At 49.9% G+C, this 286,648-nt stretch overlaps 3 protein-coding genes across 9 annotated transcripts; 1 reads left to right on the top strand and 2 right to left on the bottom strand.

Annotated features, from left to right (window-relative positions):
* Positions 1–21,592: 21,592 nt before the first annotated feature.
* Psen2 (presenilin 2) lies at positions 21,593–48,815 on the bottom strand. Of its 6 annotated transcripts, none has more exons than XM_028865452.2 (11): positions 48,730–48,815; positions 37,648–37,808; positions 35,625–35,839; positions 33,844–33,985; positions 30,117–30,184; positions 29,262–29,482; positions 28,270–28,368; positions 24,420–24,503; positions 23,979–24,080; positions 23,382–23,500; positions 21,593–22,306 (listed from the first exon to the last, which is right to left on the bottom strand). In XM_028865452.2, exons 2-11 carry the CDS (start codon positions 37,786–37,788, stop codon positions 22,151–22,153), a joined length of 1,347 nt encoding a protein of 448 aa, XP_028721285.1. In that variant the 5' UTR covers positions 37,789–37,808; positions 48,730–48,815; the 3' UTR covers positions 21,593–22,150. The 6 variants fall into 6 exon arrangements, with proteins under 6 accessions (XP_028721285.1, XP_028721287.1, XP_028721284.1 ...); XM_028865454.2 differs by lacking the exon at positions 48,730–48,815 and adding an exon at positions 48,393–48,678; XM_028865451.2 differs by lacking the exon at positions 48,730–48,815 and adding an exon at positions 48,035–48,366 and having other exon boundaries at positions 23,979–24,077.
* An 80,779-nt stretch (positions 48,816–129,594) lies between these two features.
* On the top strand, positions 129,595–223,589 carry Itpkb (inositol-trisphosphate 3-kinase B). Its single transcript, XM_028865449.2, has 8 exons — positions 129,595–129,684; positions 130,992–133,103; positions 210,858–210,957; positions 212,076–212,289; positions 216,567–216,771; positions 218,790–218,891; positions 220,002–220,073; positions 220,390–223,589. Exons 2-8 carry the CDS (start codon positions 131,190–131,192, stop codon positions 220,603–220,605), a joined length of 2,823 nt encoding a protein of 940 aa, XP_028721282.1. The 5' UTR covers positions 129,595–129,684; positions 130,992–131,189; the 3' UTR covers positions 220,606–223,589.
* A 10,029-nt stretch (positions 223,590–233,618) lies between these two features.
* On the bottom strand, positions 233,619–284,790 carry Stum (stum, mechanosensory transduction mediator homolog). 2 transcript variants are annotated; one of them, XM_028865447.2, is made up of 4 exons: positions 284,395–284,784; positions 244,291–244,470; positions 240,944–240,952; positions 233,619–240,104 (listed from the first exon to the last, which is right to left on the bottom strand). In XM_028865447.2, the coding sequence occupies exons 1-4, from the start codon at positions 284,594–284,596 to the stop codon at positions 240,070–240,072; spliced, it is 426 nt and encodes a 141-aa protein (XP_028721280.1). In that variant the 5' UTR covers positions 284,597–284,784; the 3' UTR covers positions 233,619–240,069. The 2 variants fall into 2 exon arrangements, with proteins under 2 accessions (XP_028721280.1, XP_028721281.1); XM_028865448.2 differs by lacking the exon at positions 240,944–240,952 and having other exon boundaries at positions 284,395–284,790.
* Positions 284,791–286,648: the final 1,858 nt, after the last annotated feature.

Genomic DNA, 286,648 nt, shown 5'->3' with positions numbered 1-286,648 from the left:
GCATGTGACGCTCCCCTTCAGTAAGACATGCAAATTAAGATTAGGGGCCTTGGCATGACAAATAATTTATGTAACAATCAATAAATAAGCCTTTGTATGCCTGTTCAGGGTTCAGTCCATCAGAAGAGGCTGGACCTTCCTGCTGCCACACAGGCCTTAAAATTTCATCTTGGGGGTGCCTTCCTTCTTCACCCAGCCCGCACTACACAGTGCACCCTGACACGATGCAAAGGAGGAAGCCAACAGAGGAGCAACTCATTTTTGGAAGCACTGATGTATTTCTTCAGATGAGTGTTAGTCTTTTCTGAAGACCGGGCCCTCGATGGCCCAATTACCTGGCACTAGGCTCTGTCTCTTAAAGATCGCATTGTCTTTCCATATCACCACACAAGGGGTGAGCTTCTAGTACAAAACCCTCTGGGGAAATCACATCAGGTCCACAGCCATGAGTTGAACAGTCAGCAGGGCACCCTTCTTCCAACCTGGCTGAGGAAGGGTCGGGCATCTTCACTTGTGACTTCACTTGTGACTTCCAAGGCTGTCGTGGGCATCACCTCTATTCCACATGGGGTTCAACAGCCAAACCTGGGAGCGGTGTCCCCTCGTTTGCCATTGCTCCACCAGCTGAAATGCAATTGCTCAGCCACATCCAACTGTCGGTGTGTCCAGACAGCAGAAGAATTCACTGCTGTGTGCCGTAACTAACGGTCTCCTGCAGAAACCCCTTTGGTTTCTCTTATTAAAGAGAAGGAGATGATAACCAGGGGAGAAGGTTAAAGGGGAATCTTGGTTCTAAAGAGATCATAAGAAAGGACTTTCTTGTTCCAGAAGACTGTTGATCTGGGTATCCAAGGGTATGAGTGGGGTCCTAGTGAGTTCAACTTTACCTTGAAGAAATCTTGGTGAGCAGAAATGCCACTAGAAGGCCGGAGGGGCTCGTGTTGTCATCTTGATTGTCAAAAAGACTACAAAATCTGAATCTAAAAGGTATACACTGGTGACCTAGACATTAACATGGAGTGGGCTAAAGACATGATAAAATGAATGGACTTGAATATTCAGAAGGGCGAAAACTGAGCATTAAGAGCCAGCATGTCATCCATATGACCTTTGTTTCCTTCTTGTAAAAGAGTCAGCTTCAGCAATATCCATACTCTTACTAAGTTTATCCTAAGCAAATAATTTAAAATATTGTAGAGGATGCAGATCCTTATGCACACAGATAAGCAGCCGGGAAACCAGGACAGTTAAACACACATGCTTGTCTCTTCAGAGGAAGGGGATGCTTACCTGTCTTCCTCCAGGAATGCTGGGAGTGGATGTAGTTTACAACCTGGTGATCTTTTGCTGTCTGTAGGGCCAGGCTTCACCCGAATCCCCCAGACTATCACGTTTGTTTATCCCAGACTTCCCCTCCTAGGTCTTGAACTTGCTTCTCAGTCCATAAACCCATCTTTATGAGACATGTCACTTGTGCTTTGTAACAACCCAGGGGACTTCTGGGCTGTGGAATATTATTTAAAGGTGTGTTACACTTCCTCATGCTGTGGAACATTTGTTTTAATGACGAAAGATGTGTTGCATTCTTTTATGTTGCATTTGTTTAACTCTGTGAAGCTGTGTTACTGTTGCCTGTCTAAAATACCTGATGGTCTAATAAAGAGCTGAACGGCCAATAGCGAGGCAGGGCTGGCAGGCAGAGAGAATAAATAGCAGGAGAAATCTGGGAGAAAACGAAAAAAGAAGGCAAGATCTAGGAGTGAGAGGAGGAGGAAGAGGACTCCAGGGGCCAGCCCCCCAGCTACACAGCCAGGCATGGAGTAAGAGTAAAAGTAAGATACACAGACATAATAGAAAGATAAAATCCCAGAGGCAAAAGGTAGACAGGATAGTTTAAGAAAAGCTGGCAAGTAATAAACCAAGCTAAGGCTGGGCATTCATAAGTAAGAATAAGTCTCCGTGTGTGATTTATTTGGGAGCTGGGTGGCAGTCGCCCCCCCCCCCAGAGTGTCAAAGACCAAAAGAGTAAAAACAACGGCCTACACTTCTGTGTCATCTGAGGGCCAGGCCAGTCCTGACTCCCATGAGCGTTACGTTTCCCTCAGTCCTTCTCCCTAGACCCTCACTTTGAGCACTGTTTCTGAGTCAACAGCACCCACCTTTATAAAAGCAGTCACGTGTACTTTGTAAAGAGTTTCAATGTAAACATGTCTTATGCTTTGCTGTACACACAGGACTGAGTTGTCATCAGGAAACATGTTTCCAAAACTGTGCCGGGCTTAAATATGGTTAAGTAAACTGCCTGGTGTCAGACTCGAGAAGTTTGAACCAGTCTGCTAACTAAGCCGTGCTGAACTAGATGTCCTCCTTGCCTCTCACGGATGGTTCCTCTGCCAGCCATAGCGTTTACAGGGACCCCCCCCCACTGTAGCTGGAGAGTTTTCTCTCTGGGTCCCGCCATGCCCCTGCAGTCCCTTAGTCCACTTATAAAATAAACACACAGACGCTTATATTATTTAAACTGCTTGGCCATTAGCTCAGGCCTACCATTGTCTAGCTCTTACTCTTATACTCAGCCCATTTCTGTTAACCCATACTTTGCCACGTGGCTCATGGCTTATTGGTACCTTATATCTTCCTTGTCCTGGCGGCGGCTCCAGACAGTCTCTCCCTCTCCATCCTGTTCCCTCGATTCTTCTGTTAGTCCCGCCTATACTTCCTGTCCAATGGCTATTGGCCAATCAGTGTTTTATTTATACAGAGCGATATCCACAGCACCCCACAAAATATGAACCAAGTTATTTTTACATAAAAAGAAGTTGGCTGTGTATGTATTCATAACAGCAAAAGTGTTAACCTAAAGGTATATTAGAAAGCAAACGGTTATAAAAATTATTAATCGTTGATATAATAACTATAGTGCAGCCTTTGAAGTTACTTCTGTAGAATGTTTAATAACACAAGGGAATATTTATAATGGGCTGCAGAAAGGGCTCAATGGGTAAAAGCATTTGCCATGCACGTGTGGGGACCTGAGTTCAAATCCCAGAACCCGCATAGAGCTGAGCATAGTAAGTACATGTCTGTAGTCCTAATGCTCCTAAGGTGACAGAAGTTGGAGACAGGAGAGTGCCTGGAAGTCCCTGGGCCTGTTAGCACATACACAATGAACAACTGAGCCCCTGTCTCACGAGGTGGAAGGCAAGGGCCTACTACCATGTACACACCATGATATGTGCCCACACTTGCACACAAGTACCAAATACAAACACAACAAAAAATGTTTATGAGATATCATCAACAGAAAAGGAAAACATTAAAAACAGAACGACTGTGTAATCCAAAGATCCCCCTACAGGGAATATATCTAAAGAAAAAGAACTGGTGTATTCAAGCACTCTCTCATGTTCATCACAGCCTGTCCCCAACAGCCAAGAAATGGGCACAACCTAAGTGCCCATCAATGGATGAATGGATGAAGAAAATATGGGACATACATACAATGCAATGCCCCCCCCAAAGAAAACCTTAATAAGAAGGAAATCTTGTAATTGGCTATAACAAAGTTAAGCCTGGGAGACACTGAGTTAAGTGAGCCAGGCACAGAAAGCACAGATGATCTTGCCTATGTATGGAATCTAGACAGGTTAGATTTAGAGAGGCAGAAAGCAGAGGGGCAGTTAGCAGGGTCTGAGATGGGAGACCAAAGGATCCAAAACCCCACAGGAGGAATTAGTACAAGAGAGCTATTGTACAGCATAGTGATAATACTTAAAAACAATACAGTTCTTTAAAATGGCTAAGCATAGGGCTGGAGATATATATTGGTAAAATGCTGGCCTGACATGCACAACATCCCTGGATGCAGTCCCTCAGTACTGCATAAAAATAGGTGTGATGGTGCACACCTGTAATCCTAGTACTTAGCAGATGGAGGCAGAAAGATAAGAAATTCAAAGTCATCCTCCACTACATGGCAAGTTCAAGGCCAGACTACATGAAACCCTGTCTCAAAATATAATTTGTTGTGGGATGATCTTTCTGTATGCTGTGAATATGTGTTGCTACCATTAGTTAATAAAGAAGCTGCTCTGGCCTATGGTAAGATAGGTTAGAGCCAGGTGGGAAATCCATACAGGGAGAAGAAAGGCGGAGTCAGGGGAGACCCTGTGGGCCACAGGGGGAGCAAGATGTCATGGAACACAGGTAAAGCCATGAGACACGTGGCAATACACAGATGAATAGAAATGGGTTCATTTAAGATGAAAGAGCTAGTTAATAATAAGCCTGAGCCGTAGACCAAACAGTTTGTAATTAATATAAGCCTCTGTGTGTTTATTTGGGACCAAGTGGCTGCAGGACACAGAAAAACATCCGGCTACAAGTACAATTCAAATGCAGCCCTAAGCATAGCCTGTTGAGCCTTGTTACGGTCCAAGACTGACTTAATCTCTGTAGATGACTTATGCTATATGATTCCCACAACCCTATGACATCATTATTGCCTCTGCCAGTGGAGGAAATGGAAACTCAGAGAAGTTAGGCACCTTGCCCAGTTTACACAAGGTAGATGTAGAACCACAACCTTGCCTTGACCCTCAAAGCCTAGATTATCTTAGTCACTAGGCCTACACTAACAAGGACTGGTGATTTGTATGTATCGCTGGGGTGGCCAGACCTGACAGTGAATACCTAGAGGGCAGGGAGAAACCTGTGGGGCCTGGAACGACAGTGGTAGAGAAAGAGCATGGGCCAGACACCAGGCAATGGGGCACTTGGACCCTTACCTTGTGACTTTGCTTTCTCCTGGCCCACAATGGAGCCAGCTCAGTCACACTCGGCTGCTTTAAGGCTGTTTGGAGAAGTCTCTGAGGGGAAGCTAAAAGGCTGCGTTAAGTAGCCGCAAAGCCTTGTTCTCCATTGCTGGAGACTCCCATGACTTGTTATGATGCCAACATGAGGCCCGGTTATGGGTAAAATTTCACCTGTGCCCTCTCCTTCTCCCTTCACCCAAGCCTGGGTAAAAAGGCCAGCAGAATGCCTGCACTCCCTCTCCCTCCCCCACTCCGCTGCTCTCCACCTTCCTAATGCTGTGATCCTTGCATCCAGTTCCTCATGTCGTGGTGACCCCCCCCCATCATAAAATGATTTTCATTGCGACTTCATATCCATAATTTTGTTAGTTATGAATCATAATATAAATATCTGATATACAAGATGTCTGATATGCCGCCCCTGTGAAAGGCTCATTCCACCCTCAAAGGGGTCGAAACCCACAGGTTGAGAACCACTGGCCAAAATTCTTTCTCGCTACATCTGTTTGCTATCAACTTTCTGTAGCAAGACTGTAGATTCTTCTGCTGGGATGTGTCACCTCACGGCATGGAGGCAGCCTGTCCATTCTAATGCTGGAAGGGGAAGCAGGGTGGTGGTGGCCATGAGGTGAACAGGGTTCTCCCATTGGTACCCATGTTCCTGCCATGATGTCCTGCACTGTCGCAAGCCTCGGAGAAGCAAAGCCAGCAGTCATGGACCAAAGACTCTGAGACCACAATCCAACAGAAGCTTTTCCTCCTCTTAGGCGGTTGGTCTCAGGGACTGTCAGGGTGATGGAAAGCTTGCTAGACCATCGCGGTAACTGTGCGCTATTAAACACAGCGTGGTTCAGGGTGCTCTTCCGGAAGACTATTCCCACAAGAAACAATACTTGCAGGTTAATGCTGAGACTGGAAAAGGGTTCTATGACCTGCTTTGTCACACTGAGCTAATGTGGCTTCCCCAAATATCCTCAGCAAAGTGGCCAGGCTCTTGCCTGAGCCTGGGCCAACCCTCCCATGCTGAGTCTCCCACAGAGCAAGGACCTGAATTATGACTTTGTCCAGTACCTGGGCCAGATCCTGGAAGAGGCTGGAGGCTGGAGGGACTTTGCAACCCCCCCCCCCCCCCGCCCCGGGGGTGAAGGCCTGTGGGGCTCACAGTGGGATCTGCTGCCCTCCTGTGGCTGCTGTGAAGTCAGCAGAAAGGACACAGTCTTGAAGGACAGCATGACTTCAAAGCCACCATGAGCACAGCAGCAGCATTCTTAGGGGCAGCAGCCTGCAAACACACTGGTCTCAGGACCTCTCACATGGGTAGATGTTCCTAAGGACTCTAAAAACCCATTTTTGTGGGCAAATTCTATCCTAGTAGGAACTGCAAGTTGAAATTTTAAAAATGATATATTGACTCCTTTAAACTAATAAGCACCATGTTAACATAAACAATAGTTTTATCAAAATAGTTTTGCAAAAAAACTTTAGTGTAAAGAACAGCATTTAGCTATACTTTTGCAGTTTTTTAAAAAATTCATTGTTATTACTTGTTATGTGCATACCACATGTATGTAAGTGCCCAAGGAGTCCAGAAGACAGTGTCAGATCTCCGGAAGCTAAGGTTGGTTACAGGTGGTTGTGAGCTGCCATGTGAGTGCTGGGAACCAAACCCAGGTCCTCTGGAAGAGTAGCACTTTTTTTTTTCTTCTTAATGTCATGTCTATGGGTGTTTTGCCTGGATCTATGTCTGTGTACTATGTGCATGCCTTGTGTGTGAAGAAAAAGGCATTAGATCCCCTAGAACTAGAGTGGGTGACAGATGGTTGTGCCCTGCCGTGTGTGTGTGTGTGTGTGTGTGTGTGTGTGTGTGTGTGTGTGTGTCCTCTGGAAGAGCAGCTAGTGCTCTTAACTAGTGAGTGAGCTCTCTCTCTCCAACCCCACTTGTTCAATTTTTCTAAAGTTCTTTTTAACGTTTATTTACTGTGTGTGCACATGCATGTACGTGCCATGGCCCATGTGTAAAGGCCAGAGAACCACTTATGCGAGTCAGATCTCTACTTCCATTATTGGGAATCCCGGACCACACTCAGGTCATCAGACTTGGCAGCGAGCACCTTCACTCACAGAACCATGTCCATGGTCCAACGGAATAACTTTTAATAGAACAGAATAGACTTCCAGAAGACAACTGTGTTCCTCCAGCAGTCAACCCTTACGATATCCGCATCACACAGCTTCTGGGAAACCTGTGTGTGCTGGTGAGAAGAGGGGAATCCAATGTCACATGACCTTACTGACGTCATCTCCCAGACCCCTCGGGCCACACTTTGAAAGCCGTCGTTGTAGAGTTTGAGCTAGGTACTGAGCAGAGTCAGGTTTTCCTATCAGGCCATCCGTTCCTCAGGCAGTGATAAGCCCGGAGCAGGGGGACCCAGGCAGAGAGAGTGCCCAGACCACTGAGGAGCAAGGCTCACCTGCAGCTGGGGAAATTACTACCATGTCTCAACCTCCCTTTCACCGGACTCACCCACCCACGCTGAGGCGGGCAGTACCCCCAGGTGGCCTGACTCCAGGAGGAATCAGCACGAAGAGTAGAGACTGCCAATTGTTTTTCTTTAATGGACTTTGGACGTGGGACAGAAAGAACTGGGTAAGGGCCAGCATGGTGGCATATGCATATAATCCCAGCATTAGGAGGTAGACACAGGAAGATCTGGAGATTTAAAGTTATCCTGGCCTATAAAACTTGAGGTCAGCCTGGGCATATGACACCCTGTCGAAACTCTCCCCCTAGTCAACACTACCTCACCCCACCCTCCAAAAAAAAAAAGAAAGAAAAAAGAAAAGAACTAGATGAGATACTGGCTGATACAGAATTTCCCCAACAAGGGACATGAGTTTGAACTCTGCAGGCTGGTGCTGGGGGGAGGGGAGGAGTAAGACCTGGGCAGAATGAGACACAGTTCCAGGTCTTTAGCACATCAGACCCATAGCACTCTTCTCCCTCACCAGGCTTCTATCTAATGGGTCAGTAGAACCTCAGGCAATAGAGGGAGCCTGTCCATCCTGTGTGAGACCCTGGGGACTAAAGGCTCAGAGGACCTTGTCAGCCCTCCATCAGGGACTCGAGAACAGAAATGACCACAGGGAGGCTGGAGGAGAAGATCCCCAGAGTCCTGTGAGTCTCCTGTAGGCCCAGCAAGTGGAGCCCTCCCTGCATCCATATAATGGGCCCAGAAGCCAGCAGATAGGGGTGTGTGTGTGTGTGTGTGTGTGTGTGTGTGTGTGTGTGTGGTGTGTGTGGGTGTGGTGTGTGTGGGTGTGTGGTGTGGTGTGTGTGTGGTGTGTGGTGTGTGTGTGTGTGTGTGGTGTGTGTGTGATGTGTGTGTGGTGTGTGTGTGGTGTGTGTGTGGTGTGGTGTGGTGTGTGTGTGGTGTGTGTGTGTGTGTGTGTGTGTGTGTGTGTGTGTGTGTGGTGTGTGTGTGGTGTGTGTGTGTGTGTGTGGTGTGTGTGGTGTGTGTGGTGTGTGTGGTGTGTGTGGTGTGTGTGTGTGTGTGGTGGTGTGTGTGTGTGGTGTGTGTGGTGTGGTGTGTGTGGTGTGGTGTGTGTGGGTGTGTGGTGGGTGTGGTGTGTGTGTGTGTGTGTGTGTGTGTGTGTGGTGTGTGGTGTGTGTGGTATGTGTGTGTGTGTGGTGTGTGTGTGTGTGTGTGGTGGTGTGTGTGTGTGTGTAGCAGGGATAAAGGTCCTATAATCAGATAAAAGGGACATTGTATGGATTCTGAGATCAGAGATTATCTTGGTCACCACTAAAGGAGACAGACAATAAACAATTTAGAATGGATCCCAAAAAAAAAAAAAATAAAAACTGTTGGCAGTAGCATTGAAAAAAATAAACTTAGGGATAGAAACCTAACCAAAAAGGGGAACGACTTGCATACTGAAGACCACAGCAGATTGCTAGGAGAAATAAAAGAAGGTATGAATAAGTAAAAAGGCATCCTGAGGCCATGGATTAGAAGACTTAACAGTGTTAAAAGACCATACCAGCCAAATCAGCCCACACAGGAATTCCGTTCACTCCCTGTTCTAGTTAGGTTGCTATTGTTGAGATGAAACACCAGGGCCACAGCAGCTTAGGGAGGAAAGGGTTGATTTGGCTTACATTTCCGCAGCACTGTTCATCATCCAAGAAAGTCAGGACAGGAACTCAACAGGGCAGGAACCTGGAGGCAGGAGCTGATGCAGAGGCCATGGAGGCATGCTGCTTACTGGCTTGCTCTCCATGGCTTGCTCAGCCTGCTTTCTTATAGAACTCAGGACCACCTGCCCAGGAGTGACCCCACCCACCATGGGCTGGGCCCTCCCCCATCAATCACTAATTAAGAAAATGCCTTACAGCTGGATCTTATGGAGGCATTTTCTCGATTGAGGTTCCCCCTTTTCAGATAATTCTAGTTTGTGCCAAGTTGACATAAGACCAGCCAGCACTAGAGTCAAATAATCTCCCACAAGAGAGCCTCATCCTCTCAGCGAAGAAATACAACTTCTTTAATGAATGATGATAAGAAAATTGGATTTTTCATTTGCTAAAGAGTGCAGTGGCATCCTCACTTTTACTCTATATAAAAAGTTAACTCTAAATGGATTAAAGATCCAAATATAAGATCCCAAACCATAAAAGCCCTAGGAGAAAACTCTGTGACATTGGACTTGGTGGTGATTTCCCAGGAGTAACACTGAAATCACAAGAAACAAAAGAAAAATAGCCAGACGTGAGCTCATCACATCTTAGCTACTTCTATTGGGGGGTGGGACAGTCCACAAGCAAAAGGTCAGTCTGTGGAATGGAAAAAAAAAATACTTGCAAATCATGTGTCTGTATCTCACACATATAAAGAACATTGACAACTCAACAACAAACTAGTCTGGTTAAAAAATGAGCCCAGGGAAGGGGTCCAGCAAAAATGGTGTAATAGAGCTCTCCAGTGGCCTGCCTCTTCATCAACTATCCACACACAAAAATAGCTTTCCAGTGCTAAGAAAACCAGCTGTCAAAAGCCCATGGCAGCGAATTCACTCTGTCATAGAGTTTGTGGGGATATGATTGGTGAAAGATACCCTGCTTGACCTTAGAGAAGTGTCCTCTGGAAAATGCACTGTCCTGGTGACCCCAAAAGTTGACCAAGGGCTCATAATTCTTTTTAAAGATTTATCTTGACCGGACAGTGGTGGCGCATGCCTTTAATTCTAGTACTTAGCAGGCAGAGCAAGATCCAGGACAGGCACCAAAACTACACAGAGAAACCCTGTCTTGAAAACCAAAAAAAAAAAAAAAAAAAAAAAAAAATTGTGTGTCTGTGTGTGTGCACACTTGCAGGTGCCCATAGAGGTCAGAAGTGGGTGTCAGGTCCCCGGAGTTGCAGGCAGATGGCTGGATGTGGGTGCTGGGAACCTGTGCAAGTGTCCTTGACCACTGAACCATCACTTCCAGTTCTTGTCATCATCAGGACAAGATAAAGATTCACGTATCCCTCGTGGCCCTGCAATGATCTGCAATGATGAGAAGAGGGAGCACGGAGAAAAGAGCGCGACAGAAGGAGAGCACAGTCAGAGGAAGCCTGCTGCCCAGAGGAGCACGGGGCCTGCCCACAGAGGGAGCACGGAGAGCACAGTCAAGAGGAAGCCTGCTGCCCGCAGAGGGAGCAGAGCACACTCAAGAGGAAGCCTGCTGCCCGCAGAGGGAGCACAGTCAAGAGGAAGCCTGCTGCCCACCAGGAGTCTAGCAAACACAAAGGCCTCTCCGCACAGCCTCACAGCCTTCTTTCATCCCGCGCTGTGATCCGTGCAGTATGAATGTTTTCACGGACCCACACCACAATTTTCTTGGCTAGAAGGAGATTGGCTGCAGTGAAGCCATCAGGATTATGAGTTGCCCACACAGCTAGGTGTCCAGCATTTTCCCTGCTCTCCTTGATTATCTCCCAGGGATTCACAACAGAGCTGTTTTGGAAAAAGTAAATGAACATCAAGAATCCTTGGAAATTAGCAACTCTTAGGAATGTACCAATTGGGTCCCAATGAAAGAAATGTAACAGGGGGGCCTGAGAGATGGCTCAGTGGGTAAGGCTTGACCTAAGCGCAACCCCCAGGACCCACAGTGGAAGCAGAAAAGCAACTCCCCAAAGCGGGGCTTCCTCTGAGTTCCACACGTGCGCTGTGGCATGTGCCTGGGCCCACCGCCCACATACGCTAAAGGTAAGAAGACATCTTTAAACCGCAACAAGAGACACACAATGACCAGCACGCACAGGACTGGAAGCGGATGCCCACCATGAATGACGTGTGTGGGGGTGAGATGGAGACACTGGTGTGGTGGTATTGTGTTCCCCCAAATATTGTGCATGCTAATAAACTTACCTGGGGTCAGAGACAGACCAGCCACAATATTAAACATAAAGGATAGGCAGTGGTAGCACACGCCTTTAATCCTAGCATTCCAGAGGCAGAAATCCATGTGTTCAAGGATACAGCCAAGCATGGTGACTCATGCCTTTAGTCCCAGAAAGCCAGAAAGTGAGCCTTTAATCCCAGGGAGTGGTGGCAGAAAGCAGAAAGGTATATAAGGTGTGAGGACCAGAAACTAGAAGCATTTGGCTGGTTAAGCTTTAGGCTTTCGAGCAGCACAGTTCAGCTGAGATCCATTTGGATGAGGACTCAGAGGCTTCCAGTCTGAGGAAACAGGATCAGCTGAGGAATTGGCAAGGTGAGGTAACTGTGGCTTGTTCTGCTTCTCTGATCTTCCAGCTTCACCCCAATACCTGGCTCCAGGTTTGATTTTATTGATAAAAACTTTTAAGATTCATGCTACACGCTGGCATCTGGAGTCCTGCCCCTGTCAGACACCAAGAGGGCCCAGCCAACATGGAAGATCCCGAGGGCCACATGGGGTAGGAGCTTCATGCAGATACCACAAGGACATGGGATCCAAAGACATGTTGACCGTATCCTTACTACCCTGCTCCACACGGTGACCAGTGACATGAATTTAGCGATGACCTTGTCCCCAAGGACACAGCTATAGAAACACTTCTGACTGTGGCGCTGCATGACAATGGAGAATCTCACAGGCCCGAGTTATGTGACCTGGCACTTTCTGCATCAGAGTGGCAGCTTGGAAAGCCTTTCTCGTGTGAGGGGCAAAGGGACGAGCCCGGGCTGGGCTGCCTTCATCCCTGTTCACGGTGATACAGGACTTTAATCTGAAACCTCTGGCTGATCCAGAGGCCAGTGACACCACCTCGGCTGCCAACTCACTGGCCATGTGCCACCCGGCCACAGCTCCTCTTCTTTGCCATCTGAAGGCAGCTGGCCCACACAGCACCCGCTGTACTGCAGTCCGTAACTCCCTCTTCTGGAACACCTCCTTCCCCCGTGATGGAGGTGAGGTTCTCTAACCCTCTCCCCTCTCTCTCGTGGCTCCACTACCTCAAGACCCAGGGAGCAGCTCTGTCTGTGCTGAAGCATTTCCGGGGGCACATTTCTGTTTTCTGTGCTATGTTAACCCCTGTTCTGTGTGCTAGAGCTGCCATGCTGGCGAATTCTTTTTTTTTTTTTTTTTTTTTTTTTTTTCAAGACAGGGTTTCTCTGTGTAGCTTTGCGCTTTCTGGAACTCACTTGGAGACTAGGCTGCTTCGAACTCACAGAGACTGCTGCTCTGCTCCGAGTGCTGGATTAAAGCGTGCGCGCGCCCAGCGCGAATTCTTAAAGTATCCAGCAAACATCAAGGTGATTGAATACAACCATTCAGAGTGGCACGTCTAAATAAAAAGCATTATTAACTGCTGAGAAAGGACAAAGAACTGAGTAATATTTCTCTAAGAAGACACAAACAAAAAAGCTATAAAAAGATGTTCAAATCAAAACAGTCAAAGTGACCATGAGATATCTCATACTATCAGATGCACGTCAACAAACAGCTACAAGTGGCCGATGTAGAGAAATCAAAACCCAGAGCACAGGTGAGAGTCACTGTGAGAAACTGCCTCGAGAGTCAGAGTTGAAGATTTATGAGCAGCATCCATTGCTGGCTTTTTGTTGTTGTTGTTTTGTTTTTTCGAGACAGGGTTTCTCTGTGTAGCTTTGCGCCTTTCCTGGATCTCACTCTGTAGCCAGGCTGGCCTCGAACTCACAGAGATCCACCTGGCTCTGCCTCCCGAGTGCTGGGATTAAAGGCATGCGCCACCACCGTCCCACGAAGCAATGCCATTGCTAGGGCTGGGGGCAAATCCACAAGGCCGTCAAGCAGATCTGAGGGCACCTGTGTCATGACGGAACCACTCAGGATAAGGCTCGCCGTATGGCTCAGCAGGTAGAAGAGCCGAATGCAGCACACGAGGTAGAAGAGAACTGGCTTCCACGGGTTGTCCCGCGATTGCCATGCATGCACCACGGCGTGTGCAGTCTCCTCCATACGATAAGTGATGGAAAAAACGTAAAACAAAACACAGCAACTCACAAGATGGATGCAACCCACATGTCCACCAGTAAAGATAAAGAACAAGCGTGTGCACCCAGTGGAATATTACTCAGCCTTTTACAAGGGGCGAAAAGCTCTTTACACCCTGCCACACAGACAGGACCCTGAGGACACTGTGACAATTTAAATAAGCCAGACACAGAGTGACAGACACCGCACGAACCGGCTCATAGGAAGGATCTAGAGCAGTCAAAACCATAGAAACAGCTAATGGTTAGTAGGTGCAGGAGCCTGGGGGTTGGGGTGGCGGGGGTGGGGGTGGGGGGTTGTTTAATGAGTACAGAGTTTCAGTTTTGCAAGATGGGAAAGTTTCGGAGCTCTGTTTCACAACCCAAATGCAATCGGCACTGCTGAACTATACGCTTCAAACTGGTGGAGATGATACATTGTATGGTTTGTGTTTACACACACACACACACACACACACACACACACACACACACACACACACTGAATCCCACGTGTACCCGTTAGATTCCATCCCTCAGTGTTGCTGTCACATGGGCCATAGGGACAAAGAAAAAGGTGACCCACAGGAATTTACCAGGAATTAGTTGAGAGTCTATTTTTCATCTCTAGACAACATGGTACTTAAGTTATAGAAAAATGAAGGGAATTACTGGAGCAAACAGTTAGCCATCCTCCTTTCTACCATTTCTTCCTCACTAACTGAACTCTGTTTTGTATGCTGGTGCCCACCCCTCCCCATGAAGTTGATCTAGCCATGACAGCCATGACAATTCATGTCCATTAGCCACGGTTGGTTTAGGCATGGGATATGATACAGTTCTGACCAATGAGGTTCAAGGGGCTGGGGGAGGTTCAAGGAGTTGGGGGAACTGCCTGGGAGTTTCTAAGAATAGTTTTTATTGACCTTAAAGAGTGACTTATCTCATTTTCCATTGCTATAACAAAATACAAGACCTAGCAATTTATGAAGAACAGAAGTCTGTCTGGCCCATGGTTCTTGAGCCCAGGAAATCCTAGAGAGTGGTGCCTGTATTTTTTATTTTTTTAATTTTTTTTAGCATCTGGTAAGGGATTTCTTGGTGCTTCATAACAGGGTGGGAAGCTTTCCCTATAGAAGACACAGTGAATGTCAATCAAGCTGGTCTTCTTCCTTTCCTCCCAGGTAGCTGCAGCCTCCTGGTTGTTCCTTGTTTCCACTCATGGATACCTGGTGTTGAGCCGTCCTGTGGTGAGGCTGGCTGGGGTCCCCTCACGTACCCCAACCTGAGCATAGCACGCATGCGTCCAAGTACCTCTCCTTTTGCTTCTGGAAATGGAAACATCTTTCAGAGAATCAAAACCCAAGACTGTGAGACCCAGGCTCTCCACGTTGCTAGGACACACAAGGTAGTTGGCAGCAAGTTCTGGTGTAGATGAAGGACTTTTGATCTCAATTCAGAACTGCACAGGTCCTGTCTCTGGCCACTGCTCACGGAGTCCCTTAGCCACACTACCCTGAGCACTGCCCTTAACCCATGTGGGCCTGGGATGGTGAGATCTGATGGCCCGGACTGAATAGCAGGCAGAGCCCTGCCAGTGTCTGGTGCCCGCCTCATTCCCTTCCTGTGTGCAGTGCACCTGCCCCATGTGTTATTCTCGGGAGCAGACTCTCGCTGCCATTAGGAAATAGTTTGAGCAATTCTGTCATAGTCTTTAAACCCACTGAAATACTATTTGGCTTATACCTGTACCCTTTTTCCCCCTCACTCTTTTTTTTTTTTTTTTTTTAAGTAGTCCTGGAGACTGAAGCCAGGATCTCTAAGTTGCCCATACTGGCCTTGAACTTGTGATCCTCCTACCTCAACCTCCTCAGTAGTTGGGCATGGGCTCTAGAACCCTGTAGTTTGGGGATCTGCAATATGTCTTAAACCCTTCACTTTATAAACATAAGAAACAAGAGCCCAGAGAGATGCAGTGGACATCTGCCCATGGCTATCAGTGGAATAGAAAGGAATCTGTGGACACCACATTCCCATGATTTCTTATTGTTTTAGGGCTGGTGACTGGAGGCCAATCCCTGTGTCCACCTTCCTGTCTTTAGGAAGATACATCTTGAGTTACTGAGATGGGAAACAACAGAGGACCTGGTTAACCTGGCAAGTGTTTCCAGCAGCAGACTTGAACCAGGACTGGACGTACCAAGTTCCTGCTTGCCATGAAGAACTCTCAGAAATGGGGCTGGTGAGATGTCTCTGTGGTTAAGAGCACTGGCTGCTCTTGCAGAGGACTTGGGCTCTGTTCCCAGCACCCACATGGCAGCTGGCAAACATCTTTTAACTCCCGTTCCAGGGTTTGAGAGACCTAACATGAGAGGGAATGTCAGGAGAGAAAGCAGAGCATAAGTAGGAAAATCTTCTGAATTCCAAAGATGCAGGCATCCAAAGTGAGCAGACCGAGGTGTGCCGAGCACCATGGTTTGGCAGAACCACATCCTCACCAAGACTCCCATAAGCCCCCTGTTCATTCTCACCACAGCAGGTTGGGTGATTTGGTCCAAGGTTAGGAAAGTGTCCTCCTAGTCAGGGTTACTATTGCTGATGAAACAGCATCACCAAAACAACCTGGAGAGGAAAGGGTTTATTGACTTACATCCCACATTGTAGTGTATCACTGAAGGAAGTCAGGGCAGGAACCTGGAGGCAGGAGCTGAGGCAGAGACCATGGAAGAGTGCTGCTTACTGGCTTGCTCCCTATGGCTTGCTCAGCCTGCTTTATTATAGAACCCAGGACCACCAGACCAGGGATGGCACCACCCAGAATGGGCTGGGCCCTCCTGTGGTGGTATTGTGTTCCTCAAAATATTGTGCATGCTAATAAACTTATCTGGGGTCAGAGAACAGAACAGCCACTAGATACTTAGGCTAGAAAATGGTGGCACTCACACCTTTAATCCTAGCATTCCAGAGGCAGAAATCCCTCTGGATCTCTGTGAGTTCAAGGCCACATTGGAAACAGCCAGGGCATGGTAACACACACCTTTAATCCCAGGGAGTGATGGTAGAAGGCAGAAAGATATATAAGACGTGAGGACCAGGAACTAGAAGCATTTGGCTGGTTAAGCTTTTAGGTTTTGAGCAGCACAGTTCAGCTGAGACCCATTCTAGATGAGGACTCAGAGGCCTCCAGTCTGAGGAAACAAGACCGGCTGAGGATCCAGCGAGGTGAGGTGGCTGTGGCTTGTTCTGTTTCTCTGATCTTCCAGTGTTCACCCCAATACTTGGCCTCAGGTTTGATTTTATTAATAAGAAATTTTAAGATTCCTGCTACACCCTCCAACATCAATTACTAATCAAGAAAATGCCCTACAGCCGGGTCTTATGGAGGCATTTTTTCAACTGAAGTTCCCTTCTTTCAGATAACTCTGGCTTGTGTTAAATTGAAACCAAACTAAACAACAAAGAGAACTTGTCTTCTTCTCTCTGAGGCCACAGCTGATGCTTCTCTAAGAATTATTCTGCAGGGCAATTCAGCTCCCATTGCCTGACCAGACACTGTATCAACAGAAGCCAAACAGGACTCATTTTTCTTACAAGTCAATTGGGTTATAAACAGAAAGACAATCTGTCACGTGTATGGTTAGCTGCTGTCACAAGGTCGTCTAAATGGCTCTATGCCTTCTAACCAAATGAAGGTCGGATCTGCTACCAGGGTGGGGATGCTGGAGATAACCCTCAGAGGGAACATGTGTCTATGATGCCCCGTCTGCTGGGATGCATGAGAAGTTCCTCATTTAGGAGACAAAGTTCATGGTCACGAGGTTACATCAGAATCCTGCCCAATACCTTTCCTTTGTTTCTCTCCTGTCTACCCGAGCTGATGCTTTTTATTGCAGCTTTTTTGTTGTGTTTTAAATTAAGCTGCTTGCTAAGAAGATTGTGGGCAAGCTGCTAAGACAAGCACTTTGGGGTAGTGAACCCGAGGGGAGCATTTCTGGGGTGTTGGAGGAAGGAGGAGAAGGGAGATGGAGATACTGAGGTAGAATGGCGATGGGGTGAGCAGGGACATCTGACATGGAAACACATTTGGAAATTGGATCAGGGTTGCATTTAATTGTATGTCCTAGAAACACTGCAATGGTTCAGTCAGAGAAAGGTTTGTGTTTTTATAGTGTCCCAAGGCCGCAGGAAGCTGGGATAGCTGCTCAAGGAAGTCACCAAGTCCCCAGCCTCCCTGGAATTCCCTTCTCTGCTGTGTACACTTTGCTGGTGGCACTTATCTTCACGGTCGCAAAGAGGCTGTGACATCTCACCACATCACGTTTGTGTCCCACGCAGGAAGAAAATAAGAAGGCATAAGGCAGATCACCATCATCAAGAAAACAGCTTCAGGGCGGCTCAGCCCTGGACTTCCGCTTAGCCCTCAACGGCCAGAGCTGAGTCAGATTTCCACAGTGCTCGGGAACTGAGGCAGTGAGTATCATAAAGCAAAGGATGACAGAGTCAACAGAGGTGAGGGGAAGAAAGCAGACCCCTCCTCCCAAAAGCCCCACATTTAGAGTAAAAGTAGAAAATCGCCAAAGAAAGACTAGGGAGGGGGTTGACTTCTAAATAAAAAGAGAAATGGATTTAGTAGGGTTTTGAGTCAGGACGGATGTTACAGGGGGATGCCTGTGAGTAAGCGCCAGTCTGGAAACGGCCTTTTCTTTTGATGGGGGAGAGAGATGATTAGAAGCCCAGGGGTGGGAAGTGGGAGGGAAGGGTGGCCGGGTGGTGTGACAGTTGAGGGGTGACATGCAGGTACACCTGCCACTGTCCTACCCACAGTGGTGAGCAGGGACACAGGGGAGAGAGGACTGGGGCTCCACTCCAGTCCCCCTCTCGTATGGTGGCCACGTGTGCTGATCCCTGTGTTCCACGCTGTGCCGCTGGGAAGCTTTGCATCTTTTGGGTGGACTGGGCAGAGTTCTAGACTGACCTCCCTCTGCCTCAGGGTCCTGGGGCTGGGTACTCTCAGGGGTGCTATCTTCCCCCCCCACACACACACATACAAAGAGCTCTGTGGCTTCATTCACCTGGCAGATCCTGGTCTGGGAGAGCCAGTGCCATAGGACGGAGCAGAGAGTCCAGGAATCCACTGCCCCCTATGGAAACTTGGCATATGTTGAGAGAGTTTCTCAATACACTGAACACCTGGGTACAGATCCAGACAACACCAGTAAGCTCCCTCCTAAACAACCATAAAAATCTCAGATGAATTAAAAATCGTATCATCAAAACAAAAACTCAACTTTTAGAAAACCCTTGAGGGTGCAGAAAGACTTAGTAAGATTCAAAGGCACATAAACCACAAAGACAAAAGATACGTTAAGCAAAGCACATTTTCAAACTAATTTAGCATAGCAAAAGCCCCCCCCCCCCCCCGTGGCGGGGGGTGGGTAGGAGGGCCAGCCATAGCCACACATAAGACATTTTGCAACACATTTATAGCCAGGCTTCAAGATGGACAAGAAAGTACAGGTAAGGGACAGTGACATGACTCAATCCATAAAGACAGTTACCACCAAGCCTGATGGCGTGAGTTCAAACTCCTGGGACAGAGTTAGTGCAAGGAAAGAACTAATTCATGCATATTGTCCTCCAGCTTCTAGATGCGTGCACATACACATACACACACACACATGCACATGCATAAAGTAAATGTTAGAAAAGAAATAAATGAAAGAGCATGCTGCATGCTGACATGATTTTGTTCATCAGTCAGACATCACAGAACATACTCAAACGGCGATGGCTGTGACATCACTAATAATGCAGTTTGTTATTATCTGAAATGTCAACGTGCTGTGGTGATTGTGAGTGACGACAGAGCTAGCTAGCACGTCTCCAGAGTTGTGCATTTTTAGAGACACGGAGGCTGGTAAGTAAAAGACAAAATGCAAAATGGGCAAAGGATGTGAACACAGAGCTAGCGGAAGACGAGAACTGCAACCACATGCGTGGATTCTCCATCACCCCGCAGTCAGCAACCTGAAAGAGATGACACCCAATCCCCTAGACCACAGGGAGAAAGTGTGCCACCACCAAGTGCTGGCAGAGCCAGGGAGGAGGGGCCTCCGAGATTACTCCTGGCAAGTACAAACAGTCACAAAGCGCTAAGGGCAACTAAGGGGGCCTCCAGGACATCTCCGAATTCACAAAACGGGATGTACTGCTCATTGCCGAAACACTGAAAAAACCCAGACTGCCCGTCAACAGAGGAGGATACAGTGGAATCTCCCACCGTGAAGGAGCTGTACAAAATCAGACATCAGAACCAGCGTTCACATACATGTCTCCGGAATACAACAGGGAAAAATCATCAGGCTAGGAGTGTGGCTCAGTGCTTGATTAGCACGAGACTACACATTCATCCCTACCATGCACGTACTGGCCTGGAGTACAAACTGACTTCAGGCCTATCAGCAGTCCATCCGGAATGGGGGAAAGCTGTGCAAGGCCCCGCCCCTCCCTGAGGAGTTACCAGCCAATCACAGTTGCTGGGGAGGAGTCACAGTCCTGTAGTCACCAACAATTTGCCCTTACTGGGGCAAACAACCCCTCACCCATGCTCAAGCTCCAGCCCTAATCAAATGCAGTGAGCCACAGAGACTGTAAGAGGGTGACTCGGCGGGAAGAGGGTTCCCGTGGAAAGGGGAAGGGATTAGAGGAAAATGGAGGAGAAGATCAACGTATATCATGTATGAAATTGTCAAAGGATCTTTCAAAAAATGAACTGACCGGGCTGGATGGTGGTGGCACACGCCTTTAATCTCTGTGAGTTTGAGGCCAGCCTGGTCTACAGAGCGAGATCCAGGACAGGCACCAAAACTACACTGAGAAAACCTGTCTCAAAAAACAAAACATAAAAAATGGATTGACTCGAGGGTGGGGACAAGCAATAGGATTGATGTATCATTTTTAAAAATCACTTTAGAACCCTGCAGTTTTGTTTCTGGGACAAATAAGGAAGCTGTTAGCTCACTGGCTCCTTGGGGGCAGGCGTGGGGTTTGCAGACCTGCTCACCCTCCCTTTTGGAATGCTGGAATCTATCCTGCTTTCTGTCTTTTCCACCCGGGTCCTGGGTCCTCCCGCTGTGAAGACATCAGGTTGAATGACTCAAGGAGCTTTCCTCTCTCTCCCGTGATTCTTCACAGACGGGTTTTCCCAACCTTTACACTGAGTCTTAGCCGGGAACCACCGGGCCCTTCAAGGACCAAGCATGCTCACTTCCTTGGTGTCAGCATGTTTACACGGTGGGGTACTGGGGACACACACACCTCTGCTGCCACTTTGACCTCCCAATGTGGCCTCGTCCCCAGCATCCCCTGGCTAGCTCTTTCAGAAACCTCTCTTTAAGCTGCTAAGATGAAAACATTTATCCGATCTTCTCCTTGGATGCGTCTCCCCAGAACCACTCTGTGTAAGATTAACATTCCCATAACTGACAGATTCAGTGAACTTCTCGGTTTTTTTCCCTCCAGCTCCTGGGAGCTTTTACCACCAGGGACTATCTCAGCATCCTTGGCTGCTCCCTGATCTCACAGGCTCTGTGATTAGTCACCAGCCACACCCCAGCTTCCAACCACCTCCCACCCCAGCAGCATGTGGCCTCTGCCGGTCTTCTGGGGTCTCCTCTGTCTCAGCAGGTAGCTCAGCAGGGGTGGGGGTTGGGGGTGGGGGAATCTCCCATCAAACACCAAGACACACACACAGTTCGTCCCTCTTTTCTTACCCGGCATTCCACAGTGTTCCCTCTGGAGCAAAGGACAGAGCTAGCACACACCCGGGTTTTCTCAGCAGCCCCAGCAGGACAGCCACCTGCTCAGCAGCTTCTGTGGCCTCATATCCCCACCCAGAGGCACTTCTGAGATTCTGAAACCCGTGCCAGGCTGATGCAGAGCAAGGGCAAAGCTGGCCTGCCTTTCACCACAGACACGGACTGGGAGCAGCTCTCTGAACCCAGACGGACCCTGGTTCTGGGCCTGCTGGCTCCTGAGAACAGACATCTGTCAAAGGAACCACTGCGCATTTTAGCAACTACCCTGCAGCATTTCCCCACATACAACCTACCAAGGCCAAGGCCAGGGCTCTGTGGGGTCCCAGTGCCTCCCAATACCCTGCCGTGGAACTTTCTAGTTAAAGAACCGGGTGGTTAAGGCTCTCTCCTTGATAATGGGTTAAGTCCCTCCCTCCCCCGTACACCGTGCACATCACCTCCGGAGAGCCCTGGGATGCAGGGAGGGACCAAACACTAGCATTCCAACAGGAGCATCTGTTTATTGGTAGTGATAATAAGCCACTCCCCAGCAGTCACTGCTGTAGTAAGACAGGACTCGGTGTCTAAAGGTACTAAAGTGACAGAGACATCACAAAGCACTGGGGACATTCATGACTGCAAACTGGCTCTTCTCCTCTGGTCAGGGTGATGGCACTTAGTGTCCTTCCTGACCACGCCTCCTGGTCCCCGCTGATGCACACGTTCCTTCCGTTCGACCCTGGAGGATAACAGACCTGCTCCACGCATGTGACCTCATCTCTGAAGATAATCTCGCGGAGCATCCAGCTGGTGCCACAGACGCTCCAGCAGGGACGCCACAGTCTGGTGACAAGATGGTTAGCACCAAAGAGCAGCTTCTGCTTCCTCATCACGAGTAAACACGACACTTTTTAAATTCTTTTTTCTTTTTTTCTTTTTTTTTTTGTAAGGAAAGAAAAGTTGTCTTTTAAAAAATATATGGCACTAGAGTGTAAAACTATACACCTGCATCCAGGGAAGCTTCCCACGGCCCTCGGAGCCATCCATGCCCGTCTCCCGTCAGATGTAGAGCTGGTGAGAAGCCAGAGTGTCCATGAAAGGACGCACCAGGTTGTCTGTGGAGAAGTAAAAGATGAGCCCGAAGGTGATGGAGATGGGGAGGGCGGGCAGGGCCTTCTTGAACACGGCGAGCAGCAGGAGCGTCAGACACAGACCCTGCAGGACATCAAGGTGAGGGAAAGGTGGTGACGCGTGGTGGGCGGCGCAATCCCTCAGACTAGCCTGAACTGCCACAGACATGCAACCGTCTTTTCTCCATACGCAAGAGCCCCTCCAAGTGCACGGGCCAGGCTCCTCTCTCACACACCTCCCTCAGTCAGGACACCTGGGTGTCGGCTAAGTGTGGACACAGCCCTGGCCTGGCCATGTTGCCTCTCCATCTGGGGACAGCAGTCACACAGGATGGCAAGAGTGTCTCTCCAAGGAACATGCATTTGCAAGAGACCCAGATGGGCTAAAGTGAAATCCTCCTGAGGTGCTAAGCAGAAGACACCAAGGAATTCATGGATGCCATGTAATCCAGCCCTTTGGAGGCAAGCATGGCGGTGGCCCTTTCCACCTCCACCCTTGGTGTCCAGGGTAAGGACAAGGCACCAAAGTGCCTGCCCTGCCCATGGGACAACAAGTCCCAAGTCAGATAGTATGGTATGGGAGGAGCCCAGGGTCTGTTATCCCGTGTGGGCACAAACAAGCTCTCCCGAGCACTGGATGACAGGCCTCTCAGGGACTCTCCCAACATCTAAAAGGAAGCATTCTCTAAGATGGCACTGCGGAATATGTCCCCCAGCTTGAGTACCAGCCATCAGAGCCTCCAGATCACACAGTTGCTGGGGTCGGAGAAGCCAGGATTCAGCCTTTATGGGGTCCTGGTGGCACAGAGAACGAACGTGTAGCTGTGGAATGGGAGGGGAGTCCTTCCACACTCCTCCCTGGCGGCACCCAGAGGTAAAGGCCTTTGGCTATTCCGTCTCCCATAAATCTCACTTTGCAATCCAGGAATCAGGGACCAGGCCCCGAAGCGTTCATCCAGAGCCCAGAGTGAGTGAGGTACATGTGGCCAGGGAGACGGAAGCCTCTTGTCCCTCCCTGGGTGCTCTCTCTCAGAAGGGAGCAGGTCCTGGAGACCACACTCTGGGCGAGGCACCTCTCCCCTCACAGCCTTTGCCCTAAGAGGGAAGACAGCAGCCACAAATGCCCTGTGCGGCCCCCCTGCACCACGCAGCCCACTCACAATGAGGATGGCGATAAAGCAGGCCAGGGTGGTGTTCCAGTCTCCATTGCCGGCGGCCGCCGCCTTGCCTACCAGGACACTGTAGAAGATGAAGTCTCCCAGGCCCAGCTTTACGCCCCCTATATGGAGAAAAGAAAGTGGCCCCTGTCCAATCCCACTGATGGGAAACCTCAGCCGGAAGCAGGCAAAAACAAAACAAAAACCGGAAGTGGAGGGCTAGGACACTAGCCGAGGGACCCAGCAAATGGGTCAAGGGGCAAGATGAATGTACCCCTCAGTAGCACCACGGCAGACTGGGTACAAGATGAATTATCTAGGAAAAGATGGGGGCGGGGACAAGGACTGAGTGACTGGCAGCCTAGGCAGAAGCCTGGAATTGAGGAGAGCCACTTAGTTAGAGAAAGGAGAAAGAGACAATCTCTCCCTGCCGGGGCTGCAGGCTGCTGTGCGGTTTAGCACGGAATCCGACTACAGGGATTTTTAAATAAATTTACTGTCACCACCCTCCAGAACAGGGATAATGTGGTGACAGGAGACTCGAGGAGGCCCCCACCCTGCTGTCCCGTGAAGCATGCCATCTGAACTCGGGCACCTTACTTTCCTCCTCTTCCTCCAGCTCTTCCCCTGGGTAGCCGGGAAGGGGGGCTTCAAAGGCTTCAGGGTATGAGGGCTCCCCAAAACTGTCATAGGAGTCTTCTTCTGAGCATCCAAGGAGAAAGGACCACCGTCATCACACACCGTGGGGAATGGCAGGGAGAGACGAAGGCTGGTCAGAAGGTACAAAAATCCAGAAGATTCCCCAGCACCCCTCCCCACCTCAGGGCTCCCCACCACCAGCCCCCAACAATACCCAGCAAAACTGAGGTGAAAAACTGGGCACAGGATGGACAGTCCAACTGTCACTGTCTAGGACAGGTGGCAACGTCTGGCTATCAGATAACATGACTGCCATTCTGAACCTTAACCCACAGAGGGGCCAGGCCAAGCGGGGTGCAGGAGAGGCTCTCCCCTGAGACAAAGCTTGAGCCCTACACTCACCCATCTCTGGGTCATAGGGGAGCTGCAGTGTTCCTTGAGAGGAGGGATCCAGCTTCGCCATGCCCACGGTCCACACCATGGCAGCTGCAGAAAGAGCAAAGGGACGCACCTCAGATAGTACTCACAGGAGCTGCCCCTGGCCCGGAGGAAGTGGAGCCAGTCTGAGTCCCCAGAAAGGCAGCACAGCCCCTCCATCCTGCAGGGGTGCTCATGTTTGGCCGAAAGAGGCCACGGGGGCAGGAGTCCAGGGTCACTGGCTGGGTGGGCATGGGTATTTCACCTTTGTCTTTTTTACCCTCCTCTCAAATAACAACAGCAACAAGAAGAGTGATCAGCGAACAGCGTGCTGGACTGTGTCTTTTTAAAAATAGTCTTTTATCGTATTTTTTAGGTTTCAGTTTATCACAAAAAGGGAGGCGTGGAAATGATTTACATGATGAAGTAGTTCAGAACGCCCGTGGGATAGGCGGCTTCTTGTGGCGTCATTTCAACAGTGATTTCAGTCCACAGACTTTCCAAGAATGTCACCACCTCCAAATGAGAAGTAATTCTTGTTGCCTAGAACAACTTCCCTGCCTCCGTGGTCTGGGAGATAAACTTGTCTCTGACTTTCACACTAACTGGCTGGATCCCTCCACCCCTTCCTCTAGAGACCAATCGTACTGCTGCTTGCAAACTCTTCCGTGATTTTTTCTGAATGCATAATGCCATCTTTGGTCTTCAACCAATACTCTGTCAAACAACAGAAGAAACCTTCGAAAAGCCTGTCATGATTCTTGCCATCTCAGCTAGAACCTAATAGTCTTTTTTTTTTTTTTTTTTTTTTTTTTTAATGCAACATAAAAATGCAACCATGAAGGGCTGGAGAGATGGCTCAGTGGTTAAAAACACAGATTGCTCTTGCAAAGGTCCTGGGTTCGTTTCCCAGCACCCACATGGTGGCTCCCAAGTGTCTGTAACTGCAGATCTGAGGGAGCCAATGCCCTCTTCTGGCCTCATGGGTACTGCATGCATGTGGTGCACAGATGGCCATGTAGGCCAAACACTCACATACATAATAAAGACAAAGCTTTTTAAAAACAACTCTTAAAAGTTCGGTCCTGAGGCTGAAGAGCTGGTTCCACAGTCATGAGAAGCAGAGCTCACAATGACTCCAGGGCCCTTAACAAAGCTAGAGGTCTTGTAAATGCCGCAGCCGATGCCAGCCCTGAGGAAGCTGATGCCTGCTTTCTGGCCTCTGTGTACATGGGGTGCATATATGTTCAGATGCTCATAGAGACACACCTGTACACATAAAATAAACATTTTAAAATGCAATGTCTGCGGCTCTCTATGTATTCAGATCTGCGAAACTAACCCCAGTTCTTTTCATCTTATAAGATGGGAACTCTGTACCCTCTAAACAGCCCCCGCTCCCTACAACAGGCCTCTTGTGGGAGGCCAGCTTCCACCTTTTCAAGGGTTCCTATGAGGAGGCCAGAGGGATAAGAAAATATTAGACAGAAAGATAGTAAAGAGGAGAAAGACAGAAACACAGGATAGCTTCGGGAGGACCTGGGTCAACATCCAATTGCCTTTTCTGTTTATTCAAAAGGGCTTTTTATAACAATGCCAAGGGGTGGGGCAAAAGACCTCCCCTTGCTAGATCAAAGCACATCACACAGCCAAGTGAGGACCCTTCCAAACACCCGGTAACCACGCCCATGGTCAAATCATCCCCTTATGCAGCCCTGCTGGGTAAAGCAAGCCCAGATTCTCAGGCCCTGAGTAAGTTCTCACCAGGAAACCTCTGTGGGTCTCTGCAGGCCCTGTATTCACCACTCACTTGATTTTATGTCTTTAATTTCACCTACTCTCGATCCACCTGTAATTTAATTTACTTATGCCAGTGTCCACAAGGTTTAACCACATCACCATCTCAGTCAGAATCTCCTTTTGTAAAGGAAAAGCAATATTCTACTGTATGGGAATCCCACATTTTGGCCATCCATTCACCCTCTGGACACCTGGACACTGCTAGCTCTGAGCGGCTAAGAATGATGTTGACATGGACACAATGTCCCAACACTTGTTTAGTCCCCGCTCTTCATCCTCTCGGGTACACGGCGCCATGGAAACAGCTGGGTCACATGGTACTGACTGAACTGTTTCCACAACTTAGGCTCCCCTCGGAGTTTATTACTCCGCGTTTCCACTTCCCCAGGGGGATGTTCACACTGCACACAGCCCAAACCCACGCTCAACACCCCCACCACCTGCCCTCCCAGCCCGTCCATCTCTGCAAAAGGCAGTGGGTCTTCCCTGTCGTCTGGACACAAAGCACTGCCATCAACCTTAACTTACAGCCCTGGCAAGCCCTGCTCAAAAACTGTCCCAGAATTCACTTCCCCTCATAGTCTCTACTGGTCCCCCATACGAACCCCGCTTGCCCTTCGTGGGTTGTTTCTTGGCCTTCACACTGGCTCTGGATTGGACTACTGTCCTTGCACATTTTACTCTCCCCTTAGTAGGCAGGGTGATCCTGTGAAAGGGTTGGCCCAAAGCTTTCAGGGGCTTTACCTCTCCTTCAAGAAGAAGGGCCAGAGTGTCACACCGTGGTCTGCAGAGCTCACACTATCAGGACCCTTCTACCGTTCTCCCCTCCCATCTGCTCTAGCCACAGACTCTGGGTGCTCCCTGAGCACACCTAGTCCAGGCCTACCTCAGGCTCTTTAAATCTGCTGCTGCCCCCTTATCCCAAGCGCTGGCCTTCAGATTTCTACCTCGTGCTATCCCCTAGCTAAGTCAGGTCTCTGGCCAAGTGAGACCTATGAATGAAGGCTCTCTGGTCACCTTTAGCAAAAGAGCCTCCCCCATGGTCCCAAGGAAGTCCTTGGCCCCTTGCCTTCCTCTAGTCTTTAACAGCATTTGCTACCTCCTGGCTTACACTTGTCTACTTCCCTAGTTTATGTCCACCCAAGAATGAATCCTCCTTCACACATAAGGGAATGCACGGCCTCAGATACCCAGACTGACCAGAACCGTCCATCCCTCATCCTTACAGCATCCTGGGATGTGCTTTCCAGCCAAGGGGCATGCTGCTGCCAATTCTCCACTCGAAGCTTGATTCCTCACTCGTTATGATTACCCAGGTCTGCAGATGGTTTCCTGGGTACCCGAGGCATCAGAACCCGGAATCACGGGCTCTATACTTACAAAGACCCACTGTCAACAGAGAGCGGCCGCTGCCACCACAGGGAGAGAACTCTGTGAGCCATAAGCTTGCCTCCTGCAAGACCTCTATGTTGTACACAGGGCCTACCAGCAAGTAGGGGCTCAATGTAAAGTGGTAACATCTGTTAAATACATATATAAGCCACATCCCTCAAACGCGACCCCAAGGCTGGAGGCAATCCCTGTGCCTTCCCTTCAGAGATGATAACTCCCACTGCCAAGCTGCTGTCCGTGAACCCCAGAGAGAAACCGGGCACCCTGTCCCCCAAAGCTCGTAGGACTCTGGCAGTTACAAGGCTCTAAATGCTGCAGGTTCATAGGGATGTGGCCTATACAGTGCAGACTGCCAGATGGTAGACAGAATATGGCCACAGGACTGTCCACACCCCCCTAGAAACCCCATTCCAGCCCTGATTTCCAAACCTTCTTCCTGGCAAGGTCCAGCCCACCAGGGTCTCTAGAAGCAGAACCCTCCTGTAAGTGGTGACCCTCACAGTGTTACCATGACTTGATCCTCGCCTCTGGTTGAGATGGAGTACATATCCTGTCAACTAGCAAAACCATGGCCAACTACCACGTCTCCACCAAAGGCTACCTGCTGACCGCCCTGGTCTAGCAGAGGCATGGAACCACTCACATGAGTATATCAGGGCAGGAAATATGGGCTCATTTCTCTCCTGGGCAGTTTCCACCAGCATCCTCAGTGGCCCCTTGGGGCATAGCACAGCCACAAGATCTGGGAAAACAGAGATATCCTTGTCATATTAAAGGGGACCTTTATTCCCCAGCAGTGCGAAGAGGAACCACCCCTCCATCACCAGGAACCTAAGTGAGTTCCAGGGTACACCTTGCTGCTGGCCTGGTGTCCCAAGCCCACCAATCTGGAGTTTGCACCGGCTGGAGCCAAAGCCAAAGTAGAGAGAGCAAGGTGTCGAGACCCACAAGACGGTCTTGGAAGTCCTACTTCCCTGAGTCCCCAAATGTTCACCCTTAAAATGGGCGTGGTGGCACAGGCATGGTACTGATGCTACTTAAACAACTGCTCAGACTCATCCTGAGGAAGCATGGCTCGCTCCTGCACGTCCACACTTGATGAGTATATTGGCAGTTTCGGGCAGTAAGAGTGACCACTTTGGGGTGTGTGCCTCAAGTATCACAAAGGGGAGTCTGTAGGAAGGCCTTCTCAGGACAGGAGGTGAAATGTCCCGCGTGCCTTCCCACCTGTTATCATTTGAATTTGAAATGTCCGCTGGAAGCTCATGTTTTGAATGCTTCTTCTCTAGCTGGTGACACAATTTTAGGAGGCTTTGGACTCCTCAGGAGGTGGCCGCTAGCTAAGGGGTGCAGATCACTAGGGGTGGCCTTTTAAGGTCAGACCCAGCCCCGAGCCCCCATAAGTTTCCTGTTTCCTGGGCCACTACAGGAAACCTCTGTCACTTGCTCCTAGTGAGCCACGCCCCTCCTATGATGGACTGACACCCTCCGACACTGTGAGCCAAAATAAATCTTTCTTCCCTTCAACTGTTTCTGTCAATTATTCTGGTCACAGCAATGCAAGGGTAACTGAGACACCACTCCACCACTGAGGCAGATTCACCCAGGTTTCGCACCAGGCCCCCAGTTACCTACCATACACAGAGATGGCACCCAAGATGACCCAGGCAGACCACTCTGGCAGGTACTTGATGAACACCAGGGCCATGAGTGCGCTGATCACGATGAGGTAAGCCTGCTGCAGCATCAGCGGCCCCTTCCAATGGATGCACACCATGCCCACAGCTCCGAAGTTCCAGATGGCCAGGAAGAGGGTGGGGTAGTCCATGGCCACGTTGTAGGTCTTGAGTACTTCTCTGCAGTCCCAAGGTGAAGCAGGGCATGGGATACTCGGGGTGGGGGTGGGGAGGGTGCCACACCCTAAGGTGTTCAACACCTTCTGCTCTCAGCCATTAAATCCCAATTATTTATTTTCAACATTCCCATCCTCCATCTCCATGGGCCCCCACTCCTAACCACTCAGCATTTTCCAGAATGTGGTGGTGGTGGTGGGGGTGAACCAATAGCTGATACGTGGGTCACACAGCCATGCAATGGACCCACCTGGACAGCCCTGTGCAAAGGTGAGGACCTAAAAAAAGTGTTTCTCTTTGAGCCTCTGGGTCAGGCTGATATCCAAAATCAAAGGGCAAGGGGGCAGATAAACTAGGAAGGACCCAGCTTAGCCCACCCCTCTCCCCAAACAGAACGTCACTTTGAGAGGTTTCCACCTGCTCAGTGTTCTGGGAAGGCTTTACCAAGCTTCCTTTGCTCATTTTAAATCAGGAGTCAGAAAGAAACCTAGACCTACCACGGAGCCCACGCCTGTGTCAAAGCCTGGAGGCCTGAGCTCCTGGAGCAGCTGACACTGAGGGAGACCACCTTTCCCCGCCCAGGTCCCTCTTATGCCGCTGTACCATAGGGAGCGGCTGCTCAGCAGCCAGCACTCACCCGAGGTAGATGTAGGTGAACAGGAACAGGAGCATGAGGGACGACATAATCAGCCAGCCGTGGATGAACTGGACAACAGAGACAAGAGTGCCATTAGCGCCGGGCGGTGGTGGCGCATGCCTTTAATCCCAGCACTTGGGAGGCAGAGCCAGGCGAATCTCTGTGAGTTCGAGGCCAGCCTGGTCTACAAAGCCAGATCTAGGAAAGGCTCCAAAGCTACACAGAGAAACCCTGTCTCGAAAAACCAAAGAGTGCCATTAGCAGGATGGAGATACGCCAGAGAGATAGATACTTCCATCTGTCCTTCTATCTGGCTACCAAAGGTGGCACTGGGTGGTGGTGGCACACGCCTTTAATCCCAGCACTTGGGAGGCAGAGATAGGTGGATCTCCAAGTTCTAGGCCATCCTGGTCTACATAGAGAGTTCCTGGACAGCCAGGGCTACACAGAGAAACCCTGTTTTTTTTGGGGGGGGGGAGTTGGACCCCAGGGAATTAAAATTTCCCTAGGAATTTCATGCTTTCAAAAGGAAAACAATGAAGGTTGGCACTGGCCAGAGGAACTGGTCTCCAGGAAAGAGGCTTCACATACTTCTGACAGAGCATCAGGATGAGTGAAGCCCAGATAGTGATGGGCAGGACCGGGTCTTGACTGAGACTGTTTAACTACGAATATCCTCATGTTAGGACTGGGAGACAGACCTGATGGGGCGTCAATTGCTGTGGAACATCCTTTTCTACAGTGTGAACATGTACTACTCTCACTGGTTAATAAAAAGCTGGCAGGCCAGTAGCTGGGCAGGAAGTTAGGTGGCGCGACCAAACTAAGGATGCTGGGAAGAAGGACCTAGTCAGGAGTCACCAGCCAGACACAGAGGAAGCAGGATGAGAATGCTGTACTGAGAAAAGGTACCAAGCCACGTGACTAAATATAGATTAGAATTATGGGCTAATTTAAGTGTAAGAGCTAGTTAGTATACCCCAGCAGAGCATGTCTAAGTAATATTAAGCCTCTGAGTCAATTATTTGGGAAATGGCTGCTGGGTATTTGTGAGTTGCTGGAGGACAGAAACTTCCGCCTACAGCCAATGGATTTGGAGGGCCACTGGATCTCCTTGTCCCACTTCCCAATATGGCCACACTGAATAAATCTCCCATTTCTGCTTTTTTACTATTGATTTGACTTTTTAAAACTGGCTTATGGCTATCAAGCAGCCAAGTCTAGCTTCTTAGGGTTGCCAGAGGCACAGGTTCCAATGCTAACTCTGGTAACAAGAGCCTAGACATGCTTCTTGATTAGCCTACTTTGGGCCTATTACAGGAAAGGAGGGCCAGGCCCCTTAGGGGGTTCTCCCTAGTCACCTACAAGCGTCTAGGGGAGACGAGAGTCCTAAGAGTCTGCTGAGCCCCAACCTGTGCTGGCCTACCTCTGCACACTCATCATGGGCAAAGAATATGCTGTGTGGTGACCAGCCCCCACTTTTACAGGGTTCCTATGAGGAGGAGAGAGGAATAAGGAACTTGTAGATAGAATGATAGGCCTAGCTGAGAAGAAGAAGGACAGAAACACAAGATAGCTTCAGGAGGACCTGAGTCAATTCCCAATAGCCCCTTCTGTCTCTTTTAAAGGGCTTTTTAAAGGAATGCCAAGGGGTGGAGCAAAAGACTTCCTCCTAACACAGCCAAGCGCAGACCCTTCCAAACACCTGGTAACCACACATGCACATGGTCAACCCAAACCTTTATGCAGCCCTGCTAGGTAAAGCAAGCTCAGATCTCACTAGGAAACCTCTGTGGGCTCCCACAATGCTGGTAGTCATTACTTCCAGATAGCACTCTAATTCCCTGAAGAGAGCCTTCAAAGTTCTGGCTGGAAGACATCACAAAAACAGGCGATATTTAATAGGTAAGATGAAGGCTAATCCAGAGTCAGGGGACTCACTAGCTGCTGTTTAGAATGAGTGACCAGGGCAAGCCTCCTGAGGGGCCTGACAGAAGGAAAGTCACTTCCCACTAAGGAGCTCCAGACAGGCCCTCAGGAGAGCTGTCTCTCCTTCCCTGGCTGAGCATGGAGGGGTCAAGGACAAGACTCAATTCTCAAGGGTAAGATGTGACACTTCCTCCCAGCCTCTCTTCACTTCTAAGGACTAACCTTGGTCACCAGCTCAGCCCACTGGGTCTTCATCAGACCCAGTCTACCTGGAGGAAGGGCCACGGCTTGGCTGTACACCCAGCCTTACAGAAAGTGTGGCCTCTGGAACCTACTGAAAGTCTTCACCCCAACCATGACGTGTCTGGGTTACGTCATCTTGGAACTTCCCAATGACCCTGACTGAAAGGATGGTCAAGCCACTTCTATGGGTCTGGCCATGTGACACATACTGACCCCAGCAGGGTCACTCCCCATGCTATTTCTACTCTGTTGTCATGTTCTCATTGTCTAACCAGCCCTCCCCCGCACTCTGACCACATCCGCCCCTCCTTCCTCTCTAGTACATATGGAAGCCCTACCTCGTTCACATGGGCAGTTGTCACTGATGAGCTAAGCTTGGGTTCCTGGAACATTTCCTGACAGCCCCTCCTGTGGGTCAACCCCATATCACCCAGCGGAGCCAATGGCTGGCTCCCTCTCTCACCATGGCTTCCTCTTCTCCTCCTGCTCCATAAATACAGCTGCCAGAACACAAAGGACCACGCAATGCCTGTGGCAGCAGTTTTGAATAGGTAATGCCTAGATCAACTTCCTGTTAGTCTTGAGGGTTTCAGAGCCTACAAGGCTCAATCCAGTGTCGGAAAGTTGACGGCACAGTTAGACCTAGTAGCACGGGTCTGTAACACCAGTCACAGTTCACTGGTGAAGCTGAGGAGTTTGTCTACGAAATTATATATAGAAAGTGGGCAGGAGAGATGGGTCAGAGGGTAAAGGCCATTGCTGCCAAGCCTGGGGACCTGAGTTTAACCCCTGGAACCCACATGATAAAAGGAGAAAGCTGACTCCAGACGACATCGGGCACCTGCTCCGCTTCCAAGCCGGAAGTGTTGAGGGTACAGCTCAGCGGTTTAACTAGTGTGTGCAAGGTCCAAAATTGAATCCCCATGTGGGGGTGCTGGGGTGGGGAGTATGACATCACTGGGGATGATGCTGTCTATAACTGGGGCCACACAGGATGTGACTCTTCCAGTACTCCACAGGGAGGCTCAAGGGCTACAGAAGAATGTAACCCAAAGGGTTCTCAGAGTCGGGAGACCTTCACACGGCACATGAGCATCTCTATCTTAAGGGAGATGGAAAGATAAAAATAAGCCTAGAGAAAGTCTTGGGGTGAGGCAAACTAAAACAGAACTGCAGAAGAAATAAAATTAACTCCAGAGCAGGAGAGTGTGTCAGGAACGCCGCAATGGGGCGCTCAGAAGACAGTGGGGGGGGGAGGGGATGCCGTTTAAAAGTCAGCTTTAGGTCAACTTCCCACGGGGTCAGAGAGCACGAAAAGGAAACCCACTCTGCAGAAGGAAGGAACCTGGGTAGGGTTTAGACAGTTGCCATGTGGTAGTGGCTCCATCCACATCTCACAGCAGGGGGGGGTAGAGGGGGCGGGGCAGAGGGGCGGGGCAGAGGGCAGGACAGAGGGGCGGGGCAGAGGCGGGGCAGAGGGGCGGGGCAGAGGGCAGGACAGAGGGGCGGGGCAGAGGCGGGGCAGAGGGGCGGGGCAGAGGGCCGCAGACCTCACCTTGTAACATCGATACTTGTAGAGTACCACTAGGAAGATGGTCATGACCACGATGACGCTGATCATGATGAGGGTGTTCAGCACAGAGTTGAGGAGCCGCTGGCCCACCGAGGGCGTGTCCTCAGTGAAGGGCGTGTAGATGCTGAAGAGGTCACCAGAAGAGCTCAGTTAGAACCCTGGCACTGGCTGGGCCCTGATGGGGCCATTGCTATCCATGAGTGTCCTCTGCCTCTAGGGCCCGTGACCTGTAGCACTCTGATAACTGGAACCATCATGGCAGCAAGGACAGGCGGTACCCCATTGAGACCTGGCTCCTCCACTGGACTTTGCCACTTCCAGGCCCTCAGCTCTCGTCCCTACCGACAAGACTGGCTGCCTGCTTCTCCACGTGATGATTAATTTTGATTGTCACTGTGAGTAGACCTGGAATCCACTAAGTAGCATGCCTCTGCGTGGGTCTGTGAAGGCGTTTCTGGGCAAGATTAACCCTCCCCAGGGTGGGCAGCCTAGGTAGAAAGAGGTTAAAGGAAACAGTGCTCTTTGCCTGCTGTCCTTTGTTGCTCCTTGCCAGTGAGAGCATCCACCCTGCTGCTGCTGCTGCTGCTGCTGGGACCCTTCACTGACAGCAGAACCTCAGTCTTCCAAAGTGCACTAAAGACTCTCTGGGAATCTTCCAGGCATTCAGCAACAGATTGGGACAGCTGAGGTATCCAGCCTTGTGGATTAAGTGGCTATGGGTTCTCGGCCTCTTTAATGTCCAAATAGCCATTGTTGGACTACCTACACTGTTGTATACGCCAATCTAGTATATCCCTTAACACTACTTTATTGGATAAGCCGATTTAGTAGATCCTTTTTCGTATTTGGTTTCTGATCCTCTAGAGAACCCCAACGACACATTCCATCGACGTTCTGCAGCCTCACACTCCCAAACCCCCTGCTCCCCCAACTGCTGCCACAGGCACTGCCCCTACTCTGGAACCGAGTCACAGGCATCCTGCTCTTCCCAGCTCCGAGTGCCGGGAGCTATGCTGGCCCCGCCCTCTCAAGGCCTTCCATCCATATTACTATGAGTCCCCCACAGGCTACCAGCCTCTTAGGAGTGGGAACTTTCCTACCTCCTCCTTTCTAAAAAGGAGAAAGGATCCAAATCCAAAGTGAACAGTACGTCTCTAATGGCAACGATGTTGAAGATGTGCTCAGCAGTGAGGAGCCAGGGAGGGAGAGGAAAGGGCTGAGGTTAGGGAACGCTCAGTTCTCTGTTGTATTTATTAAAGTAATAGAAGGGCCTGATAAATCTCCCTCATCTGCTGGAAGCGTGCTAAGAAATCATATGGTCCAACTCTGTCACCTCACATCTAAGGGAGCAGAGACCCAGACAGGACGCGACTCACCTCGGGTCACATGGTGTTTGAGACACAGTGGGCCAGGACCAGGTACTTGGTACTTGGAGCTCAGTGCTCTGATACCAAAGCCAGTCTGTATTCAGACTCAACTTAGCCTCCAGTGAGCACTGCGGGACCTTTCATGCGGATTAGCCCACTTAATTCTCCAGGGAGCCCCATAATTAAACCCGAGAAACAAACAAGGAAATGGAGGCACAGAGGTCAGACACATGCCCAGACAAGTCACATGACAGGAGGCAGTGAGTCAGGGTGTGAGCCCAGAGTCTTGGTCACTGTTCTCCATGGCCACCAGCACCAGAGCTACAGGCACAGTAGCTGAGGGAGCCTATCAATCACCACCCCAACCTCCCAATGCCAACCCGGCCCCCAACTCACAGCTGTCCATTCTTCTCTGTGTAGAAGCGCACGGACTTGATGGTGGCCACCACCACAATCATACACAGCGTGACAGGCACAAACAGCATGATCACATGCTTCGCCCCATACTTGAGGGTCAGTTCTTCCTCCAGGCCCGGCGGACGCCCAGGAACCCCGCTGCAGGTGTAGCGGTCTGGGTCCTCCTCCCCGTCTTCCTCGGTGTCCTGGCTCCTCTGTGGGAAACCACATAGTGAGGGCCCCAGAGGCCCCCAAGGCAAGCTGCTCCTGCAGGGGCTTTTGGAAGTAGAACTGAGAAGGCCAATTGCTGCTTTCTAGACATGAGGAGTGTGAGCTCTGATTTGGGTCTGGGGACATATAAAAGGTTTAGGACAGTAGTGGAGAAGGTTTAGAGCTAGCCTGTGTAGCCACAGAAGGGCACATCAGAGACCCTTGTGCTTCCCAAGGACAGGGACTAAGGCCGCTAACCAACACGGCCACACTGGACAGATGGGTAGGAGAAGGGAAACTGAGGCCAGACATTTTGATTGGCTAACTGGAAGAACCAGCATGGAGGGGACTTTCTCTGAGCATCAAGATACAGGACTCCTTCGGTACCAGTTCTCGGCATGGAGCACTCCAAGTTAGCTGATCACTTGAGGCCAAGGAGGAAAAAAAATCCAGTAGACAGGAAAGGAAGTAACTAAAAGGCACAAACACCCAGGAGATAAGAGAAGAAACCACGGAGAACCAGCTGGTAGTGTGACCTTGAACTGTGAGAACCCACCAGAGCTCAGAGGCTAGGCTTCATGAGAGCAAGGGAAAAGATTAAGGGTGGCTGGAGGGGAAAGGGGCCTCTGAGCCTGGAAAGGCTTTAAATTCCTACAAGGAATAAAATGGAATGAGATCCAGGCAACCTCAGATGCGGTTCGCCTGACCAGGAGGGAGACGGCCAAGTCAACCAGCGGGCTCTACCGTTGTCCTGGCCTGAGGCTGCAGCAGTCAGGGTCACAGTGCGGCACCTTTCCCGGCGGCACACAGTCAAGCCTGACTCAGGCCAACTCAGCTTGTGGTTACCCTGTCTGGCTATCAACCCAAATCCTTCCTTTTCAAGTAGCTTTCCTTCCTATCAGCTTAATGTTTCTGTGTCATTGACCTGTCCCAAGCACCCAAACTCATGGTACCTGGAGACAGCAGCCTGCATTTGAAAAGTAGGTGAGGGGTGGGAGGGGAAGGGGGATGTGTCAGCCAGCCCACTGTATACCATAATTGTATACAAAGCCCTTACAGATAGAAGATGCAGATGTATCGTGGCCAGTAGACACCACTTTGGCCAATTTCTATGTTTATTTGCTCTTCCTGAATGGAAGAATGCCTGGTTTCATCCACAGGTTAGTAAGCTTTCTCTCGCTATAAGAAACACCTGAGATAATTCAGCTTATAAAGGAAAGGGTCTAGAGGTCTCAGTCTGTGATGGATTGACCCTGTTGCCTTGTGCCTGTGATAACCACACTGTGGCAGAAACCATGGAAAGGTGTAAGCTGCTCCCCTCATTGTCAGGACACAGAAAGAGGAGGCAGTGGGGGCTGGGGGTACAGTTAAGCTCCACCTCTTCCAATGACCTGAAGCTCTGCACAAGATTGCAGTCCTTAAAGGTTCTGCTGCCTCCCAATCATAGCACACGAGGAAACAAGGTTCAGCGCCAAAGTCTTCGGGACACATCTCAGCTCCAAATTCGGTAACCCATAAGACACAGGCGGGGTTGGAGAGATGGCTCATCAGTTAGATGTAGAAGACCTGAGTTCAGCTGCCCAAGTTAGGAAGCTCACAACTATTTCTCCAGCTCCAGGGGTTATGATGCCTCCTCCTTCTGGCCTCCGTGGATACATGAGCTCGCATGCATATACCTCCACACAGGCATACATTAGTACACATAATTAAAAATCACAGTGACATAGGAACCTCAGGGTCTTGGGTTTTGTTTTTGTTTTTGTTTCTCCACAACGGCCCTGTTTTAAGGCCAACAATTGCTGGCGGGACCTACCCACTGGGCAGTGTTCTCTCCATCCTCCGGGCCTGGCCTGCCTTCCTGGCAGGAGCGTGATGTGGGGCTCTCGGCTGACATCAGGGATGTCCGCTCGTCACACACCTCTTCCTCACTGTCAGAGGCCATGAATGTCAGCATGATCCTGCCTCGAGTAGCACCTGGAAAAGAATCACAGGGACCTGGTTCCACCTTCCTGACAGGTGAAGGCAGTAGGGGGGTGAGGGGGGGTGGGGGACGGCAGGGTGGCTTGAACACCAGGCACAGGTCTTGCCTCTCTAACAAGCGTCCTAGACATACACGTCAAACAACTGCTGAATACAGTTCCAAAAGCCAGCGAGAGGCCACAGCAGCCTTGTCTGAGACTGGCTGGAGTGGACTCCTATCACATGGAGGAAAATGTCCAATCGGAAATTGTCCGGGCCACTTCGAACTGTCAGAGTTTGTTCAATCCACAAACATCTATGGTTAACCTACTGTGCTTGGTTCTGGGGCTTCCACCTTGAATAAGAAACACCCACGTCCCATAAAAACAAAACAAAACAAGTCATCCAATATGACAAATGACATACCATCAAGATGATAAGGGAATGTACCTCAGAAGCAGAGATTTCATGCTTCCTAGAGAGGACTCATGCTGGAGGTTAAGTTCTTGCCAGTGGGACAGTGGACAGGCCAGACTACAGCCACACCAGGGAGGCCCATGTCATCTCAAGGAGAGATGGGTATTGCCAGTGTTCCCTCTAGCTGGGGACTGTGAGGGGAAGCACAGAAGCCAGGAGGAAGTATCCTGATGGGGGAAGGTATCCTGATGGGGGAAGGTATCCTGATGGGGGAAGGTGTCCTGATGGGGGGAAGGTATCCTGATGGGGGAAGGTGTCCTGATGGGGGGAAGTGGCCCGATGGGGGAGGGAGCCTGAAGGGAAGACAGAGCTGACGGGAGGGGCTTACATGGGGGAAAGAACAGAGGATAGATAGAACCCAAGATACTGGCTAGGCTGGACTAGGATGAGGAAACAGGATGTTATCAAGGAAAACTGAATGTGTTCCAAAACCCAGTGTCTGTGAGTTGAAAATGAGACACCATCTAGGGGTTCCTGAGGGTGAGGTACATGTCGATTAGAGTCTTAAGCTCAAAAATGGCAGCTAAGTCCCAGGAGCCACCCAGACAGTGGGGGGACATGACCCCTGGATGTACCCACACAGAGGGATTGGGGGAGGGAGTCGCACCGCCCCCAGATTTTCTGTATGGTTCTCCATGTATTCTGACACAGCGGGACCCAGTACAACTCTGAGTCCCTGTGTTTTGGGTCCAGGAACAACCTCTGGGAGGGTGTGACCATGCACATGTCTGGATGGACACTGCCACTACCAACAACATCACCTCAGAGTCAAGCTTTGTGCTACTGAGTCAGGAGCAGGCCTGCTCTTCGACGAAAGCCTGTCTCCAGATAGGTCACTCTTGGAATTTATGTGACCTTCAAATGATTAGACGGGGTCCTTCCACCAAGGCAGGGCCTGTGGCTGCTCTTCTGAAGTCAGCCATGCTGGCTGTGGCCTGGGTAGTTCCCACAAGGACTGCCCCCAATCTGCCATCACAGAGATGATACAGTGCATGTGTTTGCCTCTCTGATTGGGTCTACTACAAAGGTACCCTCTGTCTTCACAGGATTTGCAAAGTGAAGAAGCCCAGAGCCCCCAGAAGTTAGTTGCCTCTCGAGTTCTCCCAGACACTGAGAATGGAAACACAGCTGTAGAACCCCACCTCTGTACTATCCAAGTTCAGAGGTAACAGTATGTCACTCTTAGAGATGGATGATCTTGGGTCTTGAGGACTGAGAGGAACAGGGAGTGGGCTGGGAAGGTATATGAGCAGAGACCGAAGGAGGCAGGACATTCTGGAAAGAGGTAACTAACTATTCAACTATATGAACAAGATGGGAACATAACTTGATCTTGCCTCAACAGCACCAAGAGACTTGTGGTGGAATCAGGTAGGGTAGACCATCCCAGGGTGAAGGGTCTGGGTGTCTGACCCAGGGGAAGGGAGCTTAATTCAGCCCAGGTATCTCCTAGGATAGAAGTGTCCTTTACCTAGACTATACACAGCAGAGCATGCTCTAGGTAGGTGTGGTCTACTGCCCTAATACTTGGATTCTAGAAGGGCAACTGAGCCTGGGGCCTCAGGGGAAGGGGTTCCGCTTCCTGGGGACCAGGCCGTGGAACCAACAATCTATACAAGAGAACTCAGTCTAAGAGGGCACAGCTTCATAAGTCGAGTTGCATGAGATCTAGGGAAATTCTTAGCCAGGTTGGGGTCTACAAGATTGTAAGGTCCCCTGTCCTTTTTGTCCTCTTTGAGGCCTGGTTGCCATATCTTAAACACATATCCGGGAAACCTAGGAGTTCTCCTCACTATCCCTTCCAGCAACTGTGAATTCATTTACTCACAGGCATCTAGATCAGGGGTGTGCCTCAGTGGCAGAGTTTGGCATGCTGGGGGCCTTAGGTTCCATGTGGGGGGCGGGAGGGCACAGAAAAAAACTGAAAAAATTCAAGGTTACCCTTAAGCCTGGCTGTCCTGTTTCTGGTCTCTATGCTAGGCTATTATCTGAGCTGCTGTGATAAGTACTCCCATGGAACAACTCAAGAGAGTTTATCCTGGCTGGTGGCTCACTATGGTGAAGTCACGGTGGGAGGCGCTTGAAGCAGCTAAGCAGTCTGAGAGCAGAGAGCAATGAATGACTGCTGGGCTCAAAGTCTTTTCTCCACTTACACAGTCCAGGTACGGTAGCACCCGCAATGGGCTTGTCTTTACACCCCAAGTAACAAAATCAAGATAATTCCCCCCAGGCACGCCCAGAGGCTCCTCTCCCAGGTGACTGTAGAGTCTGTCAAATTCACAATCAATTGTCACAGCTATAAATTGCACTGAGCTGCACTCTGAGCCAGTGTGGGCAGTGTGTTTTGAGATGACGACTCTGTACACTCAAGGCCTGCCTGGGGTGGGCCCGGCCCAGGAAAGAAAGGGGGCCTTTTCACCCAGTGCCTCCCCACTCCCACGTCCAGCACTACTTGACTTCAGGAATGAGGGTTAAAACTGCACAGCTCAGCCGGGCGGTGGTGGCGCACACCTTTAATCCCAGCACTCGGGAGGCAGAGGCAGGCGGATCTCTGTGAGTTCGAGGCCAGCCTGGGCTACCAAGTGAGTTCCAGGAAAGGCCAAAGCTACACAGAGAAGCCCTGTCTCGAAAAACCAAAAAGAAAAAACAAAAAACACTGCACAGCTCTTTGTCTTGAACAAAGGGCTTGGTCACACAGAAAACAGAGGAAAAAAAAAAAAAAAACACTCTCAGACTAGCAAAATCTCCAAATAACACCAAAGGAGGGCTGGAAGATCTGGGAGTCAGATGCTGGTGTGTGTGTGTGTGTGTGTGTGTGTGTGTGTGTGTGTGTGTGTGTGTTTAAACTATATGTATAGTACTGAAAACAGGAAAACCTCAAAGCTACGCAAAGCCTCAGACCTTTTGATACGGAAATGCTACTTCTTGGTATTTTATCTAAGAAAAATAAATTCATACGAAAATATGTGCTGTAGTTATTTGCTATCACAAAAGTAAAAACGACTGAAATTTCTGACTCTCTTCACTGGCACAGGAACTCCCCCACCTTATCTACAATTCTACTTCCTGTGGTTACAGTTATCAGTGGTCAACTGAGGCCCAAAAACATGAAATGGAAAATTCCAGAGTAATCAACTCATACATTTTAGGTAGTTTTTGTTCTGGTGGGAGCTCTACCTCAGCCCTGGTACCCATATACCCAAAGAATCTGGAATGTTCTGGTGGAAGCCCCACCTCTCTGCCCAGCCCCAGCCCCTCAGAAAGTCTGGCCAAACAAGGCTCCTTCTCCAGAGATGCTCAAGACCACTCCCACAGGGTATTCAAACTGCACCCCAGAAAACAGACATGCATTTTTTTTTTGTTTTTGTTTTTTGTTTGTTTGTTTTTGGTCTCTCATCCTGTCTCCTCTCTGGGGGGCTAGAGAATCACCCGGGAATGCTTTACCCATTAAACTGGGGCTTTTTTCTAATTCTGTTTGATTTGAATTGAGGCTTATGGGGGTGCCTCACAGTTTTCACTATAGTATACTGTTCTAATTGCTGGTTTGTTCTTAATAATCTTTTGTTGTGTCCAATTTATAAATTAAACTATCACAAGTGTGTATGTTCAGAAAACAAAACACGGTTTCCACAGGACTTGGTATTCGTCATGACTTTGAGACTCCATCCAACTGAGGACAGATCCTCCCCAGCTTGTATGAGGAAGAGGACCCACTCACTGCCTGTTCCTCTGATGGGGACTATTACAGGACCACTAAAGCCTTACTTCAAACAGTACTTAGTAATTAAAGCATGAAGTTAAATTTAACAGGATGTAAATGTTCTCCTAATCACCTGAACTTATACACACACACACACACACACACACACACACACACACACACACACACGGAAGACTGGTAAAACTATTACAAAACATTAAAGGTCATTATCTTTAGACCAGCGTGATTGTAGTTTTTTGCTCTGTATTTTTCGGCATTTCTCCACTTTATTTTCAGACAGGCTCATGTATCCCTGGTTGGCTCCTACCTTAACTATGTAGCTAAGGATGACCCTGAACTTCTGATCCTCCTGCCTCCACCTCCCAAGGGCTTGGATCACAGGCATGCACCACTACACCCAGTTTATGCTGTGCTGGGGATGGGGCCCAGGGCTTGCATACTAGCCAAGACTTTACAGAGTTACATCTCCAGCTTTTTTTTTTTAAATAATCAAGATGGATTGCATCTTCAACCTACTGCTTTTTTTCTTTTGAGATAAGGTCTCACAATTAGCTCTGGTTGGCCTGGAACTAGATTGTGTAAACCAAGCTAGTCTGGAACTCACAAAGCTCTGCTTTCTGCTTCCAGGGTGCTGGGATGAAATGCCTGCCCACAGTACCTGACAAGCTACTGCTTTGTAAAGGGAATAATAGACATCGACACATAGGGTTTCCTCTCCTTCCGGAATCACCGGCTTGGCCTGGGGAAAGAGATGAGAACCCAGGGAGCCACTGGCATTTTCTCCAAAGTCCGAATGACAACACCTTCTTCGCCGCCGGGCGCCCCTTTGGATCCCTGAGGTCAGGGCCAGCCAGGCGTCTCTGTTCTGAAGCCTAATGGCACCGAAATTCTCAGAGGGAAAACAAACCACCACTCAAATGTGCAGATAAACAAGCCCGCTGGATCTGCAGCCACACCACAGCGCTGCAAAGAGCTGGCTCCTGGGAGGCCTGACTCAGCACAGGTGGGGATGCGCCGGGCTGCCCCAGTGCTGACACACGCATGCTCAACCAGCTCCACAGCGCTGGCGTCCACGGGAAAACAGAGGGGCTGACCGGAAACAGTGGGGTGAGTGCAGGCACAGACTGTTCTGGAAGCCCTGCCTGCACTGTGGCAGAAGGATTAAGCACTCTGCTGATTTTTACTACCTCACTGACTGGAATCAAAATGTTGATTAGCTGAACTCAGGGGCCGGTCTGACACACCGAGAAAAGTTTCTCAGCCCGCAGGGTTCCTGCAATTATCATGGAAACCAGGTGACCCAATTTCCTCAACCTGCTTCTCAGAGAAGGGAAGCAAAGGTTTGCCCTAATGTTTAAACTCAGTGGCCTGGGTAGGAAAGAACTTTGAAAATGACACAGAAAATTCCAGCACCTGGTGGAAAACAATGCTCCAAATGTGGACTGGAAACTACATGGAGGGCCGCAGAGAGGCTCGGATTCCCTGACCCCTTCCCAATGGGCCAACGGAGCAATGTCCTTGGCTTTCAAAAGGTCACCTTCTGTGGTCACATGGCTACTTCCCAGAATCCCCATGACCGCTGGAAAGTCCTAGTCTTCCTCTACACTAGGGGAGGGTTTTCCCCAATCCAGCAACACCCTGAGACATCCCAGATTCCAGCCCTACCTCTATCCATTCCCACCTGACCACGTGTTTGGCTGGTCTGCCTGGCACTTGCTGAATGGTTCTCTTGGATTCTGGGAGGTCTCAGGCAGAACTGGAGTTAGAGCGCCAGACCCCAGACCCTCAAGTGGGGCCTCCTGCCGTGGTCCTTGTCTTAGCCTCTGGACTTGGCTCCATTGCCTTTTTCTCTTGAAGAACCTGGGTTGGGGCCACTTTCCTCATTTCCTGAAGTGGCCTGGAGGAAGGGTCACTGGGGGAAAGAGACAAGGAGAGTGTCTCCAGCACATACCCTCAAGTAAAAACTGCAACAGTTTTTCTTTAAATGAAACCCAGCCACCGGTGGTCGGAGACGTATGTGGCATGAACCATATATCCTGGACAGCTCCTGACCATGCAAGGTGACAGGAGCTATTTCCTCCTCGGTAGGCAACAGATTGTGTTGCCTCGTAAGACTGGGGGGTGCAAAGTGTCTAGCCACGGTGGATGTTCAAAAGATGGGAGTTACCATGGAAACAGGAGGGGACACTGAGAGGGGCTGACTGAAGGCACCCGGTGCCCTCCTTAGGAAGCTAGGGAACTGCTAAGTCACCAGAAACATGTACAAAGGCCAGGCACCAGGGAGATCCTGTTTCCATCCAGCCTCAGCCGGACAATGGGTACATTCTGTCAAAGGAATGAGCTCGTCCATAGGATGACGTGAAAGCTGGGCTGAGTACCTTAAGTGCCATCCGCTGGTGCCCTGTTTCACAGTTCAGGAGACTGAAGCCCAGGGTAGCTGGGGGCAAAGGGAGACTAAAGGAGTCACATGAGGACCAACAGATAACAGGTCTCTAAACTGCCTGCAGAATGCCATTCCCGTCCAGCCAGCCCTAACAGGTTCCTGCACACAGAGGCCAGACAGCCAACCCCATCCATACCCTCAGGCTCTACTCGTGGATTAAGACGGCATCTGTCTGCCATGGACAAGGATATATCTAGAAATGCCCTGCCCACTCCCAGATGGTGCCAGTTTACAATCCTCAATGAAGTCTCTCTTACATGCCCCATCTCCGACTCCTGCAGGTCTGTGAGGCTCAGAGCTGGACTTGACAACCCATGGCAATGAGGGAAGGGAATGGGCTACTGCTTTCTGGGTCAGTTCAAAAGACAAGCGGGAAAGTGTCCTGCCGTGGGACTAGTCAAAGAAATAAAGACATTTTCATTGACTGGCCACACCCATCACATCTGGTTTTCCAGACATCACATCTGGTTTTCCAAGATGTGTAGGGTAGTCTTCTGTTACTAAAACAAACACCTGAGATACAATTTACATTAAAAACAAACAAACAAACAAAAACAGTTTTACTTTCTTCAGCTTAACAACAAAACCCAGGGTCAGGTGGGTCTGTGGCTTTGGGCTTCTGGTACAGCAAAACTACTCAGCTCAGATTCAGAAAGTAAAAAAAAAGTGACAGTTTCTCATTCTCACCTCCAATAACTAGAAGACCTCCCAGCAGATCCCACCTGCAAAATATCTGCAGGGACCCAGAGCAGTTATTCCCGAGCTGAGGGCAAAGGGATGTCTTTTTTGTCAAGACTTTTTTTTAGAATAAGTATGTATTACTTTTATTTTTAAAAACACGAGGAAGTTTCTGGCTAAGGTATAACAGGAAGGTGGGAAGTCTTTAGATTTCCTTCATCGGCAAAGATGAACAAAACAAGCCAGGCCGACAGTGGTGGTGCATGCCTGTAATCCCCGAACTCGGAGGCAGAGGCAGGCGGATCTCTCTGTGAGTTCAAAGCCAGCCTGGTCTACAGAAGCAAGTTCCAGGACAGCCAGGGCTATTCCACAGAGAAATCATGTCTCAAAAAAAAAAAAAAAAAAAAAAAGAAAAGAAAAGAAAAGAAAGAAAAAAAGGGAAAGATGCACAAAACAAGCAAGCTGTTCTCTCAATCAATGCACAGGCTACAGAGAGTTGTCTCCTTGGAGCATGCCTCTTCTATCCTGAGGACTGACTTGGAATCACTTTCCCCAAAGTGTTCGGTGATGCCATCCCTAAGCCTAGGGGGTAGACTATATGTGGACTGAGCACCACTCCCCAGGGGCCATGGTCCCAAGATGAATGGGAACAGTGGCAGAAACATTTGCTCTCTGCAGGGTCCCAGCTGAGCAGCATCCAACCTCAAAGCAACAGCTGAAAACCAGCCACAAAGCTTTTTGTGGAAATACCATGTGACCGACTTTTACACACACACACGAAGCTTTGATGGTTTCCTCTCTCCCTCCCCTTTTATTTCAGCTTTGGTTTTCTAGTGGGAGAACTCACTATTACAGCCAGGACAACATTAAACCCTGGATCCGCTTGCCTCTCTACCTTCAAGTGCTGAGATCACAGGCCTTCTGGTTTACTCAAACTCACAGAGATCCCCCTGCCTCTGCCTCCCGAGTGCTGGAACTGAAGGCCTGTGCCATCATGTCCACTTGCATTTTGGTTTCTTCGGGGTGAAAACCAAAGGCAAGCCAGGGTGATGACACTTGTCTAGAACCAAACACACCGGGAGAAAGAAGCTGAGGCAGGGATCCTGCCATTAGTTAAAGGCCAGCCTTGGCTACATAAAGAACACCAAACCAATCAGGGCTACACGGCAAGACCTTATCTCAAAATACAAATTTGTTTTCTCCCAGGTTCTCAGGCTTGTGAATGAAGACCTTCCAAAAAATGTTCTGGGTAGCAGTGTAGACACAGGAAAGAGGTGACTACGGGAAGTCTGGGGACAACCCCAAAGGGACAGATAACACATGGAGCAATGTCCAAAGCCTGTGCTGACAGGCAGTGGAGCCACACAGCTGGGCAACTGTGCCCCCCATCTCCCCGCCCCAAGGCCCCAGAACTCAGGTTCCCTGACTTTAAACGAGTCATACTAACTGTTTCAGTATCCCTTTAGTTTTGTCTGGTGATTTACATTGTTGTCTCGTTTCGTTTTGTTTGTTTTCTGAGACAGTGTCTCACTTTGTTGCTATGCTGGCCTGAAACTCACTCCATAGCCCAGGCTTGCTTTGAACTCACTATCTTCCTGCCTTAGGGATTATGAACTGGAACTACAGACATGAACTATCATATTACTTATGTTCTTTTAATTATATTTTATGTATTTTGTCTGCATGTATGTCTGCACAGCACATGTGTGCACACCTGGTGTCCATAGAGGCCAAAATAGGCCTGGAACTGGAGTTAGAGATGGTTGTGAGCCTCCATGTTGAATGTGGGTCCTCTGGGGGTGTGACGGGTACTGTTAACTGCTGGGCCATCTTTTCGGCCCATTACTAAGTTTTTATAATAACTGTGTTAACCACTGGACAAAATGGCTTTTTTTTTTTTTTTTTTTTTTTTAAACCATGGATGCCCAACTCCTAACACATGGGCATGTCACATGGTTATTACACCAACAACCCAGAGAGGTCAAGTCTGGCAAGGAACTCACATAGCAAACTGTATGCTACAAGCCTTCGAGCCACCACAAAAGGGCCACCGGACAGGGTTCCGCCAGAACCCTCTGCTTCAGGCCATCAGACAGAGCAAGCAGCAGCCTCTGGCAGCATCCCTCATCCTGGTCTGTCTCTACGGTAGGGGCGTTCATTTCCACATACAAACGTGCATGGCCTATACTGGAGTATGGGCACGTCCACATAGGAGGACACAGTTCTCCAAACCCGGCACAGCTTCCTCCCATCCTGCACCTCTGCCCCACCCCACGCCCATCCCTGCCAGCCTGATTCTAGCCACCGTCCTGGGAGCCAAGGAATGAACCTGGATGACCACCTCTGGACTGAAGTCCAGACACTGGCCCCTTCACCAACTGAAGACACAGGACCTGATACTGTTCCCGGCTCCACAGAGTCTCCTGCTCCCAAAGGGGAACCTGAGCCCTACACACCTGGAGCGGCTTATGCAGAAACTTTAATTACGGCCAGAAGTCTTGGCTGAAGGCCTGGGAGGCTCAGGTGTCCACAGAGGGACGCTATAGACATCAGGTGCACCCATTCTGCATGCTGGAGTCTCTCTGTCCCCAACAGACTATTCTGGGGACAGCTGTCCATTGAGTTAAACTGGTCTGCATCTGTGCTGATATAGATCCTCCATCTGTAAATGGATGCAGTTATTTCAACAAACAGCTTTAAAGGCGAATGAATCCCTAAACAGAGATGCTAAGACATTTTGACTAACTAGCAAGGGACTTACTGGACAGCAGAAGTAGAGGCCCAGGCACCAGGCTGTAAGCCTGGCTCTACTGTATCATACCCAGGAGACCCCGGGCAACTGCACTTTTTGGTTCTGAGAGTTGTTCTCCGCGACCCTCCCTTTCCTCCCCTGGCCTCACGCATGCTTGGCAAGCACTCTACTATAGAGCTGCATCCTTAGCCCTAGGCGCAGTTTCTTCATCAGTAAAAATCAGTGGCAACTAGATCTTGCTTTCGAATTCCTTCAGCTTCAAAGGCTTGATTCTGGGCGTCTCCCCACTGCTGTAAGAGACTTACAAAACACTCAACCACCACTGCTAACAGAACACCAGCCTCAGAGCCAGCCTTGGGCCCTGTCCTGCGCCCCGCTCCTCACACAAGGAGTTCCCACTCCCTCGACATCTGTAGCAGAGCCCAGATGACCCAGGTCAAGTCCTAGGTAACAGGGACCAAAATCCATGGTCAATACAGCTGTGAGACCCACGTGCACTGGCCCTTTAACACCTCGCTCCGCGCCTACCCTGCCCGCGGCTCCCGAGGCAGGAAGGGACGCTGAGGGGACCCGGACGGACGCGGCCAGAGGCCCAAGGCCTCTTCCTACGCTCCTTCCAAGCCCCAGTTCTGGGCGGGCCACACTGCCGCCTCCCCGGCGCCTTTTCCTCGCCCCCGCGCCAGCCAAAGAGGCCGCGATCGCTGCCGGGGCCCGGACTCGGGTACTCCGAGGGGGCCCGCAGCCGCAGCGGTCAGGAGAGTGCGCAAGAAGGGCCTCGCTGCATCCGGGCTCTCCATGCGGCTGGCTACCCGCGATCAGTGACAGGTACCGGGCCGCACGCACCCCAGGCCCGCCCTCGGCTCACCTGCTCCGCCGCGGCGCAGGGTAGAGTTTACGCCGCGGGCGGAGCGCTTCTCCAGGGCTAGCGCCGGCCCCGCCCACTACCGCGTCCGCCCACGCCCCGGACACGCCCCCGGTAGGGACCCGCCCATTGCTCTGGCTCCACCCCTGTCCCATCCCCTGGGCGGTGCCAGGCTCCCCGGTGCACTTGGCACTTCCCCGGGTTTAAAGAGATACAATGGGTGCAGAAGGTCCCGGCCTCCGCGGTGATTCGCTCTGGAGGCCGCGACATCATACTGACATTGAAATCTGAAGTTGGGTAGTGCCTTTCCTTTCCTTAGGTGCCACGGGGACAGGGGGTGGGTTTTTGCTTTGTAGTTCAGGGTCCCGGGCCACCCCTCCCCCGGATTGCATGTACTTGAAAATGGAGTCTAAATAAGGTTCTAAAGTAATCTAACATCGTGAACATTCCCCTGATTGATTTTCTAGAGTGCTTCAGAGACTTGGGGAGCTCTGGATGAATGTGGACCGGGATAAAATTGCATCGAGACCTGAGCATCTGCCCGAGGTGGGGGTTGTGATCGCAGGATCTGGGGGCTGTGGAGTGATTTGAAATTGTCAACAATGTATCATGGCTCTCAGTATCTCAGTAGTTTTGTGTCCCCTTTAATTACTGTGAAATTCACATAACATTAAATTGTCGTTATAGGACTGGGGAACGTAGCTCAACAGAGTGCTTGCTTAGCACTCAGGGAGCCCCGGGTTGGATCATCAGTACCAAGCATGCCTGTGGGTAATCCTGTCACTAGGAGTCCAAGGTCATCCTTAGCTACATAGCTAAGGGATACGTTAGACCTTGCCTTAAAAAAATAAAAATAAAAAAGGCCAGGCAGTGGGAGCGCACAACTTTAATCCCAGCACCTTGGGAGGCAGAGGCAGGTGGGTCTCTGAGTTCAAGGCCAGCCTGGTCTACAGAGCAAGTTACAGGATAGCCAGGGCTACACGGAGAAACCCTGTCTCTAAAAACAAAACAAAACCCAAAAAAAGTGGTCATTTTAATTCAAGGTATTTAGTGAACTCAGTGTGTGCAGAGCTGCCTTGTATGGTTGCAAAACAGTCCATCACTCAAAAAACAAAAGGCAGTTGTACACATTGAGACGTTTCTTTCCAACCCCTCTCCCCGGCCCTATTGGCCACCAAACTACTTCTGTCTCTCTCGGTGTATTGATTTTTTTTTTTTTTAAACACAATTGAGAATGCCAATTCTACCTGGCAGACAGCATAGAATCGTGGAAATCTGAAATCTTGCTCTTCTGCCTGTCTGTTACCGTTCCTAACCCTTTCTGGGCCTCAGTTTCCTCATTTGCAAAAGGACAGTGTGACAGCCCTCAGAGGAACACAGAGAAATGAGGGTGCAGGGCCGTGCCAGACGCTGAGCAAATGGCCACTGTTTTCCTTCCTCGCCTTCTCTGCTTGAGGTTTGGGTTTCATTTTGTTCTCTTTGGCGTTGAAATGATAGACTACAGAACTCTTCACAAGTCTGCTGCCCCTCTCCCACCCTCCTGTCATCCTCCTCTAGTCTAGCACAGGTGGCTCTTACCAGTGGCCGCACAGTGCCACCTGGAAGTTGTGCCCAGAGGTTCTGGCCCTGGGGCATGCTCACCACACTCAAGCCCAACTGTGCTTTGATAGTGGCTGCTCCAGTGGACAGGACTCACACCTGACACAAAGGGCGCTGTCTCAGTCTGTGCAGGCTGCTGGGATGATCCCCTAGAGACAGGCCACTTCTAATGATAGAAATGTGTTGTCACTGTTCCGGAGGCTGGGCAGCCCAAGAGGAAGACCTTAGCAGGCTTCCTGTCCGGCGAGGACTTGCGTTCTAGTTTATAGGTAGCACCTTCTATAGTGTCCCCTATGATATCTACCTGGCAGACAGCATAGAATCAGGGAACCAAGGTCTGAATCATCTCATCCACGAGACATGTGTTCCTATGACCTGATCACTGCCCAAAGGCTCCACCTCTTAATCCTCCAGCTTAGGGGTTCCAGTTTCAGCACAGCAACTTTGAGGGGACAAAACCACTCAGACTCCAGAGCAGATGCAGAGCGTAAGCAATAAAACAACAACAAGGCCCAAAGCCCTGGCAGTTATGTGCTCTTGCGGTGCAGCTTCGCCAGGTCTGATCTGGGCTGCACATTTAGCATTTAACATCTTACAGTTCCGGGCAATGCTTTCCCTGTTGGACTTTATAAAAGGTTTAGTTACATATTTATTTTTTAGTGCACACAGGCACTTTAAAAATTAAGTACTTGTTTTCTTTAAAAAATGTTTAGACTTTGTAGAAAAAAATATAAAATACAAAAAAAGAAGAAGAAAAGGCCTGTGTAGCATGAATCTTAAAGTCTTGTTAATGAAATCAAACCTAAGGCCAGTTCGTGGTACAAATTCTTGGAAAATTTACTTGCCTGTGGCCTTTCGGGCCCCTACTCAGACCTGAGCTACCCTCAGCCTGTTGTGGTGAAGCATGCTGGTTGGATTTGCTGAAGGAGGCAGAGGCAGGAGGATCCCGAGTTTGAGGCCTGCCTAGGAGGCTTGCTAAGGAGAAGCTTCGGCTGGAGTCCAGCCACACACACGGTATCAGGGAGAGGCTGCTGCTCTGAGTTGCTGCTTCTTCTCATCATGTTGGTGACTGCGGTGATGCTGCTACCTGGGACGAAGAGTTTACCGTTGCTTGTTCAGAGAAGAATTGCCAGGACCATCGTGTTACAAGAAAGCATCAGCAAAGGTCAGTTTGGAAAAGTTTGGCAAGACAAATGGTGGGGAGAGATTACTATGAAGATTTTCTCTTCTAGGGAAGAACATTTGTGGTTCCAAGAGACAGACAGACATCAGACTGTGATTGCTCCAAAACACAGAGGAGGCACAAAAAAAAAAAAAAAGAGAGAATATAGATATGAGGTAGATCATTGACGCTACTCTGAGAAAAAAGATAAATAATAGGATAAATGGGTAGATCACTGAGTCTACTCTAAAAAGAAAAAGGGGAAGATATAAAAAATGACAAAAGGTAGATTATTGAATCTATTATGAAAAGAAAAAAGAGAGAATATGGATATGATAAGATAAAAAGGGAGATTATGGAATCTACTTTTAAAAAGGAATTACTTGTTTTAAATAGGATAAGTAATGAATTTTTTTGTCTGATTTTATCAGATGTTACTGGACTGGACATTGTTATATATTAATGGAGTTTTTTTTGTCTGAATCTGTCAAATGTTAATGGACTAGACACCATTAATGTAATCTTGATTGTGTATATTATATATACTTATTGGATATAATTTCTCTTGTATTAGTTATAAGCTTTTTAAATTTTAGACAAAAAAGGGGAAATGTGGTGGTATTGTGTTCCCCAAAATATTGTGCACGCTAATAAACTTATCTGGGGTCAGAGAAGAGAACACCCACAATATCAAACATAGAGGATAGGCAGTGGTAGCACATGCCTTTAATCCTAGCATTCCAGAGGTAGAAATCCCTCTGGATCTCTGTGAGTTCAAGGCCACATGGGAAACAGCCAGGCATGGTGACTCAAACCTTTAATCCCAGAAAGCAAGCCTTTAATCCCAGGGAGTGATGGCAAATAGCAGAAAGATATATAAGGAGTGAAGATCAGGAACTAGAAGCATTTGGCTGGTTAAGCTTTCAGGCTTCCAAGCAGCAGTTCAGCTGAGGGCCATTGGGATGAGGACAGAAGCTTCCAGTCTGAGGAAACAGGACCAGCTGAGGAACAGTCGAGGTGAGGAGGCTGTGGCTTGTTCTGCTTCTGTTTCCACAAGTCATCAGACTGAAGCCTCTGAGTCCTGAGGGTCTCAGCTGAACCTCTTACCTCTCTACAAAGTCCTCAGTCTAAAGACAGTGAGTTCTGTCTCCTCACGCCTTATGTACCTTTTCTGCCTGCCATCTTACTTCCTGGGATTAAAGGCATGTGTGCTTCCCAGGCGAGGACATGAGATCTCAAGTCCTGGGATTAAAGGTGTGTGCCACCACTACCTGGCTCTGTTCCCAGTGTGGCCTTTGTGGGAGCCCGTTCTTGGGTTCCTCGTGGCTTTACCCAGAAGGTCCGCATAGAGGATCATCAGGACCACGGGCCTGAGTGCAGGTGTCTGAGATGGTCTGCACTTGGCTGTGCTGGGGGAGGAGGTCTTTTGCTCCACCCCTTGGCATCGCTATAAAAACCCTGGGCCAGAGACAGTCGGGGTCTGTTGGAAAAGGTTCCAGGCCTTCTCGAGGTTATCTTTTATTTACTGTTTATCTCCGCAAGATTCTCCATAGTAAATCCTTCTAATATTTCCTGCTGCTCACACTCAAACTCTGGGGAGCTGTGGGGTTGGTGGGTAAACGCCCCACAGGCCTTGAACTCACAGAGATCCAGACGGAAACTCTGTCTCCCAAGTGATAGGATTAAGGGTATGTGCCACCACTGCCTGACCTCTATGTCTAATCTAGTGGCTGGCTCTGTCCTCTGATCCCCGACACGTTTTATTGGGGTGCACAATATATCACCACAGTTTACTTCCTTAAAACCAACTGAGAAGGTCCCAGACGCTTGTACTTATGTGGTTTATGGCAATCCATACTTTCCCTATGTGCTACCCCACAAATTTAGGGCTTGATCCCCTGAGACCTACCCACTCCTTCAGAGACAATTTCAAGTCTCTGATATTTTCACCTCTTGGGTACAAATTAGGGGTTCCCCCTGGCCCCTTAGGGTTTGAAAACTGGTAGCAACAGCTCGTGGGACAGAGGAAACACTGCTGTGGGATGTTCTGTAAGTCCTGTGGGAGCCCTTCTTGGGTTCCTCGTGGCGTTACCCAGCAGGTCCGCATAGAGGATGATTAGGACCATGGGCCTGAGTGCAGGTGTTTGAGATGGTCTGCACTTGGCTGTGCTGGGGGATGGTCTGTATGTCAAGTTGTTCTGATTGGTTAATAAATAAAACCTGATCGGCCGTGGCTAGGCAGGAAAGATAGGCGGGACTAGCAGAGAGAAGAAATAAAAGAACAGAAAGGCAGAAGGAGCTGCTGCAGCCGCCGCCATGACCAGAGACGCTGCAGCCGCCGCCATGACCAGAGACACGGCAGCCGCCGCCATGACCAGCAGCATGTGAAGACGCTGATAAGCCACCAGCCATGTGGCGAGGTATAGATTTGTAGAAATGGATTACTTTAAGATATAGATTTATAGAAATGAATTACTTTAAGATATAAGAATAGTTAACAAGAAGCCTGCCACGGCCAGACAGTTTGAAAGCTAAATAAGTCTCTGTGTTTACTTGGTTGGGTCTGAGCGGCTGTGGGACTGGCGGGTGACAGAGATTTGTCCTGACTGTGGGCAAGACAGAAAAACTCAAGCTAGAAAACACTACATTGCTTCTTGGCTTACTACAAAGAGGATGGTAACAAGGGACAGAGAGGAACAACCCGGTGAGGGTGGGCAGAGAGGTAGCCCTGCCATGGTCCTGAGCCCAAGGGCCTCTGTCCCTGTGCCATCCTCTTGACACAATGCATTGCATGCATTCACCAGCCTCGAGGCTCTCTGGATTGAGCAGTTTAAGGATTTTTTTTCTCCTAGTGTTAAGGATTGAATGACCTCTCTGTGTCCTACCCAGCCACTAGTTTAGGGCTTCTGGAGGCAGATTAGGTTTTCATGGAGGCTTCATCCCATAGGCCTCTTGATTAACCCCATCTCCAGCTCTTTCCTCTCTCTAGATGGGCCAGGGCTGAAAGTCCTAACTCCTAACCATAATGCAATCAGACTGCAGCATCTCTCCGCATGGATGCGGCATCCATAGCTTCTGCTTCAAGTTACTCCCTCTGTTCCTGCCCTGACTTCCCTCCATGATGGACCCTTTCTCTCCCTAAGCTGCTTTTCTTCAGGGTGTTTGATCACGACAACAGAAAGGAAACTGAACCCCTCATTTATACAAAACCGAGATCTCACCAGTGTGAAGGATGCAGATAATCAAGATACACAGGCAGCGTCAGGGAAGATCTGGGACATCAGCACGGTGGCTCCCAGCTCTGCCTCCCCATATTAGACATCTGTTCTCCAGCACAAAGGGAGAGAGGAAGTAGCTAATGAGTGTTGCCGGTTACCTCACACAGTGAGGAGCATTTAGGTGGCAACGCATCTCTACATGACTGCACTGAGGGCTGCATCGCCAATGCAATCATCCTTGGGCACAAATCTATAGACCCCAGGAGTGCTTATCACCAGCAGTTCCAAGCCAGAGCCTTCATGCTGAAGGAATTCTGTCAAGAAGGGCCTCTCCCCCACCTCTGCCAATATCCAGCAACCGTAAGACTTACAAGGGGTTGACCCTACTGTGCCATAAGTCATTGACTTTTATTCTTTCTTTCCCCATTTTCCAAGGCAGCTAGTTCCATTTTAATATAGCTTTGAGTCTAGAAGTTCAGATGAAACTCTCGCTATAACTAAGGGGCTTTACAGTCTCAACTATGAGGCAGGGTTGTTTACGGCAGCCAGCTTCTCCCACAGACAACAATGATCAACTCTGGACAAAACATCTCAAAACCAAAAATTTTCAAACAGCCTACAGCAACCCCAAACAGACAGAAACAGGAGAGTATCCGACTTCAGAGGAAGGGAAATGAATTTCCAGGGTCCTCTTTGCAGTTCTCCCCAGGAATCAGATTGTCTGTGACAGCTTGTGAGTGGGGGAACTAACGCTCATCACAGCCATGTTGGCCCTAGGTCCCACAGATGTAGCTGGAGGCTGCCAGAGTGTCTGGACAATTAGAGAGGCAGGGCTGAAAAGAGGTTGTCCACAGAGGGAAGACACCTGCCTCAAACATGCACATAATTCTCCCTCACATCCATGGCCGTCCCCACATGTATCACTGTATGACAGACAGGGTATCGGTAAGAGAGAGGACTCATCGGGAAGACGTAGCTGTACTATTGGCACGTGGAAACGTGGACCAAACAGGAAAGCGTCTGCGTGTGTGAAACAAAACTTTGCACTAAAGAAGGAAGTAGAAAAAGATACAACAGAAGTTAGAAAGTTTAGCAGTCCTCTCAGGAGTTTCTGAAAAACAGACTCTCTCTCTTACTCTCTGTCTATCTGTCTGTCTCCCTCTCTCTCTCTCACACACACACACATACACATACACAGACATAGTTTGGTTTTTTTTTGGTTTTTTTGTTGTTGTTTTGGTTTGGTTTGGTTTTGGTTTTGTTTTTCAAGACAGGGTTTATCTGCATAGTTTTGGTGCCTGTCCTGGATCTCGCTCTGTAGACCAGGCTGGCCTTGAACTCACAGAGCTCCACCTGGCTCTGCTTCCTGAGTGCTGGGATTAAAGGCGTGTGTCACTGCCACTCGGCTGACATAGATTTTTAATAGAGAAAATACCATGCATATGCATTGGAAAAAATGTAAATCCTTTATCTATAAATTCAGTTATATCCATTGTTAGTCCCAATTACAATTGTTGGTAGAAATTGCTAAGTTGATTACAAATTTTTAACAAGTCCTAGGTGTGGTGGCACATACCCTAAGTCCCAGCCCATAGGAGGTGGAAGCCAATGAATCTATAAATTTAAGACCAGCCTGGTTTAGCTAGCTACTTTCAGGCTATCTGGGGCTGCCTAGTGAGACCCTATCTCAAAAAATAAAAATAAAATTTTAACGAGAACATGAAGCATCTCAATGGTGAAAATAGTTGTGCAATAGTTAGAAGGTTCACAAGCTTGACTGAAAGATGTCCAGAAGGCTGTGGTAATCAAGGACTAGGAAGTATAAGGCAAATAAGAGAATAGAGAACTCATAGAGAGATGGCTAGTTGCTTTTTGACAAAGAGGCTAGGGATAGTTAATAAAGAAAAGGAAGTTGGTTTTTTTGTTTTTTGTTTTTTTAGATTTGATTGTCTTTTGTGTGTATTAGTGTTTTGCCTGAAGTGCCTGTGGAGGCCAGAAGAGGGCGTCAGATCCCCTGGGAGTGGAGCTACAGGGAGTTGTGAGCTGCCACGGGGTGCTGGTGCTGAGAACTGAACCCAGGTCCTCCGGAAGAGCAGCCACTGCTTGTAACCGCTGAGCCGTCTCTGCAGCCCCAAGGAAGTCCTAACAAATGGTACTGAAGTGATTGGATAAATGTATGAGGAAGATGAATCTTGTCCCCTATCTCATAAATCCAAATGTAAATGTTGACTGTTATACCTAGAAGAAAGTCCCATGGCCTTGTGTGCACACAGATGCGTGTATATGCATTGCACACACATACAAACAAAAATGAAGATAAAACCTTTTCCATTGAGTATCCTTATGAGATATTGTTGATATTGCCCTGAACCCCCAAAGCCTTTGTCCCACAGGAGTTATTTTGCCCTTTTCTTCACACCCCCCACATCCTTTTTCTTCTCCCCTCCTCCCCTCTCTTCTTCTCCTCCTCTCCAACCATGTGTGGCCTCCAAGCATAACACGTGCCTATACGTAACAAAGCCTTCTTTTCCACCCGTGACTCTCCTTATCATTGGCAGGTTGCTCTCTCTGACCTAAGACTCTGATATGAAAGGGATGAAAAACATGAACACATCTCAAAAGCATCAGAGTTAAGGACAGTAGATCTACACAAACTAATATCTACAGATGGGGCAGGGAGCATGCGCTTAGCTTATGCAAGGCCCGGGGTTTGATCCTCAGCACAAATAACTCAACAACCCCATTTACATGGCGTTTGACATTAGACACAATCATGTGAAAGACCTGGAGACAGCGATTCTTGGAGAGATTGACTGCAAGGGATACCCAGAACTTTGTGGGTGATAGAATTGTGGTATGTTGGGCTGGAGAGATGGCTCAGAGGTTAAGAGCACTGGCTGCTCTTCCAGAGGTCCTGAGTTCAATTCCCAGCAACCACATGGTGGCTTACAACCATCTGTAATGAGATCTGGTGCCCTCTTCTGGCACACAGGCATACTGTATACACAATAAATCAATCAATACAAAAATAAATAAATCAACAAATTAAAAAAGAAAAGATATAGTTAAAAAAAAAGAATTGTGGTATGTCTTGTGGTATGTCTTGTGGTATGTCTTGTCAAGATATAGAATAGAAGGTCATATATACCCATTCAAATTCACTGCACTATATACCTAAAGTGTGTGTGTTTTGCTGCATATAAAATGCAATATATATTTATATACATATATTTATATATAATTTATATACATATTTTGTATAATGTATAATTTATAGATAGTTTTAAATTGCTGTTTAAAATGAACACAGAAAATAAAATAAAATACACATTCCTAGGCCCCTTCCCATTGTAAATATGTGGTATCTTAAACTGACCAATAAAAATTCTAAGTGCTTATTTAATCTTTTATTTGTTTATCTTTTGTTTAGCCCCCATGCAATCTAAGATGAAAGAGTCTTTGTCAATCTGGGAATCTGGGAAATGTTATTTCTTTCATTCATTCATTCATTCATTCATTCATTCATTCATTTATTCCCTCCTCCCCCGCAGACAGGGTTTCTCTGTGTAGTTTTGGTGCCTCTCTTGGATCTCACTCTGCAGACCAGGCTGGCCTCGAACTCACAGAGATCTGCCTGGCTCTGCCTCCTAAGTGCTGGGATTAAAGAAGTGCACCACCACCACCTGGCTTCATTTATTTTTTTACGTGTGTGTGTGTGTGTGTGTGTGTGTGTGTGTGTGTGTGTGTTTCTTGTGTTTCTCTTTAATCCATCCAGAATGCTCTTGGAGGGGAAAACATCTGCTTTCAATCACACACACACACACACACACACACACACACACACACACACACACTTTCTGTTTTCTTTCCGTTCCCTCTGGGCCCCTTGCTCCTGGGCACCTGCTTCCTCAGGCCAAGGGAAGAACTGACAGCTAAGTGCCAGGCAGCCATGGAAGGTGTCCCGGGGCATTTACCTCTCCCTGCACATCATTTCTTTCTCTAAGCGGCCTCAATATGATGGATACAACTTGAAATGGGCTTGTCTCCCAATTCATTATTAAAACAAATTATAGTCCTTGCAATGTTTGAAAGAGGGCAAAACAGATAATGCCAGGAAAGAACGGGAATGTGCCTTCACAGGAACGCATGGCCACCTCGTGATGCCTGGGAAGTGTGTTCTGGGTTGGAGGAGCCTTGGAGGAGATGAGTAGTGAGTGAGTGACTTCAGTTAGCACTTGAAATGAAGGCTTGTGGGTAATTGGAAGTCTGTGCAGCAGGAGCTGCAGAGTCTGACTAGGTTTATCTAAGTGATAGGATTTGGGTTCCCATGCTTTATCTTCAAGCTAAACAGCTCACCCTGGCACAAGGTGAGGATTTCAGAATAACCTGGGATGTGTGGATGCTACAAAATGTGAGATAAAACTCACAAAACAAGCAGACTATCACATCCTCCATTCAACCACTAGGGAGATGGTGTTCATTCCTCTGCTAAAATTGCCCTGTGAACTCAATGTATAACCCCCATGAGGAGAAATTAGTTTCATTTTCCTACTTCATAACAGTTGGTTCTGAGTAACTTTTGGCCAAAAATACAATCTGTCCCAGAAAGGACAAAGATTTGCCACCTGTGAGGACATTAAAGGGGACAAGCTTCGGATTCTTGGGACATTTTACCAGTAGATGTGTAGATATAGGTCGGTGAGTTGGTATTGACAAAGGGTCTTTGCTTAGCCTAACTTAGCTAAGTCTCATGAATCTTCTGGATCCATCTATACACTACTTCCTTGTAAAGCCTGCCTTTAGCAAAGAATTGTCCAAGCCAGTTTAACAAGAACACCCCAGGTCTGAAGGAACAAAACAGAAAGTGGTCCTGACTCCCCATTCCCAGGACGAAGAACAGGAGCTGAGAGGGGAAGACCAAATGGACTCAGTGGGCTATAAAATTAGAAAAGAAAAAGAAGAGAAAAAGAAAATGAAGCTAGGAGAGGGGTGCTGCTGGGTGAGAAGAGCAGGAGTTAGGGAAGATTGAGGAGTGGACCTGATCAAAATATGTTGTATACATGTATAAAATTATCAAAAATAAATTAAAATGTTATTGAAATAGGTGGATGGGTGGATGCATGGATGGATGGATGGATGGATGGTGGATGGATGGGTGGGTGGGGGGGGGGGGGGGGGGGGGGGGGGGGGGGGGGATGGATGGGTGGGTGGGTGGGGTGGATGGATGGATGGATGGTTGGGTGGGTGGGTGGGTGGGTGGATGGATGGATGGATGGATGGGTGGGTGGTGGGTGGGTGGATGGATGGATGGGTGGATGGATGGATGGATGGATGGATGGATGGATGGATGGATGGATGGTTGGATGGTTGGATGGTTGGATGGATGGATAGGTGAGTGGATGGTTTCATGGGTAGGTAGATAGGCAGGCAAAATGAACAGTAGCTGACATCTGCCTGGATACCAGACACAGCTGAGTTCCTTCCATCTTCACACATTCATGCATGTCCCTCCATCTTAGATTTGCTCCTCCAAGGTACCAGAATGTTCCTTTCGGATCTAAAGTTCTATAATGTTTGCTAGCCTCTGATTTTTTGTTTTGTTTTGTTTTGACACGGGGTTTCTCTGTGTAACAGCCCTGGCTGTCCTAGAACTCACAGTATAGACCAGGCTGACCTCGAACTCACAGAGATCTACCTGCTTCTGCCTCCAGGGTCTGGGATTAAAGGCATGCACCACCATGCTGGATTTAAAACTGCTTCTGGATAGCCTCTGGGTTTTGTTTTGTTTTTTAACTCATCATACCTGCCCACACATTTTCTGACTTCGCTTGAAGATCACGCTCTCAATTGCACTTTTTTTTGTTTGTTTTTTGAAATTCAAATGATCTCTTTGGTTTACATAAAACACTTTAAATTATAAAGAAATACTACTGTAACTTCATTTGTGATATTTCTTTTTTTCTTTTTCTTTTCTTTTTTTTCTTTCTTTTTTTGTTTTTTTGTGTTTTTTTTTGTTTTGTTTTGTTTTGTTTTGTTTTGTTTTGTTTTTCAAGACAGGGTTTCTCTGTGTAGTTTTGTGCTTTTCCTGGAACTCGCTCTGTAGACCAGGCTGGCCTCAAACTCACAGAGATCCACCTGGCTCTACCTCCCAAGTGCTGGGATTAAAGGCATGCACCACCACCGCCCGGTCATTTGTGGTATTCTCAGTGTGCAGTTGTCTCTGGTCTCTAACTTACAGTCCAATTCTGACCCATTTTTCTTATGTTTGTTTATTTATGACTCCACTCTAAACAACATTCATTCTTTCCATTCTCTCTCTCTCTCTCTCTCTCTCTCTCTCTCCAGCTTCCATTTCCCAAATTCCCAATTGCTTTAATTTCAGCACAGGTACCACCACACCTGGCTATTTTATTTATTTTTAATTGTAGCAAAACACACACAAAATAAGATTTATATTTAGCCACTTCTAGGCAATCTCCGTGGCTGTAAGAGCATTCACGGTGTGACATTATCACCACTATCCCCTTCAAGAACTTTTTAAGTAATAAAGATTTTAGGACACTTTCGGCTCACAGAAAAATTGAACAGAAAGTACAGAGAGTTTCTTAAATTCCCTGTGCTTGGGGCTGGAGAGATGGCCCACGGTTAGGAGCCATTCATCTACTTACCTATTCATATCAGTAATATTTTTATTTATTCTTTGATAATTTTATATACATAAAGTACATAAAGAATGTATTTTGATCAGGTCCACTCCCACCCCACCCTAACTCCTGCCTCCTCCTTGCCAAACAACATTCCACCCCCCCAACTTCATTTGCGTCTCTAATTTTTTTTTGGTTTTTCGAGACAGGGTTTCTCTGTGTAGCTTTGCGCCTTTCCTGGAACTCACTTGGTAGCCCAGGCTGGCCTCAAACTCACAGAGATCCGCCAGGCTCTACCTCCCTAGTGCTGGGATTAAAGGCGTGCGCCACCACCGCCCGGCATGCTTCTCTAATTTTATAGCCCACTGTTCTTCCAGAGGACATAGGTTCAATTCCCAGCACCCATGGGTGAAATAGTATCATGTGGCTATCCATGAGCCATGAACAGTACTGGACCCTACGCACAGTACATGTTTCCTGTGTGCTGTACAGCACTGGCACGTGGCATCTGAGATAACCTGTCCTTGAGTGTTTAAACACTGGTGCTTTCTTTATATCATGGCTGTCGGGCTTTGAGGTCAGTGGTCAGTCAAACAAGCTCCCTGGAGCCCAAACACGGTGGCCTGGGCCAGCTGATCTGGTAGAACTGAGAAGGCTGCTGAGCAGGGAAGGGTAAGATATACAGCGTGGATACGCAGGTGAAAGGGATGGAATATCTGGGCTGTGCTGCGTGGACAGGGCAAGTTACTCCGAATGGGGAAATCATTTGAAACATAAACATATTTCTGGCATTTTCCATGTGATTTTGTGTGTGTGTGTGTGTGTGTGTGTGTGTGTGTGTGTGTGTGTGAGTCATAGTTGACTTTTGGGTAATTGAAATTCTGGAAAGTGAAACTAGGCAAGGAACTGTCTGAAATCCCTTCCTTTCCACCAGACCCTGGCCACCACCTTTCCATTCTCTACATGATCTCAGTGATTATGTATATTACATACGTTGAGTCCTGCAGTATACGTTCCTTGGGGCTGCTACATGTAGTGTGGGTCAGAACTTTATCATTTTTTAAGTTGAATAGTCTTCCATCGTATGGACACGCTGGAACTCTTTATCCTAGTCGCCCACTGACGGACAGTTGAGTCTGCCACGCCTCAGCTATTGTAAACCACACTGCTGTGCGTGTCCTTGGGCAAATCCCTGAGACCCTGCTTTCAGCTCCTGTAGCTCTCTTCCCAGACATGGTACAGCGGCACCTTACAGCAACACTAGTTTTAATTTTCCGAGGAGCAGCCGTCCTGCCTTCCCCACGCAGCTGCAGCATCCACATTGCCACCCACAGTGGACTGGGTTCCAGTTTCTCCAATCTCCCTGGCCCTGGTTTTCTTTCTTTCTTGATAATGGCCATCTTAATGAATGTGAGGAGTCACATTCACTTCTTAAACTTTAATTAAAATCCCGGCGTCCCTTTCAAATGCTAAGTAGGCCCTCCATTCATTTCTACAATTCCCTCCCCAGTGTGTATGCTGCTGGGAGTACATTTCTCTCTGATTCAAGCCTAACGGGTTGGCATCCTCAACTGGGAGAACGGCTTAGCTAGCAGATGGATGGGCTCCCCGCGTGAATGTGTGAATGGTTCACATAAATTCCTCGGCTTGTGAGGGGCTCTGTCCTTTACTTCTCCGGAACAGCTGTCCTACCTAAAGCTGTGTGAGCCCCCCAGAGAAGAGCCTTGAGGACCTGGGTGGGAGTCTCACAGTATGTCTACAGGTCATATGGTACATGAGTATGAACAGAGCGCTGGAGGTCTTAACCTCTCCGAGAAATGAATCTGTGACCCCAGAAGGTGATTTTTGTGAAAATATACACCTTATGTCCCACAGTAGCAACACATCCTAAAATCACTGATGTTAATGAGACACATGTAGCACATATTTTCTTCCTGGTCCTAGGCCGAGGGTCTTAAGGAGGTGGCGCTCCAGGATGCTTGGGAGACCTGTCACTAGCCGGTCTGTTCATGGCCAGAACAGGGGGCGGCTTTTTGCCACTAGAGGGCGCCGGTACCCTTTGTTTAGCTCCCTCTGCAGACACACAGGGAGGCGCCCTTCCCTCTTTAACTGAGCCTGCTTCTATGTGGGCTCTCTGCACGCTTTCAACGTTCAGATGGGAGATCCAGTTGAGACAGCAAAGGGACAATTTCCCCAAGGATATGGAGTGACACTCCCAAGAGGTCAGGATCCTGTGGGAGGCAGGCTAAGTGAGCTAAGAGGTCACCACTAAGAGCGGGCGCAGGGGGAGCGCTCATGGACTTTTTCTCACATTTTTGGGTTTTCAAGAAGAAAATACAATTTCAAACTGAAAGAGTGGGCTAGGTTGTGTTCTCCGTGGAACTTTTTGGAAAGCCAAGCTCGGTGTGGGAGGCCCTGGACACTTTGTGCCCCTTTTCTTGTCTGCCTCTTTTCTTGTCTCTCCAGTGGGACCTGCCACTCATATTTGGATCATGTGAGCCTAAGAGCTGACAGCTGAAGAAGCAAAACCCCCCACCCCAACCCCCAAAAAGGAAATAATAATAATAATAATAATAATAATAATAATAATAATAATAAACAGCTCCCCTTTCTTAGGCGGTCCAGGGTGTGGCTCCAGAATCTGCCTGTCCCTGAACATCTTATCTGGTCCTCAGGTAGGTAACAGACAAACCACAAGCTGAGAAAGTTTCCATCAGACTGTGTCCTCTGGAACCACTGCAGTTTTATGGTAGCAAGCTGACAGTCTTCTCTTGTGCAATCCTGAGTCCTGGAGATGTAGCACCTTCCAACATCCCACCTCACTCAGCTGCTTCCTCTCTAGTAAGGACTCACCAGCTCCCAGCACTGGGGCTCAGTGGTCACCCACAGATTCCGAATGCCAGAAACTCCCTCTTAAAGGAAGGGGGCCATTGAAAAGGGATAAAGAGATGACCTGGTGCTTGCTGAGACAGAACACTAGGACCAGAAGCGACATTGGGGAGGAAAGGGTTTATTTCTTCTTACATCTCTCGGGTCACACTCCATCACGGAGGGAAGCCATGGCAGGAACTCAAGGCAGAACCCTGGGGGCAGGAAGCAGAGGATGCGAGAGAGTGCTGTTTTCTGGCTTGCTCCTAATGGCTTGCTCAGCTCAGTTTTATACAACTCAGGACCGCCTGCTCAGGGGAAGCACCACCCAGAAAGGGCTGGGGCCTCCCACATCAATCGTTCATCAAGAAAACGCTCCCAAAGGCATATCCACAGGCCAGTCCGGTGGAGGCGTTTTCTCCATTGATGTTCCCTCTTCCCAGGTAACTCCAGCGTGTGTGTCAGGTTGACAGAACCCCAGCCAGCACAGTATTCTAGTTGTTTGTTTGTTTGTTTTTTAATTTTCCAGAGCTGAGGACTAAACCCAGGGCCTTGTGCTTGCTAGGCAAGTGCTCTACCACTGTGCTAAATCCCCAATCCCAGTATTCTAGTTTGCTCAGTGGTGTCTGATGGTGCTGAGCCAACATCTCTTAGTTTGGGATACTGGCAAGAAGAATGGAGGTAGGATTCTGGACTGTGGTCAGTTCACCAGGATGGAGACCTTGGTGCAGCCAGCCAACTGGCTGTCCCCTGAGGCACGCTGCAGCTGAATATTGGTCCCAAATGCACCCACACTATAAATCCCTGGGACCCGGAACCATGCTGCCTAGTGTGCAAAAGGGACTGTACAGATGAGCTGAGTCGATGTTCTGGGATGCTGAGATCACCCTGGGAAGGGTGTCCTTGTGAGATGGAGACAGGACAATCAGAAGACAAAGAGGGGCCGCGGGCCATGAGAAGCAGGAAGTGTCCAGAGGCTGAGAAGGCAAGAGGACAGATTCTCCTCTGGAAGAGGTGCCAGCCTGTGAGCAACTTCATTAAAACCCAGTGAGACTGAGTCCAAAATTATGACCTTTAGACCTGCGAGAGAATGACGTACGTTGTTTAAAGTCACTGGATTTGTATTCAGCTCTTACAGAGGTGACAGGAAAATGGCAACAGCGTTTGTATAGTCTCACCCTGTTCTCAAAACACACACACACACACACACACACACACACACACACACACACACACACACACGGGGAAGACAAAGAAAGAGAGAGAACTCTACCTGTGGGTTCCCTGGCTGCAGATTCAAACAGTCACAGGCCAAAAATACATGAAACAAAAATGGTATCTATACTGAAAGTGGGTAGCTTTTTTTCTTTCTATATAAAAGGCCTGTCCATTTCCAGGCCTCCAGTGACTAAAATGAGGAGATAAGCATGTGCCATATTTATGACTGCTTAACTACTTCTCCTATTTTTCGGGACTTCCAGGCCAGATGTTTTACAGGTAGGTCACAGACATGTTACTCTATATGTGAACAGACCCACACAGAGGCACCTTCTTAGGTTCAATGGAGCAACTCTCGAGACCTCCAGGACAGCCGTATTGGTACTGGTAGCCCATCTTACTAGCTGGGTGTCAGCAGTACCCATCTTTGTAGAATGAGAAGGAGGGCTTGAGTACCATCTTACACTGTAACAGCTCCAGGCCTGATTTCCTGGCCTTCCTTATGATTCTGTCAAGATCAGTGGTTCCCCACCTTCCTAATCCTGTGACCCTTTAATACACAGTTCCTCAAGTTGTGGAGACCCCCAACCATAAAATTATTTTTGTCGATACTTCATAGAACTCTAATTTTGCTACTGTTATAAATTGCAATGTAGAGATCTGTAGCTAGAGTTTTCCTGCCTGGCCCACAGTCAGGACAAATCCCTGTCACCCGCCAGTCCCACAGTCGCTCAGACCCAACCAAGTAAACACAGAGACTTATATTGCTTACAAACTGTATGGCCGTGGCAGGCTTCTTACTAACTGTTCTTATAGCTTAAATTAACCCATTTGTATAAATCTATACCTTGCCACGTGGCTCGTGGCTTACCGGCATCTTCACATGCTGTTTGTCATGGCGGTGGCTGGCAGTGTCTCCTTCCGCCTTCCTGTTCTTTCTTTTCTCCTCTCTGTTAGTCCCGCCTATACTTCCTGCCCAGCCACTAGCCAATCAGTGTTTTATTTATTGACCAATCAAAGTAATTTGCCATACAGACCATCCCACAGCAGATATCTGATATTAGACGACCCCTGTGAGAGGGTTGTTCAGCTCGCAAAGGGGTCATGACCCACCGATTGAGAATCACTGGTCAAGGTTCTTTCTCACTGAATCTGTTTGCTACCAAGTGTCAGACCGTAGATTCTTCTGCTCTGATGTGTCACCTCATGGCATGGGAGTGGCCTGTCTGCTCTAATGCTGGAAGGTGAAGCGCGGTCCTTTTGTGGCCAAGCAGAACTGTTCAGTGAGATCCAATGCAGATGAGTTCCCAGCTACAGCTGTGGAGCATCACAGCGACCGCAGAGCAGCTGGACCTCATTGGACCTGAGGGGCCATGGAGGAGAGGGGTTCAGATAGTAATCGAGCTGGTAGGTGAACGTGGAGCTTGCAGATTGGCTTCAGAAAGGACTGTCTGGGGAGATGAAGGGTAGTGGTAGCCTCCTGGGATGCCAGGGAGAAAGGTGCTCGGAGGATCTGAGTCGGTTTCCTCGGGGATAACAGGTTCCTGTTTTCTGCTTGGGGATGAGCTGCTTGGTTGCCTGATTTTTCTCTTCTTCCCCCTCCCTCAGGAGTCTGGGCCAAGCTGAGGGATGATCAGCGAGATGTGAGCCAGGCCTCCGCACACATCCCTTCCAGGAGCTCTTGTGAGGCCAGGAGCCCTGCCAAGGTGCTGAGAGATGCGCCTCCTTGCCTGGGTCAGCCTCCGGTGAAGTCATCCACTCCCTCTGCACTCCATCAGGACCTGTTCCTGGGATTTCTGACTCACTTGACAGTTTATAGCATCACTTTAGAAACCAGAAGTGTGGTGGGAATGGCTCCGTCAAGGAGGTGCTTATCCTGTGCCTTCACGTTCAGAGGAGCTCTTGAGACCGAGCCAAGAAGGCTGACCAGAAAACTCAACAGCACGTAGAGAACTCAAGAGTGTAGGAGAAGGAAGGGGGCCAGTTGCTAAGACCAGTAGCTACTGCAAAATCAAATCCACATCTTTAACAAGGTTTCCACACTCTCCAGGGAGAGGCCATGGGTGAATGTTCTTGCAACTCATGAGAAGGTGTCAGAGGCTTGCATATGGCTTCGTTTGGAGATTGCTAATGCCAGGAAGACCTCTTCCTTCCACAGTACTGCAGAAAAAAAAAAAAAACTTAAAAAATTATCATCACCTATAGTCTACCTTTGGATGGTGTAATGGTTTGAATAAGAATGTCCCCTATGAGCTCACATATTTGAATTTTTAGTCACCAGGAAGTGGCACGATTTGAGAAGAATTGGGGATGTGGCCTTGTTGGAAGGAGTGTGTCACTCTAGGTGAAGATGGGGTATCAAAAGTCTACACCCAACCCAGGCTCTTTCTCTCTCTCTGCCTGCTGCCTGTGAATCAGGATGTGGCTCTCAGCTCCTTCTCCAGCACCATGCTTGCCTGCCTGCTGCCATGATGCTCATGGACTGAGCCTCTGAGACTGGTAGCCAGCCCAGTTAAATGCTTTCTTTCATAAGAGCTATCTTAGTCATGGTTCTTTTCATAACAACAGAACAGTGACTATAAGACAGATGGGTTGGGGAGTGCCAGGGATAGAACCCAGGATCTCATGCATCCTAGGCAAGTGCTCTACCATGGAACTGTAGCCCAGTCTAATAGTCTCCAGGGGGCTGGTGAGATGGCTCAGTGGGAAAAGGTGCTTGTTGCCAAGCCGGATGACCTGAGTTCAATCCCTAAGACATACACGGAAGAAGGAGAGAATTGACTCCTGCAATCTATCCTCTGACCTCCACACATACACCATGGCATGAACACACACACCACACACACACACACACACACACACACACACACAATTAATAAAATATAATACAAACATTTCCAGGAAGTGTAAGACCTCATCCACAGTTCACAATTTAATAACAACCAGCATGGCGTTTAATCGCATCTTTTCCAAAGAAGCGAAATGCATTCCCAAGAAGTGAGTTCTAGCGGTATCCTAATGGTTATGTTCTCACAGGCGGGAAGATAAGGATGGTCACTGAGGAGAGAATGACAAGCTGGAAGACAGGCTGCTGGGGGTCATTCTCCCTTCCTTGGTGGCATGTGGCCTTTCTCCATCTCACGAGGAAGCTTAGTCTCAGAGTTTGCTGTGGGCTTGATATTTCTAGTTGAAAGTTCAAGTAGCGTTCCGATAGAAACCAAAATTACTACCCAGTGTTCGGGTAAAGCTCCACCTCAGCCCCATGGCGCCCATATACCCAAAGAGTCTAGAATGTTCTGGTTTTATTGTTTTCTGAAATATTCTTTCACTGAACCTGGAACCCATCATTTTAGCAACAGAGGTTGATCAGCAAATCCCTGGGATCTGCTGGGACCTACGGGTCTCTGCCCACTCCCATTGCTAGGGTTATAGATGTGTGCCACCATGCTCAGCTACTCCCTGGATGCTGGGCATCCAAACCCTGGCCTCTGTGCCTGTGTACCAGATACAATGCCATCTCACCAGCCCCTATGTTTTTAGTTCATTTTAACTAATGCCTAAAACTTGCACATTATGGAGGCATCAGGACACTACTTCTTGGCACTATGATAACATGCAAACCTTCTTTAGTATGATGGTTAATATCAACTACAGGCTTGATGGGATCTAGAATCAACTAGGACAAACCTCTGGGCAAGTCTGTGAGGTACTTTCCTGATTAGGTTAACTGAAATAGAAAGACTTACCGTAAATGTGGGTGACACCATGCCATGGGCTGTGGGTCCTGGACAAAATAGAAAGGGGAGCTGAGCATCAGCGTTCATCTCTGGCTCCTGCAAGAGCAGCAGCCTCCCTCACCTAGCAGCTGTGGCTTCCCCTACCACGACGACGAGATGTACCCAAAAACTGTGAGCCAAATTTCTTCCCTGAGCTGCTTTGCTCAGGCGTTTCATGGCAGTAAGAGGAAAGTAACTAAGACACACTGACTACTTGTTTTGTGGGATTTGAACTCCCAAAGCTAGCAACGGACAATCTGAAAAGATCACCAGTTCATTTTCCCCAAGGCCGCTATCATCAGTTTCATTCCAAGATGGCCCATCCCGAGTGACCTATGAACCGTGCGTGTTGTTTGTGTGTGTTGCGAAGTGACCCCAGCCCTTCCTGCATTCCAGGAAACAGGATGTAGTTGCTCTCCAATAATCTATAAAATACCAAAATTACCTACTCGACCTTCTGCAAACGATAGGGAGCTGCAAAGGACAATTGCAGCAGACGGACACGATCACGTTTGCTCACATCCTGCTTTGGAGCTAACAAAACATCCCCTCCAGTTCTGCGCTTCCTTTCCCTCCCCGAAGGAATTTGCTATTGTTTGTAAATATAGTATACCCCCGATATGGGTTTTGTCTAACTGCCTCTCAAGCTTTAGACTTTCTGAACATTCCTATCACAGAGGTAGAATTCACACACAAGAAAATGCAGTTCTAAGTATACAGCTCGGTGGTGTTCATCAAGTATATATTAGGCTCAAGATAATGTCTCCATCATCCTAAGGAGTCCCTCTTGCTCGTGACTGTCAACTCCCCCATCTATCCTCAGCTCCAGGCAACTACTGTCTTTATTCTGCCTTTTTCTGTCATTGTGCAGTCATTTTTATGACTTCGCTTTTAATGAGAATATACTACAAGGATAAAACAGGGTTCTCCATGCTTCCACTTGAAACACTGCAAAAGGTCCACAGGAAACGCGTTTTGTTTTATTGAGACAAGCTCTCCTGTAGCCAAGGCTGGTCTTGAACTTGCTGTGTGGTAGAGGCTGGCTGGAACTCCTGTAGCCAAGGCGGGCCTTGAACTTGCTGTGTGGTAGAGACTGGCTGCCTGCACCTGGGATTACAGGAATGTGCTACCATGCTTGGCTAGGGGACAATTTTAATAGGAAAGGAAGTAGCAATCTGTATGTTACTCAAGATGCACAATGTTTATCTCTTTGCAGGCCTTCTTTCATTAGTGTGATCAATTTTTTATTGTTTTCAGATGTGGTATGACCAACTGTCCTGCTCCGTATGACCACATTCCTCTGTTCCTGAAGGACATCTGCCTGAATCTTCTGGATACCCCAGAGGCCTGCTAGATTTAAGGAACCTGTGATGGGTGCCGGGATTTGTACTAGGCATGCCAATCCACTTTGAGGATCTGGTCTCGTCACATCTCTTCTGCAGACCAGAAAGAGCTGCAGCAAACAAAAGTCGGAGATAAATTAATTGGTCTATGGTAGACTTAGACCCCACCTAACATGTTTCCATAGGGAAAGGCAAGCTGGAGACACCCATATAAGCCTGCTGCCTGCCTTTCTTTCCTGGACATTTTCAATTTTCTTACCTGGCCATTTTCAACTAAATCTCTAGGTTATGGAAAAATAAAGATCTTCCCTGGCAGCAACTCATTTGAATGGAGGAAGCCTCCTAATGAGCACATGTAAATCAGGGTTTGAGATGTTTGAATAACCACATGGTGGAAACAAGGACACCGGCATTTCCTGATAAACACAGGTGGTCCGCTGCTAGCAGAGGTCGTTTGGAATTTGGACATGGATGTGACCATGGCTCTTGGGTACAACTTGGTATCCCCTAGTTGGCAAGTCCCTAAGAGAAAGGAGGATGGGATAGGTGGAGTCTTTGTCCTGGACCAGGATGCTGCGCCTATGCATAGAGCTTAATATTTTAATATTTTCAATGGTTGAGGTGGTTGTTCCCTATGAACACACTGATGTGGATTTCCACAGTGTCATCTCCCAAAGAAGAGGGGCACGATGGCCCTATGAGTCTATTAGAAAAGCCACAGATGTGCAAGAGAGGCCCGCATGGCAAGGATGGAGCAGCAGTGAATACAGAGCCACACAGATGGGCATCAAAGAACCAGCGTTTTCATTTCTGGAATGGCAAATCCAAAAGGGCTGGTCCAGAGCTTATGCAACGTCCCTCCGTGGTGGTGTGCCAGCAGTCTGGGGAGCTCGGTGTGCGGCCGGGGAGGTGAAGTGGTTTTTGTTATTCGCCTTGTAACTGAAGCTGGCCACACCCGCTGGCATCTGACTGAGTAGGAAAAAGGCCTCAGGGTGTCCTGTGCTGGGGACACCAGGTGACTGTCCAGAGTCCATGCCAGCTAGGAGATCCCAGCAGGTGCAGGGCTGACGAAATGCGCAAGCGTGGAGGGTTTCCTGCCTGGGTGGGGCTTCCAGGTGAGTCACGTCTCCCTTGGTAGGGAGGGGGAGCTGCGTGTTCTCCTCCACTCTGGCTGTTCTGCTGGTTATTTCTGGCTTCCTCTAGGACAGCTAACTAACCGTACCGGGAAACCTCGCCTTTGCTCTTATTCTTCTTACAGATTCCAGATCTAAAAATAATGGCCAAATGGCAAACAGACTGTGCCCCCACCCCAAGCAGGCTACTACTATTTACTAACCCAAGCTACTAATCAAGGATTTTTAAAACCAAAACACAAGGAGGTGGGGTGTAGGAGTCCAGGGTCGGTGCGGTTACAGAGCTTCTCTACGTTTAGTATTTTTGCTGGCTGAGAAATGATGTGCCTGAATGATGACCTTCAAACAGATCTTCAGACATGTTCAGAAATTCTTCTCAAATTGTTATCCATATCTCATTTGTGTGTCACCTCAGTTCGGGTGGGGATGAAACAAGGCACCAATAACAACAAATGCTTGTGTTTATTTTGCTTTCACGGACATTGCGTGTTCTGTATTCTTGCAGGTTACCGAGCCGCCGGTAGGGTCTTGAGGTGGGGGACTTCTGTTTGGGGGGACTTGTACGAATCTGCAAGGTCAGTTTGGACATGTGTGTCATCATCAAAGGGGCCAGGTGGGTGTGCCTGGCCTGGCCTGCAGACGTCTGGCTGACTCTGTTGGTGGCTATCTTCTGATGAGACCTTAGGGAAACCATATTCATCTTCATGGCACCAGAATGCAGCTTTGTGGGCTGGGAATATTTTTCAGGTCACTATGAAGGCTAAGTTTTCTTTTGAACTCTTCCTTACAATCAATCACAAGCCACAGACACCTCTTAATGGACTCAAGTAGATGTGACATCACATCGGGAGGCTCTGGTGTCTCAGGGAACCCAAGGGCCAAGGGGCACTGAAGTGAGCGAGGCTTGGGCTCATACAAACACACATGTCAAAGGCATGTCACACTTCTGGATCTGAGCAGGGACTCCTGTGACCCAGCAGCAGTGGGCAAGGGTCGGCCCTGTCCAGTCAAACAGTGCAGCCCCAACGTGAAAGGCACTTGGAAACCAGAAAAACAGCCTTTTAAGTATTGAACGGGCAACCAAGAAAGGTAATACACGGCACAATGGTCAATCGATGCTGCCAACACCCTTTTTATTCCACATGCCAAAGTAATGCCAATCTAACCAAAAGACAAGCATTTTTAAATGCTTTTTAAAGTATACCCTAAAAACTAAACCAGACTATAACATTAAGGGTTTGACAAACAGAATAGAGTAACTTCTAGGCCCAGAAACCATAGGAGAAAATATCAAGAAAACAAAACAACAACAACAAAAAACTGTGTTTGTTTCTGTGTGTGAGGATGCACACACGTGTGCAGGTACCTGAATAGGCCAGAAGAGGGTGTGGATCACTTGGAGCTGGAGCTGGAGATGGTTGTGAGCAGCTCGATGTCGGTGCTGAGAATTGAACTCTGATCTGAAAGGGCGGATCCATCTGAGCCAGGCCTCCAGGCCTGAGTTTGTGTCTTTATTTTATTTTTATTTATTTATTTATTTATTTTTTGGTTTTTCGAGACAGGGTTTCTCTGTGTAGCTTTGCGCCTTTCCTGGATCTCGCTCTGTAGCCCAGGCTGGCCTCGAACTCACAGAGATCCTCCTGGCTCTGCCTCCCAAGTGCTGGTATTAAAGGCGTGTGCCACCACCGCCAGGCCAAGTTTGTGTCTTTAAACACTTTGCTCATACTATCTAAAGCATCTTCCAAACTTATGAAGATGACACCATTTCTCTCTCTCTCTCTCCTCTTTCTCTCTTCTCTCCCGCCATCCTCTTCTCTCCCCTGAACCAGGCTTTTTCTTTTAGGCCACCAACCAGCTCTCAAATCATGACAGGGAGACTTATTATGAGTTATGAATGCTTGCTTGGCCTTATCTTAGACTTGTCCCACTGGCTTTTATAACTTAACCCATTTTTCTTCATCTGTGTTCTGCCTCGGGGCCTCTCACCTTTCTGTCTGTATACTGAATTTCGCTGCTTCTCGTGTCTGGCTGGCTGGTGGCTGCCTGGCTTCTGGCCCCAGGTGTGACCCTCTCTTTCTCCCTTGTTCTCTCCTCCTTCTTCTCTCTCGAGCCTAGATGTCTCCTCCTACTTATTCTCTCTGCCTGGCAGCCCCGCCTGTCCCTCTCCTGCCTCGCTATTGGCTGTTCAGCTTCTCATTAGACCAATCAGGTGCCTTAAGCAGGCAAGGTGGAAATAAATGCAACACATCTTTACATTATTAAACAAATGCAGCATAAACAAATGTAACACACCTTTACATAGTCACAGTAATATTCCACAGCATAAACACATCTTTACATAGTTAAAACAATATTCCACAGCATAAACAAATGTAACACATCTTTACATAGTTACAGTAATATTCCACAGGGCTCCCTTCCCCCCTCCCCCCACCCCCACCCCCGCTTTCTCTCTCTGCACAGGGGATACGGTTTAATCTAGAGCCTTGTGGATGCTAGGCAAGCACTCCCCTCCTGGACCATCCCTCGGCGTTCTCACCATTCAAAGCTCCTCAGCGCTATTCTCACCGTTCAAAGCATGGGGCTGTCAAGTGACCTGCCAGATCCTACAGGAAATGGTAGAGCCGTCATGCTCCCCAAGACCATGGATTCCCCAAGCCCTGCTCTTGCCCTCTGTACCGCTCATCTCCTGTTTGCAAATTTAAATTAACGCCGGCAGTGGTGGCATGCTCCTTTAATCCCAGCACTCGGGAGACAAAGGCAGGTGGATCCCTGTGAGTTCAAGGCCAGCCTGGTCTACAGGGCTAGTTCCAGGACAACTAGGGCTGTTACACAAAGAAACTCTGTCTTGAAAAAAACCTAAACAAATAAATAAATAAATAAATAAATAAATAAATAAATAAATAAATAAACTTAGGTTAAAAGGGGGGAAGGTATGCTGGGTGGTGGTAACTCATACCTTTAAGACCAGTACTCAGGAGACAGAGGCAAGCAAATCACTGAGTTCGAGGCCAGCCTGGTCCAGGATGGCCAGAGCTACACAGAGAAATCCTGTCTCAAAAAACCAAAAGAAAAAACAAAAAAACAAAAAACAAAACCCCAACATGTTTAACCAAAAAACAGGGGGTGGGGGCAGTCCGTCCACTTACTCCTGAGTGCATGCAGATGACTCTGGGCTTGATCTTCAACACTGTAATAATAATAAAAATAAAGAAATGATGATGATGATCATCATAATAATAAATATTGTAGAGCCAGATGCAACTGGTGCCTTTATGCATTGAAGACATTATAAAATGACATAAATTCTTTGGGAAGTAATTTGGCATGTATCATAAACTTTTATCATCTTTGACCTACTTTTTTGACTTTGAAACTTCGAATATCAGAAAAAGATGCTGTGTGACCTTGACATTTACTCAGGGTGCACCAATGTTGAGATTTAAAGAGGCAGTAGTAAGTAGCCGGACATGGTAGCACACACCTTTAATCCCAGTACTTAGGAGGCAGGGGTAGGTGGATCTCTGTGAGTTCGGGGTCCAGCCTGGTCTACATAGCCAATGCAGCAGAGTTATATAGTGAGATCCTGTCTCAAAACAAACAATGAAATAAAAATTTAGAAATAAGAAAAAGGACAGAGTGACCAGGGAAGTGGTCACATACATTTTGATAACATCAGTTCCAATCAAATGTCATGTGGCCATCGCCTATGATGATTTTTTTTTTTACCTCAAGTAACTACCTAGGTTCTGGACTATTCTATCCCCAGCCCCCAGCAGAGTGTCTAGATTGGTCCAAATGGGAGCTGAGGGGCTCGAAGAGGAGCCTGTCTCCAGCCTCTTACAGAATTCAGGCCTGGCTGAGGGGACAGGTCAAGCTTTGTCCCCTGAGGAAGGAAGTATGGCGGCCCTTGGCACTAACTGGAGTCTCTGAGATGCTCTGGTCAGTTGAGGAGGGAAAGTCCTGGCTTTACCTTAAGCTGTGGGATTTCTGACTGTGACCCTTGTGGGCCATACTGGCCTCTCTGACATCTGGAGCCTGTGTGGCCTCTGCAGGGAGCAAGGCAGTGGCCAGGGAGAGGCGCCCCCTGCTGCTGACCTTGTCCCACTGTTCGTTTCTCTTAACTTCTGCTTTTCGAGGATTTCCTCTTAAAAGCATCTGCAATCACAAGCCAAGCGGCTCAAGGTCATCATCTCCAGCCCCCACTCAGCTGCTTCGGGAGTATTCAAATGAAGGGTGTTCAGGGAAGGGCACGGTCAGGCAGCTGCCCGTTACCAAGCAATTTCTGTGCCTGCGCTAAAGCCGGCTTGGAATGCACGCAGTCTTCGGCGGTTAGCTGGGATCAGCCGCCTTCACAGAGGGGTATTTTGTGGAGTCAAATGACCTCCTAGATTTTCCATTTGTGTAAGCAGGAGTGAGCTCAGCCACCTCCCCAACCGCCTTTGTTAGCACAGCCTCAGGACCCCTTGGGGCGGCTCTAGCCAGGCCCTTCAGGGAGGCCAAGGGAACAGAGGCAACTCCAGAGAGCACTTCCGCCACACCATGGAAAATCAGAGATCCCAGACGCATTTCACACTCGTGCAGTGACTCCCCGGAGAGACTACTGTATCCAAACAGAACAGCAGTAGGGTACCTCCCTGGGTCCCGACCAGGGTGAAGCTGCATTCCTGGGGCGCCAGCAGCCCTGCCACGCCTGTCTCCCTGCACACAAGGCCACAGTAAGCAGTCCTCTGCCGTCGGTAGGGCTAGGGCAGTGCTAGCAAGACCTCCATCCTTGGTTTCCTCCTGACTTCCGTCACTTGCTAACAGCCTTCCCACACCAGGTAGCCACATATCTGCAGCCATCTGCCAGGCACGATGTAGAGACTGGGCACTTGACCCACACCCAACCCAATGGAAGAATTTTAAATATCTGGCGTGTTACTCTCTTCACCTTAAGCGCCCACCACAGGGCAACCTGTGGAGTCCTTGTGGGAGTACACTATCATGTCCACGGCTCTGCTAAAGGGGATCCGCCCCCATGAACCCTTCTACAGGGACTGCACAAGAAGAGGAAGGAGGAGAAGCAATCAAGGAAGAGAAAATATGGAAGTATGGACAGGGCAAGCTGGTGGAAGACAATGAAGACGACGGGCAGGGCAGGGGAAGGCTCTCCACCAACCAAGGAAGAAGGAGGGAGGAGAAGGGGGAGTTGGAGAGGGAGAGAGAGAATTTGTGTTTTGAGGCTGGGCTCTGGAGCTCTTCCTGTGTTTGGGTTCCCATAAAATCCCCATAATGGCTCCTGTTTCTGGAACCAATCAGACTTGAGCGGCACGGTTCCCAGCGATGCACGACTCAGTCTTTCCGCTGCCAGGAGCCTGCTTCCTCACCTGCCTTATCTGAAGAGCCGGCGTGGGTTTTCCTGATTTGTTCAGGAAGAACATCGACCAGCTGTTAGCTCTGCAAGGGAGCTGACAGGGCCCCGACCTGCTGATCCTCGGACAGCAGGAGCTGCGCCTGGTCCCTCCTGAGAGCCCCTCATTCCCTACATCGGGGAGCAGCATGCAGGCCCGCGGTGGGAACACAGTCATGCCCAGAGGTGCTCCCTCCCTCATGGGGAGGACTATCCTGAAAAGCTGGGCTCTGGGAGGGCTGTGAGTCACCTGGGCACCAGGAAGGCTGCCGAAAGGGCAACAGTGCTTCCCTGGGACGCAGAAGGAAGCAGCTGTTTTCCAGGCAAATCAGTGGTCAGCCGGGGGAGGAGAAGCCCTTTTGGAAGTGTTTTGAAGTGACCGGGTCCTCGCAGTTCACAATGCACTCTTTCCCAAGGCTCTGGACAAAAGGGTATCCCAGCCAGAGAACCTTTCACCTAGACAGATGGATCCCACGGATCCCACGGCCCCCTAGGCTCCTGGAGATGCAGCTCAGGAACAGCCAGCCCCACAGGTGGGCCTGGCTTTTTTTTCAGGCCCCAGGAGGAGGAGGAGGTGGAGCTTCCTGTTATTCATTCTTGGTCTCTGTCAGGTCCCAGATTGCCCACTGGACCTTCTCCAAGGGGAACAACCACCACCATGCAGAGGCCTCTGCTGAAAAACCAAAGGGAGACCCCCAAATAAGATGCCTTAAGACAGCCACGGGAGCTCGATTCTTCAGGCCCATCACAAGCGTAGGTGGAGGTGAGGACAGGGAATTCTGGTATTTATTTAGCCATTGCTGGGAACTGAGCCCAGGGCACATCCCATTTATCCCTTCCTCTATGGCGATAAAAATATAAACATGTTTTATTTAATTGTTGTTTATTGTGATATTGGAGATGGAACCCGGGACTCACTCAAGCTAGGCAAGCACTTTACTGAGCCACACCCCAGCACTTTACATTTTTAAGATTACATTTATTTATTTATGTGTGTCTGCGTTCGAATGCATGCATGCATGCCATGGTGTGCCTTTGGAACCCAGAGGACAACTTGCAAAAGTTGGTTCTCTCCTTCTATCACACGCATTCAGGTTGTCAGGCTTGGCAACAGCCTTTACTCATGGGACCATCTTGTCTGTTTCTTAGCCCCTTTATGTGGGCAACACAAACACACACACACACACACACACACACACACACACACACGCATGCACGCACGCATACACACACACACAGGCACACATGCACACATTTTAAAAAGCTTTTTACTAGAGAATAGGGAAGACAGAAAATAATACTGCTTAGAATTTTCCTTCTGGGTTAACAGACAAGAGCCTATTGAGAGATTCTTGGTTCTCTCTTGACACACCCCTCCCCGCCTCCCCCACAAGGCAAAGACAGCTACACAGACAAAAAGTGTCCCTTGAGAGAAGAATTTAAATAACTTGGCAACTATAAAAATCTGGCATTGGACACAGTGAATATACACAGTTCCACCTCCCAGTTAAACATGCATTGTGTGCATGGGAGAGGAGACGTTGATGTGGAGGCCAGAGGACAAGCTCAGTCTTGATCGTCAGGCACCTTTTATAAAGACAGGCTCTTTCATTGGACTGGAAGTGGCCAAGTATGCTAGGCTGGCTGACTAGCAAGTCCCAGGGACCCACCTGCCTCCTCCTCCCAAGCTGGGATTGCAGGTGTAAGTTATCGCATTCGGTGTGTACATGGTCTGGGATAGGTGTAAGTTATCAAATTTGGTGTGTACATCTGGGGATCAGGTGTAAGTTACCGCATTCGGTGTGTACATGGGTCTTGGGGATCAGGTTTAAGTTCGCAAATTTGGTGTGTACATCTGGGGATCAGGTGTAGTTACCACATTTGGTGTGTACATCTGGGGATCTAGCTCAGGTCCTTGTCCCCACAGAGCAAGCACTTAACATACTGAACCATCCCCCAGCCCTAAATATATTTTTAAAAGATGAACAGTTTATTTTACTCCCCAACCCCTGAATGGAATAACACACAGAACAAAACTTGGACAGTGCTGGTGAACTCCCAAGGGCAGAGTCAGGTCTCCTTGTTTACCAATTTGTGAGTACTGTTGTCAGGTGTACGCTGGCACTCACTAAATACTGGCAAACAAATCAAACCCAGAGCTGCCCATGGTGCCTATCAACCTGGCATCAAATCATCGACCCTCTTGGCCTCTGAATTTCTGGGCTCCTGTGATGCATGAGGGTCCCTGGGAGACCCTGTAAGAGCCTGCCTAGTGGATACTGTTTGCTGCCAGATCTGCACCTTCTCTGGCTCTCCATGAGAAGGGCTATCACCACTGCCCAGAGACAGAACACACAGCTGCAGACCATGCCTGTCTGCCTTCTGTGCCCTCAGCTCTCTCGGTGACTGACAGCTCACTCTTCCGGCCTCTGCCAGCCCCCTCACAGGGTGACTGAGTTCACTGCTTTCTGCTGGCCAGCCCCCTCCTCGGGATGTGGCCCTCAGCCTGAGGGGTGTAAAGTCAACTGTTTCTAATGACAGGTGGAAAACCAGAGCGAGAAGAGAATAATGACGCCAGCTATTCCAACTCCTCTGCTTTTTTCACTTTGGGGAAATGTCATAAGTAAAACAGAAGGAAGCAAGATTTCACCATAAAATGCCTTTTCCCAGGCAGCTGTTCTGTGGAGTAGTCAAGGCCTGGACTGCCGAGCTAGATAGAAATTGAGCAGATGCACAGTTGACAATGAAGAGGAGAACCCAGCTCCTCTCCTTAGAGTCCTCTATGAATCCTACAAGGATGTTCTGAGGTGAGGCATGGATCCTTCAGATGGAGGGTGGGTGGCCAATGGCAGCTTCTCTCAGCAGGAAGCTCCAGTTGGAAGGGACTAGCCTGATCAGCTGGTCTTCAAAGGGGACATGGGACAGCCGATTGTTCTTAGGTAGGACTCTGGCCGCTGAGGTCAAGGTCCTGTCTTTGGATCTCTTGAGAATAATGCTGAGCTCTATCCTGTGGTCCCAGCTAAGAACTGGTCACCTGCTGTGGTCCTGATACAGGTAGAAGGCAGCATCTGCTGTTGCCGGCAAGTGCCTGGCTTTGCTCCCAGATCCCACACCAGCTCAACCCTCCGTAGCTCCAGATGGGGTCAACCAATGCTGACCTTGATAAGAGACTGAAATGCTAAATGGGGTAAGAGACAAAAATGACCAGCATAGTATCTAAAATGTGCTAGACATTTGGTAATTGATGGAACAGTAGCTGAGGTTCATACCTTCATCCATAAGCGTGAGGCAGAGAGAGCTAACTGGGAATGGTGTAAACCTTTGAAACCTCAAAGCTTACCCCAGTGGCATGCCTCCTCCTCCAACAAGGTCACACCTCCTAGTCCTTCCCAAACAGTTCCACCCAATGGGGACCAAGTATTAAAATACTTGTGCCTATGGGACCATTCTCATTCAACAATGTGTGAGATGGGTATGCTTCTACTTTGACATCTACCCATTGAGTCTGAAGCTAAAGTTTTCCTGGTCCTGTCCAGCTCCTGCAGCCCCATGGTCCTGCTCAGACCCAAATAAACACACAGAGGCTTATATTCATTAAAACTGCTCAGCCATTAGCTCAGGCCTACCACTGACTAGCTCCTACACTTAAACTCAGCCCATTTCTGTTAATCTATATATTGCCACATGTTCTGTGGCTTTACCTGCGTCCCATTACATGTTGCTCCTTGGGCACCTCACTGGCGTCTCCCAACTCAGCCTTCCTCTTTCCAGAATTCTCCTTGTCTATATATCCCACCCATATTCCTGCCTGGCTACTGGCCAATCAGCTTTTTATTTATCAACCAATCAGAGCAACACATTCACAGCATACAGAACATCCCACAGCATGAGTCTGGTGTCCTGGGATGAGTGTTTAGGAGAATAAGGATGGCACCAATTGGGAAAGCAGACATATAGACAGGCTGCCAAAATCTTGAAAGACCCACTGACTAGACTTCTGTCTTAGCTAGGGTTTCAATTGCTGTGAAGAGACACCATGACCACGGCAGCTCTTATGAAGGAAAACATTAATTTGGGTTGGCTTGTTTACAGTTTCAGAGGTTCAATTCATTATCATCATGGTGGGACATGGCAGTGTGCAAGCAGACATGGTGCTGGAGAAGGAGCTGAGAGTTTTACATCTTGATCTGCATCCAGCAGAAACAACTGTGTACCACACTGAGCATAGTTTGAGCACAGGAGACCTCAAAGCCCACCCCCACAGTGACACACTTCCTCCAACAAGACCACACCTATCCCAACAAAGCCACACCTCCTAATAGTGCCACTCCCTTTGGGGACCATTTTCTTTCAAATCACCACACCTTCCTACTACTTCTTCTGACTAGCTACCCCCCAGACATCCTTTGAAGACCATCCTGAACCAATTTTTTTCCAGGACTGGTGGCTTCAAGGAGGCTGTTGGACCAGCAGCCCCTGGGTTTGACTTGTGGCTTCAATGTGCCTTAGAGCTGTCAGAGCTGGGTGGGTAGTCAGGTACCTGGCATATTCACTGAGGCATTACTGTGTACCTACTGTGTGCACAAGCCCTTGGCCCTGAGAGCTGACAGTTTATGATGTGTATCACAAGCTCAATTAAAAAAAAAAAATCCCCCAATCCTGCCCTCGATTACATGGACCATGCCAGGATTCTTTGTCTGTGTGCTGTGTAAACTTTCCTGGGGAGATGGAAAGGTGCCTGTTCACTCCAGATAGGGTACCAGTGACAGACCAAAGTGGGATCGCACCGAACTCTAGCTTTGGGGACAGATGAGTTTACTAGGTTTATTTACAGAGCATGGGTAAGGGGTTATGTGCAAGAGTGTAGGGGTTGGGGATTTAGCTCAGTGGTAGAGCGCTTGCTTAGCAAGCACAAGGAGTGTAGGGACACCAAAGCAACCACACAGCAAGCATGTCGGGATGACTGCCTCTCCACAGCTGCAAAGACGGAGTCCCCCTGCGTTTAGTGAACCTTCCACATTCTGTATACTCCAGCAACTTCTGAGACCACGAGACCTAATGCTGCTTAGCAGAATTACATGCAGCTGGCAGGGAGGCCTAGGAAGGAGTGGGCGGGATGTCAGCGAGGCTCTATTGACCCTCCTCACCCTTCTGAGGGGGAACTTCCACAGGCTTGAGCCTGATAGTCACTCACAAGCAGTCGCAGCTACTCTGGTAAAGATGATAATGGTTGTTTGTAGATGTAACCAACTGTCTTATTAAATAAGAAACACAGAACCAATGCAAAGAAGAAAGCCAAGAGGTCAGAGCTAAGAGCTAAAACCTTACCCTTCCTCCTGCAGTGGTCCTACCTCTCTGAACGAACGAGAGCTATCTCCTGTGTTAAAGTCTTTATATAGACTTTCTGTTCTGCCTTCTCATTGGTTGTAAACCCAACCACATGACTGCCTCATCACTGCCTGTCTGAATAGGCCTCCAGGTCTTCTATGGTTGGTATTGAAATTAAAGGCATGTGTATCCAATGCTGGCTGCATCCCTGAACACACAAAGACTTACCTAGCTCTGCCTACCAAGAGCTGGGATTACAAGTGTATGCCACCACTACCCTGCTTTCCTGTGGCTTGCTAATAGCTCTGACCCCTGGGCAACTTTATTTATTAACATACAAATAACATTTGAATACAAATAAAATATCACCATAGTTGTTTACTCAGAGGACAGTAGTCTATAACAGTGTGTGTGCAGGTGCATGTTCACAAGTGTGTGTGTGTGTGTGTGTGTGTGTGTGTACACACACGCGCGCGCGCGCTTGCAAAGGTCACAGGACAACTTCAGGACTTCAGGTGTCATTTCTCAGGCACCATCCACTTTAAAACACAAAACAAAAACAGGACGGTCTCTCCGTGGCCTATGACTGGCCAAGTATGCCAAGCTGTCTTGATAATATACCCCAGGAATCCTCTTGTCCCCGCCTCCCTAGGGTTGGGATTATACATGTGAGTCACCGCACTTAGCTTTGGAAAAACTAGGTTCTGGGGTTTAACTCAGGTCCTTGCAGACACTTCACTGACTGATCTGTCTCCTTGAGCTCTCATGATTCTTTAAAAACATTTTTTTTTCTTAAGCTGTTAACTGGGTTTGGAGAGATGGCTCAGCAGTTAGGAGCACCTCCTGCTCTTGCAGAGGACCAGAACTGGGTTCCCAGGATCCATAGCAGGCGGCTCACAACCACTTGTAACTCTAGCTCTTGTGGCTTTCACAAGTACCCACACACGTGTGCGTATACACAGACACAGGCACACACATAGACGTAGATGGGGGAAAAAAGCCATGGACTATTTTTCTCACTCTTACAGAGTTCCTCTCAGGAGCTGGAGAGATGTCCCTGTAAAGTGTTCTGTGTTTCCAGAAATGGTTTTCTTCCAGTGATGCCTGGGCAGTAAATAAACAGGAAAGAAGAGCAAGCACACTTTACCTTGTGGGGATGCAGTAGAAGATGCTTGCGGCTGAGCGTCCCTTCCCCCTCCTCCTCCCCCTCCCCCCTTCCCACCTCCTAGCCTCTGGGTATTTTCATACTTAGTGTCTTGGGATCAAAGTGACCTTGAACTCATTTGGCCTGTGTGCCAGAACATTCTAGCTTTCTTGTGGTTCAGCAGTATAACCCTGACTCCCAGTGTGAAGGAAGCTTCGGAATGGAGCCATTACGAGTTCAAATCCTGGTTCCATCACTTCCACCAAACACCGCTGGCAGGACATTTCACCTCCCTGGACAGAGATCAGTGCTGTCCACTCCAGAAAAGGAAAGGATGGTGTGAAGACAGCCTGCAGGTAAGGACATGCAGGACCTCATTCAACAGTAAGACAGGCAGGCCTGAAACAGAATCTGGATGCTGCCCAGAGTCAGGCATCAACCGGAAGCAGGGCATGTGCTGAGTGCCACGTGCATGATTCTGCCCAGTGCCTGACTCCGTTTACCTGGGTCCCCGCAGGATCAGTAGTCACTCTTTGTGTCCTCCCTCTGCCCTTCATGTCCTCTCTCTCACCTTGCCCCTTCTGTTCATGTCGAATTTCCTCAGCCATTCATTTCTTGGGTGTCACTTGGCCCCAGGGGTATCTCGTCTGAGTGTGTGGTGGAATCTCAGGTACAGTGGTCTCTCTGCTGAAGAAAATGTGCAAGCAGCAGCCATCTAAGGGGAGAGCCAGCCAGGCTGCCACTCACTGCTGCTTTTAGAGATGAGACCTACGCCTGTGTAGGTGGAAGTTTTCCTGTGTCCTGCCTGGGCCTGCAGCTGCTAGGACGAATCTCTCCTACCCAAGCCCAAGAAAGCTGTTTATAAAATAATCATACAGGCTGGGCAGAGGTAGCACACACCTTTAATCCCAGCACTTGGGAGGCTGAGCCAGGCGGAATCTGTGAGTTCGAGCCCAGCCTGATCTACAGAGTGAAATCCAGGACAGGCATCAAAATTACACAGAGAAACCCTGTCTCGAAAAACTAAACAATAAATAAATAAAAAATAAAATCATCATCATCATCATCATCATACAGAGGATTATATTAGCTACAAACTGTATGGCCTATGACTCCGGCTTATATTAGCTAGCTGGGGTGGGAGAGATTGGTCTGGACTGTGGGGCTGGGTGGGACCAAGAAACTTCCCCCTACACACCTGTCCGGTCAAGGGATTCAGGATCAACAACAATTGCGTCACAGTCCACGCTGGTGTCACTACACCAGCCACTCTCCATCTTGCCTCTTCTCACCTGCTCCAGGCCAAGACAAGGAGGGGCCTCTGCTGGCCTGCCTGCTCTCAGCCCATGCCCTAAAGCCACCTGAGGGTAGGTGGCCATTGCAGACTCCGACCATCCCTCACCCCTTAGGGCCCTAAAGGATTATATGATGAGCAGCAGGGCCCTGTGAACTGTCTACCAACCAAAGGTCCAAAGAGTGCCGCTGCAGTGTGAGCGACAGGCCTGGGAATGGCCGCCAGGGCTGAGCGCTAGGGAAACTGAGGCAGAGCAGACAGATAATCCTGGATTGCTGCAGGTCAGAGTGGGCAGCCTGAGTGCTGTACGGACCAGGCACATGCGAGGCATCCACTTTGACTCTCCACAGGGACCCAGCATCTGTAAAGTGATCATGTTTGGGGACCCAAACTGGAACACATAGTTAGACAGATTTTGTGTAGACAAAGGAATCCTAGGAAACTGCCCTAGGAACCCCGGGGCCTGCTGCGGGGGAGCGGGCTTTGGGACAAACTCCACCCACCAGTCACTCGGGCGGCAGACAGAGCCCAGGAAGGATGCCACGCTTGGGAAAGGGTTCAATCAGAGCAGCGGGCCCCAGACCCTCACATTTCCGGTGGTGAACCTGGACTCAGAATGAAGATCTGCCACCTTCTCCTCCTCCTTGTTCTCCAGTATTGGCTTTATCCTCACCACTGAAGTGCCAAGGGACCTGGCTGGTGCTCTCTCTCTCTCTCCCCCTGCTCCCCTGTGAACACGCTAGCGTGAGTGTCCCACATCTCCCACCCCAGGGCGCAGCTGCTGGAGCAATAGAGGCACTGGGGGCTGGGAAAGATTCTACCGTTTAAATACGGGTCACCTGGATGTATAGATCCCCACCGAGTTGAGCGCAGGAACTGCAAAAAGGTGCCAATTACTGGACAAGAGGCATGGAGTCGTCATGTGAAGTGAAGCAGGAGCGTGGAGAGAGGAGCTGGAATGCAGGGCGCTGCCCTGTGCTCAGGTGGGGGTCAGAAGCCCCCTTTTGAAAACTCACAGTAAAGGGGAGCTAGCGGGGAGCCAGGAAGTCCCCCAGAATGTCAAGCTACACAAAGCACTTCATGTTGAGAAAATCATCAATAGGGAATGTCATGCCATGGAGCTCCAGAGTACAGAAGGCGGCCTCCCCAAGGTTAGCTGGGGTTGGGGAGATGCTGAGGGACAGACCGGGAGCTCCCCAAGGGTAGCTGGGGTATGGTGGACCCCTGTCCAGTGCCAGCCAGTGCAGAGACAATGGGAGTGGCCCAGAGCTGATGGGCTGGTCTGAAGTCACCTCTTTACCCAACCAGGCAATCAGCGCCACTGCTGCCACTGCGCCCGCCCTCACAGCTGTCCTTCAGCACAGGGCTGGGTTGTGACCACTGGCAAGGTCACCTGGCAAATGTCTGCCTCTGCAGAAATGACTCGGAAGAAAGGAAGGAGGGTGAGAAGGTAGGGGAGGGACTTGGTGAGCTTTTGGCAGTAGTGGGAATTGAACCCTGGGCTCTGGGGCTGAGTCACACCCTGGCCCCGTCTGATACTCACTTCCACTTTCTGGTTCCTGTGCAAAGGTAGAATTGGCTTCCTTCCCCTCTCCCAGTAGTAATGATTAGAATAACCATGTCACCTGTGGTGGCATTGTGTTCCCCGAAATATTGTGCACTCGAATAAACTTATCTGGGGTCAGAGAACAGAACACCCACAATATTAAACATAGAGGATAGGCAGTGATAGCACACGCCTTTAATCCTAGCATTCCAGAGGCAGAGATCCGCCTGGATCTCTGTGAGTTCAAGGCCATACTGGAAACAGCCAGGCATGGTGACATGCCTTTAATCCCAGGAAGTGATGGCAGGAAGCAGAAAGGTATTTAAGGTGTGAGGACGAGGAACTAGAGACTGGTTAAGCTTTCAGGCTTTTGAGCAGCAGTTCAACTGAGATTCATTCTGGATGAAGACTCAGAGGCTTCCAGTCTGAGGAAACAGGGTCAGCTAAGGAATTGGCAAGGTGAGGTGGCTGTGGCTTGTTCTGCTTCTCTGATCTTCCAGTGTTCACCCCAATACCTGGCTCCGGATTTGTTTTTATTAATAAGAACTTTTAAGATCCGTGCTACAGTCACCCAAGAAGCAGATTGTAGGGCCGGGCTGTGACTGCTGGAAGACCCCCTGCCTCACTCTAGATTCCATGTTCAGGCCCCCAAGAAAAAGAAAGGAAGAAGAATAAAAAAAGACTAGAAAAGAAAAAAACTCTGTCTTCCTTTTCTTTCTTCTATCATTCCTTCCTTCCTTCCTTCTCTTCCCCCTCTCTCCTCCTCACCCACCATCTTTCCCTCTCCCCCTCTCCTCCTCACCCACCATCTCCCTCTCCCCTCTCCTCCTCACCCACCATCTTTCCCTCTCCCTCTCTCCTCCTCATTCCCTCTCCCTCTCTTTCCTCCCCCTCTCTCTCTCCTCACCCACCATCTTTCCCTCTCCCCTCTCTCCTCACCCACCCCCTCTCCCCTCCTCCCCCCCCCCCCTCTCTCCTCCTCACCCACCATCTTTCCCTCCCCCCCCTCCTCCTCCCCCCCCCCCCCCCCCCCTCCTCACCCACCATCTTTCCCTCTCCTCCCACCTCTCCTCTCCTCCTCACCCACCATCTTTCCCTCTCCCCCTCTCCTCCTCACCCACCATCTTTCCCTCTCCTCCCCACCATCTTTCCCTCTCCCCCTCTCCTCCTCACCCACCATCTTTCCCTCTCCCCCTCTCTCCTCCTCACCCACCATCTTTCCCTCTCCCCCTCTCTCCTCCTCACCCACCATCTTTCCCTCTCCCCCTCTCCTCCTCACCCACCATCTTTCCCTCTCCCCCCTCTTCTCTCCTCCTCACCCACCATCTTTCCCTCTCCCCCTCTCTCTCCTCCTCACCCACCATCTTTCCCTCTCCCCCTCCCCTCCTGCTCTTTTCACTTCCCCTTCACATAATGGATTTCTGTTGAAAAGCCGAGTAAGGATCAAAGTCAAATAATGCATGCTAAAGTGGATCATTAGAGCTGGATGTGATGGTGCACGCCTGTAATCCTAGCACTCGGGAGGCAGAGGCAGGGGGATTGCTACAAGTTCCTGGACAACATAGCAGAGCTTCATCTCAAACATTTTAATTAACAGTAAGTGGGTAATAAAGTATGTGTTATTTTAGGCGTTCCTCCCTCCCCTCCGCCCCCCGTGTGGGGAAGGGACAAAATGGCTGTTAACACAAGGCCCGAGATTGTCAAATTAAAAAGAAGAAAGGTTTATTGAGGTCATAGTTTAGGGCCTTTCAGTTCATGGTCAGTCAGTCCTGTTGGTCTGGAGTCTGGGGTGCCAGCAGATCACGGTGGCAGTCCGTGGCAGAGGAAACCGCTTTCCTCCTGGTGGCCAGGAAGCGCCCCCAACACCCAGGGTGTTGGTGATGCAAAGATCAACCTTTTATATTAAAAATACATATTGTGGGTTTTTAAAAATACACATTCTCATAAAAATATACATCACACCCAAGGAGAAATGTCCAGTGTTAATGGGGCAGGTACCCTGATAACTCCATTGAGGATCCTTTTCCAACAGCCCAACTTCCTCCTACTGGAGCCTGCCTCCAAAAGATTCTGCCCCCTTCCGGAAGCACTGGGATGAAAGTCTAGACTTCAACCCATGTGCTTTAGGGAACATCATTGCCCATGGCAACTGCTCACCTTCTTCAGCTGAACGGCCTCCATTATAAGTGGTGAGTGTATGAAGGCCCCGCGTTACCAGACCAATTAGAGAACAGGATCTTATCTCTTCCTGTATCTGTCATAACCCACAGCACAGAGGTGGGCTCCAACAAGGCATCACTGAACAAGTGATTGTTCAGTGGGTGAATAAAACCATTCTGACGTGGCTCTTTCTTCTGTGTGTGTGTGTGTGTTTGTGTGTGTGTGTGTGCGCGCGCGCGCACACAGAGGTCAAAGGCCAACACTGGATGTCTTCCTCAGCCTCTCTCCACCTTATATATTCTAAGGGTCTCCTGCTGAATCTGGAATTCAATGTTTTAGCGAGAGATGACCCAAGTGTTCCATGGATTCCCCTGCCCAGCTTTTTATGTGGGTCGTGGGAACCCAAACTCAGGTCCTCCTGCTGGTGTGGCCTGATGTTTTCTAACTGAGCCATCTCCCCGGCCCCTGAGAGGTTTTGCTGTGTCAAGCTTCAGGGGCTGATAATTGCCCTCGAGCTTCTAGACAATTCAAGGAAGTCTTTTTTTTTTTTTTTTTTTTGTTTTGTTTTTCCAGACAGGGTTTCTCTGTGTAGCTTTGCACCTTTCCTGGAACTCACTTGTAGCCCAGGCTAGCCTTGAACTCACAGAGATCTGCCGGGCTCTGCCTCCCAAGTGCTGGGATTAAAGGCATGTGCCACCACCGCCCGGCCAATTCAAGGAATTCTTGACGTTGGGTATTCAAACCTCAAAGCCTTGATCAGTACAACCAGACCCATATTTCAATACGATCCGGTTGCCTTGCAGTCTCATGCACTTTATTTTATTCATTCCAGAACTTCACTCTGAGAGATGGGATGCTGGGGACATTGGTGCCCAAATGGAGACCAGAGTTCCCAGGCCCTCCTGACACATGTAGGTGTGTAGAAGTGACTGTCTCATCAAAGAGGCCTCACAAAGAGGCAGGCTCTCTCTCTCTTGTGTTTGTCCTTTCTGCTTCCTGGACTACAGACATGATGGCTGGAGCGTCACAGCTTTTTGGAGCCTTAGAAATGGAAAGCACAGTGTAACGAGATCGTAGTTGTAGCTTCTGGCCGGTGGGGTGATGCCCAGCCTGAGCTGACCACTTCCAAACTCCCAACGCAGAGGCGACACACTCACAGCTCGCTGGGGCCATGGCTGCCTCTCTGAGTTTCTCCAGGGCTTGCTGTCAGGCCGAGAGCAGCCAGATGCTCTGAGGACCAGCTGAAAACCGTGTTAATAAGCCAGGCATGGTGGCACACGCCTTTTATCCCAGAACTGGAGGCAGAGGCAGGTGATCTCTGTGAGTTTGAGGCCAGCCTGGGCTACAGAGTGAGTTCCAGGACAGCCAGGACTACACAGAGAAATCCTGTTTCGAACAAACAAAACAAACAAATGAAAGGAAAGAAGGGAGGAAGGAAGAAAAAAAGAAAGAGAGAGAGAGAGAAAGAAAGAAAGGAAGGAAGAAAGAAAGAAAGAAAATGGTGTTATTCAAAGAGTCTTCTGAACCCACCCTTCATTCTCTAGAAAAAAAATATATATCATCTCCAATCCAGAAAATGGATTTTTCAGTGCCTGGCCTTGTACCTACTATTTAAACAGAAGTGAATTATGTGGTACATATTTTATTCTGTTTCCATTTTTTAAACACATGAACTTGATGTCTCTGCAAGTTTCAGTGTGTGTGTGTGTGTATATGTGTGTATATGTATGTGTGTATGTGTGTGTGTGTGTGTGTGTGTGTGTGTGTGCGCGCGCGCGCGCGCACACACAGGCCTTTGATCTTCCTCGTGTGTGAATCTCCTGGCTGTGTAACTACCACCCCTCCCAATTTATAACAGTGACTCTGTTAAGGATGCATCTTAAAAAGTTTTAAATTAAGTCGTAAAGACTATCCTGGCATACCCATTATAGTATCAATGGATTCAATATATGAAATCATAATCATCAAATAACATGTCTTTTAAATGTTTTGAAATAGTCATGTTTTGTCGCCCCGGCTGGCCTCAAACTCAGCGATCAGGTGCTGGGATTACAGGTGTGTGCCAACATTCCTGGCTGACATCACCTTTTAATTTTATTTACTTATTTTTAATTTTAAAGCCATACCTTGCATGCAGCAATACCATTTACACATTTAAAATAATATAATAGAATGATTATATATTGTTTTAAACAGAAGAAAAGGGGGGATTGTGGAAGTTGGACTCTATTTAATTCTATTGACTGTCCAGTGCACTAAATATATTTGTCACATTGACTCACTTACACAAAGTGGGTTTTGTTTTTGTTTTTGTTTTTGTTTTTGTTTTGAGACAGGGTTTCTCTGTGTAGCTTTGGAACCTCCCCTGGAACTCACTGCAGCCCAGGCTGGCCTCGAACTCACAGAGATCCACCTGCCTCTGCCTCCTGAGCGCTGGGATCAAAGGTGTGTGCCACCACCACCCAGCCACAAAGTGTTTTTTGTTTTGTTTTGTTTTTAGGGAGGGGTTTTTGTCTTAGTTACTTTTCTATTGCTGTGATAAAATACCACAACCAAGGCAACATATAAAAGAAAATGTGTAACGTGTGGTTTCAGATGGTGGATTGAAGGACCAGCTGGGAGCTCACATCTTGAGCCACAGCTCCCAGGCAGAGGGCACTGGGAATCACAGGAATCTTGTGAAACCACCAGACCCTGTGACACACCCTCCTCCATCAAAGCCACACCTCCCAATCCTTCCCAAACAATTCCACCAACTAGTGAACAACTATTTAAAAATCTGAGCCTGAGGTGGGGGGAGGATTCTCATTCAAACCACTACAGGTCTGTAACTTAAAATAATATCACCTTTTAGATGCCACGCTAGCTGTGCTTGATGGTGCTCACCTTTAATCCCAGCACTCGGGAGGCAGAGGCAGGTGGATCTCTGTGAGTTCGAGGCCAGCCTGGGCTACAGAGTGAGTTCTAGGACAGCCAGAGCTACATAGTGAGACTCTGTCTCAAAAAATAACAAAACAACAGCAAAAAACAAAAAAGTTTAAAAAAAAAAGTCAAAGATGCCGTGCTTCCTTCAGGCTATAGCACAGTAGCTATTGTCCGTAGGCAACACTCAGCTCTTCGCTGAGGGTGATCTATGCGTGGAAACATTTGTAGCATCCAACACAGAGCACAGAAACAATGTTGTCAGCAGATAACATGAGATTCATAAGAAGGAACCATCAGGTCCTTGGTGGGGAGGACAGGGCTGTGATGAACAGCTCTTCAGGAAGGAGCTGGAGTGATGGAGCCACAGGGAGGCTGGAGGACCAACATGAGCTTGGCTGGTGTCTTCAGTAAAATTCTTCCTGGTTCCTCAAGGTGACCTCAAGACAGCCCTCCCTCATGCTTCCATACAGCTTTGTGACAGCTTCTAAGGCTCCATGTGTCCCAGGAGAGGTCACTCTCTCCCATGGGGGCAGGGCATCCTCCATTTTGTGTCCCTCACAGTTAGTTACCAGAGTCCCAGAAAGGATGATTCCTGGGCCACTCAAGTTCCCTTGGACGGAAATTATTTCTCACTGGTGTCTGTCATCCCCAAGCAAGCTACGTTCACCTGGCACTTCTGTAAAATGGCTTGAAGAGGACCAGAGCATCGCTCAGTTGGTAGAGTGCTTGCCCAGAGCTCAGGGATCCCTGGGTTTGATCCCCAGCACCGCATAAAACTGAGCACGGTGGTGCAGATCTATAATTCTAGGGGAAGTAGAGGCAGGAGGATCACCAAGTCAAGGTCATCCTACCTAGTCAGTGTGTGGTGTTCTTGGGCTGGACCCTGTAATACATAAATCATTCTGGTCCATTTTCAGTATGAGGTGCACTTAGAGTTCATCAGAGTCACAGGTAAGCCGCGGCACTAGATTCCTGTCTTCCCCAGGAGGCAGCCAGCACCTGCTTGTCCACACTCGTCACAGGGCTGAAAAGTTACAGGCAGCCTCTATGAGACTGAGCCCAGCACCAGGAAGGGAGGGAATCTCAAGCCCCAGGCTAGACATTAGATAAGGCTTTGCACCTTAGATCCAATAGCATAGGGAATCTGGGGAGAGGCAATGTCCGGAAGATTGAATCATCTCCCTGAAGAATCCAGCTGAGGAGGACCAGAAGACAGAGAAATGCAATTAGGAATATAAAAATATGTGTTTTGCACCAAATTGACACTTTGGGTTTTTTTTTTTTTTACTTTTCTATAGGCTTATTCTCAACTTTGTAAGGCTTTAAAATAAACTGCCTTGATTTCAATACTCCAGTTTCCAGCTCTCTTATAAAGCTGGGATCTCTGTATTGTTTCTCACATCCCTGTTCGAAGATTCATACATAGATCGACAGAGACAGATAGAATTATATAATAAAGCCAAGTGTAGGGTCTCACTTTTTTTTAACCCTAGCATTTAGGAGGAGGGGGATCTATTAGAAGTTCAGCGCTGCCTGGTTTACACAGTGAGTTCCTGACCACCAGAGCTACATAATGAGACTTTGTCTCCAAACCACAAAATAAATAAATAGGTTTACCTAAAGGGCTTGGTAAAGAATATGTGCTGTGCATGCATGAGGCCTTGGGCTCCATCACCAAAATTAAAATCATATGAAAATCACATTTATTGTAGAGTGGTTTTAAAATACCAGGCAAACATTTAAAGAAAGCTAATTTATCATCACTAATGCCACCATTCCAAAAGTTCTGGACATTTCAGTGTGCATCCTCATAAAGACACATACGAGTGATATGTTTTTTGAGTCTTGAAAAGCTGTGTTTAAAGCTGGGCATGGTGGTCCATGCCTTTAATACAGTGGTTCTCAACCTGTGGGTCATGACCCCATCAGGGGTGAATGACTCTTTCACAGGGGTCACCTAGGACCACCAAAAACACAGACATTTGCATTATGATTCATAACAGTAGCAAAATTATAGTTGTGAAGTAGCAGTGAAAATAATTTTATGGTCAGGGATCACCACAACATAGGGAAGAACTGTATTAAAAGGGGGTTGGGACTTAGCTCAGTGGTAGAGCGCTTGCTAGGCAAGGCCCTGGTTCGGTCCTCAGCTCTGAAAAAAAAAAAAAAAAAAAAAGAACTGTATTAAAGGGTCGCAGCATTAGGAAGGCTGAGAACCACTGCTTTAATCCCAGCACTCCAGAGGCAGAGGCAAGTAGATCTCTATAAATTCTAAGCCAGCCTGGTCTACAGAGTGAGTTCCAGGACATCCAGGGCTACATAGAGAAACCTTGTTTCAAAAAACCAAAAAAAAAAAAAAAAAAAAAAAAAAGAAAAGAAAGAAAAGAAAGAAAAGAAAAATAAAAGAAAACTTGTATTTGAGTGGCTAGCTTCTCATCCATAGGAGGCAGTGTGTGTGTGTGTGTGTGTGTGTGTGTGTGTGTGTGTGTGTGTAATATACGTACATATATGTGTATATACACATATCTGTACTTCAGTGCTTGGACTTATAAGCTGAGGCAGGCATCAGTGGGTGACACTGGTCGAGTGCTATGTGGATAGAAGCAATGATGGCCACAAGAGTAGCTAGTGCTTTACAAGTAGTTGGAGAGCCCTGAGTAGAAGAATAAGAGTGTTTAGGAGGCCAAAACTCATGGTGGGACTCCCTGGTAGCCATACTTGAGTATACTTAAAACAATATTGTTCAATTGACTCCCTTTATCTAGTTACACTTTACTCCGTGTGTGTGTGTGTGTGTGTGTGTGTGTGTGTGTGTGTGAGAGAGAGAGAGAGAGAGACAGAGAGACAGAGAGACAGAGAGACAGAGAGACAGAGAGAGAGAGAGAGAGAAGCATGGGTATGAAAGTCAGATGGGAACCCTCAGGAATCTGTTCTCTTTTCCACAAGGGTTCTGGAAATTGAGCTCAGGTTGTCAGCTTGGCAGCAAGCATTTTTATGCACTGAGCCATCTTGCTTATCCCAATTTTCTTTATTTTAAAGAAAAAAAATTAAGGTGAAATTCACATAACATAAAATTATTTTTTTTCACTTTATTTTATTTCATTCTGTGGAGTTGAGGACCGAACTCAGGCCCTTGCACATAGGCAAGCCCCCCCCCGCCCCACTCTTGACCTCCATGCACAGCCCCAAATGACCATTTTGGAGTGAGTGCCTTAATGCTCTCTAGTAGTTCATGACGCTGTGCGAACATTGGCTATACCTCACTTCTGAGTTTACTGACCACTTCACAGCAACACAGAGTCCCTATTAAACCATGTCTTAATCCCTGGGTCTGCGGCCTCTGACACCCATCCATCTGAGTTATGTCTCTATGGATTTATCTTTAAATATTTCCTGTAAAAGATGCAGCCTTTTGTGTCTGGCTTCTTTTACATGGCATGTTTTAAAGATCAGTCCACGTTACAGCATGTATCAGACCTTCCATTTTTAAGATCAGCATGTATTCCACCATGTGAAGCACATTCCTGGGTGTGTCTGTGAGGGAGTGTCCATGACATCAGATCTGCAGAGCTCATCAGTGGTCTCAACTATTGACAGATTCAGAATTTGAATAGACAGTTGGTGGGTGCTGGAACTGTGGATAGGTAGGGGTGTGGGTCCCAGGGCCTTTGAAGAATATTAACTTTCTGGCCCCTTCCTCTTCATTCACCTGGAGGTGAGCAGTTCCACTCTAGGATAATTATCTACCATGATCCTCTGTCTTACACAGGCCCAGGAACAATGGTGGCGGTGTCCATGGACTGAGACTTCTAAAACTGAGAGTCTGTGGTAATTTGAATGAGAATGGCATCCATAGGCTTATATGTTTGAATGTTGGTCCCTCATTAGTGGAACTGTTTGGGAAGAATTAGGAGGTGTGTCCTTGTTGAAGGAGGTATGTCTTTGTTGGAGGAGGTGTGTCACTGGGAGTAGACTTTAAGGTTTCAAAGGCCCAGGCCAGCCCAGTCAGTGTCTCTCTCTTCCTCCTGCCTGTGGATCAGGATGTAAAGTTCTCAGCTACTGCTCTAGCACCATGCCTGTCTGCTTCCTGCCATGATGATCATGGACTAACCCTCTAAAACTGTAAACAAGCCCCTAATTAATGCTTTCTTTGATAAGAGCTGCCTTGTCTCTTCATAGCAATAGAACAGTAACTGAGACAGAGCCCTAGTAAATCTTCCTCTCTTTACATTGCTTCTCTCAGGTATTCAAGTGAGGAAAAAGGTGACTAATATACCACATATGTATAATGTACCTTGTCCTTCCATCATGCCCTGATGAATATTTGGGCTGACTCTGTACTTCTAGTAAGAGCTCTGTAAAGGAAATATGTAAAGATCTGGACTTTTATTGACAAAGTCTCATGGTTAGAGGCAGAGGTTCACCTGAGCTTACACTATTAGGCTACGTCACCTTCAGCTAGGGAGTACCTAGTACCTCCAAGTGCCCCACGTTATAAATGTTACCACCGGGGAAAGCTGGTTATAATTACACCCCACAGAATCAGGCATGGAGGTGCAATCCCAGCACTTAGGAGGCAGAGGCAGGAAGATCACTCACAAGTTCAAGGTCAGCCTGGACTACATAGTGAGTTCCAAGTCAGCCAGGACTACATAGTAAGACCCTGTCGCAAAAACCCAAAACAATTACACTTTGCTTTCCAGTCTTACATAGTAAGACAGAGAGTTGGGGCTGTAACTCAGTGGAAGGGCCCTTGCCTTGTGTCTATCATACCCTAGGTTCAGTCCTCAGGCAGGAAACCACACGCGCGCGCGTGCGCGCGCGCGCGCGCGCGCACACACGCGCACACACACACACACGCCCCAAACTATATAGCCAATTAGAACAGGAGACAGGCCCATGTTTCAGAATTGTTCTGAATGCCAGTGATCAGAAGTCACATGCTCTGGGCAGGAGGAGAGAAGATTCTGGAAGCACACTCCACACAAAATTACAAATCTAGCCCTGCCTCTTTTAGACAGCCATTGCTGACAAGACCTCAGGGAAAGAGGACTCTGGCAAACAGCTGCAAGTCTGCGTCCACAGGAACGAGCCTGGTCCTCGGGAGTGGGGCGCCTTTTCGCTCTCACACTCCACTGTCACTGTCCTCAGACCGTGCCTGCTCTACAGAGCATCTGACTAACCATTCGAGTGTCTTCTCTGTGGAGCCTGCGTCCTGCAAGGTGGCTTTCCTGGCCATGGCGGGCATGGATGTTTGCCGGGGGAGGCAGGCAGCCAGCCTTGTGCACGATGGAGCCACTTTGGCAAGGACTAAAGGAGACTGTAACACGAAGGCTGTTCTATTCACACCCAGAGCCCAGGCAAAGGCTCCCTGCTGTGCATTGTCTTTGCATTGAAACAGTAAAAAAAAGTGTCTTTGCTGCCTCTGCTCCAGGAGAGGAAGAGGAGGCTGACTTCCTGCCTTCCTCACACCCAGAAGTGAGACGACCACATTTCTCTCAGTCATACCTACAGTTCCAGTGATTCTAAAGACCAACCCTAGAGATCAGAGCCTCTTCAGGACTTCGAAGGCCCACAGAGGGGGCTCCTGACTCCTCCACTTCACCTGGAGCCGCTCAGCAGCCCCGACAGCGGGGATTTTGACTGCATTCCATGCAGTTTCCTGTTCATCTCATCCCTAAGAAGGTAGCGGCTTATCTCAACATCCTCAAGATGGGAAATACATTTTTTTTTTAATGCAAGCCAAGACCAAAAAGCACAGGGGTTGGGGTGGGGGTGGGGCTATGGAGAGAAGGGGGAAATGGGAAGTCCGAAGCTGACACACTGCAAGCCGGAGAAACAGCTTTAGCTCCTTTCCGGCCCTAAGAATAAAAACGCGCTGATAGGGCTGCCTTCTTCTTCCCTATTATGGACATGTGGTTCGGACCCGGAGAACAATTGTTCCCTATAAACAGAGGTGGGCAGCCCAGCTTTCTTTTCCTTTTCCTTTGAGAGTCATAGAGGCTGATGTGGCCCTAGACACCCTCCAACTGCAGATTACACTTTGTTTGCATTAATAAAACCTTGTTAAGTTTATTGCTGGTTTTAGGGCTCAGTCCCTTATTTGGCTTTGGTAAAGGACGCGTCTCTGCTGATTCATAGCTCCCCTATTGTACTGGGCACATGGAGGAGATAAGGACACCCGGAGGCTGGCGAGGAGGGGACAAAGAAAACGTGGGGGCCACTTGACGCTACCCTACCCCTGTCCCGGGTGCCTAAGCACAAACGCTTATTGATTGACACTTTCTTTGACAAGCAGGGGCGCCCGGGGACTGTGAGTTTATCCAGGTAGATGTTGCTAACATACAGAGAGGTCCAGAATGTGGGGCTTGGTGGCCGTGGAATGATGGGCTCAACCACCGGCCCTTTGTACCCCAGGGCATGAATGTCCCCTCCAAACCTGAGTTTTCTCGCTTGCAAAGCCAGATGAAGAACACGGAGGCAGGGGATGGTCGGCGGAACACAGCAATACAGAGAGGGGGGCCCTTGAGGGAGGCTGGGTGGGTGGCCATCGGGGTCCCTCAGGGTCACAGTTAACCCAGCAAGAGACACCATGGGTCAGATTCAGTCACACGGGCTTCGGATTCCGATTTCACACTCTCTCAGGACACTTAGCCTTTTTGAAAGGTCCAATAATGTTAGCCCGCCTCACAGATGCGAGCAGTGTCCTGCCGCTGATGCAAAATGAGACATTTCAGCCACTTGGGGACCACGTGCTTGAGTGCTCTTAGTTGAAGGGTGAGTATGTGGGAAATATGGTCGGGGAACAATGGGAAGAGATGGTACTAATGAAGCTAAGTGATCTGGTAGCTGCGTTCTCCTCAGTCCTCTTCAGTCGTACCGAGCAGCTTTGCTTTCCTGTGGCTGACACTGGGTGAATCTCCACCCACTTCTTCCCTCCTGACCCAGCTTCTTAACAACACTCAGTTTTTTTTTTATCCAAGAATCTTAGGCACACCCCCTCACCCAGGAGTGTCTGTGAGACTAGCCCCACATGCAGCTTCTGTTTTACTCCAACCATAGTTGACCACACACATGCAGGCACGCGCATGCACGCGCACACACACACACACACACACACACACGCACACACGCACACGCACACGCACACGCACACCCACCAATAATTATCCCAGAACCCAGGCAAACCACCAGTTAGGGCAGATATGTGACTTCATCTGACCCAGCTGGATCTCAAAAATCTTGCTGGAAGTACACAGGCAGCATGTTTTCCTTCTGTCCAGCCTCTGTGTCTGAACCTGGTCTATAGTTAGCAGCCAGCTTGCCTCCCTGACGATGTAGCTGATACTCGGAGGAAGGCAGAGCCCAGAAAACCATGAGCAATGGGCCTGGAGTCCTGGCCAAGGTGTCTCTGATGTCAGCTTCCTCTACAGGAAGTGGTTCTCAACCTTTGTAATGCTTGGACCCTTTCATTCAGTGCCTTGTGCTGTGTTCATCCCCAAACCATAAAACTATCTTCACTGCTACCTCATAACTACAATTTTGCTACTGTTATGAATCATAGTATAAACATCTGATACATAGGAGATTGCCTCCAAGGGGGTCGCAACCCCCAGGTTGAGAACCACTTATCTAGACAAATCCCAAAGCAGGATGGAGAGGGGGAATCTGCCATCCATCCCTGTCTTCAAGCCTGTGGACTTAGCCTAGGTGTGGACCTCAAACCCTGCTTCTTGAGCTTGATAGAATTTGCCCACTCTGCCCTCCCAGGTCCACCTGCTTCACTTCAGGTCTTAGGGCTTCTGGACCTTTGTGGTCATGAGAACTAAGCCTGATAATAAGTCTGTACCTCCCTAAGGATCTGCCTCCCTGCCGCTGAGCTTATATGGACAGCTATCCTCTGGAGAACTCTGACCCACACAGGATGGGACGGGGAAGGAAAAGGTTGCTATCTGCTGGGGCTCTGTCCCCTGGAGAGAGGAGGCAGTGGCATTTCTCCACAGCTCCTGTGGGCTGTGTATGTGCCAGTGAGTGAGCTCCATGGGCTTCCAGCCTAGGAGAAGCCCAGGATTCATAGCCAAGATGTCTGGACTGTGCTTGGAAGGGCAGAGTGGAGTTGGAATCACTTTGTATCAACAGCTGAACATAGGGTCTGGTAGGCAAAAGATTATAGTCTGGAGGGCATCCAGGTTCTTACCCCCACCCAGCCTGGAGGGTATCCATGGCCTATCCCATAGCCCGGCTGTGTTTGTCACTTTCTATTGCTCTGTCAAAATACCTGAGGAGATCAATTAGAGGAAGAAGTGTAGGCAGACTTTTCTGTGTCCCACCAGTCAGCTCTGTCCTGCCAGCAAGCTCCCAAATAACCATAAAGAGACTTATTATTAATTATAAATGTTTGGTTGGTAGCTTAGGCTTGTTACTAACTAGGCTTTGCAACTTAAATTAACCCATATTTCTTATCTATGCTCTACCACGTGGCAGTACCCTTTTTCAGCATGGCATGCTCATTTCCTGCTTCCTCTGCATCTTGCTGGTGAGGCCCCCTGACTCTGCTCTTCTCCTTCCCAGTGTCCTCTTAGTTTGACTCTGTCGCCTAACCTCTTCCTGCCTAGCTGTTGGCCAGTCAGCCTTTTATTAAACCAATCAGAAGGCGCCTTGGCAAAGACACATCTTCACAGGGTACTAAAAGATTATTCTGTAACAAAGAGGGGTTTATTTAGACTCACGGTTTCAAAAGCTTTAGTCCGTGGTCTCTCGGCCTTGTTGCTTTGGGCCTGTGGTGAGGGAGACTATCACAGCAAACTCCAGCAATTGAAGTATCCCGCTCACCTCATGACAGCCAAAGAAAGAAGCAAAGAATGTCACCCTATACTAAAAATACACCATAGGCTTAAAAAAAATACACTAGGCAACTGAGGAGAACTGTCTTTGGCCAAAGAGGACAGGTATCTCAAGGAATGTGCCCTGTAGTGGCCCAACTTCTTCCTACTGAGTAGAAATTTTCACTACTTCCCCAGAGTGCCATAGGCTAAACACAAAACCCTCACTAAGACAGCTTTAGGGAGTCAGGTGAGACCCAAACTACAGCAACAGCATGCTTAAGAGGTTTGAGACACAGATGGCCCCAGATTATTTCCTCAGGCCAGACACAATCACAAGTCTTATGAAAGGGACCAGAGTCAGGGTCAGAGAAGGTGGTGTGATGAAAGTGGGGGAGCACAGAAGAGGCCACAGGCCAAGGGTGGCCTGAGATCAGGAAGTGGATCATCTCCTCCCAGCCCTTGCAAGGAGGCCTCTGAGAGACCACTGAGCACAGAAACAGAGTTCTCAGAAACCTGTTTGCACTGTTTTAAGCTCCTCAGTCGTGTGGAATTCCATGAGGGGGCCACAGGCGACTAACACACAAAGGTATGCCTGAAGGAATGCGAGGCAGCTGGGACACATGATTTTCATTAACTGAGGCTGGACCCTAACTCCGTCACACACACACACACACACACACACACACACACACACACACACACACATCCACAGTGTTTTTTTTTTTTTCCCTAAAGAAGCCATGTTTTCCAGGGAAGACTGGGCTTCATTACAAGTCCTTCCCACTTCAGAAACTCGCCAGACTGTGGCAGAACCTCAGTGATCCTCAAGTCACCATCAGTATGTCTGTGCTAGCCTGCGTTATCACCGCCATGTTTAAAGGGATTCTTCTTATGGACGGCACCATCTCACCCCTTAAGATGTCTCCAAGGGCAGCTATGCCCAGGGACTCCATAGTGGTCAGTCAGCTGTCACAAAGCACTTAGGATAAGCAGCCCAAGGGAGGGAAGAGTTGTTAGGGCCCCTGGTTTCAGAGATCTGAGTCCAGGGTCACTTGGCCCTGTTACCTTGGGTCTATGACAGCATGGGAATATATTGGCAGGAGTACCTATTGGGGGACTAGACTGCTCAATTCATGGCAGCCAGTGTCCCACAAGCCCTTCAGTGGCACACCCCCAGTGCCCTAACTGCCACTCCCCAATGTACAGGCTGGCCACATGTGGGACACTGAGGATCCAAACTACAACACATCAAGATACTTTTTTTTTTTTTTTTCATTTTTGCTGCCTCTGACCTCTACTGACCTAACTAGCCCTTCACATTGCTCTTCTAGGGGATGAAATCTCTGTGCATGTGGGTTATATTATGCACTAAGTTATAGGAAACATAAACTATTAGTCAGAGAAAGGAACCTTAGATTTGCAGCTCTTTTTTTTTTTAAATTTTTTTTCCTTTTATTTTATTTTACAATACCATTCAGTTCTACATATCAACCACAGGTTCCCCTGTGTGTCAAGCAGAGGGCCAGATCTTTATGTACAGTGTCCTTGTCCTCTCCAGGCCAGGAGGCGCTCCCTTAGACTCCTCTGTGGGCATTGCAAGGGTGACAGACCCCACACTCTCTTCCTGCAGCCGCTGTCCAATTTTATTTGTGGTGTGGTGTGTTTTTGTTGAGACAGGGTCTCTCTCTGTGTAGTCCTGGCTGTCCTGGAGCTCAGTGTGTAGACCAGGTTGGCCATGAATTTGCAGAGATCTGCCTGCTTCTGCCCGCAGTGCTGGGATTAAAGGCGTGCACCACCACTATGCCCAGCATCTGTTTAGTTTTTTAAATGTCTGTTTGCTTCTCCCACTACAGCACTTCTCTGTGAGCGCAGGAGCTCTGGTGAGGCCTCAGGGCTCCATGCGGAGTCTGGAAGGCAATGGGAGCACAGTCATTTTTTATGAAAGTCAGCAGACAGAGGGACACACTGATGACTGCCCTCCTTCACCATTTAGGTGTGTTAGTGATGGTGTCCATCTGCAGGTGGTGGAAGACTCACAGTGAATATATGTTCCTTTGGCAGCCATACTGCTGGAGGAGTCCCAGGACAGATGGGAGGAGGGAGAGCAGATGGGAGGAGGGAGAACTGATGGGAGGGAGAACTACCCTTGGCCTCTAAGAGCCCAGGAGAAACTCTTACCCAGGATTTCAGATCTAGAGGGAAAGACCCACAAATATCCTAAGAAGGTAAGGAGGTGTCAGAGGACAGTGTGACAGTCATGAATGTGCAGGGTGACCTCACAGATGTCCCTAGAGAAGGAGTCTTGACTAAGCCTTCTCTGGGCTAGTCTGAGCCTCGTTCTTCAGTTCCTGAGAACCCTTGTCCCTTTCCAAGGAATCTCATCCTGCCAACTGCCTCACTTTCTGCCCCTTTCTGGAATCTCACGGCCTCCTGCTCAGTTCTTCCCTAACCCTCCCCTCCCTGCCCACCAGCCCCACCCTCCCCAGCAGGCATCCTCCATGACATCCTCTAGAAGTCCCTTACTTCTAGACGTCTGAGCCGTGACCCCGAACCTCCACTCCACGGACAGCACTGTTCAGACCCCAGGGAGCAGTCTCTCCCCTTTCTCTCCCTTGTCTTCAAAACCCGAAGTGACTGCTTCTGGTTATCACAAGATTTGCACGTGGGATCAATGCCAGCACTGGGAGCCACACGGTTTTTGGAGAGCCCGGAGATCTGATCCGTGGAAGAACTAAGATGAAAACAGGAAAACCCAAGCTGAGCCTGGTGGCCCAGGGCTGTCCTGTCAGCTACTCTGGAGGCTGAGGCAGGAAGATGGAAGGTTCCGGGGAGGCCTGGGCCACAGAGGGAGTTCAAGGCTAGTCTGGACAGTTTAGTGAGACTGTGTCTCAAAGTCAAAACGTAAGAAAAGGCTTAGCGGTATAGCTTTGGAGTGCTTGCTTACCATGTAGGCGGCCCTGAGTTCCAGACCCATGACGGTGTGAGAACAAGGGCATGAACTTGCTAAGTCCCGTGTAGTAGCATGGATGTAGCAGATACCGCAGTGAGTCACCTGTCTCTGGACTCCCACCGACATCCCAGAGGCCTCCTCCTCACCAGCACAGCCGCAGTGCCGACCTTGGAAGAGCTAGCAATGTTACACATCACTCTTCAGTTTGTGTATACACCAGCTCTCGTTCTTCTCAGTAGTTAGGTGCTATGGAGAAGCCACCAGAAGCCTTGACTACGGAACCATTGTCCCGGGGTGAGGGCGGGGTGGGGAGGGGGGGTATGGGCCTTCCTGTGAACCACAGGTCACATTGCATCAGCTGTGTGGACCTGCTTTGTCGCCTTTTCAAACACATGTTATTGGTTCAGCATTATAACCCAGGTCTGAAGTTGACCAAAAGCTCGTCGTTTCTCTAGGACACACCTCTCAACATTAGCCTATGCTTTGAACCATTTTAATAAGAAAAAAGGAGGCGGGCAAGAGAGAACCATGTCTCTAAGTAGGTTGCTGAGTAGAGGAAAGGAAACTGTGTGGGGCAGGAGCTGAGACAGGAAAGTTGGTTTCCTTCCAGCTGGGAATGGACGAGGATGACAGTCTACAGTTTCCACTGCATCGGATCTGACCGAGGTGGCCAAGTGCAGTGAGCAGCCGCTCTCCCCACCACGTCTCTGAATAGCAAGGTCCATGGTGTACGGCTCCAGATGTGGCCGGTGTGAGGTGTAATACTCATGCTTTACGTTATAGCAACTATTGGGGCGTGAAATGCTGAAATTGCCATTAACTTGATATTTTAGAAGCTACAATAAGATTTAACTGTCTCTTCAATAAAGTAGACAATTTTGATCTAAAATGTTCACATTCTTTAATCATATGTAACTTAGAATTGAGCTTTTAGTTTTAATGTGCAGATCTAGGGACTGGGGGCACAGCTCAGTGCCAGTGTACACCTTTTAGTATTTGCCAGATTCCAGGTTCAATCCTTAGTACCACTGTAACTGAATAATGAACTTATTAGAAGGAATTACTTCTTAAAAAATGATTTAAATTTTAGCATTTCCTTTATAAATTCTATAAAAAACATATTGTCAGGTTCTTATATTGCTGCTTTGGGTATTTTAATTACTTAGATTATTACTGTAATGGGAAACAAATTATGTGACCTTCTGTACTATAATCATATAATAAGAAAAATTGCTAAAGTGAAGTCAGGAAAATTAGCTTTATAGATGTGACTATATATGAATTACTAATGCCTTTTAAACATGTATCTATTTGAATTAATATATAACTGGTAAATAAAATGTAAAAATTGTACATACCAGTGGGGTACTACACAAATAGTTCAGAACATGTATGAAATTCTAAATCTGGGTATGGAAACACATGCCTGCCAGCCCAGTATTTGGGAGGCAGAGACAGGAGGATCTCCGTGAGTTCAAAAACAGCCTGGTCTACAGATTGAGCTCAAGGTCACCCAGGATCACAACGTGAAACAAAACAAACCCAGCACAGGTAGGTTGTACAATGTTTGAAACAGTTTAAACATATTTGCTCCCTCATTTCAAAGATCTTTTCATGAGCACGTAAGACGGCTCAGCAGGTGAAGGGCCCTTCCTTGGCACTGAACCGATGACTTGAATTCAATCCCCGGGTCCCACGTGGTGGAGAAAGAGAGTGGACCGCTGTAAACAGCGGAGCAGAGTCGCCAGGCTGATAAGGTCGAGTCGTTTGTTTGCTGAACAGAAGCGGCTTTCAGCATGCTTTACTACCCACTCTCGGGGAAACGCAAGGAGCCTCTCTAACGGGAACCCATCCATAATCAGGGTGCCACACTCCCCCGGCATCATTTTTGAGCATGGAATGTTCTAGAAAAGACAGCGCATGTCCATTCTGAAGCTCTTACCTTTGACTGACCCCAAACCAAGGCTAAAGACAAACACTGGGGGCCAACCTGCTCCAGTCGAGCCGTCCCTCCTTTGGAAGCTGGAGCGGGAAGGGATGCTGAGCAGGGGCGAAGCCTCAGCCACGCGAGCAGGGAGGGACCCAGGTCTGCACCAGCTACCAACTCCCTTGTGACCTTGCACCGCTTCCCTCACCTCTAAGGCCTCTGTTTCCTCCTGTCGGAGACAAAAGCCACCTCAGGTGATTCTCTCAGGTCCCTCTCGCTCTGCAACTCTGTGACGATTCATCGACCAGAGGGATTCCTTCTGTGTGTCTTGGAAGACATCCAAATCAGGATTACTTACTCTGAAAGGCAACCATTCCTTTGTTTGCTGGCCCGGAGGAACCCAGACGTTTTATGATGTTATGGGAGGGGGTGGCAGGGAGTGCCTGGCAGGGGTGTCCTCTGCCTCCGGCTGCGTCATTGGCAGTGGTTCAGCCTCTTCAGTGGAGGTCATCCCACCCTTGCTCTGTGGTCAGATCTGCTACCTTCAGGGAAGTACCTGTAAGACAATAGCTCCCTTTGACAGGGAAAGAGCCCTTCAGCCATGGCAGGCAGCCCCCAGCTCTATCGTGGAGTTCTGCTAGTGATTGCTTTAAACCCTGGCTCATTTTCACCAACTCAGTCCACACATGTTTAAATGGAGGGTTATGTTAGCCTTCTGTTGCTGTAACAAATAGCTGAGGGAGTCGACTTATGAAGAGAGAAGGCTTATTTGGGCATATAACTTCAGAGATTCCAGGCTCTGATCCAGCATACCCATGCCTCCCAGATTTTGGGGGGAAACAAAGGCAGAGCAAAACTGCACACTTCACCGGGCGGTGGAGGCGCACGCCTTTAATCCCAGCACTCGGGAGGCAGAGCCTGGCGGATCTCTGTGAGTTCGAGGCCAGCCTGGGCTACAGAGTGAGTTCCAGGGATGGCGTAAAGCTACACAGAGAAACCCTGTCTCAAAAAAAAAAAAAAAACCAAACCAAACCAAACAAACAAACAAACAAACAAAAAACCCTGCACACTTCAAGATCAGGAAGTAAGAGAAAGAGGAAAGGGGTCCCAGAGTCTCCTTCCAAGGCAAGCTCCAATGACCCAAAGGCCTCCCCCAACTGCGCCAAGGACTGGGACCGAGCTGTGAGATCTTTGTGGGGCATTCCAGATCCAAACTGTAGCAAGGACACTACCAACCTCATTGTGTCGCTGTGAAGAATGAACTAGTTCAGCTGGTCATGGTGATATATGCACCTAGAAGCCCAGCACCAGGGAGGAGGTAGAGGCAGGAAGATAAGGAATTCAAGACTAGTCTAAGCTGCGTGTGAGTTTGAGGCCAGCCTGAGCTACAGGAGACCCTACTTTAAAAAAAACAAAAAAGGAAAGTAGTTCATATAGAACGTGGAAAGACGTCTATACATAATAATTTCTGATAAATGCATGCTCTCAAGTACTTATACCGGTTGCTTTTCTCACTGCTATAAAAATATCTGACAGAAGAACTGAAGGAGGGATCCATTTCAGCTCACAGTTTGAGGGTACAGCTCATCATGGTGGGGGGATCACGGCTGCAGGAGCTGGAGGTGGGGTTGGTCACATTGTGCTCACAAGCAGGAAGTTGAGAGGTGGACGCTGGCACCCCTCTCACTTTCTCCTTTACAAGTAGTCTTAGGCCCCAGGTGGTGGGGCGGTATTGCCTACATCCATCAGGCTGTCTTCCCTGCTCTTTCTCTTACCTTCTAGAAACACCCAGAGGTGATCCACGCTGGTTCTCCACCCCAAGTAGAACTGGCATCCCAAGAATAGTGAAGCGAATTCCAGTGCCTCCCTTGTACCTGACGTCTCTCCCTCCCTTCTCCAGGCAGGCCCCCCTTTCCCTGATCTTAAAGGTCACAGTCTTGTGATCCATGTAGTCAGTTCTTAGAAAAAGAGTCTCAACCTACTTCATTCAACTTGAAATTACATTTAGTTGTCATTTGCTCATTTATACATTCATATCATTTATACATTTGCTCAAACCGGCTGGTGTGGAGGAATTCACCACCTGGTTTTCTCCAGGAATTATTGTTACATTGGGCAAATGTTGTTTTTCTTTTATGCTAGCCCCATACATTGGTACTCAAAATGTTTGGTTTTGCTCTTTTTGGGGGGCCCACCACCTAACTCCCAAATAAATCACACATAGAGTCTTATTACTTACGAATGCCCGGCATTAGCTTGGCATTTCCTTAACTTTAAATTAGCCTCGTCTATCTTTTGCCTCTGGGCTTTTCCCATTCTCTTGCTTCTGTAAATCTTACTCTTACTCCGTGGCTGGCTGTGTAGCTGGGTGGCTGGCCCTGGAGTCCTCCTCCTTCTCTCTTGTTCCTTAATCTTCCCCTTCTATATCTTCTCTCTGCCTGACATCCCCGCCTATCCTTTCTCCTGCCTTGCCATTGGCCATTCAGTTCTTTATTAGACCATCAGGTGTTTTAGACAGGCACAGTAACACAGCTTCACAGAGTTAAACAAATGCAACATAAACAAAAGTAACACACCTTAAAATAATATCTACAGCGGCGGGTGCGCACGCCTTAATCCCAGCATCGGACAGAGCCAGCATCTCTGTGAGTTCGAGCCAGCCTGGCTACCAATGAGCTCCAGAAAGACGCAAAGCTACACAGAGAAACCCTGTCTCGAAAAACCAATAATAATAATAATAATAATAATAATAATAATAATAATAATATTCTACAACAGGCAGGTTCATATCATGTATGTCGTGATGATAATTCTTTTCTTTCCTCTTAAGATAGTTCTCTATAAAAATGAATGTAATAGTCTCTGAAAATTTTATAATGTACTCCTTCCATCCTTGACTTACGCCTTGATTATTTCCTTTGATTTACTCTCCTATAAGGTAAGATTTTTGTAATGAGCAGGATGTCTATTTGATTTCTGTGTTTTCTGAGAAGGACTCGAGGGCCTTCGGGTCTTTGAGCAGTTTCTAATTTGAGACTTTGTGCTACCAGGGCAGTTTATCAGTGGCAGAGTGCTTGCCTAGCATGAACAAGACTGTAGGTAGCGAGAGAGAGAGAGAGAGAGAGAGAGAGAGAGAGAGAGAGAGAGAGAGAGGAGAGGGAGAGGAGAGGGAGAGGAGAGGAGAGGGAGAGGGAGAGAGAGAGAGAGAGAGAGAGAGAGAGAGAGAGAGAGAGAGAGAGAGAGCGCCTTGTCTGGTTATCGTTTTCAGAGTCAAGTTTGTCTTTATTATAGACCACACTCTGTTGTCTCCTTAATTATGTTCCTAGTGACAAATATTTTCAGAAATGTTTAGAACTATTTTCTTTATTTCTTATGGAGCATCAGTACGTACAAAAGAACAGAGAGACTTGCATGCTATGAATCATCATAATAAAATGGCTGGGCGCGGCAATGCTTAGTGATGCCAGCACTCGGGAGCTGGAGGCAGGAGGATTAGGAGTTCAAGGCCAGCCTGGGATATATGAACAATACAAATGCTAAGTGGACTGCAAGCCACCATCCCTCCTGAGAACTAGCACTGGGGGCTATGTGACCATCTCTGAGTTTCTGCCTCAACCTACCTCCCAGCCGATTTTTTTCCCCAGAAACCACCATCCTAACTTCCCTTCATTGATTCTGCATGCCATTCCCCTTGAACGATATATTTAGGTGTTAGGGAGTGGGGCATGTTTGTTTTATTTTCCTTTTTTGAGACAAGGTCTCAATTGCATAGCCCAGGCTGGTCACAAACATGGGATCCTCCTGCTTCAACTCCCAGGTACTGGGACCATAGGGGTGTTTGGTTTGTCTAACACAATAGATGGGCTGTTTCCCTTGGTTCCCATCACACTGAGGACCAAAGCGCTCATGATCATTGTCATCGAAGACTCAATTTGATGTATCCTAACCAGGATTCCTTGTGCACCCATTACTCAGACCTCCGACTGATTTTTTTTTTTTTTCCACAGAACTGATACTGATACTGTCTCTCAAGCACACGCCTGTGTTGCCTGCTGGTTGTGTTGCAAGACTGGAATTGGTGGAGCTGTAGGGTGTGTGCATAATTAGCTTGACAAGCTGATGCCAAGTATTTGTGTGTGTGTGTGTGTGTGTGTGTGTGTGTGTGGTGGGATGCCTGTAACCAGGTTCCTGGACTCTGCTTGATCTTGTATGTGGCTGTGAAGAAAACTGGACCCTGCCTGTCCTGGCTCCTCTGGTGTGGTGTACCTTTTCTGTGAAGATGCTTGAAGAATTTCTTTTTAAAGATTTGTTTTCTTCCTTTTAATTATACGTAGGTGTTTGTGTCTGCTTGTGGGTACGGGCAGATGAGTGCAGGTACTGTGGGAGCCACAGGCATTGAACCCCTGGAGCTGGAATTATAGATGGGTGTGAGCCACCTGCCATGCATGCCAGGAAATGAACCCAGGTCCTCTGGAAGAACAGGAAGAACTCTTAACCACTGAGCCATGGCTCCAGACCCTTCAAGAGCCTCTTCATCATCAAAGTCTGCATCAATTCTTACTCTGACCTGATACTTCATTCCGCATTTAACATTCTACATCACATTTTCTTATACTACAGTAATCTGTTTAGTTCTATAATTCAGTCCCATATCTCAGGGAAATACACTGAATCACACTTCACAACATTTTTAAAAAATTATATTTATTTGTGTGTGCATGGATACCATGATGTGCATGAGGTCAGAGGACAAATATAAGAGTCAGTTCTGTCTTCCCGACATGCCAGTCCTGGGGATCAAACTCAGCTCGTTGGGCTTGGTGGTAGGCATCTTTAACTGCTGAGCCATTTCCGTAGCCCTGCCCATGCTTTTGAGTGTACCTTTTATTCCCTGTGCTGGGTTCCCTCACTCTCTGGCGTCTGGTCGTCTTCGTATTAACCACGTTTTCCTCCTTTTCTTATCCATGCCTTGCTGTCTATAGTCACCGATTATCTGCACCTTTTCCTGTCAGTGGTAGCTCAGATCTCAATGGTATTGTTGCTTCTTGCTTCTAATTTCTATTTTAAGTCTATAATGATGACATTCCGTGTTTTCTTAAATCCAAAGTCACTTTGTCCTTTCGACTTCCGTTGTCTTACCGCCTGTACGAGTGACTTTTTTTTTTTTTATGTCTATTGCAAAATACCTGACAGAAGCCTCTTAAGGGAGGAAGGGCGTGGTCCTGTTCATGGCTCGGGACAGGGGAGGGGGGACAGTCCCTCATGGCCAGAGAACAGCACAGCAGCTGAAGCAGAGGGAGCCTGGAATGTGGACCAGGAAGTAGGGAGCCCAAGCAAGAAAGGAGGTCCATTATAACCCCAAAGCCCATCTCCAAGGGATGGACTCCCCTAGCTAGGTCCTACCTCTGAAAGGTCCCATAGCCTCCCCAAACAATACCACCGTCTGGGGACCAAGTGGCCAAACACGAAAGCTTATGGCAAATATCTTGCTTTCAAACTACACCACCATCCATCTTTGGGTTCTCGTTCTATTTGATGGGTTCACATTCTATTAAGCTGCATAGCATTGAGAACGGGGAGAGGTGGCCGTCTACTGCCCGAGTTCTGGTTCCCTCTCACATGGGCCCCGATCAATTCTTGGCAAACCTCGTTCATCCCCCCCCTTTCTCTTCACACTGTGGTTTCATGTTGCTATGCTTTATTTTTCCTTTTGCTCATGTTTGGGCAACTTCATCCACTTGCAACTGTTCGAATCTCACGTCTTCCTAGACCCATTTCCCCCCCTTGGTTTCCTGAGGAGAACGGTGAGGCAGGGAAGGCTGGAGGGCAGGGCGACGGGGCTCTGTGTGACTCCGGAGCTGTGTCAGGAGTCAGTCCTCAGGTCTGGGCAGCACACACAGTTCCTGGGGGGAGGCAGAACCTTCACATTGTTGACCAAATTTAGTTTGTTGCCCTGGAGCCTTCACTCTGGCCAAAATCACCCATTCACTTCCCCGTTTTCCCCCTTTCCTCCACAATAGCTGTTTCTATGACTTTTCAGCCATGGTGGGAAACAGAAAAAAAACAAAAAAAAACAAAAAAACAAAAAACCCTACATTTAAAGCTGGGAAGAGATCAGAAACCAAGAGTCATTAAACTCCAAGTTCTAGAAAATGTTTCTAGGAATAAGAAAAGGAAAGCAATACAGATGCATATCACATGTGTCACCAGCTTGACTCTCCTCCATGTCCCAGCATCTCAACTCTTTCATCAAGTGTTTCCAGGGTACAAAGAGAAAAATCAAGATCTACATGCAGCTGCCTTTAGCCACGGGAATGGGAATGGTGTGGTTCTTTTTGCATCCACTCAAGAGCACAGCGTGAGTCATTTGAGGTTCAAAAACCCGGCAGGACCCAGGTACATTCATGCCCCAACTAGTGGGGCAGAGTGGGGTAGGGTGTAGACACGTACCAGTGCGAGTGTCTGACGGGAGGTCTGGGGGAAAGCCTGTGAAGGTTTACCGTGGATGATGACTCAGAGTCTGGAAACTGTGACTTCAGCACAAACCGGGACCTGGAAATCAATCTAGTCAGCTGTCTGGGTTGGAACAGAGATCCCGATCCGGGGAAGCAGCCCAGTAGCTCCCATCCTGTCCCTCCCCCAACACACTTGAACTTGCTTGAGGGCTGGGGTGATGATATCATTCTGAATCTGAGTTCAGTCTCAGGGGCTGCTGCGGTGGCCACAATCTCTCGGTTGAATAATGGGGAAATCAAGCTGACGAGTCGCTTTGGACCTCAAGGGACTGTAGTGACTAAATTGGCATGCAGGTCTGAGGCAGAAAGGATTGTCTCCAGTGGGCAGATAGGAGTCTGTTTTATGAGCTTCCTTTCTCATTTAACTAGCAGAGATTTCAAAGTAAGGTCCATTGCCCATGGTCATAAACATACAATTATAACTATTAATGACACAAGTGGCTGTCTATTGCTAAATGAACACTAATTTTACTATAGCTAATAAATTTTTTAATTACTTGCTTACAGTGTGCTGGGCACAGTCCTCTCCCACTCACCTTCACTATCTCATCCACTCTCCCTAATGACCCCTTAGGTACATACTATCATTTTCATTTGATCACCGAGTAAATATGTCTCTCCATGGTGGGGTATGTCTTGTGAACTTGTGGCGTCTCCTTATGTCCTCCCACCTCAGATCCCTTCAGGAGGTGGGTGACCTCATCTCCCAGTGGCTATGACCCTGGCTGCTAATGTTTTGTTTGTATCTACCCCTCTTTCAGAGAAGTGTTCTCAGCTAAATGGGAACCGTTTTGACCTGGAGGTAATTCCCTCTCTTCCCTGAAACCTGAGCCTAGGGTTAGAAATACTCAGAGGCCTAAGAATCTAACTCCGTGAGGCTGGGAGAGGGTTTAGTGGGTAGAGCGTCTCCCGTACAACAGCGAGGACCTGTGTTTGAAGCCCCGGAACCCATGGGAAGTTGGGTGTGGAAGTGCACAGGTCTGCAATCCCCGTGCCCTCATAGGATGATAAGAGGCAGAGACTGGAGAATCCCTGGAAGCTCATTGGCCAGCTAGCTTGGCTCCTTCCTGCCTCCTGGTCGGACAAACAGGCAGTGAAATTCATGCCCCCGATAGCCCTTGGCTCCGACTTTGTCTCCAGCTAAGAACGCATCCTCACACCCTTCCGTTGTTTCGTCTGCCCCCTCTCATCTTGTTTCTCAGAAGTCCTTGTTTTTAAGTGATGTACTTCAGTTCTACTTCCTGTGAACTCTACCCACAACAGTTGAGGAGTGGCGTGCACAGGGCTCTAATTCCAGGCCGATTGAGTTCAAACAAGTCTCCATAGCTGTGTGACACTTCGTCGCTCTAACGGTTCTGGTCAGTTTTATAACACTGAAATAATCTTACCCAGTAGCTTTCATCCCTTCTTTTCAATAAACTTCAGCATTTGTCTCTGTTGGGACGAGAGACTCCGAAGACAACGTGTTGGCATTTCCCAGGTTGAGGCTAGAAGGTGGCAAAACCAACCTCAGAGGACTGGAGCGGCCTTTGGGGGGGCCGGGGAATTAGAACGGAGCAGCAAGGCACCATTGGAGCGCATTACACTTACTACTTAGTTACTTTTGTGTTGTGACAACATCTGACAGAAACAAGGTCATGAGCCTTATTTTAGCCCATGGTTTCAGTTCTGGTGGAGGAAGAAGCAGAAAGCGGCTCAGATTATGATAGCAGGCTTGTCTTCTGAAATCTATCCATGTCAAGGCAAACCAGGATCCCAGATCAAGAAGAATCTGGACCAACCATAACCTTCAAGGGACCTTTTCAGTGACCTACTTCCACCAGCTAGACCCTACCTCCCAAGAGCTTCCAGAACCTCTCAGAGTAATGGACATTGCAGACACCCTCCCTCCCTCCAATGCTAGAAATGGAGCCCAGGGCCTCATGCATTCTTGCTAGACCGGAGTTCTACCACTGAGCTATACCTCGGTCCCAAACCTTTATGTCTATACAGAGAACCTACTTCATGTCTGTCTCCACAGAGACCAGATAGGAAACTCGTGGATATGCTGAGTAATGGTGTAAAAATGTCTTTCTGACTAGCTGCCAATTAAAAGGGGTTTAAAGGCTATTTATTTGTGGGAGTAGGAGGTGGTAGTGGGGTCTTCTTTTATATTTATTTTGGTTTTGTACTTGTAGAAGACTTCTCATGATATAGAATTTATTTACAATTCCACTTGTGTTCATTTAAGTAACTTTAAAATAAAAATGGATTTGTGAGTACTAGGATGCCATTGAGAATACTTTTCCTTTAAAGGTGGGATAAAGAGTTGGTGAACCTTATGTTCTAGTTATAAAACTACTCTGAGCTTCAGATTTAAATTTCAGAGAAGTTAAAAAGCTTTGCCCTGGGGTTGGGGATTTAGCTCAGTGGTAGAGCACTTGCCTAGCAAGCACAAGGCCCTGGGTTCGGTCCTCGGCTCCGAGAGGAAAAAAAAAAAGAAAGAAAGAAAGTTGAAAACCACTACTCTAAACTTTTAGCTGGGCAGTGGTGGCGCACGCCTGTAATCCCAGCACTTGGGAAGCAGGTGGATCTCTGTGAGTTCGAGGCCAGCCTGGTCTACAGAGCTAGTTCAGGATAGGCTCCAAAGCTACAGCCCTGTCTCCAAAAACCAAAAACAAGACAAACAAACAAAAAAAGCTTTGCCCCAAATGGTACAGCTTTAGCTTAGCACACCATAGGACACAAAACAGATACAGTTAGAGTTTATTTGTTTTGCTTTTGTTTTCCTTCTCTTTGAGACAGGGTCTGATAACCCAAGCTAGTCATTGACAGTTCTCCTGCCTCTGCCTCCTAAATTCTGGGATTCCAGGTCTGTGCCACTGTACTAGGCACTTTAACATCTACCCAAGACCTCCTCTCCTGCTGGGCTGAGGACTGGAAATAACGATAAAGGGAAAGAGGCCTGAGGAGGTAATAAGTAAACCAGTTCATCTCAGTACTTGAAAGGCAGAGGCAGGTGGATTTCTGTGAGTTCTGGGCCAGCCAGGGCTACATAGTGAGTGAGACCCTGTAGAAAAAGGAGGAGCAGGCAAAGGAGGAAGAGGAGGAAGAGAAAAGGAGGGAGAAGAGGAAGAGGAGGAGGCATTTATATAGAAGTCAGGACCACTTGGCACTGGTTGTGGTCTTTATCATAGCAAAGAAAAGCAAGCTGGAGCACACAGCAATCAGCGAACTTCCCTGCATGCAGAGAAAGCCATTCTCCGCACTCCTCCCCGCCTTCTGAGCCCCTCTCTGCCTATACTCCAGCCTGACCAGGTCCCTGCTTCTCCGATCTGCTCTTCCCTGTGTAAACACCCTTGCACGAAATGCACTCTTGCTTAGAAGACTTCCTTCGTTGCCTGCCAACTGTCTATTCATCCTTGTGGCCCAGTGAAACACTATCCTTCCCTGATGTGTTTTCCCCCCTCCTCTTAGCCCAAGGTCAGCCCACACCTGCCATTCCCTGGCACTCAGACGGCCATGAGACCGCATAGCACACTGAATGGTAATTCCTTTTAAGCTCAGCTCCCTTCTGAGTCTGTGGGCTCTCTGAAGACAAAGGCATCTCTCCTCATTGCCTTCCCTTTCTTTTTATGTTGCCTGGAAAAGTCAGTAATGGTGTGATGGCTAGGTGCACGGCATTAATACTGCCCAGAGCTAAAAACAAGACACTCATAAATTGGGAAGTAGCTACTTAGGCTATGCTGGTGGAAGCCCTGTGGGCACCTGAAGCATTGCTGGAGGACGGTTTGCAAGCAGTAGAGATATAATCTCTGCCTTCCCTCCACTGTAAGGGAAAGGAGAAATGGCAACATGAGAGACTTCCTCTTTCCACCGGAGACAGCTTCTGTATTGTGTTAGGATGTTGCAAGGTGACATACTTCAAAGTCTGTCCTTAAAGACTGGGGATGGAAACAACCCTCTTCCCATTCCTAAAGCCTTAAAGGAGCTGGGCGTGGCAGCACCCACCCCTAACCCCAGCACTTGGGAGGGAGAAGCAAGAGGATCTGGAGTGGAAGACTCGCAGCCACCCAGGAGCACATGAAAACCTGCCTCAAAAGACAAAACCAACAGCAAAACCCTGAAATGATAGAATCTACTTTCCTTTCCCCTTCCTGGGTTCCCTGTCCGAGCCCCTTCACAGATCAGGTTCACTATATCAAAACCTCAATGTAGCATGAACTCTAATTGGTCTTAATAAAAACCTGAAGTCAGATATTAGGGTGAAAACGGAAAGATCAGAGAAGCAGAGCAGCCAGCCACTAGTTCTTACCTCTACAAAATCCTCAGCCGAAAGGGGTCTTAGCTCCTCTCTCCGCCCAGCCACATCACTTCCTGTCTCTACCTCCCTAGTGCTGGGATTAAAGGTGTGTGCCTCCCAAGTACTAGGAGCAAAGGCATTAAGATCCCAAGGGCTGGGATCCAAGGTATGTGCCACCACTGCCTGGCCTCTATGGCTAACTAGTGGCTGGCTGTGCCCTCCGATCTTTATTTGTTTGTTAGAGCATACACAAAATATCACCACACCTCAAGGAAAACGCTGCGCAGAAACTTCATGGAAATCACACACTCATGATCTCGTTCTCATCATTTTGTCCTCCAGGGTTCCCAGATGTCATACAAGAACAGCCGTGCAGAAAAAGGCGCCAAGGTTGTTTCTCACACCACCATCATTTAAGATTTCTGTCAATGACAGGGTGTCTTAGTCAGGGTCTCTATTGCTGTGATGAAACACCATGACCAAAGCAACTCGGGGAGGAAAGAGCTTACTAAAGGGCTTACACTTCCCTATCACTTTTCATCAGTGAAAGAAGTCAGGGCAGGAACCTGCAGGCAGGAGCTGATACAGAGGCCATGGAGGGGTGGCTGCTTACTGGCTTGCTCCTCATGGCTTGCTCAGCCTGCTTTCTTACAGCACCCAGGACCACACACCCACAATAGCCTGAGTCCTCCCCCACCAATCATTGATTAAGAAAATTCCCTACAGGCGTGTCTACAGCCAGATCTTATGGGGGCGTTTTCTCAATTGAGGCTCCCTCCTCTCAGATGACTCTAGCTGGTGTCAAGTTGACTTAAAGGGAGCCAGTATGCAGGGGATGGGGGATATCAGTGAAAGAATGTCTGTGGTTTGTTTGTTTGTTTGTTTGTTTAGTTTTTCAAGACAGGGTTTCTCTGTGTACTTTTGGTGCCTTTCCTGGAACTCACGCTGTAGATCAGGCTGGCCTCGAACTCACAGAGATCCACCTGGCTCTGCCTCCCAAGAGCTGGGATTAAAGGTGTGCGCCACCACCGACTGGCAAGGAGGCCTATCTTGCATGCATAAGTCCTGGGGTCAACCCCTAGCTGCCCCCCCCCCAATACCCCAAACAAACAAAACAAAAAACCAATCTTTTCAGTCACAGACCCAATTGTGGTTTTAACCTAAAATGTCCTCCAGAGGCCTCTGTCCTGAATCTGTGTTCCCCAGCTGGTGATGCTGTTGAGGGAGGCTGGGGATCCTTGAAGAAGTTGGTACTTGCTGGGGAAATGGGTTAATGGGAGCGGGGGTTAGGAGTTACCCTAACCTGACCTGTCTGCTCCCGGGTCTGACATGATGCGAACAGCTTCGGCCACAGGCTCCTGCTGCCCTGAAGCGGGCTGTCCCACCTCGCCTCACTACAGTGGACTGAATAGTCTGCAACCAGATCCCAGGCAGATCTTTCTTCTCTTACGTTGTTTTTGTTAGGACTTGTCCCAGTGGCATAAACGTAATATATGGGGAAAGGCATAGTGTAAGATGGAGGGGTCAGGTTCTTCAAATAACAGCAGATGATGTGGTTTTAACTAAAATATTCTCTCTCTCTCTCTCTCTCTCTCTCTCTCTGTATGTGTGTGTGTGTGTGTGTTCAGCTGTGGAAGTCAGGGGACAGTCTTGGAATTCTCAGGTGCTCTCCATCTTTTTTTGTTTGTTTTGAGAGGGAGAAAGTCTCTCTCAGGCCTGGAACTCACAATCCGCTATGCTGGCTGGCCAACGAGCCCCAGAGATCTGCCTGTCCCTGCCTTCCCAGTGCTGGGATCCCAAGTGAGAAGAACCACTGTGTCTGTCAGCTTTGTTTTACATGAGTTCTGGGTTCAAACTAACGTCCTCACACCTGGGAGGTGAGCACTCAGTGGCTGAGCTGTCTCCCTTCGGCCTACAGTATGGTCCTGACGTGACCAGGGGTGTTTAAGTGTGTAAGCTCACGTTTAGGTCTACAGAGTGGGATCTCATTGTCTCAGTCCATCCATCTCTTTATAGCTGTTTCTAGACAGTGAACAAGTAATGTATTTATTATCACTGACTCCAAGAATGGTTGCCCCCAGGTTTTAGACCTCTGCGCTTGACTTGCCACAAGTGAACCCACCTATCCAATCTGTCATTCAGCTGTTTGAGAAAGTCAGTTGGAAACAAGATAACTGTCAATGTCTCCATGGAAGTGGAGCATGCCTACAGTCACATTGGGCCTCACTGCAAAAACATTTCCAACCGGCTTGAGTTTCTCTTTCCAGCACCACAGAACCCCTGGGGGCTCCTTTCCCAGGTCATTCTGCATAGTGTCAAGTCCACAGTCAAAATTAACCATCACACTTGGGTACCAGCCTGCTGTTACTGGGACACAGTTGAGCCTTTAGGAGGAGGGGCTGTGTCTGAGGAAGTTAGGTCCTTGGGACCCTAGCCCCTTCCTTAATCCTTTGCTTCCCACTTCCCGACTACCACGGGGGAGCAACCTCTCTCACGTCCACGTTACCCATCATGATGAACTGCGCCATGTTAGGCTCAGAGCCACCGCGCCCAGAGGCCATGGACTGAAATGTTGAACAAACCAACCTTCCTTTTTACATGTTGATCAGTTGAGGTCTTTTGTCACAGTGATGGGAAGCTGAGAACACAACCATAAACTGCCCTTTGAAAGAGGAGCCCCCGGGAAACCCATCTGCTCTGGCCTTGTGGTCGGCCAGGCAGACATTGGTCCTTCAGCAGGTCCTTAAGGACCTTCTCTGTCAAAGGCACTGCAGATGCAAATGGTGTAGCATCACAAAGGAGGGAGACAAAGGGCCGCAGCATGCCCAGGGTGTGTTTAGTAAATATTGAATGAGTGCATGAATAAAGAATGAGCTATTATAACGTAGGGTGTGCTCAGAAAGGCATCTCCCTAGGAATGGGGGCAGGGCCGGGGACATGAGTGTTCTCTTCCTCATATCAACCTCAAATCGTAACATTTGCTGTTTGCCTTTGCCCTCCTGCATTCTGTCACCCTCTGACAGCAGCGAAGAGCAGCAAGACTGTGTGTGTGTGAGAGCGTGTGCGTTTAAATAAATGTTTTTCTGTGTGTGTGCATTGTGGGTGTGGGAGTGCATGTGTGGGTGTGGGAGTGTGCACGTGCACGTGTGTACATGTACACATGGAGGCCAAAGTGGACCTTTCTTGTAGGAATTCTCCTTGGATTGGAAAGAACAGAGCTGTTTTCAGCCAGCACGAGAAGGTGCAGGTCTGTGGGTGGGAATCCCTGAACTCACGTACCTAAGGATGGACACAGACCTATGAGAGGCCGCACAGGTCCATGATCTGGGACACCACCAGTTCATGGGGGGGACTTTCTGTTTTTCTCTCAACATGGTTTGCACCAGGCAGGTTTTTTCCACTCAGCATGTCTGTTCCACATTCTCCTCTCTCTGTTGTGGAATATTATTTTAACTGGGCAAAGATGTGTTACATTCGTTTATGCTTGCAGAATATCACTTTAACTGTGTAAAGGTGTGTTGCTTTTGTTTATGCTGCATCTGTTTAATGACGTAAAGATGTATTGCATCTGTTTCACCTTGCCTACCTAAGGCACCTGATTGGTCTAATAACGAACTGAACAGCCAATAGCTAGGCAGAGAAGGGATAGGCAGGGCTGGTGGCCAGAACTCTAGGAAGAGAACTGTTGCAGGAATCTCAAAGAGTCTCATTAATAAAATCAAACCTGAGGCCAGTTATTGGGGTGAAATGCTGGAAGATCAGAGAAGCAGAACAAGCCACAGCTTCCTCACCTGGCCAACTACTCAGCTGATCATGTTTCCTCAGACTGGAGGCCTCTGAGTCCTCATTCAGAATGGGTTGCAGCTGAACTGCTGCTAGAAGCCTGAAAGCTTAATCAGCCAAATGCTTAACCAGGCCAAATGCTGCTAGTTTCTGGTCCTCACGCCTTATATACCTTTCTGCTTTTTACTATCACTCCCTGGGATTAAAGGCATGAGTCACCATGCCTGTCTGTCCTTGAACACATGGATTTCTGCCTCTGGAATGCTAGGATTAAAGGCGTGTGCTACCACTGCCTATCCTCTATGTTTTTAATATTGTGGTTGTTCTGTCTCTGACCCCAGATAAGTTTATTAGGGTGCACAATATTTTGGGGAACACAATACCACCTCAGAGAACTCTAGGTTCAAGAGAGGAGAGAAGAACAAGAGAAGAAGAGAACGAGGAGAAGGAGGGGGAAATGCCCAGGGCCAGAACCCAGGCAGCTGCCAGACAGACAGACAGACAGACAGACAGACATGAGAAGCAGTGAAGTAAGACATACAGAAGGAAAGAAAGGTAAAAAGCCCCAAGGCCAAAGGTAAAGAGAAACAGGTTAAGTTAAAAGAGCTAGCCAGAAAGGAGCCTAGGCCAAGCATTCATAACTAATAAAAAGTCTGTCTGTCATGATTTGGGAGCGGGTTGGTGGCCCTCCAAAGAAGAAAGCCTGGTATATCTCTCTCCATGCATTCTTTGTTCATTCTTGGCCTCTCCCTTAGAGCTCTCTCTCAGGCCTCGTGGGCCCCAAGTTTTCCTCACTCGGTCTCTATGACAAGGATTCTGAAGTCCCACTAGAAAAATCCAACTGTACTTCTTGTGTGTTCATGCCAAGGCACCAGCCAGCCTGTTAGGTGCGACTCTCGTTCACCTTGGTCTGGTCAGCTATGGGCTTAGGATGGTACACTGGTACTGAGCATCTCCGTGCAGGGAGCCTGGCCCATGGATTCTCTTGGCGGGGCTTATGGGCTGCTGAGCAGCATCTATGGTGTAGCTGTATGTGCCTGAAGATGTGCATAACTGTGTGGGGGTTGTTACACTTGGGAGTTTCTGAAGATCCCACAGAGCGGAATGGCTAGGTAGGCTCGGGGGGTCACCTCCCTCAGCCCGTGCTGTCCACCTGGAGTCAGAGCGGCGTCAGCCTACAGATAGGAGTCCTTATGAGCCCCAGAGACTCATCCTAAAAGCAGCCTCCGACTGAGTGCTGTGTGCGAGGCAGCCGTTGTACTGGCTTGTATCTTTTTTTGGAACTAAGTGATAGAGGGTTGAGAGTCCACTTCTTAAGAAAGCATTACTTCCAGAGGGAGTCCACTTCTCGAGAAAGCATAACTTTCCGGAGGGTTTAACATGCCGTATTTAATAGCGCTTCATAAAACTGCTCTGAAAAAGGATTTTAATGTGTTCCGTTTGACAGACCTAAAGCTGAGTTCCAGTCACACAGCTAGACCAAGTAGAAGAGCCCATGGTATCCTCTGTGTGTAAGCTCTGTCCCCTTCTACCTGCTCGGCACTGGCTGAAAAGTGGGGCCCGGTAGGTTCTGGATGTGCTGGTGCCCCATTGGACCGGAGGGCAGAGACTGCCCCACCACCGCTGATCCCGGTATCGACCATGGGCCTGACACACAGTTCGCACTCATCATCAACAGTGCATCCCTCAAAACGAATGCTTTCTCGAAGTCCCCAGATAAAGGGGAAGGTGAGTCAAAACGAGAGAAGGGACCTGGGGACAGAACTGAGACGCAGGACAAAGCCAAGCTGCTCTTCCGTTTCTGGTCCAGGCCCCGGAGCACATGGGGTGACCTCTCTTAGGGACAAAGCTTGGCTTCAGTCATGCTGGGGCCCATGGGGTTTTGGAAAGCGAGGAGTGTGGAGTGAGGGAAAGCCTGAGGAGACCTTTGCCCCAGCCAAGCTCAATAGAGGAACATTCTTCCTGTTCTCCCAGGAGCCGGCTCCTTTCCTGGTGCCCTGGTTCCTTGGTTTCTTTTGCATAGCCATGGCCTGATTCGGGACTGAAGATTCTCAATTTAACCAGCTTGTGTTGATCTAGTCAGTGTGGAGTTAAAGGGTAGGCAGACAATTCAACTAGGATCCTAGCCTTTGAAAAGCCCTTGTAGAGGACAAAGATGGGTCCATCACCTGTTACCATATAGTACCACAAATAATTTAGCAACTTACAAAGTGGAATCGTGACATGGTCCTAGTCCATAAAATACACTGTGAATGTGTCAATAAATGACTCAGCATTTGTGATGGCTAATCTCGACTGTCAACTTGGAACACTGGGAAGAAAAACTTTGCCTCTGTCAGATCGGCCTGTGGGCATGTATGGGAGGCATTTTCTTGATTGCTAATCGATGTGGGAGGACCCAGCCCACTATGGGTAGTGCCATCCCTAGATAGGTGGGCCTGCACTGTGTAAGAAAGGTAGTTGACTGGGAGCCTGAGGGCAAACCAGTAATCTGAGTTCCTCCTTGTTTCTGCTCCTGCCTTGAGGTCCTGCCTCAGCTTCCCTGGATGACGTTCTATAATTTATAAGCAAAATTAACCCTTTTCTCCCTCTGTAGCTGGAGAGTTTTCTCTCTGGATCCCGCCAAGCCCCAACAGTCTGACAGCCTACTTATAAAATGGTAGAGCATGAGACTCTTAATCTCAGGGTCGTGGGTTCGAGCCCAACGTTGGGCACCAGATATTGGTGAAGTTATTAAGGCCACTCCACATAGTTAAAAGGGAGGTTTATTTTGTGGGGTAACTTACAAGTGAATGGATAGTTTACAGAGTCTGGGAAAGGCGTGGCACAGTCCAGCAGTGTTCTCTGCTCGGTCTACCTCCAGCATCCAGGGTCCAGGAACTAAGACAGCCGGCGCATCTGGATCTCGGGTCTTCAGGGTCCTCTCTCGGCCCCGCCTTGTAGGCATGACAGTTACCGAAGCCTCAATGGGGGTTGGAACTTCTAGATCAAAGCTGGAATGGCTGCCCACTACATCCCTCAAGTTGGTCTTTTGGTCAGTGTTTTATCACAGCGACAGAAAGCAAACTAAGATAACACTTTACCAAGAAGGCAAATAAGAATGTCAGCCTCTTCAAAGGCTGTATCTGCCATAGCTTTATGAGGGTTTTTTGGTGGTTGGTTGGTTGGTTGATTGTTTTTTTGAGACAGGGTTTCTCTGTGTAACAGCCCTGGAATTCACCCTGTAGACCAGGCTGGCCTTGAACTCACAGAGATCCTCCTGCCTCTACCTCCCAAATGCTGGAATTAAAGGCATATAAATGCCACCCCTGCCCAGCTTGCTCTATGAGTTTTTTAGCTGCTTGTTTTTTGGTTTGTTTTTAAACAGGGTCTTGCTATATTGCTCCAGCCGGTCTTGATCCCCTGATCTTCCTGCCTCAGTCTCCTGAGTACCAGGATAAGTGTGTATCACTCTGCCTCGTTTTAAAAAAAGGTATTTTGTTGTTATTGATATTAAATAAACTGTTCACATTTAACAACTTATTCCTTAAACAAACTTTTTTTTTTTTTTTTTTTTTTGGTTTTTCGAGACAGGGTTTCTCTGTGTAGTTTTGTGCCTTTCCTGGGACTCACTTGGTAGTCCAGGCTGGCCTCGAACTCACAGAGATCCGCCTGGCTCTGCCTCCCGAGTGCTGGGATTAAAGGCGTGCGCCACCACCGCCCGGCTTTAAACAAACTTTTAATTCATTAAAGAACATTAAATAAATTCATTAAATAGAATGGATTTATTATTCATTTTTCCATTTGATAAGTTTTCACATAGGCGGATCCTTATGAAGTCGTCTCCATAACCAGGAAAGTGAGCATGGGGCTGCGGAGATGGCTTGGCAGTTAAAGTCACCCGCTACTCTTCCAGAGGACATGGTTCCCAGCACCTGCGTCAGGGGGCTCACTACCAAGTGTAACTCCAGAGGCAGGGACCTGACACACTCTTCTGGCCTTCGTGTGTACCCACACACGTGTGACATACATTCACACAAGTACGTACACATAAATAAAAATAGAAGTAAATATTTTTGCAAAGATGGTGTAGTGTGGGCCGGGCGGTGGTGGCGCATGCCTTTAGTCCCAGCACTCGGGAGGCAGAGGCAGGCGGATCTCTGTGAGTTCGAGGCCACCTGGTCTATAGAGAGAGTTTCAGGACAGCCAGGGCTACACAGGGAAATCCTGTCTCGAAAAACAAAAACAAAAGATAGTGACATGCTCATCACTTTAAAAATGTCCCCGGGTCTCTTTTTTCCCTCCCATTTCCCTCCCCTCCTCCACAGAAAGATATTTCCCGACAATTACCCATCTGCTTTCTGTCTCTATAGTTTGTGGTTTTTTTTAAAAAGGATTTTCTATTGATAAAATCACATAGCAAATACTCTTTTTAGTCTGATTTCTTCCCCCACGTTGTGATGGTCAAGAGTCCATTCTCCCTCATGAGCAGTTTCCAGGGTATACACAGCAGCACCCGGCACGTATCCATTCACGTCTATGGAGAGTACAGTCTTTTTCTCAATTCAAATAAAGCTGCTGTGCATATTTTTGCATGTTTTTTACCAGTCCTGGAGAGTGAGCCTAGAACCTTTTCCCATGCTAAGCACTTACACTGAGCTATATTCCCCAGACACTTTTCATTTTTTTCAGTAACGCTTAAAGATTATTGTTATTCTTTTTGTGTGTGTGTTTTGTTTTGTTTAAGACAGTGATTTGCTAGGTAGTCCAGGCTGGCCTTGAACTTGGGATCCTCTTGCCTCTGCCTTCTGAGTGCTGACATTATAACTATGTACCACTGTGCCTACTTCTGTGTGTTTTGAACTTTTATATTCTGGTGTAGTACAATTAATTTGTATTTTTTTTTTTGGACTGGCGAGATGGCTTAGTTGGCACAGTGCTTGCCACACAAGCTAGCCTAAGGACCCGAGTTCGAATCCCCAGCACTCCCACAAAAACCAGGAGTGGTGGCATGAACCTGCAATCCCAGTACTGGAGGTGGGGGCTGTGGAGACAGGTAGATACCTGAAACTCACTGACCAGCCAGGCTAGCCCTATCAGTATAGAGAGAACTTGTCTGAATAAAAGAAAGAAAGCAGACCTATATTGACCTTTGACCTCTACATGCACATGTGTACATGCACACATCCACAAGGATATGTACATATTACACACACACACACACACACACACACACACAGAGGGGGGAGGAGGAGAGGAGAGAGGAGAGAGAGAGAGAGAGAGAGAGAGAGAGAGAGAGAGAGAGAGAGAGAGAGATTTGTTTATCCCAAAGTCTGAGATGTTCTGTTTTTCTTTTTGAGACAAGGCCTCGCCGGGTGGTGGTGGTGGTGGCGGCGGCACTCGGGAGGCAGAGGCAGGCGGATCTCTGTGAGTTCGAGGCCAGCCTGGTCTACAGAGCGAGTTCCAGGAAAGGCCCAAAGCTACACAGAGAAACCCTGTCTCGAAAAAACCAAAGAGAGAGAGAGAGAGAGAGAGAGAGAGAGAGAGAGAGAGAGAGAAGGCCTCGTGTATAAGAGGCTGGCCTTGAACTTGCTATGTAGTAGAGTGTGATCTTGAACTTCTGATCCTGCTGCTTCCACCTCCAGTGTACCACATGGCACCACACCTAGTTTATGTGGCGCTAGGGCTCAAACCCAGGCCTTTGTGCATGCCAGGCAAACACTTTACCAGCTGGGCAACATCCCAGCCCTCCTACAAGTGCCTATAAAAGTTTTATGTTCTTATATGTAAAAACATTTTTTTTTATTCTATGTGTATGGGTGCTTTGCATGTGTGTGTTCACATATGCAGCCAGTGTCCATGGAGGCCAGAAGAGGGTTCGGATCCCTGGAACTGGAGGTACAGATGGTTGTGATCCATCATGTAGGTACTGGGAATCGAACCCTGGTCCTCTAGAAAAGCAGCTCTTAGGCCCAGTGCTCTTAGGCCCCCTTTCCAGCCCCGAGTTTTAAAGTCACTCTTGGCAGCAGGTGATGTTAGTTTTTCTATTTTCTTTGCCAAAGCTCTTCTGTCCCTTCTAAGACCCCTTGTGCTTCCTTGTGATGCTTATGAAATAAAAACAAAAAAATCTCCTGGGATGTTGTGCTTGCGTTACATCTATGGATAACTTTGAGAAGAATTGGCATCAAGAGCATTGAGCCCTCTAATCTATGAACATGGTATATCTTTCCGTTTGTTTAGGTCCTATTTTTTTCTCAGCAGTGTTTTGTGGAGTTTTTCTTCCCCCTATCTGTCTTATACATGTTTTGACATGTTTTTCCCTAAGTATTTCACAGTCTTTGACATTATTATAGAGGTACTATTGTTTTAAACATTTTAAGATTTCTGAGAGGCATACAATTGGCAAAGCATATTGATCTTATGTCTTTCAACCTTGCTGTTATGGGGTAATTAGTTTCATGGTCAAGTCCTCACCCCGGTGTCTCAGAATGAGATTACAATTGGAAATTTGATTTTCTAAATGGAAGTTAAGGTTAAACTAGGTATGGTGGGCTCTAATCCAGAATGACAGGGTTGCTTAGAAGAAGAGGAAATAACAACATTGGCATGCGCAGAGGAAGAACATGTGAAAACCCAGGAGAAAGGCCTCTGGAGAACCTCCCCTGCTAATACCTTCATCTCATACTTCTGGGCTCAAGCACTATGAGAAAATAAATCTCCGTTGTTTAAACTAACCAGTCTGCGGCACTTCCTTAGTGATAATAGATATATGACACATTTTCTAAAGTTACTTATATTTCTAGTAGCCTTTTATAAATTCCACTAGGCTTTTTTTTTTTTTTTTTTTTCTTTCTGCAGACAGGCACAGTGTCTTAAATGACAGCTGTACTTCTTTCGGCTTAAGTGCCTTCTGTTTCTTTTCCTTGGGTGACGACACTGACTAGGATGTCAGGTACACAGTTTTTGTTTTTTGAGACAGGTTTTTCTCACATAGCTCAAACTGGCTTTGAATTTGCAATGTGTCTGCGATGAAGCTGGAGTGTTGGGATTGTAGGCACATGCTACCCTACTCAGCTCTTCAAGTACAACGTTGGCACGTGGTAAGAGCGGCCATCCTAACCTCATTATGGTAAAGCACATCCCCCCAGTCCTTCATGGTTAGGTGTGACGTTAGCTAAGGAGCTTACATAGCTGCTCTTTTTGACATGTTAAGTTTATAGTGTTGATCTTTAAAATTCCATCCCCAAAGTAAGCAAATGGTGTCTCTGAAAAGTTAGGCAGTAACTAGTTGTGAATAACTGGTGTAAGACGTAGCAACAAGTGTGGATTCTGTGACCGGTCTGCACTCAAATTGATCAAGCCTTACCTGCTGTGGTATTTAGGGGGTGCCTGTTGTCTTACTTGAATGTCTTGCTTCTAATTTCTTGTGTAAATGAGGCTTGTAACAATGCCTACCTGACAGGGTTGTTAAAAGATTGAAAAATGTGTAAATTGTGTTTTTCGTGTGTGTGTGTGTGTGTGTGTGTGTGTGTGTGTGTGTGTGTGTGTGTTAGGGACAGGGAGGGGTTGCTGAGACAGGGTCTCAGGTAGCCCAAGCTGGCTTCAAACTCTGTAGTTGACAGTGACGCTGAACTTCTTATCATCCTGCCTCCGCCTCTCGAGTGCTGGGATTATACACGCATGTGTCACCATGGCAACATGCCTGTTTTATGTGGTGCTGAGGATGAAACGCAGGGCATGATGCGTGCTAGGAAGACATTCCTTCACCCAGTCCTGTGTAAATATTCATACAGTGCCTAAAACAGTGTCCGGCAAATAGCAAATACTGCATGTTACATTCGTTTCTGAATTGTGGAAACCAGCTAGATTCTGTGGTAGGATGCAAAGCCTACCACGTTGACTTCCAAGTTTGGGCCTTGCGCCCAGCCAAACCCACTCAATGTCACGGTTTGAATATCACCTCGTCTTCCTTACACCAAAGCCAGAAGACCCGTCTGCATGTCGTATTTGACAGCTGCTAAGGGGCCAAGGATTACTCAGACTAAGTGCACATTCAGGAAGCCTTCATTTCTCGGCTAGGGAAGGCTGGCTTGGGTGAGATGGTAGCGCCTGGGAACTGCTCCTCCGGGCTGGAAAGGGCACTTTGGGTGCGCTTTGCTGTCTTCTTCAGTTGCTGCTGTGACACTTGTCATGGTTCTTGGCCTCTCCTAGGGCAATCACCTCTCAGACTTCAGGGCATCAGTCTTCTGGGTTGGACAACTCCTCTTCTTGCCACTAGGGACCAAATAAGGAGCATGGAGGTGGCTTCTTTGTCTCAGGAACCACCTAGAGCCTGAGTTAGCCCTTCAGCAAACACTGGGCTCTCTTTATTCAGCCCCATGGAGGGTGGGAGATGCAGTCTTTTCATGGCATGGTTTTGGGTTTTTTGTTTGTTTGGGTTTTTTTTTCTTTTTTTATTTTTAATTTTAATTCAGAAAGGACTTGTCTGATTCCAGGAATTCTTGGCTGGAAGAGCTCTTGGTTTCGGATTTACTTGAGTCTTTTCCTGACCAAGCAGCAGGTTGCTTTGCTCACTTTCAACGGTATTGTTACATAAACAAGTAAGCCGTCTGTTTGCTACAGGCAAAGTCAGAGTTTCCATCTGAATTTTGGCTAATCAGGATGTAAGGGTGGATTCAAGCTTTGGATTCTTAAATCTCCTAAGCCTCACAGCTGTGTTTCCCTGTTCCCACTAAATGCTAGGGCTAAGATTTAGGGAATTATGCAAAACACATTGGCGGTGCCCAGGCTCCAGTGTGTGTGTGTGTGTGTGTGTGTGTGTGTGTGTGTGTGTGTGTGTGTGTGTGTTCCCCTGCCCTGTAATGCTGACTGGTGGCCCCCCATTTTTTTGAGGGTGGAGTAGAACACTTGAAAACCTGGGAGAGTAAGTTCACAGGATACTGAGCGAGTGGTTTCGGACCTTGATCAGGCCTGAGATCCGGGACTGTGCTTTTTTCTTAAAATAACTTTGAGAATTGAGTGCAAGAATATGCGAATGGCACAGTTGTTGTGTGCATTTGTAGATAAAGGCACAACCCCAAGTTCCTTCGCACATCTAGCAGTCAGTCATACTGCACACCCTTCCGCAGCTCACAGCCCAACCGGCCTTCCAAAATACTACCCGATGTATTTAAAATCTGCAAGTGTGCAAGGAAATGCCCTACACCATACCTTTCAAAATTTGCCTATTGTGTACAAGCACACAAGCCGTTTATGCAGAATTTTAGCCCGTTTTAAATGCTAAAAGATCCCCCACTAGCGGCTTTGTTTAGCACGAACACTCAAAACTTCATTAAAAACAGTTTTCAAAAGTATCTTCATAAAACGAGACACCAGCAAACCTTGGTCGTGGGGTGGAAAATAAATCGTATATCTTTAACCCGCAAAAGTTAAAAGCCTCTTTTTTTTTTCTTTTTTGTTAGCTAACAATGGAAACTTTTTTTTTAAAGTGTTTCCCTCCCTCGGTCTTGCCAAGCAATAGAAAAAAAAAAAAAAAAGAAAAGAAAAACTTGTTCCGCTGAGTTCAACCCCAGACAGGCTCACAACTTCCTTCCTGCCTTCCTCCCCCAAGCCCCGCCTTTCTGCCTCCTCCCCCAACCCCCAACTTTTTTTTTTTTTAATCTTACATTGAACAAACACTGAAGTAGCCGGGAGCAGACGCTGACAGCGGTAGTGTCTCCTACCAAGCAAGGAGCTGCTCAGGGTCGGCCTGGCGTTGCCCCCTCCGGGATCGCCTGGCCCCTGTGCCGGCACATTCACCCTCTTTGCACCCCACTGTTTTCGTCTTCCATAAGTTGTTGCGGAAATCCTTTGGGAGCGTTTTCTACTTGAAGCCACCTGGTCTGCCCAAGCCCTGAGTCCCCGGGGCATGTCGTCTGCACGGGACCCGGGAGTTTGAGCAATTGCAGGTAAGCGTGGCGGCTCCTTCCTGGCTCTTGCCTCTGAACCCTCTTTCCGCTCCATCTGTGCTGGGGCTCCTCTGGGTGTTCCGGGGTCGGAACACAGCGCAGAGGGGAAAGGCTGAGGAGACTGAGAAGAGAGTCTGAATCGGGAGGGCGGCGTGGAGTGGCGCTGGGAATAGAGAAGGCGATTCGGCTTTCCCACCCCCTTCCAGGCCCTTTGCGCCGCCGCCTCCCCGGCGCGCTGCGGGCGTCTGGGGCTCGGACTGCCGGGCGGCTCGGTTGGCGCCAGGCGAGGCTGCCCGGGATGCTCAAGGCCCTGCCCTCCGCCGCACCGCTCCGGGCTTAGCATGCAGATCTCCAAAGGGCTGCAGATTCTCTGGCCTGCACACTTAGAAGGCCTCCGGGCTGCAGCCGTGCAAGCAAGTCTAGAGTTCCTCCGAGGGGTGCGGGTCCCGGAGCCTACCGGGACAGCTGGGTGCTCGCTAACAGGAAGAGCGTAGGAATGAGGGGCTGCGGGCTCGCACACCACCCACCCCCCAACACATCACACACACACACACACACACACCACACACACACACACACACACTCGCTGCAGGGTGTGAGGGGACAGTAGGGAGCCTCCACTATTGACTCCTGAACTGGACACTGCAGAGTTTTGTTCCCAGGCGCGCACGCGTGCCCACATTCACAAAACACACTTCTCTGGAGACAGACATCAAGGCTAGTAGTAAAAAAAGTGCTTCGCCTGCGCCCCCTGCGCTCTCCCAGGCCTTTCACAGGCCGAGAGACATAGCCCCAAGTCCAGGATCAGGAATGAAAACGGCCCAGGTCTCGGCTCAGGCAGCGGTTTGGGGAAGGCAGGTCCGGGTCAGGTTCCCTGTGACTTGGTCTCTGATGTCCTGAGAGGGTGGAGCAGGGCTGCCTGTCATCCTCGACAGCCGGTGTTTGCTCTGGCCAAGGGAACCTGGTCAGCCTCGCCTAGGAACTCGGCAGTTGTACCTCCTCCCTCGGCCATCCGCGTGGTTACCAAGACTAATCTTAGACTTTGGGGATTCTAAGTGTCCTTAGAGCGTATCTCAAGCTGGGGGAGGTGGACCTCTGCCGGAAAACACGAGCAGAGGCCATCGAGGCAGCCCGGCATGCCTCCTCACGGAGCATCACAGCCCCTGTAGGCCAGGCATCCAGGGGGCACCCAGTCCCCAGCAATATTGGGGTCCCGGGGCTCCCTCTGGCCTCTGCGGGTGGGGGCTCTCACCACCCTCCCCTGGATGCCTTGTGGAATTCTGACTTTTCTCCTTGTGTCTCGACAGCCGCGAGATCGTTTATGGAGCTTGGGGCGGGGGCCGAGCCCGCGATTGTGCCCGGTGCCCGCCGCCTAGGCCATGCTGCTCCATCGGCGTGCGGAGCGGCGGCCGCCGGGCCTCCAGGACTAAGCCGGGAGCCGCGGGAGGAGGAGGCGCCGGCGGGGCAGCGGGACCAAGAGCCGCGGCGGCGGCAGACCCAGTACTATGGCTGTGTACTGCTATGCCCTCAATAGCCTGGTGATCATGAACAGCACCAACGAGGTAAAGAGTGGCGGCCCCCGGCCCAGCGGCAGCGAGACACCTCAGCCCTCCTCCGGGAGGGCCGCACTGAGCCCCGGCAGCGTCTTCAGCCCTGGGAGAGGCGGCTCCTTCCTCTTCCCCCCAGCGGAGTCACTGTCGCTGGAGGAGCCCCCGAGCCCTGGGGGTTGGCGCAGCGGCCGGCGCAGGCTGAATAGTAGCAGCGGCAGCGGTGACGGCGGCGGCGGCGGCGGCAGCAGCAGCAGCAGCGGCGGCAGCAGCAGTGGCGTGGGCAGTCCGAGTTGGGCTGGCCGCCTGCGAGGGGACGCGCAGCAGGTGGTGGCGGCCCGCACCCTCTCCCCACCCGGGCCGGAGGAGGCCCAGAGGAAGCTGCGGATTCTGCAGCGCGAATTGCAAAATGTGCAGGTGAACCAGAAAGTGGGTATGTTCGAGGCGCAAATCCAGGCACAGAGCTCTGCCATCCAAGCGCCCCGAAGCCCGCGTCTGGGAAGGGATCGTTCGCCCTCCCCGTGTCCCTTCCGAAGCAGCAGCCAGCCCCCTGGAAGGGTCTTGGCCCCATGCTCTCCGAGTGTGGAACGGAGGACAAAGTCCTGGGGAGAGCAATGTACAGAGACCCCAGACGCCAACTTCTGGAGGAGAAGCAGGCTCAGCCCACACCTCTCGAAGGACAAGGAGGGAGTGGCCCCTCTTTTAGGCCCCTCCAGCCCGACCAGGTTAGGGACTCAGAGTCCATCTGCTTCAGTGAGGATGGAGAGTGGCACCCCGGCCAGTCTCCGCTGTGGCTCACCCACAGCCATGGAAATTGACAAGAGGGTTGCTCCCTCATCGGAGCACTTTGGAACGAGCTTAGCATTGGCCACTACAGTGGCAGCTTCAGTCGCATCCGCTGGACCACACCCTGGACATGATTCTGCTCTTATGGAGGCAGCCTGCGAGCTCGGGGGTGTGCGCCCCTGGGAGGCCCAGATGGAGAGACAGGGGCAGTCTCTGGGCAGGGAGACAGGCTCAGTCCCAGAGCCTGGCGGGACCCACATTAGAGAATCCCCTGGGAGAGTGGGGAGAGGAAGTCATCCTGTTGGTAGGCAGGGTTCCTGGACACCTGAAGTCACCAAAAGGCCAGAAGAGAGGACTGTGAATGCCCAAAGCTCAGAGGCCTCAGATGACCCAAGATCGTCTAGACTGCCAGGAGACCTGGGCTCTGTAGGACCTGAGGAAACAGGAAGTAGGATCCCGGGGATCCAAGGACCCGAGCAGACCCTGGACCTTGTGAAAGAAGGGTCTCCAGCACTGGGCTTGCTTGGGGGCAGCCAGGCAGCACATCCAGGGACCAGAAATGTGGAGGCAGGAACCCTTTGTGGCAGAGTGCTGGAGCCTTTACCACCTGGGGAAGTGCTAACAGATTTGAAAGAACCCCAGTGCCTCCCTGGGGGCAGGATGGGTATGCAGCCTGGGAGTTCCAGGGTTTGGCTGAGTGCCATGGAGGAAGGTCCCCTGATCTGGACGCGTGACACTGGGGTACAGTTGATGGAAACGTGGGGGAGCCAGTTGCAGGACAGAGATGCTCACCCTAGCTGCCCAGAGATGCCCCCAGACCAGAAGGACAAGGCCTGCATCCCCAGCAGCATCCCTGCCGTCATCATCACAGACATGGGTGCTCAGGAGGATGGGGCCCTAGATGAGATCCAAGGAAGCCCTCGGGGTCCCCTGCCTCTGAGGAAGTTGTCGTCCTCCTCCGCCTCCTCCACTGGCTTCTCCTCTTCCTATGAGGACTCAGAGGAAGACATCTCCAGTGACCCTGAGCGGACGCTGGACCCCAACTCAGCCTTTTTACATACCCTGGACCAGCAGAAGCCCAGAGTGGTGAGTGTTGCCCAACGTTTTTTGTTGTTGTTGTTGTTGTTTAGAATTTATGTTTTCAGCAGACCTTGGATGCTTCATGTAGTCTCCTGGTTTCCTTACTTTCTGCTGAGTGGTAAGGACTCTGAGCAGGGCTCTGATGGAATCACAACTGATTTTTCTCTACAGGCGGGTTTGTTGTGGGGCACAGAGGTACCAACCAAGTACTTTGTAGGCTGGACAGTTGAATTTGAGTCATTCCTACTGTATACATCTTTAAAAAAAAAAAAAAACAGGTTAGAAGGAACATACTATTCATGAATGTCAACAATAACAAACCTTCCTGATTTCCAAAGATAGTGAGCAGAGCTGCTGAATGTGGCTTTCGCTTGCTGAAGCGAAACACTTAATTCCGTGATTCATTCAGGCTGACGAGGATATCTATCAGCTCCGCTCAGCCTCTACTACCAGGCAGAAATGCGAGTTGTTATGATTCTGTGACAGGATCCTGACCTCTGCAGATGTGGTTGTGTGGTTGATCTATGGGATGAGCAACTACTGAGCCTCACTCAGTAAGTTGGGCAGAGCTTGGCAATGTCAGCGTAGCTGGTGTGACTAACATGCAGTATGACATGCGAATTCAAAGGAGAACTACTACCTTTTGGGTCCAGTGGATATTTTCTTTCGTAGCAGAATGCTGTTTGGATTGAGTTGTCTGAGTTAGGCCCATGATGTCTCCTAAGGGGTGTAAGTTGTGACAGGTCCATTCCAGGTACATTTTCACACGTGTGCTTGGGCTTCATTCCACCGACTCTTGGTCTGTCTGTGGCAGGGACAGATGTTTGTTCCTCCTACACGGTTAATCTCAGCTTTGGGCTAGCTCTTGTCAAATGGGGTGGCCTTTCTCTTGCCTCTGCAAGAGGATGGGGGAATTTCCTTACCTGGCACGCAAGAGGTTGTAGGCTACCTTGTGAGGAAAGCTGCACGGTATTTTAGTGGGCAGCCTTCTGGTTTCATCTTGAATGTGAGATTCCACGCATTTGTACCCCAATAACTTTCTCCATCCTTAGTGGATGCATTACAGTCCGGCTCAACACGCCTTCCTAAGAAATTTTGGATTCTAAAACAGGATTCTTTTCAGTTTGCACTTGAGCAATCACAGTCTAGTTTTGAGGATCAGCGATTGCCTTCCCTGAAACTCTTCTGCTAGTGGTCTAGAGGCAAATTCGTATGCAAAGTCAAGTCCTAATCAGCCTGGCATTTTGTGGCCAGAACAAGAGCTCCCCAGGCATCTCGCACCTGTTGCCGGGCACTGTACCACCTTCAGGGGTGGGCAGCCTGCCTGGTGCAGACGGTGGTCACGGGGCAGATGGGAAATGCTTCTCTTTGAAGGTGACGCCCAATGTCTCTGCCCTCTGCTCAGCAGTTAGAGGCCTAGGAAGTAAGAGAGGGTCTTCTGCCCGTTACTCCCATTTGTTTGGAGACCCTGAAGTATGGCTGGCACACCCAAAAACCTTCGAGTTGTCATCAAATGTCCATTTGTTCTTTCTTGTGATGGCTGAGCAGCTCTTACCTACTGCTTATCAAAACAGTCCCTACATCCAAGTGTCGTCTGGAAAAAAGGGGATATAAATAATGACAAGTGAACAACTTCTCCTCCTCCTCCTCCTCCTTTTCTTCTTCTTCATTCGTCAGAGTAAAACCAAATGTGTAACCAGGGAGGTAACTGGAGTTTTCAAGTTAGGTCAGAGGTCCAGAGGCAGAAGTGAGCAGCTGTCCCACCGGCCTCCCGTCTTAGAACAGGTTTTTATAGACGTCCACAGAGTGGAGTCGGGGGGAAAAGAAATCCCCTGCCAGCTTTGCTCTCTGAAGCATGTGAAGGAGAGAGAGAGAGAGAGAGAGAGAGAGAGAGAGAGAGAGAGAGAGAGAGAGAGAGAGAGAGAGAACGAACACGTGTGTTGTGGTCAGAGGAGTGTGGGTAACCAACTGGAAATGATGGGATCCTAGGGACTTTTGCGCTCTGGTTGAGAGCTTGTACTATGAGCAGAGGTCTCCTCTTAGACTAATTGTGATGCTAGAGCTTATCTGGAATGCCAAACCATCTGCTCATTGGGTCAAAAATCACTCATTACCCAGGACTGCTCTTTTGTCTGCAGGAGGCCAGACATCTTGATTGACCTGGGGGCCTGGGGGCTGTCCTTTGGATATCCGAAGCTAAATTGGTCCGCCTTGTGCCTCCTGCACTCACTTCTGTGTGCGCAGCATTACTACCCTACAGCTGGGCACGTTCACACTTGCCCACTTTCCCTCACACATGCTCACTCGTGCTCACCCTCACCTTCACCACATTGCTCACACACACTAACACATACCCACGCATGTTCACACTCAACTCCTGCCCACACTCACGCCCATTCACTCATACACATGGATTTGAAATGGCATGCTCACACAACCAACCCTGGCCCCCAGACCCATACTGGACCCCAAGGATTTTTAGCACTACCCCTTTCCCCACATGCCCTGGGGTGCACTTTGACTCACGTGTGATTGGATGTGCAGGTTGGGTGTGACAGCAGATCTACGTCTTAAGGATCAGACACTTGGGATTTGCTTGCAAGTAACTATCATGAATATGTCGGCAGCAGCTTAAATTTAGGTCCATTCACACTTCCTGTTGCCTGAGATCTAGACAGAACCAAATGGCATTGAGCATGGACGGTGCTCTCTCTCTTCTTTCCCATATTACAAACCATTTATTTTTTACTCTCCTATATCATTCTATTCAGGAGTGTCTGGGGTATTGAGAGTCCAGCAGAGAATATGACATTATAATACAGAAGTTTCTTACCTTAGAAAATAGATTGGATTGACTTGTTCAAAAAGTCTACTGTCAATAATGTGTATATTCAAAAATGTATATACTTGGGGCCAGCAAGATGGTTTCAGCAGGTAAAGGTGCTTTCTAAGAGGCTGACGACCGAGTTTGATACCCAGAACCTACATGCTAGGAGAGAATTGACGCACACACGCGCGCACACACATGCAAAAATTCATAAGTCAAATGTAAGAAATTATAAAAAAAAATCCAAAACTGTGGCCTAGTTATGAGAAACTAAAATATCACGGATCCTCTGCCTTGTTGGTGTTTACCACTTTTAAGGGCCACTGGAATTTTGTTTCTTTAGCCTTTTTTGGGGGGGAGGAGTAGGTATTGCGTCATTTTGCTTCTTTCTAGTGAAAAATGAACTTGTACGTATAGCAAATTTTAACCTGTTTGAGATGGTTGTGTGTGGTTTTAAGAAGTGTGTAACAATTTTATGTTTGGTTATCTAGTGGTGAGCACTTTTAAGTGGAAACTTTAAAAAAGAGGTTTGTTTTCTTTTTATGTGTGTATGTGTGTGTGTGTGTGTAAACACAAGTTGTGGAGGTGTTTCCAGAGGCCAGAGGAGTGTGCAGGGTCCCCTGGAGCTGGGGTTACAGGCAGTTGTGAGTTGCCTGATGTGGGTGTTGAGAATGGCGCTCAGTCCCACAAGAGCAGCAAGCTCTTTTAACTGCTGAGGCATCTCTCCAGCCCCGAGAAGCTTCAGATGAGGGTGTGGAAGCCCCAGGTCACAGGGATATGAGTTTAGATGGCACGTTCTGTTTTCTGAAGATGGGTGGTCCTCCTCTCTCTCAGGGGCGCAGCTTCTAGATCTGGGGTCCCCAGAGTCTTTTATCTGAGATTCTGAGGGTTGCTCTGATTAAAAATAAAACGAACAAACAAAAACAAGATTTAAAGGTAACAGGACCTGGGGCACCCACTGAAGGGCTCCGGCTCTCTGGTAGAGTTTTCTCTTTCTACATTGTGTATAATTCAAGGGTGACTCAAGGGGGTCTATCTCGTTCCAACTCTGCAAATACTTAATTCTAGACATTCAGCTCCAAACTTGGTGGGTGTGAAGCATGTGTCTGGACTTCTGGAAGTGTGACAAAGATCCTTTGGCATGAACCTGGGCACTGAGGTCCAAACCAGGCACCTATAAATGTGTGCTTTTATTGAAGCCAGGCGACTGATCAGCCTGTCTTCCTCCCCTTCCTCTACCAAAAGATGGGCTCTTTGTGACTTCACTTTGAAAAAAACAAAACAACCAGAGTGAAAAATGTTGATCAGAGCAAAGCATCAGGGCCATGACTGAGGCTTTCCTTTCCTTCCTTTCTTTCTTTTTTGTTTTGTTTGTTTTTGGTTCTTGGAGACAGGGTTTCTTTGTGTAGCCCTGGATGTCCTGAAACTCTCTCTGTGGACCAGGCTAGCCTCGAACTCACTGAGATCCGACTGCCTCTGCCTCCCCAAGTGCTGGGATTAAAGGTGTGGGCCACCACCTCCCACACAGAGGTTTTTATTAGTAATCATGGAGATCTTAGGGACTGTGCTGATAGGATGCCATAGGATGCATTCTGACTACAGATAAAAAGAAACTTTGCCCCTCAGACGTGAAGTTTCAAAACTGAGGCTTTGCTGACAGGGAGCCAAGAAGTCCCTTCAAAGTGGTGTCTTATCAGAGACGACAGCGTTCAGCCAGCTTTTCATAGATCAGGTGGGGAAAAGGTAGAGACCCAGCACTCCCTTTGGGAGAACACTTAAGATCTGCAAAAATACATTTTGAGACATACCTTGCCTTTAAGTCCTCATAAGAAAATAGTAAGTCTGTCAGCCTTTGGTTGCAGAGAACTGGGTTTCAAGTATGACATAAATCACCCTCAGAGTTCTGTTTGCAAGAGCTGAATTGCTACCAAGTCACTCTTCTGGCTTTCTCCGCACATGCTTGCCGAATGTAGTTACAGATTAGATTCAGTTTATACAGTTTATTTAAATTCCTATGAGTATTGATAACATTCTTTAGGCTTGTTTTATTTTGTCTGGCTCCAACTTAGTCACCTAAAGGTAGATTTTTTTTTTTAAATTTAATGGAAAGAATTTTTTCTCGTGGAAAAACCTCTGTAGATTTCAGATAATCAATAGGTGATTCAAAAAATTAACTCAGGAATTCTTTTAAATTACCTTGTGAAGCCAGGTGTTATGGAGTGTGCCTGTAATCTCAGCACACCCCCTCAGAAGGATTTCTAGTATGAAGCCAGCCTAGACTGCATAACAAGCCCTATCTCAAAAACAAGCAAATACACTAATTGTATTGTGGTCACATTATCAGCGTGGAAGGATCTCTGTGTTTGAATAAGAGAGGACAGCTTGGCATTGAAGATATGTACATTGCTCTCTTCAACTCCATGACAAATATGGTTTGTTGTGATGTGATGTGTGTGTGTGTGTGTGTGTGCGTGTGTGTGCGTGCATGTGCATGTGTGTGTGTCCTTTATTTTCTCATGAATCAGGAGAAGGCATTGTGTCCTACCAACTGTAAACTCTTTGGATTTATTAGAAGTTCTCTAGAGTGCCACCTGCCCTTTGGGGATTTTACAGGACCTCGGGAGTGTCATATGGTCATGTACTCTCTACTCACTGAACTAACTAATGATGGGTCTACAGGAGGTCTCAACAGCATGGGTAGAACACTCAGCCTTTCCTGAAGAACAATAGCGGGGTGCCCTTCTGACTGTGGACAGCCACCTTGGAGGTCTGGAAGATTCAGCCAACTTCGTCTCATGAGCCCAGCCATCAGGCTTGACTTGTGTAGTTCTCAGCTTCAAGCTGAGATCTTCCCATCACCTTGTCTTCTTCTCCCTGAGCCTTCTCTTCCATTCCATGAGCCTCCCTCCTCCATCCCATCTTTCCACTGGGCACAGTAGCTCTAACCCATCTTCTAGGTGAAATGTTAACTATAACTATTAACATAACAGCTTAAATCTCCTTGGCTGGAAGACAAGACACATAAGCATATGTCATCCCATTTTATATTTTTATATTAAAAATAGCAAAATATTTTCTCTTGGTTTCGTAATGAACGTTGTCTACATATCCAGAGCATTGTACAGCTGACGAAGCTGTAGAGTTCACTTTCTCCAGTGGTCACATCTTAGAGGGGAGACAGCATGGCTGGTACGTGTTCGGTATTGTCATCGGACCGTGTTCACACTCTTCTCTCATAGCTTCTTAAGTGCGTAGGGTCCTTACTCACCTTCAGAGATCCAACCGAGCTTTAAAGATACTTGTGAAGAACCACTGAGATAGATCAAGGCACTTGCTGTGAGAACCCGAATGGCCTGAGTTCCATCCCTGGACCCTTCACAAAGCCAGAAGGAGAGAACTGACTGGCCCCAGCTGTCATCTGGACTCTACACACATGGCTGTGCCACACACACACACTCATACACATCACACATATGCATACAACAATGAAAATAATAGACTATTTGTTAAATGAGGAAGGGAGGGAGAAGAAAGGTGTCTAATATTATCTATTCGGAGAAGAAGTGTTGGACAGCCTTAAAAGTGCACAAAGAGAGAACAAGCACATGGCTGATCGCCTTGACCTTGATGCTTCAGGCATAGGCAGGCTAGACTTGGGTTTAGGAGGCCTGGATCGAAATCCCAGCCCATCTGCCGTCTGTAAACCACAGGAGAACTAGTGAGGGTCAGCGTGGCTTCTTGGAGTGGCGAGAGTTCTGTGCTACGGTACCGATAAAGTGCCTTGTCTGGCATCACAGAGCAGTGGCTCGTCCGTCAGTGACAGCATTGTTGGAAGATTGTGAGCACTGGGGTCGCAGGGGAGACCCCTGGGTACTGTGGAAGAAAGCGTCTGCAGCATAGCATCTTCAAGTCCACTCTCCACCCAACACTGATCGGCCTCCCATGCGAAAGGCTGCAAATTTGTTTTCCAGAGACCGGAATCCCCCGGCTGCCCTGCGATTGGTGTCCCAACCTGTTGTTTCTCCGACTGCTTAGGAAAGGGCTGGTCTTAGCTTCTACCTCAGTCTCTAGCGCTCGTGAGCAGGCTTGGGGATTTATTTTAAGGGTTGGGCTCCAAGAGAAGAGCTGTAGAGCTTGATCCACAGAAGTGCCTGCTCTGCATGGGTGCCAAGGAACGAGGTTGGCTTGCCACACTTGTGTTGAGGACGGCTCAGGGCAGACTCCTCTGACATTTCCTACGTAAAGGCAGGGACTTCCAGGGTTTGTGCAGTGAAAACTGGTTTCGGATACCCATTTCCTTACTCAGCAACACTCTGAAATATTTCACAATAATTCTAAGAAGAATTCACCAGCAGAAATTATATCTTTTCCTCCTTATTGAGATTTGTTGGGATAGTTTGTTAATTTGATAACACGTGATAGAAACCCACTCCACAAAAGGACACTAGCCAACACAACCTAAATTTTTTTTTCTTGAAATTTTTATTTCTTGAAATTTTAGAGCAGCTGTTAAGTTTTCTAAGTAACTGTGGCAGGGGATGTAGCTCACTGAGAGTGCTTGCCTAACATGCTAAAAGTCCTGGGTTCCATTCCTAATACAAAAAAAAAAAGAGAGAAAGGAAAAGAAAGAAAGAGAAAGAAAGAGAGAGAGAGAGAGAGAGAGAGAGAAGAAGAGAGAGAGAAAGAAAAAAAAAAAGAAAAAGAAAGAAAGAAAGAAAGAAAGAAAGAAAGAAAGAAAAAGAAAAGAGGAGCCGGTGAGATAGCTCAACCAGTAAAGGTACTTACCTCCCAACAATGCAAACCTGCCTACCTGGGTTTAGTCCCTGGAACCTGTGGAAAGGTGTGAGAGAGAGAGAGAGAGAGAGAGAGAGAGAGAGAGAGAGAGAGAGAGAGAGAGAGCTGACTCCACAGAGTCGTTCTCTGACTTCTGCTTGTGTGCCAGGACACATGTGCATATATACACAATAAAGTGAAAACAAAAAAAGGAAGTTTTAGAAATAACCCAAAAGTAGGCACTATGGAAGAGATTAGCAGCCATCAGTCTGTGATGTCCCCACTCTGGTGCCAGGAAGGAAACTTAGGACCTTCAAGCACGCTAGGCAAGAACTCAATTGCTGGGCCAGGCCTGCAGACCCTCAAATTATTCGAAATAATAATAATAATAATAATAATAATAATAATAATAATTGAGGCAAAGCCTCACTAAGTTGCCCAGGCTGGCTTTGGACTCCCTTTATAGTCCAAGCAGACCTTGAATTTGAGATCCTATCTGTTTCCTGAGTAGCTGGGATTATAGGCCTGAACTATAATGCATTATATATGGCCAGCGCTAGTGAGGCCTGGCTAGTATGATGTCATCTGGTGTGGGAGGAGGATGTGTTTTTATTTCCCCATCTCTGAATGAGTCGGAACTGGTTCAGGCATGCTGGGTGGTAGAGGTTAACTGTCATCACCCTCCTGGAAGCTGGTGAGGCTCGTTGTTAGCCTGTTAATCTTTCGTTTTACTTTTGTGGTAAGATTTGGATAGAGAGGGAAAATGAAATGATACAGAATGACAAGCACAGACGTGGAGATTATTCCCGCTGACCTCGGACCAAGATTAGGGCTGGCCTAACCCCGAGAGGAGGATACGTGTGAATGCAATGTAAGGAGCTGGCCCTCCTCTGAGAGGGTGGTCCCTTGCTTACTTTATAAAGTTGCTCCTAAGGCATCACGGGAGGGTATACATGAGGAGCTTTGAGTGTAGTTCCCTGTCATTAGCTATCTTAAAGGTTCCCTGCAGCCTGCTCCCTCTCCCCCACCACATTTAAGCAGAATGAATAAAGATTGTACTGATCCCCGACCAGCTGTACGGCATTGTATATGGCTAGTGCTTAGCATTTTGTGCACCAGTAAAGAGTGTTCAGCCTGCTTCAGGGGTGACGGGGATGTATGTGGGTGTGTGGCTGCGTGTGTGTGGATATAGAGGGATGTGAGGGATTCCTGGTGCCTGGCGGCCATCATCCCAACTTGATCTACAGCCTCTCTCTGTATACTGTGAGCTAGTTAGCAGGACCTGGGCAATCACAAGGGAGGTCACTGCATCCCCCCCCCCCCCCGGCAGTTCTCAGCAAGGGTTTTTCCAATTTCTGCTGACATTCTTTCCAGGCTCAGTTCAATTTGTTTTCCTCCTCGCTATGGCGATTGATGACGGGGGTTGTGAAAGGTATAATTGGGCAGGATCGCCTCTAAGTGTTTCTTCCCCAGTTCTGTGGGAGCTGTTGTTTGTCTTAACCCCTGCTGATGCCCTCGTGGGGACTAGACATCATGAGCTAGACATCCAAGTGGCAGATTTAGTAACACAGGCCTCCCCAACTGTGGAGACAGGGTGCTGGCCCCGGCAGAGAGGAACATGGGAGTATCACTTTTGTAATCCTTATCTCACCTGAATCTGGTAGCAGGAAGCTGGAGAAAGGCCCGTGTGGGACTGTGACTTACACAGCTTAATCTCTTAACAATGCCGAATGGAAAATCCAGCTGCCTGCCAGTGCTTTAAGAAATGGCCAGGAGATTTTGTCAGGGTCAGATAATCCTGCGCCACAGATCACCGAGCCGAGAGTAGGGAAAGCACACTGGGGGTTGTGTGGAACAGCTGGAAGGATGAAAGGGCACCGTTAAGGGTTGAGAAAGTGTTACAAAGCCCTTTATAGGTAGTGACACAGTGTGACTATGAGAGCGTCATCTGTAGGAGGTGATGGAAACATTCCCCCTTTCTTGTGTTTGTTTGGATTTGAGATGGTGTCTTATAGCCCTGGCTGGTCCTCCTTCCTCTACCTCCTAAGTGCTGGGATTACAGGTGTGAATCACAGCACTCTGCTTCTTCTTCTTCTTATTATTATTATTATCATCATCATCATCATCATCATCATTATCATCATCATCCTTCTCTTCCTCCTCCTCTTCTTCCCTTCCTCTTCCTCCCCCTTCTCTTCAGTGGTCTTCTGAGACCTTTTCTGAGCCTGCCCTAGAACTCATTTGATAAACTGGAAACATTAGTGACTCTTGGCTTCAAGGAGAGTATATATTCTATCCTTCCTAAGTTAATTTTAATTTTGAGGACTATAGCACTACTTCTAAAGTGACCTCAATAGAGGGATGGACCAAAAAAGAAAAAAGATAAAAAAAAAAAAGCTGAGTGTGGTGGTGACACATGCCTTTAATCTCAGCACTTTAATGTCTGGGAGGCAGACACAGGCAGATCTTTGTGTGTGAGATGCTCTTATGTCTGTGTTGCTTCATGAGAATTTGCAAGGCTGTGACAGAGACAGTCCTGTCCACAGCAGGCTGGTTCTGACAGGGACCTAGTAGGGAGCAAGGACTATGGAATGAGTAGATGATCTGGGTGACACCCTGTCTCCCCTTCAGCTGGGTTGTCGTCTCCTTCTGCCTGAGTGGCCATGCTGTCCAGAATCATCAGGGTACACTGCCTCCTCAGGCTATGGTTGGCTCATCAGTGGGCCATGAGCATCACGGGCACAGCAGAAGGGCGTAACAAGTGAGATATCACAAAGCCAGGGCTCTACCATTCCCAGAACTGGACTGAACCGTGAGGTGAGACTGCACATTATTCAGGATCGGAGGGTGCTTAGGTAGCATCCCTGTTTCAGCCTTCTCTTGGTTGACTTGGTGATGGTCTGAAAACTGAAAGACAGAAATTCAGGCTTGAGTTTTAATTTTGGTTTTTCGAGACAGAATTTCTCTGTGTAACAGTCCTGGCTATCCTGGAACTCACTCTGTAGACTAGGCTGGCCTTGAACTCAGATATGCTTGCCTCTGCCTTCCAAGTGCTGGGATTCAAAGTGTGGCTTGAGTTTTCACAGTGGTTATTTGGTACTGTGCTGGGAGCCTCTTCTGTACGGCCCAGTCTTAGGATGGATCTGGCAACTTCTGTCTCTCTTCTCATGGAGCTGGGCCCCAGTCGAGTGGCTACCCAAACTGCTGGCATTTACGTGGCATTCCTGCCTCCTGCCCGGTACCTATGCTGAAGAGAATGGTTTGATTGATGCTGCCTCTGTCCTTGGGGATCTGCCCTCTGATACCCAGGGATGCCAGCAGACATGCCTGTGATTTGCAAAACTCAAGAACAAGTTGTATTGCCATTGGCCAAGCACATTCATTAAGTATGAGTTAATAAATAATGAATCAGTGTGGGCGTGTGAAACTCAGGAAGTTTGGTATGTGGTGTGGAACGGGAGTCGAGGAGTTGGATTTGGGCAGCCGCCATTGGGTACAGAGCATGCGGTAAAGGGCTGATGAATTTGCTGTGTCTGTTGGAAGTCTCAAGCAGAACTGTCCAGGATTCAAAGGCTCTGTGAGGCCCGAATGAAAGATGGCCACCTTTGGCAGCCCAAGACTGTCTGGGTGTGTGTAACTCACAGAAACTGGCCCTCAGTTAATGGAAGATGAGGTCACGGGCAATTATCTTATACCCTGGGAGGCTAAAGCAGGGTCCTGGGCTTTCCATACCTTATCTCAGCTGATCGAAGGGACACAGTCTGAAAGGGTAGACGGGTCCTTGTGCTCAACAAATATTACAAAGCTTTACTCTGTGAAGAGACCTGAGGGAGGTGGCTGGGCTGAGTGATGCCAGGTAGGAAGCCTGAGCATGGAGATAGGCCGTTCTCTGGGTTGAGGCTAACCAAACCCTGTCAGTTCCTTATTGTGTGATCTCTGAGAAATGTCTTAACTTTTCAATATCAGTTTCATCATCCATAAAATGGGATGGGCAAGTCCCAAGTGAGGTTCTCGAGTCTTCTGTGAGGGTCTGTTTGCAGTGCCCAGCAGACCATCTGGACACAAAATGCTCAGTAAATGGTGACTATGTACAGCCTCGGCTTCTTACCCTGGGCTCACAACCTCCACCATCCTCTTTCCTTTGAAAGAGAAGCAAGATGCCCAGGGATCATTTCTAATTTGGGTGCTTTTCTCCCTCCAAGAAATAAATGGTCAGGGGCTCTGATGCTGAGGTTTACCAGATGTCTGAGCTGGAGCAGATTAGGCTCCGTGGTGCGGAGAAGTGAAGTAGTCTCCTGGAGAACGCCCAGTTTGAGCCAGCCAGACCCGAATTCATGCTCTTGCTCTGTCTCAGGCTTTGCCGGGACTTGGGGGGTCTAATTGTTTCCTTACCTCTAACACGAGGACAACAGCCTTCTCACGGGATGTGAAATGAGATGATGGGACTCAAAGACTGGATGCAGAATGGGTCTGGGGGGAGAGGGATCCCTTCTGCCACCCCCCACCACGTAGCGTGGGGTCTCTACCTTGCCATCTCCCACGGTCCTGCCCCAAGTGCAGGACAAAATAGACAGTCGGGTTTGCGTTGTCAAGGAGGTCCCTGCCTCGTGGGAGGGAGAGGCCTCGTTTCTCACTAGGACTCCGAAGGTGACGTTTCACAAACAGTCCTCTGTATTCAGCTGCTGGCACAGGGTGTCTGGTTACTGGCCCTGGGAACTAACCTCTTTATTCGGTTGTGGAGGTGGAAAGTGGCTGAAGCCACTCTGGCACAGAAAGGCCCAGAGTTTGGGGCTGTGGGAGGCCCCCCCTTGTTTCCTTTCCCCTCATCCTCTGCTTTCTCCAAGTGTCTTTTAGAGTCTCCATAGCTCCTGAAGGACTGGGACGTGTGTGTGTGTGTGTGTGTGTGTGTGTGTGTGTGTGTGTGTGTGTGTGTTGCGTGCGTGCGTGTGCATGCGTCTCTGTGTGATGGGTGCAGATTTACTGCCTTCGTCACATTTGTTAAAACAGGGCCCTTCTGAGTGCAGCCGCGTGCGGCCACTTTCTCTGATTAACGACTAATGATGCCCAGCACCGGGTCGTTTCACAAGGCCTTGGGACCAGGAAGCTATGGTCTGTATAGCTCACTTTGCACCCCTCTGGCCTCTGCCTTTCCCAGGACTCCATGAATTCCAGGTCTGCTTTTGGCCATCAGCCACAGGCTGGGATCGTGGAGTGGGATGGAAACCCAGCTGGGTGACTGGAGAGAAACTGACTAAACTGGGGGCCTCCCCGCTCACTTCTGAGTCACAGGCAGGTCTGCAGGCACCCTTGAAGACCACTGAAGGAGCCCAGGTTGTGTGGTGGCAAGTTCTAGCCCAGTCGCCCAGGTGAATGGGTGCCCCCCCCTACACTCCTGCTGTGCCTGGGATGCGTGGTGTGGCAGTTCCTTCTCCTCTTGGCTGTGACATGGGACAGACACTTGTGATGTTGACCCTTAGAAGGTCAAGAGCACCTTGGAAAGTCTTAAAAATCCCTGGCTACTCGGGGCACTGTACTCATTGTTTGGGTGCAGCATGTCTCGGATCTGCCTTGCATGCACATCTCTGCAGTCTCCAGGTTCCTCCTGTCATGGACAGACAAGATGATGTCCTGGAAGAAGGAGACCATGAAAGAGCTGGTTAGCATTACAGGAAGGTAATTAGTTTTAATTGCAAGTGAAAGCCTTATGGAGCAGCATCTGGGATACTGTTTACCTTGCGGCATTACACAGTACATTAACAGTCCGCTCTGTCAACTTCCTGCCCCCCGTAGTTCGCTGGTTTCTCTGAGAAGCTACACTAAGGCCCATAGGGCTGGGGCTCGAATGTGGCTCGACAGCCCAGCGCTTGCTTCCCGCTGTTGTCCCAGCCTGATGACATTTCCTGGTCTGTAACTAACCCCAGATACCAAGGTGGTTTGGGGTGGCAGGAAGGTCTTCCAGAGCATGAACCCCAAGGACTCACGGGTTAACTTGAAGGGGCAGGGCCCTGAATGCTCCAGGTGGTAGGTTGATGGAGGCCACTCTATCTGTAATTTGGGAACATGGAACACTGATTTTGGAAAGATTTTTAGGAACCTTAGAAAATAATTCACTGTGACCTTGGAATGTGAGCCCTGATTATAGGTTTCAAAAGCCAATGGTGGCCTGGGGAGATGGCTCTGATGCTGAGATGCATTCCTTATGAGCATAAGTACAAGACTTTGATCCCCAGCACTCAGTCAAGAAGCCAGGCATGATGATGCACGCCTGGGATCCCAGTGCTGGAGAGGCAGAGACAGGTAGATCTCTGGGGACTGTTGGCCATGCAGTCTAGCCAAATTGGTGACCACCAAACCAAGTGACATACCCTGTCTCAAACAAGGTGTATGGCAAGTGGGAATGCTGCCCAAGGTTGTCTTCTGGCCTCCACATGTGTGCATGTGCACACACACACACACACACACACACACACACACACACACACACTGACACATGGAGATGGGATGGAGGCAACTTGGATTTGTAGTATTTCTTTTTTTTTTTTAATTATTTATTTGTATTTTATGTGCTTTGTTGTTTGCCTGTGTGAGGGTGTCAGGTCCCCTGGAATAGGAGTTACAGATGGTTGTGAGCTGCCATGTGGGTGCTGGGAGTTGAACCCTGGTCCTCTGGAAGAGCAGCCAGTGCTCTTAACCCCTGAGCCATCTCTCCAGCCCCAGTATTTCTTATGAAACTCACTGGAAGTCATAATTTTCCTGCAAATTTAATGTGAAATAACCATGTCAGGAGCTGCTAAAGGTGCTGAACATACATACATACATACATACATTACATACATACATACATACATACATACATACATACAGGCCTTAGTATGCACACTGACAATAAAGGTGATCACCGCAGCTGTGGTTTTAGGAACAGGTTTTGTATGCTGACATATTACATAAATTGCTTTGCTTGATTTTTTGCAAGGTATGATGTACCCTTCTTCCTTCTGGGCAAGGAGATTGAGGATCAGACAGATGTAACTGTCAGTCCCAGCTCTTAGCTACCGTTTGAACTCATTTGTATTTCCTGAATATTTGCTGTTGTCTTCTCTGCTGTCCACAGGCAGTAACCTGGAGATTGGAGGAAAGGTACAGGGCTCTGTGCAGAAGAGCCCTGAGTTACCTTCGGCCGTGGGCTTTGGGAGGACTCAGTCTCAAGTACGCTGGATACAGGGGGTGATGGGCGGAGTGCTGGGAGATGGTTGAGAGAACCGAGCTGATTGTTGCTTAGGTAATACTATACCAAAGGAAAGAAAAACAGTGTGTTTCCATGGTTGTTCCCAGCAGCATCTGAGTCTGGTTCAGGATCAGTTTTCTATTCCTGGAGGTGGAACTGAGGAGGGCTTTTCCTTCCAAATGAATGTGTCTTTGTTTAGCAGTATGAACTCAGTGGATGCAACTGTATCCAAGGTGAGCTCTAGCTCAGAGCTGCCTGGCAGTCCCCAGGTGATGGGAGGAAAGGATGTCAGGAACAGGTCATAGCTCCTGGCTGATCAGACAGAGCCAGACTTGGAGGGGTTGACAGTGGTATCCTCAGGTGCTCACTCGGTAGCTTCATCCCCAGGGACTCTGCCTGCTGTGAAGAGAGAGGACAGAAGATAACAGTGTGTGTGTGTGTGTGTGTGTGTGTGTGTGTGTGTGTGTGTGTGTGTGTGTGAAGGCTTTTCACAGGTATAGAGCACAGACCTGTGAAGATATGGTGCATCATGGGTCTCTTTATTGCATAAGGCTTCCTGGACACTATTAAATGCAGCACCCAGGCATTCTGGAGCAAGGGGACCCTTGACGCTGACCCTTTTGAGTGAGTCGGGTGAGCACTGCTGGGAGACTGGAAGCATATTAGCAATTGGATTGGAACTGAAGGCAGTCCAAATAGGTTACTTGCCTACAGACCTCACCTTAAATTAAGATATTATTCTCACGTGGCTGAGAAAAAGGAGAATGCTCTATTTCTCAGGGGCCAGTGGATAGGGGCCCAGGCTTCTGTAGCTGATTGCCTTGGGGTTCCTTACTCACAAGAGGAGATGTTTGGACTGAGATGTGAACACCCCGACTCCTCGTAACGACAAAGGAGAATAGCAGTTGCTTCCGTGAGAGCATTGGAAAGGCCATTTGAGACTGTGGGCGACCAGTCCTGGGGTACAGTCGGTCTGGGTGGAGTGGCGGCAGCCTCTTGGGGATTCCTCAGTCTGAAGTTGGCTTATTTGAGCTCTGTCTTTATTCTTCTGAGGCTTTAGGAGGGGACACCTGTGTGCTTCCCAGGGCTGGACTATTTCCAAATAAAAAGCCACTGTGAATATTTGTATACATACTTTTGTGTAAGCATGGACTCGTTTCTCCACAATAAAATGCCCTGAAGTGCAATTGCTGGAGTGTATGTGTGATATTTACTTAAGTTTGGTTTTTAAAAATTATTTGTATTTTTTGGCTTACGTATTTAATTTCAAGAAACTGCCCAACTGCCTTCCAGAAGGGCTATCTCGCTTTTCACTCTCCCAACAATGTGAATGATGGAGTTTCTCCACATCCTTCCCTGCATTTGGCTTTGCTACTCTTTTAAATATTAGCCACTCTGACGCTCAGGCCAAAAGGCCACCCTTTTGTTTGTAAACATTTACTTATTTAGGGGTGTTGGGGATTGAACTTAGGATCCATGCATGCTAGGTAGCTGCTCTACCCTTGAGCTACCACACCCATAGCCCTCTATTTTGCGTTTAATTTGTTTAACCCTAATGGCTCATGGCGGTAAAATACCCTTTTATACATCCTTCTATTAAATGATCTGGCTTTAAAAAAAATAAAAGGAGGGGTTTAGCTCAGTGGCCGAGTACGTGCCTGGCACGTGTGAGACCCTGGGCTTCATATAGAGCATGGGGAGGGGGGATGTACAGGAGTGCTTCTGGAACAGAGCAGTGTGTCCAGAGTCTGGGGCCCCTCTCAGGGGTGTAGCTGAGGGTGCCTCTCTGCTCTGACCATCTTCTAACTCCAAAATAGAACGCTGCTCACTGGCGGGCACCCTCGGTGGTAGCTCTAATGTGCAGGCAGCCGGGGTGGCAGTCCAGCCCATGAATCCATCCTGTCCCACCCTGTCTCCACAGGACCCCTCCCAGGCTGACTCAGGTGTTGTATTTAAGGAAAGTTGTCTGTGCATTGTTGGGCCTGAAAATAAAAACAAACAAAGAAGCAGATGTCGAATTGTCTCCTCCTGGCCACCATTGTCTTGGGCGCCTTCTGGGTCTCTCTGGAAAAACAAAGTCCCTCCCTCCCTCCTCCCCCCCCCCAAATAAAAACAGCAAAGGAAAGGGGGACCCAGGGTCTAGAACAGAATCCTGGCGAGTGTTCCCCAAACCATCCCGCGTCCACATGCCTTCAGGTTATATATACCAGTCCTTCTTTTCTACAGCTATTTCCTCTGCTCTGACAGGGTGAGTTCGTTCAACACCCAGCTCAGGTGTGGAGGAGCAGACCCTGCTCTGGGTGAAGCCGGTTTCTGCCAAGGTTCTTCCCTTTGGGTCTCTACAGCCTAGGCCTGCTCTCTGGATACAGTTTTGTGATTTAATTGTGCTAAAGGCTCTAGAAATGCTTCTCTTTTATTTTAATGCCCTGAAGAAAAAAATGGGTATGTAATTTAAGAGTATTAACCACACCCACTGGTGAGGAAAGTAATTCTCTTTAAAAGTAGCGGTGAATCTCAGGATGCCACCTGATTCTTAGGATTCTGCCAGCCTGAGCAACATCTGGAGGGCTTGCCTCCACTGGGAAGCAGGGGAAATGCCGTGTGTGTGTGTGTGTGTGTGTGTGTGTGTGTGTGTGTGTGTGTGTTGCGCACGCACACTCGAGCACTTAATGTGTTTGTCTTTGTGTGGTGAGTGATATAGTGGGGCTTTGAGTGTGTGAGATAAAGCAAGCACCCTTAGACTAGATTCCAAGGAGTCCTGACAGATGAAAAGGTATGTTGTTCGTTCCTTGGTATAAGATTTGAAATCTCCTTTGGTGAGTTTATGTCCAGCTGTTTGTTACAAAGAAAGAATTGTGTTCTATGTGAGCTTAAGGGTTTTTGGAAAATGAGCAGAGGGTTCTCATCCATATTTTCAGAGCCTTGGAAGGAGAGCTTCAGGAAGATGGACCACCACTGGCCATCCACACACTCCCAAAAGTCCACGAGAATGGCCCAGCATGTTTCAGTGGTCAGGGGGTTGGGTCCAAGCCCAACTGTGTAAGTGAAACAAATGATGGTCTGGTTCTGAGTATTCTTCTGATTTGATACATTTGGAGACACTTGGAGCTGGTTTGAAGTTGCCCCACAGACTTTTTTCTTTAATTAAAAATCTCTCCTGCTTTATTTGTGATTCAAATTAAAATTCCACATTTGTGCTGTTTTAATCCTAAGACTGCAGCACAGTTATCTGCAAGCACTCAGACTCAAATCCCTTCTTCTAGATGGCCTTGGTATTTGCAGACCTTGAATTCTTCTAGATGGGTGAGTGTGTTTATCTTCTGTTGTCCTCAGGGATCCAACCCAGGGCCCTTGTGCATGCCAGACCAGCACTCGGCCAACTGAGCTGTCCTCACCCCATCTTCTGGTCTTAAAAATGTTCTGGCTCAGGGTCTTCAGTGCTCTGGTTTGTACCAGTAAGAAATGTACAAAAGCAGCAGAGATTGTATTAACTAGAATGGGCTCTCTCTCTCTCTCTCTCTCTCTCTCTCTCTCTCTCTCTCTCTCTCTCTCTCTCTCTCTGTGTGTCTCTCTGTCTCTCTCCCCCCCCCCACAGGGTTTTATCTACTTGTTACAACGAGCTAGCTCTCAGGAGGTGGTGAAGCAGTTGAACTAACCCTTGATCTGCACAAGCCCAGACCTAACGCACCCTGGGAGTTAGGGCTAGTTACACAGGAACGTTCATGCCGGTGGCAGAGGGCACATTACCATACCTGACACCTATTATGCATCTATCACGTGGCTGGCGGGTGGAGCGTGAGAAGTTAAGTGGCATGCCTAAAATGACATCGACGTGAGAGTCAGGACATGACCTCAAACATTCTCGTTCTAGAAGCAGGTTTCTCAACCTTGGCGCTCTTGGTGTTTGGGGCCAGTTAAGTTGTTGCTGTTGTTGTTAGAGACACTGTAGGATATTTAGCAGCATTCTTGGCAGAGAGTGTTTTGTCAACCAAAAAGCTCCCGGTGGCCGGTTGCCATGGCACTCACCTGTCACCTGGGCACCTCAGGAGGCTGAAGCAGGAGGACTGTTGGAGCCCACAAGTTCACCCTGGGTGGCGCAGTAAGACCTTGTCTCTACAACCAAAGGCTCAGATATTTCTAGGTCCAAAGTGGGAGGCGCACCAAGACCAGAATCAAGTTCCACGGCAGACAGGAGCAACTGTGCATTTCCTGAATTCTCACAAAGTCCTACAGCCCATCCAGCAGCCGGGTAAGGGAGCTAACAGCTTCCGAGCAAAGGACTCTATCTGCCACTTCAGTGCTCAGGCAGGGGTGCCTCCAACACCTCCTGGCTCACGGCCAGACCTAAGGGCTAGTGCCCCTGGTCAAGACACACGATTGTAAAGCTTCCTCATACAACCTGGCAAGGGGAATGAGCATGGCGCGTTACCCACCGAGTTGTGAAGCTGCAGTCCAGGGCTGTGACTCGTCACATCTGCTCACATTCAGTTGGCCAGACAAGTCTCCTGTAGTCACCAACCTGAGGAACCAGGGAAGAGAGCCCTACTATGTGCCCAGAAGGACGGAAAATGTTTGAGAATTAAAGTGGGTGCCTAGAACTTTGGGGGTGGATGTTTGTTTGTTTGTTTGTTTGTTTGTTTTTGTAGATACAGCCTATGGGTGGTAGATTAGTTGATGGCGTAGGTAGTTGCTCAGGACATTAATAGTTAACTAAACACCAGGGTACATCCTTTGGCTGTTCATGTGGTAGAAAGAGCAGCCTGAAAGCCCGAACCCAGTGTCATGGGAATGATGCCCCCTTCAAGTGTAGCTTTGCGGTGCTGTGTCTCAGAAGACATGCCACAGCAGTCACTGAGATGAGTCTGGAAAACCCAGACACAGCCCTCTGTCCTTGCTAGAAGCTCCTTCAGGCCACAGCTTTGCCCCAAGCCCTGGGGTGCGGAGATAGGAAACCAGCTGCGGTGGGTCTAAAATGGGATGGGACCGGAAACGTGTGACCAGGGCAAAGTCCTTGTCACGCCTGACAGAGGGGCATTGGAGGTCTTAGAAAAACAGATAAAAATAGCAGTTGATTGCCACTTCCCTCCCCCGAAGCGTTTTCTCCAGACCTGATTCCGCTCTGTTTCTGAACCATGAAGTGGACATTAAGTGTGGGTTGGGGTGGGCACCGGCGCCCACTGACCAGACAAAAGCAGTCAGTCTGGAGATGGGGGCGGGGGCGGGGACCAGACGGAGGTGGGAAGACAGCTCCAAAGAGCCAGCTTGGTCAGGACCCGCTCACCTCTGCGTCTTATCAGAGCCTCTGTGTGTGTGAGCTGTTATATATGTGCATGTATGTGCACATGCAGTTTATAAATATATGTGGCACATATGAATGTATGTATCTATATGTATACGTGTGTTGTATATATTCATGTGTGTATGTATGGGTGTGTGTATATATGAATGTGGGTATATGTATGCATGTATGTCTACATATGTATACTATGTGTCATTTGTATGTGAGGGTGTATATATATGTATGTGTATATATATACATGGATATATATTTATATATGGTATGTATTTTGTATGTCTGTTATAGATAACTTTTTCTTTGGGTATGACATGACGAGCATGCAGTTTATAAATATATGCAGCACATATGAATATATATACATATATATGTGTATATATGTATATATATGTATATATGTATATGTATGTATGTATGTGTATATATATGAGCCGTGCTGGGGTGAACCTGCAGAGTGCTTGGTCTGTGACCTGTGGCCACGGCAGTGAGCAGATGCTATTGATAGAGGGACCATTAACACTCAGTAGCAGAAGGAGGGGAGAGAGACCCCAGACTCATGGGGGATTTTAGTTCTCACCCACCACACTGCCACACACGGTCTGGGAGGTGCTCGGCATACAGGAAGTGTGTGATTAACTAAGATGAACGCAGCCTTGGTGAGGCTGTCACTACTAGTGCCAAAATGAGGCTTTTCTGTAGGGTGGGTACTTTAGTCTCACACGTTGTTCCTGTAAGTGACCCCTCATTCACGCTCCTGAAAAGAAGCCTGACAATCTCAATAGTCTACAGTAGCTTGGGTGGCATCGTTACTTTGGTCTGTTGCTGGTTCCCTGACTGGGGTAAATACACCTTTGCTCACTTTCACCCCAGGAAAAGTCACATAGGAGCATGCCGGTGTATACACGTGTTATAGCTATGTGTACATGTACGTGTGTGCACGCGCACATGCTTTGTCTATGTGTGTGCCTGTGGTTGTATATATACCAACTTTGTATATGTTTGCATGTGTGCGTGAGTGTGTGCATTCGGCTGTGTGTAGGTGTGGGGTGTGCTCACCTTAGCACCCAGGGGAGGGTGTGATGGGGACCGAGCTAGATGGGCATCACTGTCCTGAGTGACAGCTGCCTCACTTGGGTCACCTTACAACTTCCTCTTCCTCTGGGCAGATGCTCCTGGGCACTCAGTGGCGGCTCTGGCCCTCTGACATTTTCAAAGTTCTTTTCTCACCCAGAGGGCAGTGAGGCTTCCAGAAACAGGCCCTTCTGAGCAGGCACCCATGGCCTGGCTATTCCAGGGCTGACAGGAGCCCAAGAGCTCAGAGCCCAGGACAGACGGGTGGGCTTGAGGAAGGCACAGTCTGAGGAGGGTGGGGCCAGGCCGGGCACAGCTCCCCTCCTCCCAGTGGGTGCTCCCTGCCCCATGACCGCCATGCCTTCCGCACTTCGGGTTTTCTGAGTGTGAGATGTGCATACTGCATGCAGCTCAGCACACTGTGTTTGCAAATGTCTGGGCTCTGGAGATTTGAGCATAGGAAGCCTGGCAGGAAGACATGGGCTTTCTTTGCCTTTTTCAGTTGCCTGCCTTGGGGGAGTGGTTGCCATCACCTGCTCCCTCTTCACTCTGCTTCGGAGTAAGACTGAGTATGACAAGAAAGGCAAGAGCCAGAAGGCTGTGGGCCTGCATGGAGCTGGGAAACGCTGGAAAAAGGCTGCTGGGGGCTGGGGTGGCAGGCTTTGAGAAAGGCTTGTCCTCTGAACGAGCCTTACTGTGATGGGAGGGAGCTGGTTAAGCCTGTTGCCCATGCCCTGAGGTTTCCGGAAGACACAGGTGCTATGTATAAAACCACAGAGTTACCTCTGCCTTGCGAAGTTTCCATTTCCACCCTCTGGCTTGCTGCATGGTGCTGGGGAGGAGGCTTCCTGAGTCTCCCCTGGAGCTTGGGGGCCAGACCAGGGATGCATTCCGTGAGGAGAAAGCCTGTCCCCAAGGAGACCCCTGTGGAACCGGCTGCAGAGGAGGGAGGACACGGGTGCACGAAAATTCCACCTCTCTCCGGTCACACAGCTCACGGCTGGAGCAGTGGACCTCTGAGAAGGGCGTGGGCGGCACTCTGAGGAATTCTGCCCAGCCTTTGGCATCTCCGGGACAAAATGATGGGAGGGCCAGATGGGTAGGTTAATAGTTAAGCTTCCTTTACCTCAAGTTTCCTTGGGTGGTTTTGCCAAAGGGAGCTTGACTGACATTTTGGGTAGAATAGGTCTCATTGTGTGGTCACTTAGTGTCTTTGGCCCTTAAGTAACCCTTTCAAGTCATTTGCTTCTCTCTCTCTCTCTCTCTCTCTCTCTCTCTCTCTCTCTCTCTCTCTCTCTCTCTCTCTCTCTCCTCTCTCTCCGCTCCCTCTCCCTCTCCCTCTCCCTCTCCATCTCCCTCTCTCTCTCCCTCTCTTTCCCTTTCTACACACGCACGCACGCACACCGGGACTGGGGACTGGTTAATTCCCATTGCCAGGAATTAGCTCCCTTTGGTAAAATCTCAAGCGGACAGACCAGAGTGGAAGGACCTGGGGAAGGAAGCTGACTGCGGCCAGACAACAAAATGTCTTGACTGTGCAGGGCGTTGGCCCTAATGAAGTGATAAAGCTGCTCTTTGACCCTCGATGAACTGGAGAACCTTCACGTTTCTTTCCTTTCCTTTTTCCCCCTCTTTCCTCATCTTAACAAGCCTTAATCCCTCTGGCATGGTCTTCCTGGCTGTGTGATGATGGAGTTGTCCAGGCCCCATGCTCTCAGGAGCCTCCCTCACCTTTGGGGCCGAGTGTACTCTATTGGTCGTCAGGAACTTCTTAATAATCGGTCTTTAAGTTTGGACTTCATCAATGAAGCCGGAGCCCCCTCGGTGGGAAACCTGCCTTCCCTCTGGCTTCCGCTGGTAATTGTTGGCACCCTGAACTCAAAAGATGTCTGGATGAGGGGTAAAGGGGGGACGTGGCCACTGACCTTGGCATACCAGGGTAGGATTTAGTGGCCACCTCCACCCTGAGCTGGCAGAGCCGCGAAGAAGGCAATTCAGTGAGCTCGGGCCTCCAACTCACTCCAGATCCAGATGCCAAGCACATCTGGATGTGAAGGTGCAGTGGCTGGGGGTGCCACCTATCCTCTGGTGAGTTAATGGGCAGCTAAGACCTGTCCCTGGCTGGCACATGGTGGGAAAGGACTGTGTGGAGACTTTGAGTCAAGGGGCTTTCTCCGCTTGGGGTGTGGTGAGTATCTGTACTGTCGGGGAGCATCCGAGGATGATGATGAGCAGTAAAAAAAGAAGCTGTATGATGATGAGGGGGTGAGGAGAAAGGGAGGGAACTGTGAGAGAAAGGAGACGTTTGACATGTTGGAGCATCTTGTAGCGCTTTCTCCTGCTTCTTAGTTAGGAGGTGCTCTCTCTTTGCACTGGGCCCTGAAAAATTATATAGACACCCCAGCTTGATTCCTTCTGGACAGCAGCTTCTGTCCAGTCTCCCCTCCTGTTTCTCAGCTATTGCTGAGGATCAAGGACCCTCCATTTCTTGTCTCTTTTCTGTCCTTCTGAAAGTCCCTGTGACCAGCTCCACCCCAAACTTGAGAAGTTATCCAGTCTGAGGAAAGGAGACGAACGCATCTGTCACTGGCTTGTGAGTCAATTTTGTGGCTCGTCGGTCGTGAATCTTCCTGCTGGGGAGCTATTTCTTTGCAGACACTTACTGTGTCCCCAGTTCTGGGCTAGTGTTGGCTCTGGGCAGGACCAATTAGAGATGCAACACAAGAACCATAAAGCCAAGTTCCAGGAAATGAGGCTCCAGGCCCACAGTCAGCTGCTTTATTTAAGGGCTTGTTTGCAAGCACAGGGACAGGCTGCACCAGGCAAGTTAAACATTGTCCCTGGCCCCAAGGGGATCAGGCTACTGTAGGACATGGCCTGGCGCAGGAAGCCTCTAAGGACATGACCACAGATAAGGTAAGTCTACAGATAGTTGTCGCAACCCTGACACTGTTCACTGTTGCTTTCCACCCTTGGTCCAGAGTCATGGGTGTTTCACACTAGACAATCAGGCTAGGGGGGTTCGACTGCGTCTTGTTCATTGCAAGCTCTCACGGAAGAAGGATGGAAGTCAGAAGCCACGGTGCCCTTCCTCACCCCACCCTCAGGTCTCTCCTGGAGCCTACCTCATAGTTTCCAAACCTGTCAAGACCATGGTAACGCCCTCTCTACCCGTACATTTTAAGCCCGGACACTTTTTGTTTGTTACTATAAAATTCGAATCAGACATTCCCAGACCGACGAGAGACCCCAAGAGGCCAGACAGACACTGGCTGTCCTCCTGTGGTCAAGCTAGACACACCCAGGGCAACCCAGACAGTCACTGGACCAGGGAGACCATTTCTGTGTCTGATGTGTGGCGGAGGTCTTTGTCCCTAGCCTGGTGGGTGGAGGGTGTATCCTGTATGGGACATACCTGCTTTTCATCAGTTCTCTGAAATTCAAGTGTAGCTGGACATCCTGTACTTTTTTTGTGAAATGGGTCAATTTCAGAAAGGACAGAGCTAGTGGCCCAGAGGATTCTGAAGGTCCCTGGGAAAGGGTCAGATGTGGCTGCTGACTGCAAGCTGTAATGTCTGGTGGTGTACCCAGACCTGGGCATAGCTCCTGTGTACATTGGGATGGATATTCCAGGGCCTTTTCTTCCTCTCCTACACTTGGCTCGCCCCAGGATGGGACATAGTGAAGGTCCTGTCATAACCTCCGCCTGGGGCTGAATAGGCCCACCAGGCCTCCATCAGAAGGCTCTTTCTGTTTCCTCATTGACTAGTGGCAAATTGCAATGCTCTTTGCGCAAACAATATAGAAAATGTCTCATCGCATCTTAGTCCCAGCACAGGCAGCTCTGGTATAGGCTAATTCATTAACAAAGTCTGTGGTTCAACTCTTTATCGTACCCATGGCATGTTGTCTTATGTCCTTCAGGGGTCATAGGATGACTGCTGCGAGTCCTGATGCCTGACTGGGGACATGGTAGCATCCCCCGAAGGAAGAAGAAAGGGTGGCTCACCCTCATGTGTAAGCCCAGGATGTCATTATCAAGAACCCCCTCCTGTGTATGCCTTTAAGCCGAACATGTCACATGTTTGTGTGCAAGTCAGCCTACACCACAGTAATGGCCTGTAACGGTCAGTGGCTATTGCTGATGTGTTCCTCAGGTGCAGAGTGCTTAGACGGGAGATGCACACACCTGGACTATGTATGCCAGGTCCCACCACTCCCTACCTCATTCCACAAAGACTCGAGGTGGTTGTTGTTTCAAATGAAAAACAAAACATTACAGAGGACCATGTCTAAAACAATAATTTAACTCATTCTAATCATACTTGAGTCTATGATAAATTACCTAATTTTGTTTCATGCAATTGTAATCTGATTTTCCTTTCTTTATTTTGGGCTTTTGAGACGAGGGTCTCATAATGTAGGTAGCCCTGACCCGCCTGGAGCTCACTACGTAGACCAGGCAGGCTGGACTCAAGCTTGTGGTGCTCCTCCTGCCTCTGCCTTCGGAATATTGGGATTACGGGTCTGACCACATGGGCAGCTTATCTCTTATCTCATCATTTTGATGCCATTTCCCCTTTCCTTTTCACATATTGGCATAGGCCATCTATTTGCCATTTTAAATTAATGTCTAACAGCAATCATGAATCACTTTAGTCAAGTTCTTGGGTGGCAGGTGCAGTTCTGAACGTCTTCCATGGACTGTCTCATTCAGCCCTCATAACAACCAGTTTTCACAAGAGGAACCATTCCTCATGGTTAGCGAACTGCCATGAGTATATTATGCTGATGAACCACAAATGGTGTGTGTGTGTGTGTGTGTGTGTGTGTGTGTGTGTTGCATGTGTGCGCAAGTATGTAGGCGTGCGCATGCCATGCTGTGCACATGGAGGTCAGAGGGCAACTTTGGGGAGCTGGTTCCCATCTTCCACTCAGTTTGAGGTGGGGTCTCTTCCGTTGTCTCTGCTGCTGTGTCCATCGGGCTTACCAGCTCCTGGGCTTCTGGGTGACTCTCTTGTCCACAACCCCTGTCTTGCTGCAGCAGTGCCGTTACAGATGTGAAAGTGGGATTCCAGAGGCAAGCTACTGCACTCAGGCTTTCCGTGTGAGCCCTGGGCATCTCTGGTCGCCATGCTTCTGTAGGAAGTGCTTTACCCAGCCAGCCGCCCCCCTGCTCCGCGTCACAGCTTGAGCCCCTGACATCATCGTCCTTTTCCTATGGAGAGCTGCCATTCATGTGACAGCGGTCACCACATCTGTAGTAGCATACTCGTAAAATGCGTCCTCTTCCCTCTCACTTCCGTTACTTCATTGGGCAGTGTTGCCCTAGGGATAACGTGGGGTCAGAGTCAAGAGAAAGTATAGCTTTTCCCAAGCTGAAAACGAACCAATTATAGCATTACCTGCAAGCTCTAAATGTTGCCTTTTCCCCCCTCACAAGTGTTTGTTGATGTTTTTAAGACAGTCTCCTTATGCCTCCGCCTCTTTGAATGCTGGAATTATAGACATGTTCCTTTACATTTGATGCTGCCAGTTACTTTTTTAGATTTATTTTTAACTCTGTGTATTAGGGAGAGGTATGTGCACATGGGTATAGGTGGCCTCAGAGGTCAGAGGGCATTGGATCCCCTGGACCTCAAGTGACAGCTCCTTATAAGCTGCCTGACATGGGTGTTGGGAACCAAATTCTAGCCTATACAAGAGCATCCGTGCTCCTAACCACTGAGCCATCTCCCCAGCCCCTCTGCCACTGAGTTTTACTGGTAGTTTGAATCATCTGTTTGTCTCATATCTTTTTGATTCAAAATCCTTCAGTTTTCAAGAGGGACTCTGTGTTTTCAGGTCCTGGTGGCCCTTAGTTACCCACATGCACACATTGTTTATGACTGTAAAGCAGCCACTGACCACAGTTCAGTGTATTTATTCCTACACTTTCAGTTGTATTGCTTACAAATGTTTTCTATCCCATGGCGCTCTCTCTCTCTCTCTCTCTCTCTCTCTCTCTCTCTCTCTCTCTCTCTCTCTCTCCATACACTGTAAATAATGGTCTCCATTAAACCATCTTGGGCAATGTTTTTTTACTGATTTTTTTTTTCCATATGTAACCAGCTCTTGTGGTTGGTCTGTGGAGCGTGGACATGCACCTAACCCTGTGACATCTAGGCTTTGGGTATCCTTGTTGAGCCCACGCTGATAGTTTAGCTGAGGGCTGGTGCCTGGGTGTGCTAGTTGGCTGCTGGTGACCGTATCCAGCCACCCTAGTCCTCTGGCCATCTGTCCACCTCAGCAACAGAGTGGCAACTGTCACGCCCAGGCCCAGAAAGCCAGACAGAGTGGCGGCTGGAGACTTCACAGAATCCTTGTAATTTAAAATGGAAAAGATCTGTTGGCTGGTGTGACATCTTCCTCCCACGGGCCCCAACCAGCTTTAGAAGGTGACATATAATTTGCCCTGTCACCCAAAGCACTCAATTGACTTTTCTGGGCCTTACCCATGAATTCAAGAGCTGGTCCAGCTTGGAAAGTTCAGCGTGGGTCTAGCACCATTTTAGGATGTCATTGAAGGCCAGACACTCTCTTTTGGAGAAAGGCACTCTTCACAGGCTGTTCTGCCTTCCAGGGTGTCTACAACCAAAGACTGTTTCCATGATGGTCTGCAGGTTTGGAACCCAAAGACTTCTTGGTCTGTGAGAACCCTCCAGACTTTCTAGAAGGTTTCTTGTCAGAGAACCCAGGGATGGACGTGGTATGGGGGGCATCTCCTGTACTGATCTTGGAGGGAACCATTACCTAGTCCAATGCATTTCACAATGCTTTTATCTATTGTTTTCTTGATTATTTTTATTACTATTGTGTGTTTATCATGTGTGTTGAGTTCGGTGTTGTGATACTGTGTTCTTTTGCTTCAAGTTACTCCTTTAAAATTTTGTTCTGTTTTTTGTTTGTTTGTTTGTTTTTTGACTGAAACCCTGAAATCTGCTAGTTTTGTGAGAAGGGGATGGACCTGGTGAGCCCTCTGACCTTTGATTCACGGAAGGGGAAACCATCTCTCATGTGCTTCTGGCAGAGCCAGAGACAAGCTCCGCCAGATAACTCTTACCCTTCTCCTCAAAGCCCCTTAGCAGCTTGGGACAGAGGGAACAGGCTGGTTGAGCTGACGTTTGTGTGAGCATAGGAGTGCTTGGGAGTTGGAGGGCAGAAGAAGAATCAATCCCTCCTGATTGCTCCGTCATTACTCTCCCAGCACTCTGGGCTTGCCGTTTGGAGACACTTCAGTGCTCCAGGACTTGGAGATGTCATCCCTCAAGTGACCTGTCTGGCAGGTGACAGAGGGATGTCCTCACGTATGACTCCAGTGAGAGATCTGATCTCAGAGATGGGGAGGAGACCCCCCCCCAAGCACTCCCACCTGGAACAGTATTGGCAGTCACACACAGGAATCTTTCTCATGGGGTGGGGGGTAGGGGACGTGGGCCTGGAAGTCTACACTGGTGTTTTGCATATTTGGGATTGACTCAGGAAATTGGTAGGGTGTGGGGCAAAGGGAATCAATCAGAACCTTTGACTCAAGTTTTGTGTTTCTGGCATCTCTTCCCTCCGTCTGGCCACCAGAAGGTTACTGGAAAATGTGAGCTTTGTGATAAGGGGATTAGCTCCTAAATATTTACAAAATTCTAGGATGTGTTGGCCGTATCAGAGAGTAGCCTCAAGGATGAAGTCAGTCAGCCACTAACCTAAGTTTTTCTTAGATTCTCTGGTTGACCATGGTTACCAAATGTTGCCTTTATTTGCCACCCATTTGGGAATTCATCTCCAAACATCTAACACCTTGGCCAAGCAAGAGCAACAGCATGATAGTTTTTAATTACCAAAGTGCTTGTGTGCTAACTCTCAAAGCGTGAGTTTGGGGAGGGGTTTGTTCCACAGTGTGGTGTGGGGGGGCTTAGTATAAAAGAAAGGTTATTCCAGTTCAAGATTTTAGATGACCCTGAGGCCGGGTGACCTTTACAGGCTCTCTCTTCTAAATGACTCTTAGTACACTGGGTACAGCAGTGTGGAGCACCCACCACTTACTGTGTAAGAATTTGGTGATCCCGGGAAAGGGCCTGGCTGTCAGCCTGCCAAAATGATGTGCTGCTTAGTCTCCAGCCCCACCAACCTCCTTCCCGGGCGTTTTTATCTGCAGAGCCTTGTCATATCAGTCTGCTCATTCGCTTAGTGAGAAAATGTGACATTCTCCAGAAAGGCAGTGTCCACGGTTGCCTGTCCAGTTTTTCATGGTATCCAGGAGAAGGTGAGTGGAGAGTTCTTGTCCAGCCTCATTCATCTTCACCAGCAGCATCCGCATATACAAGAAACTTGTCAGTGACCAGTTATGTCGGCAGTGGCTAGCCTAGATTATACAATGCTTAAAGAGATAAGTCACGTTAGTACTTTCGTGGTCATGTATAATGACATTGGAGACCTAATTTAATAAGTTAATAATTTGTAATAGGATTTTATGGCATGCTAAACATTCTGAAGTACTTGTACTAGTTAACATTTATTACTAATTAGTATAGTGGCCCCACTTTTTATGATGAGAAGAAATGCTGAATTTAGTAAGACCAAGTTATTAAAATTTCCAGATACATTCAAACAATATTTAGACACGGGCCCTCTGAAATCTGGAGAAGTAGAAGTTTCAGGGCTAAGGCCTTGGATGCAGAACCCATGCCCTTTGCAAGCTGCCAATGGTATCGGACATTGTAGCACCCCAAGAAATGAAGATTTTATAAATCAGCCGTCCTGGCCCCAAAGGTTGTTGCGTCTGGGCAGTTAAAAAGCACACAGAAGATGTAAGTCTTTGAAAATCATGGACTTACAGTATCCCTTGCAATTCTCCCAAAAGCCCTATGGTGAGGCACATCTATAATCTATTCCAGCCCCTGGGTAAATGCAGGAGGCTAGCCAGTTGGAGACTAGCGTGGGCTACACAGCAGAACCACGGTGTTTCATAAAATCCAAGGAATGGGTGTAGCTCAGTGACAGAGCACTTGCCTAATAAGTACAAGGCCCCTTGGTTCAATCCCCAGTCCCTCAAAAAACAATACAAAGTACGGTCCCGATTCTATAAATAGGGACATCCAAACATGCGCACACCCATTCTCCCAACACCAGCGGAAGTGGCAGCGATGGGACAGTTGGTTCCCACAACATGGTGCAAGGGCTATGCTCTGTTCCTCCTACTGAGAGAGAGCAGGCACCCAGAGTGCCTTGGAGCAGGTCAGGCCCCTGTTGCCTAGGTAACGGGCCGGGCCCTCTCTGCGTCACGTGACCGCTTCCAACTGCTGCGCATGCGAGGCGGTGACAGCCCTCCCCTCCCCTCCCCTCCCCGGCTGGCGAGCTTGTGACTGCACTGCTGGCAGATGGAATCTGCCCGTGCCAACCCTGGACGAGGGTATCTCGGGCTTGACTCTTTTGGCCTGAAAGCAGTGCCGCTCAAACCGGCCTCGGCTAGGGTGGAAGGACCTCGGATCTATCGGTTAATGTATCGATGGCTGTGACTATGAAGAGAGAAATGCAAGCTTGTCTCAAGCTGTGCAGAGCACCTTTGTTTTTGCGAAGCTCAGCACTTCACCCCAGGATGCTGGCACTCCGCCCTTCTCGTGCGTGGGCGCCTGGACATGAGTGCAGTCAGATTTTCTAGCAATATCTCTACTGTCTTTTTTTTTTTTTTTTTTTTCGTTCACCCACTCAGACATTCCCCGTTTTCCGTCGTAATCACTTTCTCTCACTTAAACATACACACTTAGCCTTTGGCAGGCAAAGTGGAATCTTAGTCCCTGTCAGACCTCAGTGTTTAAGCTACTGAAAGAAACACGGGCACATTTGGTGTAGATATTTTACTGTTATGGAAATAAATCATCACCTGCAGTTATACCAGCTCAGAGTTTTCCCCCATAGGGTCAGTATAGATGATCTATTGCAGGGGGAAAAAATGTATAATTAAAGAGGAATAAAATTCGAATTTCTAGTTCCTTGAGGTTGGGGGCAAGAAACGGGAAAGTACCAGAAGCGGGGCGGGGCGGAGGGCAGAGAAACTACTGATGGGATGTAGCCTCAGCTGGGGACATTCTTTAAACTATTTTAGTCTTGGCACACACCATCAGGTTTTCTAGTTCTAACTAGTGGTGGAGGGGGGTGTCCTAGACCGTCGCGGTGAGGCAGGCACATGTGAATGGGCCCTTGTTAGCACCTGCCCAATGCTTCAGTGGTTCTTGGAGCTGAATGACTGAATTGTGTGATTAAGTGATTGAATTAGGTCAAGGCTTTTACTACGCCAGCTTGGTCAACCCCAGCCCTCTCTGAAGGCATAGCGTCAGAGCTTCGTGACAGTCATGAGGTCCCATGAGGAATATGGACAGCCTAGCAGAAAGGAATTGTCTGTACCCCACAGCCATACAGCAGGAACAGCCATCAAGTTGACCCTTCTCTTGAGAGAGCCATTGCCCTGCTCAACATGGAGCCAATGTTACCTCTCTGTCTCCGCCCCCTTTCTGCCCGGCATTTCCCGCCTTTGCCGGTCCACTGTCCATATGTGCAGGGGGAGGGGGTACTGGTCCTTCTGATCAGGGAGTCATTGGCGAGCAGGAAATGGCTGTTACTTCTGACTTCTGCAGAATCAGGATACCCTGATGTGGTAAGGAGGCAGGAGGTTTCGGATGCTCTGCTCACAATCGGGTGGGTGGGTGGGTGAGTATCCCCGAGGTGTGCTTTTTTTTTTTTTTTCTTTTTTTTTTTCAAGCCTGCTCAGTGGTGGGCTTTAGGAACTCGTTTTTTTTCACCCGTCTTGCCATACTGTCCGTTTGCTGAGTGCTGTGGATCTTCGGAGCGTAAGAGTTGAGGCGGTCCTTGGAGAAGATGAGGAAAGTCAAGTTTTTAAAGTAGGTCCCTTAGCAAGAAGCTTAAACACGGAGAGCCTGGCAGGTCCTCTTCTTTGGAGGTTTTGTAGGTGGGATATGCCTTCCAGGACGATCTGACCTTACATGGCAGGGAGTCTCCCTGTGGGCACACAGTCCAGCTAGCTTTCGATCGTGGCACCCTGAGCATTTGACGTTCCTGGGCACGGAGTAACATGAGCATTCGGCATCGTTAGACACCTGGGGCACAGGGAGAAGTTTCGTCCTTGCTTAGATCCACACGAACCATTTTGGACTGCGTGCTGGCTGGCCTCCCGTTGCAGGGTACCCTTAATGCCCTCCGTTAGTCTGAAGGAGGGAAGCTGCAAGCACCAGAAGCCCACAGGCCGTGACAAGGTGCCCCTGTCTCCTTTGCATGATCTGGCTCTAGCGTTCTGGTTCTGGGCTACTGCACCACCTTGCAGGAGCCCAAGCTGGTGTTCCTCGGGCAGCACGTTGATGGGAAGAAGAAGGCTAAGGTCACAGGCCAAGTTTCCATCCCGGCCTCGCCAATCAGTTAATAGCATTTTAGGCAAGAGAATTAATCTTCTGTGAAAGTTCCTCCCCATGGGGGCTGGGTGATACATGTGGCCTTGCATGTGCCATACGAGTCCCTGGAGACTTTCCCAGTGAGGCCTCTAAGCAAAGGCTGGCGGGAAAGATAGTGATGACTAAGAAATATGACGGTGTTTTAAATGCTGTGGATAGTTTAGCTTATTCAAGTCACAGAGTGGCCCCATGACGTAAAGTACTCATTAACACCTCTCTCCTGCTTGCCGATGAGGAAAGTGAGACACAGAGAGGCTAAATAATGTAAGTGTCAGAGAAAGCTCTGGTTTGAGCCCAGGCTGCCCGGAGGCAAGCTGATCTTGTAACCGTTCCACATGCCTTTGGTATAGGTGATTGGGTAAAGGTGTCAGGGTCTCAGTGGCCTGGGCTTGGGAGAGAGGGTGCTGCTGCAGACACCCCCAGAGGTGATCTCCGAGCCACAGCCTGAGCTGCCCCAAGCTCGGACCCTCCCTTCCCCGGCCACAGTGCTGTGGCAGGGGGATGCTATTTCTACTGTCCTGCCAACTAAGCAAATGGCCACTGAGTCCTTTCCTCTTGGCTGACACTGTCTCCTCCTCCTTGGCCTAACAGGCCCTTATTATCAGCATGTTAAAAAGCCAGGGCTGTTTCCTTATGGGAGGCAGTGGGGGTAGGAGGAGGCCAGAGGGCCACGGAGAGTTCAAGGCACCAGGAGAAAAACTTATAGCATTGTGCTTCCCTGGCAGCTCTTTCCTGGGCCTTCCCAGCAGTCCTCGGTGTCCAGGGAGACGCATTTGATTCTCGGTCCTGAGATGCCGAGCTCAGCTCTCCTCATTCTCGGCGTATAGAAACAGTGGGTTGGAGAAGGTCCAGCCTGGGAGATGAACAGAGTGACAGCATTGGCCCTGCGTGGGGCCCTTCCTGGAGCCCCAACACGCCTGTGAGTACGCCAGGTTTGGGAGTAGGTCAGGTGGGATGAGCGGCCGTCGGGGAGCAGGGACCTCTACAGGGTCATCTTGGATGCTAGGACCTGTACAGGCCAAGCCTGCCTTCTTCGCACTTGGAGCTCAGCAGCAGCCCTTCCTCTGCACCCCCATGCTGCTCCCTAAATGCATCTTCGACTCTCCTCTAGCCTCCCGGGACTTAGTAACTCATATACGAGACAACTGTCACCTGGCCTCTGACTTCCCCGGGGAAGGGTTGATGATGGAACCCCGAGATACGAAATGAAGTGAAATGCGGAGTTGTGTTTCCCAGCCTTAGGGTCCCGGCCCCTCCTCTTTCTGCCGTCGCACAGGTCCCGAAGGTATGTGTCTCATCTCAGTGCCGCCAGCGGCCTCCCCGTCCCCCTGACTCCTGAGGTCAGCCCTGTTTCCTCTGGGAATGAGTTGTGGTCTCACGGATCTTCAGGAGTCAGTGAGCATCTTTCACATCCACAGAAATTCCCCGAACAGCTGATCCATGCCAGGCATGGTGCTGAGTGCTGTAGAAACCCAGATGAAACCAGGCAGATCTCGGGCCCCTAAGGAACCGTCCGGTCGGGGTGATTCCTCTGGACTCCTGATGTTAAACCAATGACATTTAGGGAACAAAAAAACCAAGACTGAACGAGTTGAGCCGATTCAGACAGAGCTGTGTTGCAGCCCATAGTGCTATCAACTCCGGCGCAGTGATGGCTCTCTAGCTATCTAGGCGGCAGACCCTGGGCCTGGGGGAAGCCACTTGTGACCGTGACCAAGGCTGTGCTCGGAGGGCTTGGCTTCTCTTGGGGACCCCTGTGAAGTCAGAGAACTGTGGTGTTCTGGAGCAGTTCTTACAGACACCCTTTTAAATTCTGTGCCCCCGACGCTGGAAGCTTTCTCTCCTGCATCAATGCTTCGTGGAGCAGGTGGTGCGTTGACCCATATCACCTGCCTTCTCTGGCTCCTACAGTTGAGGTGTCGGCCATTGGTACTAAAGCTCATTTAGAGCCGAGGAAAGCGTAAAGCCCAGTCCACGTGTGAGGAAGCCCCAGACTCAGTTGCTTCCTGAGTGGAAGTAGTCAGCCATCACTGGCAGTGAGAACATTAGAGCCAGAGAGACACCTCTCCTGACTCCCAGGCACTCCTCGCATGGTTCCATGACTGATGTTAAGAGATCCAGGTCTTTGATTGATTATGGAGAGCCACACCCACTTCAAATCGACCACCCCCACCCCCACCCCCAGGAGGGTAGTTTTGGACCATAGAACCCCTGTGGCTGCTCGGCTCCAAAATGCTAGGATTAGCTGGGCAGTGGTGGCACCCAGCCTTTGGGAGGCAGAGGCAGGCAGATCTCTGTGAGTTTGAGACCAGCCTGGTCTACAGAGTGAGATCCAGGACATCCAGGGCTATTTAAAGAGACCCTATCTCGGGGGGGGGGGGGGGGTGAGGATTTGGGGCAGTGGTGGGGGTGGGGGCAATTAGAAAACATTCAGAGCACTAGCTGGATAAAAAGTTGGTATACTTTTTCTCCCATTACTAATGTCAGGTATGAATTCTTTGGGGGTTGGGGGAATGTCATACATCCGTAGTGGTCACTTTGTCCTTAAATGAACCCTGGGGAATAGTACTAGCTTAAAGCTGCTCTAGGATAGTGATGCTCCAGTCAGAAAACTTTTCAAGAGACTGGTGTCCTCAGGCCGGTTGCTTCCTCTCTGAACCTTGGTTTTTTGTTTTGTTTTGTTTTGTTTTTTCTCTCTCTCTTTTTAGCTTTTTGAGACAGGGTTTCTCTGTGCAGCCTGTGAGTTCCTGGAACTCACTCTGTAGACGACCAGCCTGGTCTCAAACTCACAGAAATCTGCCTGCCTCTGCCTCCCGAGTGCTGGGATTAAAGGTGTGCGCCACCACCACCCTGCTGAACCTTGGCTTTTTTTGAGGTAGAAACCTTATTCTATGTAATAAATTATGGTTACTATCTGCCTGCCAAGGTTATACGTCATAACCAATATTAGATATTAGGGAGCACTTTCCATGTGCCAAGTCCTGTGGGTTTCTTTTTTTATGTGTATGTAATAGCCCAATAATTATGTATAATTTAATTTTTTTATAATTTAACTTTCATTTCATCAAAGGCCCAAAAACACGATCAGCATCCTTATTCCAGTCTTACAGGTGTGAGAGGAAACAAAGGCCTAGAAAGATTTAAAAAATGAATCCAGATTCACACTGCTCGTAATTGGTAGAGCCAAGATTTTAACCCAGGGTATTGAATTCCCTAGACTGGCAGATAAGGGCATAGTGACAGTAATGAGCAATCTAGGCCAGGAGCAGGAAGGACACGATGGAGAAGGAAAAAGCAAAGTGGGAATCCTGGGGAGCTAAGTGTGATTAGTCACCCCTTCTGCTCCCCCTTGATCTAGTCTCTGCGTGCCTCTCCTTCTATCCCCATCCTCTCATTCCCTCTCCCTGCCCGCCACCTCCTACTGTTCTGAAGAGGACCTGGTGACCCTGCTGTGGTCCTTTCATGTCCTGTCTCTTCCCCGTACCCTCTACCTCCTCCTCTTTCTTCTCTCTTGGTGCTGTGTGTGACTGCTGCTGCTGCTGATGCCACCATGCTGTCCCCAGAAGGGAGGTGGGGGGGCTCCTGGTGAAGCAGGGCCTGCCTGGGGGGGAGGGGCAAGATGCCTGGACACCTCCTGCATCAGACGGGCATCTTCAGAGTCGCACAAGACTGTTCTTCATGGCGTGGGCTCCTCCCCACCCCCAGGAACTGATGCATTGACTACTGTCAAGCTAATGTCAGCCTCGCTTTGCACAGTCCATTTCCAAAATGCGGACCTTTCTATTCCTTTGCTATTGGCATTGGCTTAGCACTTTGTCTGATACAATATCGATTCTTGATCTCTGTGATTTATTGCATCTACTGTCCCCCGCAGCTGTTTGAAAGGGTAGGACGCATAAAGGAACCTATAGTGAAATATCGCCCTGGCAACCTCTTAACCCTGACCTTGAATAAACCAGATCAAAGGCTTGATTAACTCAGTGGCCTCACTCGGTTAAAGCAATGATTAGCCTAGTGGTTTCCAACATGCTCACACACACATGAGTGTGTGTGTGTGTGTGTGTGTGTGTGTGTGTGTGTGTGTGTGTGTATGTGTGTGTGTGTGTGTGTGTGTGTGTGTGTATGTGCATGAATGTGTGTATGTGTGTGTGTGTGTGTGTGTGTGTGTGTATGTCTAGAGATGTTTTCGTTGTCACACTGTCAAGGTGGTACTCCTGGCCATTAGCAGGTAGCGGCCAGGAGGAATACTGCTACCCCCTACACAGGACAGCAGAGATGACCAGTTCCTAAGTGTAAGGACTGCTCACGTTCACACGCTGGTGGCGGACACTTGCCTTCTTGACTCTGGAGGCCTAATCAAGCTAGGATGTGAAAACTTGTAAAGTGCCGCGTGGGTGTGGTCACCTCTGTTGGGGGTGTTGTGCTGCACCCCTGCTGCTGCCCCTTACACACTAGAGGAGCCGGGAAGAGGTCACTAGAAGTGGACTTAGAAGGGGTCCCAGGGAGGCACCAGGTGGAGCAGCCTTCGAGGTTCTCAGGACTCATTTCAGCAGCTTCTGTTATATAATTATTTGATCTTAAAAATTACCCAGCCCCACTTCAGTGTGGGATGTTCTCCTCTCCTCTGCATCTAAACACCTTTCCCACAATGTCCTTCCTGGTCTGGTGGCTGCATTAGAAGAGGAATGATTTTAGTCCACTCGGACTTTATCTCAGGGAGACCACGTCTACTTTTCCTCTACTTTCCCCCAAAAATGGCACAAAGCATTTGCGTAATCTTGCCCTTAGTTAGACAAAACACTGGGCAATATTTCCCCACTTTTAGTCCATATTCTCTATGGTATCCAAACTTAAAGATTGTTAGCAATGATTCTGTGAGCACACAGCAGGTTCTTTAGAGCTCTCCTTGGTGGGCCCCACTGTGCCTAGGGCCATTGGATAATTTGAATTTTCCTAAGAGCACTGGTATGGGGCATTTTGGATATACTCAAGTTATCCAGGCCAAGAGAAAATGGCAGTCGGTGTTCTGTTTGGACTTGAATTCTAAGGTGGGACTGGTTCCTGGACCTAGGGGTCCATAGTCATGACCTTCAGATGGGGAGCTGGCTTGGGTGGTCACCTTAGTCCATTTTCTGTTCCTGAAACAAGACACCCTAGGCTGGATAACTAAGAAAGAAAAGTATGTCATTTGCCTCATGCTTCTGGTGATAGGGGAACGTTGGAGCATTCTGTTGAGTATTTTTTGCCCCACCAGGCAGTGAGTTCCATAGACCCATACAGAAAGTGATGCTAAAATCTAGAGAGTATCCAAAGGTGAGAAGAACAGAGACACTAGCCACGGGGTCCTCTGGGCGCCATCACTGGGACCCTACCTTCATGGCTCATACAATCCTAACTCACTCCCAATGGTCTTACCTTCACATATGTGCATCTAAATTTGGAGACTCTCTTTCCAACTCGTAACCTGCTGAGAGACCCATTCAACACAAAGCACAACTGACATGTCTTCATGAGATAAGATAGCCTAGGGCAGACAGGGCCCATGGCACAGAGCAATCCTTTGTCCACTCGGCTTTCAGTTTTATGTCTGTGGAAGTGAGGAATATACTAGAAGTGCTGTCCTTAGACTGTTTACAATGGGTCACAACTGAACACTGTCGGAGAGGGGCAGGTCAACGGTCTCTACAAAACTCGTACAGTGATTCTGAAGTCTAGAAGTTAGGTATTAGAACATCACTGTTTTCTCTAATGTCCATGTAGAAAGGAGGTACTTAACATGCCCTAACAGTAGGCCAGACATGGGAGGCGGAGGTGATGGAGGCTCTGACTACTTCCAGAAGGCTGAGGTGATCTTGAAACAGTCGCGTGTTCTGTCCTGGACTCCGGGCCTTCTCCTTGTCCACAGGAGCCACAGCTCTGCTTTTGAGAAAACAGCACTCTGTTCTGTTCATAAGAGGTGACCAGAAGTGACTCTTGGGTTGGTGCGTGCGCCGACTGGTTTCTGTCAGCTTGACACAAGCTAGAGTCGTCTGAGAGGAGGGAGCCTCAACTGAGAAAACGCCTCCATAAGATCAGGCTGTAGGCAAGCCTGTAGGGAATTTTCTTAATTAGTGATTGGTGGGGACGGGCCCAGCCCACTGTGGGTGGTGCCATCCCTGGGCTGGTGGTCCTGGGTTCTATAAGAAAGCAGGCTGGGCAAGCCATGGAGAGCAAGCCAGTCAGTCGCATTGCTCCATGGCTTCTGCATCAGCCCTGCCTCCAGGTTCCTGCCCTGTTTGAGTTCCTGCCCTGACTTCCTTCAGTGATGGGCTATGATATGAAGCGTAAGCCCGATAAACCCATTCTCCCAGCTTGCTTTCAGTCATGGTGTCTTATCACAATCATAGCAACCCTGACTAGGACAGTACTGCCTCCAGAACCCCTGGACCCCTGGAGGAAAGCATTGCCCTAACCAGGGCTCACAGGTCTGCTAATTCCTTGGCCAACACAACCATGCGCGTGAGGCTGATTGCGCTGCATCTGAGATTCCAGCCGAAGCCAGAACCCCATCCCAGGAGGCTGACAGCCACCGGCTTAGGTGCCAGGTGAGACTCCTTGTTGTCGTATGGGACAGCTCTCCTCTCCTTCTCCTCCTTGCCCCGCAATCCTGAGTGTACTTTGGATATTCAGGAGCCTACATTTGAAGACTGAACCCTTGAATGACATGATACCGCAAGCACTGGCCCCTGGGAGTTAAGCCGGTGGGGGGTGGCTTGTGTGACTCTGTCTTACAGAAATAGCCAGCACACTATTACCTGGGCCATGAGGCTCTGGGGAGTGGGGCATGCATGGCCACTGGAGCCTAAGCTTAGCTTCTCAGTGGCAGTGCAGGGTGAGGACAGGAAGTGGCTGATGGGAAGGTGCCCAGGGCCACAGCTTGGGAGGGCTTTCTTTAGACACTCCTCCATTACAGACGATACACTTTGCTGTCTATTTAAGGAGGCTTTGGGACTTGTGTTTACGGGTCTCATCCCGCCACTTCGGGACATGGGTCACAGCAGCTGGGATGAAGCTCTTTTTACTCAAATGGAAAATTGGGCTGGGCCAGGGCCTGTGGAAAACTCGGGGAAGTTGAGAAACCAGGCAAACAGGATTGAAAAAAAAAAAAAATCATTCTAGTGTAATGGAAAGAGTGCAAACGTTGAATCTTAGCCCTGCTCCTTGAGCATATTGCCAAGTTCTTCCATTTTCTCATTTAAAAGGACATCTAAACATTACCGGGTTTGGAAGGCCTGCTGAAAAGTGGGGGGATGGCATGCACGACGTAGTAGCCGCTCACTAAATACTTTTTTTAATACTTGTTTCTCCAGGGCTATTAGTTTTCACTAGTAGCCCTGTGGGTTCCCCCAATTAAGTCTCAGCACGTATCTTGAAGCCCAGAGAGTTCTTTGTAGACTGCTGGGGAGTGTGTGGTGGGGGTCGCTGGGGACCCCTGAAGCCTGCCTTTCCCGTTCATGTTGCTTCCTGGACTCTTACTGATTTATTGTTGGTTTGGGGCAGTTGAAAACCCAGTGCATCAGGCTGGTGAGGTGGCGCAGTGGGGAAAGGTATTTGCTGCCAAGCTTGACAACCTGAGTTCGAGTCCTGGCTCTTCCCTTATAAAAGGAGAGAACTGATTCCTATAAGTTGTCCGGTTACCGCCATACCCATGCTGTGACACATACATGCACACATATCAATAAGTAAATAAATAAAAGTAAGTGTTAAAAAATACGGTGGGGTGGGAGTGGCGCATGGTAACACCCACAGCAGCCGGAGGAGAGCAGTCTCTGAGGTGGCACTAACCGGCTACGTGGCATCATGACATTCCTTCTTATTAGGAAAAGTTGAAATTTGTCAGAGAACAAAGTTTTCCTGAAGGCTTTAGCCTTAGGACTCACAGTCTGTCTTCAGTACTCCCTTATAAAAGTTTTATCGCCGCCTCTGTGCTATATTGAGCCAACTGAACTAGCCAAAGTAGTATTTTGCAAATTTCAGGGTCTAGGGGGTGTCTGCTAATTCTAGAGCCTCTCCTTCCTGCCTCTGATTCAGGCTCCGGCTAAGGTGTTCACAGGTAGTGGAGGGACTTTCTGAGGCTGAATTTAGAAAAGCTGCTTACTCACTGCACACACTCACTCCCAGAGCCTGCTCTGGCCGGCCTCCACCCAGCCCGCCTCCACCCAGCCCTCCCAGCTTTCCCATCTGAAGCCTTCTGACCTGCGGCTGGGATGGGAATAGAAGACATTGACCACCCAGACACCACACAGGCTTGCCCATGGTCCTTTGAGGAAGATTACTGTGTATCCTTGCCTCCAAAGAGAAGAAACCCAAGTTCCTTAACTGTGAAAAAATGAACATAGGGAAAAAATGTACCGTTTCTAACCATAGAGTGCAGTAGCATCAAACACACTGTAGTGCAGCCATCTCCACTGTCCATTTCCAAACTAAATGCTGCAGGACCGAATCTGGGGGCCTGAGGTGTAGCTCAGTGTCAAGAGTGCTTGCCTAGCACGCACAAGGTCCTGGGTTCTACCCCAGCACCACATCAAACTAGCAAAATTGTATCCTTAGATGAGAACTTCCCACTCTTTTTCCTCAGCCCCAGCCAGCTACATTCCACTTTCTGTCTGTAAAGTTTACCTCTCCAGACAGGAGTGGAATGCTGCAATATTTCCCTTTTGCCTCCAGCTTTTTTTACTTAGCGTTTACATCCTCAAGGCTCATCCATGTTGTGGCATGTGGCATGATTCCTTCCTTCCTTCCTTCCTTCCTTTCTTCTTTCCCTCCTTCTTTCTCTCCTTCCTTCCTTCCTTCCCTCCTTTCTCTCCTTCCTTCCTTCCTTCCCTCCTTTCTCTCCTTCCTTCCTTCCCTCCTTCTTTCCTTCCTTCTCTCCTTCCTTCCCTCCTTTCCTTCCTTCCCTCCTTCCTTCTCTCCTTCATTTATTTTTAGTCCTAGCCATTGAACCTAGAACCTTGTAGGTGCCAAGAAAACCCTCTTCCTCTGAGCTAGCCATTCCCTTGGGTCTCTTTTGCTTAATATTTGAGACAGAGTCATGATAATTTTCCTAGGCTGGCCTTGAACTCACTTTACAGCCTCGAATTTGTAACCTTCCTTCCTAAACCTCTGAAGTGGTTGGGATTACAGGCTTGAGCCCCCAGGTCTGGCTCCAAATCCTTCCTTTTTAGGAGGACTGAGTCATATCTCCTTGTGTGTGTGTGTGCTGCGTTTCACTCATCCAGTCTTCCGTCAGTGGACTCTTGTTCTGCTTTGTATTTGGACTATTGTCAGAAGCAAGTCTGGACGTGTTGAAATGAAGACCCGACATCCCTGCCTCCCGTGAGGTGGACGAGTCGAATAGACAGATGGCCCTCTGTGCGAGTGAGCACGGTGTGCGAACGTGCCTGAGCATCTGTCTTCCTCAGCTGACGTAAATAGCTGGAGTGTGAGAGCCCTGTTTTATATCTGAAGAAAGGCTCCCTACCCACTGTGCTGTCAGAGGCTTGACGCAAAGGTAAACAGGAGGCGCGTGCTTGACGTAGCATGGGACATGGCCAGCTCCGGGTCAGGTTTCCCACTGGGGCCTCTTCTGAGTCAGTCAGGCTCTCCTCCCGGATCATCAGATTGCTTCAGGATGCTGCCCTGGTGTGGTGAGCACCAACACGGGCACTATATATCCCCATCCCCAAAGGATCCCCACAATCTCCTGCTTGTGTGATTCGGGCCAAATCACTTTTCCTTCTTTCACTCCTCAGTCTTGGCATTTTAAGAAGGTTTGAGGGGTGTATATTAAATGTAACATACCAAAACGTATCGCTTAGTACCTGGCTTACTATATGTGTTCTCTTTTCCCTCCCTCGCATTGCTAGGAAAGACCTTGTTCAGTTACTATGGGAGCCCTCCGCCCGGCCTACCACAGTGCCTGGCACACAGAGGCAGCTGCCAGCCGAATGCTTATTAACTTTAGCCTGCACAGCACTAATCGGGGCAAAGACTGTTCTGTGGCAGCACTTTCCAAAGAGGTTTTAAGCAAACACAACACCCTGGAATAAGTGCAGAGCTGGGAGTGGGAGGTACTTTGAAGAGAATCTTGTTTGGATGGGTAAATTCTGGCTCTTTCTTTCCTTCCTTCTTTCTTTCTTTCTTTCTTTCTTTCTTTCTTTCTTTCTTTCTCTCTCTCTCTCTCTCTCTCTCTCTCTCTCTCTCTCTCTCTCTCTTTCTTTTAAACAAAACCCTAATGTTAGCCTCATTACTTTTTTGGTCACTCATTGCCTGTGTCTGTGTGTGGAGTACTTTTAAGAAGTTATTGGCTGGGACTTTAAAAATAGACCAGTTGTCAGATGTCTTGGCAACAGAACGTATCTCAATGGTGTTAGGATTTTTTGTGAGGTTAAACATCTCTCCTTGGAGAGGTTGTTTTTATCACCAGCTGCTAAAAATTCTGAGGAGGTCACAGAACAAACTCAGTTCCAAGCAAAGGACTTGGAACCTACTAGATTGAAGTAAAGTGTTGTTGTGGTTCCGGGGGTTGGGGGGGGTGGTTATGTTATTGTTAGAGGGTGACTGAATGGTTGTGGATGGGAGTAAAGAGATGCTGGAGTCCTTCCTCTGGGTCCCTCACCATCATCTCTTCCCCGTCCTCGTATTTGGGTTGAGCAAGGGACGTCATACGGGCCTCTAGGTAGCTTGTGGCTCTGACAGGGAGAAGTGGGCAGGGCTTCCAAAGGACTGGTAGATGGTGAAGAACATTCTGGCTGCACCAGTGCCCTGCCTTGGACTAGCAAGCGACTGAAGTCCGTCCAAGCGTCTCAGCAGCCCTGTGGCCACAGCTGCCCCTGAGCATCGGCTACTTGTGATAAGCCTCGTTAGCATCAAGCAGGACTGGTCAGGTCATGCATGGCTGTTGTGGTGAGGCCAGGGGAAGACACCTGACGAGGACCCCTGACCTCCATGTATACCTGCACACATGCACGTCACCCACTCACACATGTGCACATGCACACGTATACGAAAACAGGGAAACTTAGGGGAGACGACAGTGTACTGTATGTTTCAGAAAGGTAGTAGAATGGATTTTGAAAAAGAAATCACTATAAGGAAATAATTAACATTTGGGAAATACAGTTAACCCAATTTAAATATTGTATTACATATACATGTGTCAAAATATCGCAAAGTCTCCAATTAAAACAGTTTTTATGGACCAGTTTATAAACAAGGAAGGGGTGGCATGACAGATCGGCCGGTAAAGGTGACCGCCACTAAGTCTGACGACCGGAGTGTGACCCCTTGAATCCATGTGGCTGAATGGGAGAGATAGCTCCGACACACTGCCCTCTGGCTTCCCCACATGCCAACCCCCACATACGTACGTACACATATAAAACAAACATCAAGAAATTATTAAGAACTCACAGAAACCTATTCTCTGTGAATACCTCTTGCATGTTACTTATGCCTCAGAAAATGTGAATAAATAATGCATGCAAAAAAATGAGTTTGGGGGAAAAAGCTGTCTTGACTGGATTCAGCCGATCCAGACCCAAGATGGGACTTGCTGCTCCTCGGATGTCTGTGGAGGCCATGAACACCCTAGGGCTCAGGGGCATTTTTTTTTTTTAAATCCGTGTCCCCCTTGCCTTGAGCAGCAGACCACGCAGAAATGGGTTCTTGGAAATGAGGAGCGGTCGTAGTAGGGTCAGGCAAGGAAGCTGCCCACGTCTGGCGTCTGTGAGGTCCCTCTGCAGCATGTGAGTCCCAGGGAGGGTGGCAGGGCAGGAGTTTCCTCCACACCGGAGCTGGCACCCCGGAGCTGCTGGGCCTGATCTCTCACCGACCTCCTCAGCTTCCCTGGGGGCCAGATTTCGTGACAAGGCTTGCTTGGGTTCTTTTCTGGTGGGCAGCACCATGGTTTTCATGGATAGAGGGCAGACTCTAACTGTCTGCGAGCATCGAAGTTGGGGATTCAGTACAAGGAATCTGAGTGTGCCATGGATCCTTGGCAGAGGGCAGGGCCGGCCCCAGGCCTATGTGCCACCCTTTAGGAGCTCAGTGTGGACGGACGGTGGGCAGAGTCTTCACATGAGACGGGAGCCCTGGAGCCGGAGCCTGATGGAACTTTGCTTTGCTTCTATGGTTCCCCCATGTCACAGTGTGTCCACACTCAGCACTCACTACTGCTGGTTTCTCTTCTGGACCAGAGCTTATTTTGGTTCACGCTGAACTTCTTTGAGCCAGAGTGTCGATGACGTTACAGAAAGTTTCCTTTTTTCGGTATTCCTTTTTTGCTCACTGTCTACAAATACACTAGAAACCCAAGAAAACAAATGACTTGCCTCCTCTGTGAGTCAGGGAACTGGTCCAAGGTGACTTCACTGCCTCAAATTTTCAGACTGTGGTTTCCCTCTCCCAGCAGGCTTTGGTTCGAATCTTCCAGAATTGCCCCCCCCCATGTGACTCTGGGCACCTTGTACATTGATTACCCTTCCCCCATTCCCATCTAAGCCAGTGACGAGGAGTCCTCAGAGCAGTGTGGCTTAGTGACTTTTCCTCACTGCTGTGAGAGAATATGAAGGGAACAGTACCTTAGGGAGGAAGGACTGACCTTGCTCGGGACTGGAGAGGGTACAACCCGTGGCAGAGAAGGCACAGAGGGCTTCTCAGTGTTAGGACTGTGTGACTGGGATGCCTCCCATCTCAGCAGACATGGAAGCCGAGGGGGACTCAATAGGAACCAGGCCAGGTTAGGCAACCCATAAACCCAGCTCTACAGCCTTATGACCCTGTGTCTGCCGGCTGGGCCCTGTGTCCAAACGGCTCCACAGCCTGCCAAAAATGGCACCACCAACCGAGGACCCAAAACTCCAACACGCAAGCCTGTAGGGGTTTCTTCTCACAGCGAGCCCTTAACACCAACACAAGACACCTCTTAGGAGAAACAGACACATATTCCGACTGTGGAATAGCTTTTTCTGATGTTATGCATAGCTACCCATTCTATTTTACAAAAGATTCCTGCTTGGCTCGGAGGCTCGTGGGTAGGCGTACCTTGAACACTGAATAGTGGGGGGCCCAGAGTCTGCCTGTCTGTACTGGGGCCTAAGTTGCACTATGTTTGGACCGCATGGAGCATATATTACCTGTGGTTGGAGGAGGGCTGGGCCCCAGAGGGTGGGAAGAACAATGCAGGACCTTTGGGGTTTGCCACTGAGCTAGAAATACTTGAGTGGTTTGGTCCTCTTGAATTTCCCTCATTTCCTTGAAGGCCAAGGTGGAACCTAGCGCTTTTACTACTGCAAAGCCTTCAAGAGGATCCAAGTCCCCTAACAGCATCTCCGTGAACCCCGTGGTGTTCCCGCACTTTGACACTCACTAACACCCCCTCCCCTTTTCTAATCCATACCAGGCTTGTCTAGAAATGGCAATCCGTCTGATAAGTAGTTAAGATGCCAGAGCCATTCTCTGGCCAGCCAGATGCAAGGACAGGGGTGCTCTTGTGACCTGCCCCCGGCCCACCCACCTCTAGTACGTTATGACAGGACACAAAACTGGTGTGGGCATGTGCAGGCTCACATGGCTCTTCCTGGGGTTGTCTTCCAGTACCCTCGTAAGTCGTGTGTGTGTGTGTGTGCGTGTGTGTGTGTGTGCGTGTGTGTGTGTGTGTGTGTGCGCGTGCGTGCGTGCGTGCGTGCGTGCGTGCGTGCGTGTGTGTGTGTGTGTGTGTGTGTGTGTTGGGTGGGGTCTGTGAGTTTATCTCCTGTGCTGAGTGGGCACAGACTCTTTCATGCAGCAACTTGTCAATGTGGGCTTGGCTTCTGCAGTCTCCGGTCGGTATCTCTGTCCTCGCCCTGCTCTCCTTCCACGCTGTTCCCCCATCAGCAGCTCCTCGTGTGGCTCCTCCCCGCTCTGCCTGAAGAACAACCCTCCGCACTGGTCAGCCCCTGAGCCTTCCACTTTCCCCTTCCGCTCTTGAGTTTCATGACCGAGGAACCGGAATTCTCTCTCTTGCACAGGTCGAGGGTCCCAACCCCCCAAACATTCAAAACTCCAAAACTTGGGCACCGAAGAGACCAATGCCACAAGTGGAAAATTCCACACCTGACCTCATATGATGGATGATAGTCCAAACATAGTCTCCCTAGAAAACGCTGTATAACATTACCATCGGGCTGTGTGCATAAGGCATCCATGAAACAAACATTAATTTCATGTTAAGACTTGAGTTCTGTTTCTAAGATCTATCATTATGCATATGCAAATATTCAAAGAAATCCAGAAAACAAAAAGAGAAAGAAATCCAACATACTTCTGGGCCCACACATTTTGATAAGGGATACGTAATCTCTGTAGTGTCTTCAGGCTTTTAATCAGTTAACCTGTGTGTTCATTTCATAAACATTGAGCTAAACACCTGTTACATGCTAAACATTCCTGCTGGGCGAGATCCATGCCTGTTGGAGGTGGGGTGGAGGTGTCGCTGGTCAGATCACAGAGACAGGAGACTGCAGGGAGGCCCTGGAGGGCAGGGCCATGGTGTCATGGGCAGGTAGGGAGGGGTATGCCTGCCCCAGGACTTCTCAGCCAAGGCTCATCTGTGAGGGCTCCGTGGAAGAGGGGAGCTTTGGGCCAGATCTTCGCCACTGAGTTGGACTTCAGTAGCTGGCCGCCCAAGGAACAAAAATCCAAACTTGAAACCTGTGTTATCGATGGCCAAGAGACCCGAGAGGACGAGGAAGGACTGGGAAATGGTGAGTGGGTCTGTGTTACCAGCCCCTGGGGGCAGGGCTGGCAGTGTGCTGTGGAGCAGGCATTGGACATTCAGGCCAGCACAGACCAAATTTTGCGGTGCGACAGTCCAAGGCTATTAAAATAGCCTGTGGATGACAAGAGACCTTGCCAGATTTTGAAGGGAACATTAACAGATCTAGGTATAAAGACATAGCCCCCATGACAAGGACCCATTGTGTCTCTCCTTCGGAAGGGCTCTTTTCCTCCTGGTACCTGGAAGGTCACCTCCTTGTCTGTCACCTTGCTTTCAACATCTGCACAGGCTTTGTTTATTTGTTTGTTTGGGACGTGGTCTCACTATGAAGTAGCTTTGGCTGGCCTGGGAAGCTTAGCGCTCCACCTGCCTCTGCCTCCCAAGTACTGGGATTAAAGGCAAAAAGGCAAGCCACCATGCTGGGCTCAGCACAGCCTTTAAAAGGGAAATGAAGCCGCTCTCAGAGGTTCAGATGTAGGCCTGGTAACTCAGAAAGCTGATCTGAGAGACTGAATTGAGGCTGTAGTTCCACACCATAGTAAGATGAAGTGGAGGAAGAAATTTCACCAGTTTCTACCCTTCCCCACGGAGGACCCGAACACCAGCTAACTGTGAGTTCAGTGTTCTGCGCCCTGGGAAATGCTGGCCTAAGGGTACGACCAGTGGAGGTTGGGTGGAGGGATGTTCCAGGATCAGTGGGACAGCAGCAGGGCCCCGACAGATCTAGACTTGGCTCCTACCTCGGGGCCTCCAGGAAGTCTTGGGGGAATCGGTGCTTGGCTTTCTGATCTGTCAAGTTTGCCGCGAGGACTCTCGACATCTCCTGGAAAACAAATGAAACCATTGGCCAGGATCTCATTTCCAAAGAGTCAGACCTGAGACCCTGTGATGTGGCTGCTTTTCCCCACGGGCTCATTCTCCTCATGCCCTCCTCTGTGGAAGGGGCTCTGCCTCCCACGCGGGTTTTTAGATCCCAGGGCACGTCTGTAACGTACTGCAGCTGTAGGTGATCCCCCTCCCCCACACAGAGCGCAGGGAGCTTTTTGAGCAGGAATGTAGGCCAGTTGGTAGAGCCTGCTAGCCTGCTGCGGCGTATAGATAGACCAGTATTTCCCTCCTGGGAGCCTCAGGCAGGCTGGCTGGTAAGGGTTTGGCAAAATGAGTCACAGCGGGCAGGAGCATTTGTTTCTCTCTTGGAGGACCCACATTCAGTTCTCAGCGCCCACTTGGAGACTCACAAGCACCTATAACTCCAGTCCCAGGGGGTCTGACGCCCTCTTCTGACTTCCTTTTAAAACAAAGGAGTTCGGGGAGGTGAAGGCTATGTTGGGAATGTAGATGTTGTAAAGATGCTCGGTGCTTGATTTTTATGACTGCTGGTCCTCCTTCATCCTGTCCTTGGGCAGGTGGCCTTGGCATTTTCTCAGATGGAGAAAGGAATGCGGGTGTGACGTGTTGCCCAACTCGGCTTTAGAATTGGGACTCTAAACCAGCTAGAGCTTGGATTAGTTCCATACCCACATGCCCTCCAACCACTCCCTGCCATGTGCATCCCCCCGCCCCCCCATTTCTGATGATTCGCTACACAGCTGCCAGAGGGGCCTCTGAAGTCACAGGCAAGGTGCATAGTAGGGTGGAGCAAATGGGTTCTTGTTACACGGCCGTGGGTTCAAATCTCAGTTCCGCCCCCGATGAGTCTGTGGCCCCCTTGAGCTTTTTCTGTTTCCTTAGTGAAGTGGACTGGTTTGAATCCTTTGCCATCGCCACTTTATTGGGCTGTGCTGAGCACTGAGGGAAATAACGTCTGTAAACGCGCTTCCTCGGAGCTGTAGACATTAACGGGGAGTGGAGAGGTGAGGAGAGGCCGGCTGCAGGCTCGGGACTCCTTCCCCCTCCCCTCTGCCTCACCTACCTGCCTGTCCGAGTCCCAGTGTCTGTCTCTTCTTCCAGCCAGCTTTGCCGTGTGTAAGGAACCCTGACAGCTGTCAGGGCTAGCTGCTCCCTGGGGCCTGGCTTCCCTCAGAGTCCCACAGTAGGGTGGGGGAAGAAGGTGGGCGGGAGGACCGGGGCGGACAGACCTGTCTTCTGCAGAACTGTTTGCCATAGCATAATGTGTCAGCCACCTACTGTGGCAGGTGGCAGTGAGGTCAGACACTGTCAGGCTGGCCTTGTAAATACACACCCTCTCCTGAGGCGGAATTTACAAGTGACCTGAGGTGGGGGAACAAAAGTGAGAGGCGTCTTGGACGCTTGGGTGCTGCCCTGCCTGCTTCCCACTCGGCTTTTAGTTTTCACAACTGCTCCCAAGGGAGTCGGGCTTTATAAAGGGGTCCCTCCGAAGGGGGTGGTCCGCCTACGGCATCTCTACAAAGTAAACGCATTGAATTCCATGGTCAACTGATTTGCTAACAACGTAATGACTGCTATAGCTAATTCTCCTTCTACCCTGCACTGGAAGTATTATTATTACTGCCATGCCCACCGTACACATGACATAACTAAAGCTCACAGTAATTAGGTGGCTTGGCCCAAGGCACCGCAGAGGGCAGGAAGTGCTGGGGCTTAGATACAAATTTCTGTCCGCGTGGTTCCCAACCCTGCCCTGGCCTTGCCATGATATGCTTCACGGTGAGTGCACACAAGTGTCTTTGAGTTGTCCCTGTTTCCAAGAGCCAGACCTGCTCCTGACTGATCCGCACGCTTTCCTAGCCCTCTTGGAGCACTTCGATTAAACACTAGCCGGATGGATCCTGTCTGAGCTGCATTTTGGAAAAACGTTGGAGGCTTTACTGAATCTCTGCCAGATTTCACTCCTAAGCTGCTTAGTTGGGTCAGAAACCCTGGGAGAGGGACACAGCAACAAGTCCCAGGTGATGCTGATGCGAGGCCAAGGTTAGGAACCACCTCTCCGCCAGTCTCATCGGGGCTTGCTCATGGACATGGGCGCTACCTGGGGTCCCTAAGGGAGCTGAGGTATTTTTCAGCCCACTGTGTCCAGAGAACCCTGCATCTGACTTTTCATTTACGAGCATCATTCATTCTATACGCACCATAGAGTCCTAGCATGGGTGTCTAGGATGGACTCTTGAATGCAGACATGTATCTGTTTTTGGAGACAATCTCCTGAAGCCCCAGGGACAGGCTCTGCTGTGTCCGGAGGGCTTCAAGGCAGTGGGGCGGCCTGGCCTCAAACTCGGTGTGTAGCCGAGGATAATCTTGAGCTGCCTCCATCTCCTGAATGCTAAGATTAGGTGCATGTTATCATGCCCTGCTAGCATGCATTTATGGAGATGGGACAACTGCCCGAGAGTTGCAAATTATGTGCTTCAGATCGCTAAAATGACTGGCAAATGGAGCTGTATTGCTCACTATCAGTGCTCAGGCCGAGGGATGTAAATGTGGTAGATGGAAAAGGAGAAAGCCCAACTCCCCAATCCATACCATGCAAAAATATGTAAACTGCTTTTTTTTCTTTGTTTATATTTAATATTGGAATCAAATCTTTTACCTTTTGATGCAGGTGTTTTTCTATAGGCTGTAGGCAGTTGCAGAAAGCAGCCCAGCATCTGGCTAGCCTGGGCTAGATTTGGGGTGTGGTTGTAGTAGATTTTCTAGACTTCCCAGCTCGGGAAATGGATGGAAGCTCTCTTGTGTAATGACAGGTATGGAGTAGGTACCCGAAGAATCAATCCCTTTCTCTTTCTTCTTTGAACCTTTTGAAGGATGGTAATGTCTATAGTAGACGACTAGTTGGCTGATGGGCAAGTAATGAGGTACCGCTTCTTAGGGTAGAAGGCTGAGTCAGGTGGGAGCATCATTCCCAGGCTAAGACAAAGGGACGGTGGGGTTCTCTCCAGGAGCCTGCCGCAGTGCCTGTGGGCTGGGTGCCCCTTACGGGGAGGCGAGCTCAGCAAAGCCCTCAGATAAACGTCCACACGGTGTGGGTGGAGATTTCATCAGTTCTCGAGGATCTGGCAGGCCGGGAGTTGACCTCAGAGGCTGACCACTTGGTTATCTGGGGACTTTTTTGGCACTATGAAAGAATACAGCTGCACCCATTATTCACAAGGCCTGAGCACCCTGGTGGGGGCGGGGGGTGGAGATGTCTTGCATTCACATTGAACTTTTTCACTTGCTTGACCCCAGGGACAGGCTCTGCTGTATCCAGAGCCTTCGAGGCAAGGGGGCAGACAGATTCTCCCGGTGGACGAAGTTGCTTTAACTTGTGTCTGGGACCGCAGCAGTACATAGGCTCAGTTCCACAGTCTGGACTTTGCTTTGGCTTCAACTAAACTGAGTCCCGACTCTTGACAAATTTTTGTGACAGCCGTCTATTTCTGTGTACCTGCCCTTGCTGGGAAAGGTGGGTCCTCTTTATTCCTTCCTCTCTGTTCTGTGGAGCCATTGCTCTCCTCCTGTTCTTAAAAGGGATTTCTGTTCCTTCTACTTCGTGGCCACAGACATTCCTACCTCCCACCTCTCCCTCCAAAGCCAGTGAGACTCGGTGCTGCCTTTCAGGAAGGCAGACTGGTTTCAGGAAGCGCAGCACTATTTCAGGGTCTTAGGAACTCGGGCCTCCAGCTCACTCTGCTCTGCCCCTCCCTCCTCGGCGATGCCCTCCCTCCTTCCTGCCCACCCCTTAGTCGGCTCTGGTCCCTTCTTTCCTGGTGCTGGCCCCGCCTTCTGCCCCGCCCCTCACGCACTTGGCCCTTCCCGCGGAGCGCGGCAGCGTCATGGAAAGTCAGGGTGGAGCCACGTCCTGGACACCCTCGGCTCTCGGCTCCCGCCCTCGGTGTGGATGGGATGAGCCACCCTGGAGCGGTCCCTAGCGGCCTGAGGGCTCTGCTGACTCTGGGGGTGATGGCCTCTGTGAACAGGTCCAGGCGTGGACATCAGTTAAGAGGCCACAGAGGCGTTCCCCTCTTCTTCCCTGCACGGCGGCGTTCTCAGGATCCTTCTCATATTTTTCTCTCTGGCTGAGAATGAGGCCTTTAACACTGGTAAAAGGAGACTTTCAGAAGTCGGACACTTTCTTGGCTCTTCCCTGTGAAATGCAATTTAAAACAGTAACGTTTAGCTCCTATTTTTTTTTTAAACATTCGTGCTTGTTGTGGATTAATTCAGAAAATGAAATAAAAACCCCTCATAGTTTGTTTGTTAGACTTTTCCCCTAAGCATCGCTTGCTTTTATTACTATCCAATGCAGTTTTGAGTATAGTCTTGAGTTAATCTGATAAAGAAATATGTCCATCTCTTATCCCCCCACCCCCACCCCCCAAAAAAACCCACCAATTGAAAGGAGACATAGAACATTTAAGGTTATTCCTCACAAATCATCCCAACCACGGGATCTCAGAGACCCTCCGCGTCTTTGCTTTTGTGTGGTGAATCTGTAATCTTGCCCGGTTCTGCGTGGAGCCTGAGAACGGACCTATTTTAGAGTTGTCAGATCCAGGACACTGTGAGACCAGGTTAGCTCCGCTGCAAACTCCAGGAGCACAAGCCACCAGACTTGAAGGAGCTCAAAGACGGCAAAGGGCAGGAGGCGCACAGGAGACGGTTGGCACACGGGGAAAGAGATAGTCTTCTTGGGAGTTTGCGGACATTTTAATTTCCACAAATGGAGAGGTCACCCCTGGAGCAAACAACATGAAGATAAGATGTTGAGAGGAGTAATCACCGCTTTGGAAAGGGACCGAGGCAGCAATCTCTAGAGAAAGTGGCTGGGGACTCCCACGGGCAGCCTTTCCCACGCAGGCTTACCCTCGAAGTAATGCTTGCCTAAGGCTAGGCCCCTGTGATGCCCCTCTCCCTGCAGCCTGGCTGAGAGTGTATTGATTGACGCCTGCGGGTGCTTCTGGGGAGGCCTCACTCTACACACAGGAAACCACCTTCTGGGTAACAGAAGGGCTTAGAATGAGTCTCCTGTGCACCGGCCTCACCGAAACCCTAGAATGGAGCTAGGCTGGTGCCTCGTGTCTGTAAACCCAACACTTGGTATGCTGAAGCAGAAGGATTGTCTGTGCTACCGAGTAAGTTTTGGGCTAGCCTGGGCTACAGGGTGAGCCGGTTTCAAAAACATAATACCCAAATAACAACAACAAAAGTCTAAGTAAGTGGAGCTGGGGCTGGGGGGTGGATCTCAGTGGTAGAATGCTTGCCTAGCATGCATCAGTCCTTGGGTTGGCCCCCAACACCACCACCACCACCTACCACGTATTGAATCCACTCTTTGTCTCCCAGACCAAGATTGGTCATGACAATAATAATAATGATGAACATTTTGGTATCATTGACTGCTAGACACTATTAATTGTCAATGTCCCAAGCTCATGTTACAGATGTAGAAACCATGGGGAACACACACAGGTTGGTTTGGAGTTGCACAGGACTAGGGAAGGCATGGTCAGAATGAATAAGACGCTGTAGTGTAGAGACTAGTACCTAGCCTTTCTTCTGCTTTGGGCTACTCCACTTCCTACTGGGACTCGGCCCTTGCCCTGGGTTGGGCAGCGCGCTGTGAGAGATCTGCAGCCCTCTGCAACAAATTTGATTCTCTTCCCCACGGAGTCAGAGGCCGGTGTCTCCAAACACTGAATAGAATAGTATCCTTGATTCTGTCTTACCCATTCCTGGTAGCTGACTTCTGTGGAATCTTATTTGACTTTCCCTGGGCCACTCTGTCCTGGTTAGTGAATAAATGTCACTTACTTGTTGGTTCCTTTGCAGAATCTTTTCATACCATAAGATGTGTAACCAGGGGGCATGTTCTGGAGTTGAACAAATCTTCCTAAATCTAGACTCTACTACTGACCAGCAATATTTTTTTTAAAAGAATTCCTTCTTCTTGTAAAACATCAGTAGCGAACTTCTGCCCTCTGGGGTTCTCCCATTGTGCTGTAAACCTGTATTTAAGACCTCCTCCCTCCTTCAATAAATGGCATTTGGCATTAAAAAAAAATTTAGTCAGGCAGTGGTGGCACATGCCTTTAATCCCAGCACTCTGGAGGCAGAAGCAGGTAGATCTCTGTGAGTTCGAGATCAGCCTGGTCTACAGAGCAAGTTCCAAGATAGCCAGAGTTGTTACATGGAGAAACCCTGTCTCAAAAAACAAACAAACAAAAAACAATAAAAAATACAATTTTTTATTATTTTATAAAAAAAAGAATTCCTTCGTTTTTATATAAAAGGTGTTATGTTAAAAAAAGGTGTTGCATAGTGTCTCATAGATTGCATATCTGTTATAGCAGGTGTGTGTGTGTGTGTGTGTGTGTGTGTGTGTGTGAGTGTGTGTGTGTGTGTGTGTGTGTGTGTGTGTGTGTGTGTGAGTGTGTGTGTGTAGGAGGTAGCCGTCCTCTGCCTTTCATCCTGATCCACTGAATCAGCATATGCCACGCTCTTCCCTTGGACAAATTACTTGGGCTCTCCATTGCTTCTCACCTGTAACACAAGGATGTCCCCCTACCTTTCACGGGAATGAAAGTGATGCATGGCACAGGGCTGTGCCAATGGCAGCCATCCTTTGGAGGGAGTGTAAGCGCATTGGGGCTGCAGTCCAGGGCTATAGTAAATTGCATCTTGGTCACAGAAGGAGGGAGGGGGGGAGGAAGCGAGGGCTTCTCCAATTTTCTACTCACTCTGTTTCTCTAGGCCTCTCCAGCTTTGCTGCTGTAGTTCCACACCCAGAGGCCTTGCTCGGGTGACTGAGCTGGGCCTAGCTGTGCAGGGGTACACCTCGAGCCACATACAGGGTGAACTTTGAAGTTTAGGTGTGTCTGAGGTTAGCAAGCTGAGGGGAAAGGCTGTTGGAAACCGTGCCCTGATCTCTTTTCTCTAGAGGAAGCCTCAGGCAGTTCCACCTGCCTCTTTCTCCCGCACATGCTCCTCCTCCTCCTCCTGCCTCCTTCCCCCTTGACACAAAGGGGTGTCCCCAAGCCGATGGCATCTTGCCTGGGTTGCTAATAATAGAGGAGGGCGCATCTGCCAGGAGAAGCAGAGCTGTCCCAACTCTGCTCTTTCACGCCAATCCTGCCTGGCACAGTCTAGTAGGCTGGGCTGGTAAATACCCTTGTGAGCAGAATAAGTCTTTGTGTGTCCTGGAAACCCTTTCTGTCTCCTTCCTGGGGGGTCACGCCATCAGAGGGAAGGTTGATGGGGATGTCTTTGTCCTTACGATCTTGGCTAAACAACATTTGACATAGCTCTAGGCTTCCACCCCAGCACCCAGCTGGACTGGGCATGTTGCTGACTACAGAGCCAGTTGCCGGGGTGGGAAGAGGACTCTAGGAGACGACCTTTAATTCTCCACTAAAAGGCAGCATGGTAAGGTTGTCCATGTTCTTTTCAGGGCTCAAAACTCAAAATAAGTGAAAAGAGACAAGGGAAAGAGTTCCGTCTTCACGTTAAGCTTAAGGCTGCCTGAATCAACAGGCTATTTATGTGCCTTGCTTGGAGGTGCTGGTTTAGAAATCGAGGACACTTCTAGGTACCTACACTGGCTTCTCCACCCCTCCCCCTTTGGCTTTTTTTGAGATAGAGTCTCATTGTAGACTAAGTTGGCCTCTATCCACCATCTTCCTGTATCAGCCTTCTGAATGTCAAGATTACAGATGTGGGCCGTTACACCCGGCACCCCAAATTCCTTTTAAGTCAAGGTATGTTATAAATCCCTTAACAAATCAGAATAAAATACTCCCAGGTTTCTGGACTCTTCTCAAGACGATTTTCTAGATCTTGGTGACTTGAACTTGGAGTGTGTCTTGTGGTCTGTAAAGTACTTTCACATCTGTTTTCCCGCTCTGTTACCATCATAACCTGGGACCGGGCAGGGCTTGTCTGTTACCTCTCTTTTGCAGATGAGGAAGCCAAGGTTGTCCGAAGGGTGAGCTGTTTCTCGAGGTCACCAAGCAGGGGGAGCACGTGGGGAGGGCCGTAGTGCCCCACCTCCAACTGAAGCAGCAGGGTGGTGGCCCAGACCTAAGATCCCTTTGAGCCATTGTATTAAAAGAACTGAGAAGCATCCTGTGAGTATCAGGTCCTGTGGGTAGTGGTTTATACAAACTGCCACTTTGTTTCCTTAGAATTTTCAAGTAATATTGAAACCAAGATGGCTGGCCCGCTGTGCCAGGCCTAGCCTGTACAGTGCTAAAGGGAAATGAGGTAGGATGGGGTGTCTGAGATTACGCTTTCTGGATTGCTTTCACCGTCGGAATCACCCTGCAGGGAATTCTGAGTTAGAAGGCGCTCTGCATAAGACACCACACTGCAACCAGATGTTCATTTTACTACATGGAAAATTGGGGCCACTCTGACCCTTCGAGCAGGCAAATTAGTCGTTGAGGATGCAGACTGCCTTTGGATGCAGAGACTGTGGGAGTGGAGCGCTGGGGCCCCTCCCACCTCTGACACTGGACTTGCCGTTCCGTCTTGACACAGGAGGATGCTCTAGCACAACTCTGCAGAAGTGTGGGTACCACTGCAGATGGGGCTCGGGGGTGACTGAGGCTGGAGTGGCGAGGAGCTGAGGGGAAGAGTTTGGGAGCCACGTCAGGACTTGGACAGATTTTAAGGTGTGAGAGCTGACACCCAGTAGGTATAGGCCCCAAGAGCTCCATCTGTTTGCCGCCCTGTATGATTCTCACAGCAGCATGAGCGTATAATAAGCCCACCAGTGATGATTCCCCTCGGTACAGAGGAAGCGGGTGCCAAGAGCCACCAGTTCTCCCAGAGTCCCGTGGTTTGGGGATGGCCAGGCAGGTGCTGGAGCTCAGTTTACCTACCTCTTGTTCAGGGTTCCCTCAAGGACACCACCCAGCCTCCTCCCTTCCTCCTCCCCACAGTGCCCCAGAGGCTCCTGGCCAGTCCTTGCCCATGGTAAGGGAAGTCACAGCTCTCCCAGAGCTGAAGTGTTTCTGAAAGAGGGAAAAAAAAAAAAGAAGTGAACCTGTGTGTGTCTGTAATCCAGTCCGTGCCTGGGGTGGAGGTGACTGGGTGGGGGTGGGGAGCTCTGGTGCAAGTCTTTCCAGGTGTGGCTGCTGCTCTCAGGCTGCTGATGGAAAGTGCTAAGCGTTCCATTTTCCTGTGTCAAGCAAGTATTTCCCCTTGGGGTTACAGCGGCCACTTCCTCCTCGGCACCCAGGGGGCGGGTGGAGCATGAGCTGCTGCAGAGAGCTCCCCGGCTGGCTTCCTTTTTTTTTTTTTTTAAGCTTGTGTCATTAAGCATATACTTATCAGGTTCTCTAAAGGACAAGGCTCCTTCCTCCTGGCATAGACTTTTGACAGTCCCCATCCGTGGCCTTGGAGACAGCAAACCCCAAATGCAGATCTCCTGAGCTGCCTTGTCCCCTGCTCTGTAGAGAGGGGACAAGCGGGAGTCGCCACAGTGGTGACGCAGAGTCCTTAGCTATTGAGGGACACTGCAACCATGTGCATGTGGGTAAGTAGGAAGGTCACAGGCCTGGCGGCGCAGCACCGTCAGGAACGAACCGGAACAGACACTACAGTGGCTGCTCTGAATGCGGAATGGGGGCAGAGCCGCACTCAGTGGGCCGGTACTGAGCAAAAGGAGACAAGGGAGCATGGCAAGGAGGTGGGATGCCAGGAGAGGGCGGCTGAGAGACGGAAGGAGTCGAGTTAGGTTTAGATATTTGAAAAACACATCCCTGCTTTCAAAGTCGCTTGCTGGTGCGGGACCATGAGAGCCTCTCTGAAACCCACCCTCGTTTCTTAGAGCCTTCAAGCCTGAGGGATGCTGTCCCCTGAAAACAGCTGTGGGGTGAAGCTAATCACCCCTGGACAGCTGGAATCGAGTGGAAAATGAAGGAGCTGGGGGCGTGTTTGGCTATCAAGCATCCCCAGCCCAGCCCCCAAACATGCTGTCACTGAGCCAAAAAAGAGGAAACACGTCAAGACACCCTTTGTGTTTTTGCTTAACCTTTATTCACTGTTCAGTAGAACAATGACCATGAGGGGCAAGAAGCCTCGTCGGCCAAGATCTCTCTGAGGAATAGGTGGGAGTTTCCTATAGCTCTCTGCTGTCAGGGACCTTTGCAAGACATTCAGACATAGACATCTATGCTCATCATGCCTCCTACTCTGTATGGGTAGATAATAAAGCGGGAAGGCCAAGAGATGTAAATAGTGTGTGTGTGTGTGTGTGTGTGTGTGTGTGTGTGTGTGTGTGTGTTGATGTAGATCAGTACAATAGTATATACACCTATACTATAGATACATGCACACACTACGTACGATATCTGTTCTACAGCATGCATCTATCCTGATAGTGGATACTAGGAGTGGATTATCTCCTTTCTCATTGGTGTGGCAAAAAGCCTCATGAAAGCAGCTTAAGCAAGAGAAGGTTTTCTTTGGCTCACAGTTCAGGGCTGGGGAGGTCATGGCAGCCGGAGAGGGCGACAGTTGGTCACCTTGCAGCCACAGTCACGAAGCACAGGGAGATGAATGCTAGTGCTCATCTGTCCTTCTTTTTATTCAGTATGGAACCCCAGCCCATGGTGTGGTGTACTCCCCACATTTGGGATGGGTCTTCTCACTTCAGTTACCCCAATTTATGAGCTTCCTCATAGACACGCCCAGAGGTTTGTCTCTTCGGTTAAGTTGATAGTCAATATTCACCATCACCGAAAGACACTGTGTCTGACCCTGCACCATTCTCCCATGTAAGTGTGTATTTTATGTTGATGCTGCTCTGTCTTCAGAATGCATCGATGCTGTGCCTGTTTCATACACTCTATTCTGTATCCAGAGGCTTCCATACATCTACAGAATTTCCAAGGATCTTATTATAGGTGAGAACACAAATAATTGTGTACAAGTCCACTTTTCCTCAGAAACTTCTCAACATTGTATAGTTTCTCAATATCACTTTGACCATAGGTTAGTGCTTGGCTAGGCTAGTTTTTGGTGCCGCTACCTGGTTGCTGTGGTTGTCTTTAGCCCAACAGGTTCCTTGTACTTACTCTCTTTAAATCGTCTCCACTCCTAAGCAGGATAGAACTTTTGAACCATGGTCCAGTTCATTTGTTTTAAACTGGACTCGGCAGAAGAATGTCATTGTGTGCTTGATACAATGTAAAACATGCTAACAGGATGATGGCTTTGAAGGGCCACAATTCTCCGTGTGGCAGGTTTTTTTTTTTCCTAATGACTAGAATTGGGGTACAGGAGCTAAGTACAGGTCCTCTCCATCTAGGCCTTCCAGATCTGCTCAAGATCACAGCTGTCCTGGAGCTACTGTCAGGAAATGATGAGGTTGTCACACCAGCCAGGTGAGCCTGGGACCCATCATCAAGGTCCCCTCTCCTAAGGCAAGACCCAGACTCATCCCTGTGCACCTGGTATGGTGCCGCCATGCCGCTGACTCTTATTTCTAGTGCAAAGAGGTATGTCCCTTGCCCTGCTGATGGCAGGAACCTTGTCTCAATAGAGACCATATGTGCCTCCTGGTTGGAGTGAAACTTCAAAGGAGCTGTGGCCCTTCACACTCACTGAAAGACATTCTTAGCTTAAAGTGGAGACAGGGAGGTCTCAAAAATATGTGTGTATGTGCATATGTGTATGTGTATGTATATGTGCATGTATATGTACATGTGTATGTATATGTATGTGTATATATTCCCCTCTCTCTTGGACAATTACAGCCCCCTCAGATTTGAGCTTTGTTGCCTTCACCCTTTCTCATCTGCTTTTCCCAGGTCCACCCTACAAAAACCAGTGCAGTTTAGAACACCCCTTGCTTAAAATGTATGGAGGTTTCCCACCCTGTATAAAACCCACATCCTAAGAATAGCCTGGCCGGGCGGTGGTGGCGCACGCCTTTAATCCCAGTACTCGGGAGGCAGAGCCAGGCGGATCTCTGTGAGTTCGAGGCCAGAAAACCCTGAAAATCTCTGTAGGGACCAACCTGGTTCCGTTCCACTCTCCACACACTGTCCCAGCATGCCCAGCTTCAGGACCTGTGCTCGTACCCACTGCCTTTGCCTACAGTGTCTTCCCTTCCCTTCCACCCAGGCATAGCCCAGCCCCACGATCCCTGCAGAAAACGGGCTGCAAAGACCACCCCCTCTGCCCTCTGGCCAACCCTGTCCCCACACCTGCCTTCAGCAATCCTCAGAACGCTCGCTCGCCACCACCTGGCGCAATATTTATCTCTTTCCACCTAGAACGGAAGCTGCTTCAGGGTAGGGACTTTGCTGTGCCCCACACCTAGAACGTTAGCACACTCGAAGTATTTTTTTTTTTTCAGCAGTAAATGAATGAATCTGTTAGCAATGACTTGTGTTGAGGGCTGTTACGGGGCATCGTATCTGTAGCATGTGTGAGATCATGGTCCCCGCTCCCAGTGGGTTCATCTGCTCTTTGTGGATGTTTCACCGCTCCTCAATAGGTGTCATCTCCACTGCTGTTCTAGCTGATTTGGGGTTTTGTTTGTTTGTTTGTTTGTTTGTTTTTTAAGATTTATTTTTTAATGTCTATGAGGGTTTTGCCTGCGTGTATGTCTGTGCACAATGTCTGTGTGTTCTGGCGCCTCAGAGGTGGAAAGGGAGCATTAGAGTCCCCAGAACTGGAGTTACAGATGGTGTGAGTCTCCATGTGGGTGCTGGGAACTGAAACCAAGTTCTCTGCAAGAGCAACAAGCGCTCTTGACTGCCCAGCCATTTCTCTATCCTCCTGGCTCAGTTTTTAATACTAGGAACCCCCCCCCAAAAAACTATTATATCCATCTGCCATCAAATTGGCCCCTCATTAATGTCCTAGGCTTCTGCATTTCCCTGGAGTTCTCACAGAACTGTCATCCTAGGCAGGGAACAGGGTTAGTCTTGACCTTGTGGGACCAAGACAGAGGGAAAGGAAATCCTGTGTGTCTCTCAGAGGAAGGGCCTTGTCGGAGGGGACTGTGTTCTCAAACTGGACACAGGAAGAGACATGAAAGAACTGGGTAAGCGTGTGTGTGTGTGTGTGTGTGTGTGTGTGTGGTGTGTGTGTGTGTGTGTAAACATACATATATACATATATATTTAATTGTAAAAAAAATTTAACTGTTTAGAAACTTCAAATAAATTAAAAGAAAGTAGGGGCAGAGAGATGGCTTACTGGTTAAGAACACTTTCTGTTTTTGCTGAGGGCCCAGGCCCTGTTCTCAGCACCAACATGACAGCGCATAACCATATGTAACTCCAGTTCCAAGGGACCTAGAACCTTCTGACTTCCAAGAGCACCGGGAATGCACACAGTGTGCATACATACACACAGGAAAAACATCATACACATGAATAAAAATAAAGTGTGTCATTGTAATGCTGCCATCAAAAATGAACACAGACTCTGTTGATGATGATGATAATGATTTGAGGCAGGGTCTCACTATGGCACCCTGGCTGGCCTGCAACCCATTGTCTAGACCTCAATGCTGCCCTCAACTTACCATGTCGCCATACCTGGCTTCTGTTGCTTATTAATCTGTCGGTTTATATTCCGTCTTACTCAGGAATGGTATGAGGAAGACTGACAGCTTATTTGCATGTAGTACAATAGAATGTAAGAAATAGAAATCAGAGCAAAGAGTCGGAGTTTATTGGGGTCAGTGTAAGATCACAGAGCAGAAATGTGGACTCACCATAACTACTCTGACCAATGGCTGTGTATCTTTGCGGCCTTTTAAAGTAGGTCCCTTTGCGAGTGGGGCATGTAGTTCAGTGGTAGAGCATGCCTCTAACATAGCTAAGGCCCTAGATGTGAATGCCAACGCTGCAAAAAAAACAAATTATGCACATTTTTATGGCTTAACCTCCTTCCTGCCTCCCACCGGGTTAATATTATAGGAAGAACTTTCATGTAGCTTTTTAGTCTTTATAGTTGAGGACCAAATGATCAATTAGGTCAGTGATCAATTAAATCCTGTGCGGATGTACCCCACAGTTATTTAGTCATTCCTCCATTGTTGGATGCTGGGTTATTTTCAATACTATTGTTACTAGAAACAATGGCTTCATTAACATTTTTGTGCTTGTAACTTTTTCCATATTTTAGAGTGTTTCCTTAAGTAGATTTCCAGAGGTAAAAATAAGTGAATGAAAGGTTGAGACATTTTTAGAGCCCTAGAAACTTATTCCTGGTCTGTTTTTTCCAGAAGATCACATGCATTTTGGGAGCACATCTCAACAGTGTGTCAGTCTGTGTTCCTCTACAGTCTTGTTCGCAGAGTTCATCTTTATTATTTTTTAACCTTTTCATGATTTGATAGGCAGTAAAACAGACAGTATATTGTTTTCATTATATGTGTGTGTACGTGTGGGGGTGTGGTGTGTGTGTGTGTGTGTGTGTGTGTGTGTGTGTGTGTGTGTGTGTGTTTAGATTATACATATGTTGCTAGGTTGTCTGTTAGCACCCTACAGTTTTGTTTGAGTCCTTTATATTCAAAATCTGTTGCCTTCTATCATAATGTGTTTTTATGTTTTTTAACTTATTTGCTTTTCTTTTGTGTCGTTTCAATTTTATAGTCGAGTTTGTTAGTTCAGGTGTGCTTTTCCGGTTGAGTTCTTCAGCCACATGGTAGCTCACCCATCTATAGTGGATTGATGCCTCTTCTGGCATGTCCAGAGCATTTCATAAAAAAAAATCAAAAAAAAAGAGAGTTCTGGCCATTTTTGTGTCACTTCGACAGTTCCAAGGCATGGTGACGGGCCTCGATAGCTGCTACAGATGACTTCCACCTGCTCTGCCGTCACCGTGCAGTAGCTGGAGGCAGATTAAAGCAGCTGGGCGTGTGGCGCACACTTTAATCCAGCACTCGAGCCATAATCCTGTGAGTTCAAGGCAGTTTCTACAGAGCAAGTTAGACAGAGGATATAACGTGTCTCCAACAATTATAGCACCCATTTCTTTCTCTGTTATGACAATCTTAGCAGTTTCACATTTTAAAAAGTCAGAAGTTTCTGCTAGGAGTAGATATGCGCTTCAAAAGGTTCAGAGCACTGCTGCTTACAAAGTCTGAGTTCAATTACCAGCAACACATGTGTGCTAACAAACCATCTATAGTGGATTTGATGCCTTAATTACATTAGATCAAGCACAGGCAGAGAAAAGCACTCAAGATCTATCACAGTGAATTAAAAATGGATAATGAGTTCTCAATGTCGAGTAAACATGAATTAGTTGCGCTGTGTGTGTGGATGTGGGTGTGTGCCAGTGTGTGCATAAGCAAAACTGAAGTTGGTGTCTTCTCCATTGGCTTTGAGACAGGATCTCATGATCTGCATGCTGTTTGCTGGACGGACTAGCTGAGCTCTGTGCCACTGCTGTCCCTCCCTGCCCCCTGACTTTACGTCCAAGTCCACCAGACTGGGCACTAAGCTCAGGAACATGCAGTCACGCAGGGTCTGGGGACAAGCTGGCTCACAGTGCACTCAGCTGATGGAGAATGCTGGAAAGTCTCTCGTGAAACATGGGGAGTTCCCTCTATGTAAGTCTGGGGCTGGCTTTATAGCCAGAGTCCTCTGAACGAGCGTCCATGCAGAACATGATACTTAGGAGAGATGAGAGGCATCTCTGTGTGTATTTGATGCTTGTGTGTGTTATTAAAAGTCTGGGGTTAGGGGTGTAGAGCTCAGTTGTAGGTATGTGTCACACTGTACTAGGTTTGATCCCTGGTGTTGGGAAGAAAAAAAGTTGAGCCTGACACAGTGTTTGAGAGTTGGACCAAAGGTTGGGATGTGGGTTGGAAGCTGTTGAATTCTGCGTTTTACAGTCCCCGCGGTTTAACCCTCTCTGTCCCGTGGCGCTGCACTGTTTGTGGTTCTGTGTGTGCTCTTCTGTTTCTCCACTTTTGCTCATGCTTTCTGCAAGCCTGAAACTCACCTCCCTTCATCCTTCCCTCTGACCCATGTTCTGCTTTCCTTCCATGGCTCTTAAAGATACAGCAGAAATGCCATCTTTCCCGGGGAACTTCCTTTATTTATTCCCCCTTCCTCCAAAAGTAATGCCTCCCTTATCGGTAGCCTGTGACTGTGCCTTCCTTTATAAAGCTGCTTGGCATCCTCTGCTGTTTGGGTTACGAGGCCCATGCTTATCTGCTCTCTCGGCTTCATACTCCCTGGGCTTAAGCCTGAAGCCAGAACACAGCAGGGCACCCATAGTGGAGATGGTATTGGCTATGCTGGGTAAAACAAGAGAGAACCGAAGGGAGATGACAAACCAGGGCCACTGGACTCCCGGGACAGAAGGGAGGTAGCAAGGCTGTCACTGCCAGAAAGGGGCTGGCTGGACGTGGAGAAAGCCTGGTAGGATCAGCTTATTCTCACTTGGCATGGATCCTTTCTAAAACCTCATAGAGGAAGGTAGTGCAGGCTAAGAGTAGCTGGCATGGGGGACAAGTGTCCACACAGGTCCTGCTGTGGAGCTGTGTCTCTAGGAATAAGCCCCTTCCTAGCCTGGGATGCCTTTCTGTCTGCCTCTGCCTGCCCTGATGTTCGTCTTCCAGCCGGCAGAGCTTGATGGAGAATCTCCCTTTCTCACTTGCCTGGCCCTGGCCTGCCCTGGCCTGGGTCTGTGGGAGAAAGTAGTCCCAGCCTTGATGTCTGCAGCCAGGGACAGCACCGAGGTCAGAAAATGCAGATGGTCTGATGGGGCTTGGAACTTCCAGATTAATCCTGGGCTTCTGTTCACCGCTGTCCCTAGGGGCTAGGCTGGTGTCTCAATCTCTACGCCCATGGAGCCATCTCATGCCACATGACTGGAGATGCAGATGGCGTAGAGTAGAGTTGGAATCTCTTCCTCTTGTTCTTGGCTCCCAGGAGTGCAGGAGGCATCTTTCTGGTCCAGAAATCTCAGTTTGCATCCAGCCAGACATTTTCAGTCATGGCTGTAGAAACTGAGTGAGATTTCCTTTCGCCTCCTCAGCCAGGAGCTGGGGCTTGGGAGGCCCACGGCTACTTAGTTCAACATGTATCACTAGCTCCCAGCTCTGGGAAGAAAGTGTGCTACTAAGGTCTGGGGTCCTGCCCTCAGGAATGGATGCTGTAGGGAGTGATACTCAGAATATAACCAGACCTCTAAGCAAGCAGAAAAAAAGGACGGTGTGAGGCATGGAGGAATAATCCTGCAAAGGAAGAGCCATTCGGGGGCACAGTGGAGAATGGACAGGGCCTGGGAAAGTGCAAAGAGGGGGACTTGAGAAGCATCATTTAAACGATAAATCATTGTCCTCTAGGTGAGGCAGGTGATTGCCAGCAGGCAGGCTAGTGTCTTAATCTCTATGCCCAGGCCCAACAGGCAAACACAAATAGGTCAGTTTTGTAGGGAGAGGGGGCATGGAGGTAGGAACCCGGGAGAGTCCCCAGACAGAGCTTGGTCTCTGTGAGGGTTTGGCGAGGCTGGGCTTCATGTGAGATATAGATGCACACAGAATGAGTGGGATCCGGTGTCATGGCCCCAGGCCCGGAAAAGCAGTGACACTGGGTACCTAACCCGGGCACTAGGTGTACTTGGCAAGTTCCAAAACTACTTTCTGCCCTCTCTGGTGTGTTTCTTCCCCTGTCCCCTCCCTGGCTCTGTATGTGTCTTACTCTCTGTACCCATGTGGCCACGTGTCACCCAGCTCACGACACGTTCTCAGTTCCTCCAACCCTTCTTTGGCTCTCCCTTCCTCATCCTCCCTACGGAACGAGAGCCACACGTGGTCCATCATTTTCATCTGTTTGCAGATGGAGAGAGAGCCCATGGCTATGTTTGAGGTCTGGGGCTTTGTGCTTTCTTTGGGGCGTTCATGTTCGGCTGTCTCTTAACACAGATGCTGCCGGGGACCAAGGTGGTGATTGACAGGTTAAAACTAGGACCTCGCCGGGCAGTGGTGGCGCACGCCTTTAATCCCAGCACTCGGGAGGCATAGGCAGGCGGATCTCTGTGAGTTCAAGGCCAGCCTGGGCTACAAGTGAGTTCCAGGAAAGGCGCAAAGCTACACTGAGAAACCCTGTCTCGAAAAACCGGAAAAAAAAAAAAACAAAAAAAACAAAAAAAACCTAGGACCTCATCCCAAGCGGCCAATCTTCGGTCCCAGGCTGCCAGGACTGCAGACTCGGTGTGTCCAAGAGGGCGTTGGACTTTCATATGAAATGTGATTTTCAAATTTTGGCAACTAATTTAGAAAAAAGGGAAAAATTTTGGCAACTAATTTAGGAAAAAGGGAAAATTATAGCTGAACAAGGTTAAGTCTGATGGCCACTAGTGAGGAAGCTCTGTCTCATATCCCCTGGTCAATCGTCACTAATAGGATCTTCTCCCGGATCTTTGCACTTCAGGGAGAGTGGCTAGCTGGCTGGCCGGCCTTCATATTAGGGAGAGGGAAGCGGAAGCAGTTGTGCATATAGTTCAGCTGCCCCCCCCCCGTGCGCCCCCCGTTCCCAGAACACATGCTTTCCATTTTCCTCTTCGGTCATCCTGAATTCTGGAATCCTCTGGCAGTTAGTTTATCCACTTGCTTCCTTTTCCGAAAATTGAAGTGACCTACTACTTGAAAATATTTTCCTCTGCTTGGGTTTTTCCTTGGTGACTTCACTCGGAGACAGATGTGCCTAATAATAACATCAAAAGTTAAGAGGAATAAATCAACCAGCTGGTCTGTTCCCTAGAAGAGATGCTACAGTTCCTAAATATGGGCTCTCCCCAGAGACCTTGAGGGGGCCCAGCTTACCAGACAGGGCTCTGGTCACTGAGAGAGGATGGACGTCCTGGGACACTGTGTTCATCCCTGTGCCATTCTCGGCCTCCACCCAGACTAAAGTTCATAAGCTGTGGCACACACACACACACACACACACACACACACACACACACACGCACACACACACACACCCGGACAAGCACACTGCCCGGAAAGGCAGCAGGTACACGCTGGCAAGGACAACCCTCTCTTCCTAGACCCTCAAAGGCAACGTGCCTTTCAGTCCTGACTCGGGGCTGCACCCAGTCTGCAAAGAACAGTGAGGTCTTTGGATTGAGATCCTTGACCAGGGGGATTCTCAGGTCCGCTATCATTTCTTGTCCTCTGGCATTCCAGATGTTTCTAATGACTCGCTCACACCCCTCAGTGTTTCAGTGCCCTAGTCCGAGAGAACCTGGAACCTTCTATAAGCTAAGCAGTCAGAAGGGGACTCTTGTGTGCAAAGGTCCTTTGGATAGAAAAATGTAGAGACACATACGGACATTGCTGCCGTACTTATCGGTTTTGTTCCCTGTCCGTCTAGTGGTCTTGAGATGCCTCGCGGTATCTCAACAAACAAATGTTAAAAGCCTGTAGCCTAAGGGGAAAAGTGATAGAAAGACTGTGGGTGTCCCTGCTCGACTGAGTGGGACACCCCCTCCTTACTTCAGCGGGCCAACAGGCCGCCAGGGTAACGCTTTGAGCCCTGATCCCCAGTTACGTCCGACTCTAACACAGACAGAACACGTCCCTGTTTGCTCCTCTGAAAGAGTGAGGCAAGTTATGGTATCTCTGAGATGTCCCTGCGGGATCCTCACACCACAGGTCGGGGGAAAGGGCCAAGTAGGCACCCACTGCCACCAGCAGGGCCCCAAGTTGACAGCTGCAGGAGGAACAGCCGTGAGTCAGACTGTTTATGAAAGTCACACATCCTCATAGACGTCAGGATGACCCGGGCCTCATGTTCTGAGGGTGACGCATCTGGCTCATGCTTGGGGGTTCACTGGTGTGCCTTTGGTAACCCATTTCCTGTGCCTGCAGCAGTCTACACGTGAACAGAGGCATGGCTGCTGAACTGAGACCGGGAACAGCCAGTCAGGAGAGGGAAACTGGGTGACTCACGGCCCAGTTGGGAGCTGCAAATCAACTTCTGCCTGCCGGGACAGGCTGCGGAAGTGTCTTCGGAAGGCAGCCGGGGATTTCTGGTTCTCAGCAAGTCTGCGCTACGGTACAGGGTGTCCTTAGCCACAGGCACCTCGGCGCTATCTCTCAGAAATATGAATTGCTTCAGTGTGTCTTGCTTGGAAATAATTTTCTAAATATAGCTTCGTGATCCGCCTGTAAGCCCTTCCTCAAAAGTTTCCTTGTTAGAAATTCCTTAGGTGGGAGTTCCCAGCGCTCAGCCTTTGACTTAGAATTCTCGTCCCTTCTGCACGTGGTCCACCTGTGTCTTGGGGCTTCTGCACTTGTAACCCGAAGGAGGTCTCCGTCTCCGAGGCTCTGGGTGGTGCGGGAGTGCCGCAGAGGCCGTGGGTCAGAATGAGATTTCCTTCTGCGAGCTGCTTGTGAAAGGAGAGCAAAGGTGACATTTGAGCTCCTTCCGCCTTCCGTGGCGCGCCTCCTTTCCGATGCCTGGCTCTCTAAATGTCATCTTCCAGCCAGGATGCAGCAGTCCGTGTGCAGGCACATGTGGCCACCCCGAGAACGTGTGTCCCGCCACGTGGCCTTTTGCGTCAGGAACAGCATAGGTGACCAGAGCAGCCCGGGGGGCCCTGGCTTGGGATGGGACTGGACTGCCCGCTTGTGGCCTCTCTGCCCGGCTCCTGGGTCTAAATACCCTGTGAATAATCGTGCGCGTGCTCAGATGTGGCTTAGGTGTCTAGGGCAAAGTCATTCCTCTGGCAGGGAGGCTTTCCCTCCCACCTGGAAAGGTGGGCCTGGTAGCAGGATGGCAGGCCTGGCTGCCAACACCTGCCGAGCCAGCCTTGAGCTGCCTCGCCTGGGTTTCATCTCCTGCAGGCCTGTGCTGTTGGGAGCTCAGAGAGCAAACAACTTTCCAGAGGCTGAGTGTTCCTGTCTGTAGCAGGCCCCACACAGGCAAAGTTCTATTTTAACTTTGAGAACAAAGTTGTTCTATTGTTGGCTGATGGTATAGCCCAAGTGGTATTTCCACTTTGCAGAGATGGAGAAAACTGAAGCTCAGAAAGGTCTGGAGACTTGCCCAGGACCATCATCAGCTAGGACTAACAGGAGCTGAGCCCAAGCTCATCTGGCTATAAAGTTACGTGTTACAAATGACAAAGGAGGCAGCCAGCAGAGTGATGCAGACCTGGGACTCTCCACAGGCTTGGCTTGTCGCATGCCATCTCTAGAACCTTGGGCAAATGGACTAATCTCTTTGTCTCAGTGTTCACATCTGTAAAATGGGATCATGAGAGCACCTCCATAACAAGTTGAGATAACCTTAGCATACATTCAAATACTCATGGCCGCATCTGCCTGCAAAGGCCCTTAACGAACCTGAGCTGGTTATTACTGTTTTGCGGCTCTGCCCTACCTTTTCGGAGCCTTAGGCAGAAAAGGAAGAATTGATCGCTCTGGCCCCTACGCCTGTGAAATTCTCCTTAGGAGGTGTGTTAGGAAGGCACCCCACTCACCCTTCTTGGCCGAGAGATCAACCCCTAAGACTGCAGGGTACTCGGCGCAGCCAGGGCCCTCAGTAAATTTCCACCCTCCGTAGCTGAGCCTTGTTTTTTTGCATTTACCAAAGTAAAAATAAAATCTCTGGGGAGACAGAGAGGGAGGGGGCTGGGGAGGGTTGTGGGGACAGCCACGGTGCCTGGCTCCCTTTCCCAGACGAAAGCTGAACGTCCTCTGCCTTTTTCCGTGAGGAAGTGTCCGGGAGAGGACTGAGCCCCCCTGGCTCTTCCTGGCGGCCACTCCCAGGTTCCGACAATTGTCACTTCCCTCTCAGCCCCGATGCAGCCTTTAGAGAGGCCGAGGAGCCAGCTCCTGGTGCAGGCCCAGGCTCTGTGTGGTCAGGCATTTCCCCATCTGCTGCCTCCTCCTCCTCCTCACTGCCATTATTTTTAGTCCTGGGAGGAGGAGGAGGGAAAAAGACAAGTGGTGACCTTCACACCAGAGACAGCAATTGCCGGGCCCGCCTTTCGAGGAGGCCCGGGAACATGGAGGGACCTCGGTTCTTGGGTGGCAACAACACAGATGGGTTTGCAAGGATCGCAGGCTGGCTTGGCGGCCGATCGGGAAAAGTCAGGCTCCGGGAGGAGAGTGACCTGAAGCGTGGTCTCTAGTGGGAGCTCTCTCTGCCGCTGTCCCTAGTGTCCTGCATGCACGTGATGGCTGCCAGGGAAGACATCCCAGAGTCCCAGAGCAGGATGGGAAGGGAAGAAAATAGCCCGAAATCCAAAACCTTCCTGGTCTCAAGCATTTTAGATAACGGGGCTGTGCAACCTGGAGAGAGACAGGTTGGAGACCGGAGGATGGCATGCCCTGCAGGGTTTCAGGCATGCAGGAGAGTGGGGATGTAACTGTAGGGGAGTATCCACAGTGGTCCTGTCTCTACAGTGGGACCCTCTCCCTCTGTGGGTGGGTAGGGAGCCATGACGGCACTCCTCGGGGTAGGCCTGCCCTTTTGCCAGCTGTGTCCAGGGCCTTTTCCCAGGGTTCTGGATGATAGGGAGGGCGGGAGGGAGGCTGGTGGAACATCCCAGGCAATGCTCTGGTTGCTGCCTTTGGTCTAGAAACTCAACCTTGAGTTGCAACAGAAAAAGGCAACTGAGTAGGAGGGGCCTGCTGGAGAGCTACACACATGCTTCCTACCTCTGGCCCGAGCGCGCTGCCAGGAATACCCTGACCAAGTAGCTGCCCCTCAGCCAAGTGATGCCTTCCACGCCTGCAGCAGCCGGGGATTGACGCAAGTGAAGGCTAACCAGCATTGTTCCCTGTCCCGGGCCAGCAAGAGATTCTGAAGGAGATACAGGATGAGTATCCCTAATCCCAAATGTTCCAAGTTCTGAAGTGTTCCTAAACATCCACAGGGGCACAACGCCCGGGAAATTGTATGCCTAGGTCACACTCCAAATACAGGTGCACTAAAAATGTTGTGTAAGGTCACCTTCGGGCTATGAGCATGGGGTGTGCTCGAAACAAAAGGAGTTGCGTGTTTAGACTTGGGTCCCATCTTCAAGTTACAGCATGATGTATGTGCACGTCCTCTGAGGACCTGAAAAAAAAAGGTCATCCCAGAGATTTCACATAAGGCATGCTCAGCCTTCCCCGGGCTCACCTCAGCTCTCTGGGTGGTTCCCACCCTGTGCCTGTTGTCTGTAGAGACAGCAAGGTTCTGAAAACAAACGGCGCCAAGCTGCCCCCTTGTGGGGCAGTGCAAGATCTGGGCAGGGTGGGCAGGCAGTGCAAAGGCTGCTTCACTTGGTTTGAAAGGATTGTTTGTTAAAGGCGGAGGCGGTCGGTCTCCAGCGCAGACTTATTCGTCGCCGGAGCCACCTGCCTCCCCAACGCCCGCGGCTTGCTTTCTCAAACCCTCCGTCCGAGCACAGCCCACCGGCCTTTGCGGCACGGTTTCTAAGCGGGCTCCGGGAAGGGGCATTGAGTGCCCTACCTGCCTGGGCCTGCACCCCACCACCTAGGCCTGCACCCCACCACCCTCCCGGGGCCTCTGCCAGGAGATCACAATGAACAAAGTTGGCCACGAGGCCTGGGAGAAGCACCAGGCTTTTCCCCAGAGAGGGCGGACACCGATCACTAGGGAAACCCTAACTGCTTTTCTGGAAAGCCCGAAAGAAAGAGAAGGGGGGAAATGGCATTTTTCCCAAACATGGAGAACTCAATGCGTTTGTCTGTGACTTCTGCAAGAGCGGAGCAGACGGTCCAACACAGAGTGAACCCTTCCCCGTCCACTTTGTCAAATGTGCCTTCCCCAAGCGCGCGCGTCAGCCAGGACTTTCTGGGAAGAGCCTCAGTCGCGGAGGGAGGGGAGGGCAGGTCTCTCCAGGCCTCCCCCATCTGAAAGGTCAGTCTTGTGACAAAGTGACAAAGTGCTCGCTGTCTATGGGAGGCTGTTTTATAACCAGGAGAGAGACAAGGGGGGCCCGGGCATCCTGTTGGCTGAAACAAAACCTTCAGAATTAAATGGCAAAGAACTGGAAGCCCTGATGCCCCTGAGCAAAATGGAAACAACTGTGTCAGTGCTGTGAGGCTCCATTGATGTCAGCCCCGGACCTAGCAACGCCACAGACCCTGAACACGTGATTTCCCTGCGTGCGCACACGTACCCTCACGCATGCATGGTTGAGCATTAGTCTGGCAGGATTTTAGGAGAGTCAAGGTGCGGTGATATTGTAGATATTTCCCCCTCATCTCTTTTACCCTAAAAAGGGGGGAGCAGGGGAGATAATTTTCCTTTAAAGGTGTCTAAAAATAAAAGCCGAGTTATTAAACTATTGACATGAAAAGAGACCTCCTGGAGGGAAAGAAGCGAGCAAGAACAGGTCAGGTGGGAAGGGACTTTCCCAAAGTCTCACCTCCTTATGGAATGGATTTTGTGGGCCCAGAAAATATGCCCCCCCCAGGTGATGACAGTCATTTGGGGATCCAGTGTCATAGAGCCTCTAGACCAGTGGTTCTCAATCTGTAGGTCACGACCCCTGGGGGGGGTCAAAGACCCTTTCAGAGGAGTTGCCTAAGACCATGCTGCATATCAGATATTTATATTATGATTCATAACAGTAGCAAAATTTCAGTTATGAAATAACTTCATGGTTGGGGTCACCACAACACGAGGAGCTGCATTAAAGGGTTGCGGCGTCAGGAAGGCTGAGAACCACTGCTCTAGACAGCAGCAGCATGGAGACACTGGGCTCCTGAGCTCTGACTATGTGGTCTGGGTCTAGCCCTGTGGGCCTGGGGGTGGGGATCCATAAGTGATCGGTCACACGCTGGCTCGTCTCACGGCCACCCCACTTGCCCTCCGGCCCTTTGGAAGTGCCTGGTAGATTATTGCCAGCACACTGTGTCTCATAGGAAAAAATAAAACAAACAGAGAGAATCAGAAGTCAAGGCAAAGTGGAGCCTCTGGCTTGCCTGGACTTGGCCATGTGCAGGGCAGAGCACGTGGTAGGAGAGAGGTCTGTATCACCAGGGACTCCAAGGGACCACAGGGGTACCCAGATGGGGACACTGAGGTCTCCACTTGTCCATCCGAGGGCAGTAGGACCTGGAAGAATAGAGGGTCCTTTCCACTCCAAGGCTCAATGGCGCTCAGCTCCAGCACCCTGCCTCTGTAAACAGTCCAGCACCATAGGATCTAGGCAGTGTTCAGACAAAATCTGATGGTGGGGGCAGCTTATCACTTCAGCAGAGGACTCATCAATCAGGCACTGGAAGGAGAGTAGACAGACAGACAAGCATCCACCAGGGACAGATAGCAGCGGCTGTCTCCAGGAGGTCTGCTTCCCTGCAACAGCCTGGGCATGGGTACACTGAGGCTCTTGATAGCAGAGCCCGTGCCTACCTGGCCTTGGAAAGGTCACATTCCACCGCCTTCCCTGCCTGGACAGCCCTACCACATTTTGGACAAGGGGCCTTCCATTTCCATTTTGTGCCAAGCCCTTGCCGATAGCTCCGTTGAAAGAGGTAGGCGAGAGCCCCCCACATCCCGTGATCCCACCATTCCTTTTCTGACTGCTTTGCAAAAGACACTGGCCACTCTTGGAGACGATTCCTTCCTGTTCGTTTAAGGCATTACATCCCCATAGCCTATCTGCAGATGCCCGAGGGTGGCGTATCCCCGGAAACTGTCCCCCTCCCCTGAAGCCTACACAGACGTACAGAGTCAGGTCCTGCCCAGGCTTTCTCCTGGGGCCTCTGTACAGTGGGTCCCTTTCTACCAAAGGACAGGGGTGCCAGAGGAGGGAGTGGCGAGACCCAAGGTGGCTTGGGTTCCGGAAGTAGAAGCCCAAGTTGCTTTGGAGGCAGAAAAAGCTCATGGCAAAGAGGAAAAAGGACAGCGTGAGTCAGGCTATGGCTGCCCTGAGCACGCTAAGCTGCCCTTCTGCTCGCTGATCCGGTGGCCTGTAGCTCAGCATGGTGTGGAACTGCCCTGCTGATGGCACTGTGCTGCTGCTGGCGTGTGCTGCTTGTTCTCTCTCTCTCTCTCTCTCTCTCTCTCTCTCTCTCTCTCTCTCTCTCTCTCTCTCTCTCTCTCTCTCCCCTCTCCCCCTCCCCCCATGACACACCCACACCTCAGGTGTGAAGAGGGCTGAGGTTTGTGGGCCTCCTGTATTTTTGTTATCGTGCTTGTTTGTTTGGTTTTGGGGGTTTTATTTGGTTGGTTTCCTTCCCACTACACACCCCTCTTCCCGTTCTCTGGATACTTTCGTAGCTTCAAGTTAGGTACAAGCTGTGAAGCTGTCCAGACTGATTTCGGCTGCTTCAGCCATTTCAACTCTCAGGGGCTGTCCACAGCTCTGGTGCATCTTGGGGGTTTTAAAAACCGCATTCCCTAGCCTGGCTGCTTTCTGATCCTTTTTGATCCAAATTTAACTGGACGAGTCAGGACCTTCCTATTCCTTGTACAACCCGAGGTCTGGTTGGGTAAGAAATGATCCTGCCCGCATGTGGATACAGAGCAAGGCCCAGCCAGGGCTGGTTCGACCAAGAGGACAACGATCCAGGGATTGGTTCAGCCCAAGTCGCTTAAAGAATTGCTGAAGGCTTCATGCCTGTGACTTAGCTGGCTTCATTTCCCGCGTCCCCTCACTAGTTGGTGGACATACCAGCTTCCGCTGTGGCACCCTCCTGTCCACAGTGAGCTCCCATGCACACGGTGCGTACACACATCCTTCCGGAGCCCGCAAGCGCACACCAGCTCCGCTCATACCCGGCAGATGTAAACTTCATGTCACTTGGAGACGGTGCTGGAAGTGTACCAGCCCCAGAACAGGACATCACCAAGGTTTGGTGGCAACTGGAGACACGTTACAAAGGCTCCGGGCTCCCCTCCTGAGGGAGCAGACAGAATCCCCTCCTTGTATTTGTCTCCTGTCCCCAATGTTAGCTGTCACTGTGGACAGAAGATGGATTGTAGGTTTTCAGTGTGGCCTGATTCTTACCAGCAAGGGAGAGAATGGACTAGACCAGCGGTTCTCAACCTTCCTAACGCTGCGACCCTTTAATCCAGTTCCTCGTGTGTGGTGACCCCCCACCATAAAATTATTTTCACTGCTATTTCATAACTGCAATTTGGCTACTGTTATGAATAGTAATGTAAATATCTGATAGGCAGAATGGTCTTGGGCGACCCCTGTGAACGGGCCGTTTGACCCTCCGAAGGGGTCGTGACCTACGGGTTCAGAACTGCTGGACCAAGGGAAATGACTTGCTGAAGCTGGGGTGCTTCATCTGTGTCACAGATAAAGATGTTCCGGTCACCACCAGACGTCGTGAAGGTCAGCACAAGGTCACAGGACCCCAGCCGGTCACAGGCACCCACACAGCAGCCCTGTGCTGGCTGGGACTGTTTTGCATGTCTGCTGACGTGAGTCCTGCCATCCGCCACCGGTTGGGTGGGGGAGTGAGTGTGTGTGACAGAAGCCACGCCAGCTGGCAGTGGGTCCCCTGCGCTGTCATACTCGGCATCCCCAGTGACACCGTTAGGCTCATCATCCTGACTCAGGCCAGTGAGTGAGGCAGTAGAGCTGACCACAGTCAGCCCAGCCAGCTTCCTCGGAGTCACATGGGAGGACCTGATGTGCATAGAGGTCAGAAGGACCTGTCACGCATTGGAGCTCTGAGGGACACACAGGGAGGGTCCACAGAGGCTGTGTAGATGCCGTAGTGATTAGGAGGTGACAAAGGACAGACCTGGGAAACACTCTCCCACTCAGGGAGAGGCGTCTGAAGCCACGTGGGAAGGTCAAAGCCTGAGTTGGTGGTCTGAGTCCAGGTAGACTCTCTGCCAGGAGAGAACCAGGGCTAAGCAGTCCAGTCCCTTGATGGAACTCGTCCAGGTTGTAGGTGCCTTCCTCTCCTCTCTGTCACCTGTCCTAGTAGGGACAAGAGGTCTGGAACCTTTCTCCTGGTACAATGGCTTCCTGCACAAAAGTGCTTGGAGGAGAGACTGCCCAGGCCTGGAAAGCTGCTTCTCCTGAGGGGAGTGGATGGGGCTGCTGATGGCTGCTGTACTTCCCAGGATGTTCGTGAGGTCCTGGCTGTCTGTCCCTGTCACCTGTCTCTACTCCTACAAGCAAGAAGGATGTACAGAGTCCCTGCAGCCTCTTCCCTTGCCTGGCCCCAGCCAAGGAGACTGCCTTTTCTGATACTGCCTAGCACAGCTGCTGCTTAAAAACTCGAGGTCAGCCCTGAATGTCAGGGTCTCTGGGACAAATGCGCAACGCTCCTTCCAAGTGGAATATTCCACCAGCCTGCAACTGGTCTCGCTATACTAGGACCCCCTGGCCTTGGCCATACGGTCCTTGCTCTTGGTGCTTCCCAGTGGAGGCTGCTGGTCCTCTCATCTCAGATGTGGAAAGACTCTGGAACCCCCGGAACTTGGGGGTTCACTTTTCTGGTCACACTTACCTGCCCATGCTCGCTCCCTGCTCCTGGTCACCTCCTGCACATGCTTGCCTCCCGCTCTCTCCAGACTCCATGCCAGCCAGCTGGTTCCAGTTGTGCCACATCTGGCTGTCATTATCTTCTCCAGAGTCTGTCCTCAGCTGGACAACCTCCAGACCCTTACTTCCCTAGAAGGTGATTTGGGGTGTGTGTGTGTGTGTGTGTGTGTGTGTGTGTGTGTGTGTGTGTACACGCATGTGCACTCACGTGTGTTGAGTTGGGAGAATCTCACTGCATCATCTAGCCTAGACTCAAGCTTTGGGGCTTGGTGAGCCTCCTGTCTTGGCCTCCTGAATAGACGGGACTCCAGGTGTACCTGGTACTCGGCAATCATCTATGAATGGCCCCTCTGTGGAATGCTTCTTCATTAGCGCTAATTTACCATAGCATCCACAGATAAAATATGCAGCGACACCTAGCTGCTGGTGACAGTGACCCCTCTAGTCTGAGATCACTGAATTTGGTACAAGGAGGTCATTTTCCAGAGTCCTGGTATCCATGAGTCTCGAAAACGCGGTGGACCAGCTGTCTGCCCCTCACTAGACAGATGAAAAAGCCAAAGCACCGGGGGCCATGGGTCCGTGAAAAGGAGGGATATGGATCTAATTGTTCCCTGCTGAGGAAGGGTCCAGGTTAAAGAGCCCTGAATTGGGAGCTTTGCCTGCCTCCCTCACCTACCTGAACAGCCCCTAAGAAATCCCTCGAGCTCCTTGTACAACCTTTTTGTAAACTGTGGCAAAGCTACTTGTGACTGACTGTGCCTGCTACACAGCCAGCAAGGTGTCTGGAGCCCACCCATGGGCGCCCGAGGTGTGCGTGCGGCCCCTCAGGGGCAGTGGCCATGGGCGTCGAGTCGCCTTGCTTTAAATTCATTCTGACCAGAATGCAGCGTCGGCGTCTCACCCAGAGCTCTCTGTTTGCTGCTTTTCCAGAGCAAGTCATGGAGGAAGATAAAGAATATGGTGCAGTGGTCCCCCTTTGTCATGTCCTTCAAGAAGAAGTACCCCTGGATCCAGCTGGCAGGACATGCAGGTAGTGGACTCGGCTCTCCTAGGGAGGTCCCGGGTGCATGTGGGAGGGGAAGGCTGGTGCAGGATGCTCCAGGAGACAACAGCCCTAGAGCAGACCTTGGCAGAAGGTGCGGCCTTTCCAACGCCTTGTAAGTGCCCGTGGACAACAGAACTTTCCAAAGTTCTTGTCACTCTGTCCCCAAGAACACATCCATCCCACCCGTCTCGTCCCTGATCCTCCCACTCTCTTTGTCTCCCAGCCTCTCCCCTAGTTTCCCTCACTAACACGGTCTCAGATCAGTTCTTTATAGTCTGTTTACCCTCTGTAATCCTGGACAAGGAGGCGAAGCTAAACCACTCAGTGAGCGGCCACGGGGTGGGTCTGCCTCACCGTGTCCTAGCGGCTCCAGTATCAGTGGAGATGGAGTCTCTACCAGGAGGGAACTTGAATCGGCGGGAGACGCCGCCAAGTCACCCTCCAGCCACCCAGGTGCCAGCCGTCAGCTGGGCCCCAGATGGAGGAGCCCTTTATCATGTATTGTCCTCTGGGGACACCTCCATGGCCAGCCACTCCACAGCTCTCATGACTTCGTGGCCCTGCTGCAGGGTCTTTTCAGGCCAGCACAGGCTTAGACCAAGACATAGATGGACACCCTTTGTAAATACTCCCTGAGGGTGTGACTCCGAAGGAGCACTGCCCAGACGGCCTGTGCCCACTCTGTCCCCTGTCCAGGCACTGAGCTTTTTCTCCCAAGACTCAGGGACACCTGCTTGGTTGAGAAGTAGGCCTGAGGTGGGGGTGGGGTGCTCATAGTAATACCGAGGAGTGGGTAGAACTATGCACAGTCCTGTTGATAACTGTGGTTGTGAGGAGCTTGGAGCCAGATAGGGAGCAGCCAGAGTTGCAGTCAGTGACCAGGTGACCAGGACGCAAAGCCATTTGCCTTAAGGCACTTGTCTACAGATGGCCACACCGTCAACCCTCAGCTCAGCCAGGGTTGTCGTGTCTTGCAGCAGGAGGGGGGATGGTCCTGATGCAGCTCCCGAGGGGTTGTTGCAAGAGATGGGGATGGGTGGGGCAATCCCAGCTACCCCTGGTTCCCACTGAGGCTAGAGGCCCTCCTCCTGCTTATTCTGCAGGGAGCTTCAAGGCAGCTGCCAACGGCCGCATCCTGAAGAAGCACTGTGAATCTGAGCAGCGCTGCCTGGACCGGCTGATGGCTGACGTGCTGAGACCCTTCGTGCCAGCCTACCATGGGGACGTGGTGAAGGATGGGGAACGCTACAACCAGATGGATGACCTGCTGGCTGACTTCGATTCGCCCTGCGTGATGGACTGTAAGATGGGCATCAGGTGAGGCAGGCTTCTTGCTGCATGTGCCCCTCCCCCGTCACGCCTGGCTGTGCAGAGGATCCGGGGATGCTGGCTCTGCCAGGCTGGGAGCTTCTCTTCTCTAGTGAGCTGGAGAGGACAGGGCAGGGGCCCTGGCTGGGTGCTGAACCTCTCGGGGAGCAGGCAGGAGGGGCCTAGTCAGGTGGGGTCCTCAAGTGAGGTAAGTACTCAGCAGAGAGGAAGCAAGACAATGACCTCCTGTTAAGTGAACTGCAGGGGAGACAGGAATGGAGAGGGACCACAGAGCTGGCTTGTAGCACATGCTGGTTTTAAAAAAAAAAAAAAAGAAAAGAAAAGACCTGTCACCAGGATGCACCTCTAGATGGAGTCTGGGAGCTTCAGAGGTCCCTGTGGCAGGTGGTGGGTGGGCCTGAGGTGACTTGCAGAAAGCTCCAGAGTCCTGAGGGCCATAAAGCCTCCAGCAGAAGTGGACATTTCCCCTACCTCCTGGATGTCAGCCTCTGAAGTTTCCAGTACTACATGTCCACCCCAGAGAGCCTGATTTTGGCTGCAGATATCCACGCTGGACAGTGGACTGAGCTCAGAGCTGAAGCTTGTATCTGATTTGAATAGTCCAGCGGATATATTTCTTTAGCACGTGGGTGGGTGTGTACGAGCATGTGGCTTTGTGTACACATGTGCATATGGAAGCTAGAGGTCAACCTCGGGTCTTGTTCCTCAGGAATTGTCTAGCTTCTTTTCTAAGACGTCTCTCACGGCCTCAGCTTCTCTGATTCGGTGGGCTGGGTGGCCATCCAGCTCCGGGGATCCACCTGTCCCCATCTGCCCAGCACTGGGCTAACACGGGCATACCACCACGCTTGACTTTTTTAGTGGGTTCTGGGGATTGAACTCAGGTCCTGGTGTTTGTGTGGCGAGCACTTTACCAACTGAGCCATCTCCTCGGCCCATCAAATGCTGTGTCTTATATGATGATATCAAGAAGAAGGAAGAGCTCAGTGTACTCCGGTTAAGCCAATCACAGCTCCTTTCTTTCCTTCTCCTTCCTCCTGGGAGTTCTGTCCTAAAATCAGCCCCTGCCAGCTGGCCAAGACATGTCCCTCTACCTTGTCCCCGGGGTAGATCTGGGGTCATGGAGAAACACAGGCCCTGCTATTAGTTCTTCTCCATCACTGGCTACCTCCTCCTCCATTCCAAAGCCCTAGATGTTTTGGCCCACAAGGAGCTAGGGTGGGTGAGGGAGAAAGCAGAACGCCCCTGCAGCCACCACCCAGCCTCAGATCTCTGGCTATCTTATTTCTGTCTCCAGAAAATTCTTTCCACGAGGCACTAGTATATGACCACTCACGCAGAGGCCCCGCCCTTCCTTCCCACATGGGAAGACCAGGGCTCAGTCTGCCTGCCGGAGAGGGGAGTGGGCAGATGCACAGTCCCGCTAGGCATTCTTGCAGGTGCCCAGACATGTCCAGCTGTACCTGAAAGTTAGCACTGCCTGTGCCTTCTGCTTTGTGTGGCTGGCTGCTCCCTGCAGGGACGGGCCACCCATCCCCTCAGGCTTCCCTTGTCTCCTACCCTAGTAGCTTCTCTCTCTTCATACCTCAGAGCTCTTCTATCCAAAAGGGCTTAGTTAACCCCACCCTGCATGGGTGTTAAGGAAGGGGAGGTCTCCCCAGAAGCAGCACTCACCCCAACCCTACCTTCCCCCCACCCAGACCCTAAGGGCCTTCCATGCCCTGAGCACAGTATTAGATGTACGCCGTCCCAGCATGTCCCACAGCCAGCCACACTGGGAGTCCAGGAGGCTTATGCTATCATTTGAGCAGGAGTCTCCAGGGATAGCTTCCTAGGTAGCAACATAGTACAGATGTACCCAGGCCTATGGACGGCACACCGGGACCTCAACCGTGGTCTGCCTTCCGTGGAGATGCCAGGGGTCCAGTTTCCACAGAGCTCCCTGGAGTGGCAGGCTAGTCCTCTTTGGTCCGTAACTTGTGGCTTTCTCCTAAACGCAGTAGCACAGAAACGCAGCCCTCTCTGCTTGCATTGAGACAAGCAGTCCACGGTTATCACGAGAGCATGGATTTCCCCTGCTGCAGGAAGAGGCTGGGGCACGGGTCCTCGTCAAGCACCAAGTCTCAGGGCATGAGGCAGAGGCTTGCAAAATTGGTAGGAGGGCCCATCAGCAGGGCCAGACTTAGTCATGTTGGGTGAGAGGTGGTGGTACTGAGGGAAGCCATGTGGACTCTGGAGGCATCTTAAACCAGGGTGTTTCTAGGGACCTGGCTCCAAGTGAATAGGCACTCACCCTGCTCATAGGTATCTTTGCACTGATAACTTCCCGTTCACTGTGTCTTCTGTCATCCAGACCCAGGGCTGACTTCCAGCCCCTGGGCCCCAGAAAAGCTGTTCTCGCCTTGAGCTGACACTTATTGGTCTCCCAATAAGTGGACTTACCACCTCTCTTTCTGCCTCTCTCCCAGATTCTGGCCATCAGGGAATGGGTCTCTGTGACCCCAGATTCATTCTCTGGACTCTAGAAGTTGATGAGCAGGGCTCCACTCCCCTACAAGAGATAGAGCTCAAGCATTCCCTCTGCAGCAGGGCAGTGATAGGTACCGATGATTCCTCTAATAGACTTATTACCCAGCTAGGATCCATTGGAAACATCCCCCTCCAAGGCCCCTTCAGTGCCTGAGAACAACTGACTCTGCCTAATTGGAGCTGTGGGGGCCCCTTTGAAGAAAGGTCCATGTGGACAGGGCTGTGACTTGGGTGTCTGCTTCCTGTTTAAGAAACTACTGAGGACTCTTTGCAGAAGTGTGGCCACTGCCTGCCCGGCAGGCCTGTGTTGCACCCTCAGGAGTGTGAGGCATGAGTTCCTCCCCCACGGTACCCAGGTCCACTGATAACTTGGTATCTGCATGCACCGTGGTGTGCTGTGTGCATGAGTATGCATAAGTACATGGGATGTGTATGCATGCAAGTACCCAACCAGAGCTAATGCACCCCCCTTACGGTCTTCCCAAATAACCAGGACCTGTTTACACACGCATATCCCAGGGAATTGGGAATTTTCTCTCAGTACAAACACCAATGCATGAAATCTGAAATCCTCTCCTCTGTAAGATGTAGATTTTTGTTCCGTCTGCTCTGGGACCCAGACTGGCATTCTGGGAAAGATGTGGAGAGGAGTATTGGGACCGTGCCGGGGCAAGGGGGGGCAGGGGGAAGGGAAGGTGCCTCTGAGGGCAGCTTACACCCACGCAGGGCTCAAGGGGCCCACTTCCCCATCCTGCAGCTGACTGCTGATTATGAGGTCCCTGGGCAGCATGCACACAGTTGGGCGGGCTGTCACGGGGTGGGCGGGGGGGGGGGGGGTTGGGGTGAGTCACATTTCCAGTTGGAGGTGGTGGTGGGAATTTGTGAGGGCAGTGCTGGGGCCAGGATTGGTCCCCAGAGTTCTGGACCAAGGACTCCACTCCAGGCTGCTCTGAGCCTGGCCTGTCTCTGCCTGTCACCTCCCCCAGGAGATAGTGCCTCACCCATTAGCCTGCAGACTACTTACAGCAAAGGGAAGAGCATAAGGCAATTCGTATTTTCTTAGTCTGCCCAGGATCAGAGGCTCAGTGACCTGGTGTGGCACTTTTATCTCAGAGACACAACTGGGCTACAGAGCCCTGAGCAGCCCTCTCCACCACAGGTCATCACAGCCCCCTCTCCATCATAGATCATCACAGCTCCCTCTCCATCATAGGTCACACAGCTCCTTCTCCATCATAGGTCACTGCTGCTCCCACTTTATTATGTTGCCTTTGGTGCTTAGGAGAATCCTGCTGCAAAAAGCCAGAGATGCAGCTCAGCCTCAGGCTGCATGAGGACAGGGAGACGGGTTGAAAGGACAGAATGTGCTTTCCAGGCAGCGAGAGCACAACAGAGTTCCAAGGGGAACCCCGCCCTCTGTCTCTTTTCCACAAACTGAGCACTGTTCTGACATCTTCCTTCTGCTGACCCTAGAAAAGGCCCTTGGAGGGGGCTCCTGAGCTTATCAGGCCTTCACAGTGCCAGCATCAAGGTGCTCTGGGGGCACTGGGGACACCCTCCCTCAAATCAGCTCAAACAGTGCATGGCTCTCCAATAGACATACCTCATCTTAGATGTTGCTGTGTTGACCATTGTCCTGGGACCAGACACAGCCAGCTCAGGATCTTCATTCACCAGACAGTTCATGGCTACAGGGAACTGTGACCCAGCCCTCAAGTCCTTCATCTCCCATTCAGGACATACCTGGAGGAAGAACTCACCAAGGCCCGGAAGAAGCCGAGCTTGCGGAAGGACATGTACCAGAAGATGGTTGAGGTGGACCCCGAGGCCCCCACTGAGGAGGAGAAAGCCCAGCGTGCTGTGACCAAGCCGCGTTACATGCAGTGGCGAGAAACTATCAGTTCCACGGCTACCCTGGGCTTCAGGATCGAGGGCATTAAGGTGAGAGCTCAGGTGTGGCCTGGGGATGCTGAGGTCTCTCGGTTCTCAGTGGTGATGAGGGCCTCGGGATGCTGGAGTCTGTGAGGCTCACCTCTGCAGGCCTAAGTGTGGACAGCCAGCCTCAGGGGTGTTGGTCCATTCTGCAGCTGGAGGTGCAGGTGGACTGGCTGTGAAGGGCCACCGGACCTTGGGGTGGAGCTGGCTTATTTGTAGGACTGTGCAGAGAACCTTACGTAGGAGCCAGCTTATACACCTGCCACAGGAAAGGTGTTGGTTCACTGCCAGTGAAGTTCCAGTAAGGAGAGGTTGGTGGCTACCTGGGATTACCTTGAAAACTCATCCTCCATCCTTCCCTCTGGGGTGCCCTGAAAAGGGTCTCAGAAGACTGTCCTTGTCCCTATGGTCCGGCCCATGTCCCTAACTACCGTAACTAAGAGCAGGGAGAGGGTATACAGACTCCTCATTGTCTCAGGTGGCCATCCCTTCAAGGGCCCTGGTCCTCCCTTTCTTGGCCCAGGCGTGGTCTGCCTGGCCCCCTCTCCAGCATGGAGTCAGAGTTGGGTAGCTCTGGAGGGGCAGCTCCTACAGCCTTCTCACACAGAGTGTGGAGATGTGAGCTCCTGTGGTCACCAGTGGGGACGGAGAAAATCACTTGTCCTTCCTCATCTTCTGAAACCGTCTTTCCTTCTTGGCAGTATCCAGCTCTCAGACTGGATGCAAATTACACACACACACACACACACCACCACCACCACCCCCCACACCACCCCCCCACACACACACCACACACACACACACACACACACACACGTCCTCTCCATCGGTGGTCTGTCAGCATGCCCTGGCACCTCTCACCCAGGCACGATGTGCTCCTGGCCATGGCATCACACAGCCAGCAGCATCCCCTGGCTGCGAGGGGCTGACTGCACGCACCGTCATCTTGCTAACCTCCCCTGCCTTGGTCAGCAGGGAGGCCCTGTGAGGAAGGCTCCCCTGAGGTGCCATCCCCTCCACGGCTCCCTCAGACCCAGCTGCTCGCTGTTTTCCTGCAGGGAGCCTCCCTGAAGGGATAGCTGTCACCTGTTCCTGTCAACTGGAGGTGGACAGGTGCAAATGTTGGGGCTCCTGCTGGACCCACCCTTTCTCCCCCTTTGTCTCAGAAGAGCAGAGCTCTGTGTACTTGCCCAGGCTACCTGAGCAGACGGCGTGCTGAGCTCAGAACATGGAGATGGTGGGTGAGGGAGTAGGGGTGCAGCCACACAGGCTCCAACCTTGGCTTTGGGGGGATCTGCTTAGTGTTCCCTCGGTCTGCTGTGCAGTACAAGACCCAAAGTAAATGTCCGGAAACTATGGAACTAATATGAATGTGTGTGTATACAAATATATACGTATATATGTGTATATATATATATACATACATACACACACACACACACACACACACACACGCACACGCACGCACACGCGCACACACACACACACACACATTTCTTTTTTGCCTTTTCCCTTAGAGACACTTTACAGCTTCTGTTTGCCATACCATAAAAATGGCCAGCACCGTGACTTTGAGTCACTCTTAAATGGGAGTCACTTGAACACAAGCCTATGATAGGGTGACTGTTAGCCTGATCATCCAGATGGCTGCTAGCACACTAATGGGATGCACTGAGGCACTGGTCCAGGGACCAAGCTTCTGAGCAGGAAGTGACGCCCTCAGTCATCCTGGGCCCCTGCTGCCCTTGCTTAGAACAGGTGCTTCTCCATTGTCTCAGATATCCTCACACCATTAAGACTTCCTCAAGTAGTGTGTGGCCAGGGGTCTGGTGCCGCTCTGTGAATCCTCTGTTGGGGCCCAGGACAGGCTCTCCTGTGCCAGGTGACAATCGCCTGGTTGCACCTGCCTCGCTGTACCATCCCTGAGCACCTGACACCTCCACAGAGCAGCGTGAGGGTCATGATCGTGAGCTGTCCGTCCCATGGGCCCTCTGCTGACTCCCTCTGGGTGACTCCCTCCTCAGAAGGAAGATGGCTCTGTGAACCGTGACTTCAAGAAGACCAAAACAAGAGAGCAGGTCACTGAGGCCTTCAGAGAATTCACTAAAGGAAACCAGAACATCCTGGTGAGTCAGGGTTGGAGTCCAAACCTAGCTAAACCTAAGACAGGAGTGTTGCTGAGACGCTAGCCCCAGACTTCTGTATGAAGGAGATGTGGCTGGCCCCAGAACCCATGGGTGCTCAGGGAAGCATGGGGAACACTGACTCACTCTCCTGGGCTGTCAGTCACTCTGTCCCAGCACACTGCCCTTCCCTGTCAGGTAACTAGAGCAGGAGTTCTTTAGCACATAGGCTGCTGTCTGAGGGTTGGACTGAGCGTTCTTCAAACCCCCTCAGAAGCCCTCTGATGAGGACAAGCAAGCAGACATTCTTGTCTCCATTTGCCAGTCAAGGAGACTCGGGAGGTCAAGGACACACAGGTAGAGAAAGGCAGAGCTGGGAGGTCACATCTAAGGTGGCCTGACACAGAAGAAGGTCCCTGCATTTCCTGCTGCCTGCAGGCCCAGACCTGTAAGGCTGGCATGCACACAGCATGCAGGTCTGCAGTGCCAGGTCCTCTGGTTCCTGGGCATCTGTCCGGAGCATTTCAGACCCTCAGAGTCATGCCACAGACTGCATTTCCAAGAAGGGTTGATTGCTGTTGCTAGGGACTCCGGGGGAGAGTTGATAGCGGTTGCTAGGGACTCCAGGGTACTGCTGACCTGTCCTGCCTGCCTGTGTCACTGCTGGCCCCCTGTGATATGGGCTGCCCTGTAGTCGTGGGTGATGAGACTCACAGAGTTGGCCCTTTGTAGATGATCAGGTACCCTGTTGCTAACACAGGAAGATCATCTCTAAGATTCTGTGGAGGGGACTCTTCTAGAGATACTGTAGCTTTTCCCTGACCCTGTCTTTAGTCAGGGGCCAGGAAGTTACCATGGCAACCAGTTCTGGGCTCTGACTGTTGACTGGCATGCTGGGATTGGCTGCCCCCTCATGGAGGAGGTTGAGGGGCACGTAGCCTTCTGGGAAAGGTGTAACTCAGAGCTCAGCTTGGGTAAGTGAGGTTGGAGTGAGTGTTCAGTACAAGGTCATTGCTGCTTGCAATTCAGTGACCCTGATGAACTAAATAGATCTGACGCCATGGCCCCACCCCAACACAGAGTATGTGAAACTGTGACCATCTCTGTCCTCAGATCGCCTACCGGGACCGGCTGAAGGCCATTCGAGAAACCCTGGAAGTCTCTCCCTTCTTCAAATGCCATGAGGTAGGGTACTGAGCCTTCAGCCTGACAGCCACGCCTTGCCTGCTTGACTGACACCCCTCACCATCACGCCCAGTTCCAGTAGGAAGTGAAATTGTTGATCCAAGTCTCCCTCAGGATTATATAGCCCCAGGCTTTTCTTAGTCTCTCAAGTACCCCAGCTGTGTCTCCTCCTAGCCCTGCTCCCCCTCCAAGCCCTACTCCTCTCCCTCCTCCTGGCCCTAGCATGTCCGTCCACCTCCTCTCCTCCCAATCCTGCCCCACCCCGGTCCTGGCTCCGATTCCCGGCTTCTGTTCTCACAGTCCTATTTCCCTCCAGGTCATTGGCAGCTCACTCCTCTTTATCCATGACAAGAAGGAGCAAGCCAAGGTGTGGATGATCGACTTTGGGAAAACCACACCCCTCCCGGAAGGCCAGACCCTCCAACATGACATCCCCTGGCAGGAGGGGAACCGGGAGGATGGCTACCTCTCAGGGCTGAACAACCTCATCGACATCCTGACAGAAATGTCCCAGGGTAGCCCACTCACCTGAGGCCCCCACCACCTTGCCTACCCATGCTGCCTTGCCTGCTGCCTCTGCCTCTCCCGTCTCCCTAATTCTTCCTTCATCCCTCTCTGAGCGCCCACCCTGATCAGAGCCTCCCATCTGCACTACAGGACACTTTGGAGAAGAAAAGAGATTTTTTCTAGGTCTTTTTTTTTTTTTTTTTTTCCTTCCCACACAAGGGCCTGGAGGTGGCGTTTCTAATTCTCTCTAAATAGAACTACCTTCTGGAAGAGAATTACCCAAAGCTAGGCCCCACATCCTGTACAGTCCGTTGTCCTTAGAGCTGGCGTGGGTCTAAGAGGCCATGGGCTCTCTGGCTGTTGAGGGTCTTGAGAAATTGAGCCTCCCTCTGGAAGACCCCTCAAAAGTTCAGGCCCAGACTGGCTACCTGTGGAGCCCTTCTGCCCCCTGGTGGCTGGTGCCATCAAGTATACACAGCCCTATTGGTGCCTCCCACCAGGGCCCCCTGAAGCCAGGCCAGGGTCCTGATTTCTGGGAGTAAGGGGACACAGCCTCTGGAGATCTGCATGTGACTTATGAGCAAAGAATCCTCCAATGAGGGGCTCCAGCTTCCAGGAACACTGTGTGGCTTTTCTAGAGTTGCTAAAGCAGGACTCCACCTTGCTTGCCTTATAAGCTCTTGGGATTCAGGCCAGGCTAGGAGCCAGGAGTATGAGGAACAGCGTGACTGTTTCTAGAGAACTTTGCTCTTCCGTCTGGGACCACTGCCCATGAATTCAAAGGGGTCATTCTGCAAAGCTGAGCTCCAGGGATGAATCCACCTCCTAGGGCCACTGCTTAATGCTTCAGGAAAAGTCCAGAGCTGGGTAGAATACTCAAGGCCCACACCTGCCTCCAGGGATCAGCAACAGCTGGAGAGCCTGCCACACCTAGGAGCAGAAGGTACTCTCATACCTTCAAATCCCTGGCAGTCAGGCACCCCTACCTCCGTACCCCAAGTCCTTCCATGGGGGAACTTCTAACAGTCTGGGCTGTACCAGGCCTTGTGGAAGCAGAATCTGGGCTTCCTGCGGTGATTTCTAAATTTCCCTTGAAGTTCCTTGCTCTTCCAGCTTGAAGGGCTTAGACCAATGTTTCTCCATGTCATGTAGGTAGTTTCCAGGGTTCCTAGGGTGCCCAGGGCTGTCCCAAGCTTTCTCCTTCCTGGAGTCCTGAGCTGCTTGAAGGGCCATGGGGGGCGTGAGGTGGGACCATTGTTAACCACCAAACGTCAACTGTGAGGCAAGTGACCTGATTGGAAAGAGTGTACGATTTGTGTGACTTTTAAAAGACCAAACTCCAGCTCTGTTGCCGTTTGGAGCTGTCCTCTGCTCCTCTGGGCTTGTCGGAGCCTCTTTTACTGAGAGACCCTGGGTCACATGTACAGGTGTTCTTCTGGGTCCCAGGCCAGCAGGCACCGCTTGGGGACATGACTGGGAAATGGGGTAGATCAATGTGGACACACCTGTCAAGATAGCTTCAGGCAGGGGTGGTGGTCTGGGCCGCCTACCCTAGCTCCCTGGGCTTCTAGAACTGTTGGCCCATGTGACCCATGTGTTTCCCCTTTCATGCTGGTGGGTGAGTGACAGTTGGCGGAGGCGGGAGGTGGGACCCGTGAGGATGTATAAGTACAGATTTTAAAAAGGGAACCCATTTAAACTTCCTGGCTCCTATTCAGATGGGGTGAGCTCCTGTGTGGGCTGACTTTCTAAAGGTCACACCCCCACCCTGCACCCCGCACCCCCATCCGCAAGCCCAGACCTTGTGACTGCACATGATTGGGAAGACAGGCAGCCTGGAGTGGGGGAGGGGAGGGCAGAAGCAACCGGGCAGCAAGCTCTGGGACTCTGCAGCTGTAGCTGCCCCGGGGGGGCCCTGAGGGGACCCTGGGGTCTGTACATGCTGGGAAGGGGCATCATTAATTCCAAGAGACTGTAGCTATGATCTGACCAAAACTCCCCTCCTGCTATCCCAGGATAGCAAACTATGCTATGAACAAAAATGCCGGGAACCAGTTTAACGTAGGTAAGAGAACATAGTTCGCCAAGCACTTTAAGAAGGAGTCGCCTGTCACAATAACGTGCTCAGGTACTGTGACTGGCTGCTGGTCAGCAAGAGCTTAGGGCAGTCCTGGACAGCGCTTAGTGCTGAATGTGTTGTAAGTAGCGTGGAAAGGCATCTCTGTAGGGTTATTCTGTTCCCAAGGGTGTTTTGCTTCATTGGGGTTTTGTACTTACCATGCTAGCACCCACACAGTATCTCCCAAACCATCGTCCCCCTTCCTTCTTGCCCCCCTGGAATGGAGAGAGCACAGATGGAATTTCCCAGAACCTCTAGCAGTCTGGTAAACCATGTGCACAGTCCTGGTGGAGCCCCCCAAGGTCCTGGCTACGCAGGTGCTGGGACATGGGACAGGCTACATGCACCAATGTACAGATGTGGGTCCCCGGAGCCCTCCCGCTCCTGGGCCACCAGATTTCTTGGTGGTCAGCCCTGCTTTGCACACTCTGAAGGTTTGGCTTCAGCCACTTTCCCCAGACTAGACTTTAGTGCCCTTTAAGAAGTGTGTGTAAGTTATATTTATTTTGTTTTTGTTTTAATTGCACAAAACACTAAGAAAGGCTGGGCTGCTCCTCCTAAGTTCTGCCTGCCTTTGGGGGGGCCTTTCCTTCATGTCTGTGGGAGCCCTCGGCAGCTGTGGCCTCAACGACGCTGTTCACCCCTGGCTGGCTGTATCTAGCTTCGAGACCGCCTGTGTTCTGCCAACCCTGTGTGTATAGGCCCCACCCCCTGCTCCAGGGTGCTCACCCATCAGTGCCTTTTTGGGAGGAGAGGGCCCTTCCTGCACCCTGGCTGGCTCTCCTCCTCTGTATTCCTCTCCCCTTGGGACTGTTACATCCCTTGCCCAGTGCCCATCAGTCAACTGTAGATGCTCTCCCCCTTCCCAATAAAGGCCTTGGAGACCATTACTAGCATAATGTGATTCTTCTGCCTTCACCCTAACACACACACACACACACACACACCCTTCAACTACCGCAGAAGAGTTATGATGACCTGGTGGCTGTCAGATAGGGTAATACTCTAATCTGCAAAAAATGTGAAACACTCTTTCTAAGGAGTCTTTTCTATATATTTTTTGCTACACCTTTAAACAGTGGCTCGAGGATGTCAACCAGTGACAGAGAAGGTTCCCCTGCTCATGGTGGGCTCTGTGCTGCATACATCCCTTCACTCACAGTGCATCACCTGCAATAACAAAACTGTGTAGTCCTCACTGATCAGATGGGGAAACTGAGGCTTAGAAAATCAAACAACGCCAGTCAGTGGTGGCGCACGCCTTTAGTCCCAGCACTCAGGAGGCAGAGGCAGGCGGATCTCTGTGATTTCGAGGCCAGCCTGGTCTACAGAGTGAGTTACAGGACAACTAAGGCTGTTACACAGAGAAACCCTGTCTCAAAAAAACCATTTAAGAAAAAAAAAAAAGTAGTCTAACAACTTGGGCTGGGTAATGGGTCAGGAGAAAAGTTTAGACTCAGAACTTGCTACCCTTTTCTAGTGGAGGAGTGTTGGAAGCAGAGTGCTGAGCTCCAGACCTCATAGTGGTTCAATTGGGAGCCATGGCTGCATCTTAGGGGAACCCTTGAGAGCAAAACCCTGGTCTCATATCAAGGGCCAAGGAGCTTCTCTCCAGCTCTGCCACAAGCCCGAGCCACCAAAGGATAGTGGTGTTTGCATTTTGGAAGGCTGCCCAGCTCAGCCCCCAGAAGACTGATTTTAGCCACTGCTGTGTGCGAAGCTGCGGACCCTTCCAAGCAAAGTCATCCCACAGCCCCAAGGCACTTGCTAAAGGGGAGCAAGCCAGCGGGAGAAGCCTGCCAGCCATCTGACAGTGTGTCAAATCAGTGCCCTCCCGGTTAACCCCAGGGAACCTGTGGTCAAGGCCTGTGTAGAACCCTAGGCCCTGGAAAGGACACTCGAGAACACTCAGTAGCAAGTTACATTGGCTGAGTGGCCCTGAACCATCCTGAACATTCTTCATGCATGCTGTCCAGAGCCTATTGGTAAATTATGAAGGCCACTCCACGTAGTTAAAAAAAGAGGTTTATTTTGTGGGGTAACTTAAAAGTGAAGGGATAGTTTACAGGGCCAGGGAAGGCGTAGCGCAGTCCGGCGGTGTTCTCTGGAGAACTCTGCTCCGTCTACCTCCAGCGTCCAGGGTCCAGGAACCAAGAGAGCCGGCACATCCGGATCTCCGGTCTTCAGGGTCCTCTCTCAACCCCACCTTGTAGGCGTGACAGTTACTGAAGCCTCAATGGGGGTTGGAACTTCCAGGTCAAAGCTGGAATGGCTACCCACTACAAGAGCCGTCTGACCAGACTACATCCCTGTCCTCAGGCCTGCCATTGCTCCTTGTCACATGGGCCCCAGTACTGCACCTGCCACTTGTCCTCCAGACCACCCGTAGGACACCATGGTCACCCGGTCACAGAGCCCTCATCCCGTTCACCTGAGGTCTTTCCAGCAGACCCTGGAGCATCCAAGGAAGTGGATGGGTGGCCCATTGCCTTGGTGTTGCATCTCAGGACCACTTTTGTGCCTAAGCCTGGGGTCACAAGAAACTGGTCCCTGCTGGTATATGGGGTCACAATTATGGCCAACTTCGTGTCGTGGGACATCTTCAGGGAGTGGATGCTCTGCCGGACTGGGGACAGAACCCCTTAGGGAGGCAGGGAAGGAATCTGTATCCAGCTCAAATCCTGCTGCATCAGCCCCTGGAGAGGAGTCCCTGTAACGGCCTGGCCATGTCTGTCAGCACAGGACAGTGCCTACTTAGACACTCATCCCGGGAGGTGGGGAGGGCAAGCTCTGTCACCACTGGTTATCAAGTCCCGGGAGCCCCCCCCCTCTCCGTGGCCACACCCTCTGGCTAGTCTTCCCCCTGCCGCTGTCCAGGGAACCGGGCTGGTGGGACTGCCACTGAGCCTTCCAGGCTCACAGGGAGGAGGAAGCTGAAAATGAGGGTGCCCCAAAGGCTACACAGTCAGCAGCCTGGAGAGTTCTGTGGGGTTCGAGCGACCAGAAAGAGTCAGGAGGCCGCTCTGACTCTGTGATCGTGCAGGAGATGCCTGGGGACTCGAACACATTTCAGCATCTGCCAGCTTCCTAAGCCCTCCTACATCCCCTCCACTTCCATGCAGGCTCCTCGGGTGCCCCATCTTCTTCCCTGACGGTCGAGGGAACTCAGCCTAGCAGAGTGCCCATAGGCTCATATACAGCAATGTTACGGACATGTGAGGAACGCAGGGTAGATGCCTGCTCCCGTACATCCCGAGGTGGAGTCTGAGTCTGTCGGAAGAGGCTGTACCAACCAACCCTTCTGAATTCCACGGGGGAACATCTGTCTCCTTCCCTCCCCACACTACACAGCTGACTCTGCATTCTCTGCCCCCTTTCCCACCCCTCAACTATGCGGCCACCTGAGCAGACATCCTCTTAGAAATGAGAGCTTATAAATAAAGTTTTGTTAGAAACAACCCGGCCACTGCTTTGTGTAGCATCTAGGGCCTCTTTTGCACCACAACCACAGATGAGACACATACTCTGCCACCTATATGGGCTGCAGGACTAAAAATGTTTATTATCTTGCTCTTTACAAGGGCTGCCATATCCTGCTTGAAAGTAGCTGTGACCAGTGGTTAGGAATTGCTAAGTGTCAGGTGATTGAAAATAAATCAGTTGAATACTCATAAAAACTCCGTGAGGCTGGGCAGTGGTGGCACATGCCTTTAATCCCATGAGGCAGAGCCAGGCGGATCTCTGAGTTTGAGGCCAGCCTGGACTACAGAGTGAGTTCCAGGAAAAGGCACCAAAACTACACAGAAAAAACCTGTCTCAAAAACAAACTAACAAAAAACAAAACAAAACAAACAAAAAGCCCTCTGTGACATGAACCTCGTCAGCCCCATGTTCTACAAGAGGAAGTAGAAGGACATAGAGGAAGAGTAGGTTAGCATGATCACATGACTGGGAAACAGCAGCCTCTGGCATTGGACCAAACTGGAGACCTGCCTGTGATTCTGCATGTCTGCATCCCTAGTACCTGGCTGTGCCACAGGATTGCTAGGACAGCCCATGAATGCTGGAGCCCGGGGTCCATGGGGGCCGAGCTACCAAAGGCCAGGCAGGGTCAAGGCACCTGGTGGGCCCTGCAGGCCTGGAGATGGGGCTGGGGACCTGGGGCTGCTACAGTGAGGGGATGTTTGTTCTAGGCTTGGGGTGGCCCTCCCAGAAGCTCAGTGTTAGCATCTATGACACCCAGTGCCCTCTGCCTGCATACTGATGGCGCAGAACCAAGCCTGCTTGCCGCTCACGGGCTGGCTCACATGCCCTTCCACAGAAATGCAGAAGACACATCCAGTTCCTGAGAACGCCAAGAAACAGCGCGTGTGTGTCATTTTTCTCAATTTCAGTTTTCACTGTGACAGCTGTGGCCCAGCTCCTGGCATTTGGTGCACCATGCGCAGGCCAGAGATGACACATTCAACAGAGAAGTGAGACCGGGAAGCAAACAGAGCTCGGAGAAGAGGCGTTTCTGCGCCTTGCAGAAGATGTGGGGAGGCTCAAAGGGGGGTTTTACAGAACCAGGAGACACCTTAGGTGAGAGTCACCACCCATGACAGATCCAAATAAAAAGTTCACAAGAAAAAAAAAATACCCACCATGCATTGGGGTCCTACCCTGTGGTCCCCTTACTCTGTACACACACATGGTCCTGAGGACCGGAGCTATCCTGAACACTTAGAGACCACAGAGTTCAGGTCACAAAGGTGGGCCCCTTACAGCCAGCATCATCATCTGTCATGGTGTTTTCTCCCTGTATCTTTCCAAACTTGTGAATGAGCAGAGCAGGATTTAAAGTGAGGGCAGGAAAGAACATCCCACATGAACGTCTGTGCTTTTCAGTTCGGGTAGCACGTGCCATTTTAAAAATAGTTTCTGCACATTGTGGACAAACAGGATCTGTGACAGCCCCCGACAACAGCAGCCCTGCTCTATTTCAATGAGAAAAAAAAAATCCCAATTTCAGTCACGCTTTTTCCTGAGAATTCATGCTGGAGTGCATTCAAGACAGCTGAGAAACAGCAGGGCCCCACCAGGGAGCCTGCCCCCTTGTGGACATCAAGATGCATTGCAAGACCACCCTAGGACAAGGAGGCTGGTTAAGGAATGCATTTAATTAACAAATGACAGCCTGCTCTGGTAAATAACAGAGCCCAGGTTTAAGGCACAGTGGAGGCCGTGGACAGGTAACAGGTATGTGTGGTACAGTGTATAGAGCAGAGAAAACAAGGGGCCCCATAGGAAGGAAACTCAGAATGGCTTTGCAAAAGATAGTGCCACCAGAATGAGTGTAGAAGCTGAGTGTGAACCATCCAGAGGGTTGGAGGACGGAGGAAGCGGAACACACAGCCTCAGGGACACATGGAAGGACACTGTAGGCCGAGCGGGAGTGGCCAGAGCAGAGGATCCACGCGGAGCTGGCAATGCGGGCCCAGCCAGATCTCAAGCCTGGGGAAAGGATGGAGGAAGAGAATGGAGCACGTGGAGTTTCTCCCAGTGACAGACAGGTGTCCCTGGAGGCTCCTAAGCGGTGGCATCTCCTCCTGCATGGAGGAAAGGCTGCAGAGCCTGTGGAGGGATGCCAGGCCCCATTATGAGGTCAAGACCAAAGCTAGAGGGAAATTAGCGTGTGGATGGCGCCGCCATGTTGAAGTGTGCCTCTGGGGCCCACGGCGAGGAGAGAGCCCAGCTTGGCAGGCCAGCTGCTCTCACTCCTTCCAAGCCAGAAAGCCCCGCCACCCTTCCTTAAGGCTTGGCTTGTCATCGTCTTCCAAGGGTGTCTTCTCTTCCTGGCCAGCTTCTTTCAGGTTCACATGAAACTCTCCGAGCCTCTGCTCCTGCAGGCTTGTGGTTAATTGCACCTCTAAATAGCCAACACTTCAAAGAGGCAGCAAGCCAGGCAAAACAAATTCTGCTTCTACATTAGATGCAGAGGATTCTTTGCATAAAAGGTTTTCCATTTGGGGGAGAGAATGGGGAGGGGCGATATACGCAAGTGTGCTTCTCGTCACTCAGCAGCCAGGCACTTTTAATTCCACCCACCAGTTAAGTGTACCTGGCTCAGGGACACGGCCGGCAGGAGAGGAATAAACATGTTCAGAAGTCAGTGGTATTTCAGTGGACTGTCTGTGTCTGAGACACCCAGCCCTCTCTCTAAGGTGATATGCACCCCAGGCCCTGCTCTGTGGAGGACGCAGTGGGAATGGCTGACAGGCTAGTGTGTGGGAACACTCAAGCCCACCTGCTGCCCTCTGCACTGGCTTCCTCGGGGCTCAAAAGGCGAAGGCTTAGACAACATTGAAGCGACTCACGTTCCAGTTCATCGGCCCTCACTCACTGGTCAGGGACTCCCAGTGTGACTGAGGTGCCTCGCCAGTGCTGAGAACATGCATTGTGCTGCTTTGAACTCCGTAGTAATAAACTCAGGATCACCAATAATGCAACAAAGTCACGTTAAGGAAAAGAATCGAGAAGCACTTTCCCTTGGAGTGATTTACCCAAGTGAGTCCTTCGCTTCTCTTCCCCGTGTCTTCCACTGTTCCCTGGCTGTTGTATGAGTTTATACATTAGAACCCTTGTTCTTAGGCAAGAAGGGGAATGGGAAAGATATTGAGCCAAAGAAGGATACACACACACACACACACACACACACACACACACACACTATGGAGAGAAGACTTGAATAAGCTTATGGGAAAGAGAAAGGAGTAAAGGGAAAGAGGTGGATAAAGAAAGAAGGTAAGAAAGAAGAAACCAATGGAGGAAAGGTACAAGTAATAAAGCAAGGGGGAGGAGCAGAGGGAGGGGGAGGGAGGGGGAGGGAGGGGGAGGGAGGGAAGGAGGAGGCCCACATGGCTGGCCCAGGCTAGACAGAGGCTGCATTGGCACTGGCTAGCTCTCTGCCCCTCTCCTTTTTGCCCTGCTTTGCATGTTGGCATCTTGCTCCAAAGAGTAGAAACTTTAGCCACAGATAGCTTCAGACTCTCACAAACCCCAGCCTAAGGACCAAGGCGGGAAACTTGTTCAGGTAGAGAGACTCAAGGAAGATCCTGGGCTACCCCCGTACATGCAGCAGGAGGGGGCTTGCACGCCATTGGTCCGGCTAGCGCTGCTGACCCACTCACTCTCACTCAGAAGTGGGTGGCTTCTGGGATTGCCAGTCTCCCCAGCATCACATGGGTGTGAGTAAAGCAGGAGTTTGCCCCCTGGTGGAGCAAAGGGCAGCTTGTGTCACACTGGTGAATGTGACTCCCAGGCTAAGGTTAGCCAAGGAAGACTTGGGGGTCAGCAGCGAGGGGGGCCGTGTCTATGCAGAGAGCAGCAGGTAAAGATTGTGCCCCCCCCCCGCCCCGTGTTGGAGGAGACCCTTATATCTCTGCTTCTGCTTTTCCAAAGGACTTTGGATATGTGCCCAGCTTCCCTAGAAGCCAACACAGAGGAGGCTCCTCTGTTCTCTGGCTTCCAGACTCCCCTGCTGGCCTGGACACTCAGAAGCTCAGGATGGCTCCCAGATGAAACTTACTTCCTCCATCGTGTAGAAGTTTCTTTGCCATACAGCATCTTTGCTTCCAGGCATTGCTGCATTCGATGAGAACACACACTCACACCCCTGCCTAGGAAGCAGCTGTGGACCTCTGCTGAGCACAGGCCTCCTCTCATGGTTCTGTCCAGATCAGGGACCCTTTGGTGGCAGTAGGGCTCAAACTCAGAGAGGGCGAAGAAGGCACTGGCTCACGATATCCAAGTCCCTAGAAGGAACACAGCCTCAAACTAATATTTGCATCCCTAGGTTTAACCCAGGGGGTACCCAAGGCCCAGCTGAGCCCTCCAGACTCCGGGGAAGGCTGGACCCTAGGACTATCCAAGGTCTCCTGGGCCCAGGGCTGTTCATGAAAGTGCTGCCCCATCCAGGGGACCTGTCTTTCTCTGGGACATTTAGTCACGTGACCATCTCTGTCATTTCTGATTTGTGGCATAACACTAGTTAGCTCCGCTTCAGTCACGAAGAATCACAGGCCTTTGAGTCCAACAGCAGCAAGCTCCCAGTGCCAGAGGCTGGAGTCCAAGGTTCCCTCCATGGTGGCTTCCCTTCTTGACTTGCAAATGGCTGCCTTCCTGCTGTGATCCCACGCGATCTTCCCTTTTCCCCTTTGCATGTGTCTGTGTCCTGGTTTCCTCCTCCCCCTCTTCCAATTTATTTATTTTTATTTTATGTGCACCAGGGTTTTTCCTGCATATGTGTCTGCGTGAGAGTGCCCCTGGAGCTGGAGTTACGGACAGTTGTGAGCTGCACGTGGGTGCTGGGACTTGAACCCCAGTCCTCTGGAAGAGCAGCCAGTGCTCTTAGCCACTGAGCCATCTCTCCAGCCCCTGGTTTCCTCTTCTTAGAAGAACGCTAGTCATTATAGAATGGGACCACCCTAATGACCTTTTCAATATCCTGTCCCCAGACACAATTACATCGTGGATGTTGGGAGTTAAGCTCGAGGATGTGGACTGTAGGAAGGGATGTGATCTGGCCCACGGTATCACTGTGAGAGGCTCTTTGTGACCAGCTGCGGCCATCTTCCTTCCGGCAGTTTCTTTTAGATTCAATTACTTTACTTTATGTGTGCGAATGTTTTGCCTGCACACATGTATGTTCACCATGTACATTCTTGTTGGATCCCCTGGAACTGGGTTAATGGATGATTGTGAGCCATGGTGTGAGCAATGGGGATTGAACCCAGGTTCAGAAAGAGCAGGCACTCTTAACTGCTGAGCCATCTCTCCAGCCACCCCCAGACAGGTTCTTATTCCATAAGTTCATGAGCCAGCATTGGCTGCAAGTTGGGGAACAGATGTCCACCATGGGCCAGAGAAAGAGGCCGCATGCATGGGACACACCACCACAGCCAGAGACAGCCCAACTAGAGTGCTGTTGGGTCTGTAGCGTTTCCCACTGAGGCTCACCATTTCCTCAGTTCAGCAGCACTGTGAAGAACACGGTGTGGTCATACTGTCACTCTCGGTCCCCTCCCTCTGTGGTAGGGAAGGCCGAGCAGTGAGTGTGTGAGCTAAGGCAGGGGAGAACACACACCTGGCTTGAGACTTGTATGTGGGTGACAGGTGAAGAGACCTTGGCTCTCCCTTCTGTCCTTGATTTTGAAAAGTTGGACCTGATTGGAGAAAGTGTGTCACTGGGAGTGTGTTCTTAGGGGTGTTATCTTGCCCTGGCACCCTCCTGTTAATCTGTTAATCTTCTTCTTCTTCTTCTTCTTCTTCTTCTTCTTCTTCTTTCTTCTTCTTCTTCTTCTTCTTCTTCTCCTCTCTCCTCCTCTTGCTTCCCCCCCCCTCCTCTTTCTCCTCCCCTTCCTTTCTTCTTCCTCCTTCTCCTTCTCCTCCTCCTCCTCCTCCTCCTCCTCCTTCTCCTCCTTCTCCTCTTCCTCCTTCTCCTTCTTCTTCCTGCTTGCCATGATGTGAAATTCTCTGCTTCACTATGCCCTCACCACCGTGTTCCCCAGCGTAGATTAAAATCCCTGAAATGATGTGGGAAACAGGTCTCCTTCTTCCTTCGAGTCGCTTGTGTTAGGCATAAACAGCTACGGGAAAGCTAACATGGTGGTGGGCTGCTCTGAGGAACAGGAAGAGGTCGAACGTCTCCCTTGGCATAGGAGGAGTCGAGCACTGGTCTCACGCCATCCCCCAGCCTGCTGCTCCCGAAGCAACCACAGTTGGTGATGTACTTTGTCAACCCACCTGGACCCTCATGAACCCCGAGATGCCCTAGGACATCCTACAGCAGCCAGGAAGCACAGAGGCTAATTACTCTCCAAGCACTGATCTTTTGCTAACCCAATTGGGTTCCATCTTATTAGATTTTTTTCTTTTCGGCCTGTCCAGAACTGTCTAGATTCTTCATGAATCTGTATGTGTCTTGGAGTTTTCTTGCTGTTGATTTGTGGTCTTAAGACTACTATTGTGACCAGTCAGGATAGAGAAATTATTTTAATTTTTCTTGTCTTTGTTGAGGCTGGGTTTGTGCCCTGTACAGGAGGATGTTCCATGGGCTGCTGAGAAGAATGTGTTCTCGGCAGCATTTGAGTGGAATGTTCTGTAGACCTCTGTTCAGTCCATTTAATGTACAATGTCATTTGATTTGAACCTTTCTGTTTATTTTTGTGTGGGGGGATGACCCATGGGTGCGTATGTGGTATTGAAGTCACCCATAATATCAGGCTAAGGTTAATCTGTGGCTTTCCATCCAATAGTATGTTTCATGAGATTATATGTACCGGTATTCAGGGCAGATACATTTAGAATCCTAATGTCCCCTTGATGGATTATTGCTTTAATTTGAAGTCTGTTTTGTCAGATTTTAGAACACCTTTTGCATTCTTATGTTCATCTATGATGTATTTATTTCCTTTCATCAGTAAATGTGGTAAGTTCCCTAGGTCTCCGTGCATTGACCAATGAAGATGTTGACTTGGCTGTAGACGACACTCTGCCATCCCCTCCTTGTTTTAGAAGATCCCTCATGATGGCCAACAGCCAGCTCTAAGTCCTGACGGCTCACACCCAGATGCACATTTATGGAAGACATCATTTCAACATGTATCTCACACACATTTCCCTTGCCAGCCAGTCCAGCCGTCAAGAAAGCAAATGGGCTCCCACTGTGCACCATTTGGGTCCCGGGACTCTGCTGAGAGTACATATCCCTGGCTCCAAGGGACTCGGTGAGCAGAGAGAACTTTGGATCAGGCCCCCAGGAGATGGGAAGGTGGCCTTCAGAATGGAAAGATCAGCAGCTGAGGTTGGAGGGGAGAAGGATGGAAGTGTTTAGAGCAGTTGGAGATCTGTCTAGTTACAGAAATGGAACACATGGGAACTTGAGAAGCCACCAGAAAGGTCACATGAATGTTTATTACATAGAAAAGAGGAAAAAAAAGATTTCCAAAACCGTATTTCCAAGAATTTAAAAAAAAAAAAAAACCAACAAAAGCAAAACACAAATTAGAATGCCAAAGAAATGCCATGCTCTGTATATGTATAACAGGATCTCGTGTGTCTGTACACATATGTATATGGAGGTATGTACACGGACTTTGTTGTTGTGGGTGGTTCTCCATCACAGGGACAGTAGCTTTGCTGGAAGGAAGGGGTTCAAAGCCGGTGGGAAGCTGGAGAAGCAGGAGCTCAGCTCTTGTGGGACCTTGTGGACCCCAGGCCGAGACTGGAGGGAGAGGGGTCAAGCCTGAGAACACTGGGGAAATTTAGCCAAAGTCAGACCTGGGCCCCAGTTTCAGCCAGGCAAGTCTAGACTCTTCCCTAGGACTGAGATATTCCAAGTAGTCTCCGATCTTTGGAATGGGCTGGCAATACCCCCCACACACACACACACTGGCTGGAGCGAGGCGTGTGGGCCGGCTCCCTGTGAGTAGGCGTGAGAGAAGAAAGCCCTGGATATCGTCGGAGAACACGGAAAATGTACAGCGGTTAATTTAACAGAGACAAGAGACCCGAACGAAGCCAACGGCGACACCAAAACAGTAATTCACAACCCGGCACTTGTCATAATTCAGCAACCGAGCCAGGGTCTCCCTTTTATGTGTCATTGGAACCAAAACAGCAGCCTGTGCCACGGTATCCAACTGTGCCTGTGAGGCAGCCAGCCACAGCCCCACAAAAGCCTGCAGAGAAAGTTTGTCACAAGCCTATCATCACTCTCGGCTCAGATCTTCCCTCCTCCTCCTCTGCTCCTCGCTGGCTCCTGGGCCGGGGCAGGCAGCGTAGGAGAAATTCAGAAAATGAAAATCCTGTCTGAAGTCCCAGAAAAGCCTCAGGAAGTGGTCACCACCTCGTCTCACCTCTCCCACATCAGCCCACCCTGCAGCCCCGGGACTTCAGGGCATCTGGATTTGGGGCCCGTGGGGACATGGAGCCCAGAAGAGAGAGGAACCCGGTGTGCGTAGGGGGTGGAGTTGGGGGTGAGGGGCGGCTGACTGGGGTGAGGACAGCAATGATACAGCTTTCCTGAGTTGTCACCCATGCTGGGGTGGGGCTTTTCGGTGACTTAGCTTACCAAGAGTCCCCCATGCTCCTGTAAGTAACCCCATAAACTCACTGGGTCCCAGGCTTCACTTTGGTGGTATCCTTTCTTTAGACCTTTGGTAACCTACCTGTGTTTCCCCAGGAAAGGTTACTTGCCCTGGGGGGAGGGAGGTTGCGGCATGTTGGACTAGTGTTTGTTTTGCCAAGAAGAATCTGGGCTCTCCCTGCTCTGGGGCTGCCAGCCTTTGTGCGTAGGAAGGTCAACATGCCTCCCCTGCCTGGGTGGGCCTGGGTTCTCTAAACCCTTGGCTTTGGCAGGACTGGGAAAATGAAGGGCTGGCTTTATTCCTATACTGTAGAGAACAAGGCAGATAGAGGGACATGGGTGACGATAGACCATAGTCACCCCAAGACGTGAAGGGTACTCGGGACCATCATGGTTGGGATTCAGTCTGTCATGGTACATCATGGGATGGAGGCTGGGTCGTGCTCTGAGTGGAATCATCCCCTGCCTCTGTGAAGCCAGTGACATTCAGAAGCTTTCGAAAGCCGACAGGAAGAGGAGGAAGACTGTAGGCCCTGAGCCTCCCCTCACCACTCAGCTGACCTATTCACAACCCTATGTCCCTGCCACTACCCAAGATGACCTCCATGTCCCCGACAACCTAGGCACAGAACTCTCTGGAAGGATACAGAGCAGCTGGGCCTTGAAGAAAGGGTCTCCCCAGCCTTGCTGTCCCTGCTGGAAGCTGAGCACTGCAGGGACGTGGAGCGAAGGGCCTCTTTCGTCTGAGCTCAGGACCTGAGCACTTTTAGCACTGAAGGAACATTTGCTAACTGCAGAACCCCACAGCTGGGCCAGTGGACCCCACCCCCGGCCCACAGATGGTGTCCTGGCTTCCTGCCTCCACTAGGGGGAAACCTTGGTCTGCACTGGGCACACTTCTGCCCTGGAGTATGTGATGGCAGTGTCTACAGAGAAGCTAAGCCCGAAGCCTCCCAAACCACAGGGGAGGCCAGCCTCTGGGAAGCCATGCCTAGGGAGGCTGGGGGGTTCCCAAAACTCCCCTCAGACTCCTATAGTGGAGTTAGAACATGATCCAGGGGGTGTGAGAAAGACCTGCCAGAGCGCGACCACTAACAGAGCACTACATTTCTGCATCCCTGACATGCTGTACGTGGCCCCAGCTTTCTTCATGCGGGTCCTTAAGAAGGACGCACATCACTAAGGACTGGGTGGCCCACTCCCACAGCATGTGAACTGGAGGCATGTGTTAAGGTGGCCACCCACCCAGCTGGGAAGAGACCAGCTAAAGAGAAAGACAGCTGTGTTTTGCATCTTAAGGAAAAAGGATCACTTTCCCCTTCAGAAACCTTAGACCTTTGGGGGGGGGATTTTTTTGGTCTTGGGGTTTCAGCCACCGTATGCTGGCCTTAGACTCAGGGTTTGAGATGTATAGATGGCTTTTCTTCTGCACTTCTTGATCCTTTTCTGTTTGGGGGACATGCTGGGTCTCCTTTAGCTGAGCTCTCCTCTCTGCTCCCCAGCCCCCAGCATCCTGCACCCCCCGATTTTGTCATGCATCCGTGCAGCCTGGTCCTGTGAGGGAATGCAGGAACTGGATCCCATAAGCCAGGCAGCTCTCAGCACCAACTGTCTCCTGCTGCCATCTGCTCCCACCCTCCATCGGGGGCCCGCAGAAGCCAGGGGGCATGGCTTTGAGGGCAGATGAGGTCGAGGCTCCAGGAAGACAGGGGGGAAAACACTGCCCCATCCATCTGAAGAGGTTCACTCTCCCTCCCTGTGACTCCTGGGGGGCGGTGTCTGGGGGAGATGCCTCCACTCTCCATGGGAAAGTTTAACTAACCTCCTCTCTACAGGCTGTTCACAGAACCCAGGAGATGAACTGCTCTGGGCAACACCTGGGCCAGGCCTTCTGGGGGGCTGTGCTCTGGGACTGGACACAGGTCTGGGGCCTGGAGGCAGGGAGCAGACCATGTTCTTGTTACTCCCTTCTCGTCTCTCCAGGGCAGCTGGAGACTTGAACCGGGGCAGCAGCTTGGTCAGTCTGAGGCTGGGGGTGGGTGATGCCACTGTGGCCACAGTCCACAATCCACAGGACCCCTGGCCACGGTCCAGGGTCCCCAGTGGTCTCCACAATACACTACATCCTGCTGCTTAGTTTTAGCTCGGCAAAACCTAGAACCACATGGGGAATGTCTTAATGAGGAATTGTTTAGATCAGATTGGCCGGTGGGCATGTCTGTGGAGGATTATCTTAATTGTTAATTGAACAATTGTGCATTGACATTAGCGGTCCACCCTGATTGTGGGCAGCACCGTTTCACGGTCCTGGACTTGTAAGTGTACATAAAACTAGCTGAGGGGCCAAAGAGCAAACAGCATGGACGCATTCGTGTCTCTGCTCCTGACTTCGGATGTACAACCAGCAGCTTGAGTTCCCACATCAAGACTCCTCCGCTATGTTACCTGGATTAGAAGAAGCAAAAACGCAAACAAAAACAAAAGCCTCTTCCTCCCGCCTGCGGCTCTCTTGTCAGTATATTTTATCATGGCGACAGAAAGGAAACCAGGGCGCTCGGGCTACCCAGCACCTCGCTGTTGCTCCAGGGTCCCACTGTGGTGGGAAAATGGCCACTCTGACCACGATGCCACGTCAGTTCCCAGCAGTGTCTCGTTCACCAGGATGCTCTCTGTGCACCTTTGGTCTCTGCTCCTGGCACTCATAGCCAGAGAATATTCTTCTGAATTCTTTTCCAAGGTTGGGACAGTGGCCCTGAGCTATGCCGTCCAGGCAGCTTGTCATTGAAGGGCCCTGTAGCCACGAAGCACTTTCTGGCTTGATGGCCCTGCTTTCTAGATGGCTGGTGTTTAGTAAATGAACTCTGGTCACCTAGATCCAAGGGCCAGGCTGGACTATGTGGAGCAATTTATTCACTGTCCATCATCTCAGAATTATTCTAAAGCTGTGCCTCACCCGGAGGCTGCTGTTTGTAGCTAATGGTAACCCTCAGACTCACTATTCTGGGGGGCTCCTAAGTCTACCCACATCGGCTGCCTGGAGTTGGGGGGGGGGTGCCAGGGAGACAGCTTTCCAAGCTCACAAACCCCTGTATTAAATCATCCCACACTGGAACTCATGGTGACACTTGTCACTCAGAAAAGTCCCACTCGAGTCTGGCTCACGTCACGAAACAAGCAACACAAATTGCCGTCTCCTTTTAACTCCCCCGGGAGCCACCCCCAGCCCAAGCCAGGCACATAGACGTCCCCTCACTCTGGGGGCTGCCCTTGCCAAGGCCTGTCATCACTGGCTATGTGGAGCAAAGGGCTATGGGATGGCAGCATAGGAGGGCACATTGACCCATCCCTGTGCCGTGGCTGTCTGGTACAGCTTTGGTACCTGATGTAGCTTCCTCGAGGGCAGTGGTCTGCCAGAGTGGTGTCCCAACCCAGGGGCTGTAGACACACAGAAGCAGCAGACGGAAACGCAGGAAGATACAGGACCCTGGCAGGTGTGTGAGGGTGCAACTTGATCCCACACGGCCCTGGAAGAAACTACTGGGTAGACACAGGGTAGGACAGGCGAACTAGTCCAGAGTCAGAGCCGCAGGGAGTAGTCACAGGACTACATGTCTTCACGATGACGTCAGGGGCCGTCCAGTTTGGGGGTCTGCTCCCAAAGACGGCGATTAAGAAGCCTGGTAGGGGGCTGGAACCCCAGAGCCATGGGAGCTGCTTCCCAAAGGCCTCCATCCACCAAGGCAGTGGGCGGACAGCTCCTTTCTTTAGCCCTGGCCATGCAGTGACAGAGAGCCTCTGTTAGATAAGGAGAGGTTCTCCAAGAGGGACCCACTGATGGCTCACGGCCAGCGCGGCTGGGAACTGAGCTCTGGGCCTGTCCCACATGTTAGCACTTCCTACGTCAGGACGAGGATGAGGGGAGATGGGAACAGCCACACCATCGCTGTCACTTCGGGTCGCCTTTCTCTTCACCAGACTGGTGCCCGCAAACCTTCTGTGGGTCTCTCCCCTGCTAACGATCTAGCTCTGTACTGGTACATCACTCCCAGGTTTGCCGCTTAAAGGGCCACCAAGGCCACAGGTCGTGACACCAACTCCAGCCTCACAATGCATCCTCTTGCCCCACGTACGAATTCCAGGTCGAAGTCCTCAACCTCACGATGTTGCTCTTCTCACACTTCAAACGCAGGCGAGTCTCCGATGTCCCCCCCAGGACTTGCTCGGGAGACCTGAACGGGCGGGCGAGGCTATTTACATTTCATGGGTCCCAAGCCGTCTGACTATTCACGGGACTCTCTAGAGACAGCCGCATGCTTGGCAGTGGGTGGGCAGCCCAGACTCAGCTCGGGTGTTAGGAAATAGCAATGAATGGATGCTGTCACCTTCCTAAAACCGGACCATCTGGATTCGGAAACACGGGGATGTCAGAAGGAGAGGGGACCAGAAACAATAGTAAATACATCCGAGAAGGCTGTTGGTCTGCAGCCGCTCACAACTCAGTCTGGTCATTTTGCTTATAAACATCTGGAATTCTAGCAATACCATCCCAGAGGTGGAGCCGGTGCCAACCTTGCCTCTGGGAAGCAAAGGTCTCTCTCTCTCTCTCTCTCTCTCTCTCTCTCTCTCTCTCTCTCTCTCTCTCTCTCTCTCACACACACACACACACACACACACACACACACACAGAGCCACTAAAAGGCTGGGGTATCATCAGACACCTGTGGAGACCCAAGGACCTTTCTACACTGGGCTACCACCTGGCTACCTTGCAACCTCCACCCTGATACTGCCCCCAGGAGACCACAGAGCAGATACAGGGAGCCACATGGCTGAGCGAGGGGGTGAGGGCCCGGGGGAAGTGTCCCATGCAGTCCTAATGCCTGGAAGAGTGCCCAATCACCTGCACGAGGTCTACAGCAGCCCATCCTGGCAGGCCTGGGGGAGTGGGCAGTTGGAGTGGCGTGCCCAGCGTCCCTGGTGCTTGATCAGTTTCCTGCCTCTAGCCTAGTCCTGAAGTTCTGGCCCTGTTCTTCCTGTGCCCTCTGGAACAGAGGGAGAAGTTGGCTTCAGAGCCTGCTGAGAAAAGCAGGTGTGTTTCTCGAAATAAATAATATGTTTTGAAATACTCCCTTTCTACCCCAATCTGAGAGGTGGCAGGAGAGAACATGCGAAGGTCCTTGTGCCCGGAGTCAGCTGGTGCAGCCCTCACAGGACCCTGGACTTCCCTGGCAGGTTCTGGAGGCTCACAGCTGCTGTGGGATACCCTGATCCTTGTACCCTGTGAGAAAGGAGAAGAGGAGAGGCGGTTAGGAGGACGCCCCCTTTAAGATCTGTCTAACACGGCCCCAGACCAGAATATACCAACGAGACCTTGTTTATAACATGAGGACCTTATTTGTACAGTGAGCAGCAAAAATCTACTATTTACAGGCAAGGCTATGTAGGAGGAAAGAGGGAAGGAGAGAGGGAGAGATGGAGGAAAGGAGAGAGGGAGGGAGGGAAGAAAGGATGAGGTTGGCCATCCAAGAAGGGAACGACTGTCTGACATATGCTCAAACCAGCTGGATTGCTGGGACAGGAACGGGGCTGGAGCACACTGCGTCTTCAGAACATCGTTGCTAATGGTGCGATTTTTGTTTTCCTGTACCAGAGATGAAACCCAGGCCCTCAAATGCACTGACTAGTGCTTCTCCCCTGGCTGTACCCACATCCCTCCCTGGGAAAGTTGGAGCATTGATGATGACGCGAGGGAATTGTTGCTATCTGACTGGGTGAGGTTACGGAACTGAGAGAACAGGGAAGGGGTTACTAGGCTGTGACTCTGCCAGCCGGTTACCTTGGTCTAAGAAGGAATGCCAGGGGCCCAAGCTGGGTCTCTCTCTGTGTAGTGGGTCTCCTGTCAATCTTAGGTGTTAACAATCCAGTGATGGTTAGGGGCCTGGGGGAAATAGAAGTGATGAGCGTGGTCCTGAGTGGCCAAAGATGGTGGAGACGTTAGGGACCTGTTATGCCAGGCACTCTCTTTCCCAAAGAAAGGCTACAAACGCAACTAACCATTCACCTATAAGGGACTGGGTATCTGCAGGAGAGAGGGTGTGCATCTACCAACAGACTCACCTTGGGAGACTGCAGCCGCAGAGAGGTAAGGCAGCAGAGGGAAGAGGAGAGAGAAAGAGAAACAGTCTGAACACGGAAGCCAAAGCACTGGCAATGTAAGGTGAGGTGGGGGGCGCTACCAAAGACCCTGCCAAGACAGGGCTTCAGCCAAGGTGGCCTTAGTCTTCCAGTGAGCAGCCACTGTGGCCAGCTCTACCGGTTGACTGTACCACATTGTCCCGCCCCCGGCTGCCTAGTGCGACCTCCAGCCATTCTCACAGCTCTGAGCTCTGCTCACCACCTGACTTTCTGCCTTCTTCACTCCCGCTCCCAGCCCATGCCCTCAGGGTGCATTCTGGGTGGTTTAGAAGAGGGACAGGTACAGAGATGGCAGGTGTGACCGACAAACTAAAGTTGCCGCAGTGACCTGCCCCGGTCCCAGCCCAGCTCTGTCTGGGCTACCCTATTAGTCCTTTCTACGGACTGGACCCACATTATAACGCCTGCTGCTTTGGGAAAGACCTGAGAATGGAAAACGTCTTGCAGACATCTTGGATCAATTGGTAATGACTGCCCAGAGCCTTATGCCGAGACAAATGTCACAAATGATTATCAGTGTCTGCTGTGGATGTAGCCGTAGAAAGAGCTGTCAGGAGAGCTACCAGGCAAGTAGTGACCAGCGATCAAGACAGGCTGCTATGACTGTTGCCACTCGCTATTAACATAGACGGAGCGTCGATGTTCAGCCGACTCTGATCCTTCTCAGAAGTTTTTATTTGATACTGTGTTTGCTGGTGGCCAAGGTGCCATGGAAACCCAACCTGTGTTCTTATGTGAGTGATGCCAGAGGGACAACCCTGTAGCCAACTGTTCCTGGGACAGTCGGTTGCAGCTGTTCCCTTCTAAGGGGCTGTTCCAAGACCCCTCCTCAAACATGGCTGCTTAGTGCAAGACCAGCCCATCTCATGGGAGGGGGCATCCACCTTTGGAGAAGAAGTGAAAAGGCAGTGGCTGCTGAGATCGGTGGGCGCATCTGGCAGTCTGCAGAGAGAAGGCAGGAACCGACTTTCTTCTGCAGCCCCCCAAAATCATGGTGAAAATTTGGTGCCAAGACAAAAGTCCCTGGATACATCTCAGATACCCAAGGGGCCCGACAAACCCACCAGGAAGAGCTGGGCTGGAGGCTCTGACATCTGTACGTCCTGCAGCCGGATTATAGCTCCTACACCAGCCCACAGGGTTCCAGCCAAGCCAGCAGCCTGAGAGACAGGCAGGCAAGGAGGACATGGACCCCCATCAACACACCTTGGGGTCTATGTTATCTCATATAGGGCTAACAAGAGTGCTCTTAAACTTATGGTTTTGGTCTAGACCCCAGTTCCTGGGGATTAAGGAGGACCAGAGACAAGCGTGAAATATTCCTGACTTACAGTGGTTCAGCTCATGACACTTCAAGTTTAAGACGTGTACTTGGGGTCCTGAACTCATTTTTGACATGGTAGCCCTGGCATGTGATGGGTTCAATGGGCAGTAATCAGAGGCAGGCCAAAGAGATTTGGCATCACATTTATGGAGACCTAGTCTGGCACATTCCTTATTGCCATGGCAGACCTGGAATGTCCCCCGAAGGCCCAGACATGAAGGTCAGCCCCCTAATGGGAAGTCTTGGGCTTACTTGATGTATTCCCTTGAAGGGGATCTGGAGACTCTCGTCTCTTCCCTTTCTTTCCCCTCCCAAGGCGTGAAGGGAGTAGCTTTTGTCCTGCCATGGAGAGCTGTCTGGTCACAGCTCAGAGCGACAAGGCCAACCAAGCCTCTACCGAGTCTTCTAAAACTCAGGGTGATGGAACTCATTTTTCTCGATAGGTTGATTTACCCCAGGTGTGTTACGATAACAGAAAGCTGACTAACTCTCTTATTAGAGTCCTAACACTGCTGACCCGATGCCTGTTTAAGGAGCAGACAAGCCAGTGGTATGAGGCTGGACTAGCCTTCCCAGGTCTTCTAGAGTAGCCACACCTCCTAGGATCTAACTGGGAGTGGGATCTGGGACCTGCAGACATCCCACGAGTCCCAGGGGAAGTGACCTAGTGGCCCCTGGGAAGTCAACAGTGGAAGCGAGACTCAGTGGAGGGGGGGTCATCAGATTCGGGGTGAGCTGTACAGTTCACCTCGATGAGGTTCTTCCCAGCAGAAAGGGGTATTCTCCTCACTGCAGCCTGGTGCTCCTCCCCTGGCTCTACCCATGGGACATCCAGACAGTCCAGCCCACTGACCTCCTCTCTCAATTCTGGGAAGACCTGCTATCAAATCTGGCACCCCGGCCACCCACACTGAGTCCCACTAGGCTCTGACACTTGAACCTTCTCTGGTGGGGTGATTTAATTAGTCACTGACTCTGGTCCTAGCATTGTGTGTGCCTGAGTTTCCTACATCTTCCAAAGAATGACTGAGGCTAAGTAAGTTCTGGATCAATTTAGACTATTCTAGGTCATTCTATGGCACTCTGATCTTGGCTTCTCCTCCTGCCTCTAGGGTTCTCAGATGGCACAGCTCCTCTACGCTGACAATTCAAGCTGTGAACCAAAGAGGAGCAGCATGTGGGGAAGGGTACAAAGAACAAAGCAGCTGAGGAGATGTGACCCCAGTCACTGAGGCCGTCCGCCCGGTGGGGGTAGGAACAGGAGTGGAGATACAGGGAAGCAGCTGTTCAGGGAGGTAATGTCTGACTGAAGAGTCTGCCAGGTTATTTTTAAAATGATCATTTGTCTTTGGTAAAATTTGATTTTGAAAACTTTATATACTTCCACAAAACTCTTTCATGCCTAAACCGATTTTGCATTAATGATGGATGAATCACTAACGCCTTCAAAGACAGTGAGAAGTTTCTAACCAACCAACCAAAGTGTGTAGCTCAACCCAGTGAGGAGACGACGTTCAGGTCCGTGTGTGACACAGTTACACGGCTTCCTGCGGGTGAAGGCAGTGTGTGGCCTTGCTCTTCCCCTAGAAACTGATGCAGACACACAACCATGGGCCCGGAGGCTGACCTCAGTCTGAATCCATCGGCTTAGCCAGGTTCCGTGGGAGAGCGGCTTCCTTGGCAAATGCTGGAGAGGGCCCTCCCTTGGAGAACCCCCTGCAGGGCTGGTGTGGTAGAGAGAGAGGCCTCTGGCACAGGTGGCCAGGGTACTAGGGTAGAGGAACAGGTGTGCCCTTGGAAGCTGTGTCCAAGGATGCAGGCGTCTTTGGGGTGAGAGGTCCTGGCCCAAGTGTAGACTTCCTATTCCTCCTGGGCTCCTCCCCACCTCTGGCACCCTGGCCAGACCCCGCCCCACTCTGCCCTCCACACACCAGCCATTACTCACTGGCAAGGATGACCATGTCCATGCCCCAGAAGATGCTCATGATCCAGCCCACCATGACGATGGCCGTGAGCACCTGAATTAGGGCCGCAGCGATATTCAGCCAGAAGACGCAGCACACGTGCCTGTCTGGGAGGTCAGTGCGGGCCCCACACAGCACAGTGAAGGCCGAGACGAAGGTACCTGGGAGAGGCCAGAGGAGACAGCTTCAGGGGAGACTGCAAAGCTGCCAACCCCCCCCCCCCCCCCACACTGCTCAGCCTCCAGTGCTCAGGGAGAAGCGGGGGAAATTCCCACACTCTGTCCTCAGGGCCTCTGTCCTGCTCAGGTCCTAGCCACTGTGTGTCTCCAAAGTGAGGATATTAGGATACCACTTGGAGGAGGTGTGACGTGGGGCTGGGGAGGAGGGGGGGCGGGGGTGGGCACTAGGGCCCAGCACCAAGCTTGTGACTTCTGGAAGACAGGAGTCATTGGGTGACCCAGAAGTCAGTCTCAGAGAGATGGAGATGGAGAGCCAGGAGGTCACCTCAGCCCACGGGATGATTGCTGGGAAACAGGACCAGGAGAGCGTCCCTGATGTTCCCACAACCACTCCAACCCACAGGGGAGGGGTGTAGGAGGAAGGGCCACGGGGGGGGGGTTCCCTTCCCATTTCCCCTCTCCTTCCCTCCCCTCCCCTTCTCTTCCCTTCCCTCCCCTCCCCTTCCTTTCCCTTTTCCTGGTCCCCTTCCCATTTCCCACCCTCCCCTTCCCTTCCCTTCCCCCTCTCTCCCCTCCCCTTCCCTTCCTTCCCCTTCCCATCTCCTCCCTTCCCTTCCCCCTTCTCTCACCCCCCCCCCCCACTCCCCCACCCTCCCACCCCACCCCCCGTTGAAGACACTGCTGCTTACTGAGCTTTGCTTGGCTGTAGATCTTCACTGATGTGAGCTCTGACCTCCCCTCACCCCACTGCCCGAGGACTCTGCCTGTTCTCCCTATAACTGTTCCCTGGGGCCCTCACAACAATTACCACAGGCTTAGTGGCTTCCACAACACAAATGCATCCATTCCTCTGCTTTGGAGGTTGGGACAGTCTGAATGGACCTTCGGGGCTAGTATGGGGATACCATTTCCTGTTGCCGCAGCTTCTAGAAGCTGCCTGTGGTCTTGGCTCATGGCCTCTTGCTCCGTGGCTAGAGCTGGCGGCATAGAGTCCTGTCCTTGATCTGCTCTGTCCTCTCATCCCTGAACCCTGTTCTGCTGCCTGCCTTCTGTGAGGACACACCTGGATAACCCCATCCCTGAACCCTGGTCCTGCTGCCTGCCTTCTGTGAGGACACGCTTGGATAATCGCATCTCTCAAGATCCCCTGCTTCATCTTGTCTCAGAGTCCCTTTCATCACGTAAGTCTACATAGTCACAGGTGTAGGAATTAGGACACAAACATCTTTGGGGGCAGGTATTCAGCCTTCCACTTTATCTTACATATGGAGACTCAGGAATTAAGTATGTTACTCAAGGTCACAATCACAAGCTGACCCCACACTGACCCCAAGGGTCCATGACCTGTCAAAAGCAGGCCAGGATCTAAATTAAGACATTTGGGAAATTGGCCCATGGACTGGTGACCATTCTCATGACCCCAATTCTCTCGGTTCCTGCCCTGGAGGACACTGAGATAGTCCATTCACTTCCTGCTCAACTTGGTTTCTAGCCCCCCCTTTCCAGCTTGCTGGCTCCTACTTGCTTCAGAACACAGGCTTTACTCCGGCCTACCCTAATGCCTAAGATCAAGGTTATGGGAAACTGAGTCCAGCTGCTGATTTCTCATCCTGACCCTCCCCATACTCCTCCTCATCTGAACCGCCACCCCAATGAAGGCCCCACCCCACCTCGCCATCTCCTTTACTTTCAGACCTCCAGCAAGGGTACAGTACCTCTCACCCAGTAGGTGGTCTGTGGGGGCCACAGAAGAAGCCTTGCACTGAGTGTCTTCAGACCCTACAGCACCCACCGCCTGTAGCATTGGTTACAGACACAGTACCCGGGCTCCCCAACACCCCTGAATACCTGAAGTGCTCAGGACTCTGCATTTCCAAACAGCTCCCTCTACCCCATCCTTAGGAAGGATGGAGGAGCTCGGAAAAGCGTGACAACCAGGAAGCCAAGCCCTCACCAGCCACACGGGCCTAGCCCAGACCATGGCAGTCCCATGGGAGCCGCAAAACCAAGCTCTTGTCTTCACAGAATGGACAGTCCAGCAGGGGCACCCAGCAGCTGAGGGCTCTCCCTTCTGGGTGATGAGGCGAGGTGACCCCTTTGCAAGTCTGTGTAGGCTGCCTCCAGTACTAACTCAGTCCTGCCCCTGCAGTCTGTAGGGCTACGGGGACTCCTACTCCCCTGGGGAGATTGAGGGCCTGTGCAGAGTTACGGGAGGGAAGACCTTGGGACGTGAGAGCCACTTTATCGAGTGGAGAGAGGAAGATGAGTTTAGTCAGCACTGGAACAGCAGGGGCGACCTAGGCTGAGATGAAGGTGAGGAGGAGCTGGGTCACTGTGGAGGACTCTGAACGCGGGGATAAGTTCTACCCAGCCTGCAGAAAGCAGAGCTCCAGGGAGCTGTGAGCAGAAGAGGGATGTGGTGGGAACGGAGGCTGAAGGGAGAGAATCTGACAGCAGGTGCTGGTGGGTTCCAGCCTCCCTGGAAGGAGAATGCAGCCTCTGAGAAGTGACAGGCACACACACACGGGGGACTGAAGAAGTGCATGGCAGCATCCCTTGCTGCTGCGGGAGGAGCATGTGTGGGGGACCAGAGACGAACGCAAGCTGACAGCATTGCACAAGAGAAGCTGCAGATGTAAAAAGATGGTGGGAGAGGAACCCAAATGCGTGGGGGAAATATTAAGTGAAAATAACACAGATGCCATTACTTGCAGAGCTAGCGGGCTGAGCACACGCTACCCCCTCTCTACCTACGCTGCTGCTGCTTTTTTTTTTTTTTTAACATTTATTTATTTATTAGAGGGAGACACACATGCCACTGCATGTGTTTAGAGATCAGAGGACAATGTGCAAGAATCAGTTCCCTCCTTGTACCATGTGAATTCCAGGGATGGAACTCAGGCCTGCAGGCTTCATGACAGGCACCTCCGCAAACACACAAACATAAAAGCATGTATATGTACACACACAAAAAGTGGAGAAGACTTTTTTTTTTATACACAGAGTCTCATGTAGTGAGGCTGCCCCTGAAACCCTGGCCACCCTGTCTCTACCTCACAAGTGCTGGAATTACAGGTATGTGTTACCATGCCCAGCTAAAAGCGTCATCCGTAATGATATTCACAGATCCACGAGTCACCCCACCCATTGTCACCCACTGTGGGCTTTTGCCAAGGTGCTCTGACCCTCTGCTCCCGTAACTATGGCCTCCCTTCTCTCTTCCTGCCAAGGAAAACATCTCTAAAATAGGCATTCTTCCCCCCACAGGATATAATATACACCCCAGGCTACCAATTCGAAATCTTGGCCTCAGTCTCCCAGGTGCTGGGATTTCAGATTTGTCCCATCATGCCCAGCTCAAGTTAGGCTTCTGTCATCACTGACAGTAGATGGTAGCTCATTGGAACCGACAGACCACAGGTCTCTGGGAATGCCTGTGGAGTATTATCTTGATTATGTTAGCTGATATGGGGAGAGTCATGGGAATTGTGGGTGGAACCATTCCCTGAGCAGAAGGTCTTGGGCTGAATAAAATGGAGAAAGAGAGTTCAGCAGTAGTCGAGCATACGCCCATCACGCTGCTTTTGGGCTGCGCACACAATGCTGACCAGCTGCCTCAAGCTCCTGCCGCCTGACTTCACCACCATGAATGTGAGCTAAAATAAGTTCGCTCTCCCTTGGGTTGCTCTGGTCAGGGCATTTTATCACATCAACAGAAAAAGAAACAGAGACAGAATCCAAAGCAGTTTGCACATGAGAACCCTTCGATGGAGGCTCCTGAAGACGTGGATTCTGGAGTTCCAGCTCAAGCCCTGGAAGGCACAAGGCTGACTCTGGAAACTACTTCTCTAAAAACACGGAACAGAGGCTAGAATGCAGCTCACTATCACACGTGAAGCCTTGAGTTCCATCCTCAGCACCAAAAGAAACCGAACACAAGCATCCCCCCCAGCTGACAGAGATGGACAGCTAGGTTTGAGAATACTCACTCTGAGGGGGGCAGAGATTTGCCTCACAGACATAGCATCAGAAAGCTACCCCACCAGGCTGGGGAGATGGCTCAGTGGGTAAGCGCATATCCTGTATAAGCAAGAGGACCTGAGTTTGAATCCCCAGCACCCACAATTCCAGAGTTGGGGGTGGGGTGGGGTGAGAGTGACCAGGATGAAGACAAGCAGACCCCAAGAGCTCTCCAGACAGCCTAGAAATGTTGAGTTTCAAGTTCAGTGAGGAACCCAGCTTCAAAAGCTAAGATGGAGCCGGGGCGGTGGTGACATACGCCTTTAATCTCAGCACTTGGGAGGCAGAGCCAGGTGGATCTCTGTGAGTTCAAGGCCAGCCTTGGTCTACAGAGCGAGATCCAGGACAGGCACCAAAATTGCATGGAGAAACTCTGTCTGGAAAAAAACAAAACAAAGCAAAAACAAAAAACAAACGAACAAAAAAACTAAGATGGAGAACAATAGAGGATACTTATCATTTTCCTCTGACCTCTATGTGTACAAGCACCTGCACATATATTTATGTACACACACACAAAAAAAAAGAAGAAGAAGAAGAAGAAGAAGAAGAAGAAGAAGAAGAAGAAGAAGAAGAAGAAGAAAAAGAAAAAGAAAGAGAGACTCAACCTTATCAATAACTCAAGTGTCCATGGTTTTGCCCTTTTGATCAGTGTGGTAGCCTCTCCATGTCGCAGGGCAGGGCTGCTCTGGGGCCTGGGCCCTGGGCATGCTGCTTCTGAGGTGACCACGGCACCACCTGGCCCAGAGAAATGAAGATAACACACTACCATCCAACACAGGAATCTGTGCTCCATAGCACCTGACCCTGCAGGCCTCGGTGTGCGTTCCACACACCCCCTTGGCTGTGACAGCGCTTAGCAGGCAGGCGCAGCCTGAGGAAGGCCTTCCCACAGAGTCACAGCAAACACACGGCACGCCAGTTTACTACCACGGTCCCTCGGGCCACCATTCCACCTGGTGAGGTGTCTGTGCCCAGCTTCCCCAGGGAACTCAGGATGCAGGTTGAGCCAGGAAGTGGGAGGAGAAAGAACCCTCGATGCCCCTCTCCCAACCCGTGGGAGTCCCCGAAGGGCTTGCCTGGGGTGGAACACTGGGCAGGGTTCCCAGAACTCGCCTTCCATTCCTTCCCCCACTGCTGCCAGGAATAAAAAGTGAGCCATGGAGTCACCCCTCTAAGAGCGGGGGGTGTCTCTGCTTTTAAGAATAGAGCCCGGGGGCTGGAAAACTCCATCCTTCGCACTCTGGTGGGGTTCAGCTTCTCCTCTGCATCACATGGGAGCTGTAGACGGTGATGATGGGTTTGGGTTAGGAGAGATCTTACTGACCCTTGGAGCTTGGAGAAGGGCAGGACTGCCCCTCTGCCCTTCAGTGAACCTGCAGCAGTAGTAAAACATGCCCCTGGGTACCAGGCGGTGAGTCAGGTCTGGCGCCAGATGTGGCCCACAGCTGCCTCTACAGTCCTTAAGTTGTGTTGGTGGTAGTGAAGGACAGATAAATACCTCCATCACTCAGCTAAACACAGTCATCCATCTTCAGAGCCTGACTGGAAATAAGCTTTGGGAACAGGAAGACAATGGCAAGGGAGCCCCAACCCTACAGCCATTTGGAAGTTCAAGGCACACCCCTAGAAACAGGCCCCACTGAGGACAGCCTGGTTCACGGCAGATGAGGTAAAGACAGATTGCATTAGGGCTAAACTCAATCCCGGGAAGCTCCAGTCCAAGGGAAAGCGAACCAGAGGGCCACAAACGTCTCTGGATAAAAACCCCAGGGACAGCGTTTAGGGAAGCCTTGAAAGTAAACAGGCTCGCTCTCTCTGGCCACAGCCTGTTGGCTTGTCAGCATGGTCAGCCTCAAGCAGTCTGAGAAGAAAGCTGTGCTAGACAGGGCAGAGAGGTCGACCTGGAGGGCCCAGCTGGGGCTGCCATGTGACTTGGTAGTGGAATGCTTAGCACGGTCAAGACCCTGGGTTCCAAGGCCAGCACCGGCCTAAAGGACAGCTGTGTCTTCCTATGGAACTGCATTGAGTCAGTCATTCATCCAGAGAGAGCATCTCATAGATCCAGCCTGGGTCCACAGTTTCCCATCCTAGCTGGCAAGGGACTTGCAAGACCACCTCATAGCCAGGGTGTGTATCGTGAGGAAAGCATGGGCGGGTCTCATGTTATCATCATCTTGACACCCTCAAAGTTCTTCAGAACAAATTCACCTGTGAATGTCATACCTACACCCTGGACCAGTGGTAGGAAGGGTCAATGGATAGCTTTCAACTTTGCAAAGAGCCCAGATGTCTTCGTAAAGATATCACACCATTCACTGCGGACACCAGCGAGTCACGGACATCATTCATCTCGGTGGACCTATTGGAGTTCTCTCCTGGAGTCAGCAGCTCCTACTGACCTTCCTTCTGAGGATGAGGACTGTGGAAATGAGACCAGCTCCACCTCCACCCTTCCCAATGCCTCCACCTTGACCTGGGGCTGATTGTCCCGCTGGAGGCCAAGTCAGCTGGAACCTGTCATTAATTTTAATGGCATTGGACATTGCATCAGCTGCCCTGGGCTTGTTAGCAAATCTCTGCCCTCTGCCTCCCTTCCTCCTCCATCTCTGGACCTGGAGGGACTGTGGGGACCTGGGGAAGCTGTGGGGCAGAGCCAGACACCTGAGTTGTCCCTGCGGGTCTCCCTGAGACGCTAAGTGTGAGCAGAAGTTTAACCTCACAGGATGCTCTGAATCTCATCACAGATCCTGGGCTTCACTCCCACAGGATACACCTAGGAGAGGGCATGGGACGTGGGCTGGAGGACCAGAGCAGTGGGAAGGCCCTAAAGCACTCTGCTTTGTTCTTACCCCCATCTGGCATGTGCCTCCCTGAGGACAGTCGTGTAGGTGAGAGAGTGGGGGACGGATCGCCGGTGACATTTGCTGAAGAGGACGAGGCAGCTTCCACTGCCTAGGAATTTACAACCTGGCCAGATGACATTTCCACGGATGGAGAGGCACCCAGATTAAAAGCAGAGAGGGGCCCTACCCAAGCTGGCAGCTGCTGTCAGGAGCGTGTCTGTCTGTGATCAAGGACATGGCAGATGCTGATGAAGCCCAGAGGCTCTTCTCCCAGGGTACTATAGACGCTGAGGAAGGAGCCTAGGCCTGCCTTCTTCCTTAATGGTGTCATTGACACAGGGGCTAAGCTGAGATACCTGGGCTCATGGCTGAGCCCCTTTCAATCACCGGATGAGTAACATGATAAAATGTCTATTATGTGACTGGAGGGGGGGACAGTCCTCCGTAGAAGTCTGGACTGGAGCAGAATCTTGGCAAGTGAGCTTATTAACTATAAACATGAAGTGAAATTGAAATCAGAGAAGCCTAGAATTGTAATCACAGTAACCGGTGACACCATTATTCATTCTACTTTTTAAGAATATGTTTGGCATGGCGTACGTCTGTGTAGGTGTGACGGAGTGCACTCACGTGTTTGTGTGTGTGTGTGTGTGTGTGTGTGTGTGTGTGTGTCTGGAGGATAACTCTGAGTGTCTCTCTCTGTCACTCACCATCTCATCCTTTCAGGTGGGGGCTCTTCCTGAGTCTGGAGCCAGACCAGTTAGCTAGTGGCCCCCAGAATCCCTCTGTCTTTGCCCAAGCCTGGGGCTGCAGGGTGGGCGGCTGCACCTGGCCTCCCTGTGAGTGTGATACTGAGGAAACAAACACGGGTCCTCACGCTTGCACAACAGACATTTTACCCGTGACGTCATCTTCCCAGCCCTTTTACCTTTAAAAAAAAATTATACTGTAACTACTAAGTTCACCGAGTCGGTGTCATGAAGTCTGAGGCTTGGTTTCATCCGTAAGTCGACGTTTAATGCAGCCAGGGAAAGTCTGATCGTGGCTACACAAAGAGATAGGGAAGCTCTCTAAAGTGAGGTTACAAAAATAGGATGCATACTGTGCAAGGAGATTATTTAAAAATATCCACGTGTGTGGACAAGGACAGGCATGAATTAATGAAAAATAATTAATGAAAAATTGTCTTTACCTTGGCTGAACTGCTGGTGGCTTTTCCTCTTTTTTTTTCAAAAACAAATACTCTTTTCCGTTGAAGAAAAAAAAAAGGCCACAATCACCTGTTGAGATTCAGCTTTCCGAAGATGTCCCCCAGTGGCGTCTTTCTGGCTACAGAGAGGGTGATGTGACAGTCAAGCAAGCGAGGGGACAGAGGACACACAGACGTCTGACAGAAGTGACTGGGGCCGTGGAACTGGCCCAGGGTTGCCGGTGAGACCCTTGAACTTCCAGGAACATCCCCGGCCCTGGGGCGCCCAGTGCTGGTAAAAGAAAGACCCGGGGGTTCTGAGGGGTCCCTCCCAGGAGAGCTTGACTAGCTATCCTGGGTGTATTCGGGTGACCCCTTAACAAAAGGAGGGTTAAGTGAGCTGAGCTGGCTCCCCAGCCTCCCGAGGACCAGGGAGAGGAGGCGGAAGCAGTGTGGCCCAGGCTCGGGTGTTCTTTGTCTGGCTGATGACTCCCCACAGGCCTTTCATGCACCTCCCAGACACCATGCCCTACAGGGTAGCCCATAAGCCCATGTGTATAATACCCTCCGTGCCAAGGGTCGTTTCCAGAGCTCACGGGACAGACTCAGGAATGGCTTCTTCCATACCAGGAAGGCATTGCTGCTCTCAACACTGGAGTACTACATACTATAGGGAGGATTCTCCCACTGGAACCTTATTTTGAACACAATCAACTGCAATGAGCTTGATTTTCCAGTGAATTGCTGGAAACGCCCGGAAAGGCAGAGTGGGGTGGTGGTTATGAGTGTTGGCTAAAGGGTCAGCCTGCTGAGTGTTACTGCTGACTTCAGGGTTCACAGGTTGTGTGGGCCTAGGCAAGTCCCTGCATCTGCACACCTCACTCCACCAAGTCTTAAAGGGCCAGTGTCCTCCCTGGAAAGATGTGGGGTAGAACAATGTCCAAGTACATACAGCAGGGAGCTTAATAGGGATCACACATTTAAGGGGCCTGGAGCAAGCTAAATTCTTAGTAATGGATTGTTGTTGTTGTTAATAGTCATTCAGGGCTGGTTTGATTTCTTGGTCCAGTCATTCACTATAACCCAGGGTTTTCCATCTCCCTGCTCCGTGTTCCACAGCAGGAGTTTTTCACAAGGCCGACATCCTTCACGATGACAAAACTGTAGCAGTTCCAGTTTTCACACCCAAATACCACACGTCCAGAGAAGAAAGAGCATTTCTGTGCCAGCATTCCCACCAAGGAGTCCTGAGATTTGCCCAGCCTGGACTTCGTAAGTCACGTGCACGCTTACTCAACCATTGGCCCGGACAGAATGTGACCACTGTCTTAAGTAATGACATCTGCTCTGGCTCAGCTTTACCCACAATGCTCCGGCTGCCCAAGGGGAGCGTGGGTCCTTGAGAGAAACCTAAGTCATCTTGGGATAAAGAAAGAGGGCTAAATGATGCGGCATAAACAAGTCTGCAAAGTTCACGCTCAGAGGCGAAGCCCGTTAGAAACGCAAGCAGAAGAACCATTCAGGTTTTGTTTCCAACTTTTTTTTCCAAGTAGGGTATTGTTTTCTTAAAACATGGCCCCAGATTCATTGACACTTCTTATCAATAGTCAGTCGTGGTCAGAAAGGTTATTAGTCATGAACACGGACACTCAGCTACCCTCTGATGGACACGAACAGAAACGGGTAGAAAAGACGGGACTATTTTCCTGGCTCAGGACACCGGTACCCTTTACACCATCCCGCATGAGACATGCTTGGGAAAGGCCGTGTGACAACCCTCCTCGGTATCAGCCAGCAGATCTGGAAGAGATGAGACTTTGTGATGATCTCTTCCCTGCCACCAAGTCACCCTGAGACAGAGACCAGATAGCCCCACTGTGTCTTCCTGTCCAAATTCCTGACACTCAGCATTTGACGAGCCTAAGAAAATGTTCACGCCACGGAATTCGGGGGTGGTTTAGCAGGGCAGCAACAGATCGCTAGTGTCAGAGTGTCTCTAGGCAGATGCTGGCCGTGAGGAAGGAAGAGAGCAGGAAACGGGCAGTCCAGCAGTTGTGTGGCATCTGACTGGAGTCCTAGAGGCCCTCTGTGCTCTGCTTTTGGACTCATATATGTTTCTTCCCACCTCCCTCCTAGAGCCCTGCCCAGAGGAGAGATGCAGCCTTATTTCCCACTGACTCTGTCCCAGCCAAGTGTGGCTTCTTCAGGAGATCCTCAATGGTTCCCTGGCTGACAGTTCCTGTTGCCTACCCAGAACTCCACATCACTTAAGTTTCACCCTACAGATAACTGCCTACTGGTCCCCCCCCACCTCCCGTCCCCTCCCCCCGTCAAGAGAGGCACATAAGTTCTTGTTGATACCTTTGTGTCCTCTGCACCCAGCCGAACACAGAACAGCGTTTCCATGCCTGGAGTTGGTGGCCCCAACTGTGATGACATGTGTGTTAGATTAAAGCGGGCAAGCAAAGAGAGAGGTTTATTTCGGTTCACGGCTTCAGAGATTTGAGTCCGCAGCTTCTCGGCCTCATTGCTGTAGGTTCATTATAAAGCATGGTGGTGGGAGGGGGCTAGGGGAGCAGGCTGCTCCTCTCATGGTATCCAGGAAGCTGGTGGGTAGAGACAAATTTTCCTTCCAGGAAATGCCCCCAGTGACCTACTTCCTCCAATTGGTACACACACACACACACACACACACACACACACACACACACACACGCATGCATGCACGCACATACACACGCACCTCAGGTTTCTACCACCTTTCAATGATGTCATTGTTATAGAACACTGTCCTAGCATGGCATGGCCATTACAATCTTGAAATCGGAGGGGCTGTGATGACCCACAGACACTTTCCCAAAACTGGACCTGTTCCCAGTCCCATAGGAACAGGGCTGGCATCAGACCCTCACCTGAGAGTCCAGCCATGGCCACCCACACTCTGCCACCTGCGCTTGGGAGATGCCAGAGCAAACAGAGGGTGGAAGGGTGCCTGTAGGGACAACTCCATCCACGTGGCTTGCATGTGACTGTCACCCATGCCGGTGGGAGTTTCCAGTGTTACAACTGTTCTGAGGCCACGACATGTTTGTACCACCTCACCCACCCACGTGCCTGGGGGAAGCCTAACACCCCCATTGCTTCACAGACGGGACTCGGCGAAGTTGCTTCTTTGGCCTGTCATCAGTGCGGTATCTAGGGTGAGTAGGTATCTGTCCGTATGTCCCTAGGAAAAGTCATACAAAAGCCACCAAATGACACCTTTAAGACAAGTGCCCCAAACCCAGTAACTTCCCCAAAGCCCGTCAGCAACCAAGCTGTCCATGCCTGAGCCTTCTGGGGCGTTTTAGACTGAGCCATTACCAGCTAGTCCAGCATCCTACTCCCCAGTCATCTCCTTACAGCGCTGGGCTGGTGTCTCATGCCGTCTTTTTTTAACCTGTTACCAAGACGTTTCACAAGGCGTTTGAGAGAGGCTGGGGTGATGAGATTAGGACCAGAGCCTTTAGCAAGTGTGGCATAGGCTTCAGGTCCAGACCACAGAGCAGTGCACTGCGATGGAACGGGGGAACACACCAGCAAGGTGACAGTACTCGGGGTGTGCAGAAAGTACAGATGTGTGTCCACTGGACCAAGCTCTGGGGCCAACAGCATGGCTGGGCAGGCAAGGGGCTTATCATGCAAGGCTGGTGACTTGAGTTCCCATCCTATCCCAGAGCTCACAGAAAGGTGGGAGGGAGAGAACTGACTTCACGGAACCACCCCCTGGCTTCCACATAAGTGCTGCAACAATCACACACACATATCCGAATCACGCACATGCACACACACGCACACGTGTGCATGCGTGTGCACACACACACATACACACACACACTGATAATAATGATATTTTTTAAGGCCAGCTGTAAGCCCAGCTTGGTGGTGCAGACCTGTAATCCTAGATACCTGGGAGGCTAAGGTAAGGATAGGATACATTTGAAGTGAGCCTGAGCTACAAAGTGAGTTCAAGGCCAGCCTGGGTAACTAACTGAGACTCTATCTGAAAATACAAAATAAATAATGGACTGGAGGTGTAGCTCAGTTGAGTGGTTGCCCAGTATGCACAAGGCCCTGGGTTCAACCCGCAGGCAGTGGGGGGGGGGGGCAACAGGGGCCAGACACCTGACCGGGCTGTAGCACCTGCTTCTTGTCAGTGTTTGTCTTTAGGTCCCGAAGAGTCTCTTTCAAAATGCAACTTTATTTTCAGGTAAGTCCCCATCTGATTTCATTGTGCGGAAGGGAGCTCAAACGAGAAAACCCTGATGCTGGGGGACAGCTGAGCAGGACTCAGAAGGTCAGCGAGAGTGGCCTTCAAGGACCAGCCGTGTGCACACACCCCCAGAAGCACAGCAGCAGCAGGCGAGGCTGCAGGCTTCCCCATGGCCCTCACTTCTGGTGGGCTCCTCCGCTCTGGACAGGCAGACTGGCTTCATTACCCGCTAATCAGCACCTGCGACCACGAGACGCAGAGGAAGGAAATCTACCCTGACTTCAAGGGCAGAGTCCCTGAGCAGCTGTGTCTCCGCCACCCTACGCTCACCCAACAAAGCCACCTCCTCTGCCACTGCAAGGCCAGCAGGCAGGGTCCCCAGCACTGGTCAGAGAGAGCTGCCTGTTTGAACGGGGATGAAATTGCTAGGAGAGCATTTAAGGCTATGGTTTGTAAGGAGAATTGAGAGAGGAACTTGGTAAGAAAGCACTCCGTGAGCAAGTGTAAATAAAGCCCCGGGTTCCGTCCCAGGCACCACCAAAAGAAAGACACTTGAGGAAGCACGTGAGAGCAAGATGCTAACACATGCTGAAGACGCCGAGGCATGCTGGGAAACTGGCAAACAGTCATGACCTCACTGTCCTCCACTGCCCAAAGCCCAAGGTCCCTTGTTCCCTGGGACCAGTGCCTCATGGCACATCTTGTCAGCCGAGTGGTATAGCCTCGACTCAGAACAATAAACTGACAAGTTGCTTTTGAGAGGAGGCTTCTGGGAGCAACCTGAACCACAGGTGCTATGCAAGAGGTAACCCAGGCCCTTGCACCCACCTGGGGCAACACGGTGGGGGGGGGGAGTGGGGAGGAGGACAGGGAATGATTGGGAATTTTATACCCACTCCCTGCCACCCATGCTCTCCTCTACGTAGCCTGTCCATGCAGTTAGTGGCATTTCCTCTGTAGTGGTTCTAGCCCTATAAACCTCGGAATCACATCTGACCCAGACAGGGGTTGAAGTCTCTGAAAGCAATGGCTGCTCCTACCACAGATGGAGCTGCCTACGAGCCTCCTGTCCTTTGTGACCATTCTTACTCCACTGGTGACAAACTGCCCTGGGTTTCCAGTGGCACCTTCAGTTTCCTCCCCCGCCCCAGAAGCTGGGAAGTTTTTCATTAAGATCATCTAGCTAGCCTGGACTTGGTGCCTATCTTCAATCTCAGCACTCAGAAGACAGAGGCAGCCAGATCTCTTGTGAGTTTGAGGCCAGCCTGGTCTACAGAGAGAGTTCCAGGACAGCCAGGGCTGTGTAGAGAAGTCAAAACAAAAAAAAAAACAAGCAAACAAACAAAAAACAAAAAACACACATGAAAGAAAAGAAAGAATGAAAGGTAATCCTTGGTGTGCACCAGTCTGTGTACGTGTGTACCTATATGTATATGCATGTGTTTGCATGTGTTAACATTGGTAGTGTGGAGCTGAAGGCTGATGGAGACATTTCTGTCATGAGACTCCTTTCATAAAACATGCATAGTCCATACAACAGCCTCGATGTGATGAAATTCATGTCAGTGCAACTTTGAACACACAAGAAGTCCTTTTCCTGACATGAGTGGCAGGCTGATTACAAAGGCCCAGCCCCTGAGAAGGGGTTGTATGGACACCAAAACCAGGGCTGCCAGCCTGCTACACATCTCCGGCCTGGGAGCCCAGAACTCCTGGCCCAGCTGTGTCCCACAAACACATGGATTCCCCCCAGCTCCTGGAGTTTCCAGCCAGCGCCTCCATGGATTGCCATCTCCTTTCTTCTGAGACCTGGAGTAAGTAAGACAGCTTCTCAGTCTACCTGCCGAGGAATCCCTGAAAGAACAGCCATGCTCCTGCCCACTGTGTGATTGAAGGAATCACCAGCCAGAGCGGGGAAGCTCTGCCACTGATAACGTCCCAAAGCAGAACTTCCTAGGAAGAGGCAGTATAAAGGGACTCCACAAGGCAGCCCAGGGGCTCCTCTTTCCAGCAGTCTAAACAAGCAGAGAAGGAATGGAGGAAGTAGCCCAAGATGGGAGTCAGGGTTCAGCCCAGCCAGATGCCAAAGCAGGCCCTGGGGAGAACTGGCTGAGACGCTTCCTATTAGGGCAAGAAGCAGCAGATGAGAGGGCGGAGCCTGGACCCAGCACATTCGCCTTCAACATCGCGGTCCTAAGGAGCCACTGGGGCTCCGGCGATGCTAAAAAGGACTGGAATACAAGAGGCCAGCTCAGCATGCAGTTGCTGTAGAAATGGCTGGTAGATTTCTGTTTTGTTTTGTTGGTTTCTTAAAAACATTCCTCCTCTCTCTCCCCGCTCCAACCCCTCCCCCTCCCTTGGAAACGGCACAATGGGGAATCTGGTCCTCTGACTGACACCAAAAGCTGTCTCCTGTCTCCCTGGCAGGCCTGTAGAAGCAAGGGCTGGCTGGCTGCCAACCCCCTCACCCTCTCTGTCCAAACTCTTTATGGCCGCTCAGCCATCCCATCCTGCTCACCAGCACCCAGTCATCAGCTGGGAGCTGTCCAGCCTAGAGCCTGGCCTGTGTCTCCTGCCTGTACTGTCTGTTTTACCAGCCCCAGAGCCTCCAATGGCGTGGAGGTGGGCAGCAACCCGGCGGAACCCCAACTCCGGTCCATCTGTCTTTCTGGAACCCTTAACCTTCAGCTCAAGATGCTCCCCAATTCTCCTACACTACTGTGTCCCCCATCTTATCTGATGAGAGAGTGACAGGGCAGCATGGCGCTCATCTTTACTAGGGGGTCACTGTGCTGGCCCACTCCATGCAGGCCTTTACGGTCCCTTGAGATCAATACGATTCACCAAGGAGTGGGTACTGACTGGGCAGAGACCAAGGCCTGGCTCCTAGTGCTAGGCTACCAGGTTTCCTGCAGTCATGCCTCAGTATCTCCTCCTGCCAGGTAGGGTAACAGTCATAGCACCCACTTCAGAGAACTGGTGTGAGGAGTGCCATAATACACAGAGCCCCTGAGCAGCCTGGCAGCCCATGGTGGGGAGCCCAGGTACCTGCAAAGTCACCCTGGTGCTGTCATAACTGTCACTGGGTGTGTGTGTGTGGGGGGGGGTAATCCACACCCGCTTGTCCCCCTGTGCCTCCCTCCCACAGTCTGCTTGCTCACTGAGAGAGCTCACTTCCCAGCTCAGATGCTGCCCCCTGGACATTCAGATGCCCTGGCTCCTCAGCAGATTTTAAAAGGCTCCAGGCCGAAAGGTGCTAACTAATGTGAATAGCTCCCCTGAGAAATTTGTCGATCCCACCTCAGTGTCCATATCTCTGAAATGAGAGGCTTCTCACAGGTCCCTTCAGCATGGGCATTTGTGGCCGTGGTCCAGTTCTCCAGGCTAGCTAAGCACTGGGAGGCCCACGACTTTCCTACGCATGCCTGGGCGGAGCCTCTTGGGGCACTGAGGTCTTTGCTCAGAGCTTGGGATAGCTTCTCTGAGACCAAGCAGTCACACTACCTGGGTCCCAGGAAGACATCCCTAAGCCAGCACAGGGTCTCTGGAAACCTAACTAGGATGCCCCACCTCCTAAAAGGAGCCTGCACAAACCATGAGCATCCCCAGCCCAGAGTACTCATGGTGAAATGCAGCAGTGACACTCTCTCATCTTTGGGTTCCTGGCGTCCACCGAAGCGCAGGTTCCTAAGAATATCCCTGTAGACCCCAGATGTAGCCGAGGGTCTCCTACATCTCAGGCACTTAATATGCGCTTAACAAAATGATTAAATAAATGAGGTAGATTTGAGGGGAGAAACAGACTGAAAAATGTTCCAAGAATAACGAAGAGCGCAAGTTCAAACGACTTTTCAGTGGCCTTGACCCGAGAAAACCTGTGCTGCGAATTCTGCAGTATGAAGAAAGGTAACACTGGGGGTTTACTGAATGGCAGGCACAGTGACAAGTTCTCGCCGCAGCCGAAATCATACTCCATCTCATCACCTGCTTTCACCATTGTGTCTGTCTCGCTGTTCCTGTCTGTCTGTGCACACCAGCGCACACCAGGCAGTGTGGGTATTGAAGAAGCTTCCAGGACATGGGAAGAAGAGGATGGAGACCGGAAATGGCCGTACGAGGGTAGCCTGGTGCACACAGCCAGGATCTACAATGTGACACTGGAAAAAAAAAAATCTCATCATGATTTTTGCCCACCTCTACCTTGACGGAAGCATCTCTTTTTTTTTTTTTTTTTTTTTTTTTTTTTTTTTTTTTTTTTGGTTTTTCGAGACAGGGTTTCTCTGTGTAGCTTTGCGCCTTTCCTGGAACTCACTTGGTAGCCCAGGCTGGCCTCGAACTCACAGAGATCCGCCTGGCTCTGCCTCCCGAGTGCTGGGATTAAAGGCGTGCGCCACCACCGCCCGGCTGCATCTCTTTTTCTTAAGAGGGCAGGCACCAAGTTGGACTTCTACCTGGACAGAAGTTTCTGCACCGCCACGCAGCAGTGAAGCCACGTTCTCAAATGACCCTTCACGCCACTCCTTCAAGGTGACAGCTGTCTATACTCCGGGGACTGCAGCTTCCTGTTTGATGTCACCACATACAACACTTCTATTGACCATCGTTTGCCGATACCGCTGGGGTGTTTTGAGAAGTCAACCTATTAGATACACTTTAGAAAGTATTTTAAAATAATGGTGTCCTCATGAGGAGTCTAGATGGTAAAGGGGTCTGATGGCACAAAATGGGGCTAAGAGACTCTGGCTTTGGGTCTCTAACTGCTTCCCCGACATGTCACCCCCCCACTCTTCAGGCTAACAGGCTCGAAGGTCCTTTGACTGGACTTTGGGTCTCTAGGGCTGGGAAGGATGGAGGCTGGAGGAGGGGCAGGCTTAGTGATGTTCACCAGGGGAAGAAGGAATAAGGGAGGGAGAGATAGAGAGAGGGAGGGAGGCAGAGTGTGGCCTGGCCGCTGTGCCCACCCTCGTGCCCTAGACTCACCCCACAGCATCTACGATCTGTCTGTGGTTCTGAGTTTTCCCACCTGTTGGAGGAGTTGCGCCCGGCTCCTGGCTCCCGCTCAGCACGTTTTTATTTTATTTTACACGGTGCTTGTGGGCATTGAGCATTGCCGGGCGTTCCGACACTGGCAGTGTGCTTTGGATGAGCCCTGTTGCTAAGAAACAAATCCCAGCTGTATCTTTAAACACTGCTCTAGAAAAGCACATTCCTCCTCACTCAACTCCACGGTATCTTTTCCTGGGCCCTGTTTAGTTTATGTGAACAGTTACTTGCCAAAGGCTGCATTTTGAACCTCAAGGAAAATCCAATGAAAGCTCCATTTGCTCAGAGGAACCACTTTCAGAGCATGGAGCAACGGCTTGGGGTAGAGAAGAAGATTCCTAAGCAGCCACAGTCACCCGCAAACCTCAAGCAGGGACGTGGGAAGGAGGACCTTCACGGAGGAGGAGTGAGCAGTGTGGGCCAGCCCAGCCTGGAGCTCTAGCGCCATCTTACTGGGGCCGACTCTCTGAAGGACCAGGTGAGCCATGGCTCTGTCGTGCCAGCAGCTTCTTGCATTTCTAAGATGCCCGACCTTACCTCTCCTTGCCAAGCAGTTCCATGTTCAGTTTGATTTAACCCACACGCACTTACATCCCCAGTGCCCCTGCCCCTGAAGACTGGGATTTTCTGGGTTGACTGTCACAGGCACATGGGCTCCCATGTGGGCCCCACTCCCCCATGCCTTCCTGAACACAGACATAAACAGGAGCTACAAAGGCAAGCTGCTGTCAGCAGTAGTCACCGTGGGACTTGCTTTCTCCAAGCCCAGGCTTCAGGGTCACCTTGCACTGAGGCCTCCCAGAAGTGCTTTCTAAACTGTGCAGACCACAGCCCCCTCCACTCCTGCTCTGGCTACATCAGACTCTCTGCCAGACTCCCCAAGGGATTCTGATGTACATGAGGTCAGGGGTCAGCAATATAGGACTAGGTATCAGCTCTATTCCTCCAAATTAACTAAGCATGTGTTTCAGGCCAGACAGGGCACCAAGCTCAGAGACACAGTCCGAATGAGAACCTCTCCTCCGCTGGACCAGCCCATGGTCTAGCGGTCCTACTGAGTCACACAGCATTGGGCCCCATGGAGCCAGACCAGACCAGAGAAGCTGAGGTGACTTTACCACAGTGACGTTCCATCGGGCAATAACCACACTTAATCTCCACTGTGTGCAAAGTACTATGTATTCTAGGGCTGTATATGTAATCACTCGACTAGCTCTCTGTAAGAGAGTCTGAAGAAATAGGAACTATTCTCCCCATTTTGCAGATCAAGCGACTGAGGCACACGTAGAAACAGTGTGAAGCCTAAAGTTATCAAACTTCCAGAAGACTCAGGAGGCAAACTTTTTGTAACCTGGAGGCAGGAAAGATTACTAGAATAGAAAAACTTTAAAAGGAAAAGAAACTGAAATGCAAAAGAGGCGGGTCACTTGACCAAGCTCACACAGCTATCACGTGGAGTGCAAGCCAGTGAGCGCTCTTTCAGCTAAAAAGAAAGTATCCGGGAAAAGATCGTCGGGGTTGGGGAAGGACACACATGATTTCTCACACACGACAGACCCCGCTCCAGTGAGCTGGGCCCCTGACTGATGGCCATCAACTGTGCCCTCACTGGGGAGCTTGCTAAGGATGCCCCGAGCAGACCTTCCTCTGGGCAGCAGTTGGTGGCTTTGTTTCTGCTTCTTGCTTCTCAGAGAACGAGCCAGCTGGCTTTCTTTCCCAAGGCATTTTGTACCTTCAAGTCCAGGCTCCTGCCCACAGCTCGGCCCAAACAGTGGTCATCAGAGGGAACAACAGGCAGCGAGGCCCTGTGCAGGGCGACACTTTCCTCATTCAGCAGGCTCCTTTCTCTCCTGGCCACCCACCAGTCCCTGCCAAGCTGCCAGTTCTGGGTGCTTTAAAACATTTTCAATTAAATGCGTTGTGGGTAGAGTCTGGAGCGGCATGGCAGGCAATGTACCGGTTCCCACTTCCACCGTGGACGGGGTGGTGGCGAGCCACGTTCCTGCAGCTGTCCCTGCCAAACTACTCTGGGCTATTTTGGAGCACACGCCAAATGCCTGGGAAGTCCCCTAAGCAGCCCTGGCAGGCCCCCAACGCGTCATTGCTAGAGCTGACAGCTGGGCAGGTGGGTAAGCAGGAGAGGAAGCCATCTCTCCCAGAGCTTAGAGTGTGACCCACAGTCCAGAGCAACCTAGACATAAGCCCTGTCCAGACCTCACTCACTGTTATGGAAGCACAAAATCCCACCTAACACCTCTCATTCATCATTTTTATTAAAAAAAAAAAAAAAAAAAAAAACACTCAACACGTCACCAGCAGCTGCCAGCTGTCTGGACCATTTGCACAGGGAATAGTGACAGGTGTGAGAGGTGAGACTATGTGTCACGGGACTGAAGCGATACATCTTTTTAACGTATACAAACTTCCCAACACACGCTTGTCCTAAGCACACGTAGAACAGCGGCAATCTATGCTCACACCTGCACACATCTGGCTCACACACCGTACCTTATGTTTGGCCAGAGACGATTTGGAGAACCTCCTCTTCTGGGTGGCCCTCTTTGTGTTTTTGGCACTACATAAATAATAACAGTCAACACAATGGCTTTCTAGTAATTCAAAATTCCTTCTGAGTCATACTTCTGTATGATTCAAACCCCTTGCCTCTGCCCAGGTGCTCAATTAGGCAGTGCTGAGTCAAATCCTGACCCACTCTCTTGAGAGCCCTGGGGGGACCTGAGCCCCCATACAGCCACTTACAGTTCCTATGGCCTTTCCAGTTCTTCCTTATTTGCCCCATCTCCCTCCACCTCTCTGAAAAGTCCACTCCTGGGGACACAGTTCCTCTGCGAGTCAGCACTCATGGTTGGCACTACTGACAAAAGACGATCCCACTCAGTGCCATTGGTATAGCTGGCGTTCCTAGAGCAAGAGCCTCAGTTCTGGCAGCCCCAACAGGCTGGGCTTGGCTACCCATCCCCGTATGCCCATTAAAGACACGGACATCAAACAAATAAACAAACGAATCAAAAAACAAAATAAAATAAAACCAGAGAGAGGAGATTTAGTCCGAGGTGGACGCGCTGAGAAGAGAGGCAGCGAGAAGGTGCGTGATTAAGCAGTCCTGGTCAAGTGTGGTCCTGCCGCCCTCCATTCAGCACAAGCCCCCAGGGTAGTCCTCTCAGGAGACAAATGCTGGTGTTCTGGGGGTACAGCCTCATCACTGTAGGTAACACCCTGGTACAAGGTGTGTGTGTGTGTGTGTGGGGGGGTTCCTGTCCCAGGAGGCTTTGCTCTTCCTGGAATCCAAAGTGGCGAGACCAGTTAGGCAGCCAGGCACTCTTGGGGGGGATCACCATGTCTACGATGGTCAAGCGGGAGTCTGAAGCAGAGTAAGGGAGACATAATAAATGAAGGCCGGGGGCCAGGCTTCCGCTCCGCTTTGCATTATATTGGGCACAAGTGAGGACTTGGTGCTTTTTAGCACAAGCAGCTTCTGAGTGCCTGCTCCGCTGAGACCACATCTACCTCTTGGGACAAACTTTCCTTAACCCTTGGCATTCCGGGTCAGAAACTATTTCTTAGTCGATGCTTTCTTGTTTAGCCGCTCCGTTAACCCTCATCTACATTTGCAAGTCTTCTGCACCTCAGCAGTACAATACACTCTGCAGAAGTTTGGGAAAGCTTGGTTAAAGAGAAAAGGAGCCCTCGCTCCTGAGGTGGCTCCAGGCGATCTAGTGCCCAAAGGCTTTTTGATGCCTAGTGGTTTGGGGGAAGGCCTTGGGTCCTTCTGACCTGGACAGGTTAAGTAGCCAGCAAAGAGCCTAAGAGACCTTTCATCCTGCTTTTCTAACCTGACTATGTCCTGAAGGTGTCAATGGTGTTGTGGAGACCCAGGACCCGGCTGTGGCATGGTTCTTGGAATGTATTTGCAGCATTTGAGGGAAACAGTCCCCGGGTAGCTGCCAAATTCACCACCTACTTCCCCCCCAACACTGCATATCAACCTCATCCTTCAATGTGCAAAACTCCCCACAAAAATCATGTTTATGGAAATCATATCACCATGGCAACAGTAAAGGTCTCACAAGTATTTTTAAAATAGCAAATTAACAAAAAACCCACTTATAAAAAAAATCTAAAATCTGTTCCTTTATGGGCATTAACGAACGCAGGGATTTGAAGAAAACACACGATGTGTTTGATAGCAAAGAGTCAGCAGAAAGGACTCTTGACCCGGATTAATTAGGAGCAGAGGGCTAACTCCATGAAAGCCAAGTTTGGCTTCTCTAATAAGAGGTCGCTCTTTGGATTTATTCTGGAAAATGACACCAAACTCTTTCCGGTGCCGAAGGAATGTGGCTAAGAGACTCAAATTGCTGAAATACTCATTTCTAACTTTCTATTTTCACATCACTGATATTATTACCTTCCCCACTCTGCAAGACTATTCCATTTTTAACTCATAGGTTTTTAGCAGTTGCATAAGCCTCCGCCACTGTGATTTAGCCCGGCTGAATCTCTATTATAAAACCTGTTCACTCAGAAGTCTGCACACAAACTCACACGGGAAGGGAAAAAAGCCAGATTCACAGGAACCCAGTCAGAACCTCTTTGCTTTTTAAGTATGCAATTGATGTGGCTAGGAAAGGGGGGTGCTTTTAAATAGAAGATGCACTAATTTTTGGTGTCTTTTGTAAGATTTAAAGCACAATAGGCGTGTTGTGATGACTTGGCTCATAACAAGGGATCCCTGCGAGCTGGAACAGTGCAAACACTGGAGGCTTTTTCTGCGAGTGCAGGGGAGAAAAGCAAGCCTTGCGATGGATGGTTTCCTTCTACACGGGGTCTCCAGCACCACAGGAGGGGATCCAGAAGGAGGGCAAGCAAAATGATGGGTCCTCAGAGTGGGAAGTACACTGTTCGGAGGGAGGATTCGCTTCCCTCAGCCTCTCTTGCCACGGGAAAACCGAAGAACAGCTGTGCAGCATCGCACCACCACAGGCTGGACAGATGTTGTACCTTCCCAAACGAGGGCTCCGGGCAAAGGAAGGGACCGGCATTCCCCTGGAGATCGAGTAGAACCTGAGTCTTGTTGCTGGAAGTGCTTGAGCAAGAGCAGGTGGCACAGAGCTCTGAAAGCCAAGCAACCAGGATCCAGGACTGCCTGGGGCGGAGGCAGGCTGGGGAGTCCTGTGCTGCACCCTCTAAAGCTGCCTGCCGTCCCTCCCAGAGTCAGTCTCTTCCCAGCCCACCTGGGATCATGGCATCTCCTGAGCACTGAGAGCCATCTGGAAGCCGGGCACCCACGCTTTTCAGACAGCAGGATGCTCAGGCTCTGGAGCCGGCTGTTGCCGCAGCTTCCAGGAGGAGGAAAGTAGAAACCAACTTCTTCATGAAAAGCAGAGGGAGAGGGAGTGCGGTGTGAGCCAGGGCTGGCAGCCCAGGGTTCCATGGTCCAGTTGGGGCACTTGAGATGCAACCTCCAAATCGGAGAAGCTTGGAACAGAAAGCAAAAGCTCGCATACCTAGGCCTGAAGGGGTGGCCAGAAGGCTGGGTCAGAGAGTGGAGCTGCAGGCTGGGAGCCATGGCCATAGCCTGGTAGTCAGAGGGAACAGAGAAGCCCCAACCTCTCCCCTCTTCTCCTCCACCTTGCCAGGACCTTCCTCGGAAGGCACAGGACCAGGAAGTGGCAATGCAGGCAGGTGCCAGAGGACAGCCTTCAGGTGCAGAGCAGATCATAAGAGGGCAGAAATAGACGAGGGGACAGAGAAGGCGGTAGGAGCCTATTCCCCAGCGGGGGGCTGAACTTCTCATGCATTCAGAAGCTGAAGACATGAAAAAGGCCGAGATGGGGCGCTGGGCTCCCCACAGGACGGGCGCAGAGCTAGGCACCCCTGGGCCTGATTTTATTTCCTTAACTATCTCATCACAAACTAGAAAGCAGGACTAATAACCCGCACTACCCCAAATGGGTACAAAGTAGAGCCAGGCAGAAGCAGTGGGCATCATCACAGCAAGAGTACAGTTATTACAGAGGTGGAACAGGAAGTCTCCCGGGAACGCAGGCCTCAGCCCCGGAGGCACATTGCCCAGCTCATCGCAGCAGCAGCAGGAATGGCTGGAATTCTATTTGGGGCTGTGCCCTGGGCCACATGCTGGAGGAGACACAGAGAAGGTGCAGAAAGACCAGACTAATCCACATGCTACATCAGAATACGCAGAGTTAGAGCTGTAAGCAGACCAGACACTGGGAAGAGTGGGCTCCTGGTTTCCATACATTCTGGGTTCTCACTTTTCTACCATCTTCAGAGCATTGCCCTTCACAGTGGGTGGCAGTCCCCGGAAGCCCCCTACCAACTGAAACGAGGAACTGGAAACAATCCTGGGGAAACACACCATCCACCCCTCCCTTCCCTGGGTCTACTTCCCCAGAAGACCTCCATCGTGAATCTGCTCTCAGGCCTGAGCAGAACCCACCACGGTGTTCTAGAGAACCACAGGAAAAATAAAGCATACAATGGCCCAGCCAATCATCAGCCTGAGCAATTCAGTATCAATACACGACAAACCCATGACTCTGCTGTGTCCCCTCACCTTCCAGCCCACATCGGTCTCCAAGCTCTATAAGCCCGTTAGGATCCATGAGACTCAATCCAGCCATGGGCAGCAAACCCAGAACCACAGAGGCCAAACCTCTGAGCTTGGGGCACGAGGCCACCACCCTTTCTGTAGAAGAGTCCAGAAGCCTAGCAGTTTGGTCCTAAGATGGGCATGTTTACTCTTTCTCTTCTGAGTCAGGCCACATGATGATTCCTGAACCAATTCCTCTTGTGCACTAACCCACATTGCCTCTCTCTGCAGCCAAGGCCAAGGCCAAGGCCAAGGCTCATGACATCTGAGCTCGGTCTGGCATGGGCAGTGACTACTGGTTTGAGTTGGTTTCTCTGAGACCCGTGAATGATTCCTGGACTCCAAATGAGATGGAGAATAACCAAGAAAAGAAAGACATCTTAACAATGTTGTGCTTCTGACATCCGGTCCAGTTCTGGTTGAAGCATTCAGATTCTTGATTGGTCCCAAAGGACCTGTCAGGCCACCAAGGGGAATCTGGCCTTGTGTGCTGGCTTTGCATGATGGGGAAAGTTGCCAGAGTGACAAGCCATTGCTGATGGGCCGAGGGGCACCTCAGACTTCCAAACCGTGGCAATACACTTCTTATGCCCTTAGAGTTTTAATGGTAGGCACCCCAGGGAAATCTCCTTAGGGAACCCAGGTAAATGCTACCACAAGCATGCTAAGAAAGAAGGCATGACTACCTCAGGGACAGTATTTGATAAGGTACAATTTCTGTCTGAACCACTTAGCTATATCTGGCCTTTAGCTATGTGACTTTTTAAACATTTATTTTAAAATACTTTTAAACTGGCAAAAAAAAATCAAGGATTTCTCAGAGAACCCCAGTCTACTCTTATCAGATTACCAATATCTAATATTTCTCTGTTTGCCTGATGTTTTTCTCTTCTTCCTTTGTCCTTTCTCTTCCTCCCTCCCTTCCTTCCTTCCTTCCTTCCTTCCTTCCTCCCTCCCTCCCTCCTTCCTTCCTTTCTCGAGAGCTGAGGATGTACTTGAACCCCTGTTCCTCTTGCCTCTGCCTTCTGAGTGCTGGCATCACAGGTACTTGCCACCACGGTGATTTTAGGATTCAGGTGGTGCTGAGGATCATTCCCAGGGATGGGAGCCAGCTAGGCAAGCGCTTTACCAACTAAGCTACATTCCAGTCCATCCTTTTTTTCTTTTTCTTTTGTAACCACTTGTGAATAGGCTGCTGATTTTGTGGTATGCCTTCATACACTGGTATGCGTTTCCAGAGAACAGAGATATTCTTTCAAATATTTATAGCACAATTTTAGAACTTAGGATGCTAAATAGTAATAGACTGTCTTATCAAGTCTACAGCCATGGCCCTGTTCTGCCAGCTGTCCCAGTGTCCATGCTGGTACCTTTTTCTTCTCCAGCACAGGATCTAGTCCAAGGCCACAGTTGCTTATCACTGAGCAGACCAGGAGAGACTCAAACTTGCAATCTTCCTATCTGCCTCCTGAGTGCTGGGACCACATGTGTGTGCCACCTTACCTGGCTAATGTCTTTAAACCACCTTAGTACTTTTGTGGTGGTGTGAAAGAAAACGGCCCCCAAAGGGAGTGGCACTAATGGAAGGTGTGGCCTTGTTGGAGGAAGTGTGTCACTGTGGGGGTGGGCTTTGAGGTCTCATAGATGCTCAAGCCACTCCCAGTGAGACAGACCACTTCCTGTTGCCTACAAGATGTAGGACTCTGAGCTCCTTCTCCAGCACCACGTCTGCCTGCACGCTACCATGTCCCGCCATGATGATAATGGACTGAACCTCTGAACTGTAAGCCAGCCACATGTTTTCCTTTGTAAGAGTTGCCATGGTCATGGTGTCTCTTCATAGCAATAGAACCCCTAACCAAGACAACTTTCATGATTCAATTTGAGTTAGTCTGATGTTTTCTCATGAATAAATTTAGGTTACTCAAAACTCATATTCCTCAGGAACTCACATCAGGAGGTACAGGATGTCTGTATGCCTCTTTTTGGTGACATTAACCTTTAAGAAACTTTAGTTATCTTTCACATATTAATAATTTAGCAGCTTTTAGTATACTCACAGAGTTGGACAACCATCACCACTCTCATTTTCAGAATACGGGGGCATTTCATTACCACCACGGTTGTTAGTGGTCAGTCACCATTTCCCACAAGCTCAGTACCATCCCCTAACCTCTGTTTCTCCAGTCTTTATTAAGATTGATCAGCTGAGGGCTGGAAAGATAATTCAGTGGTTAAGAACACTTGTTGTTCTTCTAGAGGACCTGGCTGTTAGTCCCGGCACCCATGTGGCAGCTCACAATAATCTGTAACTCCATTTTCAGGGGACCCAACACCCTCTTCTGACCTCCACAAGCACCAGGCATTCAATGTGGTACACAGACATATATTCAGTTGAAATACCCACACCCATAATAGTAGTAGTAGTTGTAGTAAAAGGATTGATAACTCCTTCACTTCCTAAACACTTATCAGTAGTTAGAAATACAACTTCACAGGAGAGGGTTGATGATGGCTAGTGAGTGATCTTCCAGTGAGTCCCCCCCCCCACAGATCAAGTCACGTGGACCTTACCTCTACATTCCTCTTTTGATAGTCAAGACTCCAAAGGCTCATCAGAGATACACATACTGTCTCACACCACTCCCAGTCACCCTCATCCTACTCAGAGCCTTGAGAATGCCAACCTACCTGCCTCTGACTCAGGGAGACTAAGAAGTGAGTGGAAACTTGTGTGCCCTGGATAAGGGCATCCTAGGTTCAAAGAGTAAGGACGCTGTTTTTGTCAGCCTCCCTCTGCTGCAGCAAAGTACCCGAGAAAATGAAAGGAGGGAAGGTTTATCTTCGCTCACGGTTTCAGAGGCTTCTGCTCGTGGTTGTTTGCCTCTGTCTGTTGCTCTTAGGCCTGCGGCAGGCGAGGCAACCCATAGTGGTGGGAGTCTGAGGTGAATGACAGCTGCTCACCCCTTGGCAGCCAGGAAACCGAGAGACAGGAAGTGGTTGGGATCCCAGCATCTCCTTCAAGGGCATGCCCCCAGTGACTTAACTTCCTTCCACCAAGTCCCACCTCTTAAAGTTTCCATGGCTTCCTAAAACTACCACAGGTTGGGGACCAAGCCTCTGACCTCTGAGGGGCACTCATTCCAAACTATAGCAGGCCTGCTTTACCCACTATACAGTCAGAATGTAAATGTATCTTCACTCCAGCAAACACCTGTGGTGACATATTGTTTGTAATCTAAGGAATAAAACTTTCCTGAAGATCAGAGGACAGAGCCAGCCACCAGTTAGCCACAAAGGTCAGGCAGTGGTGGCACACACCTTTAATTCCAGTACTTGGGATCACACACCTTTAATCCCAGCACTAGGAAGGTTGAGACCAGAAGTGATGTGGCTGGGTAGAGAAAGGAATATAAGGCAGGAGGAGACAGGAACAAGATGTTTCAGCCTGAGGAGCTGGTGAGGTAAGAGGTGGTGGCTGTGGCTTGCTCTGCTTCTCTGATCTTTCAGCTTTCACCCTGATACCTGGCTCTGGGTTTTTATTATAAGACTAATTGGGATTTGTGCAACAATCATCACCCCTTGGAAGAGCAGAAAGTGCCACAGGAGGTAGAGGATGAGTGGAGCACATTTCCACCCTCTAGGATATGATTTCACAGGAGAGGATTAAGATGGTCACAAAAGAACCAGAGTTTGAGCCAGAGAATGGATTGATCCGTTGGAGGAAAGAAGAGCCGACCTCCCTGGAGTGGTGATGTTATCTTTCAGAGGAGGCTGTTTGAGGTGGGACTTGGAGGCTGTGCAAGGGCTGGACAGTGAGGCAGAAAACACAACTACGGCTCCCTAGACCTTTGAGATCCAACGTGGCCTGTAAACTTAGTTCAGTGAATGATGGGGAGTGACTGAGGACTTCAGGGTGGGAGACATAATGACCAGAACTGAGATGTGGGCAGACATGTGCCTAACCTGCAACACAGGAAGTCTACTGTAGTAGGGAGCACCACAGACACACTGCAAGGAGACCTGGGAAGTCCCGAGCTGCGGCTGGTCCTCCCTCCCACAGCTTGGCCTCATGGTGTCATTCTGCATGACAATGTCATCCGCCTGACCAGGGTCAAGGGCGGGGTCAGAGAGAGACCCTGTCATGCTCACTTGTCACGTTCAATGTGTGCCCATGGCACGGTGTCATTCTGCCCCATTGAGAAGAGGTCTTTTAAAAAGAAAACGTGCCAGCAGCCTTCCAGACAATGGCCCTTCGCCTTTATAAACTGTGGTGCTAAAGTGACTTCACTCGTGTCCTTGCCTGGCTCTGAGACAACAAGACGTGGGGCCCTTACCCATTGCTCTGACACCAGGGCACCTGGACAAAGCTTCCAAACTTTCATCAACAGACTTGTATGGCATTGTGTCATCATGGATACAAGCACCTGTGTTGATACACCAACTCCAGCAACTAAGGCTGAATACCGTGAATTGAGATACAGCGGTGTGACAGGAGGGTACTTAGCCATCCTCTGTCAGTCCAATGGCTGTGTGGCTGTCCACAGTGCTTCTCCTCCTACAGTCCCTTAATTTAACACATATTTAGTGACCAAGAAGGAGAAGCATGAGGCTACGGTGATGGATGGTGAAATGGGATGAGCCCTGGGGGGAAAGGAGGGCCCCTTTCCTCATCTGTAAATGGAAGGGGTTAGAAGGCCCTCTAGTTCCATCATCCTAGAGAAGTTGGGCTGTTTTGTCTGTGCGAGTTTCCGGAATGTTCTCCACTCAGACCAAACTCATCTTTGCTTCAAGGTCAAACTTCTCAGTCAACAAAGCTGATGGAATGCTCAGCTCAAAAGAGGACCCTGGCCATAGCCCCCACCCATTCATGTTCAAGGACCTCTCTGGTCATGGCCCCACCTGCTGTGATATCACTCTATATAAAAAAAAAACACTGATGGCCAGTGACCAGACAGGAAGCATAGCCGGGACAAGGAGAGAGGAGAACTGGGGAAACACGAAGAAGAAGGAGGAGAGAGACTGCAGCCAGGGCCAGGAGAAGCAGCATGTGAAGATGCCGGTAAGCCACCACAATGCAAGTATAGATTTGTGAAATGGATTAATTTAAGTATAAGAACAGTAGCAAGAAGCTGCACAGCCATACAGTTGTATGCAATATAAGTCTCTGTGTTTACTTGGTTGGTCTAAGCAGCTGTGGACTGCTGGTGACAGAGATTTGTCTGACTGTGGCCAGGCAGGAAACTCTAGCTACACCAACCCATTCATGTTCAAGGATCATCTTGCTCTTTTGTCTTTTTAGTCTTTTCAAGAAGAATTGCTTCTTCTGTGTAACATGATTTTTCATAAAACAAATGTATCCTTAAAACAAAACTAATCCTTATATTCAGCCTCTAATTAGGAAAATATTGTTCCCATTCCATTTGAGACAAAGCCCTCTGTCCAGGCCAGGTGACACCAGCATTCACTTCTCATAGGGATGTTCCCATGCTGAAGACCCACCTACTACCCCACCTAACCCCAACTGAAGCTTCAAGACACTAAGTCATCAACCACCATGCATGCCTCAAGGATGTGTCAACACACTGGTCTTAGAAGGCTGGAAGTTTCAAACACAAACAGGAACTTCCAGTGTCCATAGCAAAATAGCCATAGGCCAAGTCTCAGAGGTAGGAGTGTGTGTTGGTGTGTGTGTGTGTGTGTGTGTGTGTGTGTGTGTGTGTGTGTGTCTATGTCTGTGTATATATATATGCTTCCCCCACCACACACATACACCCTCATTCACCACTTTACTGTTTCCATGGCCTTTTGACAAATTCTAAAGTTAGCCTCAGGACACACTCCTTGAACATGGGGCGTGCCACACAGATGCCTTCTTCTTGGTCTGTTGAATAGATCCTAGAGTCCCTATGCTTTCCCTCTTCCCTGGCATATTGGATGTGGGCAGTCTGGTCAGGCGCTGCTATAGTTTGGATCTTGATCTAAAGGCCCAAGTGTTGAAAGTGTGGCCCTCACCATGACCCTATTCCAAGCACTATGAACCTTTAGCCTAGTGAGAGGATCTTACATCACTGAGAGCATGCCCTCGGAGAGGACAGGAAGACTCTATTCCCTTCTTCTCTCTCTCTCTCTTTTGAGCAGCTTTTCTCTCCAGGTGAGAGCTTGGCTCCACCTCATGGTCCTGCCATGATGAGCTGCTTCACCACAGTCCCAAAGCATGCTATGAAAACTCCAAGACTGTGAGCCGAAATCAAGCTTTTCTCCTTGTAAGCTGGTCGCTGGCTAGCATGGATACCCAAACGGAACTCCCAGGTCTTGGCTCCCTAAGACTCATGGGAGGACCGTGCTGAGCAGGTACAACTGTCAGTTACACACTAAGTTCAGATCTGGTGTCAGTCTGAGAAAGATCCCTTCCGTGACCTTGGGAACGGAAGACATGCTGGCCCATTCATGGATAATGACATTTCCACCTATCAAGTATTTTTGGTTAACATTTTGTGGGGAAGTCAGGCAGGAAGACGAGCTAAGTAAGCTGCTCACAGGTCCTTGCCTCCCAGGAGCCACATGAGGGACCACACTCAGGTCTGAAGCCTTCTGGTTCACACCCTGCCCATGATGCTTTGCAGCAATGTGAGTCTAATAGAGATCAGGGAACATCTTGTTCAACACCATCCTAATGAACTTGGTGCATCTTCCCGTTTCCCTCCTTTTCTCTTTCCTTCTTTACTTTGTCTTGTTTTCTTTTGCTCTGTTTCCTTGAGATGGGGTCTACAGCCCAGGCTAGCCTCAAACTCATGATCCTCCTGTCTCTGCATCTCCAGTACTGGGATCCCAGACAAAGGCAACTACTCCAGGCTCTCTGATGCTCATTTCCCAAGTCCTCACGTTCCCCAGGAAAAGCATCCCCTCACTGCAGCCGACTATATCAGATAGGCTACAGCCATCCTCAAGAGAGCACACACCTCATTCTGTATCTACTGGCCTTCCTTCTTGGGGAGACATCAGCTCCTGCGTGCTGGGACCTATCTACTGTGTCTTTGTATTCTAGCTCCAAAGCAGAACTGTCACACAGTAGGTGTGAAGCACAGGTCTGTCAAAAGGCAGTCACAAATCATCTCCTCTGCTCAGCAGGTTGCCTCCTCATCCCTGAAAAGCCCCCTCCTCCCACAGTGTCTGCTCCTGGCTGCAGCTAGTTTCCAAGTCATATCTCAGAAGAAACATGAGCGTAGCTTACACAACCACTTGAAATTCTGCAAGTGTAAAGCACATGCTGGATTTTGTCAGGTTTTGGAAACTCATTACACACCAAAGTCTCATTGATAATTTAGTGTTGGTTATACATTGAAATGCTAATACCTTGGAGATATATGTATATAGTGAAATATACTGTTAGATTAATTTTCCCTGTATCTTTTTTTTCTTTTTGTAAGTTAGATACCAGAAATTGTTGAAGACTTATAAAATTTCTAAAATTCCTATATGACCTTTATAATGTCCCACTGAAAAATTCTGACCTAGGGTTGTATAAGTCATAACAAGACTTGAGATGTTACTGAGGGCTGTGGGAGCTATTTGAGGGGGTTGGTTTTGTTTTGTTTTGTTCTTGTTTGTTTTTGAGAGTTTAAAACAAAAGTAAAATCATCTAACTTGGTCACATTTTAAAAAGATTGCTCTAGCTGACATGTTGAGAACAGACTGTAAGAGACACCTGTAACAGGCACACAGTGAAGGCATGAAGGCCATCTAAGAAGCCATCACAGAACTGGAGAGATGGCTCAGTGGTTAAGAACACCGGTGGCTCTTCTGGAGGACCCAGGTTCGATTCTCAGCATCCACTTGGTGGTTCAAACCATCTGTAACTCCAGTCCCAGGTGCTCTACCGCCCTCTTCTGGCCGCACAGGCACTGCATGCCAGGGGCATGGACACCAAATGAAGGGAACGTCTCAAAAAGAAGCTATCAAAGACGAGTGTCGTAGCTCAGGAAGCCTGCCTGGACTAGAGTGAGGCCCTACCTCAAAATCCAACAGGCCAGAGAGATGGTTCCGTGGATAAAAACACTTGCTGTACAAGAGTTTGAATCCCCAGAACTCATGTAAAAGCCAAGGGTACAGTGGGAGTTTGCATGAGATCTGTCACCCAGGACCCCTGTGGGGAGGTGAGAGGTGGAGACAGGAGAATTCAGAAGCTCAGGGTCCACTTTGCCTGGTGAGTGCAGCAGAAAAAACAACAGAGACCTTGTTTCAAATAAGGTGGAAGGTGAGGACGGATGCCTGAGTGGTTCTCTGATTTCCACATGCATGTTGTGGCATGTGCACCCCGTATCATACATGTTTGTGCACATAAACATAGACTTTATACACACACACACACACACAGCACTCCCACATCATACACACACACACACACAATGTGTTCACAGACTGTATACACAACACACATAGCACCCCCAAATCATACACACATACATGTGTACACAAACACAGACTGTACACACACACACAGCATCCCCACATCACACACATAAATGTGTGTGCACATAAACACAAACTGTACACACTCACACATACACACAGAGCTGTCGCAATAATTTGAAGAAAGGCAGAGGTTTAGGCTAGAGAGTGGCAAGAAGCCGTCGGGTGCTGAGTGGAGTGTGACAACAGAGACAAGAGTATTTCTCAGGGATGTGTGTGAATGAGGATGAGTCAAGGGTGAGTCTCGGTTTCCAGCCAGAGACTTGCACTGAGCTGGAGAGAGGTAAGAAAAAGGCAGGTTTGGGGGAGAGCCGACATTTGCTTCTGGAAAGGTCGAGTCTGGGATACCTTGTGGTTTGGGAGGGAGGTGCCGGGTTGGATGTAAGGCTCTACAGTTTGAGGACAGAGCCAAGGATCTGAGCTTGGGAGTCATCCTCATGGAGCTGAGATTTAAAGCCTAGGCAGCAAGTGTAGGCAGAAGAGAGAAGATCAAAGTCAAGATCGAGGCCCTGGGGAACTCCCACGTCTGGAGGTTGCTGAGAGCAGCGAAGGAAAGGAAGGCATGGGGGATAAAACGCCAAGCGAAGAAACGTTTCAAGGAGTCCAGTGCAGGAAGGAGGGATGGGGACTGCCCCCTGGATTGAGCAACCTGGAGGAGAATGGTGGACCCTGACAAGTACAAGTTAGGTGCGTGGAAGGTGAAGACCTTAGAAAGAGGGAAAACATGCTGGAGACCACGGACAAGGACACTTCCAGAGAGAGCTTTATTACAAAAGAGAGTACAGAACTGTAAAATGTCCAGAGGCAGACACATGATCAAGAGAGGCTGTCCCTAGAGCTAGGCGGCGGCGCATGCCTTTAATCCCAGCACTCAAAGGCAGAGGCAGGTGGATCTCTGTGAGGTTCAGGACACCCTGGTCTACAGAGTGAGTTCCAGGATAGCCAGGGATAAACAAAGAAACCCTGGCTTGGAGAGAGAGAGAGGGGGGGGGGGGGAGGGAGGGAGGGAGGGAAGGAGGCTGTCTTAAGATGAGACACAATTTCTGCATATATGCTGCTGGGATGAGCCACTGGACAGGAAACAAAACGATGCCAATTCTTCATTCTCCCAATCTTCAGAGAGCATGTGTGTATCGCTGCTTCCTGATTTATCACCTTCGGATGCCACTGACTTTATTGACTTTCTGCTATGAAATATCAAAATCAGCTTGGTCCATCATCTCCCTCTATTCTTGTCTGACTTCATCCATCATGCCACCATTGTCCCATTATCCAATACGCTACTCACACCCTGGTACCCTCTACTAACCTATCAATGATAAAGAGCATCTCTTCCTTCCCCACCTTATACAATTAAGGTGTTAACACCTCTCCCCATGAGTCAGTTTTAGTGCTTACTCCAGGACAACAGCAATGAAAAAAACTAACAGCAAAATCTTAACAATTCCAACTCAGGTCTCACCCGGCATGTCATACCCTGCTTCTGATGCGCCAGGATTCAGGCTTTGCTACAGAGAGAGGGCAGAACCTCCCAGCACCTCTTACAGGATCTGTTCAGCATGAACAGATCGTCCACCATGTGCCAGGCCTGATGTCAAAGGGCAGAGGAAGTACTCTCCTCCTCGAGAGGCGGATAAGCCTTAGGGCGGCGCCAGGGGAGAGTGCGCATCCTTCCTTCATGAAGGATAAGGAAGAAACAACAGTTTAGTCCTTCACCTTCCCACTTATTTCCTCTGTATTGTCCGCCTTCTCTAGGCTGGTTTTCCTTTTATATTGTAAAGGTGGGAAGTCTTTACGCATTCCTCTGTAGTGATTCTCAAGTGATCTGCAGTGTTTTGTTGATTTTAGAAGGTGAAACCCACAAGGCAGCATTTACATCATTTTAACTAAGCAAAACAAAAAAACAAAAAAAACCTTCCATTGCAGAGCCAAAGAGCCCATATCCTTCCTGTACCTGGCACCAAGGACACACACCACACAGACTTCAAAGATGCTTTTTTTACATTCTATCACTTACATTATTCACATCTGGGCCACGCTTTAAGTGGCCTCCTGTTTGAGCTCATTTACGCCATTCACGAAACTGTGTTTGGTTTGTTGACATGGAGTTTCTGACTGCCTTTATTTTTTTTCTTGTTGATAGGAGAAACATTCCTTGTGTGACACATCCCACGATAATGGCCTCAAAATTCTTTCCCAGCCATTATTTGAAATCTCCCTCCTCTGGCTTTGAAGTCCGATGACTTCGGATCTAACTGGGCTGTTTCACACTTGGCTCTTAATGCTTTTGCATGGTCTTTTTATTTTCCGGGTGCAGTTCTCTTTTCTCTCCCTTCCTTCCTTCCTGTTTTTATGCAGAGTCTTTTTTGCTAACATGGCTCAGCCTTAACTTTGGAATTCCCCGGCACTAGCCTCCTGAGTGCAGGGACTGAAGGTATCAACCACCAAGCTGAGCCCACGAATTACCTTCGGTTTTTACTGCTGGCATTCTTTTTTTCCCATTAAGATCTTAATTTCTTGTGCTTTCCCCAGCAATGATGTGTCTGTGCGGAATGTCCTGGTTTCATGTCACCCTCAGAGACCTCTTTAATGGGGCCCTCCACCTCCCCTAGGCTAATGAAGACTGGCTGTCTTCCAGGCTGCTTTTCCTGGCTGGCCTGAGTAGCGTTGCCAGTCAGCTGGATGGTATTTTTGCTCTACCCAGGTAGAAGCCGTGAGTAGGCAAGAAGTTCTTGAACCCTGGCCACTGGCCTCTTTTATTTCCCACTCAGTGTTTGGCAGCAGGCAACGACAGATAGCATCTTTCCATTAGAGTTTTCGCTCAGGCCTCCAGTACCAAGATCCTGAGACCACAAGTGGTGCAGCCCTGTCTAGGCCTTGTATATTGTATAGATAACAGTATTATTGTTTTTGACCTAGGGAGTTGGGTTATTTAGCCTTTAACACCAGCCAGCGTCAGAGCTCTTGGCTCAGGGCCCGAGACCTTTGGCCCTGAAGATTTTACAACTCTCGGAAACTTCTGCGGCGTCTCTTCTCTGGGCCTCTGAGTCTTTCTTCACTCTTCAGCCTCAGCTTACTGCCCTCCGTTGGCTTCTCTCTGCCCTAGCTGTCTTCTTCTGATGCTCTCTTTCTTCTTCAGCTGTCCAGCAGCCAGCTTCCTTATCATTAAAACCAACTGTGACCTTAGCAGATTTTTAGCGATGCTTAGCACTAGCCCAGTGCCCCAGGGAGAAAGAGGCCCCATTCCCCTGTCTTAGTAGGACACCCTATTTCCTGGAGCGCATACTTTTCTTACAGATACTCCTTTACTCTACTGAAGAAGCATTTCCAAGTAACTCCCTTAAGAGATCTGAGTAGGAAATAAACCCCCCTGGTTCTTGCTTCCTCCAACCTATTTCATGTATGTATTAAAAAAGGGTACCAGGCCAGGTGCTCTTAATGTCTAGTCCAAGATATAATGTTGTTAATATGTGCCCATCTATTGCTTCTGAGTTCAAAGAGAAAATTTTAAATAGTTGCTACTCTCGAGGGACCTGAGGTTTCTTTAGATGAACACACATAAATTCTCAAACTAGTAATAGAAAGTCATCAATACGAAAGGCACTTCAAGGTAGGGGCTGATTGGTTATCAATTTGATCCTTGGGCTAAAGGAAAGAACTAGAAGCTGAGCCCGCCTGAGGCATCCCTGCTGAACTAAGACCTCTGTCCTGTCAGAGTATGAGCAGTGAGTTAGGGGAGGGATAAACGTTTATGTGACAGTCAGCAGTAGATTGATGGCCAACATTAGGTCTGATGGAGTAGTCAATGTTCAGTGGACGAGGCCTCCATGTTAACCTGCTCTTTCTCTCTGAGTCATCAACAGTTATATCTCACCAAATCACAGCAGGTAATAATTTTTAAATATGGCAGCATAACGATACCCTTCATCAACAGACACGTTTTCAGACCATTTTAGGGCACAACAATTAACTTTCACATACACACACACACACACACACACACACACCACTTGGCAATTGCCTTTATCAGTAGTTTATCTGGATTGGGATGAAGATGTCTCTCCTCACCATCACATCATCATCTGACAAAATTATTTTTCAGCCTGGATGTGCAGCTCAGTGGTAGAGTGTTTGTCTAGCATGTACAGAACCCTGGATTTGATCCCCAACACCACAAAAATAAATGAATAAACATTTTCACTGTGACCATGGGAAGTGATTATAAATCATCTCTCCTCCCCAAGCCTGCCCCAGGCAGGGAGCATCACTCTTCTGGCTAGACCTTATTATCCAAGGAACACCATGGCACAGATGGAGAGGAGCCCGGGGGATGTAAAGGATATGGCTCCTGCAAGGTGGGTCTCATGGACTGATGGGCCTGAGTAACCAGCAACACAGGGTGGTGGGTAGTTTTCATTCAGCCAATGCCAGCTCCCATCTTTGTGGCAAAAAAAAAAAAAAAGAAAGAAAGAAGAACTTGTAAGAAAGGAAATTCCCAGAAAGGAAGAACCTTTGTGTCAGTGGTCTGAGCAGTTTCTAGAGAGTGGGTGCTGCTATCGGGAGCAGTGTGTGGAGCCACAGGGTGAGTTTTTCTGCAACTGCCTCTCTGGAAAGCATCCTCCAACAGCCCCACTCCACCCCTAGGGAGAATGAAGTGCTGCTAAAACTCTCTGTTCCTGCTGCCCTCCTAACACTGAGCAAATTCAAAGTTGATATGAATTCTCCAGCACAGGCCTTGGTCTTGGCTGCTTAATTCATCCCCACATCCCCAGTGCCTGACATATGGAGATGCCTGTGTTGGCCCAATGAATGGGTGGATGGATTAGAAGCTGCATTTCATCAAAGAGTACAAGAAGCAGCCTGAGTATTCCGTTGTCTCCGGAGCTTTGAACAAGCCAGGAGGATTAGCAGAAGCAGACCTGAGCCAAGAGGAGGACTTCCAAGAGTTGAGCCCATCCAAACCACTCCCCAACCAGGGCAGTGGAGGTAGCAGGAAGGCAGGGGGGAAAATGCCTTCCAGGTCTGTGGTCTGGGGTTCAGGACACCATGGAGGTGCAGAGGAAAGCAGAAAGATGAGGAGTGCTCAGAAACAGAGCTGCCACCGGACCAGCTACCCTACCCAGAGACGAGACAAACAGGGGTAAAGCAGAGGGTGGCAGTGTGCAAGCCTGTAATAATCCCAGCACATGGAAATCTGAGGCAGGAGGATTGCTTTGAGCTTGTGGCCAACCTGGACTGCCTAGCAAGTACCAGGACAGCCAGGAATATATGGCAAGAACTTATCTGAAAAAGAAAAAAGGTGTGTGTGTGAGAGGGGGGGGGAAGGGAGGGAGGGAGGGAGAGAGAGAGAGAACAGGACACGTGGACCCACCATTTCTAGAGTATTTTTTATAGTAAGCTTTCAGCTTTAACCTCTCACGTTTCATTAATCCAGTCTCCTAGAGAACCATGCATCTCAAACTTACAGATCAGAAGCCCTACCTACCAAGGGCTTGAGAGCTCCCATTCCTTGTGGCTAGGTGCCAAGGCCTGCACACCCAGAAAAACTATGTAGTAGCCTGGGTTAACTTGCTGAAAATTCAAGTCTATGGACCACATTTTGCCTGTTATTTCTTTGTAGTTTGCTTATTTCTTATTTCTTTTTTTATCCAGGTTTCTTAGAAAGATGTGTGTGTGTGTGTGTGTGTGTGTGTGTTTTGTGTGTTGTGTGTAAAACTCCCTCAAGATTCTGACTTTACAAAGGGAGCTGTGAAGAAGAGAAAGCTATATCCTGGGGTAAGGTTTTAGAGGTGAGTGGAAAGGATGCTATCACAGCAGTAGGACTTAGTGTAGGGAGATCCCTAGTGCTTCGCACCAGAAGGACATGCTTTGGCACGTCACGAGCAGGTGGACCCTGCCACCTCCGAGGGCCGGTTTCCTCTCCAGCAGCAGCTCAGTGCAGCCCTGCCCACCTGACTCCACAACATGTGTTTTCTCAAAAGCCTACGATATGTTCATTTCAACACTTAGCAAAAGATTCTGTCAAGATGCACCTTGCCTTGTGACCGTGGTGTGTCAGAGAGACGGGCAAGAGGTTTCTCTTTACCGCAGTAGGTGGACCGTTTCTGATGGATGGAAATTAACACTAGCTTGTCCCGTCCCCCCCCCCCCCCCCAGCAGTATCATTTAGAGTTGGCCTGATGACATCAAACGTGAGGCTAAAAGCATCTTTCAAGGGAGAAGCCCAGCGAAAGGCTCTGACTTTCTACTCAGACAGGACTCCCAGCCCCAGCATCCCTCAGGGACAGAAAGACTTAAGCATCATTGAGGCAAAACCAACAGGTTCGGCTGAGTGGGTGTGGCCTTTAAAAATCACCACAGAAGAGGTCCCTGCTGAGGCCGTGAGAAAGGCCAGAGTGAAGCAAAGGCCACTTCTAGCTGACCTCTGCTTTTGGGAACTTGCAGCCATACTCAGGCAACTGGCTGGCTGGCAGAGGTAGGCTCTCTAGAGAATGCATAGGATGCCTGCTTTGCCAGACCAGCACGCTGCTGCTGAGGGTATCTCCTCGGTGTGCAGGGTCCACTGGTGGCAAGCAATCAAGTTGGGGGTGGGGGAGGGGCGTGCAGTCAGAGATTAGGGGGGTCTGGCGAGAAGAGATCCCGAAAGCTCTCCTTCTCTACCTCTACTCACCCTGAGGCACTATTTTGGGACAGCGATGGCACTAGGGTGTGTCCAAACAGCCAGAGCCCGACACAGACTTAACTGGGGAGCGCTCTCTGCTTTCTTACAGACTCACTTCTGGCCACATGCAGTCCAAATCCACATGCGTGTAAACTAAATAATAAAATCATGCCCCCCCTCCCCTCGGTGTACAGCGGGGTTCTGGCAAAAGTGCAGGCACCAGGAAAAGAGACTCTGGCTAAAGAGCGGTCACCCCCACAGGCTCCGCACCGTATGAGAGTATGACCTGGTACAGTATGTCTCCTAAGCCTGTGTGTCCCCTTCCCCCCAGCTCAATCGACTTGTCAGACTCCCTGGAGCTTGGTCAACCCCAACCGCAGCCATGAGTTCCTCCTGTCCTGCCTCCTTTCCTCCTGAAGTAGTGGGATCACAGAGAGTCGCACTTGATAGGGAAGAAGAATCAAGATTCCACTCGCTTGGACCGCAGCCTAGCCTGGAGCCAGGGAGCCGTCGGGTCCCTGCCTGAGATTCCAAGATTCTCCTCCAGGTTTCTAGCTCTTCTCTACCTGGCCACCTCGCTTGCGGGTCAGAGACCCCAACGTGACACCTCTCCTTCAGGATGCCCACACTCCACAGGCATCAGCCACCTCCCAATGGTGGGAGCACAGCCTGAGGCCGGTGGGCACACCCACGGGTCCCTGCCCTGCTCACTTCCCAGCAGGCAGCCCAGGTCATAGGGGCCGCGGGGGGGTTACCAGGGTCACAAGGGTCGCCTTCCCCCCTTCTTACCCAATCCCGGCACGAAAGTGTTGAGGAAGAGACAGATGACAGCCACCGGGAAGGGCATGTAGGGGATGGCGGCGCGCAAGGGGCCCTTCTTCTCGCGAACCTGCACGACCACCCCGCTGGACGACGACGCCCCCCGGGGATCAGCCGCTGCCACAGCCGCCGCCGCCGCCGCCGTCTCGGCGTCTTTGTGCAAAGGCTCCATGGCTGGACGCGCTCTCCAGGAACCCGACAGCCGCCCAGGACACCAGGGCAGGCAACAGCCGGCTGCCGGCTCGGGGCTGCGCGCTCCGCGCCCTGTTCAGGAGGCCAGCGCGCTCCGGGTGCTGCGAAGCCGGCGGAGAAGCCCGCCCTCCCGCGCTCCACGCCCCCACCCCGGGTGGAGGGCGGGAGGGGCAGCGTGACACTCGGTGACAGCAGCTCCCTCGCCCCTCCCCTCCGGGCCCCTTCCCCGCCCCCTCCACACCTCTCCGCTACATCATTCATCAGCAATGGAGACCCAGGCGAGCGGACAAAGTGCGAGGAAAGCGCAAGGATGCTGAGGGTCCAGGTACCTGGAGGAATGGACGTGCCTCACCCCCCCGCCCACCACCACCACTGGTGAACTGAGAACCTCACCCAAGGTCCCCGAGAGCTGGGCGTGCACTAGACTGATCCAGTTGGAAAAAACCTCAAGGTTCAGTCTCTCTTCTGGAGTGTGCGTTTAATGCTAGGGAGATGGGGGATAGGGACGCGTGGAGCCTGAAATCTAGGAAGTCTTCAGCTCACTCTGCATTTCGAGTCACGGAGAAAAAGCAACGTGTTTCAAGTCACAGATGATAGGACTGGGAGCGAGAAATGAAGCTTGCAGCTTTATAAACCCAAACCCATGCATGTCTGCAAGAGATGTTCCTTTCACGCACCTCTCTCTCTCTCTCTCTCTCTCTCTCTCTCTCTCTCTCTCTCTCTCTCTCTCTCTCTCTCTCTCTCTCTCTCACACACACACACACACACACACACACACACACACACACACACACACACACACACACACACGCTGTCTCACGTACAGATTCATGCAGAGAACTCTTGAGGGAGCGGGTAATGGGAGCCATGCCCTGACCGGTGTTGTGGGCCATTTGGGCGGTTTATGACTGACTACCTGGTAGTTAAAAACCAGTGCGACCACAGCGCCTCCTGGTGTTGAAAATGCACCAGTGGGAATAAACGAAAGGACTTGGCAGAGTCCGAGTCAACCGATTCGTGTAGAATTCGGTCTTCCCAGTAAGACTCTCCATCTACACCTTGAATAAGTGAACTGATGAAAAGTAATCTGCTCTAACTGGACATGGTGCTTCATGTCTGCAACCCCAGCCCTTGCGAGGTAGAGGCAGGAGGTGCTCTTCCTATCAAGTTCAAGACCAGCCTGAGCGAGGCTACGCTTCTAAATAGACAAGTATGTTGAAAGTGTACTGGGTGAACTGAAGGATTATCATGATTACAGTAGTAGCACCATGGAGCCAGTGACAAATATGGCGGCTGGGATGTACGGATGGTGTCGAAGGTGCTGTGACTGAGACCCTCCTATGGAGCCAGCTGTAAGGGAGCTATCAGCTACTAAGACCTCTCCAAGAAAGTAACACATGCTGGGTGGTGGTGGCGCAAGCCTTTAATCCCAGCACTCGGGAGGCAGAGCCAGGCGGATCTCTGTGAGTTTGAGGCCAGCCTGGTCTACAGAGTGAGTTCCAGGACAGGCACCAAAACTACACGGAGAAACCCTGTCTCGAGAAAAAAAAAAATTAAAAAAGAAAGTAACATACGTCAAGATTTAATGACTAAAGGAAACTATTTGCAGGTGTGTTTTATTTTAACATTTATCAAAACATCCTCTGCTGGGCACCATCCTAAACTCTTAGCCACATGTAATGCCTGCCTTAACTCTATGAAGTATTACATATGACCCTGTTTTATAAGCTAAGCAAGTGATCAGAGAGAGATTAAGTAACTGCAGGAGGCCATCCATGAAAATGTGAAGGCAGGTGATCTCAATCTAGAACCCCGCGAGAGCACAAATGACATTTCATCTAAAGGTCCAGAAACTAACCTCCATTCTGTGAATACTATACTCCGTCACAGAATACCTGGACTTGCTTTTAGGTCTCCCTACCATTATTAGTCCTGAGGAAAAAGAACCCAGAGAGGGAAATAGATCTTCATTTCCCCAGTTTCCTCTGGCTGTCTTCCTCACACCCAGGCAGAGTCATTATGGGTGCCAACA

This window comes from Peromyscus leucopus, chromosome 15 (assembly GCF_004664715.2).
Source record: "Peromyscus leucopus breed LL Stock chromosome 15, UCI_PerLeu_2.1, whole genome shotgun sequence".
NCBI classification, from domain to species: Eukaryota; Metazoa; Chordata; class Mammalia; order Rodentia; family Cricetidae; genus Peromyscus; species Peromyscus leucopus.
Note: the sequence above shows the minus strand (reverse complement) of the source record. Positions and strands in the feature narration are given on the sequence as shown.

Coding starts and splice junctions, on each gene's coding strand:
- Psen2 (XM_028865450.2), bottom strand. CDS start 48,074: ATGAAGAAACTGCGCCTAGGGCTAAGGATGCAGCTCTATA. Junction 35,840..37,647: donor GAGAGAACACTGCCCAGTGG/GTAGGTCCCGCC, acceptor GGTTTCCCACAG/AGGAGCCAGGACACCGAGGA. Junction 22,307..23,381: donor GCTTTATCGCCATCCTCATT/GTGAGTGGGCTG, acceptor GATGTCCTGCAG/GGTCTGTGTCTGACGCTCCT.
- Stum (XM_028865447.2), bottom strand. CDS start 284,596: ATGGAGCCTTTGCACAAAGACGCCGAGACGGCGGCGGCGGCGGCGGCT. Junction 244,471..284,394: donor CACTTTCGTGCCGGGATTGG/GTAAGAAGGGGG, acceptor GGCCTCTCCCAG/GTACCTTCGTCTCGGCCTTC.
- Itpkb (XM_028865449.2), top strand. CDS start 131,190: ATGGCTGTGTACTGCTATGCCCTCAATAGCCTGGTGATCATGAACAGC. Junction 133,104..210,857: donor ACCAGCAGAAGCCCAGAGTG/GTGAGTGTTGCC, acceptor CTGCTTTTCCAG/AGCAAGTCATGGAGGAAGAT. Junction 210,958..212,075: donor CCAGCTGGCAGGACATGCAG/GTAGTGGACTCG, acceptor CTTATTCTGCAG/GGAGCTTCAAGGCAGCTGCC.